The sequence below is a fragment of the Trematomus bernacchii genome, unplaced genomic scaffold, assembly GCF_902827165.1.
Source record: "Trematomus bernacchii unplaced genomic scaffold, fTreBer1.1, whole genome shotgun sequence".
Taxonomy (NCBI): domain Eukaryota; kingdom Metazoa; phylum Chordata; class Actinopteri; order Perciformes; family Nototheniidae; genus Trematomus; species Trematomus bernacchii.
Window position 1 is genome coordinate 9,117,579 of NW_022987477.1, and position 262,758 is coordinate 9,380,336.

The 262,758-nt window shown below is 39.1% G+C and overlaps 8 protein-coding genes across 11 annotated transcripts; 5 read left to right on the forward strand and 3 right to left on the reverse strand.

Annotated features, from left to right (window-relative positions):
* Window positions 1–6,928: 6,928 nt before the first annotated feature.
* On the reverse strand, window positions 6,929–33,747 carry tnk2a (tyrosine kinase, non-receptor, 2a). 3 transcript variants are annotated; one of them, XM_034150657.1, is made up of 22 exons: window positions 33,548–33,747; window positions 32,255–32,358; window positions 29,493–30,016; window positions 28,346–28,508; window positions 28,177–28,247; window positions 27,496–27,702; window positions 26,058–26,207; window positions 25,843–25,938; window positions 24,967–25,148; window positions 24,677–24,803; window positions 24,355–24,501; window positions 22,825–22,919; window positions 22,186–22,380; window positions 21,365–21,456; window positions 20,663–20,707; window positions 20,336–20,571; window positions 18,440–18,643; window positions 17,731–18,359; window positions 17,205–17,340; window positions 14,926–15,021; window positions 14,247–14,374; window positions 6,929–8,201 (listed from the first exon to the last, which is right to left on the reverse strand). In XM_034150657.1, the coding sequence occupies exons 3-22, from the start codon at window positions 29,607–29,609 to the stop codon at window positions 8,195–8,197; spliced, it is 3,123 nt and encodes a 1,040-aa protein (XP_034006548.1). In that variant the 5' UTR covers window positions 29,610–30,016; window positions 32,255–32,358; window positions 33,548–33,747; the 3' UTR covers window positions 6,929–8,194. The 3 variants fall into 3 exon arrangements, with proteins under 3 accessions (XP_034006548.1, XP_034006556.1, XP_034006562.1); XM_034150665.1 differs by lacking the exon at window positions 29,493–30,016; XM_034150671.1 differs by lacking the exon at window positions 29,493–30,016 and having other exon boundaries at window positions 32,230–32,358.
* A 582-nt stretch (window positions 33,748–34,329) lies between these two features.
* tfr1b (transferrin receptor 1b) lies at window positions 34,330–47,035 on the reverse strand. The gene is made up of 19 exons (XM_034147764.1): window positions 46,957–47,035; window positions 45,544–45,590; window positions 45,196–45,397; window positions 44,197–44,479; window positions 42,961–43,098; window positions 42,379–42,463; window positions 42,121–42,243; window positions 41,921–42,016; window positions 41,659–41,798; window positions 40,635–40,804; window positions 40,420–40,539; window positions 40,152–40,237; window positions 40,000–40,063; window positions 39,842–39,909; window positions 39,713–39,753; window positions 38,067–38,157; window positions 37,338–37,571; window positions 37,101–37,250; window positions 34,330–36,458 (listed from the first exon to the last, which is right to left on the reverse strand). The coding sequence occupies exons 2-19, from the start codon at window positions 45,574–45,576 to the stop codon at window positions 36,246–36,248; spliced, it is 2,337 nt and encodes a 778-aa protein (XP_034003655.1). The 5' UTR covers window positions 45,577–45,590; window positions 46,957–47,035; the 3' UTR covers window positions 34,330–36,245.
* Window positions 47,036–52,551: 5,516 nt separating this feature from the next.
* On the forward strand, window positions 52,552–83,928 carry sh3kbp1 (SH3-domain kinase binding protein 1). Of its 2 annotated transcripts, XM_034147075.1 has the most exons (19): window positions 52,552–52,727; window positions 60,769–60,926; window positions 66,174–66,288; window positions 67,351–67,457; window positions 68,635–68,773; window positions 69,071–69,150; window positions 71,062–71,151; window positions 75,757–75,826; window positions 76,930–77,024; window positions 77,259–77,354; window positions 77,472–77,523; window positions 77,617–77,688; window positions 79,206–79,341; window positions 79,458–79,513; window positions 79,656–79,762; window positions 80,768–80,899; window positions 81,595–81,806; window positions 81,902–81,965; window positions 82,383–83,928. In XM_034147075.1, exons 1-19 carry the CDS (start codon window positions 52,724–52,726, stop codon window positions 82,419–82,421), a joined length of 1,824 nt encoding a protein of 607 aa, XP_034002966.1. In that variant the 5' UTR covers window positions 52,552–52,723; the 3' UTR covers window positions 82,422–83,928. The 2 variants fall into 2 exon arrangements, with proteins under 2 accessions (XP_034002966.1, XP_034002975.1); XM_034147084.1 differs by lacking the exon at window positions 60,769–60,926 and having other exon boundaries at window positions 52,568–52,727.
* A 2,572-nt stretch (window positions 83,929–86,500) lies between these two features.
* Window positions 86,501–120,273, forward strand: map3k15 (mitogen-activated protein kinase kinase kinase 15). The gene is made up of 29 exons (XM_034147099.1): window positions 86,501–86,804; window positions 88,778–88,917; window positions 89,187–89,210; window positions 91,787–91,980; window positions 95,976–96,144; window positions 96,235–96,341; window positions 96,962–97,132; window positions 97,213–97,325; window positions 98,318–98,477; window positions 99,110–99,260; window positions 99,368–99,475; window positions 100,150–100,199; window positions 100,363–100,458; window positions 100,617–100,704; window positions 100,795–100,928; window positions 101,208–101,335; window positions 101,657–101,787; window positions 101,885–101,990; window positions 105,340–105,497; window positions 105,599–105,782; window positions 106,795–106,972; window positions 107,706–107,880; window positions 108,921–109,106; window positions 111,651–111,756; window positions 111,885–112,125; window positions 115,674–115,786; window positions 115,854–115,960; window positions 116,049–116,125; window positions 119,185–120,273. Exons 1-29 carry the CDS (start codon window positions 86,501–86,503, stop codon window positions 119,276–119,278), a joined length of 3,993 nt encoding a protein of 1,330 aa, XP_034002990.1. The 3' UTR covers window positions 119,279–120,273.
* Window positions 120,274–145,384: 25,111 nt separating this feature from the next.
* On the forward strand, window positions 145,385–147,726 carry LOC117496058 (C-C motif chemokine 20-like). The gene is made up of 4 exons (XM_034147741.1): window positions 145,385–145,526; window positions 145,793–145,895; window positions 146,905–146,979; window positions 147,069–147,726. The coding sequence occupies exons 1-4, from the start codon at window positions 145,445–145,447 to the stop codon at window positions 147,112–147,114; spliced, it is 306 nt and encodes a 101-aa protein (XP_034003632.1). The 5' UTR covers window positions 145,385–145,444; the 3' UTR covers window positions 147,115–147,726.
* Window positions 147,727–195,151: 47,425 nt separating this feature from the next.
* Window positions 195,152–197,199, forward strand: LOC117496050 (C-C motif chemokine 20-like). Its single transcript, XM_034147727.1, has 4 exons — window positions 195,152–195,318; window positions 195,582–195,684; window positions 196,692–196,766; window positions 196,856–197,199. Exons 1-4 carry the CDS (start codon window positions 195,237–195,239, stop codon window positions 196,899–196,901), a joined length of 306 nt encoding a protein of 101 aa, XP_034003618.1. The 5' UTR covers window positions 195,152–195,236; the 3' UTR covers window positions 196,902–197,199.
* Window positions 197,200–233,892: 36,693 nt separating this feature from the next.
* LOC117496065 (C-C motif chemokine 20-like) lies at window positions 233,893–236,895 on the forward strand. The gene is made up of 3 exons (XM_034147753.1): window positions 233,893–234,044; window positions 234,311–234,413; window positions 235,351–236,895. Exons 1-3 carry the CDS (start codon window positions 233,963–233,965, stop codon window positions 235,403–235,405), a joined length of 240 nt encoding a protein of 79 aa, XP_034003644.1. The 5' UTR covers window positions 233,893–233,962; the 3' UTR covers window positions 235,406–236,895.
* Window positions 235,837–241,612, reverse strand: LOC117496039 (toll-like receptor 13). The gene is made up of 4 exons (XM_034147716.1): window positions 241,459–241,612; window positions 238,683–241,280; window positions 237,913–238,030; window positions 235,837–237,576 (listed from the first exon to the last, which is right to left on the reverse strand). Exons 2-4 carry the CDS (start codon window positions 241,216–241,218, stop codon window positions 237,336–237,338), a joined length of 2,895 nt encoding a protein of 964 aa, XP_034003607.1. The 5' UTR covers window positions 241,219–241,280; window positions 241,459–241,612; the 3' UTR covers window positions 235,837–237,335.
* Window positions 241,613–262,758: the final 21,146 nt, after the last annotated feature.

Sequence of the window (262,758 nt, forward strand, 5' to 3'; positions counted from 1 at the left end):
CTCACGCCTGGACTATTGTAACGGACTCCTGTCCGGGGTTCCCAGCAAAACCCTGGACAGGCTCCAGTACATCCAGAACTCAGCTGCCAGGGTTCTCACACACACCAAGCCCTGGCAGCACATCACCCCCACTTTCTTCAACCTCCACTGGCTCCCGGTCAAGTCCCGCATCACTTACAAACTCCTCCTCCTCCCCTACAAATCCCTCCATGCCCTCTCCCCTCAGTACCTCACAGATCTCCTCCACCCATACATCCCGTCCCGCACCCTTCGATCCTCAGACTCCGGCCTGCTCTCCATTCCACCTTCACGCCTCCGCACCTTCGGGGACCGTGCCTTCAGTGTCGCTGCCCCCACCCTCGGGAACTCCCTCCCTGCAGAAATCCGCAACACCCCTTCTCTCAACATCTTTACATCAACCCTTAAAACTCATCTGTTCAACATCGCCTTCCAACAATAACTCAATCCCCCCCCACTTACACTTCCATTTCTGCCCCGTTTTATGTTTATGTTTTATGTTTTATGTCTTGTCCTTGTATGTTTCTTTGTAAAGCGACCTTGAGGTTATGAAAGGTTATTATTATTATTATTATGTATGCGATTTAACCAAGGTATATTGCTTTTAACAGTTTGTCATGCATTTCTTAATAACAACACCAAATGTGTATTTGGTTTATCTCCCCCCAAATACAAGCTAATAAACTTGTGATTAATCTTGATTAATGTCAAATTATTATTGCGATAAATGCAATTACATAATTAAATTGATTGACAGAAGTAAAAAAATATAAAGAAATACAAATCTATTTCTATTTCCTTTTACCACTATTTCTCAAGCAGATAGCGGCGGATGTGAGGTCCATTGCTCAGCAACTCACCAACGTTAGCTTAGTTATTGGCAAAGACGCACTTCAAACCACATATTTGCTTTAATTAACGGAGGTAACAGGGGGGAAAAAGCAATTTTCAAAAAGGGTTAGGTTATTTTGGAGGCTGATTTATTAACCCACATATTGCAAAGGCAAGCCGGGAAACCATGAGGTTGCAGCATTGAATAAGACATATCTTTTTATCAAGCAGATAGCATTTGCATACACTAAAATGAAAGATCAGAGAAGATAGAAAGGTATTGTTTTCTGGTGTCGTAACCTCCAGATAATGAAAAACTGAAAACTCAATTTGTAGCGATGAAAATACTTTTTTCCTGAAATACAGTCTTTTGTTACAAGAGCTTTTGTGGAGTGGTTGCACTCCAGGAGGCTTAGACAGAGACAGGTGGAGCTATCGTTGTCCAGTTAGTCAATCCATAGTATTGATTGACTTCACCATCCTTTTGAGGTGAGTCCCTAGTGATCAGTGTTAAAAAATCAGAAGGCCTGGCCTCCTGCTGATAGTCTAAAGGCTTTGTGGGTCTGATGTAGAGCTGAATGAATCAAACCTCTGGGGACTGTTGAATCAACTCCAGCATTCACACAATGATAATCATCTTTTCAAAGGAAGACATTCATGCTCCTGGACTTTTCTGTAGATATCTGAGATTGCATTCACATATGCTAGATAGTGATCTCATAGGTCAAGGCAAGGGGAAGGCACTTGTTTGAAATGACAATAGCACAAAAAACACTGAAAACCAGGCTTTTTGCAAATAGAGAAGATTACTGATTGTCATCATCTGTTGCTTGGTGCTTCTCCCTTGTCAATGTGTCTATAGGGTGTCAATTAGTAGAAGAGTCCAGCATCCCTTCCTTGGTGTTGACTTAACAGAGATGACATTAATAGAGAAAAGTGTATGGAAGAATACAAAATTAAGAGCAATAAAGAATATAAGCCTTACTGCATTATATTCAATTGTTACTGGCACCTGAATATTTAGTTTTCCTTTACATGAATACATATATTTCTCCTGTGAATTGGTGAAGCAAATATACAAGAAAGCAGTAAATCAAGAGTTTCAAGCAGTGATTGTTTCTAGGGGAGGACCCAGACCCCCCTGCTAAAAGGTCTCCTACTATTTTTAGGCACATATTATCGGTCTCAGATATATAAAAAACATGTCTATGAAGTGTTTTGCTCAAAATACCAAACAGATCGCCCATTCTAGCCATGCCTCATACCCCTTTATTTCAGACCTGTCAGAGATGTGCTGATTCTGGGTCTGTAGCTTTAAAAAAAGCATCATGCAGGATAATTCTACCAAGATACTTAGCTAAGCTGCCGTTATTAAACGCCATATCATGTTCCAAACCACATCAAGGATTATTTCTGAAACAGTATGGAGCTCAAATGCTTTTTCTCTGACGGGTTTACCACAAGGTGTTTACCTTTTTATATCTGGAGAGAGAATGTGTAAAAAACACATTCTCTCTCCAGTACAGCGTTAGCTCTGAGTGTTGGCGATGCTTGCTCATGGAGACACAGACCATATTACTTCCAAAACACGTCGCGCATTGTTTCTGATACAGCAACGTTTCTGATAGGGCCGTAGGCGTAAAGCCAGCCCACATTTCCGATATTACGTCATTTCGGCAGCAAAACTGGATCAGCTCCGTTGTACCCCCATTTTTAGAGATGTGGGTACGGAGGGAAAGAGAGAGGGTTTTGTTTTCTGACACCTTGTGAGTCTACTGACACACCGGGGAGACATATTTATGTATAAAAGACATCAAAAAGTGCATTTTGCATGATAGGGGACCATTAATCTGTGTCCCCATGACAAGAACCTATGACTGTTACGACCTGTAAGCTTTAAACATATAAGCAAACAATTACAAAAACACATATAATCAAACATGGACGCACAAACAACACCTATAATATAAAGCGATTTTGAAGGAAATAAATGTAGCGATACTTCGTAGTTACACAAGTCTCCATATGTGTGTCAGACACAAAAGGTGCATGTGTATGAGCGTATGGTGTATGTGTTGGCCCCATGCATCATCAGTGGAAGTGACAGAGTGCTTACTGCTGTAGCAATAAGTGCAGAGTGGGCTTCCAAAATTGTCCAGGGATCACACCGCGCAATCAGAACACTATGTACTGCAACTGCAATCAATTTAGGAAGCAAAAGGTGTGTTTGAGTGAGTGATTGACTTAGAGTAGTGTGTGTGGGGAGTGATGGGGGCCTGTTGGTCCCATAATGGAAAGGTCACCGTGATCCCTGAGGAAGCATAGACAAGAGTTCCATGAGAGAAAGGACTGCAATATTTGAATGTGTCATTCAGCTCAAAGTGTTTCAAAGAGTTTGAGCCTTTTTATACTTGAACTGAGGGATTTCATTCCAGTGGAACATAATGAATTACAGTTAACACCATCTCATGTACCTTTTTTAGTAACACTTTACAATAACAGAGTATTAGTTTCACATGAATTAATAAGTGTCTATCAGAAGAGCGGACTCAAGTCTTATGATTCAAGTCTCACTGGAGTCACATTTAATGACTTGAGACAGGACTTGACACATTTAAAAAGACTTGCAACTCAACATGGGGTTTAACACTAATGTCTCCAGACACACCTTTCCCAAAGATTACATGTTATTTAAAAGGTTTTCCATAAAGCAATGTTAACTAACCTCCTAACATCAAATCAATTAGTGCTGCGTTTAAGGCCACTTCAATTTCTTTTTTAAACAGTTGCTGATAGTTATTGCTAGTTGAAAAGGAGAGTTTATAATGTTATTTTTCTGTTCATGTCATATGATGTGATGACAGTACTCCCGGGTTTAGTAACTTCCGGATTAGTCACTGAAATGGAAAAGAGAGGCAATGTATGCTCTGTGAGTTTTCAAAGAAAAATAATTTTGTTAAAAAAATATGTTTAAAATGGTTTAATAGCAGGGTTTTTTTTCGAAGTTACAATAGATATGATAGTACATTATCTAGATAGATAACTACTGTACAAGCAAGAAGCAACAAGAAACATACCACATACAGCATCAACAAAGACACTATAGAAGAGAACAAACATAGCAAATGTGGTGGGTAATGCTCTCAAGAAAGTGAAGTGTTCTTGAATGCAACTAAAGGCCAAACCATTCCCCTAATTACCGCCTGTTATAAAAAGCCTTATTTATTTTCTTTGGCCCTGTGTTTGGGGGTGCAGGGAGGCTGTTCTCTACAGTTCTTTTTTCCTGCTTATCCATTTATTGTCCTCCATTTATTATCAGACCTGTGGTTGTGAGTAGGTTCACAACATTTAAATCAATGTATGCATCATGGTGAGTCGTTTTTAACATCCATTTTACCTTTTCACCTGCTGCTAATTTGAATATGAAGTATGATTTGCTATTTACGATTTGCTATTTGCTCTTTTAGTGTTTTCCTGTTTTGATTTTGTTTTGTTTGCCCATTTCCTTTTAACTTGCATGGTTTTCTTAGGAACGATCTGGGATCTTTTTGCATAACTTGTCAGTTGGTTCCTTTGATTTATTGGAGCTTGGTGTTGGTCATTGGGGGGGCTAGTCACACTCACTGCTGTGTTAGAGAGCACTGGGGTGCAAACATTCTTTTTGTAAGAATATATAAAACGTCTTAAATATACTTACCCCTGCCCTGCCACACATACATCAACATTGCAAAAGTCAACAAGTAAAAAGAAGTGCAAGTATTAAGCTGCAAAGTGGATGCATTTCAATGGTGTTCAGATTTGAGAATACAACTGTTGCCTTGCTGCATAATAAAAGCTAAGGTTTGTCATCAATGTGTCACACTGTACTGAGGCACCAAGGAAACACTCCTTCATTATTTGTTGTCTTTATAGAACCACTTAGCTTTGCTTAATAACAATGCCAATGAAGCCGTTCACAACAACCTAAGGTTTGCCTCGATGCACTACTTACGGGAACCTTCAAATTATCTAGAATTATCAAAATAAATGGAAACATGTCTACTATACTCCAACTTTCAGAAGAATCCTGTGATTCTGCAGAAAATGTATTATTATTTTCACTGTGCTCTCAAACATGTCAGGCTGACAACGTTATTTTCACTTGACAGAAGAACATTATCTTAGGTAATAGATGAATCTACCTCTCTTACTTGTTGGAAAAATTACAAGTGTCAAAATATAAATAGTCACCCCACTTGTTTTAATTATGCCTATCACAGTACCAAATCAAAATCTAACTATCCTTCCTAGAAAAATAACTATCTCAAGACCAGCTAAGGCTCCCAATTTCTTCTTCAACTATTTACAAATCAAACACAATACCTTTCTTAAAGGATCTATCAAACCAAGCACTTTAGCTCATGGATAGACTTGCAACAACTGTATTTCAAAAACATCTCACGTTAAGATGTACCTTTCCTTAAAACAACCATCATGAAGCTTCCCTGCTCTGAAAAAAGCTACAATCTCCATAACTGTGACAGCCCGGTGCAAAAATCATAAAGATCTTTAATTCTACTACAACACTGTGTAAATACACTCCTATCTGGCAAAACATTGACTTTCAACTTCACAGCACTTATGACATATAGGTATTAAGCATTATTACCACAATAATCATCAATTGGACTTAAAATATCTTATACAAAAACATGGGGTTGGGAGAATGCAGTTTCTTGAATACTACCCAATTACTACTCACCAGTCATCTTAGACTGCAGAATCCCTCTATCCCCAGAGCTCTGTCTGCTACGACACACTCCAGAAATCAATGTAGTCAACAAGCACAAGAACAGCCAGTTCATTTCTGAGATTGCCACTGTGTCAGTGGCAATCTCCTTTCAGAAAATATAAACATTGAAGGAAACCACTGCTTACATAACAACAAATCACACACACAATACTTCAGATAGCAACACACATATCAATGTATGACTGTTTATTTTATTTATCTGAATAGGAGTTAGAAGATTACTTTACCTCCCTTGTAGGGTGAGAAAAAAAAAACGACAGACTTCCAAACCATCGTCATCGTGACTGTTCCATGTTATGTTTTTTGATGTATGTCTGGTTATTACAGTATGGCTACCTTATTTAGATCCCCTATTATCAGTATACCTATGAAGCCCATACATCTTCTGAATGACTGTAGGTCTTGGTTTTTGGTTCTATGAGGTTGTGATTATTCTAGAGGTCACAACGGGTCCAGCTTCCAGACATATTAACATCAACCTAAAGTATGGGAACATTTATACTGCATGCAATGAACTGCATGGTTCTTTGCCCCAAAATGCAAGAGATACATTGGGCATGTCTGTAAATTGTAGATGTGTGAGCATCCATAGTTTAATTTTCATTCAGATAACTTACGGTGAAAGGTCAAAGGACCCCTGTGAGTATGGCAATGACAATTTTTCGCATATCATACCATATTAGCTCCTGTCTTGTTTGAACCCCCTTAAAAAAAGGCACATTTGCTCAGGTTGAATAATGTTTCTGCGGTTTTCACCATTTGCGTTCTCGTATACCTTCATTATAAACGGGGAGTTACAGTAACAACACTGTATCTGCACTTTCTACCTTTGTATAGTTCTACATACTACATACATCTCTATAGTCAACAGTTTACAGTCTTATGTAGCTCTTTTATCTTCTCTTGCACTTTATATGTCGTAGCTGCTATATTGTACTGCCATGTGGTAAATACTTGTATATGCTGCTCTTGCTCTTTTTGCATATCATGTATTTTGTTTTTGCTATGTTTGTAAAATGTAAACTTCTTAAATGTTTTATGTGAGGGACTGCGGATGGAAATGAGCTCAAAGCTAAATCTGGCACTGTTACGCTTGACACATTTTTTATGTTTTAAGTGTTCATCACTGTGCATTGTCCCTGCCAATAAACGATTAAATGAAAAAGAAAAAGCACATCAAGCTGCCTTATAATAAAAAAATGTAAATTCAATTAAAAAAATTCCAATCTGATTCCTTACATTTAGCAGTTTGTTTATGACGTTAAGGAAATAAACGAAGAACACAAACACATTTGAAAACTCGCATTTCATTTTATTATAAAATGTTGGAGGCCATACTTGTAATTTCATTAATAAGCTGCTCGAATGTTACAACATATTGCTGTCAACATCACATCAATCCAAAACACTGCAATAGCTGGCAGCTGAGCATAAAAGAGAAGGATGTCTGACACACACAGACCCAAACACAAAGAAACAGAAGCGTTTTTAACATTTTTGCCATAATGTACTTTTACTGTCCTAATTTGGTCTGAAGAAGAAAGCCGGCTGTAATTTATAGCATCTGACATGCAAAGCTGTAATAATGGAAAATGTGTTATCCATTCCTATCTGTTTTTTGTTCCTCATAATTTGTAAGTGATCATATTTATGATCAATATCTGCACAGACACACACTAGGCACACAAGTACACACTCATACATACAGTAGCAGTTGCCTACGTATTCAGTTGATTTGAATTAAATGCTTCAGTAAGTTTATGATTATCATGCAGCATTAATTTTCATAGGAAGAAATACTAAACATCAATTTTAAAATGATTAAATATCTTACTTGTTCATAATGAGATGGTAGGTAGCTTCACATTTCTGATTCAGGCATTGTATTGCCTATACTGTAGGAGGGTTCCAGCTAAGATTCTAAAAAGCCTAAAAAGCTTGGTTTACAACTCAAATGATACAATAATAATTCCTGATATGCTAATAGTCCATATCCGTATTTTATTCACTTCACAAACAAGATATATCTTAGTCTGACCAGCAGTTATTGTGTCTTCAGCTAGTGTGAAACACTTAGTAAAGTGCAATACATAATACAGTATCTTATAAGGACTTTACATACAACTATATCAGTAGCTAACAGTTCCCTGATTTTATATCGCTTTATTAACAGCAGAAAGCATGGCCATATACAGTGTTTGTGTGCATGTAATGCACACACTCACTCATTCACAGCAGACACACGCAGTAGAAGTTTGCAGTAGCTACCAGAAAAAACACAACCGTTCATTATTCAGGTACAGTAATAACAAAAAGCATAGATAGCAATGGTTCAAGTAAAGTTCATTCAACAAGCTGCTCCGTTAGCAAATAATGAGCATGCGTGTGTATGACACAGGTAATAGCAGGTATTCACAGTACAATAAGTGAGGCACATATACGGCTTTATGTACCTCCATTCATTAAAAAGCATCACTATGTCTCAAATGCTTGGAATGGTGAGTCATCTGAGCCGGTCAGTGGGTGATTAGCGCTCAGTTCGCCCTCCTGTTGTCACTTCCTGTGAGACATAAAGACAGAGAGGAAGTCATATGTGCAGGGTTGAAAATCCTGAAAAAAGGTTAACTGATGCTGAATGCTGCCTGTTCAGCACCCAACATTTCCAGTAAGTGACAGGCTGGTGACACATTTAAGCATTTAGCATCCTTCAGTGAGACAAATATTTTCCTCAAGTGTTGGTGGAGTACAAACAATATTGAGCATTAGATATTAGCAAACATCACTGACCAAACTTGGTACAATTTTGACAAAGATAGGTGGATTTGACCAACCACTGGTGGGTAAAACAATCGGCATTTAACAATCGATCTTATTATTTATTGAAAAGGCCACTCTATCGCTAGATGCCAGACTATAGTGTTTAGAGATACCTCTGCAAAAGCCTCATTTCTGGATTTATGTAAGGATTTAATTAATTCCTCTGTTCATTTTATAGTTTAGTAAATTATAAGAGGTCACTTTTTTTTCATAATTTCACAGGATAAGGCAACCCTGTCTCCTAAAAATTACGTTCCCACAGAACTAAACTGCATTCTCAATTACGTTTAGCGAGAAACGTATTTTCTCCCACATTATGTTTGTTTTGAACGTATCTCAAATATGTTTACATTCTACTTATCTCTGCCATTTATTGTCTTGCTTATAATGATAATAGTAATGTATTAATATAATTTTAGAGCAAACTTATTTTCGGGGTGGCGGCTCACTGTTCAGTTTACCAAATCCGTTATTATGCTGGTTAATGGGTAAATAATCACAATATTGTTTGTAGTCATACTGCATTCTCAATTACGTTTAGCTAGAAACATATTTTCTCCGCAACAAGTCCTCCAACTCATACGACCAAATAGGTTGATTGTTCAAGCAGCTTATTACGACCTATAATCACGTTTTAAAGTTTTCGACCTCGACCCTCCCGTTGATTGCAAACGCTCCGGTGGGTCGTATATTCACAAATAACCCTCTCTGGAAAATCCTAAATTGTAGGATAGTTTGGCCATTAAAATGCTTTTTGATTCGATTTCTAGCAAGAAGTGCATATTGTACTTTTAGAATCTACGTCCAGTGGATGTGTAGGAGCTATAGTTTGATAGATATTACGAAGATTATTTGAGGTCTTGCCAGGAGAACGTCAATATACTACGTCTTTCCCCCTATTCATTTCTATTCACCTGCGCCCATGTAAAGTTATCGTCAACCCTCACGGGGTGAAAACAGACTTTCTGGTCTCGAAGTTTTCATAGTAAAACCAGAAGTATTCCCCTCACTGTCAAATGATTTTACAGTGAAATCTGCTGTACTCATCAACTAAAAAACATCAGTTTATCCTTAATTTAATTACACGACATTGATTGGTTTAAATTGTGTACAATGCTTTTGTGTTTTTCCCATAGATTTTTCCCTTTCTTTGAAATCTTTACATTGGCTTCCAGTCGGCCAAAGAATTGATTTTAAAGTACTATTGCTAGTTTTTAAATCATTACATGGGTTAGGACCAAAGTACATTGTTGAACTCCTGCATAATTACGAGCCATAAAGGTGCCTCAGGTCTTCTGGGACGGGTCTGCTATTGGTTCCAAGAGTAACAACAAAACATGGAGAGGCAGCATTTAGCTATTATGCCCCGACACTCTGGAACAAACTACCCAAATCATGCACGTCCGCAGAAACGCTTACTATTTTTAAATCGAGACTAAAAACATATCTCTTTGCCGCTGCTTTTAATTGAGCTGCTCATATTCGAACTAGAGTATGCCTTTTAAACATGTATTGTATACCTGTGGTGTTTATTTTTATTATTTTATTATCTTTGCTTTTTAATGCCTGTTGTAAAATGCCATTATATAATGTGTTTTTACTGTATTTATTCCTAAAAAGTATTTTAATTTGTTTTGTAAAGCACTTTGAATTGTCGCGTACAGAAAAGTGCTATATAAATAAACTTGCCTTGCCTTGCCTTGCCTTTCGATTCTGAGAGACACATTTCTTTTTTCAGAGGTTTTGACAGGCGAAAACATCTAACTACTACTATAATCCTCAGCTATCGTTGAAGCTTGGTGATTGGATGTTTTAGCCGCAATGCACGTTGGGATATGGTGTTTATGCGATATGAAATCCAAAAACATTTAAAAAAAAAGTTCTTTAATCCGCGTGTGCTTGCTTTTCTCTTTGAAAGTCATCACATAACGGCATAGTAATACACGGTTTTAGCTGCATTAAAAATGACACATCTGCCGTAGTTCTCTATTTATAGAGCCCTGATTAGAAGACCTTTGGACAAATTGGAAGAAATGCCGCCGAAACTGAATACGTGACGTGGATCATAAATATATCAGCAATTACACAACATCTTCCATTTCTTTTCACACAATACGTCTCCTTGCAGTATCAATACTAATTCGGATGACTTTTATATTTGATCCAATTGGTAAATAGGCTGTATTTACAACATAACGGTGCACAGCTGATACAAAGGGACTTGTAGTTTTTAAAGATATTACTAATTTTCTTTGAATTAAAGAATGTAAATACTGAGTTGAGAGAATAGTCAGGGGTTTTGGGTGATGGGAGACACATCTATGGAATCACAATTTCAATAGCTTACCGTTAAATGACGGATATACCTTTCTGTCTGTGATGTTTTACAAATCAGATGTTAATGTGTAGAACTAAAACATGTGACATAATATAGCAATATCCTGTAAGATTATGTGAAAACATGAATAAAACTACACATCTTCAGATGTTATACATACATAAGTGTCCTACACTAATAATGAAAAAGTTATTATGGCATTGTATGCTGTGTGTACCTTTATTTTGAAATTAAAACAGAACGGTAAAAATACAGTTTCCGGTGTGAGGCCCAATCTCTCTCGATTTGAAGCTTATGCATTGTGCCATGAACTTGTATAAACCTGTAACAGCCAAATACAGGCAACTGTTGAGGACTTGGAAAGGTAGTTTCTGAAGATGTTACAAATAAGTTAATAATAATATTATGTTTGATATTATTATTTTTTATTAACTAGACCACTGGGTCATGTTAAGACCATCTTTTCTGTCGGTTTGGTGTTACCAAAGTCTTAGGTTCACAAAAGTAGTGAAATATATGAATTACACTGTATATAAATGTGTAATTCATGTCTAAAAGGAAAATAAAAATTGAGTAAAATAGGTGTTTATCATATACTTTCACCACAGCAGGGACTGAGATACGTTAGGACTGAATAATGACTTCATATTACATTCCAAGGTTCATGTGATGTGTACAAATACAAATTGAGTATTATACCTTTTTTTTTCCACCAACAATTTATTATAAATATGTTTTTTTCAACCAACTATTTATATAAATATAAGAAACTTGAAAATCTCACTATTTACAATATTGAACATCAGAACTTTCAACCAACTATTAATTATTCACCTGTAAACTCGACAGTTTTTTAACCCGCACCACCTAGTGGTTAAAGCACGTTATTACACGTTTAGAGTAATTGCAATGCAGGTAAGGGTTTTGTTGCTAATCTTTGCTGCATGTTTTGTTGAATATGTTATATTTTATGAAAATGTTTAATATTAAGAGTACATACAAAATTGGGGGAAAGTAGAAGGTCAATGATGGAAATATAGAATAGAAAATATCAAGAATATACTGTAAGTGATCTCTACAATAAATCAGTTTAGTGCAGGACGTCCAAAGATATTAATAGGAGGATGTGCAGAACAGACAAACTAATTAGGCTTTATTTAAACATTAAAGAATACTTTAGGTTAAGGTCTTCTTTTGAATAAGAAAAAAGCTTTGGGGGTATCTACAGATAAATATTAAGCCTGACAAAGTACTTAACGTCTAATATATTGCATAGTTTGTTTTGGAACTTGACAATCAACTTTCCTACAATGTTAATGTTGAAGCACTTATTTTAACTGATATTATACATATTAATTATACTCTTATAAGATATAATTCTTAGATAGAATAAGAAATGTGCAGAATATGACAGTTTAATGGTGGAGGTGGCCTATCCTGTTTTGGATAGTCTGCCGTGGCGGCTTCGTTCCATTTAAAAGTGCTGATTGACGCTCGGCGTAACCTTGGCGCACTGCCACTCCAACATCCAATCACAGAGGGGGCTAATCACAGGGTTTGTCAAGCAAAGGGACTGGTGTATTCCAAACGATAGCTGAGGATTATGGGTAGTGTAGTGTCTTCGGCCATCCTAAACTCCGAAAAAACTATTTGTTTCTCCGAATCGAAGGGGAAAAACACAAAAGCATTGCACACAATTTAAACCAATCAATGTTGTGTAATTAACAAGGATAAACTGATGTTTTTTAGTTGATGAGTAATGCAGATATCACTGTAAAATCATTTGACAGTGAGGGGAATACTTCCGGTTTTACTATGAAAACTTCGAGACCGGAAAGTCTGTTTTCACCCCGTGAGGGTTGACGATAACTTTACATGGGCGCTGGTCAATAGAAATGAATAGGGGGAAAGACGTAGTATATTGACGTTCTCCTGGCAAGACCTCAAATAATCTTCGTAATATCTATCAAACTATAGCTCCTACACATCCACTGGACGTAGATTCTAAAAGAACAATATGCACTTCTCGCTAGAAATTGAATCAAAAAGCATTTTAACGGCCAAACTATCCTACAATTTAGGATTTTCCAGAGAGGGTTATTTGTGAATATACGACCCACCGGGTTGGGTCGTATGGGTTGGAGGACTTGTTGCGGAGAAAATAAGTTTCTAGCTAAATGTAATTGAGAATGCAGTATGAAACGACTACAAACAATATTGTGATTATTTACCCATTAACCAGCATAATAACGGATTTGGTAAACTGAACAACAGTGAGCCGCCACCCCGAAAATACGTTTGCTCTAAAATTACATTAATACATGACTATTATCATTATTATAAGCAAGACAATAAATGGCAAAGATATGTAGAAAGTAAACGTATTTGAGATACGTTCAAAACAAACGTAATGTGGGAGAAAATATGTTTCTAGAAGATATGTAGAAAATAAACGTATTTGAGATACGTTCAAAACAAACGGAATGTGGGAGAAAGTTTCTAGCTGAACTTAATTGAGAATGCAGTTTAGTTCTGTGGGAACGTAATTTTTAGGAGACAGGGTTGGATAAGGCTGCTTGGAAGACCTGAACACTTACTATATTCACCAAGCCCTAACATCCCGACCTTCATTAAAAGTATGCAGTCAGGGAGAAGCGTTTAAGTTATGTATGTTTGTTCAAATAATTGTGTGGGTACATTTAAAATAATAACTAGTTTGGGATTCAAGGAAAGGTGCTTATTTGACTTTTTGTCAAAAGTGAGAGGAGAACATGTCTGCACACATACCAGAGCTGAATACTGAGTAAGCTGAGTACAGGCACAAGTGATCTCTATATTTTTATCCAACACTCAATTAGAAATTGAACGAGCGTATTACACAAACTTCCAAACTATTTATTTAATAAACGAGATGCAAATCAATTAGGATTGTGTAACCATTGCTGAATCAAGCTTGGCAATATATTTAAAATAAAAACAAAGACATACACTCAGTGGCCACTTTATTAGGTACACCTGTTCAACTGCTCGTTATAGCAAATATCTAATCAGCCAATCACATGACGGCAACTCAAGGCATTTAGGCATGTAAACATGGTAAACACGACCTGGTGAAGTTCAAACAGAGCATCAGAACGGGGAAGAAAGTTGATTTAAGTGACTTTGAACGTGGCATGGTTGTTGGTGCCAGACGGGCTGGTGTGAGTATTTCAGAAACTGCTGATCTAGTGGGATTTTCCCACACAACCGTCTCTAGGGTTTAAAGAGAATGGTCAGAGAAAGAGAAAATATCCAGTGAGCGACAGTTCTCTGGGCGAAAATGCCTTGTTGATGCCAGAGGTCAGAGGAGAATGGCCAAACTGGTTAAAGATCATAGCAAGGTGTAGCTAATAAAGTGGCTGGTCAGTGTCCATATTAGGGGAATAAAACAGCTACTACACACATACGTACTTGTTACGATGTGGTCCGTATGTGTCCAGCATGAGCGTGCTGGCCTGTTCCAGGTTCCACTGGCAGCGCTGCAGAAGTTCCTCACACTCAGATCTCGACCTCAGGCCAAGACGAAACAGCTGCTCCACCTTCAATACGTACAGCAAGAACATGAAATGTAGGCAGGCAGGCAGGCAGGCAAGTTGTTTGGTATTGACTGCTATTGTTTGAGTATTGAATGATGTCTCTGATTCACACTGTGTTATATGCATTTCAGTCCTATGATTCTCATTCTCTCTCAGCATAGAAAGAAAGGAGAGTTACAGTTGAACAAGTTCTTATACAGTTCCATTCATCCTCCTATCATGTATGTCCTTGAGCTTTCTCTTACTAACGGAAGTCCATATAACCATTTGTTTAATGTATGTTCATTTTACCTAACTGTTGTGTAACTCACGCTGAGTCAGATGGGTTTGTGAGCTAAATGACTGTCGGTCACATTTGCTTAGATTTATGGAGTCAGATCAGTGTCAATATTATTAAACGCAAACATAAAGATTCACAAATGTATTGCAAATGTAATTGTTAGCTTTGCACCACATTTTATTACTAAGTTTTAGGGTACCTGGTGACAACATCTACTCTACAGGTGGAGTTTAGCTTTCAAGGTTAACAAAGTATTTTAAAAACACAAGTGTACCTTTAAAATGTTTACTGCATGGGGGGTGCTCCAGTTGTGACTTTGCAGAGCTGCCTGACACTCTTCCAGCGTGACACCGTGTACTGCTCCTTGGACCTGTCAATAACGGACCTTATAGTCATCAGACCATTTTACCAAAGCCTTTTTCTTTGTAAGCTACACCACATTTACCCATTCACACACTGATGAAAGGTCTTCTGTACAAGGTGCCAAACTGCTCACAATCTAATATCTATTATTTATTCACATACACTCTGACACTGATGGCTAAGTCTGCTGGAGCGTTTTAGGGCCCAATGACACAGGGGTTGCAGTCGAATAGTCAAAAAATCAGCTCCTATCGTCTATTCCTATCCACTATTCCTTGACCTCTGTTTGAAACGTCACAGGGTTAAGGGATAGTGGATAGGAGAATTCAAAAGGACTTAGGAGAAGAGACTGCGGTGCTTTGAGAATCCGACTGCACTTACACTATCGGACATATTTATGATGCGACATCGGACGTCATAAATGTGCGTCTGCTGTCGGGAAAACTACAGTTTTCTATACAGCAGACTACATGGATGTATAATAAGAATGGCGGACTACTGTAAACTCATCTAGATACTTTGCACCGTGCTCTTATGGTGTTGTTTTATGCTTTATGAACGTGGACAAAAGAGAAACATAATCATCATAACCGAGGTTGGAATTCAAATAAAAAAGGAAAGTGAAACTTATGCTTGTCACCCTCCCCCTCCGGTCCACATTAATACAAATGATCCCAATAGGTATGATTGTATGAAAAGATCTTAAAATAAATACAAATGTAATTATTATAAACGTGTTAGTCCTTAACCTATCACTGTGTATATCACCATTAAACATGTTTTTAAAAGTTGAACAAACCCCACACAGCTCAGTAAACACTGTGAAATGTTGACTTTATTTGATCATTTCAGTAAAAACTAACGTTCATATTTCTCCTTTTGATTATTATAGTGATGAACGTTTAAAACAAAGCACTTTGGCGTGAACGGCCGAATGTTTTGTCACGGTAAATGTTGACCTTCCTTTACGAAAGGAAAAGGAAGGTCAACATTCACCGTGGTATTGTGTGACAGCATGTTCTCTTTTCCTTTCGTAAAGTAAGATCCAGTGTTTCCTAAGCTAAAGGAGTTTATAAAGGAAGTTTCAAACCTCCTTTCCTATCATCTAGAGCACTGCTTCTCAAAGTGTGGTCCGTGAATATATTGGTAACATTTCGCATTTGAAATAAATAAATAAATAAAAGTTTTCCGCACTCTCGCGGAAATATCTCCACAATGGAGCGAGCTTAAGTTTCACTTTCGATTGCATGATATAGCCCAGCGCAACACCTTCATCACAGATATGCCACTTGTTTGTACCATTTTCAGGCGATTTATAATCTGTTCTAGAAAAACAATGTGATTTTGCATTTAGGTTAAGTGGTCCTTGGTATGAAAAGTTTGAGAAAAACTGATCTAGAGAATTCGAACGGCTCTTATCATGGTTGCCACTGAGGTACTTCCGGGTCATTTCACTCCGTTAGGAAGGTTCCTAAGCTAAACTGACAATTCGACCGCAGCCTTGGACTTGTGGACTTGAGGAGCCAGGGGTGGAACTTCTGATCCAGTAATGGACGATGTGCTCTATTTTCTGAGCAGTAGACTCCATACGAAGTTATGAAGTTATAATGAATGGAGGATTAAAGTTTAAAGAAAAAACCACAGGTAGTGGTTAGGTTAATGCCTCCTTCTGAACTCCTTTTCAGAAAGGTAACATGATTCTACAAAGAGGAAACACATAACTCTACAATAAGTCCTACTGTATGCCAGATGTGAAGTTGTCTCAGACAAGTCAATGATGACCTGCTTTCCTCACATTATCAGAATTCCTGTTAGGACTTATGTGGTCTACATTTCAATTGAGTTTCCACTTGGGGCAAGGTACAGTGAGATTACAACATCAAGCATGGCTGTGACTGTGTTATTAGGGTTCGATCCACTTCATGTTCGATCCACTTCAAACCATTTATGATGAAAGTATTTTAGCTAATGGTCTAATATTTAATGAGGCCATATAGTTGTTATATAGTGGGTCAAAAGGAGTTACTAGGTTAAAAGCGTTTTAAAGCCAAAGTAGCAATGCGCTTGACTAATTGATTAATAAGAATCAGGGAATTTTAAATCCAACATGTTGAGGGTGACTCATTTGACTGATTTGTCTGCATGTGGCATTTAAAATTAATGTGCGCATTTTATTTTCCTCTCTCTTACCTGTGTGACGCTCTGCTCCTGAAGCATGCTGGGAGCTGCAGTTCGCCCATTGTTGTTGTTGTAGGAGGAGTTTGGTTTGGCTCCGCTGGGATGTTGAATCATTGGTTTGACTGCCGCCATATTAGCTGCTCCATATCTAACACAAAATGGTGACAGTTTTTTTGTTATTATAGATACATTTTTTGAAAGGCATGGTTACAGTACTGTACTGTATCTGCACTTTAATTTATATAATAAAAAACTGCTTGTTTATTATTGTATATTAACAATTTATAGACATGTTTATAATCCATAAATATGTATTTTACAAATATATTGTTTATTTCATACATTATGGATTAACTGGCATTCTGCCTATGAAGATTAGAATATGATGAAAAGCTCAAAATCAGCGTGTAGATTCAAACCTAAGTGAACTCAGAACGAATCCCCCTAGATTAGCAATTATAGTTTATATGGAGCTAGTTCCAGGATCATTTATTGGCTAAACAAGCTAGTTGGACAGTGTTTGATATCAGCAACACACCTTTCCAGAAAAGCTGGTCGCTCTGGCAACGGAGCCGGAGCAGAGCTCTGGGAGCTGTCAATCAGTGAGGAGAGGCCACGCCCCTCACGAAAAGCAAGAGGATCCAGTATGGAGCTGGATGAGTAGGATGAACCACTAGCTGCCTGCCGTGAGGAGTGTGATGTGGAGTGAGACGGGGAGGAGTTAGAGGACAGAAGGGGTCCCAGGAGTCCTGATGCCCTGCGAGGGGAGCTTGAGATAGGGGGAGGGGGCAGGGCCATGGGGTAGGAGGACAGCGGGGGCACCAGGGGGAGTGGAGAGGAGGAGCGGGAGCCTGGCTGAGAGAAGGCGTGGTCTCTGGGTGGGATCTGAGGAGGTCTGTCTTCCGTGTCACCCATGGAGATGGAGCTGGGGCGAGCCTGGGGGTGGGGGGTGTGGGTAGAGGGGATGCGCTTGGACGGACGCAACGGGGGGACGGGGCTGCGAGGGGGCAGCACGGGACGGTCATCCAGGCAGGAGGGAGCGTAGGTGGGGGACGGAGGGGGCAGGTAGATCTGTCGGTGGGTGCTCGGAGGAGCCAGGGTCATCGGGAGCGGGGAGGAGGGGAGAGAGCGGCCCGTTGACATGGGAACCTGAAGCTTCACCATCACCTACACCCACAAAAAACAGATTAGCATGTGTCTGTTTGTGTCCACAAAAACTGAAACAATGTGTCCATTACTTTCTCTACCTCTCTCTGTAACTCTTGGAAGAGGTCAGCAGACTGCGACTCGCTCCGGCCAACCATACTGATGCTGGCGGTGGGCGTGGTCTCCTCAGTGAATCCCTTGTTAATAGACCGCACCTCCTGGTCCTCTGATTGGTCCTCGAGCTCGGTAGTCACCTCGTCATAAGATGGTTGAGGGAGAGGCCAGTCCAGGATGGACGGAGTATCCTGTATGAGAAGGAGGGACATTGCAGAACCTGAGAAAAATGTCATAGACAGTGCTAAAGACTCTCATAAACCAACTAGGGGAAAGTTATACATTATAAAAGCCAACCTTGGAACAGAGAATGACTCAATAGTATGTCGTGGCCAGCTTCATACTGTATGTCGAGAAAAAAGAACAATCTAGTATTGTTGTTGAATTAACCTTGGCGAACAACATTTGTCACCTAGAACTTGTATGGTTTAAACATCATATCTCATCAAAAGAACTGGGCAGGACTGGAAGAAGCAATGGCTGTAGAAGTTTTAGATTTACAACAAAAAATCTGCACATTACATATGTGACATATTTATGTAGCAAAAAAGAATGAACAACCAAACTCGTTGAGATGATGGAAAAATGCTTAAAAGTTAAGCAGAAATATGACTGTGAAGCCCTAAGTAAGCCACTAAATTACGAATGTGCACATAACCAATCAATAAGTGCAAATCTGTTTCACTGTATCTGCCTTCGGCTCAAGGACAAAAGTTTATTCAAGACTTTTCTTAGTCAAAAGCTGGAACACTTCCTTTAGAGAACACAAAACTGTGATCACATAGTGTGAGAAGGTCTATGTATTTGACAAAACTTTAAGATCATGTACTGCTGGAGCACAATGGCTTTCTGTGTGGGATGGCGTGGGACTGGAAACCAAAGGGAATAATAGTAGTGGATACACAAGATCAGAGGGGAAATTATGCGTGTAAAATATAAAAACCTCTCCACGTCCTTGATTGCAGCTGTGGAAACATGTGAAAAAGTGCTGTATGTGCTGCTTTAAAAAATGCAAATCATTCTTTTCCATCAACCTTCGATTCTGTGAAAGGGCGCCAGCAGTAGGAGGTAGGAAGCATGGATACTGTTATGAAATCTGGACACAGCACCACTGCTCTGCGTTCATTCTATTTTGCACAGTGACCACTCTTGACTTTACAGTGAAAAATGTTTCACTAGGACGACTATTCTAAAAGAGACGTCTTTAAAACTGTTGACAGGAAACCGTGAAGTTCATAATGGCTGTGTACCAAGTGTCTAAGCGACTTAGACTGCAAGGATGTCTTCGTTCTGATTTGTGTTCCATTAAATGCCAAATCCTTTGTGAAGACACAATGTAGGCTTGGCATAAAATACTTGAACCAAGGTTCAATTGAAGGTAAATTACAGCATCATAGAATCTTAACGCCATCCAAACTGCATCTATACAGGTCCGTCGATTTGAGGATTGCAATATGCTATAGCACTAAATATAATAACTCAATTACAAGACTACACGTTAACATAATAACAAAGTCAAAAGTGTTAAGATCCAAACTTGCAGACTTTTAGCATTTTACTAGCATACTGTAATGTGTGCTGGCGTAAAAAATAACATAAATGAAGAATATGTAATCTGCCTGCTAACTATGAGTCTTTAGTTTTTAGGTTTTATAATTGTAGAAACTTTCTTGAACCATAAAAAGGGATTAAAACATTTATTACGTCACATTGTTAAGTCTATGGGCCGAGTGGGTTCTTGAGGGCAGGGCCAGGGGGACAAAACACAATATTAAATCAGCCGAATACTGGAATTAAACCCAGAAGCTAGAAAACTGTTATGGTTTAAAATGAATCACATGTAAATATTTCACATCCTAACTACTTTCATTCACTAACAGTACCTTGAGGGTGTCCTCATCCGGCTGCCGCATATCAGCAAGTGGCGAGGGCGTGGTGGAGCTGAAGCTGTCATCAGTGAAGTCGATGAGCGACACTTCACTTTTGGCCGAGCGCACACCGGACCCCTCCCACGGTCTCAGCTTGAGCCCCAGGGACACTCCGAGCTTCCTCAGGCCAGAAGAAGTGCTGGTGTCTTCTTCGTCATTGTAATCGTCGATCACAGAGTCGTAGAATGGCTCTGGATGCACATTCAAGCACCAGTCAGGAAACACAAGGATGTATTTAAATGAAAAATGTTTGATTGTAAACAGTTGCTGAGGAACACTTACTCTTCAGCAGGACAGCAGGTTGAGGCGGACGAGGAGGAGGTTTCTCTGATAAAGAGAGTTTTAGATATTAGTGTATATTCACATAGTGCCTTAAAATGAATAAGAATTATGAGGTAATATTTGTTCAGTAGGACCATTGTAAGCTAGTTACAAGGAGTACATGTAAAAATACTGTTAGAAAACACTTAATAAAAGTCCAGTTAATGCTCAAAACCTCCAAAAAGTATCAAAAGTAACATTGAGGAGTAACATTACTGATGCATTAATGTATTTCTTGCATTTCATTTACTCTTTTTACCTCTGTATATTCTGGTGGGCAGTTTAATCTACATCACTGCATCATATTCTATAATATAATCACATGTTTGTAACGTCACTTTTGTGTGATATCCATGTATATCTTCCAAGTCAACGTTTCATGCGCTTTTTGACAATATATTTTAAGGCTTATCCAAAATAAGCTTTAATAATTAGATGTAGGAGATGTTTCTCAACCTATATAGATACACGTAATGGCCTTAAGTGACCAAATGTGGACATACATGGATTTTTCTTAAAGAATATAAATAAATAGAGTTGCATACAACATTGAATATACCACATCTAATGCATAGTAAAGCACAGCACTTGATTAAATGTACTTGAGTATGTGTACTTAACGTGCCACTAAATGTTATGTTAAAAAGGTTTGGATAAATGTACTCTTTGCACGGTTGGGGAGTTTGGTCGGCCTTGCGATGCCCGAGTCCATTCCAAGGACGTCAGGAGGGTCCATGGGGTTCCCCAAATACAGACTGAAAGAGAGAAGAGACGTCAATCAGATTTAATGGAATAAACCTGTGGCTGCAAATTAATTCAATATTAGTTTATAAGACAAACATTTTTAACTGAACATGTTATTTCTTTTCAGCTGTCCTTTATTTAAACTATAGCCAATAAGTACTTTTTTCGTGGATACACTTTGCTGGCAGTAAAAATGCTTGAGTTTTTTTATTTTTCTATTATTGCAGCAGATGTGAGTTGTTCTGAATTTCAAGCATGTTCCTATAAAAGCTTAACAAGTACATCATCTGTTGGTAAACTGACGCAATGCTGCACTCCAGTGGAGACGGCAATGATAGCAGTTCTACAGAATCACATACACATGGTTCGAGCTTAGCATAGCATAGCATTTAGTGATAACTGTTTGTAGTTCAATATTGTCCACTCTATCAATTAAAAATGTTTTTCATGATCTAGATGAGTAGTTCAATATAGGTCGAGGAGGGTAAAATGATGAATAAAGGAATAACAAAGAAACCATTGGTGACTTACATGACCTAACATGCTATTTAATATAAAAAAACATTTTTATTACGTTTTTCTCGCAAAATATTGCCATTCAACCCTTTGAAACATTTATATAACCAGATTGTTTTTCTACTAGTGTTGAACCCTAAATAAAACCATTAATCTATTAATTTATTGTATTATTTCATATTGTGTGTGGATGCAACTTAAGTTAATATGTGTGTATTATTAACCTGTCTATGCGGTCTGCATGTCCCCAGCTCCTGTGAGGGTCCGTGTCTCCGTGCCCCGTGTGGATGAAGGAGTGTTTGAGCGGTTTGCTGATGTCGTGGACGGACGTACCGGCGACTGATGTCACCACGTGACGAGGAAACTGACCGATACGCAGCGTGCCCCTGTTCTGTCCTCTCCACCAGTAATGCTCTGCCCTGAAAACACATATAAGGACATAATAAGGAGGTATTTTCTGTTTACCACATGACTGGAATCTGAGTCCTCATATACAATGTCATTCAAAATAATGGGACTTTCCTGTGTGGAGCGGATTGTCTAAGTCACATGAATGTAAATGACGGCAAATCAATAATAATTGTTTACTTGTGGGTTTTGATTTGGGCATCAATACCCACACAGTATATTTTATAAAATGAGCCATTAACTGCACAGCATTACATAAATGCTCAATAAAGCAAGGAATTCAATATCAACAAAAGGTGCATTTGTAGACTTGGAGTAATAACCTTCATTCCAATACGCACTGACACACATAAGCATGACTTTCCAAACCAGTAATTGTGTTAAAATACTGATCTGCTAATGAGAATTAAATGACATTCTTGAAGGTACAGCCATGTGAATTATAACACACTGACCTTCCCTCTATCATGGTGATGACATCGTTCATTTTAATTTGGAGCTTGTCTTCCTCCTCAAAGTCCTGGAGCGCTTTCATATCTGTCGGCATTGTCTGCGGAACACACACACACTTACAGTTAGAGGAAAAAGAGCTACAAAAGTCTGATGATTTGTTACTGTCATCAGCAGGATCATAAGATACAAACATGTCCTGTCATTCTTTTTAAATGGTGATTTATTTGTTTCCACTTGCTTTTCTTCTATTGTCCTTTATTTGTCCGCTGCATCACTTTGGTTTCCAACTACTTTTGGAGCTAAAGAAACACATTTAGTGTAAATATGAGATGAAATAACATTCTTTAAGCTTTTAATGTTCTTTGTATATTTAAATTTGGTGTAAATACTTGTCTTTAGTATTCTTTTTTTTATGCTAAATTGTTTCTTAAAAATACTTGTTTTTTTTATTATCCTTATACCTTTCGTTTTTTACCTACTATTGCAACTTATTTTCTTAGATTGTTTATGTTCGCACCACCAGATACCAAAGGCAATGCCTTGTATGTGTAACTGTACCTGGCCATAAACTTGATTCTGATTCTGATTAGACAAATTAACTCTAACTTTGAAATATATACAACTCATTAGAGGTACTGTAAAAAGTAATGTGGTGTAAATAGATTAAAGTAATTTAGTATAATAATGTCAGCTACTAAGCCAACCTCTCATCTGCAAACCACAACAAATAATACAAGTGATAGGACATGCTTAATAGCTGAAAAGCCTATGTATTTGTTCTGGTAAAGCGAGCTGACTGATTCTTGTCAAACTGCAAATAAAAATACTCTGGTTTAGGCTTTCACTTACAAATAAAATGTTTGCATTTAAAAAAAAAAAGACTCAGTTTATTTTGAGCTACTTTATACTTCTACCACTACACATTTTAGAGAGAAATATTGTACATTTTACTCCTCTCAATGTATATGTACTTATTTAGTTATTCATTACTTTATAACAGAAACAATTTAGAGGAATCTTTAAATGATATGTTGTTTAGAGATAATTTGCCAAATAGTAATATAAAGTTTTGTAACTAATAATAGCTCCAACATAAATATAAACGATAATTGATTATATTATTAAGATGTATTGGAAACATTTTTGTAGAGGATATACGTCAACCACAACAGATTATGAACTACACAGATACATGGTATGGTAATAAGAATATGATAATATAAGGTATTATACAGATAGAAGCATTACAATGACAGTGGCCATTCTGTTCATTAAAAAAGGTACTTTTTAAACCTAAAGTACTTCTTGCTTAAAAATGCTCTGTTCCTTTATAAGTAACAGAGCATTTTACGTATTTTTAAGGATCTGAGTAATAATCTCCCTCTATGCTTAGTTTGCACATATAACCACCTTTCTGAATGCACCTAAGATCAGTTTGAGTACCATGTACGAGTTTCCTCTCTTATGGTTTACATTATCAGGTGGTGCAAAGGGCTTAAAAAGCTAATTTTGACAAATAAATCCTGTATTACCTCCAGCAGGAAGTCTCTGAGGGCGATGAAGGTGGGTCTGTCCTCAGGTTTGGGGCTCCAGCACTGCAGCATTACATTGTAAATGTCCTGAGGACAGTCATCTGGTTTACAGAGCCTCTCAGCATCCATGTCCACCTTGTGGAGAATCTGCAAGCAGACACATAATTAACAGAAAGCTATAGTATCTTTATTGTGTGGGCAATTTTAGAAACTGCAAGAAGCTAACATAGTTTTTGGGGGTTAAGCTTTTTCAGAAACAGCACATGCAAAAATAGTTTTGTATCCAACATGTTAAGTTATGTGAGTGTGCATATGCATGCACCTGGCTCCCATTAAGGCCCAGCCACGGCTCCTGTCCATGGGTGAACATCTCCCACAGAGTGACCCCAAACATCCAGGTATCAGACGAATGAGAGAAACTACGAGACTTCAGAGACTCTGGAGCACACCTAGAGAGAGACAAGGAAAAATATAGAATACCACAGACACAGAAAATGTAAGAGAGAAAGAAAACTATGGATAAAACCCCATAAAATCTTTCAATCACTTGAGCCTGGATATAAAAAATACATAACGACAAATAATGAAGTGCGATCGGGACGCTCTTCTCACCATGGGAAAGGGATTTTGTGGCCCTCCTCCATGATGTAATGGTCAGTGTGTGTTGGCAGAGCTCTCATCAGGCCAAAGTCACCAATCTTTACGATTTCATTGGTGGACAGCAGAACGTTGCGGGCGGCCAGGTCTCTGTGGAGGAAACGTCTCTGCTCCAGGTAGGCCATGCCGCACGCCACCTAACATCCACACAGACACAAAGAGACACTGGTGGAATGTAACTAAAGTACTATCATACGTAAACATTTGAAGTGATTTTACTTCACTTGGGTATTTCCATTTCATTTATCTTTATTATTCTACCTGACTGTATCTCTGAGGGAAATATTGTACTTTCTTTTCAGGTTACAAACACACAGGTTACAAACACACAACAAACATACAGTATTATGATCTTATATTGTTTGCACTGCTGGAGATATAAAACAGTATACAAATAAGTTAATATCAGCACAACCTAGAATATCTTTATCATAAATTATAGTTAAACAATAAAAGAAAATATATTATGACTACTTTTAATTTTGATTAAAATGTCTGCTAATAGTTACATATTTCAAGTAAAGTGTTTGAATGCAGGACTTAAACTGCAGTGTGGTATTAGTTATTAGAATATTTCTGACGGCACTTATTTTCTTAACTTTTTCTCTCGTTTGAGTTTTTATGTGTTCATCCAAATGAATGAAGAAATAAAAAACTGATGTTTTACAACACAACTTTTGCTGCATGACCTTAAATAACAATAGAGACACATAAGTTGTCCTACAATATTTTCAGTGCATTTTACATTTATCTCTAGACACTGTAACATTCCCAATGAAATTGAGGGTTTATCACTTCCCCTAATGTTTTTTTCTTTGGTGTTAAACTGACCTGTACAGCGTAGTTGCACAGAGAGGAGATGAGGATGTGACCCTGACGCTTCCTGAGGCGATCCAACAGAGAACCCAGAGGGGCCAGCTCAGCCACCTGCACACAAGCACAGACATTATTTTGGAAAAAAAACACTCTGCTCATAATTGTTTACACATCTGATTTGTGATTTGGGTGTCTACTTTAGCATTTTTGAGTAAGAGTGTGTGTTTTACCATCTTCATGGGCTGCGTAAGGACGATGCCGTACAGCCGGATGAGGTTCTGATGGCTCAGTGAATGCATGGCGTTCACCTCTCTGATGAAATCGTCCAGACCATCAGAGTCCAACACACTGGCCTTCAGACACTTCACTGCCACTGACAACTAGAAACACAGAGAGTGAGAGACAATGTCAGCCGAACAACAAAGAGAATAAACTGCTGTATTTCAAAATGTTGCATTTGGGCCAGTTTTGTGGAAGAAGCAGAGATGGCAAAAGTACACACATCCTTTACTCAAGTAGAAGTACAGATACTCGTGTTTAAAAATACTCTGGTAAAAGTAGAAGTACTGACTAAACTTATTTACTGAAGTAAAAGTAAAGAAGTATGGGCTTCGAAATGTACTTAAAGTGGACCTATCATGCTATATTTGAATAATATAGTGTAGGACCCATAGACTGTATATATAAAGGTAGGACCATACCTATATAAGGCATATTTATACTTTTTGTTTTTCAAAATACCAAACAGATCATGCATTTTATCCATGCCTCATTTCGCTCAATTTGAAAAATGTTAGCTCTGTTTTTGCAAGGGCTGATTCTGTGAGAACAGCACCATCTACAGGCCTGGCATATGTACTACAGCGTCTCCAGCGCTTTCGAACGGCAATGGCCGTGGCTGTCTCCTCCTGATTGGTGGAGTTGGCCCAATAGCGGTAGCGCCAGCGTCCTGACGTCAGGACAGTGTTCAAATCTGGATCAGTTTTGATCAGATCCGTTGCAGCCCCTTTTTTAGAGATTTGGGTATGGAGGAAAATAGAGAGGGTTGTGTTTTCTGACACTTGGTGAGTTCCCTGGAACACCGGGGACACATATTCATGTATAAAAGACGTACAAAAGTGCATTTTGCATGATAGGTCCCCTTTAAGTAAAAAGTACCCATAACTACCAACTGTTTTAAAGAGTACCTGACCTCCCTTTATATTAATAGAACAATAATGTCATTGTTAGCTAATGACTGTTTCGATGCTGAACAACGGCAAAATGACAACGTTTTCATTGGTCGCTCTTCTTTAGAGAAGACCAGGAAATTATGGATACATGGATTGTGTTAAAATCAATAGGCACGCAATGACTCTAAATAATAATGATCCCGCCACTAAATGCAGATTAAAACTAAAGTAACGAGCCAGTTTTGAAAATGTAATGTAGAGGTATTTGTGTTAAAAATGTAAGAAGTAAAAGTAAAAAGTCGTCAGAAAAATAAGTTGTGGAGTAAAGTAATGATACCATAAGTACAATAATGAAGTATTTGTACTCCACTACTTCCCACCTCTGGGAAGAAGATAACCAGAATCAGCCAAGATGAGCTTAAATGTCATACATTTTGCACACACTACAGCATGTTATGCTTTTCCTTCCTCCTGTTTTTACACTATTCTGTCTCACCACTCTGCCGTTGGGTCCAGTCCACTCTCCTCTCCGCACCACCCCAAACGTGCCGTCTCCCAGCCGCTCAAACAGCTGCAGCTCCGACTCTCTGATCAGGCAGGTGAGCGAGGCTGCTGGCTCACTATTGGATGAAGTCGAACTGGACGATGCCCCCTGAGGGAGGGGTTGCTGGGGGTCCGTGTCAGGTCGTTTAACAGGGAACACCTACAAGCACAGAAAAAGAAACCGATGAGGGGTTTAATTGTATGTATGTCTCATACAGAGAAATATTTTTGATTTGATTTAATTATGCATCTACACACCAATCCAAGGAATTACATGTTCCAGTAAAAACCTACTTAAAATGTCAAAAAACCAGACACAAAATAGTAATTGTAGTCACTTCAGATGTACACAGTCATCCTGCAAACATGTGAGCATTATTTCAGCCCTGAAAATCAGTTATCTAATACAAGAAATCTATCTAAAATGTAGTAAAGTAACTAATATATTTGTCATTAAGCTGCAGCTAGTGTTCGGACATACGGGTTTAAGAGATAGACATTAAATGTTCCAAAGTCCAAGACTGTGTGTGTGCAATAATAGCGTTTAGTAAATTTGTGAGAAACTTGCAACTTCTAGCAGAAATGTGTATGAGTATGGTTTTATGTGTGTGTTTGCAGGACAGTGGTACTGCACCTTGCTCATCCAGGACTTGCGTTTATAGAGAGCTCTTCTCCTCTTGACTGCCTCCCAAAGCCTCCGCTGACCTAAAACGACACAATCACAAAAAAAAAAATTCAGATTGAGATTGTTTTCCCTCTAAAGACTTCTATTGCGTCTGGGAACAGGTGATAATAGGAAGTACCGGGGCGTCCCATGCCGATCTTCTCCAGGTCTTCGTTCTTGACATAGTCGAAGTGGGAGATTCGTGTGACGTTGAGCTCATCGCGGATCCGCAGGAAGTACTGCTGCAGCTGCACGTCTGTCAGCAGCTCCAGCAGCCACTCTGTCCCCTCCTCACTCTGCATCTGCACACACACATTTCAATATGCATTGACAGAAAGCCAGTGTTGAATACACATGGATTGTGTGCCTAAACATGTTATTTTTTGACATTTAGAGGTGCTGGTGCTCTTCCCTGTTTCCAACCTTTATGCTAATCTTTCCCTTGAATTCTTATTTTTTTGTCAATTCCTTTGAGTCCAATTTTTTTTCCACGAATCTGGATCCAAACATGATGTCATACAATATTTATCATGGGAGGAATTTATCAGAAATAATTAAATGTCCAATCAATTATTTAAAGCTGTCAATGTGTCCCTACTTTCGTGGATCTAGAATGTCATGATTGTTAATGATATCAATACTCAAATCTAAAGCATAATCAAACTTTTATGGTCAATTTTAAAATGGCATTATTTGAATTTTAAGAGAGATATGTACAGAGAAGGACATAGTCATAGTTCTCTGATGGACAACCTATTTAATAAAGATCATTAAGAATACAATGACATATTTTACAATTCAGGAATACATATCAAATGAAACTTGTGTCCACTAACATGATGCTGCAGTGCATGCTGGGATGTTTCCCTACAAAAACATCTCAATTGCCATCACATGATCAGCACTAACCCAATTAAACTAACCCTGATCCTGGTTTGAACTCTCTGCTCATTTAGCCTTTAACTCAAGATAACCCCCTTCAGGATTACCAAATCAAACAGCTTTAAAAGAACATACAAAGAATGATGATGATGCGGATAAAACATGTTAGCCTGAACTGGTTTAGCAGCATTTGAGGAACAGGGCCCTGGCTGTGGACAGCTGAACTAAAGTATAGTCCAGTTGCAAGCCCTACAATCACGATCAATACACACATGATCACAATCACACTTGAATTCTAACACACACCTCTTTATCTCACTGACGCACACTAGCACAGAAAAACATACTGTATTTACAGAGCGAAGAAGGATCATGGCATGTCCTACCAGAACTTTCGTATTTACCATTTGTCCCCCGACACTCTCTCTAATCCTCCCGGCACTCTCCTCTTCGTCCTCATCCTCCCCCTCCTCCTTTCCTCTGGTGTAAGGGAGTCGCTGGTACATATAGCTCTCCCCCATAGTGAAGCAGCTCCTCTCGTCCTTCGCCTTGTCTCCTTTTTTTTTGTCTATAGCTGCTATTCAGAGGAGGCGTTAGCTCTGCTGCCGTGCTCTGAGTCTAGTTTGCTAATCTCCTCTCGGCTCCATGACCTTCTCTGCTAAATCGATACATGCACACACACGTTCACAAACACACCGGGGGCATTTGACGCCACTGTCTCCAGTCGTATCCCCTAAAGCTATCTATAAACTCTGTATCTTCCCCCACACTGGGGTTTTCGCTCCCTGCTGACTCACGGCTTCCAGCGGCGTCGGACACCTCCATACTACCCTTTCTCTCGCCATCTTTTTTACTCTCTCTCTAGCTCTCCATCTCCTTCTGGTTCAGCAGCAGAGCCCACTGTCTGGTGATAAATAATTCAGCAGCTCTAACAAGAGGATGAGAAAGAGGGAGAGATGTTGGAGGAAGGAGGGGAGAAAATGCAATAACAAATAGGTGCACAGATGGATGGGTGAATGGATGAGTGGCCATTAGCCAGGCCAAAGAGGAATAATAGGGTTCCCAGCATTATTTGATAGATGCAGACATGCAGATAGTATCGCAGCTATGCTTGACACCAATCCAAACAAGCATAATATTATGGAGTCAATTTAAAAAAGGGAAAATCAGCTTTGGAAGCGTTCAACTGATTTCACAACCATTTGTAATTTAATTACTCAAGTATTTTGTCATGTGATAGTGGTTCTGCTCTGTGGTTTTGGTCTGTTGGTTTGACAAAACATGTCCTGGTTTTTCTTCTGACCTTATTTCTAAATAAACATTTAAACAATAGATTTAAACACAATTTTGTTCAACTGTATTTAAAAACCAAAGACTATATTTATTTCATGGTTTTCATTATTTGATGATTAAGCCATACTGAAAAAATATATTTCAGGAATCCCTTTATTTTAAAAAAAGCAAGGGATATCAATGGCCGTCTGTTGTTTGGTCCATGTCTCGGGTCTAGACGAAGATATCTCAGCAACTATGGGATAGATGGCCATGGACCAATCAATCAGCTAAAGCAATAAAACCAAGGTCAACATATTATTAATGTAACATAATGGTATACACAGGTTATTGCAATGATAAGCAAAATATTTGCATCCAGACACCCTTTCACAGACAGACGATAGCAATAATGTATTTGTTGTCAATACATTTTGTAAAAGCTGATTCACTGCTGCTTAGAATGCGCTCTTGAAACGGCCCAAAAAGTCACACAAAAATGCAATCTGCCTGTTCTTGTGAGCCTCATTCTGAATATAATTAGTTGAACTGACTTGCTGTAACAAATTACATGAACATTCAAAAGGTGAGGCTTTCATTTATGCCTCTATATTTCTTTTTATTCTTGTTTAATTTAGAAACAAGAAATATTGAGCTGTCATTAAAGCAACATTGTGTAACTGGCGCATATAAATAATAAATGCCTGTACATTGCACATGTGTGTTTTTGTGTGCATCCGTGGCCTAAATGAGCACAAGATCTGAGCATTCACTTTTATCGAGGCCAATGCTCTAAATATAGGAAAGCTACATTTAACTTACATCCACAGGCATGGAGTGTGGAGCAGAACTGCTAATTTGTTGTAATCACAGCATCTATACCTGAGATTCAGTCAGGACTGTTATATACAGTAATGTGTTCCTGTATGATAAGGATGACAATTTATTGTGCATCCAGAATCCTGTTTTTCTTTATTCACTGTCCACTTGCTTTGATCACTGACTATATATAAACACCAGGAAGCATGTTTTATTATTATTGTATAAGGATGACCAGCTACTACAAATGTAAGTTCAAGCACTCTACCTTGTTCTGTTTAGAGACAGAGTTGTTTTTGGACTGTATCAAATCATATAGGAATAAAATGAATACATCTTGAAAATGGCTGTATATGACAAATAGAACAGTGTATGAATAGTGTCACATTTGAGAAGCGGGATTCAGATAAAAAAAAATGTTGCTTGATAATTACTGAAAAGTGTAATAGATTATCAAGACAGCGATTGATCAAAATTCTGTCAATTTTCTGACAGGTGCGAACACGCTACAACGGCCCAAAACATTTTCAATAGGAGAAACGTGCTGTGGATTCAGAAACTATGCAATCGGTATAATCCCCAACTGTCACTCTCACAGAGTTTGTCTGTTCATAATCATAAGTGTTTTGTTAATATATTTGAAATTAATGTGGTTTGGGCTTTCTTCCAGCGTTTTGTATTTGCAGCATTTTTTCATTTGCAGAATTTTTTCGTTTATTCATAATTGCATAGTTCCTCTAGCTGCAGTGAGGCTTTCCTAATAAAAGTGTTTTGGGCCAATAAAGTGCATTTGCGCATGTCAGCCACCGTACAGATATATTGGTTGACTATTAGAGCCAAATTGGTTATTTGAAACTATTGATCAGACAGAATTTTAATCAACCACTTTGTTCGTAATCTATTGCACCTGTCAGCCACCATATCTGTCACTAAAAGAACAATATCATAGAAAATCAACACATTTAAAAAGAAAAAGGACATTTTGAGTACATTTATAAAGGCATTAGTGTAGCCAGTACAGAAAGACATTCTTCTGCAATAATCTCTTACAGTATGTGTGTCTAACTGGTCCTACCCTGCAGAAGTCTGCTCCTGGATCAGGGTTTAAAGCTGCAGTCAGGAGGGACTGAGGTCACTGGAGGTCACCTGGAGGAGGCCATGGATGGAGAGACCCCGCATCTACATACACACATACAAAACAAGCAGTGAAATCAGAATGACAAGAGCTCACTCAAATGATAAATGAACCATAAGTAAACTGCTCTGAGAAATAGAACTCAATCTGTCGGTAGGCATGGAGTAATTCACAACCATGACACATTAAAATAAAAGCAGTCTCTATTCAGTGTCTTCAAAAATATATCAGGCTCCAATGCTGTCCATAAAGACGATTTAATTACATTATTGAAATATTTTTCGAGTCTGTTTTTTTCCTCCTATAGATCTGTTAATCAGGTTAATAGCTACAAATGATAGCACTGAGACTATTTATTTTGTCTATAGGAATATGTTTGGGGTTATGGAAGAATTACTTCAAAAGAGTTTTGAGATGCCATGTTGTTGAAGACATGGCATCGGAAGAGTTATCTAGTTGCACGTTACTGCACAGATTATTCTTTATTTTCACCAACTCAAAGTGAAGATAGTTAAATACTTATAGGCTGGCATTTTCTTTTTTTTAAAGGATTAAACTGAGCCCTCAAATTCCATTTGAAAAAATATCTTTCAAAATGTTGGGCACTTTGTGTATTTCCCCATTCATTTTTAAGTCATGTTGAGAAGAATTGAAACAAAATCCATATGTTTTCAAATCAAATTATTGAAATCCCTTAATGTTTGGTGTGTCATATCAAATCTTTTTGGGGGCATTTGACACCAGATTGACAACAGTATTGTAATGATTTGACTCCAGGTCAGTTCCGAGTAGAAACTGCATCTCACTGTGGAAAAACATATTAGACATTAAAAACAAAAGAGTGAATATCAGTATCCACCAATAAGCATCAAGCTAAGACCAGAGTTCAAATAGTGTGTGTCCACTGGGATGTTCATCATGCGAAAGAGCTATAATCTCCATTGAATAGATCAGCATGGATTTGTATTGATTCGGCTGCTGCTTTACATTGTCAGTGTCTGCCCCCCCAAAGCTGATTAGCCTCAGTGACGTTCGATGTCCACCTTTATATGTGTCAGTAAACACCTCACCACTTTAGTTTCACTCCCAAACACAATAGATTTATTTTATTTAGTCATTTATTGTGTTTTGTTTTAGTGCAACATGCCGCGTTTTCCATGTAGCGATATCGAGCTGCCAGATAAAGACAACCCCAGCATACCAAATTGTATAGCTTCCTTGCAGAATACCAACCTGGGAGGTGAAGACGGGTTTACGGGAGAACAGTCCACCTTCCTGCGGTTAGTCCTCGCTCTGTCCGCCGCTCTTTAGCACCTGCTGCCCGGCGTGAAGCCGCGCTGTTTGTCGGGGAACCTTTTTAATTCAGCGGAACCGTTATCTCTCTCCTCCGTTTATTCCTCCTCGGTGCGCCTGTCCGAGTTCACGAGCGTCACTGTGCGTAACATCATCACGCGCAGATAGAGCGGCGGAAGTGGCTTCGAATTCACCACAATAATAGCACTTCCTATTCGGAGATTCAGGCTTCAAAATAAAAGCACGAGTAAAACGCGATTATGAAAAGCCTTATCAGGAGCATAAACAGCAAAGGTGTCATATAATTAAATATTTATATATGTTTGTAAAAATAATGTTGATAAAAGTTTCACTAGTGTTGCCCTTTTTTATGTTAATGTAGTCTAAATGTAAATTAAATACTGTTCTATTAAATCTGAAAACCATGACAAATCTTGAAATAACAGAAATTAAAATTAATACTTGCTCTTAAAAATATACATTTACCTACTAATGACAAGTCTTCAAAAAAAAAGAAAAAAGCTTACAACAGATACAGTATGATATATATATATATATATCTCAACGGCAATTGGCTTCAGTTTACCACTTTTTGCCTTATTTTGCTCATCATAGCCCAAAATCTGTGGCTGAAGTTTAATACTTGTTTACTAAATCAAAACTATAATTGCTCTTGTTGAAAACATACAAAAATGTAAAAAAAATAGGATCAGACAAACATATTCTGGAAGCTAAGCCAAAAGGGTTTATTAGACTTTTCTGCTGAACATGGAGATCATGATGAGAACAATGAGTTATGAAACTTACAGTTGGAGTTACACAATGAAGGGAAAATGAATTTCCCAACCTTTCAGTTGCCCCTATCAGAGTTCAGTAACGTTTTAATTGTTGCAACATCTTGCAGGAAAGAAAAAAAAGGCTGCAACAATATCAAGCTGAACAGAAGGGAGGTGTAATAATGACATATAATAATCTAAAGTACCCAACACAGATGTTTGTTTGCTCTAGAGCATATTGAAATAAAGAAATTGGATATGAATTTAATTAAATTGGGTTGACTGACTGATGATATTCTTTTAACATGTGTATTCTAATAAATATCCCTTATTGCCATTTTAAAGGCCTTAAAATATTGTCAGAAAACAACTTTTATGGAAAGAAAAAATGGTCAAACAAAAAGACATCAAACAACAGCTTGGAAAAAAAATATCTATTGGTAGAACTCAAATTCATTTAAAAAGTTTGTAATATAGAAATGATGTTGAACTACACCTGAATAAAGCAGTACAGTAACATGAAGAGGAAATATGCCATCCAAAAGCATGCAAAGAGAGTTGTAGGTACATCTGTTGTACTTTTGAAGTCACTAGGTTTGTTGAAAACTGTAATCAATTAAGTGCATTTCAATAATGTTCTGTGTTTTATTGGATGTAAAACAAATCTGTAATCTAGCTAAATAAGAAACACACCCACATAATCCAAAAATAATCACCAACAAATAAATATATCAAGTATAAAACTCTGGGAAACACTGTCCCCGATAAGTTGTTCCACCCTCAAGTGAAATATGAGAGACACTGCTCTCGATAAATACACATTTAAAACACACACAAACATACAATCACACACACTGGTAGGCAAAAACTACCATCACTGCTTTACATCATGGAAGACACTGCTCCCGATAATGGGTTTTAATTATGGAAGACACTGCTTCCGATAACTTTATCATAATATAAACTGTTTCAAAGTAGACTGTGCAACATAAATGGCTTTCTTGCAAATTAACTAATCATTACTCGCGTCTTAAAGAGCTTTGATAATGTTTTAGCTTTAAATTATTTGTTTAAACTTGAATTCATCGTGAAGTGCAGGATAAATCCAAATCTTAATACATTTCTAGGCTTAGTGGTCTATAAATAAGAATTTCCCAATATCCAGAGACTTTTGGTTTTCACTAATTTGACATATCAGGGATTAATTCTTTATCACTCTTAATTTCTTCCTTTTAAATAACGATTTAATGGCAAAGAAGACATACGGTCATGCTGTCATTCTCTAAAATATTTTCTCAAAAAAGAAGATATAAAGGCCATTTACAATAAAAGTATATTTTCTTTTTTAACAGGGGATTCCATTTTGTCAGCAACAGTTGAGGAGTCATTTCTGTAGCAGATGCTGCCGGGTGCTTAGACAGTATAACCGTCATAATTATGGAAGACACTGCTTCCGATAACGTCGTATAAAAAGACAAAATAATTATTTTATAGTGGGCACAGCCACTGATAAAAAACATAAGTATAAATAAGGTTTCTCAGTGTTTTGATGGCGAGAGGTCACAGCAGAGGGTTAGACTGCTTCAATTAGTTGCCAGGAGAAGAGGACGCAGATTTGTCAGTAGCATTATTATCAAGTATTTCATGTTGTTTCACAGTAAAGAACTGTTTCGTACTCTTCTATTTCCTCCTGAATCTGTGGGGGATTACAACTCTGACCCTGCCTGTTTTAGGGGTTGGGCTTAGACCTCTGATTGACAGCTTGTGCTAAAGTGCTGTTGTTGGAGCTCTTTCCTCCGTTTCTACTTTGGACTGCATTTCTCACACAACAATCACGCTCACAACTTCCCAGACTTTTTTCTTTAGATTTCCTCATCGATGTCCCAGATGTTGCCCACCATGGCGTTGGCACATCCCTGCAGGTTCCAGGTGGCGAGGGCCAGCTGGGTGCGGAAGTGCTCCATGTCGGTGGTCTCGGCGATGGAGGCCAAAGTGTGGGAGCCCCGACCCAGCAGGAGATGACGGAAGGGGGTTTCAATGGGGGACACGTAGGGAGAGAGGAGGGTGTGCTCAACCTGGAACGATAAACAAAGACTGTTATACATCTGTGAGGTGTTAAGATATAGTAGTAAAACAAAGCTACATGTATACTGCGCTCAGGATAGTACATTAGCAAGAGCATTCACTCAAGGAACCATTCTTATAAACCATCTTCATAAGATAAGATTTACTTAATTGATCCCAATTGTTTTTTTTCATGTACTGTGTGGGTGGTGTGTGTGTGTGTGAGTGTGAGTGTGAGTGTGAGGATGCAATTGAACCTGTGATGATTTGATTATTATTTCTATCTTTTATTTTCCATTACCTTTTGAAAAAAAAAAAATGAAACGATGCAACATGTTGAAATAGTATGCTAGTGGAACCTTTACTCAATTAGTAAACATACAATCCAATAATAACGTTTTAGAATGTTTCAATTGTACAAACTAAACAGAATCTAAAATGTTTACATAACATGGAGGATCACAAACATAAGTTTTGAATTTGGCATAGTTTTGCACTTTTTAAATATTTCTTAACCCAACCCATGACGGAAATTGTACATTTTGCCAATTTGTTCACATGGGAATATACCAACGGGACAGTAGTGCCATCAACCAAAGGATTGAACTTGTTAATAACATTTTAAACATGCATGCGACTACACTGCGTCTCACCGTCATGATCCTGTCATTGAGGATCCGACAGGCCTCCTTGTCACTTATGTCAGTGCTGTCGACGTCATTTGTAATGCTGCTGGCGGCTCGTTGGAAGGATCCACGTGCACGGTTGAGCCAGTTGGAATTCACTTCCTTCAGCTGACCAGTCTACAGAATAAAAAGGTATCAGCAATAACACTAAGAACAAACATAAACGTTTTAGCTAGATGTCAAAAGACAGATGGAGAAACGGACCTTTGAGAGCTGGTTGATGCGTTTGTAGACCCGGACCACAGCCTTGGTGATCACGCTGCTGTACCGGCTCACATCCAGGCTGGGATACAGCACGTGGTCGTGAACCAGTCGCAGAGCCATCTGTCCCGCAAACTGTGCCGCCAGTGCCGCCATTTCACTGGTGCGATGGTTTGTCTTGTAATCGAGTTGGTTCTTGTTGTCCAGGTCGGTGCCATAGTAGCTGTAAGTCTCCTCCTTAACACACAATTTCAAAACAATGTACATGTTAAAACAAAAAAAACACAAAGGAAACAAGATGTAACAATCAGAATAAGTAGAGTAATCAGTAAACTGCCAAAAAAAAAGTCATCAGTTTGTAGCAAAGGATGTAGTGATCTTGTGCATTTTGAATTGATTTTACTTTCACTACGAGAAGCTATAGGATGTTCTTTAAAAAAAAAGGGATACAGAATAGGAGTTTCTTCACTATTGCAACCTTTATATGCAAATAACCCATCTGACTCGTTTATATACAAAAAGCACTGAATTACAATGCATACTGTGTTTCTAAACTTTGGATTAATGCAATGTCAATAACCTAATGTGAAAATAAATGTCTAACATCATTTATTTTTCCATCTTTAGTCACTAGAGGATATAGGAGGTTTCGTACATCTAAACAATGCCATCATGTGGGTAAAAGTAAACATATCAACAGTAATTATCCAGGGATTGTGTTGCATTACTCACGTTGGGATTGATGAAGTGGAAAGAGATGGAGGGAATTCCAGACAAGGCCAGGAAGGGATAGGCAGGGTCGTCCATTGACATTGGCTTTAGTCTGCACATATCAGAATGTTATTGAAGGTTATTGTAACGAACCCATCTTTTACAACAAAAAGTTTCACAATCTGTTCTTTCAGCTGACATACAATGTTTGGTATTGGCAATTCAAATATATTTTTTGTAAGACATTTTTACTTCCGCATAAAAAAAGACCACATGGCGTCACATGGGGGAGAGCGGCCGGTCTAACGTATTAATAAACATGGATCACAATGCTAGTTTTGACACAGAAGAGGTTGAAAATGTATATTCGTATGCATATGACGGACCACAACCTTATAATTATGAGCCTGCTAGGCGTCCAAGAGACCAGGAGCAGCCAAGGATTAGAAGAAATAACGGCCATCGGAGAGAAATTGAGCTGTGGTGTGAGGAGAACCAGTGGAGAACAGGGCAGCTGTCTTGGTGACAGCTAGCTACAGTTAATGTTAGCTAACGTCGGTCACATCACAACATTGTAAAGTTATCATATATCAGGCTATAACTAAAGTAGTATTGATAATATAGTAACGTTACTGGCAGGACTGTTGATACTGATCCATAACAGAAACTAATGCGCAAGTATCAGCCGTATCTCGCGTTACCTAATGCAACTCCACACTACGTCTTACGGTGCTGTGTACCGGAGGGGAGAGAGAGAGGAGCGAATGGGGGGAGAGAGAGAGAGGAACAAATGGGGGAGAGGGAGAGAGAGCAGTGAAGGGGGGGAGAGAGATGTAATACGGTTTCCTGATAAACGTTTTGTTTGATAGGCCTCAGCTGTGGAGAGTATGTGCTGCAGGGAGGTGGATGCACCTCGCACAACGCACCCAGGAACGAAAGCTAGCTCCGGTCCTTTTCCTGTTAGGGAATCTGTGGACTCGATGTCCTGACAGGCTGGAGTTTGTGCAACCTGCACAAACACAATAGCTCACCATGATTAAAAATGGTTTAATGCAATGTAAAATTACCGAAAAAATATCAGCTCTCACTAAATCACAACCGCTCAAACCAACTACAAACTACTACCGCGGATTGGGCAGAGAAGGAGTCCGAGAAAGTTGCCCCCCCATGTGACGTAATATGACGCGTTTGACGTATGACTTTAAAAACAAAATGTTTTTAGTAGCAGAGCTCAAAACAGCTCTTTTCCCCCTCTGAATTCCTGCCCTTATGTCTCGTAAAACATATCAAATCCTGCATTAACTTTTTTTAAATTGTAATTTTCAGGCAAGGTTAAGCATAAATCTAGTAAAAAAAAATCTGCAAGTTGCTCTTTAAGCAAAACTCTTGTCTGGCTGCTTTTGTTCAGAGATAATTAACATGTTAGAATGTTGTCTTCAATTGTGAGCATAAGGCATTTGTATTTGTACAGAGACTTAAGTGTCTTATCGACACCAATATTTTTGTTATAACACCACCCAGATTGAGACTTCTGTGTGTTCAAATGTTCTGTTAATCATTGTATTTCTAAGTACTACAAAACTATCCTGAAACATGGTTTGCAATAGTTAGCTTTTGGATGACTCGCTAAACAAAAACGTGGCTCTACATACTGCTCCATTACTTACACGTTAGTTGTTCCCATCATATCAGGACTGTTCACCTGCATCTACGAGGCAAATGAAAATGAATTCAAAAACACAACTTGTTTGTACAGAACTGGATGAACATTGAGTGAGGTGTTGTTGTGCTGTTACCGCTTTCATTGTTTTCTCAAGGAGGCTGTAGAGCAGCGGACTTGCTGAGGCCATAAAGCTCCCACGACCTTGTGAGGAGATACACAAGCTTAACAGACTGGAAATCACTGGACAACTTTTTCAGTACAGAGATATGCTTCAGGAGAGGCTTTACTTACCCATGAGCAGTCCGTCCAGGCTGATGTAGGTGAAAACATGTTTGTCAATAGAAGACATATAACCCTAAGAAACAAACATATTAAAACATATAAGAAATACGGGATAGATGGGTTTTTTTTGGATCTCAAGATAAAACAAATGTAGTTTCTACCTCCAACCACTCGGTGGCGCCAACACTTCCGTACTCTCCAGCGCTCCAGCTAGCAAACACCAGGCTTCTCCTGGGCCTGAAGCCATCTGGGAAAAAACAAAAGAGAGCATTTAATTTATGTTAAGCAGAAGAAGGAACTGCAACAAAAACACACTGTGACTGAGATTAGTCTACAACATTGGCTACAGCCTCATTCATATAACTTCTTTAAGGCAAAAAACGGTACTTGCATATCAACGCATCAAGATTTTTGTGAGATAATTGTTACCTTTCTCCACCATCTCCCGAACAGCCTTGGCCAGCTCTGTCAGTATGGAGGTCCCAACAGTGGCTTTGGCATAACCTTCACCCCAGGCGTCCCTCTGCGCTCCCAGTACAACGTACTGATCTGCAGATTCACATACAGACAACAAAGCATCTTAGATGTATGGTGGAGAAAAAAGAATCCAAGTGTAGATGGTCAGAGAGAAGATAAAAACGTACCAGGATCAATGAATCCTTTGATGACTCCGAACACGTTGTGGATTTCCTTGTTGACCAGCACGTTGTTCACCTCAACGGTAATCTTCTCGCTGCCTCCCAGTTTGTAACCCACTGAGGCGAGGCTGCCTTTAAAACTGCTGCTCGCATCTGACTCAGGACCTCCGATTGTCCTAGAGAAGAGATAGAGAGAGGCGGATGAGGAAGTGCTGTACACTGAACTGTGCCAGATTTGACTGCAGTGTCTTCTTTAGTTAACCTTTCTTGTTGCAACATAATAATAAAATAAAATCAACCTATTACGGCTGATAAATGTAGCTGCTATTAGATCAGTTAGCCATGATGCCAGGATTGGGAGTTTGGAGCACTGTGGGACTGTTGGTGTTTATACCACAAGCACCGGAGCTAAGGACTTTTTTTTTGCCCTCGGCGGGGGGTAATGCTGGGGGGGGGGTCAGCGCCAGTGTTGTGCCAGAAATGGAGCGGGGCAAGCGCACGCCAGAATCTAGTAGGCAATATTAGCTGCCGTGCTTTGTCTTGTGTAGATGCACTTTCTTGATGTTTGGTCGTGTTGTGTCAAAACATTTTAATCACATGTTATGTATTCATAACAAATGCACGATTGACACTATAGCTGTAAATATTTATGACAGCAGTGTATAAGTGAATTGAACTCACAACTGCAAAAAAAACAGATAAATTCAAATTAAGACAAAACAAACATCAATAGTAGGCTTTACCTTAAAAACATAAGGATGTACTGTAGGTATACTCAGTTCTTGGGCACGGTAAGAATATATGTAAAGCCTAATGTCAGACACAGTCATGCATGTCCATCATATTCTAAAGAATAACTAAGTTAACAAATTGCTCAATTGTCCAAAGAACCATACTCGAGCACCATACATTTATTTATAGTGCTTAATAGACGTGGTTTTTACTGTACAGCATTTCCTAAGCTTAACCGGAAGATATGTGGAAGGTTGTTTGCCTTTGTGGGTTTGTGTGTGTGTGCGTGTGTCCTCACTTTAGAAGAGCTAAAGCCATGTTGGCGGTGATAGTCTGGGCTGGGATTTTGGGGAGTCCGGACGACTTTGTGGGTGTGAACTGAGTATGGTTGAAGGAGGGGAATCCAGGGGTGTAGGGGTCACCTGAACCCAGATGGACCTGTATAGGGACAAACACAAAGTCAAAACACAACATGAAGTGGTTTTAAAGAGAGACTTCACTGGCATCTTGTTTTTTTGGCTTTTAACAGCATCCTACGTTGCTATTATGTGCAAACGTACATGTCCGTAGAGAGCTGTGTCCAAATTATAACTGTAATCTTGAGGATCAGGATAGATCAACACAGCAGAGGCTCCCTTCTTCGCACCATTATCCACCTGAAGAAACAATCAGAATCATGAAACCAAGTTTTAATGAAAGTTCCCAAATGCAAAAGAAAGAAATGATATGAGGCCTGTGAAGGCATCAAGTGTGTCGTCACCTGCTCTGCAAAACTGATCTTTCCAGCGCGGAGCAGCAACACACTGTCTTTCAGTTCAACGTTCTTCTTCTGCAGAACTTCCAGATCCTCCTGACGACCGTAGTTGCCATACACCAGCTTGCCCTGAAAACACAAGTAAAAGTCAGATAGGCCGCACCATTTATAAGCTGGAAACTAAAACCCCAGATTTGATTCCATTTTAGATTTTAAATGGTAGTAAATGTAAAAAAGGAAATGTTAATGTTTTGAACAACTTACCTCAGCTATCCCAGGAGCACTGTATGCCAGATATCCTGTAGGCTTGAAGTCATCTGAACCAAAAATGACACGGTTTGGACGCTTGCTGTAGATTAGACGATACAAGTTTTGTTAAAATACATGTAATATTTAGTTTTTCTTGGAAATCAAGAGTTTTCTTTTCTACTTGAGTTTCTACTAACAAACTAAATGACTACATTCTTCTGCCTAATTATCAAAATAAATTCTGGCTCATGTGCCTGTTTTGGAGTTTTTTCAAGAAAGTAAAACCTTAAATTGACTAAGCTGCTTAAGACAGACATGGCAACCGGTTTTGCGGCGTAAATAAAAAGAAGACAAAACAATATCTGAAAATAAAAAATCTGGAATTTCAAAATTGTGAGAAACAGGGAGAAGGAGAAAATAAGCAATACTTGAAAAAAATGAAAACTTGAATGAAAACGTCATAATATAGATTTTTGATAATCTCAGTAATTTTTTTTGGTTAAAACATAATCTTAACACCAATTTCTTACATTTTAAAATAAATATCCCTAAATAAAATTGGCACAATCAGTAAATGTATGATAGTAAAGGACCAACCTGTCTGGGGTCTGCAGCTGAACATGGTGGATGCCAATCCAGGGATCCATCTCCTCTTTCTTGAAAACAGCAAAGATGCCGTTTGCCAGACTCTTGTCTTCATCACTTCCTGCTGAACGTCTGGGCCGATCAAAGTCACTGCAGAGAAACAAAATCAAATTTCCAGACAAATTTGTTGCACCTCATTCTTCAACAATGAGCCTTTCATGAATGGTTCAAACAATTCTGAGAAAAAAAGCCCACGAGATGACTCATTAAAAACGGTGCACTTCTTTAGATGTCAACTTTTGTTGTACATTACCAGAGACACTCTTTCAAGTGAAATGTATTTTAAATCTTTTTCCATTAACTTTTATTTGTGGTGGCACACATAAAAAGTAAAGTTAGGATAAATGTCATAGAAACACAAATGCCCAGAGATAAATGTAGGCTTTACTTTGTCATAATATATTTTAGTGATAGATCATGGTTGCATTAGATTTTTAAATTTTTTTTAATATGTGTACAAATCTTTAACCAACTTTCATACGTGGTGACCTTATTTAATAAGTTTCCATTACGCCTTAGGCTTGCTGCACTTTGTCAGATGATATAAATCATAAATTGTCTCCAAGCTTGAGAAATATATTTAATTTCCTTGACCATAACACTCTGGAGCTTAAGTCATGTGGCTTTTTTTTTTTTTAAGTCTGGTATTTTATGAATGCGTTTAGATGAATATGGTTTGAGTGGTAGGAAAAAGTAGAGCCCTTAGTTAAAGTGTGTGTGTGTGTGTGTGTGTGTGTGTGTGTGTGTGTGTGTGTGTGTATATATATATATATATATATAGCATACAATATAGCATGTTTACAGTAATTCTATAAATATATAGAATCAACATAAAAAAGTAGTGTCTTATTTTAAATCATTTGAAAAATATATATATATATATATATATATATATATATATATATATATATATATATATATATATATATATATATATATATATATATATATATATATATATATATAGGCAATAAATATTTTTACATTGTTTTCACTATATATTTTGATATTGCCCAATACTAATTACCACTAATATCAAGATAGCTTTGGAGGCACCATTTTTTATAACTTATTGCATTAGCAGGTTTGTTTGGTTGTTGGGTGTTATAGTGTGTTCTCTTTTGTCTTTAATTTCAGTATGATGATATTCAATTGTGTTTTAAAAAGTTATGCACATGAACCAGGCACCTCAAAGATTTGTCAAAAGCCTGGCTGGTGAGTTTCTGCGTGAGGAGTTCGGTAACTTGTTTCCAGTTCATCTGAGCGTCTGGAACAGCTGCTTCTGCTGCTGCTGCTTCTGCTGCTGCTGCTTCTGCTGCTGCTGCTTCTGCTGCTGCTGCTTCTGCTGCTGCTGCTTCTGCTACTGCTGCTTCTGCTACTGCTGCTTTCTGAATTTCCATTTCAGAATTTGTGGCACAGTTTTCCTGCTGCAGCTGAGTGTCACGGTGGCTGAGGTAACCCAGCAGGTAGCCTGAAGGATGAAAGTATAGAGGCATGAGAACTGGATTATAAAAAAAGTATTAAAGTTTAGGAGCAGCTTTCTAAACCTACAGCTGAACAGAATAGGACTATGACAAAAGTACCACGGCACCCTAGTCACCCTAGATGTTCAATAATACATTTGTATTCAAAATGAAGCAAAACAATAAATAAGCTCTGGCCAAAGTGCTGACAACGCTGCTAGGTTCTTTTTCCCATAAACAACTTAGCGGTTAATGCTTGAGCTGTGAGCTTTTTCCTTACTAATGTCCTTTACTGCCTTGATGTTGTAAGGCGATACTGATACAGAGATATGTAAATAATCAAATCAAATTAAATAATAAATAATTTGACTCTAAAATGACAGTTAAATATTGTACAACTCTGTTGAGTGCACAAAATTGTAACTTCATTAGTGTTATTATTAGCTTACGTACAATGGATTTCAGTTGCTGCTTTTGAATTGTCTCTAATTCTTTGAAAGTTTCTGCTTGATCAAAATCTTGAAAGTTTTAAAACAAAAAATGCCAATTATTCACTGGTATAAGCTTCTAAAATGGGAAAATGTATCTTTACATTTAAACATCTTAAGTTGTATCCCAAATATTAGATTAAGAAGTATTTGATTTAATAAATTGCATTATTTAGAAAATAGATTAAGAAAAGGCGTAATAGTAACATGGGATGATAATAATGAGCATGGCCTACCAATGGCAAATATCAGCAGTATTCCCAGGGCCAGGTAGCAGATAGTCGCCCGGCTTTGACGTGGGAGTGCTGGCCTGAAGCTCGGTGACCCCCCCGCCTGGTCCTCTGCCTCTGTGGCATCATCTGACAGTTTGACCTCGACGTGTCTTTCTCCGTCCTCCGAGGGCTGCAGAGTAAACCTGCTGTACCGCTCACTTTTAATCTAGAGCGAGGACAAACAAGGGAACACAAGAGTGAAAACTATGAAAGCAATGTGTTCCTGATCCAACAGCTGTCTGGTAACAAAGTTTGTCCCATTATTAAAGAGGGTAAAAGCTAAACTTGAATTATAAAATAAGAAATACTCACCATTCTGTTGAATGCAGACCTCACTCGCTCCATTTCTGCTGATTTTCCTAGAGAAAGCAGGGGACAGAGAAGATGAGTTTGTGACGGTTTATTAACAACTTAAATGCAAAGACAAGAAGACGAAAGGAAACAGAGCGAGAGAGTGAGAGAGCGGTTGAGGGTGAGGGCGGGGAGAGGATGTGAGGCGGGTCAGGTTGCCTCAGACGACCTTGAATGGTTGTTGTAGGTCTTTTGGGTAAAGATTGTTTTCCCTGTACACAGAGACTGTTTTTCACAGTAATCTACAGAGTTAAAGACATTATTCTGTATACAGTATGTTTTTTGCTTGTTATTTCTTTTCTATTTCTAACTATATCATGTGTTTTAAGTTGACTTTGCTGGAAATCAACATGAATTAAGGCCCTGATTGATTGTTCTCTACATTCTATCGACCAAACTTACTTTTAAAATAGTCTCAATGAACCAGGTGCATGTGACCTTCATGTATTGTTTCCACATCACAACAGCAATCTTTGTTTCTATTATAAAAATGTCAGATGCAGACTTCAGGGAGGTGTCAAACAGCTTAAAAATAAGTGTCTGTTCCAACTGACAAACCCCCCACCCCCACTCCTGTTGTTTAAGGTAAGACTTCTTCCGTATAAGTGGGGACTTGTGCAACCTGTACCAAGTTTACCGGATCTAACCTACTTCCTTATATTGGCGATGAAGCAGGAAATAGCTACAGATTAAAAAAATATAGAGTAAGTATTTAAAGTATCGTGATATCATGCAATCATTTACTGATCTTAAAAGAGAATAAAAGGAATCTTCAATTAAATCAAGACTCAATTAAGCTCTATTACATATATTTTCGGTCATCATGTTCATTTCATAATCAATGAAAGCATGGTGATAAAGAGATAACATTATGATAACTTCAAACCTACTCGCTAATTTGCTTTTGAGCATCAACTACTCATCCTTACATTTCATTCAAATAAACAGTGGTGCGAGTCAAATGGACAGCAAATATGCCGTCGGGGAGTCATGTAGTTAGCTAAATGCTGACCATGTCATGACTCCACATTTTGACATTAGACACTTCTTGTCTTAATTTCTCCTCACATATATGTTGTTGAATGGTGAATTAGGTGTTAAATGCAAATGTGGAAGAAATACACCTCCACACAACACTTGCAAACCAGAATATAAAACAAAACGACCAAAATATGTTCTGTGGATCCATACAGGAAACATAGAGGACAAGTGACATGTGTAGCATCATCTCGGTGTAAGCTAGTTAGCCGCATGTTTAGTGTCCTCCATCGCTTTTCGGTTGAGGGGAAGACTCGCTTGAAAGGAATTGTAGCTCAAAATGTAGTTGAATTTAAAATGTATGAAGGAATACAATTTGAGTCGGTGCAATCTCACCTTATTGCAGCTAAGAAACCCCGCGCCCTCAGTGAGCTGCTCTATCGTGTCCTTATGGTCCTTATTAGAGCACTTCCGCTTTACGTCACCTAGCGAGGCAGTCACGTACACATCCTTAAAGGTAAACTACAAACCAGACATGGCTGTCGAAATGAACGTGAACTCATACCTCATACACTGTATTTATTATAACTGAGGTAACTGATATTATGACACGTTAAACTCTACCCTACAAGATTCAGGGGGAAATGGTATGTTCAACTTGATCAGTTAATAAAATATAATATGTTCATCACTGCACAAACCTGCTTAGTTCTTGGACTCTCATTTTGTTTAAATATATATTTATCTAAACAGTAGTGTTATATAACAAAGGACATATGTACAAAGTACTTTATACTTTAATCTCACTACATTTTGTCTGCAAATGTTGTACTATTAAATACAAAATATAAATCGACACACATTATATTATAATATTATAGGTTAAGCTACCCAGTAGTATACATTAATTCAAATTAACCCCACATTTACCATTTACAATTTAAGTTAAACAGTGATGTGACACATTAATGCACCAATAATTTTTATAAAATAGGTTTAAAATGTCTAGTGCTTTAAAGGTCATTTTGCATAACGCATACTTTTACTTTTGGTAGGCTACTCAAAGTATTTTTTTAATGCAAATACTTTTACTTAAGTACAATTTGGAATGCAGGACTTTTACTTGTAACTGATTATTTTTACACTGCAGTATTGCTACTTTTACCTAAGTAAATAATCTGAGTACTTATTTCACCTCTGTGTATTGATAGATATTTTGAAAGCAACTATTTACTTCTTTTTTTATAGTGTGGGTCGGATTCCTACTTTTGCTCAGGTGAAGGCTCTGCGCTCATGCATTTGCTCCTTTTATGACTGGCCTTGACAATTTTATGATAAAAATAAAAACACACATTAAACATTCATTCATTTAATTTTCAATGACTAACGAAAAAAAAAGTGTAATTTGATATTTTACCCCATTTCTTTACAAATTTCCATTTTAACAATCTCTAACAAAACGTTTTAACCTTGACTCTGCTGACTGTTATTCTGAGCTACTTCGTGGGTGGAGTGTTGGTACACAATGTTAAATCCTCTTTGGCTTTCTATCCAACATGTTAACATCACTCCTTTTTGACAAACAAGCAAGACAACAGACTGTTGACATTAGCTTCGCCAATAGGTATGAAGCTCAAGTGGTTCTGTTTAAAGTTGTTTGAACAATGATTATAGGTGAATACATTCTGCTAAGGAACAATTATTCTCTTTATCTAAATCCCCAGATGGGAAATGATACATCTGAATGCAGAGGAAGACATTTAGAGTAACACAATCTCACTGTCATTATAGATGATTTCTTACCAGTCAGTTCAGAGCAGAACTTTGATGTAACACTTCAACTGTGGGAAATAGGCGTTTGAGTCAGTCACTCTGAATACTGGAAAGTATGAACAGGATTGTTGTGTATACTTATTGAGAACATGCCTCAGGTTTCTTTTTAGTTGTATACTTTTCTTGCAAGATCTACTGAAAAAGTATAAAGTTAAGTTGAAAAATAATAACTGAATAATAACATCAATTAATGCTTTTTGTTTGTGTCATTCATCATAAAGATGCAATGTATAATGTGCAGAGAGAGACAAACTGTTACAGTGTTTTCAACTCAGGTTTAAACTTGAAAAAGTAAATTCATCAATTTACGGCTCAATTTGCCCCTTGACGCAGATCAATTTACTCCTTAGATGGGGCAAGTTAAGCTACAAGACCACTTTTTTCATATCAAGTCATATTTTCATGGCCCTTTGTTATAATGCATTATATATATTTTTGATTGACAGAGGAGATTCTCAAATAAAGATTGTTGTCATTTGACTTCTATACAATTTTTCCTTGTAAAAACCACATTCTTTTACATATTTTATGAATAATCTCTCTTTATTTAATCCATTGTCAGTCGCCTTTACTGGTCTCGGTCAAATTGATAAATAGGAATCATTGTCAACACGGCAGAAATCAACAATGTTTATAGTTAGTATGGATTTAACATTATCTTAAATAGCATGCCATTTCTTCACAGTCCCACAGTCACCTTCTTTTTGTTCCTCACTTTATCTGACCTAGAGTAAAGTTAAATGTATCAAGTAGTGTAAAAGTATTGTTCTGATAAAGCTTGATGTCATTGTTTTTTGGAGAATTTATTGAGAGGGTGTTGCAATCATTTGAAGTCAGGGGCAGTGTCTAATCATTTTCATACAATCCCCAAAATAACTTAAATGTAATGTTTCAGATGCTATCAAACAACTACTATTTCCAAGGGAGGATTATAGGTGTTAGAAATAGTGTCAGCACTGCTGAGACTTCTCACTGTGAGCGTGGTTGTGTGTTTCCACATGTACAGTAAGTGGCAAAAATGTATTGGGACTTACTGTAGAACATTGTGCAATAGCAACACTGTCCCAGATGGTGTCACCTTAGTACTTTGTGTTGCATTTACCTCTCATCTCTGGATACATCAACCTCCATCTCTGGATGAGGAAACAAGCTGCAAATACAGCAGCACAGATGGTATCTAGGCTAAATAGGAGAATGTTCATTACCCTTGATAGCATAACATATTTCACATTTGAAGCATTTCATTTAGAATTGACAGTGAGATTTTGCTTCTGAGTGTTTCCCTTTAAGAGCCTGGCTGGTAAATGGATTTGTTGGCTGTTCAAACCTGTGACAATGGGTGACAGGCTGTTTTATTATCACTGCAACCAAATGGTGCAAAAATCATTAACAAAACAACCATAGACCTTACAAGGATGTAGTCAACATGACATTACCCATTTGACTAAAGTCTTTAGTTTGGCATCTTGGTCAACACTGTTTTTTAGTGTGTGTGAGTGGAGACACATAAGGTAGAGCTAAATACAACCAAATGCGTTTAGGAATCAAACATTCAAGGATTAAAGTTCAAAGACCAAAACAAGGACAACACCAAAGTTAGATGTCCAGAACGTTGTCAACCTGTCAACCAATGTACCTCCGCCTTTAAGTAAATACAAATGTTTACAAGATGGGAAAGTAGCAATTAAGATATTAACTCAATGTTAATAAATTGAGTAGGGTCATTTTCTCATTTAGACAAAATTAGGAATGCACATATCTATGGGGAGTAAGTCTTCTTCGTGGAGTTTGTCATCATTCACCTCCATGTTGTTGCATCAACATGTTGATAATACAATTGTGGGCATTTTGCATTTCTATGTTAAAGTGGCAGCTTCACTCAGTGGAGCATGATGCAACCTCAGCACGAAAAGCGGTGTTTCAAGATTGCACTTTGAAGAAAAACAAATACCTTTTTTCTCAGCCGCAGGATATTGTTATAACCACACATAAAAATAATGATGCATTTTATTTAGAGGCACCTTTCAAAGCACCCATCTTACAATTCATAAAATATTCCTAAAAACGTTACAAAAGGGCAGTAATATGTAGGGAGACGGGACAGGTAGCACAACAGTGAGTCATCTGAACAGGTGGGTTTTGAGGAGGGGCTTGAATGCGGTGATTGTGTCAGACTGTTGGATGTGTTTGGGGAGGGAATTCCAGAGTCTTGGAGCAGTGCAGCTAAAAGCCCGAGCACACATGGTGCACCTATGGTGATGATTTTGAGTTTATTGAGGAGTTTGATGGGAAGGACAGAGAGGACAGCATTGCAGACATCTGGACAAAATTGCAGATTTAACATTCTTCAGGAAAAAAGCAACTTACTGCAAGAGAAGAGAAAAATCTTGTAAAGCTTTCCACACATAAATACAATAAAGTTTGGTAACCATATAGCCATAGTGACAGCACATACAAATGCGGGATTGAGCAGTAGCCCTAAAACATCTTGTGATAAACTGCGTAGGAAACGTAAAATAGTGGAATATAAACAATTTCACATATTTCAGGTTTTGCAGCTGTGCAAAGTGGTATACTCCACCATTTGTTTCTCGTTAAAACAACCCTATCATTGTAGATGATTTTAGCCAAAAACTCTTACTTAATTGACTGAACTCAACTATATCTTTAAGAAAAATATTTTTGATTCAGTTCAATTTGTTGCTTTGTGTTAATTCCATGGACACAACACTTTTATGTGAGATGCTGATACTAAACCTGTTTAACTTCAGGGCTTTTGCACACCCTTTTTTACTTACACAAAACAAGGAATACTTTAGATACTTGATACATCATATAAACTTGCAGTGTAGGCTACTGTCACAGTCCTCTACACATTCAAGGTTAGGCATGTATTATCTCTTTTGCGTCACACATACCTGAGATGCATACAGGAATATAGACTAACTCTGCTCAAATGAATTTTTTCTGCTCTCTGCTATATTTTATTATATCAGATCTCCTTTGTTGTCTGTACAGCAGCTTGTTCTGTGACTGTATTCTACCCAAGTGACAACTGATTGTGAAAATTATCTACATTTCTCATCTCTTTCTTTCTCTACAATCACTGCATCATTTCATCTCCCTCTTTTTGCAGCTGCCAGCATAATCATTCTCGCATGCATGTTAAATCCAGAGTGTAAAACAACACTGCTCAGTGTTTGGAGTGAGTATGTGTGTGTGATGGAGATTGTGTGTGTGTGTGTGTGTGTGTGTGTGTGTGTGTGTGTGTGTGTGTGTGTGTGTGTGTGTGTGTGTGTGTGTGTGTGTGTGTGTGTGTGTGTGTGTGTGTGTGTGTGTGTGTGTGTTGTGTGTGTGTGTGTTGTGTGTTGTGTGTTGTGTGTTGTGTGTGTGTGTGTGTGTGTGTGTGTGTGTGTGTGTCTCTATTGCTGTTTGATAATGTGACTAAAATGTTAACAATGTGCATCTGGAACCATTAGTTTTAAACTAAATAAACACTTCATTGCCAATTTGAGGTCGTCAAGTGAGATATAACTTCAAGAATGTGTTATCGCGAGATCTTAGCTATCGACAGGTGCGAGTATTTGATCTTGAAAGCATGCTACCTTCAAAGGCTGTTGGAAATAATAACATTGTTAGTGAAACACACATAAGCTTGAAAAAAAGTTAAAGACACTGAATGAACTTGTTTCTTTTACTCATTTCAACAGAAAACATTTTTCAATTAAATTAACATTAATTAGAGGCCTTGTAACATAAAGTGTACTCTTAAGTATACGTTTAACTCCTGTTAATTTTGTATCCTATGTTTTGCATTTAAAAAAATAAAAACATAAATGTGATAGTTCACTATTAACTTGGACGCATTACAAGACCTAATTTCCGAGGCCGACATTTACGCAGTGCACCTGAAGGCAACCAGAGAGAGAGAGAGAGAGAGAGAGAGAGAGAGAGAGAGAGAGAGAGAGAGAGAGAGAGAGAGAGAGAGAGAGAGATAGAGAGAGAGAGGAGAGATAGAGAGAGTAGAGCGCGAGAGAGAGAGAGAGATAGGAGACGGAGAGAGAACGCGAGAGATAAGTGAGAGAAGAGAGATTTGTTCTCAGCGCTTTTCCGTTTTCTAGGTCCTCGCTCTGCCTCCTCTGCCGTGTCACCGGAGAGAAAAGGGGAAGGAACATGGTTTCATCAGACGCTCCTCCCGTTTCAGCGCGGCTGTAGCGGATCTATAGCACGAGCAGGAGGCTGGGTCTCGGTCCGGCTCAAACCTCACACGACCACCTTCCCCGTTTCCAACCAGCCTGCAGGAGCACTACCAGCACACCGGGACACATAAATGGGTGAGTTGCAACGCAGTTTTCTGCTTCCAATTGAGAGAATGCCCCAAAAATAGCCTCCAGCGCCTCTGCGCATCTGGATGGGCAGGAATAAACGCCCGGTCCAGATGCGCGCTGGGTTCAACCTCTTTCCTTCCTTCTTCCCCCCTCTCCTCTCCTCTCCACCCCAACTCACCTCACCTCCACTCCTCTGACGTAGCTTCATACATGGCCGAGCTGTTCGTTAGTGTCCGCGCGGCTTTGGCGTTTCTCCGCGTATCCGATGCTTTATTCATGATTAGAAAGCTGCGCGTGGGTGTGAATGCGCGGGCGTGCGGATGCGTTTTGAGCAAGGCAGCGGGTCACAGTGATGAGTTGCAGATGTTGACACGTTTACATTCACTAGCTGTCTGCCCATTGTGTTGCACAGTGTTTGACTCTCTCCAGCCCCCTGTCCCTGTGGAGGAAACAGGCCTGTCTGTGACATTCCTCTCATCATCGCCATCAATTCCCACGGCACTGTGGTCTTCCACACCTGAAACGCATGGGAATTAATTGATTGCAGATATAGTGGGCGATTAATAACTTAATTAAGTGTATATACACATTTACTAATTAGCCACAGATGCCATGCAGGGATGAAGGTGTTACTTCCTTTTTATGTTCATCTTACTTGGTAGGCTAATCTGTAGATCTACTGTATTAGACATTCCTATGGATATCTTGACAGTGTGTTATTATAAGATTGTATGAGCTCTGCTGCATGTAAACAAGAAATTCACAGCTGGCCTCAGGGGGAACACACACAACCGTCAAGGCTGGATGACCAATTTGGAAAATCAGGAAATTTCCCCATGGGCCTAGGCCAGATTCACTGTGTGGTGTGTAGTTTAATTAATTGCAAAATTGTCTCTAATATGCACCACTAATTCAACTATTAGCTTAGATGGAATTACAAGGGCCTTTAAATAGGTCCGGCATATTAGCTCAACACTGTATCTAAACGTAGTTTTATACAGTATGTTCCATGTTGAACACAGGGAGTTTATACCTTTTACGAATATAAAGAGGTTATAGGATGCATATGGGAAGTATGGTGGTGATGGTGGTTGGGATGTGTCTCAATAAGTGAAGGTAATCCCGCCATAAATTGCCACATTTTCCACTACTGTTTATTCATCATTTGTAACCAATTCAGCTCTGCCATCAATGTATAACGTTTTTGGTGACATTGTCGTTTTTGTGTAAATTCAATCATATGTTCATTACGTAGTTCATAAAGGTTGTACATCATTACGACTTTTTATGCTTTTCCAATTTCCAAACATTAGGCGGACAGATTATTAAAATCATTGCAGACAAACAATGCTGTCCAAGACAACACAAACACTATCATTTTAATACACAGATATTGTATAATTGAAAAATCACTTGCTAATTATAAAGGAATACCTTATTAAAAAACAGTAAAAATGTATTGTTGTATCAATCAAAAAATATCAACTTTGGGTTTCTTGACTTGAACCTGCCTGAAAAGGAAAAACTATACTGTACATATTGTTGTAATGCATTTAGCAATCCTGGGCCCATTTTAATAGTTTTTTTCAGATAAAGTAAAAGAAAACGTACTTAAAGTGGATTTCTTTCTGTAATTGTGCTGTTACTGCAGATTGTAAAGGAGAAAACAGTGTCAGCTTTGTCTAAAACTCAGAATTTAAGTCTAAGGAATAATTTTGCAGTTACTCAAATATAGACACATTAAAGAGGCAACCTTTTGCTATCATAGGTAGTCTTAACAGTCACAAATACATGTTTTCAAAAGATCTGACTTCTCTGACCCGTGCTTAAAAAATGTTGGTTTGCTGTCACTGGCACTGTCTCTCTCCAGCTACATTGAAAATATAAAGCTGAATACTCAGAGTTTGTATCTGGGGGTTGTCCAAAACTTTCCTGGAAAGAGGAATGCTGGAAATTTGAAACATTTGAAACATGTTAAGGGAGTTCAAAGACTGTGTCACAAAACAATGTCCTGCAATGCAACAGAATGATGAGTTGGGCAGAGAACAGTTGGAATTTGACTTTAAATGTGGGGGAATTTGCTGAAGTCTGTGATCTGATCTGGCTTTGACTCCCAGTGGGCTTATGTCCAGCGTGAATGTTTTACAGACTGAAAACACGCAGCTGCTCTTGAAATCATCAGCGACAGTACTGAAGCATACAACACAGGTCTGCAGTAAACCAGCAAACTGCAGCATGGAATTGCAGAGTTCAGTGTGTTTGTATGTGTAGTTCAGTCTTATCTAAACTGACTGCAGCTGTTCAGAGGACACTACAGGTCAACATGGTTCCTATATGGCAGTGTGTTTCTTACTTGACCACTTGAGTGGGAGTTTTGTTTTGTCTGCAGGCTTCAGATAATCTGTCTCTTGTGTTCTCAAGGCCTCCTGTCTATCAGAACATGGCAAACGGAAGACACAACCATGACACAAGTCCTTTGACATTTCAGTTGCAGTTTTGATCTCAAGTTTCAGGACCAATACACTGCTAACTCAATGCAGCTATTTAAAATGAAAGGATGGTTAAGTTTAGCAAGTATGTTTGAAATTAGTAATTTAATTATATAAGTATAAGTAGACACAGACCTCGTTGAATCTGATTGTTGAAACAGACCATATTGACAAATCTAAGCTAGCTAGCTGTGAGGGTACAATTGGATGTGATGGTGGGAAAGTTGGTTAGGGAGCGAATATAAAGCGTGTTTTTATCACACCAATTAGAGCTAGAACATTAAGGTTATGTTACAGTCCAGTCCTGTTAGACCGTTAATTTCTTTCACATGCTTGATCTAAACTAATGTTATTTACTAATGCATTTCTTATCATTTTAGCAACTACATTATGCAGCCATCAGGCAACACCATTCATTATATGTTTTGTTTGTTTCTGCCTGATAATTGTATGCTAAGACAATGCTAATGTTTACCCAGTTTCAAAATAAAAAAAACCTAAAATGTTTATCTGGCTTTTAAGATAATAATTGGATACTTTCTGTTAAAGCTCTATCAGTAATGTTTTGTTGAGCAGCAGAGGTACTGTAGAGTGAGAGCCTTGTATTGCCTAAAACACACTGTGTTGCTAATGAGACTGAACCATTGCTACTGAAAAAAACGGGTGATTTCCAACATTGAGCTTAAAGAGGCCCATGATAGCTTCTGACTTCTGTCTATTCTGTTTCCCCTTTTAAAACTTCCCATTTTGTTTTCAAACTTTACTTAAACAAGATTATCACACTTGTTGGAGGCTGACTTCAGCTTTAAATGATTAAAACGGGTATAAGCACTGACTGTATAAAAGAAGTGTACGTAGTCACCGTGACGTAGCGTAGCACATTGGCTTTGTACAAAGGTTATATGACCTAGACTTTTGCATTTTGGCATTTTGGCGTAGCAAGACCCGATATAATTAGCTTACTAAGCGGCTAGTTACTAGCTAGTGCTGGCCTGGTTAGCAAAGTGCTATTAACGTTTACGTGATAATATTTGGGATTTTAATTTTTTAAGTTTGCTTGGTCCAAACCAACCTTGCTTTACAATCCAATTTATCTCAATGGGTCCATCATTTTTTATGTTTTGTGTCCATTTGTATGTCCATATCTGTATCGAAGGAGACATAAACACTAGTGATTCAGACCATAAACCTTTTTGCTTACTACAGTTATAGATTAAGTGAGAAGTAGGGTTGTTTTCTAAAATACCATCATACTATTAGTCACATTGACTTGGCTTTTTCAACCTGGAGGTTGCCCCTTGGTATTTACAGCAGCAGGATAGGACCTATGGGATTGAGTCAAAATAAAGCAGAGTGTGTGTTGAGATAATGAAGAAACAGGACACCCAGTTAAACAGTGTGTTTTTTTAAATAGTTTTTGGACTAGAATTGAGGTACAATTTATATCAGGCTTTGGATAGAAGGACAGGTCTTTTCATGGGAATAATTGTGTAAGAAAACAAAATAATTCACCAGACTTACGTGTACTTAAAAAACAAAAACAAACGTATGCACCCCTACTGACGTTTTTTAAGAACGTGTTTGCTCTACATTCATAATGCTTTGAAGAGCATTTCATTATTTTCAAATGTTCTTGTGTGTTTGTATTTATTCCATCATGTTGTGTTGTACATCATATGTACGAATAAATGAAGGCTGCTTCCTTTGTAAAATCATATCCAGTATATATATATTTGAAGGCTGGGTTTGCCCTCTTGGCACAGCTTCACACCAGACTGTGCTCCGCTCCAGAGCCTATTTGGCGTTTACGTTGTGTCACTTTAACTTGCACCCGTCTTTGCACTCAGTGGTGTAAGTTCTGTGGAGAGCCACGAGCTGTCGTCTTCTTCAGTGGTGTATGTGTTGTTGAGTGACGTGGATGGGTGGGTGGACTGCAGCGTGTGGTTCTGTTCTGCCACTCAGATGCACTGTAATGTCATTTGCAAGACAACTGCCACAAGCTATCAATTCACCGAGATACTTCTCCTAACTGGTGAACCTTGTACTTCCACTCTCATGATATGTGGTACTTCCCCTAGACCAGGGGTGTCAAACTCAAATACACAGTGGGCCAAAATAAAAAAATCGGTACTCATTTCTTATGGCTCTATCTGCAGATTTTCCGGAGTCATTTCTTATGATTACATTTTTTCACAGGCCAACAACAGCTTAAAAAAAACAATTCCCCTCAAAGAAAAAACCAAACATGCCCTGTTGTCACAAGAAAAAAAGTGCAGAAGGAAACATTCATTGAAACTCAGTTTGCTGCTCTGTGATGCACATTAAGCCAGATACTTGGCATCTCATCTTGGGTGCAAGTTCATCAATGTTTGGGGTCAGGCTCTGAGCTGAGGAAATCCTCAGGATTGAGTGAAGGTGTGCGTGCAATATAGCGGCGGGCCAGATCTAATAGTAATTCAAAATTATCCTGCAGGCCGAAATTAAATCCACCAAGGGCCTGATTTGGCCCCCGGGCCTTGAGTTTGACACATGTGTCCTAGACACATCAGAACTGTGAGCAAAATGGTATTTGTGCCACGTCACTGTGTCATCTGCAGCTAATCTCTCTTAGTTATCTCACGCCAGAATCATATCCTCCCCATCTGAGCACCAGGCCAACTTGAACTACAGTCACCTGCTTTGTCTTCTTAATATTGATGTCTTGTGAAAGTCCTGTTCCTTCTCAAATATGTAAAGTATTTTTGGTTGTGATGGTGTTTACATCAGTATTGGCATATCCAGCCATGCAGTGGGGTGGTTTGTGAACTACCTCTCTGAAAGGTCCCAATGTGTTCAATTTGATGGGCTCACTTCTGAGTGGTTAAACATTACAAATGGTGTTTTAGGTCCACTATTATTCTCCATCTATATCAACAGTTTAGGTCAAAATGTGGATGGAGCAACTTTACATTTTTATGCGGACGATACCGTGATGTATTGTGTAGGTCCCTCCATTAAAGAGGCTGTTGTTAAATTGCAGGCTGTTTTTACTGTAATATTATTCAGACTCAGCTCTCTGAACTAAAGCTTCTTTTAAATGTTGATAAAACTAAGGTAATGCTATTTTCAAAAGCCAAAAAGACACCAGAGACCGCTTTGGATATTGTTACTGTGCAAGAAAAAATACTTGAAGTGGTTGCCTGTTATAAATACCTTGGTATCTGGCTTGATGATTGTCTCTCTTTTAAACTTCAGGTCAATAATCTGCTTAAAAAGCTGAGGGTTAGGCTAGGTTTCTTTTTCAGAAACAAGTCCTGTTTCTCACTTGAGGCCAGGAAAAGGCTCTGTGACCTTTTTACCTGTGCTGGACTATGGTGATCTGATCTATATGAATGCACCTGCCCATTACCTGAACAAGTTAGATGCCGCCTATCACAGTGCACTGAGATTTGTTACTAATTGTAAAGCACTTACTCATCACTGTACCCTGTATGCAAGGGCAGGTTTGCCTTCACTTACTGTATGGAGGCTCAGTCATATACATGTTCATATGCCATGTTGGGTAAACTCCCATCTTATATCTGCACTCTGATCACACAGAGAGTTACAGGTAGCTATTGCCTGAGATCACATGATGTGGTCTTGTTACATGTGTCAAGTGCAAGGACTGACTTAGGTACGAAAGCTTTTATGTGCGCAGCTCCTCTTGCTTGGAACAGTCTTCAAAAATAATTGAAACTGAGCAATTTGGTTCCACTGCATGTTTTTAAAGCTCGGATAGGTGCAATGACACTTGATACTGTTGGTACTTGTAAATGTCGATAGGTATGTAAATGTAGCCCTGTAAATATGATGTAGGATGTCCTTTATTGTTTTATGTTGTTTTATGTTTCATGTGTTACCTACTTGCTGCAGGTCTCCCTTGAAAAAGAGATCAATGATCTCAATGGGACCTACCTGGTTAAATAAAGGTTTGAAATGAAATGAAAACACATTTTGTCTGTTTGTATATTGGTGTGTATGAACATGTTGCTCTTTGTGCACGTCATACAATATATGAAGAAGTGAGAGATAATTTTTGGAAGGAAACCACTGTGTCTGAGTCATAGCTACCCCTTTCATACTGTAGTTCCCATGGTTACCCCACCCCCTAAAACTCCCCCGCCTCAAACCCCCCTCCACAGCCACCCCTTTAGCTGCCTACACCGTTTAGACAAGGATCAGGCCTCTGCAGCCAATATGAGTGTTTGCAAGTGTGTGTGTGTGTGCGTGTGTGTGTGTGTGTGTGTGTGTGTGTGTGTGTGTGTGTGTGTGTGTGTGTGTGTGTGTGTGTGTGTGTGGTGTGTGTGTGTGTGTGTGTGTGTGTGTGTGTGTGTGTGTGTGTGTGTGTGTGTGTCTGTGTGTCTGTGTGTCCAGTGTAAAGGGGTTAGAGTTAAGAAAGCTATATGCGATATCATGACACATTCAGTAAATTTCTACAAGTATTAGCAGCTGCTCGTGCGGCCACAAGGTGTTTTTGTGTCTGTGAATATATGAGTTGGTGTGTGTGAGATCATTTTAATAGATTTTCTTTACAAATAATCCTTGTTTTATTCACCAAAGTGTATTTGACAACATTTCAGTAAGGCGTATTCCGGTTTTATTTCTATGTTTTGTCTTTATAAATTCAGCAACATTTACATTTTCACAGCAAAGAAGCAGCTTTCACTCTTTCAATTATTTAAGCACATCTATTTTTCCTTTAAAAAAAAGATGTATTAAGCTACTGTTAATGAGTCAGCACTCAAGTTCCAGCTGCTCAAAGGGCATTATACTTCTCTTTTCTTGTAAATATTTACATGAGAGAGTACACTTCTGTGTTTATCAACCTCATATTCAGCCTTTTGCTGCATAAACAATACAGTTATACTTTTGTATCGTCTATCATTAGCACTGTATGCATCAATAGAACACTAGAGTTTGCACCAGAGATGTCAAGATGTTTATTTATATTGCTACTTTTATTAGTGTATTTTTTATTCTTATTTTCACTTTCACATGGTTCCACTCATCTACAGTTTGTGACAATAACACATTATGATTTGTAAGTAGTGTATTGATTAACAGCAACAAAATACAATATTACAAGGGTTGTTTACTAGGGTAATTTATTACATTACAGGGTTGGGACCGTTAGTTTAAAAATGTATTCCTTTACTATTGCTAGTTGGATGTAAGAGAGTCTAATCAGGGTTAGTTTTTAAATGTTTTCCTTTACTATTGTTAGTTACATGTAAGAGAATGTAATCAGTAATTGTTCTGGCCTTTATTTGTTTGTGTGCATTTGAAAGGATGGGAAATGAGAAAACCAAAGAGAAATAACAGTTTACTTTATCTCTGTGTTGCAGGCCAAAGTAAATTGCATTTAAAACAGACAATCAATTGTTTTAAATGGCTGTGTATGTTCAGCTGTGAGTGTATTTCTCTTTCACTTTCAGTTTTGCATCACTTCATTGAAAACCACGGTCCCAGAGAGTAAAAGTAAAACAAATTGTTGTTAACCGACTAATTTTCTGTTCCTCATTCTCTATGTCGCCCAGTGGAGGCCGTAGTGGAGTTCGACTATGAGGCTCAGCAGGACGATGAGTTGAGCCTGACGGTGGGCGAGATCATCGTAAACATACGGCGGGACGATGGAGGCTGGTGGGAGGGGGAGCTGGGTGGACGCAGGGGCCTGTTCCCGGATAACTTTGTCAGGGTGAGTTCATAAAATACCACCACCACCTCGTTTTCTCTACTGATTCTTTTAGTCTCCTACACACTCCATAAGCCCACAATAGGCCCCCCATAAAAACAGCAGAGTAAACTTGCAGTTTCTAGTGTGTCACTGCAGCGTGGGATGTTTCAAAGGTGAGAGTTCAACATGTTTTAACATGGGAGAGTTTAATAGAGTGGGGTTTAAGTGGGAGAGTAATAGAGAAATAGAGGTTGCATTTTGATCATTCAAAGAGATAATGTTATGCTGAAGTTTATTTTGTGGACTTTAGATCAAGGTTAAGAGCACTGCATCAAATGCATGCAAATAATACTAATAATAACTTTATTTATACAGCACTTTTCAAAACAACGTCACAAAGTGCTTTACATGGATTAAGAACAGGGCGTTCAGGCACTAACAAAGCATGCGGTCAAAAATTCCCTAAATCCCCCCAATAAAATATATAGAATTTCAAAAATAGCAGTAGTAATACAAAAAAAAGAAAGTAAAACAAATAATACATGGATGTCGAGTAAAACAGAGTGGTGTTATCATTAGTTAAAAGCTTTAATAAAAAGGTGAGTTTTGGGGCACTCGTAAGGGCACAACAAGTTAGTGAGGTAACCTGGAGCCAAACCGTTAAGAGCTTTAAAAGTAATCAGTAAAATCTTAAAATCAATTCTAAAACAGACAGGTAGCCAGTGAAGAGAGATTAACACAGGGGTGATGTGGTCTACTCTTCTGGTATTTGTTAAAAGTCTTGCTGTGGCATTTTACACAAGTTGACGAGATATTGATGTTTGGCCTTATCCAGAGTATAGGGAGTTACAGTAATCGAGACGAGAAGAGATAAAGCATGGATGAGTGAAAGGAAACTTTCAAAAGTACTCCCAGCCTTTCCGAAAGGTCTGTGGAGAACGGCTTTCAGAAGCTGTTTTATCCAACATGAATTTCTGATAAAATGTTGTTGGCATCTGGTACACAATTTGAGAGATTCCAGGAGATACTGTAGAATGCCATCCCTTTTCTAGCGAGAAAATAAAATTAGAAGCTAAACATGTCCGGTAGACTTGATAATTCAGCCCATCAGCCGACTTCCTTTTTCTTCTTTCCTCCTAATTTACTTTGCGTGCCATTCGTATACCATGCTGACTTGTCAGATGAATATGGTTTGCTTTAACTCGGACTTTGCTATACCCTTACAGCTACAGTTACAAGATGAGAAAAAAAAATACATCAGATTAAAAAACCTTGGTGCTTTCTGTAAACCCCCAAAGCGGCAGAAATGTAAATGTAAAATGACTAGGTTATTTATAAGCCATATTTTATGGATCGATTTGTAATGTAAGTCATTATGTAAGCAACAATGTAACATGTAAGTGTGAGAGTATAATGATACGGTTTATGGTGTAATAAAACTGTGTGTTTGTGGTGATGAAAAACAGGGAAGTTTACTGTACCATAGGGGGAAGTAGAAATGTGTCAAAAGCCAAGAGCAGAGAGTACAGTTACATTTAGACTGTAGAAGTCAGTCTATTGTCAGGTGGTACGCCATGCAGCCAGGCTTTATTACAGCTGACTGAATATCACAGCTCATTCATTGTTAGGGAGCCGGACAATGGGCCTGTGAAGTCCCACTGGTGATGGAGTGGATGTGGATTTGTGTGTGTGTGTGTGTGTGTGTGGATGTGGATTTGTGTGTGTGTGTGCGTGTGTGTGTGTGTGTGTGTGTGTGTGTGTGGGGGTGTGTGTGTGTGTGTGTGTGTGTGTGTGTGTGTGTGTGTGTGTGTGTGTGTGTGTGTGTGTGTGTGTGTGTGTGTGTGTGTGTGTGTGTGTGTGTGTGTGTGTGTGTGTGTGTGTGTGTGTGAGAGACAGAGAAAGGCTGTGAGTAATGCAGTAATACCAGACTGGTCTGTCACAAGACTGCAGTTATGGGAATCAGTGACATTAAGCTTTGCAATGCTGATGAATGTGTATGTGTGTGTGTATGCATGTGTGTTTTTAGGAAGTGGGGGATGTGGACAGACAGGTTTAGAAGGGGACAGGAAGTGATGGTATGCAAGCAAACCCCCTCTGGTGCCATCATGGCTACCAGCCAGCTAATAAGATTATTAAATTGAAGGTCATTGACTATAGTTTTTTTACTCAAAGACAGTTTAAAAGGTGTTTTTATTTGCATATTTGGAACAGCTTAAGAGCTATTTTCTGATGGTGAGCTCAGGTAAACAAAATGCTAATTATGTAAGCTAAGCATGGGTGGTATACTTTATAACACATGGTGATGCTGCATGCTACTAATGCTAACTAACGCAAGGTGCATTAATCAGTGTGCAGATACATTGTCAAACCCTAAAGCAGTTAGAAACATTTTTATCTTGTCGTTGATTTCTATCGCAAACAAATTGCCTAATTGGGAAATGTCAAAAACCACGCAGCACATCATCTCAAATCTGTCAAGTGCATTTATGGTATCAAAACTAATCTTTATAACAGCTTGTGTAAAGCTTTTCTTACTCTGCCAGAGTGACCAGTGGTGGAGTTGCGCAACAAGGATAAGGTTTATGAGAGGGGAAATAAGAATTTGCGCAATATTTCCTCTGCATTTCAGAATGATTTCTACATTCAAAGCTCTCTCTGTTTGTCTCGAAGTTATATATTATTTTGTAGGGCAGTGGATTAGCTGCTACACTGCATTGTTTTGCTTTATCTCTGACTGGAAGACAAAGGTGAGAGGTCTAGTTAGAGAGGATGCACAAAGCGGAGTTTAGCATTAAAGCAGTGCAGTGTAAACAACATACTTTTACACATTACACAGACAAACACTACCAACCCTGCAGTGGACATTATGCAGGTGTTTCCTGTGCAGATATGATGAATCACGTTGTCTTCCTCTCCTCTTTTCAGCTGGGTTTCCTTTGACTGGGTCCCCTCAGGAGGAATTGTAGTAGAGAATGAATGCGGTCCAAGTAGTAACAAAGGCATCCAGGAACATTAACAGTTAGCTTTGTCCCTGGTTTTCTTTCTTTATTTTTGCATTACACTCAAACATTTTAATTATTTAAAACAATCAGACTCAATAGATAACAGATGGATTTTAGAATTCATGTTTTACTGCTTTACACAAGGCATAAACAACTAAACACCGCCTCTGTTGCACCACAAGGGAATCTACAGTATAGGCTAAACAATGGCTGCTATGCATTTTTGTGTAGGTTGGCTTGTCTCTAAGTTAAAAGTGTTGTCTGTGCAAGAAAGTTTCTTAATACAAATGTGTATCACTTGTTTGCAGTACATAAGGGCATGTAGAGTCTGAGCAAGTCCATCTGCACTCAAACTGCCAACAATTAAATGTTTGCTTTTCTTTCCAACTCCACATTATCACTACATTAGCCTACTTAACAAACTACCAAAAGCAAAGTCATGGAATTTTTTTACTGCAAGCAGAAAGCAGCCAAAAAAAGAAAAAGCTATTTTTAAATGTATTAGGTATGTTAATATGGAGGAGAAATGCAAGAAGTCATGTGAATACAGTAATCTTTTAAGTGCTCACATGTTGTGGTTGTAGAGGAACATTTATATCTTTGGCTTATAATTCATTCATTCCGGTTAGAAGAGGATGCACACGCCCTCTCCGCTATCGAGAATCCTTTCTATGCCAAGTGAAAAATGTGTTTACTTTCCAACACAAACATCTATTTTACTTCACTGTTATGTCAATTCTCCACATTTGAAGCCTTAAAATGGCTCTTAACCTAAGATAAGCTTCTCCTGTTGTCTAGGAAATGTCTTCCCTTGTCGATATTTTTGGATCTCGGAGGCTCATTAAGGCTTTCACGCCATACCAGGTCATTCAGATACAGAGTGAGGGTGAGGGGTTAGATTATGTGAGTCAGTATACCATTATGCTTCAGTGAGCTGCGTTTGCCACAAGGCCAGGGCGTATGAAACAGTGTCATGATGAATGTGGTGGAGAGATGTGAACCGTCATGTCTATTTTCTTGGTTTCCCTCTCCGTGTGAGAGTCTCCCTGTTTGTTGTCTCCCCATCTGCCTCCTTGTTGATTCTTCTGTCACTCGGCACATTTGTTTGCCTGTCTCTCTTCAGTTCTCTTGATCAGTTTCGCATGCTATCTTGTGATGTGAGTGAAAGTCATGTGGACAGAAGGGAAGGTTTCAGCAGTGAGGGAGAGGGTGGTGCTCTGTTTGTGTGTTTGTATTTGGACAAGCTTTACGAGATCTGGCCGGTAGTCTGAAGGTAAACATTGAGGGTCACCTGGGTTACTGACATGTAATACTGGAGCTCAGTACAGGGACACTCATAAACAGAGATTCGCTTTGACAATCTTAGGTGTATGCACAAATTATTTATTGGACATCTTTTTTCAAAAACTAAATAATTTTTGTCCATTTCCACATTTGTTGTTTACATGTGATGGTACATTTTAACACCATCATTTTATTCCTTTGGGAGTCACATGTTTAAGTACATTTTTTTTTAATGTGGGATTAATTTATACCTAATATTAGTGGTCTAATATTACAAGCAGAATCACATTTTTACAAATAAACATTGTCCCTCCCTTTCTTTGGCAATAATGCAACCTAATAGGCCATTGCATTTCAAGTCAGTTACAAGATGTAATACTTTTCTTCATTTAAATGTCTATGTTGTTCCACTGTGTTCTTTTTCAAAATAATTTTGTGATCCATTTTTTCAATTTTGTTATTTTGTTTTCAGATAATCACTAAATCAATTACATATTATCGTCACGTTAATGTTTTCAGACAATGTCAATGTATTTCATGATTGACATTGTCAACATTCATCTGAATTAAGAGTTTAAACAAGCAGATTGCCCTGTAAAGAGCAACATCTTTTTTTGTTTATTTATTATTTTCAAGTTGAATACCACATTGAAAGATATTATATTCTTAAATAAAGTAAACATTTTTGACTAATTTGCAGAGTTTGTTGTATTTAAGTTAGATTGAACTCCCTATGTGGTGCATTAGATTTACTTAGATGTAGTTGATCATTACAATTACTTTTTTTTCATATTTGTGATTGAATGTTATCACCCTTTTCATAGTAGCTGTGCTTTTTGTCAAGCTCTTATATGTTTGTATATTAATGTTGCTATTTAGACTTTGAGATATCTTTATTTTAACATCTGAATTTTTTTTCACCGGAGCACAGTTTTTTTTCCTTTAAACTCACTCCTCATCTCCTGTTCCTCTCTTATTATAGGAGATCAAGAAAGATGGGAAGAGGGACGGAGGACAGACCAGCATGATCAGATCAGAACTGTCCAATGGGAGGTCCAGCCCTGTGTCGGATCCCAGTGTACGACCGGGCAGGAGAGGTACTCACACACATTCTGTCACACACACTCATACATGTTAATCTGAAACATAGATCCTATTAGTGTAAGGAAGGATTTGGGTCAAGCATTCTTCGTGCACACACCTTTCTCAAGTGCTGTACTTAAGTTCACATTTGAGTTGCTTTTCATGCCACCTACAATTTATAAAGTTATTCTGGGCTCTGTGAACTTTTGCTATTTCTTTATGTTTACAAACCAAACAATCAATCCAATAATAGTGAAAATAAGTTCTTAATCCATAGTGAAAGTAATCACCAGCTGCAAACACAAAATATATATTTAGAAAAAACAATTGATCCACCTTTAACACCTTCCAAATTAAAATTCTTATTGTAGATAATGCATGAATTATAATAATGTGATTGTATAATATAGACTACAACAGGTGCATTGTGTATTCTCTGCATGAGTACCACTATTAATACTTTAAGTACATCTATATTGAATACATGCATACTTTTCAACACAGGAGTTTGACTTGTAATGGCGAGTTTTGACTCTTGTAATACTGTTTGTTTAGTAAAGGATCTTAATACTTCCTCCACCACCAAATGCACTCTCACTTTAGTAGCAGTGACACTATGTGGACAAAAGAGGAATCGCAGGGCTTTTTATCGCCCAGCTGGAGGAATGAGTGAAGAGTAATGAGCAGGCTAATGAGTGTTAGACAAACAACTGCAAGGCAAGTGGGGAGAGTTTGGTGTTGGAGACAGTTAGTAATTCTGTCTCCTAATTCAATGGTCAAAGGTCACCTGTCTGTCTTCAGCCAGGAGAGATTTTAATAAGTCAGTAAACACCTGCTCACTCACTGTAAGTCATGGATTATGGGTAAGTGCGGGAGCCAATCATGATGCATGTAAGGCTTAAATATGTTTATATGTACACTTGTTGTGTGTGGTGTGTGTGTGCGTGTGCGTGTGCGTGTGCGTGTGCGTGTGTGTGCGTGTGCGTGTGCGTGTGTGTGTGTGTGTGTGTGTGTGTGTGTGTGTGTGTGTGTGTGTGTGTGTGTGTGTGTGTGTGTGTGTGTGTGTGTGTTTGCAGTAGAGCAAATCCGTAAGCGGAGGTGTAAAGCGTCGTTCAGCTACGTGCCTCAGCATGAAGACGAGCTAGGGTTGAAAATAGGAGACATCATTGAGATCATAGCAGAGGTAAGACTCATCACATTTCACTGGAGTCATAATGGAGTTATTCATTTTGAAATCAGCCGGTTAGCCTCTAACGGTTCATTCTGCAGGATTTAGTGGCATCTAGCAGTGAGGCTGCAGATTGCAACCAATTATACCACTTTGCTAACCCCTCCCTATCCAACGTGGTAAGGCCCTCTCTAGAAGTTTAGTTTTTTCCTTTCTCTGCCTCTTTAAATACATGGCCGTACAAAGAGGTAGAGGAACATCATATTATATTTCTATTTCTGCTAATAGATCTAATGCTCTTTATACATTTAAGATAAATGTTGAAGAAAAACAAAAAGACACATAAACAGATTTAAGATTTAAAGTGCGATATATGAATAGTTCTACATTTTATTTAAGTTGTGTTTTCTGGGAGTTTGTTCCAGATATGTTGTGTTTAGAAAATGAATACTGCTTCTTCATATGTTGTTTTATGTCTGGGGACAGAAAACACCAGTCACAGGCACCTGAGGTCATTATGTAGCAACACATCAGAAATGTATTTTTTATTTTATGTAATGTATTAAATTCAAATATGTGAGGAACAGAAAGCCATTGCAAAGATTAGAGAACTGGAGAGATGTGATCCGCCTTAGTAAGGGCTCCAATAGCTGTCTGATTGACTTTTAGCAAGACGTGTGTAGGCACCAACACAGTAATCAAGCCTTGTAAGGATATCGACATCCTCAAAGGATGCACACAAGTCAAATAAACTGGATGTGTGGCCATCATTAATTAAAAAATGTAAGGCTCTACCGAAATGACCTTTCTCATGACTTCCTGGTCAGCCTGACAAGCCGTTTTCACAGCAGACATTTTGACATGTCATTGAAGGCAAAGGTGTTAGTAATAACATCTGATTCAGCTCAAGTTCCTGGTATTGTGCATGCTTGCTCACTGTGATTGTTCACTGGGATGTAATGGAGCCATTGTTACCACAATTAGTTCCACCTTTGCTTTTCCTGCTACGAAAAGTCAAAATGTCTGCTATGATAAATGTATTGTGCTGTTAGTTTGCTCAACTGCCACCTTAAAGCTTAACCTTAAACCTGAACACATACTATTTAGAAAGTCAGTACGCATATATCTGTTTAAAGCTCTGTCTTTTGTTTAAATCTTTGCTTGTGTTCTGTTTTGTGTCGTGTGTGTTTAGGTAGAGGAAGGCTGGTGGGAGGGATTTCTAAATGGGAAGTCCGGAATGTTTCCCTCAAATTTCACCAAAGTGATCCCGACGGATTCTGAAACTCAATCTGTAGAAACCTCACAGGAGGAGCTGTGCAGCTCCCGCACCAGTAAATACAAAAAATAAGAAAATAATTCAACTAATATTACATTTGCAGCAGCACTGCAGCAAATTAATGTTGTGTGTGTGTGTGTGTGTGTGTGTGTGTGTGTGTGTGTGTGTGTGTGTGTGTGTGTGTGTGTGTGTGTGTGTGTGTGTGTGTGTGTGTGTGTGTGTGTGTGTGTGTGTGTGTGTGTGTGTGTGTGGTGTGTGTGTGTGTGTGTGTGTGTGTGTGTGTGTGTGTGTGTGTGTGTGTGTGTGTGTGTGTGTGTGTGTGTGTGTGTGGTGTGTGTGTGTGTGTGTGTAGGTAAGGACAGCCCAGGCAGTGAAAGTGATGGAGGGGACAGTCGGTCAGAAACAGGGTCAGGAGAAATCCAGCCTAAGAAGGTAATTTAAAATGTATGATGATTAACAAATGATGATGTTTATTACTTATATATCAGGGGTGTCAAACTCAAGGCCCAGGGGCCAAATCCGGCCCGCGACTTCATTTGATGTGGCCCGCAAGAGCTTGCAAAGAATATAATACGTTTATTATACGGTTACATGCCACTTTACAGAAGCAGGTTGCCCATAAACTACATGTCCCACAATGCATCTCGTTTTGTGACATGCGCACTGAAGAGACTTGCAATTATTTGCCCTGGACTTCTGACGTAGTTAATCACTAAGTTATTACCCTATCCGATAATAATCCAATTCAGAGGCAATAATGTCATATAATACATTATTTTATATATATTATATATTTATATATGTATATTTATATAGTTACCACCGGCCCTTTGAGTGCAACCATAATGCTAATGTGGCCCGCGATGAAATTGAGTTTGACACCCCTGTTATATATGGAGAAATCTGAGTCTGTCCTCTTCTTTATTTCTCTGCACTACATTTTTTGAAAACAACAAAACATTAGAATTATTCAAACTAGTCATGACCATCATCAACATCAAAGTTTGTTTAGGTCTGCTAAAAATGTATTCACTGTATCGTACAGTGTGAACCTCACAGGAAGCGATTTAGTTGGAAATCTAGCCATTTTCTTTTATTACAATAGACTATATGAGAAGTAGACAAAGTCATTTGGTTTGTCGGTTATCGTTTTGAATCCTCTAGTTTGGCATTTGGCCATTGCCATCTTTATTTTATGGCTGCTATGTTAGTGATTAATGGAGCAATGTATTATGGAGCAATGTATTATGGAGCAATGTATTACATTGCGCAGTGTGTTGTTTTATCAAGTTTACTGTAGTTAAATAAATAAAGTTGATAATGAATAAATAATACTTCCTCATATGTTTCACTTTTCAGAACCTTTCATTGTTAAGCACATTGAAACTGTGTTGTTGAACACTCGATACAAATAAAGTAATCATTATTATGCTGTGCGCCAAGACGTGATACTTTGCTTGAAGGGTCAGGGTTGAATACAATTAGTTTACTGTTATTTATAAAAAGGGAAGTGAAAGGACGTTATCTGCGTCATCCAGTGCGTTTTACACACCTGTGTCCTTTTTTTAAGGACACACAAAGGGTGAACCACATATTGAGTTGATTGTGATTTATAAAGGAAAACCAGCGTAGAACATGTGTGCAAACTGTTTAATAAATCAGAGTATCTTTCTTTCAACCATACTCAACCTTTACACATGAATCCTATGGACAATTTTATGAATGAAGCCCCTGGAGTTTAAGGCTTTTTGATGAGACAAAACAGGAAGATTGCAGCACATGACTAAAAAAAACAACAAAGGCACTTACTGGTATGAGAGAATACCACCCAACTTTAATAATGTCATATGTTCTTACCGCTATAATTGCCACGTTTCTCGATTATTTGTAATGCTCTTTTATCAGAGGATAATTTAGTTTTGAAGAAATAATAAAAATCGATGTTTTATGTGTCAAACACTTTAAACATGTAGGCCTGAACAGTGGCGAACAGCAGATGTGGTCAGGTTGAATTCAAAGCGGATAGAACTTTGAATCCAAGCTAATTCTAGTGAAAAGTAGGAATATGTAAAGGTCCATACATAGCCACTTCCAACCTGTTATAATGCACTTCTCTCCAATTGATGGAACTGTTTTTGGCTACGACAACTATTTTGGATGTTTTGATCCCATTTAAATCAACTAAAACTGTTGTGAATATAAGCCACCCACAAAGCAGGCGACAGCACAAATGTTCAGGGCCACCAGGGGTCATTGTTTGAAACTGAAACCACAGATTTTTGGTGAAGTGTTCCTTTTTCATACTGCGTTAGCTTTCATTTCATCTCCTTGTGTCACCCGTAGGTCCGTGGATTTGGCTTTGGCGACATCTTCAAAGATCAACCTGTCAAGCTCAGACCACGCTCTATGGATGTGGACTCAGAGGTGGACAAGGTGAGACAAATACTCACACACACACACACACACACACACACACACACACACACACACACACACACACACACACACACACACACACACACACACACACACACACACACACACACACACACACACACACACACACACTTACTTCATACATGTTTTGATACTGTGATCATTGTATTGTTAGCATTGAAGGAAGGAAGTCCAAGCCCTGGCTCCTCCCCTTCCTTGCTTTCAGTTTAACGGCACAGGAAGCGGTTTTATGTTGACACACACGTGCACAATCACACTCTAACCCACATACATACACCCCCACACACTGCACACACACACACACACACACACACACACACACACACACACACACACACACACACACACACACACACACACACACACACACACACAAACACACACACACACACACACACACACACACACACACACACACACACACACACACACACACACACACATCCTGCAGGGATTTGACAAGCAAAGCAGAAGTGAGAGCTTCACAGGGCAGAGAGAGAGGGAGAGGGAGACAGGAGGGGAGGTTATACAGTTTTTCACTGACGTTTACATATTCACACACACTGTCTCCTGCTGCTGCCGGAGCTGATGTAGCAAAGCTCTGTCTGTCTGTGGGGGACTGGAAGCAGAGGAGAGGACGGTAGGGTCAAGTTTTATCTATTCCTGTTCCTCTCTTTTGCCTTCTTCACGTATTTGATTGGTTCTATTTTCATTATTTTTCTCTTATGTTCTTCTCTCATCCTCTGCTTTTCTTTCTGGCTTAAATTAAGCAGTATTTCAAGTGTTGTGCTTTAGCCTCAGTGCTCTCGAGTTAGATTTGGTGCAGTACAAATAGAAGATAAGGAGACAGGAAAGCTAATATTTGGTGATAAGGATTACAACATGTATGTGTGTGTTCAAAGTCAAAATGCATGTCTGTTACCCTGCCAAAAAACATGCTGGTGGGGACCACACAAAATACTTCTTGACATATTTCTCATAAAGTTTATGATTATATAATTCAAGGGTCAAAATTACAAAGAAAACAACTAAACGTATTCCGAGGTAATCTGGCAATGCAGAAACACTTTGTTTTATTTGATCTCTTTTTTTTAAATCTGCCTTTTTAGAGGTCAGTTAACTCCAATTTTAAGATGTTTAAAATTCAGATATCTGAAAAGCTTATAAAACTAAAATACCTGTATCAGAACACACGAGAAAGCAGAATAACTTTTGGTGTATATTTGACTATTTTCATAAGAACATATATTAAAAAGTATTAAAAACCCTTTGGTCATCAGAAGACATAACATATTTTTTTACAAATCCAGATTTATCCTTTTCTAAACCTTCATTAAAAACCTGCTTTTCTGCATGATGTATAAGGACAACCGAAACTCATCAACTACACAAAAACTGAAATGCTCATGTCATGTTCAGCCAAATGAAACTGAGGCTTAACCAGAACACTTGTTATGCTGCTTAATGTCAAGCAGATGCAGAAAGTAAAAAAGACAGAATAGACCGAATTATTTATGTAGATGAAAAAAAAATATTTGTATTAATACTTTTAAAAGCCCATATTGGTTCACCTGTGGTTCCTGCAGATATATACGAGTGTGTGTGTTTGTTCTGAAGGATGTGTGTCAGCCTGTCCTGCTGAGTGGGGGGCTGTGATGTTTATGGTGGGACGAGTTTCTGTGCTCTCTAATGACGCTCTGGAGGAGGTGACAGTGAACGCCTCCATCCGGGACAGAGGCTGACGCTGAGTCATGCCAAGCCATGTCCATTTGATAATTGCATTGATACGTCAACCGCTTGAGAATTGGGTGTAGATTATGTATATTTTAATCAGAACTTGGATTATTTCAACATATTTCAGCTCTCATTCTGGCATAAGGGATGTTATAATAAAGGTATTCTGATTCAGTGTTTCCTCCCGATTTCTTTCTATGAGAGGAGTCAAAGTCACTCAGTCTTGTGATCAGCTGAGTCTTGTAAACAAAGTCTACAGTGTAAAATTTAGGAGGGGGAGTCATTCCCTAAGGCAGGATCCTCCACCAGGCCTATTCAATGCTATATAAAGAATGTTCAAACTGAATAATTATAACAAATAAATAACATTCTTTATTTTTCAAGGTTTTGCTATTTTTTGAGCTGGGTGTTGACATGGTTTTACTTGGATAATAACAGTGGACTGGCTATTTTGTAATTTGTAATTCATCAGGCTGTTACTGTATCTCCCTTAGTAACAGTCCCCCCCTCACAAACTTCTTGATTTTCTAGTGTACAATAACCATCAAATATATATATATTTTGGTTGCTGTATTCATTATAGTGAATTAAAAATATCCTCTCAGTCTTTAATTAGAATTAGAGTTCGAACTGTGGCTCAAATTACTGGGCAATTATGAATATATATAAGCAATGGAACAAGTAACCTGTATTTGATTGGCCAAGAAAAGGTTAGCTTAATGTGTGGAGAAATGTGTTGTGTCTTTGGTATTTGTTATTTGAATTGACTGTGAAAGTTGAATGAGGTTGCTTGGAGTGAAAATCCAAAGAATTGTCACCCTGCTCTTAATGCCTTTTTATACTCCTTTAGTTTCTTTTATCTCGTTGTTTTGGTTTCAAACTCATTGAGTTTACCGTTTACCGTTTTCGTTTAACCTCACCCCTCTTATCAGCATTGTTTCATGGGTGCAGGCAGAAGTATACCATCTGCTCAGCACTAAAACAGCTGACAAAGTGTAAATATGCAACCGTTTGCTATGACCCACCTTAGCCATGATTTTTACAGTCATGTTGTCTTACAATTTGTGGGCAAAAACATGTGGTCATAAGAAGTCATGCCCATAAGCTTGAGACTTAAAAGAAATCAGCATTATGTAATGTCAAAAGTTGTACTTTCTCGTTAAAATTGACTTACTTGAATAAACCAGGCCACACAGCACCTTTGTTAATGTTGCTAATGTTTGTTCTATACCTTCCTCTGAAACAGACAGAATATAAAGTAGCTGTCGGATCATGTGTGATTTCTACTGCACTAAATGAGAACATTGTTCCGTTTTTCCCTTCGAAACTAAAAGTGTTGATCATTTATAAAGCCTAACTGTCTGGGTCTTTCCAAAAATAGCTGTATCTCTATCTGTGGCATCAAGAAACTCTATTGGTCAGTTCCTACTTCCTATAAGACACCATGAAACATGTGATAGTCGGACATGGAAACGTCTCATGTTGTAATGATGTCTCATTGCTTGTGGCACCACATGGGTCTCATTAGAGAGGAGGAGAAGGGGAAGGGTGTAGCGAGAGGAGAGAAGCTGGCGGGGGAGGTGCTCTGGTTTTTTTTTTTCTCTCGGGCCGAACAGAACAGAGCACAGCTGTGTCTTCGGGACAGACCGGGTCTTGTGAGTGTGTGTGTGTGTGTGTGTGTGTGTGTGGTGTGTGTGTGGTGTGTGTGTTTTCCTGTGGAAGAGCCACCCTGGTTCCACAAACAGTGTCAAGGGATCCACTCCAGCCCGAAAACAACGGATCCTTTAACAACCTGCACTACACACACACACACACACACACACACACACACACACACACACACACACACACACACACACACACACACACACACACACACACACACACACACCCTTCACTACGAAGTCAGCTCTGTTTTTTTTTGTACTAAATCCAATCTAATTAGCTAGTTAGGCTTTGGGACAGTGCTGTTCACTGGAGTAAAGTGGATGTATCAAATGAATTATTTATTTTTGTCAGTGTATCGTTTTTATGTTTCGGGGCAATGTTGGTCGCTCTGTTGGTCCACTACTTTGGTTGATATTGAAATACCTCAACAACAATTCGACTGATTGCATGACATTTTTTATAGAAATGTATGGTCCCTAGAAAATGAGTCTTACAAACTTTGGTGATACACTGACTTCTCTTTTAGTGCCATTATAAGGTTGATGTTTTTTTTTAAGTGAGATTTGTCATCAGCTTTTGAATTACTATGAAATTTGGTTCAGACAAATATGTATCCTTTCATTTTTCATCTGTTTAGCAAAATATTTATAGCTGCACACCTATTTTCTACTCTGCTTCCGAACAATTTCCCTCTAGATCAATAAACATTTATCTTATCCTAATAGTTTAATCTGTCCAATACTTCAATTTAGGAACAAACTACCTCCAGGTATACTTTTGTTTAACCAATTAGCATGTGTTTGCATAATAATGATCCAAACTAAGATGTTTGTCATTATCTTGTGTTGTCATTGTCAACTAAAAGAGACATAGGAGCGGCTAACGTGGCTAACACTACTCTTTATTGATTATACAGGAAAGACAAATGTCAGTTTTGCACCAATGCTAGTGAGCAAACTCTGCTCTGTCACACCAACCACAATCTGAATCAAACCAGGTCACGATATCCCCAAGAGACCTCTAAGAAAATCATCATGGCAGGCACAGGAAGTCCCAAACTGAAACAGAGTGGTTTACATTTTTTTTAAATTGGGTTGCAAAAGCAGCTCTAGTTGTAAGTGCATAAGGATGAGATTTGTGTGTGAAACTAAAAGATGTTCTTCCAACTGTCCCTCACAGGCCAACGAGGGCAAAGCAGCAAGTGTTGCCTCGGAAACCATGAAGACCGAACCTGAGGGCAAAGCCAAAGGTGATGTTAGAACTTTACTTGTATATATTAATAATTGTAATAAAAACTACAATACAAATAGGCTGCATTTCAGTAAGGCATTGTGAGGAAACAAAGGAACTTGTATACTGTAACCTTTATTTTAAGGCATACCTAAGCTATTAGATCACTTCCTACCTTTCATGCAAAAGCTTCCCTTTGTCACAGCATTGTGTTGTTGTGCGCTTATGAAAAGCTATGATGAAGGAAACTGAAATCCAGATGCCAAACAATGAGTAAATGTCAAAGTTGAAAGAAAATAATGATTTTTAGCTGTTTTATCAGGAAATAGTTTCATGATCTTCCTTTTTGTATTTATTGCACACAAATACATTGTAAACCAGTGTGTTAAAGCAATGCTTTCAGAAAATAACATATAAGGGTTGTATTTCATCCTTTCTGCATTTTACAATAACAAAAAAACCAATGGTTAGTTTTATTCATTCACATATTTTAGTTTTCAAATTAAAATATTGGATTGATTGATCTTTATTTTTAATAAGGGACATTTTTTTTTATTAATGATGCAGAAATGTGGCTGAAATTGTCAAATATTAGAAGGTTCAGGGGTAAACTATTACTATTGAACATTACAAGTTCGAACAATGTGGTGCGGTTGTATATATCATATCATATTTAAATGAGAAAAAACTAAGAAATGGGAAGAATTAGAACAAAATATGTCAAACTAGCTCTAAAGGAATGAAGAAAATACCAATTAAAACTAAATTATGTTGACATAGAAGATATAGTTATGTATGAAGATAAATAAACACAAGCAAATAATGTACACAGTATGTACAATATTGGTGTACTTTGTGATTGAATGCGCATGAATATTCATTTAAGTAGTGGGAATGAGGGAAGTGAAATGGTAAAACTTCCTATTCCAACTCAAGAAGTATTTTATGTTTATTCATTCATTCAGGGCCATTCTTCCCTCTTTCCTACTTTCTGTTGCTGGAAAATTCTCTGGGTTGTCATTCTCACAAGTTGAAATGGTTTACTTTAAAATATGGGTGTCATCTCTTGTTTCCGGTTCTTTAGCCGTTTTTTTTTAACTTTATCTTGAAATGTATCTGCAGGGCGGGAGCTATGTAAGGTGCTGTTTCCATATGAAGGACAAAATGAAGATGAGTTGTCGCTCAAAGAGGGGGAAATCATCAACATTGTCACCAAGGTAAATCCATAAACGTGTGTTTATGTGTGCGGGGGTGTTTTTTTTTTTTCACACAATGTTTTTTTTGTGTATTTGGGTAATCACTTTTTTATGCAGGTGTGTCTCCTTTGATTTTTACGCCATTTGGTTAGCTAGATTTGTTTGCAAAGGTAAGAAGAATTTGCATCCAGGTGCACATTAAATATGCTTAGCAAATCCAATTCAGACCAAACTATTTCCTGTCTTTTCGTGCAGGAGTGTGCTGATGCAGGCTGGTGGAAGGGGGAGATCGGAGGACGGCAAGGTGTTTTCCCAGATAACTTTGTCAAACTGCTAGAAGCGGAGAAAGAGGTCATTTTGTGCACAAATGCAAAAGTTGTCTGTTTACCGTAAGATACGAAGCCTTGAAGTTCTCAGAGACATGACACATTCTTAAAGGTTTGGGAATGTTTCTCTGTGTTTTTCCAGAGACCAAAGAAACCACCTCCTCCCAGTGCTCCATCAGCCAAACACACCACAGGTACAGTAACACAGTACACTTTCCTCTCTTGTATTTGTTGGACTGCAAAGAAAAAAGAAAATCAAACAAATCTGTAAAAACTCTGACCTATAGATAGAAAGTCAGAGGTCAGGAAAGTTCCTCCTGAGCGACCTGAACATCTACCGCAGAGGGACCAGGATCGAGGTACAGTCTACTGAGACCCTGCTCACTTTCAGCCTCCCACTTTCTGCTCATCTGTTCAGCTGGCAATGAACAGATCGCCAACTAACATGCTTAATATTACTAATTACTAAGTTAGCTTCACAGTATTACAAAAAGGATATAATTTAAGGGTTGGAATGTAAGCTTTTCAGTTGTACAGTAAAATAAAACAAATCTGCAGCAGTGTTCTGTTGTAACAATAGCAGCAGAAAAATAACTTGCAGCATGTCAACATCTATTTGTGTGCAATGAAAGCTTTCAGCACTATGGTTTTGGATCTTTCCGAACAATGGGACCAATTAGTGTGAAACCCAAACTTCAGGTTGTTTTATCATACCGAATTATCACAAAACAAAACTGATTTATGGCACCACACAATATTTAACCCCAGTAAGTGCTTATATCTTTACTTTACTTTGCTTTGCAGGGTTGTAAAAAGTACTTACTGTTTAGATTCTTTACTTAATTTAAAGTGCAATAGTCCAGCCTAAATGCAGATAAGTATTATCAGCAAAAATGTAGTTTTGACCAACAAATGATCATATAGGACCTATTTAGATGTAAATATTAATGCACAATACATACATAGTTTTAAGTGTTGACGCTGGTCGAGTGGGAGCTAATTTCAAAGGGACAAAAACAAAACAAAAACACTTTTTCAATGTTGTGCACATTTGGGTATCTTGAGTACCTACTGAGCAACGATTTTGCAAGTTTGTGTGGGCTGTAGTGGTCAGAAAATCTGAGATTCTACAAGTCATTCAGACTTGGCTCTCCTTCCTGTCCCGGTCATTAGAAAACACTCGCCTCATCTGAGTATCTCCATCAACGGCTTGAAAACGGCTTTTGCAAAGCTGCACCATCATTTTCACAAGTGAATCAGAGCAGACTAGATTTTTGCAAGGAACATAACATATTTAAAAAAGAGATTACTCTCCTCGTTTTATTATTGATGAGGCGTTTTACAGATTTTCTTCCAAGGTGACTTTAACGGGATGACTGTAAAATGAATTGTTAAAAAGGAGCACACTCTCGAAAACATATTGGCTGTCATTTCTTTAAATATAACTAACTAACTAAGATCAAATATGGTGTATCAACCAAAAACAACACACATAAATATAACTGCCACTGCCCTGACCTGCTCTTTCTGATCCTTTGTGGTCTTCGTCCCCTTCCAATTTCTTTCCCTTTTTCCCTTCCTTTGCTTCTTGTTTAGTTCTTTTAACTCCTGTTTTTGCCTTCTTGCGTGACTCCAGACGTCTATTATACTTCTTTTATCTTTCTTCAAGAACCTCCTTTGGGTTTGCTTTAGTCCTCCTTGGTCAGATGCAGCTGCATTCTTCATTTCTACTCATCCCTTCTCCTCACCTTATCACGCATGCCTGTGTATGAGTGTTTGAGTCGCCATTTTGGCTATTTATGTTCAGCATGTCTTGTAAGTTATTTTTCCCTTTGAACATCCATGTGTGTTTTTATAATTTTGTATGTATGTATAGGTGAAGAGGTGAAGCTTGGAGACATCCCCAAACCCGCCCTCCCATCCCTTCTTCCCAAGAAACCCCTCCCCCCAAAGACAAGCACCTCCTCTTCCTCCCAACCCCCGCGGCGTCCAGAGAGACCGCCCAATCTAGCGTCAGTACACACACACACACTTACACACTCAAACAAAGGCTCTTACGAGAACAAAACAAAAACATTGACTTCTAAGCGTACACAGCCTAATGTTGTTGTATGGTTTACCTGCTCAGGTGTGAAAGCCCCAAATCTGAGGGAGATTCTGCCACTGACAGGTCACATGACACTGGTGAGTTTGACTGACAGGAGTATCGCCCAATCAGATCAAGATATGGTGCCTCAGTAACTGTCAGAGCGCTCTCTTTGTATCATGTGAAACTTTAGCTGCTGGTTATCAGGTGTGTTTGTGTTTCTGATGTGTGTTTGTTCAGATGTGGACCTGGATGTAGTGGTGGCTTCAACAGAGAAGCTAAGTCATCCGACAGCATCGCGGCCTCGAGTCACAGACCGCCGGCCTCGCTCACAGATCATCTCAGCTGTGAGTGTGTTCAGTCAGCCTATTATTAAATACTGAATTGTAGAATATGTGGTTTATATACACCATTGTGTCACAATCAGAGAGTACTCAGAACATCTACTCAGGTAAAAGCAGCAAGCAGCAGTATTATTTATACCAACGTTCTTGCAATCAAACTTTGACTTAGTACAAAATTATTAACATGCATACGGAAAAATACACAGTGGCCCATTTGCGATAACCTTTAAATAATTGGTTTATAATTATTGATGCTTCAATGTGGTCTTCCCTTTCTGTTTAATGTTGAGCTCATGTTAAATACTTATACATACTGTGTGAACTTTCCCAAGTGAGAAATAAAGATGTATCTTATCGTATAATAACGCATTTAATACTTACCATAATAAACCATCACTGGTCACAACGCAGACACATAGTCAATGGAGGAGCTGCTTATAAATGCAAGCTATTGAAACAAATAGGCTGCAATGATTGATTGATGTCATTAAAAGTCCTAGTGCCCAAGATGACATCTAGGAAATCTCTGACAGAATATTTGTAAATGAGGTGAGGATTGTATGGACATGTATGTGTGTGAGAGTGTTGAAGTGCACAAAGTGAAGCAACTGAAGAAACTCATAGCATACTCAACAAAACCGGGGTGCCTGCAGGGAGAAGCAGAGAGGGAGACAGAGAGGAGCAGAGGCTTTAAATAACTGCAGGGCACCAGACCCAGGTGCCCTGAGTTACTGCAATCAAGGCAATCAAGGAGGCTGGATGCAGCACAGCCACACCCTCTCCAGATGAACCCACAGGGGCATCACAATGACAAAAATGATTCATTTTCACCCCTGAAACAGTTCCAACAACAGGTTTCAATCTCAGAAAACAAAACATTGATGTAACAATTTAATGTTTCTCTATGGGAAATGAAGTCAGCCAATATGATAGATTATGATTGGTCAAACAGGATCTTTAGCCTCAGACAATACACTGAATAAATAAGACCTTCACCATCTCTTGCAGTCTTCCATGTCCAGTATGGATCTGGAACCCCCTGCAGTGGAGGAGAGGAAGGAAAGAGTGAAGGAGGAGCTGGAATCTGTCCCCTCCAGACCTGTAGAGGTTTTCCTGAGAAAAGGAGTCCCAGCTGTCTCTGTAAGATCACATTTTAGTATTTATTTCCTCCAACAGAGGGCACCAAACCACAGATTTTCTTGAACCGCTGTCTTTTTTTTCCTCATGAACAATTTACCCCATGTTTTTTTTGTTGGGTGAAAAGTTCACCTATGGAAGAGGCCAAGTGTGAAAAAGCTTTTGAGATCTGCCCAAAAGGGAATTTTTGTTTAGGAGTTCTGGGGAAAAAGTCTCAACGTCTAAATATCTGAATTGTGACTTTAATAACAGAATGTCAAAAGATGTCACATTTGACCCTTATCCTCTTCTGTATTTAACACTTATCAGAGAGGTACAATTATAAATACACATCATAAAACATTTTTAATGGGCAGGCAAGATTTATTTCACAAATATAGCAACAATGTTAGTTTAAAAAAGTTTTAGTTTTTCAGTTAGGAAAACAAAAACATTTCTTTCAATCATTTCAGAAAATATTAATAAAAACATGGAGTTTAACTATTTAAGAATGCTTTAAACATTTGATTTGCTACAACTTTAAATATCATCTTTGCTGTAATTTGGATTTCTAACTTTAATGGGATCTCTCCCGATTCATTTAGCTAAAGCAGAACGACCGGGTTAGTTTAATTGTATGGGTAAAATATGACAAATCCTACATTCTTAATCACTGATATTAATTAATCAATAATATCTCTGTTGACCTTTGCTTTCAGGGACCTGACAGTAAAGCACCACAGCCCACCAGGCCCTCTGTCCTGATCCCACCAAGCGCCAGCCATCGCCCCACATCCCCGTCTTCCTCCTTGGGTCTCAGCCCCTCCCCCGAGCTTCGGCATTCACCTCTGACCCCCCCGACACTGGAGGAACTCAGGAACCAGCTGAGAGACCTGAGGGCCTCCGTAGAACTGCTCAAGAGCCAGCATAGGTACACCATATGTACAGCATATACCTATCTTTGTGTCTTTCTGAGGACACATGAGTATTTCAGACTCACCCTGCTGATGTTTGTGTGTATTTCAGGCAGGAAATGAAGCAATTGACCAACGCGCTAGATGAAGAGAAGAAGATTCGTGTTAGTTTACAGGTGAGATTCATGAAAACGTGATGTTTCTTGATAGAACACACACCTAAAACAGATGTATGTGTTCTCTCTTAAGTTTTGTATACTAACATTTAGGTCATAAATGTATGACTCTTTTTCAGGAAATGTATTATTGTATTGTAATGTATTATTATTGAATAATCATGGACTGTTTGGTCTTGAAAAAAGAAGCAATAACAGGATGTTACTTTGGGGACTGCATGGAAAATTCTGAGATTTTTAAGAGAAATTGCTTGTTAATTAATTAAAGTTGATTAACAGATGAATTGAACATGAAAATAATGAATTCTCTGGTAAGTCTGCTGTATTCTCATTCAGAAAGGATTTTAAGAGCAGCGGCTCAATGTCTTTAACTGTAAAAATCTATGAATTCACGATACTTGTGTCTTTGTTTGACAGGTGGAAGTAGATCACATAAAGAAGAGCCTGTCGAAATGAAGATTAAAGCATCACCTTATCACCACATTGGAGGCCAACATTTTTTAAACATTCTCACTGTTGGCCGAGACACTTCAGGCAAAACAAAGTTTGTGCCAAATGGTCATCACGATCAACATCAGCAACTATACAAACCATGGAATCAGCCACCTAGCCCCTACACCGCCTTATCCTGTGTTTACTTCTTAATTCTTCTTTTAAAGAGGCTTCTCTTGTTAAGTTTACTGCTATCATGTCAAAGCTTGCTGTGCCACAGGTACTGAATGACTGTATGTTGTCACGGTTACGGAATTATGACAAAGGGGCCCTGTCAGCCTCGCTGATGCTTTTTGTTTTTTATTGTGAAGGACATTTGGAACTTGACCTTTGTAGCCAGGTTGGTTCATACAACCTCTGTGCTCTGTGTCTACTCTGCGGCCTTCACTCCTATACATGTTTATTTGGTGTGTGTGTGTGTGTGTGCGTGCGTGCGTGTTTGTTTACCATCCATGTAAGGACTGCAGTTTTAGACCTAAAAGATTATAGACTTTTTTTGTAATGTGAGATTGTTTTGGCCGGATCAAGATTTCTTTAATGGCAAGATTATCGTTAAGATTTGTGTTGATCACATAATTAGAGTTACATTGTTTGACACTGAGCTCGATGTTTCTATGGTACACTGCAGGCGGGGGATTTTTGAAACATCAGCCATAAACAGCACTGGCATTTGGATATATTTCCCTTACCGTTCTCTTCTTAGTATGATTATCGTTAAAATTCTAGTTTAATACTCCACCTGCTGGAAAGATACAATTATAAGCACATCCTGATTCCTACCCACAATCAATCTAATTAAGTATAATCAACAAGTACTGATACTATAGGTGCTATATAAAGGAATAATTTCACAATTTGGGAAAATGTGCTTATTTGCTTTATTGCTGGGAGAAGAAAAGCACATCTCACTGCATGAACACACCTATGATATCATAATTATCATGTCAAGATTGCCTTCTGGACCAAAACATATTATTACCTTATTTTGCTTTTGCACTTTTGCACCACAACTCCAGAAACCTCAAACCCCACCCCCTCCGCAGAAGAAAAAAAAAAAATCTAAAACGTTTCTGGTGCTCTTTTGTCAAATGAAGGGTAAAACACAGGGTTTGAGGAATGTAGTAAGTGAAAGGACTTCACAGGTTAGAGATGAACATGTGAGTGTGCATGTACAGTATGTGTGATAGCATGTACGGCTGTTTGCCTCCCTTCCTTATGCGTGCACAGAATCTATGGCAACCCGTCACTGTGGCCTTCCTGTTTTTGACTCCAAATCTTTATTTTTCTCTTTCTGTCTTTCTTTCTATTCTTTTCTCCCTGTCTTTCTTTCTTTGTTTCTTATGACAATGAGAAAAACTGCTACAACTGAGTCTTCTAATTGTTTTCTTGACTTGGTCCTTTCTCTCCAGGATAGTGATAAATATATATACTTTTATATTTCAGTGGAATAAAGATGCTATTATGTACTGTATGTGAGCATATGTCATTTTTAAACAATATGTTGGATTTGTCTGCTGGAAAATGTGATATATACAGTTATATATGAAGGAGCATTGTGTTCGATTCTGTCTCTCTTCACTGTTTGAGAAACTAGTTCTCCCTATATATAAATACAAATAACTGTTAGATCAGCATATGTGTGTTGGCTTTAACAAGCACTGAAACCACGACAGAATTTCTTATGAGGTTGTAACTGGAAAACAGTTAAAATCCCTGAAAATGTGTTTAAAAAAATGCCATAATCAATTTCACTATTACACTATAGAGTATTTTTTAAGATGAGTAATGGTTTGTAATTCAAAAACATTTTTGTGTTGTCATGTTGTAGTAAAAAAAGCAAACAATTTGAATATTGGCAAGGAATAAACAAAAGAAAAAGGACTGAAAAAGAGGCAGTAAGACATTAAAAATAGGTAAAGTTAATCAGAAACACAAAACAATTGCTAAAAAACATATTAAAAGACTTTAAACTATAACTTAATTGAGGAGTTTGGCTATTAGACTGTTCCAGATGTGTAAACCCTACACGGCCAGACCCATTTCCATCATGTAAGGTTATTAGTATACATTGCTCCCAGGTTGTGACCCAAGTAGTTTTTAAAATATCATGAACAGGAAACAACCATCAGTGATGAATTTGTTATATTAACAAAAGAAGGATCTAAAACGGATTGGATAACCCCAGTAAAACCCTGGTCATTCGTGTGAACGAGATGTTAAGGACCATAGTCAGGGGGGTACTGATCATTCGGGCATACCGGGACAAATTTGAAGTGGGGCGCTTTATCGGTGGGACAGTGGATGGTTAAACAAAACATGTTTTTGTTCTGCCAATCCAGCCCTGTCCTTCTCTTTGCTGGCCTTTAAAGTGTCCCTGTCATACAGGATGGACACAAGATCGTGCTGCGTTTGTGGTCCAGGAGTGGACTCTTTGTAATTACATCATCACAACCACTGCACAATGACTTGTTTACAATCCTCATTTTGTCAATTCATTTGAAAAGTCTAGAGCCTAGGAATACATTGTTTATATCCCAAAACTGAGTATGAAGTAAAATAGAAGTTTCCGCCAAAATCTTTTGCATGCACACTCTCTAAGCTAAAGTAGTGTGCATGCACCACTCTCTAAGCATCTATAAGGCAGATGTTTTCAGTCATCAAACCCACTCTACACTACTTGCTCAGCACACAATAGGATATAGACACAGTTAACATAGGTGAACATACTGGAGCGTGTATCAGATGAAGTGCCTTATATTTTAAAACAGAGCTTAAAGGAGAGTGAATATGGATCTAACTTTTTCATGTAGACAGAACAAATACAACTCCAAATATTTGTTTTTTCCACTGGATGTGTAAACAATCTTTAGTCCACTGGATTGTTAAACAATCTTTTGTCCACTGGATGTGTCAACAATCCTTTTTGTTGTTGTTGACAATTCCCGACATCAACTTAAAAGCTGATAGTGTGTGTTCACAACCTGATTATGTTGCCAATTTAAAGAGATGTAAAACATGTGGTCTTATCAAATATAAAGACCAGTAGCATGTTTGATTGTCATGATAAATAAGACTAAGGTCGGCAGCTAGTCTTCCTTAATCTAATCTAATAAATACATTTAGTGCATTTCCACTATTGTAGAAGCTGCTGTTTGTGTCCAGTCCATTTACTAACAAAATACCAGGAACAGCATTTTGATGTCAGTTGTAATAACTTGAGAAATATTCGAGTGGTTAACATTAAAGTAACATATAATTAGTGACTGTAAACCTTCTGTACACCAATATGATAATAATACTGTAGCAATATGGTTCTTCTAGGAAGCAGTTAAACCACTCCAGAAGTTACCAAGGAAGGATCCTGGCACTCAGCCCATTTCAGTAACACGTGGACCTTGTGTCCCATCTGCCAGAGTGTAATATATTGGATTCTGGCCGTCAGTAGGCCTACTGTCCGGTATTCACGTTCCACCGGTGCGTAAACGATCCTGGCCAAAAAATGGATTGGGTTTCCAAAAATACTTGATCAACAACGATAAATAACTGATGAGAAAAAACTGAAATCACGTAGAAACCATGTGCTGATTAGTGTGGACAGGAAAATAACTTCGCTGCGAGTAGAGGGGACCAGAAGGACACTCCGTTTTATATTTAGACAACCGGCGAGACGCGATAACATTTCACACTGGACAGCACGGTTTCGATTGCAGTAAAAACAATCTCAGTCGTCAATACGATCTGCAAAGCCAAAGGAGTATGCTGACTTTTGTATGCATATGTCTCTCCCCCCTTTTCTGCATTTCCTCTCGGATCTAGTCGGATCCAGTCCGGGTGAAGCGGAATTCATGGTGCGAGATAATCGGCACATGATGTGAGTTAATCAGGCGGAGATGCGGGGGGACAAACTCAGACGCGCTCGACAGGTGAGCAACAAGTGATCAAGAGGGAGGACGACACGGAGGGCACAGACAAAATAAAGGAAGTAGCGGGAGGGACAGTAACCGGAGAAGGAAAGGAGATAAAGCAGCTCCTTGGTTCTCGGTATGGACACGGGGCAGAGCGCACAGGTCACTGACATGGGAGGAGAGCACTCCGCCGGGGTGAGTGCGGTGGAGCGGGAGAGGGGTGATGTGTCCAGCCCCTGTCCACCGGCCAAGCAGCGTTCCTTGCGGGTGGTGTACGTCCTGAACGACGGTCTGAAGTCGGTGATGGCCAGCAGCCCGGAGTCTGGAGCTCTTCAGTGTCTGCAGAGAGCCTGCGACTCGGAGAGCGCGCTGCTCACCACCGTCACCTTCGGCCGGCTGGACTTTGGAGAAACATCCGTGCTCGATAGTTTCTACGATGCAGGTGTGTGGTAAAGAAACAGAATGGGTTTGTTTGTTTGCAAGTCCATTGATGAAGTTGTCTACAACTGGAGTAATTTATAATGCAAGAAAATAAAGGTACTTTTGGGTTAGGTCTATCAGTCGCGAGCTTTTTCTTTTCAGACTCTCTAAATAACCCTAACCCTAACCCCTAGGATTAATGTTTGTTATTTTGAGAAATGAAAAAGTTAATGTGAGGAGCCAGCTACCCGCTATTAAAAAGTGGCGACAGATAATCCACAAATACCAACATTAATCACTTTTTTGAGCACATGCACAAAGAAATGCTGGGTTATTTTATCTACCCAACACTGGGTACTGTATATTGGGTCATTTTGTTGGGTTAAATCCACAGTGCTGGTTAGTTAAGTGCCAGGCTAGGTTTCAGAGGGCGGGTAAAATATGTTCTTTGTGAGAGGTCTTTTCATACTTATGTCTCAAAAAAGAGAAGTTCTCAACATCCAGCACTGTCAATTGAATGTTAAAATAGTCAAGGCTGTTGAATCAGCAGATATTATTATTATGTATGTGCAACCTGTATCTCTTTTGAGCAGAAAATCTTCAAAGTCCTGTTCGAAAATTACAAGAGACAATATGTGCAATATGTTGGTTTTGTTATTACTATCATGGACAGAAATGAGTGATAGCCTACTTTAATTTCAACATGTGTCAGATTATTAAACTCACACCATCACCATATCATGATATTTGCTATAACAACAACAACAACAACAACAACAACAACAACTTCAAATCAAAGCTTCTCATGTTTAGGACATTACAATATCAATTGAGAGTAAACGAAGAGCAACAACATTTATTTTGTTTCTCTTAAGATATGTTTAAGTTGTTGTTTGGTTTAATATGCCCAGAAAAAGTGTGAGAACAAATAAAAGCCTGGTCAGGGGAATAGTCAAAACATTTTACTAGTCGTGGCAGGTTAAACACAGTTGTAATTAATGCAATAATGACAGTTTAGCAACATTCCAGTCATAAATCACAGAGCACAATGTAGGGCTTGGCAGATAGACAGGAGGTTGATCTGCCGTGACATGTTAGGGAGTCTGAGAGACACTTTTGTAAACACATGATATGAATCTAACATCTGAAAATTAGATTTCCTCATTAAACAAATGTTTATCACCAGGTTCAAATGTATTACCAAATAGCTGCAAAACTAATGACCTGCCCATTAGCCACATCTAATAAGTACATTTTAGCATGTTTACACGCTAAACTAGGATGGTGAACATTAGCATGTTAGCATAGACTTTGTAAGTATGTCAACATGCAGACTATAGCATTTTGCCCAGAACAACACTTTATAACTTATCATATAAGTCTCAATATGCTGTTATGAAAATACATTTGACTAAATTCACAATGTTATAATTAATAGTTTCAAGAATTGCTTGAGCCTTTATTTTTTCTTTGAATTGATAAGTGAAATCAAAGTATGCAAAAGTCAACAGGTGACATTTCATTCAGTCCTTTTTAGATTCTAGGTATTGCCTCCAGATGAAAGCATTTTCTTCATGTCTGCACACTAATCCATTCTTGTTTAATATTTCTTTTAATGCAATCTCAGGAATTGTGAATGCTTGAGGCATTACTCCAGCACAGGAAGGAAACAACAAAGACTCCCTGCTCATCTTCACATGTTGTACTTTTCTTTGCATGTTCATGTAAGATCAGAAAGCTTTAACAACATTTAGCAAGCTTTCTGTGTTTTTGTGGTTTTAACCTTTAACCTCCAATAGGATCACGAGTCAGACACTCCTAAAGCTTGTGGTGGCTTAGTCTTAAGATCTGATGGATTTTAGAATGGGAATTGAATCCAAGTGCATGTGGTTGAAGGGAAAGGGATTGTTCTGTATTCTCATTAAATTATGTGAGAGATTTGAGTCATGTTTTCATTGTTTTCTTACTACTTTCACATCTCTTCACTTCTCCCAGACATCGCGGTGGTGGATATGAGTGATGTGTTTCGGCAGCCCTCCTTGTTTTATCATCTGGGTGTGAGGGAGAGCTTCGATATGGCCAACAACGTCATCCTGTACAACGACACTGACCCAGACACTGCCCAATCACTGAAGGTACTCACATACATTCAATTCTTGTCATCTCCTGACGGTGTATTTAGAGTTCAATTCTTGTCATCTCCTTAAAACAATGTCATCCACTTTGTTATTTACAGGCTATTGTGCAGGTGTATGTCTTTGTGTGTGCATTTATATTGGTCAATGTATGTGTGTGTGTAGCAGACTATAAGCAATGCTGCAAGTGGCAAACAGCTTATTAAAGTAATTATGCAGTGTATATTAACAAGAACACACAACATGCTCTATGTTTTATCTCCTTACAGGACATGGTCGCACAAAAAAACACAGTAAGTTTCTTGGTGTGTGTGTGTGTGTTTAACAGAGTGATTTATGTACACACACTGTCTCGTGCTATTTGTGGAATAATATTTGTGCCGTTCGACCCTCACGCACAACTGCATGCAGGAATGCTTATCTACATGCTTTAATTTTCCACCCTCCTATCTCTCTCTGTCTCTCTTTCTCTCTGTATTCCTCACACAGAGACATACAGTACACGCAAAACCCACAATTATCCTGATCATTGATTGTAACATATGTATTGTGTCTATCTATGAATGAAGAAGGCCAACCGTTCTCCAGCATTAAGCTTTCCCTGGGTTCAGTTGCCACCAGAATACAGAGGCTCTGGACTGTGCAATAAAGTAGGTACTATGCTGCACCAAGGCATGCTGGGAGATTTCCTCACAGGCTAATATTAATAACAAACATGGACGAGGGGCTTTAAAACACTGACCTCCCCATGGACTGTTGGGTGAATAACAAGTTGAATGCCTTAACAGTAGTGTGTACAAAACCAAAGAAAGATAAAATGAGTTCCTAGCTCGATGGGTACTAACTATCTCTTCTTAGATGAGATACTTTCTGGTGCTTTGTTCTGCAGAGGGCTATGTTAAATTCACAAATCTTGAATTCAGAATGGGCTGTGCATCCTTAACTTCAAAGTTATGCTAAATGGTTTTTTTGGGCGCAGAAGGCAGCTGCTTTCATCAGAAAAGCTGTAAGACCCTTTAAAACCCACTGAGATCTGAGATCCAGCTGCTATTTTCGAAATAAGAAAATAGTTGATGGTGTTTTGTTGGTGTTTTATTTGCCAATGCTTTTAACATTATTTAAATGTCAGAACATTATCAAATAACACAACAACAATACCATCAAACAGTTTGACTATCCCCTTTGTTCCTAAGCTCAGGGGGAAGGAAGTAGTTGATATTCATAAAAATAAACAATTTAAGGGATTATAGGCATAGTTGCTCCAACCCTTGGATTAAGAATTACAGGTAGTTTGAAAAGAATGCTGCATGAGTGGTTGAAAATAAATATGTACAAACTGTGCCCAATTGGAATTTTACAATGATCTTAAAGTGGACCTATCATGCTATATTTAAATGATATATTGTAGGGCCATACCTATATAAGGTATATTTCTACGTTTCTGTTTTCAAAATACCAAACAGATCATGCATTATAGCCATGCCTCATTTCGCTCTATTTGCTGTTCTCCAGCCCTGTTTTTGCAGGGGAGTGGCAGGGAGATTCTGTGAGCTGCAGCTGACCACGCCCCCCTGCAGGAGAGGGGAGCGTGCTCTGATCAAGTCAGAAGAGGGGGAGAAAAATAGATCTCCGTGTTTTATTATATTATTATATAGAGTCGTTATTCATTTGTTTTAAAGCTCAATAAATAACAAAGAAGACCTTTGACCGGCACTTTTCTAATTTTGTCCGGAAGATTGAAACTTTAACGGACATCTTGACCGGCGAAAGAAAACCTAACTGAAACTCTGCCGCATGGTCCCCTCGTTCCTTGGAAGAGGCGGAGAGGTGGGTGTTTGTCATCTGCTGGTGGACTAACCGGAGAGAATTGCAGTGCTTGCCTCGACGGGGAGGGATTGCATTGAATTACAGCAGCAGGAGCAAACGCTTGCCTCGGGGAGGGAGAAAAAAAGCCACAGCGGAGAATAAACAGAAGGGGAACCATGGCAACCATGCGCGGGAAGTCTTCTTCGCTGCTTTTGTGTCAGACTACAGCGCCACTTACAGGCCTGGCATATGTACTACAGCGTCTCCAGCGCTTTCGAGCGGCAATGGCCGGCCGTGGCCCAACCCCACATTCCCCTGATAGGTGGAGAGTTGGCCCAATAGCCGTAGCGCCACCGTCCTGACGTCAGTAACGTGTTCAAATCTGGATCAGTTTTTATCAGATCAGTTGCAGCCCCTTTTTTAGAGATTTGGGTATGGAGGAAAATAGAGAGGGTTGTGTTTTCTGACACTTGGTGAGTTCCCTGGAACACCGGGGACACATATTCATGTATAAAAGACGTACAAAAGTGCATTTTGCATGATAGGTCCCCTTTAAATTATTGCGACCACTGAAGTTGCTCAGCCAGTCCAAAACGATTGAACCAGAAAAAGAAAGACATTGTTCTGCACAAAAGAAAAATTTGGAGTAAAAACCAAGGGGCCATAAAAATAGTTGGAAAAATAAAGTAATTAATATGACTGATATAAAAGAGAGATATGGTGTTGCAGTGTGTATTCATTGCATTGGTTCTTGCTGTGTTGGATAATTAACAGCCTTTTGAGCCTAATTACTTGAGCAAACCTATGCTGATATTAACAAAACAAATCCCACGAGTACACTGATCCTCTACCCCTACTGATCCTTCTCATTAATCACTCTTTAATCCCCAATCCCTAAAACCCTTCCCCTTGAGGACTCCATTCACACCTGGCATTAGCATCTGGCATGATTATTATCCGATAATGATCTCTGTTACATTTAAAGCTACTTTGTTAGGCCTAGTGATACTCAAATCTGAATCCTCTTCTCTTTGACAAAAATTGTTCCCTTTTCTCCTTCCAGGCATCCAGTGGTAACTACTACTTCATCCCCTACATAGTGACTCCTAACCATGAATACATGTGCTGTGAGAGTGACGCCCAGCGCAGGGCCAGTGAGTACATGCAGCCCAGCTGGGACAACCTGCTGAGCCCCCTCTGCGTCCCCCTGACGGACCGCTTCACCAGCCTGCTGAAGGACATCCACGTCACATCCTGGTGAGACACATTTAAAGGTCTCCTATTATAAAATATTTAGGCATATATTATAGGTTTCAGATATATAAAATATATTAAAAACATGTCTATGAAGTGTTTTGCTCAAAATACCGAACAGATCACCCATTCTAGCCATGCCTCATACCCCTCTATTTCAGCCCTGTTAGAGAAGTGCTGATTCTGGGTTTGTAGCTTTAAAAAAAGAAATTGAAAAAAGGGGATTATTTCTGAAACAGTATGGAGCTCAAATGCTTTTTCTCTTGCGGGTTTACCTCAAGGTGAGTTCCTTTTTATATCCAGCTTTTTTACACATACTCTCTCAAGTACAGCGTTAGCTCTGATTGTTAGCGATGCTTGCCAATGTAAACAAAGACCATATTACTTCCAAAACACGTCGCGCATTGTTTCCGATAGCAACGTTTCTGATAGCAACGTTTCTGATAGGGCCGTGGGTTTGAAGCGAGCCCACATTTCCGATATTACGTCATATCCGTTGTACCCCCGTTTTTAGAGATGTGGGTACGGAGGAAAAGAGAGAGGTTTTTGTTTTCTGACACTGTGTGAGTTCCCTTACACACCGGGGACACATATTTATGTATTATATACATCAAAAAGTGCATTTTGCATGATAGGAGACCTTTAAAACCTAAAAGCAATCATACAAAATAATAGGTTTTGTTATTTGGTCAAGTTGCTTCAATGGCCCTAACATGCAGACTCATGACCCTCTCTTGTATCATCCAAAGAGCACAGGATGTTTGATGAGTGAAAATCAGATCAAACATGAATAAGACAACATTATACAGAAACAATGGATTTGGAACAGGTCTGCAGGGGACATCGAGTGCAATTTAAGACTTTTGAATACCTAATTAATAACTCTTGCAATGGGAAACCAGTAGTAACAACATGGTGTGCAATTATTTATTTGTATGTAAATTGTATTTGTAGTTATGCAGACACCCTTTTGAATACCCTGATTCTTTTAACTTTTCACTATTGTTGCACATTCTTTGTCTTCTTCCCATGTTTCTTATTATTCACCTTGCATACATATTTTCTGAGCTGAATCATACCATCATATATTATCCTCCTGAGACCCATTCATTTTTGTCCTCTGTGGAGCACATTGGGTTTGATCCATTACTTTGAGGTTATACATGCCACAGCATTAAGTCCAATTGTACTCCACAGAGGACATCCTGGGCTTTTCAAACATATGACATATGTGGGGGTGTGGCTTTGAAAAAGATAATTTCATTATATTAAAAAATGGCGTCCATCAACACAAGCACTATTTATAGAAAGAGAAATGGTAAGTTTGTAATGTTGTAATTACCAGTGTTGTGAGTTCAATATTTTAATTAATTATAGTAAGGGAACATCTTAGGAGTTAGTGTAGTGAGTTTTTCAGAGCAGTGTAATAATTATTTGACCTAAAACTAAATGTTTTTATGAATGTCCTCTGAGGAGGACATGGGGATTTGCTAACTTTTTATTTCCCCTATTTTACACAACACAAATGGCGTCCACTATGGGCCAAAACTAACACTTAGGTTTCTGTAGGGTTCATGGCAGCGGATGCAGTGGGAAAACATACATCAAGTGCCTCAAGTGTCAGATGTATCTCTGCATTTCAAAAAAGGATGGAATACTGCAAATGAGGGCTCAATATTTGTTGCATTGAGTTGTTGTGCTCTAATGTTGTCTAAATGTACTTGTATGTTAATGTTGTTTGTATACTATGCTTTGCATAACTAACACCCAATGTCCTCTACAAAGGACACACAATAAAACAAAAATAAAAATATATATTTTTAGTTTGTGTTAGTCATTATGTTAATACCACCCTAAAGACTTGTGTGATCTTAAAAAAAAAGTTAATTCGAAACCTTTTTCTTTTTGGGTCTCAGATAAAGTTGGTTAAATGTAGTCTTTTGACTGAAGAAAAAAAAAACATATAAATTACATTTAAAACATGGGTAGAATCAGCTTTTCTAAATATCTGAAAGTAACAAATGCACAGAGGTGGGAGAAGTACCCAGATCTTGTACTTTAGTTAAAGTAGAAGTACCAGAGTGTAGGAATAATCTGTTGCAAGTAAAAGTCCTGCATTCAAAATGTTACACAAGTCAAAGTCAAAAGTATTAGCATCCAAATATACTTCAAGTACCAAAAATAAAATTACTCATTCTGTAGATTGGCCCATTTCAGAATAATATATATTATATGTTTTTATTATAATTATTGAATTAAATTGTTTATCAAAGCTGGTAATGGTGATGCTAGTTTTAATTACTTTGTATACTGCAGGGTAGCTTGTGAATTTACTCCAGGTGTAACTAAAGTCTGATTTAAGAGTTGATTATATTTCACATCATTAATCCAAATCTATCCAAAAGTAACTAAAGGTTTACATTAAATGTAGTGGAGTAAAAGTACCAGAGGTGGGACCAAGTCATTGTTTTGCAAGTCCGAGTCAAGTCTCAAGTCTTTGCGCTCAAGTCCGAGTCAAGTCTCAAGTCTTTGCGCTCAAGTCCAAGTCAAGTCTCAAGTCAGGATGGGCAAGTTCAAGTCAAGTCCAAGTCCTAAACTTTGACAAAACGAGTCTTAAACAAGTCATTATGTGCTTTTCACCAAATGTAATGACATCGATCAACAGAATAATAGTTAATAATCAAACTGCTCTTTATTAGTCACATTAATACTGTAATAATCTATTTTCTCTCTGCTGGTAAAGTAACGTGTTTTCTTCTATTGTAAGAGGGATCAGTAAGGTTAGGCTACCGTGACGGTTTGATTCAGAAGGAGTTTAATTGATAAGATCCCTGATGTTGAGGTAACCAGAATGTTTATTTCCACTGTGTACAACATGTTATAAGGGACCCACGATCTATCTTTATGCAAGGGATAATGTGCAGCGAGGCGGTCTTTATGGGGAAAAGAACACCTGAATCTAGATCCCTCTGCAGGTGGTACTTTAACTATATTTTGATGCTAATACTTTTGTACTTTTACTTGTAACATTTTGAATGCAGGACTTTTTATTGTAACCGAGTATTCCTACACTCTGGTACTTTTACTCAAGTACAAGATCTGAACTTCTCCCACCTCTGGCAATAAATCCTGAGTGGTTACCAAAAAAAAACCCTGCTCTGAAGGTTATTTTCATTTTACAAATCCTGCACTCAGCTTTGCTTTCTCCAATATCATTGAAATGCAGCCAGATGCTGCTTCTTTTTTCGGTTTTCGCTAATTTCTTGACTTTTTCCGACGCGCATTTACGTGCATTTAAATCTGTCGCTCTGTGTAGCTGGCCTGTACCACTACACCTGCTGTCTTTGGAGCGTCTGCCCCCCACCCTTCTTTCACATAATGGTATGTTCCTAGTGTGTTCTCACATATGATTGGCCGCATGGTGGCCCAGCTAAATAAAGACCCGCCCCTGCCTGCAAGGATTCTCAGCAAGAGTTGCAGCAGCTGGAGATTCTGAGTCTGCTCTTCGAGCGGCATCTCGCGATCGGCGTGTTGGAGAACTCTGAATTAAATTATCAAGTCACCTCAAGTCAGAGGGCTCAAGTCCAAGTCAAGTCCCGAGTCATTGGTGTTCAAGTCCAAGTCGAGTCGCAAGTGTTTTGTGATTTTGTCAAGTCGAGTCCAAAGTCATCAAATTGGTGACTCGAGTCTGAATCGAGTCCAAGTCATGTGACTCGAGTCCACACCTCTGAAAAGTACCATATATACCTCTGAATGAATCTGAGTAGAAGTCCAAAATAGCACAACATTTAAAAACAAGTAAAGTCCAAGTATCTCAAAACTGTACTTAAGAACTGTACTTGAGTAAATGTACTTAGTTACTTCCCACATCTGCAGATGCAGGAGCTTCCTCTATATTCTCGTAATCGTTTTGGTTTGTGCTGCATATCTCTCCTCCTCACCCCTATTTATTACTCAATTTACTTTCATCTCATTATTGTGTATTCTTTTCTGTGCAGTGCTTCATTTAAGGACACCCTGCTAAATGACATCAGGAAGGCCAGAGAGAAATACCAGGGAGAGGAGCTGGCCAAGGAGCTTTCTCGCATTAAACTCCGAATCGACAACACTGAAGTCCTCACCCAGGACATCGTGATGAACTTGCTCTTTTCTTACAGAGACATACAGGTACAATACACACAAGTTAGAGAAACAACACATACATGAATCATATTAAAGTGAAGGGCAAGTGATAATTTCACCTTATCCGACTTTAAGGACTATGATGCTATGGTGAAGCTGGTGGAGACTCTAGAGATGCTGCCGACTTGTGATCTAGCCACCCAGCCCATGATCCAGTTCCACTATGCCTTCGCCCTAAACAGGTACACAGGGGCTGCATTCATCTCACTCAAACACTCAAACCTTTCAAAAATATATATCATAATTTTTTATTTTGGTCCTGTGATTTTTTTTACAATGTATCTTTCTTCTTTTTTGTCTGTAATGTCAATTTCACAACTACTAATATGTTATTCCCCCCATCAAATATTATACAGACATTAAGGTTTTTTATTCTCTTGTCAATAACTTTTTTGAAAACTTGGGACACAATCATTGCAAGGTTTTAGAAAGGAGGTTGTTGTTTTTTATTTTCTTATTTTGCTCTTTAAACTTTAACCACATGTTATTATCCTGAAATGTACAGTATATATATATAAAAAAAAAAACACCATAGTTGGCTACATTTTTATACCAGCTGTCAATTTTTTTGAAAATATAAATGTTATTGAACTAAGATCTTCATAATTAAATGTATTATTCCTGATAACTAAAAAGTCAGTGGAAAAGTTATCTAGCAGTAGCAGAAACTGCCATTCCAGCTTTTGACTCAGGTGGAATTCATGTGATTAGGTGTGGTTACATTTTAAATCACAATTGTGGATTTTATTTTCGTATTATTTATTAACATTAATAATGAAGCTATACATCTGTATGTATGCAGGAGGAACACTCCTGGCGACAGGGAGCAGGCTCTCGAAGTGATGCTACAGGTTTTGCAGTCGTGTGAACATCCAGCACCGGACATGTTCTGCCTCTGTGGACGGATATACAAAGACATATTCCTGGACTCCGACTGCAAAGACACTATAAACAGGGACAACGCTATACAGTGGTGAGAACATAAATGCTGATATTCCTTTCTACATGCTATCAGAATAGTTTTTTTGCATCTAATAATTTACATTTGTGCAGGTACAGAAAGGGTTTTGAGCTGCAGCCAACGCTCTACTCTGGTATCAACCTTGCTGTTCTACTCATAGTCGCGGGCCAACAGTTTGAGAGCTCCATTGAACTGAGAAAAATAGGTAAAAAAAGTTTACTACATAAACTGCATTTGTGCCAAACATGTCCTTCATGGTATAAAGTTGTCTTTTGGGTTCACTTAAAGGTGGGGTAGGTAATTTTGGAGAAACCAGCTCGAGTGCGCTAGACTTTGAAAATACACAGCCGGAAAAAATCTGCCACTTCCTTACAGAGCCCCTCCTCCAACACACACGAACGCGCACATGACCAATGAGGGCACGAGATAAGTTTGTGCACAGATGGAAGGCTGACAGGCAGGTAGGCCATCCAGTTATTTTAGCCGGGCCGGCTAAAATGATTGGTCGTGCTTTTTACAGTACTACGGCTTCCACAGATTACATTTTTTTATGGATTTTTTGTCAAAGCACTTAAGATATTCATTGCTATCGGGATGTTAAGAGCATTCCATGGAATATAACAAAAAGTGTATCTCGAGCCGGTTTCTCAAACTTACCTACCCCACCTTTAAGCTATTTTAAGTACAAATTGTTCACTTAAAGGTGGGGTAGGTAATTTTGGAGAAACCAGCTTGAGTGTGCTAGAATTTGAAAATACACAGCCGGAAAAAATCTCCCACTTCCTTACAGAGCCCCTCCTCCAACACACACGAATGCGCACATGACCAATGAGGGCACGAGATAAGTTTGTGCACAGATGGAAGGCTGACGGGCAGGTAGGCCATCCAGTTATTTTAGCCGGGCCGGCTAAAATGATTGGTCGTGCTTTTTACAGTACTACGGCTTCCACAGATTACATTTTTTTATGGATTTTTTGTCAAAGCACTTAAGATATTCATTGCTATCGGGATGTTAAGAGCATTCCATGGAATATAACAAAAAGTGTATCTCGAGCCGGTTTCTCAAACTTACCTACCCCACCTTTAAACGGTACACTAAATAGATAGCATTGAGATTGAATGTAAACAAGATAGCTAGTCTGATGAAATGATCTATGTACTATAATATTTTCACACTTATAATTCTAATGTCTTTAGGTGTGCGGCTGAACAGTCTGCTGGGTCGCAAAGGTTCCCTGGAGAAAATGAATAACTACTGGGACGTGGGCCAGTTCTTCACTGTTGGCATGCTAGCTAACGACATCCCTAAGGCTACTCTGGCCGCAGAGAAGCTCTTCAAACTCAAGCCGCCTATCTGGTAAAAACATTCACATTCATAAAAAAAATGTTTTCAGTAGTGTTATGAAACCGTTACAAGTTTGTTATCAGTGTTTTATCTCTGAAAAAATTACTTTTATATGTTTATAGCTAAATGTTTCTGGAGACTACCTGTCATGAAATATACTTTATTTGTCAATGAAATACATGTAATTACTGAAAATATTTTGTGCAAGCCATTGTTACATTTTTCATTTTAAAACATTTGTGACAAGGTGACTACAGGAGGACTAAAAGTAGGCTTATATCGGCTAGCTGGTCTAACCATAGACTGTATGGGAAAAGGATAAAAAAACAAAAACGTTCCCATTGACTGAGAAAATCAGTTTCAAAATTGTAAATCTAATTCCCAGTAACGGACACTTAAATAGCCCTTCTATACAACATAAGGTCATAAAAGGTGTAAAATGAACTTCTAAAGCTGTATCTAGTTCTCTTTATACTGTCCATCCATAAGCCCATCTCTAATTAAAGAAGTCCACAATTTTGACTCTGAAATAAATGGTTTCTACTTCCTTATATTTACAGGGCAATGAAACACTCTTGTATCTTTGTTGATGGTCCAATTGGGATGGAGACATTGATCACAGTTAGTGTAATTTGTTCTTCCAGGTATTTGCGCTCTGTGGTGCAGAACCTGCAGCTGATCCAGAGGTTTAAGAAGCAGACAGTGGAACACTCTCCTCAGAGGGAAAGACTCAACTTTTGGATGGACATCATAGTGGAGGCAACGCAGGGCACCACCGAACGACTGCGGTTTCCAGTAATAACCAATATAAGCAAACGCACAAACAAGCTTGATCCGACATTCAGAGACTCATACTGTAATAACCTGTCTGGGAACCTTTTTTCTTCTTCTTTGTTTTACAGGTGTTGATTCTAGAGCCAACTAAGGTTTACCAGCCTTCCTATGTGTCCATCAACAATGAGGCTGAAGAGAAAAATGTCTCTATCTGGCATGTTTCTCCCGCTGAAACGGTAACATACCCTTCCTAACCACTCGGTTTTTATCTTTTTACATCATTGACAATTAACTGTCGCTAAGTACATACACCGGTTATCATGCACATTTTCAATATGAGCACACAACGATATCACAAAGTTATTAGCTTGGATGAGGAAAAAAGGTCGGTCTATCGAAAAAAAAAAGAAGGTAAATATGCCAGGTGCATTGATATCAGATTTAAATAGAATCAATAAATCATGACGTACATGAAACATGTGACTTGATTGTCAAGCTTCTACTGATGAGACAACACATATTTCCTATGCTTCATTACATGTTTTCCCTCTGTGTATTGACTGGTTTTCTTTTAATTACATTTACTGGCTGGGTCTTTTTCTTGTTGTTTAATGGCTCCCGACTGTTTAATCTAAATAAATCCACATTGTGATATTTGCATACTTTAACAGAATGAAAATCTGGATTAATTTGCATTTTCTTTTGCAGATTTAATAAAAATGATGTTAACATTTGCACTACATTTGCACAGAGACCAGGCTACTCATCTCAAGAAGGGACCTCACACAGGAGGCTTTCTCCTTATCCAATTTTTAAATAAGACTATGAGTTAGTCCTTGTTGAAAATGTGATAATTATGTCCGAATTTGAACAATGTGAAATGTTAAAACCTTATTCCCTTTGATCACAGAAAGGGATCCATGAGTGGACCTTCACTGCAATGTCAATTAAAGGCATAAGGTATGAATGTTAAGTTGGATGTGAATACACTTCAAAAGTTCTGTTTTACATGTTGGACAACTCTATTAAGCTAAAACCCAATTTGTCAATGTTTATTTGGACTAATTACTATTACAGGTAAACATTTCTAAGCTTTCATCTTCTCTAACTCTTCTGTCTGCAGCATCAGTAAGTTTGATGAGCGCTGCTGCTTCCTGTACGTCCATGATAACTCAGATGACTTCCAGATTTACTTTTCCACTGAGGAACAGTGCGGTCGGTGAGGACACACACCTCTAGATGTGTCTGTGTAGGTGTGTGTGTGTGTGTGGGTGTTTGTCTGTGTTTGTGTTTGGAACGTATGTATGTGCAACTGTATTTTGTATTTCCATGTGATGGCCATGAATTGGAAATACAAATGTTAAAATGCTGTTTCAGGTTCTGCTCAATGGTGAAAGAGATGATATCAGATGGTACGGGGAATGCTGTGGAGCTGGAGGGGGAAGGAGATGGAGATACACTGGAGGTCATAAATATAGCTTATATTAAATAAATATATTAGTGTTTAGTTTTATAGTTTATTATTACTGATTGTGTGTGAATGCATGTGTTACAGTATGAATATGACACCGATGAGACAGGGGACAGGGTGGTGTTGGGGCGTGGTACCTATGGAGTGGTGTATGCTGGGAGAGACGTCAGCAACCAGGTTCGAATCGCCATCAAAGAGATCCCTGAGAGAGACAGCAGGTAGGTGGGTTTGTGTAGAAAAGCTGTAGTGACCCTGATAATTGTTGTTTTTGGGTGGGGGGTTAGTGAGCTTTCAACTGAATTATAGGATTTTTTACTCAGCCCCTTTTACATACATTTTTAAAAACCAAAAGCTAACCTAAGACAAGGGTTACACAATTAACACTGCTCTTCTACTACCCAAACTATGACGTAAATTCCATATTTTGCTTTTGCTGGGTACATATAGGGAGAAAAGTATTATTTTTTAGGGTTTTTATTCTCTCTTTGTGAATTTAGGTACTCCCAGCCACTTCATGAAGAGATTGCCCTTCACAAATACCTGAAACACAGGAACATTGTTCAGTATTTGGGCTCCGTTTCTGAAAATGGGTACATCAAGATCTTCATGGAACAAGTGCCTGGAGGTATGTTTGTGCGAGAGAGAGGTAGTAAACAATTACACAGTTGTGTTAACTAGTTGTTTTTGCTTTGGAAACCATCAATCCTTAAAAACTGTAACCATACATATAGGTGATCCCAAATAGAGAGCCAACATTTTTTTAAAGAATAACTTTGTGATAACTTTATCCTGTGAAGGTAGGCAGATATTCTTTATTAATAATGGACAAATTATCATTTCAGAGACCGATGCTTGTGACCTCGGTTACTGAGCGGTCTCTCTAACTGCTTGGTCATCTCCCCGTCTCATGATAGGTTTTGGACACTCCTTCTCTTCCTTTCTCCAGGAAGCCTGTCTGCCTTGCTGCGGTCTAAATGGGGTCCACTGAAGGAGGCGACTATAATCTTCTACACCAGACAGATCCTGGAGGGTCTCCGATACCTGCACGAGAACCAGATCGTCCACCGAGATATTAAGGTAAAAGGAAGCACGTTGAACGAAACCTTTGTATGACAACAGTCGGTGTGTGGTGGTGATTTGAATGTAAACAGTGGCTGTTTTTGTTTGTTTGTAGGGTGATAATGTGTTGGTGAACACCTACAGTGGTGTCCTGAAAATCTCAGACTTTGGTACATCAAAGCGGTTGGCAGGAGTCAACCCCTGTACTGAGACATTCACCGGTAACTTCTTCTTCTTATACAATAACATTTATTTTTGGCCCCTTAGATTTTATTATTCCTGAGGCAAGGTAAAACAAGGCAAGTTTATTTACAGTATATAGCACCTTGCAACACAAGGCAATTCAAAGTACTTTACAAAAATGAAAGACATTAACCTGTTAAGCCCGAGAGACCCTGGTACCGGGGCCCTCCCGCAACATCTTGCAGGACACAGTGTCTGAAGGCATCTTAACATTTAATAAACTATGAATGTTTTATATCCATGTAACGGGAAGAAACTCATCTAACTGATCATTTTTATTTTTTTTTTCAAAAAAACTCCACAATGCTAACGCTGAGCCTCTGAATTAGCAACGGGCGAAAAATGCTAACAGATTTACTGCACCGAAACTCACTCATAAAACCTTATTATTTATCCTTTCTGCACATCCAACCCATCGATCTGATCATGAGATGACACAGAATCGATGGGTACATACATTATCACTCTATGATAAGAACTTGCGACTTTATAAACAAAAACAGACATCAAAACATGTGGCGCTAGGTAGCTAAAAACGCTAACATGGCTTACCTGTGTCGTTGTCTGGTCAAAAGTGGTCTTCAATGGCATTAAAACGATAAAAACGCTGCTGAAGTTAATCCATAGGTTAATCCAATGTGTCTGTGTCCCTTTGAAATTATTTCTGATAATCCATAAGCAATAAACCTGCTTTTCCATTTCCAGATGTCAGAGCGAGAGATAGGTTCACACAGATGCAATCCTGCATGTGCAAAGCCCCCACCTTTTTTTTACCATGTGTGTGTGTGGGGAAATTTCCCTTCGATTCTATTGGCTCTAACGGTCAGAAAGAGATGTCAATCACCAACATCGACCAATGGGTTCCAGAGAAACGGTAAAACCCCCATTTCCACCCAAATCACCTCAGAGGTGGAGTTTTTTTTGCTAAACCTCTCTAAAAAGGTCAAATGTCACTTGTTTTGCATCAATCTTGATACAGGGTACTTATTCTATGTTGTACTTTGGATTCCTAAAGCTTTTAGTCTACCTTACCATCATCCAAGGGTAGTTTTCACTATAAGTAAAAAACGAATATTTGGACGGACACTATAATTTACAGTTTTTTACTATGTTCAATCTGAATTTTCTTTAAAATAAAAAACATCTATATTGATTCTGACTTTTCTACATCCAACTCACAGGTTTATCATTACTTTGAGAAAAAAGATTATTAATTTACCCCTTTTAGAAGGGAAGATATGGTCATTTGTTCTGGGAATGTCATTTTCGAGCCTGAGACCTGAAAAACAGGCTCAGGGCTTAACAGGTTAAGAGCATTAAGAAATAGTGCAGCAGAAACATATTATAAAATGGCATTTAAAAACACTAATTTAAAAGCAAAGATAATAAAACATGAATATCACAGGTACATGAATAAAAGTGTCAGTGCCGAGTGAGATATGAATATATCAATTAAAAGCAGCGGCAAAAAGAAAAGTCTTCAGCCTGGATTTAAAAGTAGTAAGAGTTGCAGCGGACCTGCAGGTTTCTGGTAGTTTGTTCTAGATATTTGGAGCATAATAACTGAACGCTGCTTCACCATGTTTAGTTCTGACTCTGGGGACAGAAAGTTGACCAGTCCCTGAAGACCTGAGAGTTCTGGATGGTTCATAATCTAGCAGTAGATCAGAAATGTATTTTGGGCCTAAACCATTCAATGCTTTATAAAACAGCAGCAGTGTTTTGAAATAAATTATTTGACAGACAGGAAGCCAGTGTAATGACTTCAGAACTGGAGTGATGTGATCCATTTTCTTAGTGTTAGTGAGGACTCGCCAAGCCCCTACAGGCTGAGTTACCGCCACCTAAATCTGGTGCACAAAATACATGCATTTATTAAAAAATTACACAAATCTTTAGAGAACCAAAAAATACTACTATACAGTACTCTACAGTATATCAGCAAATAAAGCTTTGATACAAAATGTAATAAAAATAATAAACTTCTCCACTAATGGCTTGAAGAGAAAGAAGCTGCATGCATCATAATACAGTCATTCCGTGTAGACTGTAGAAAATGGAGTCCTTGATGTTGCAGGTCTATAAGTGTTAATATCAAATGACCCTCAAAATGTCAAGAGCCACTATCAGCCTCTATGGAAACACTCATACGCACACGTGTGTACGAATGTGCGTGTACACGGTTAGGACACATTCATTGGCCATCTGTCCTTCTCCAGCAGCCAGCGAGGTGTGTAATTAAATTAGCTAATCAAGCAGAGGCAGAAGGGTGTTTACCTTTCATTAGCAGATGTGTGTGTCTCTCTGTGTGTGTGCGTGTGTCTCTTTGTGTGTGTCCTTATCTGTCTCTCCTCCAACTTGATCTTTTTATAGCTCTCTCTGTCTCTTACAGTTTACATCAGCATTTAGAGCAGAACACAAATGCCAAATCTACTCAGAATTACTGATTACAGACAAAGTACTCAGGGATGTTATATAGATAAATATAATTAACACATTTTTCTGAACTCAGTTAACCCTTGTTTGGTGTTCATATTTTTGTTATTCAGCCAGTGTTCGTGGGTCTGGTGGACCCGCTGCTTTTTTGGGTTTCAATTCAACACAATCAAACTATTTTATGTTAAAATACTTCATCCCAATTACAAGCAATATAAACAGCATATATGGTTAATATTTGCCCTTTTACATTTGTTTGATCACATTAATGAATTAAAGTGCTACTTGTTTCTTTGCCCGCTGACCGGCTGGTCCTGTGGCTCGTCTTTTTTTTGTAACTAGCTGATGCTCAATCTCATCCTCTTCTTCAAAGTCACTGTCAGACTCAGACTTCTCAGAAATGTGATCCTCACATTCTAAAACCTCTTCCTCTACATCATCATCAAATGGTTCTCTGAGCAGAGAATCCGGCATTAGAGAGTAGAAAAATATACAGTTGACCGTGAATATAAAATAATCTATAAACTATCTGACAAATAAAAGACTATTGAAGGTCCAATTTTCACTTAACACAGGTCAGTTGTTTTGTTATGCAGCAATTTGTGTACAAAGTTACTTTATCTAAATCTGTAGTTCTAGCACAGATGAATAACTGTGTTTTGTTTTCAAATGCAAACTTTTTAAAGATCCATACTTTCCGCAATAACTTCTCCAATGACGTTAAATCTGGGTTTGTAACTTTAGATTGGATCCAGCTTTTTTTACCACGTGTCCAAAAACGTTCATTTGAAAAACTATTTTTTGGGTCTATTTGTTGAGACTAATTGACTGGCCCTCCTTATCTTTTGGAAAATAATTGTTTCATGTTGCCATCTGCCTCTCTTTCTGCAGGTACTCTGCAGTACATGGCTCCAGAAATCATTGATAAGGGCCCTCGAGGGTATGGGGCCCCAGCTGACATCTGGTCCCTGGGATGCACCATAATAGAAATGGCTACTGGGAAACCGCCCTTTCATGAGCTGGGAGAACCACAGGCGGCCATGTTTAAGGCAGGAATTGACTCGTTTTTGCCTTTATATAATGAGGTTGTCTTTACAAGTTTTAGGTCATGCTTCTTTTGTGTAACTGTGGCTGTGGTTTTATGTTTCAGGTTGGCATGTTTAAGATCCACCCAGAGATTCCTGAGTCCTTGTCATTGGAGGCCAAGTCGTTTATTTTGCGCTGCTTTGAGCCTGACCCAAATAAAAGAGCCATCACCTCGGACCTCCTCAGAGATTCTTTTGTCAGACACAACGCAAAGGGAAAGAAGAGTAAGATCGCCTTCAAACCATTAGGTTAGCACACACATACACACACAACCTGTTCAACAGAGCACAGCATGTCGTTTCGTTGAAACTCTGAGAATACAATATATAGTCACTTAAGTCTATCAGATAAACAATTTCTAGAGTACGTTCCCACAGATAAATAGATAACTTATTTAGTTGTCCCAGTTAATGGTCGGTAAAATAGTCCATGTCTGGCCCAACTTTTGATGAAAACTGGAACTGAGAATGGATGGCATAAAGACATTATTCTGGCAATGAAATTACAAGTCACAGCAGCAAAGAAGGTAACAGATTTTATATTTAAAAATGTTTTTAAGGGCTATTTCCATTTATTTAAAGGGAGCGTAAGAATTATAGGAAAGGGGGGGCTGCGAGGGAGTGTGGTCGTCTTTCAACCAGAAGGTTGTGGGTTCGATCCCAGCCCGTGCAGCCAACATGTCGATGTATCCTTGGGCAAGATACTTAACCCTGAGTTGCTCCCGATGGCATGGCCAACGGTGTGTGAATGTGTGTGAATGTTAGTTCCTAGAGTAAGGTACACTGCTCTGTATGAATGGGTGTGAATGGGTGAATGACATGTAGTATGTAAAGCGCTTTGAGGGGTCTTAAAGACTGGATAAAGCTCTATATAAGTAAAGTCCATTTACCATTTACTCCCAACACCCCTCTGAGAGATATTTGGTTAAAAAGAACACAATGGTGCTCTAGGAGGAGATTCAGGTGATAAGGTGGGCGGGTGTTACCTTGGTTACTTATTGGCTTATGGTTACACAAGCCAAAACTCGTTATGACATCATAAAGTGGCCAAAATCTGATCAGCTCATTTTCAGAGAAGATTTTATATAAATGGATCAGGACAAAAAGAGAACAAATCTTTTTTCCTGACACTTTCAGAATCTCTTTACACAGAGCGGACACATATAAATGTGTAAAAGACGTGAAAAAGTGGATTTTGCATAATAGGGACCTTTAATGTTTACAATCTACCCAAACCTTTTCTTAATTAATGTTTCTGCAGACTACATCCAAAACGTTTCCCTGCCGGTGCAGTTGCAGTGCGAGGCCACCGGGAGCAGCAGCAGTGAACCCGGCTCCGTGAGCCCAGACTGTGACTCAAAGCATGATGGTTTCTTTGATAAGAAGAAGAGCTCCGGCTCTGAGAACCTGCTCAAACCACCCATCTCCAACTACTTGAGGTCTGTACGTTTGTTTGTATGCAACCATGGTTGTGTGTTCATTTATGTGGGCTCGGTCAAGTTAGATTTCACAAGAGATCCAAACAACCAAAGTTGGGTTTAAGTTTGTTAAATATCTTGGGTCTTTGTTGTGCCAGCTGCTACTTCTTTTCGGAATTTGCATAAATAATTAGCTTCACTGGCTCTTATAATGTGCTACCATGGCAAATTCCATTTTGTTGGCCTCAGACTTCTTTAACGGTTATGCTCATCTTCAAGATAAAATATACTCTTAACAATATCTACAATATTAAAACTATGTTACTGCATATAAGATCGTGCTCAGACAGTACAGATCATGTGATAAGATGTGAATGAATGTGCATTAGTGTGTATCTCTGTGTGTGTATGTTTTGGTGGCAGGTGGCCTTATTGTGCCCACAGTGTGCTCTGCTGCCTTTTACAGCACTGATATAATGAGGTCTGGTCATTTTACAGCTGGCAGCTGAGCACACAGGCTCCATCACACATGCTTCTTCACGTGCACAGACATACCAGTGTGTGTACGTACGTGCACAACCTGCCGCGCTGAGTCATGCTGCTTCTGCACTTTCCTGGGCACACATAGTAGCCAGGAGAGGATTGTATCTGTAAATAAACCGGACAGCTTGTCACACTCTTGTAAACACTTTTTACATGTAATATTATATTGCAGGGAGATCAGAGAGTGTGTGTGTGTGTGTGTGTGTTGTAGTGTTCCGGATGAGGGTTCTGTCTCAGAGGACCGCAGTGCCCCCCCTTCCCCTGAGGACAGGGACAGCGGTCTTTTCCTGCTTAAGAAGGACAGCGAGAGACGGTCCATTCTCTTCAAGGTCCTCAATGACGACCAGGCAAAAGTCATCTCCAACCTCAGAGAGAACCACATGCAGGTGTGTTTCTGTGTCTGTGACTAAGATAAACACCTAACCACTCTAGGAGCCAGATTCCTAAAATGAAGTGAGGAGATCTTAAATTGCACACAAGATGTCTTTTGATCTGCAATGAAAGAATGAAAGCAACAAAGAACAACAAAAAAATAAGTTTTAGTAAGAATACAAACTAACCTACAGTTCTCTCTCAATGAAAAATGGGTACATTCGTTCATGTTGTGGTATTTTATAATGCTTTTTATCTTGTGTTGCATTATGTTGATAATCTATTGGAAAACGTGTAGTTACTTTACAGTTATTGAAAGTAAAAGAAAAAAGAAAAGCACAACAAAAGACTCCCGCACACTTCATTACTTCATAACTGGCAGAGATTATTATCAATGTTCCGGTACACAAACCTTGATTGGGTTATTTTGATATTTAAATAACCTGATAAAGGATGTGGTATGGAAACGTTTCCAATTATATTTTATTGCAAATGATGAAGCAAATTTGAGGGAGTATTTAGCTCTGCATTTTTGACCAATAATATTCTCTTAGACAGCTGTCAAACAAATAGAAAAGGTGCTTTAATATAACTATATGAGCTTCTTTTTTTGTGTCAATTTCTCAATTAAGCTCAGTATTAAGAAGGTTGATGAAACTTTTACCAACTCGGGAACAAACAAACAAAGTCAATGATGACAAAATCTCATTAACAATGCTTTAAAAAAAAAAAAATGCATTTATTAACGTATAATAGTTTCAATTGTTTTAATTATATTTTTTGTTTTATCTTACTTTATATCTTTGTTAAACTGTGTTTATGTATGCACCATGTACACCAAGACAAATTCCTCGTATGTGTTAACCTACAATAAAACTGTTTGTGATTCTGATTAAAGTTAAGTAGTAAAGCAGCATAAAACACAACTTCAAACAGTAATCCTGAAAAGGTGTAAACCGATTAAGTTGCAACAATCTGACCCATACACACTAAAAGACTTGTATTTTTCTGTGTTAATAAGTGTGTCATGTGTATGTATTTATATATTTTTTAGGGCAGCGAGGAGCTCCAGCTGTCCGTGGAACACATAAAGCAGATCATATGCATCCTTCGAGACTTCATCCATTCCCCAGAGAGGCGTGTCATGGCGGCCACCATCTCCAAGCTCAAGCTGGACCTGGACTTCGACTCCACCTCCATCAACCAGATCCAACTGGTGCTCTTTGGCTTCCAGGACTCTGTAAGCAGCGCACACATTCACATCTGAAATACAAGCTCATACAGTTATCACTGATACAGTATGCTTAAATAATAATAAATAAAAAAAAATGTTTTACATTTATCTCAGTTTTATTTTATATTCAGGGAAATTAAGCCCATCAACTTAATTTAAGAAGATAACATTGACATTATTAAATAAAAATGTAGATCACTTTCAACAAAATCTCTAAAGAAATGTAAATACCTTGTTTCTAAAGTCTCCAGATTACTGACAACGTGTAAAGAATTGAAGGAAAAAATGTATTTTTAAGAAAAGAAATTGTCGCACCACATGACATTTTATAAGGACATGGCCTTTTCATCTAGAATAAAAACACTTTTCCCCCTAAATATTATTTTTAATATGAATTGATGCGTACTCAACATTCTGAATGTTATGAAAATGTTAATAGATATTCTTAATTTTTTGCATTTTAAAAATGGCCAGTTGAAAATTCTCTAAACATCATTGACGCATATACAATGTAGAAGGGATCTAGCCTGTTTATCTGGTGCAAATTAGAAAAAAAAACAACACCATGCAGCAATGCACATGGATGCATGACAGGATGTTAAAAGACACAATAAAAGGTTTAGTACAAAGATTTTGTTGTAAAACTATAACTTATATTATATAATAGTTTACTTATACATATATTTATATTACTAATCTATCAGCCTTTGCTAAGCTGGTATAGAGTGGTGCAGTGACGAGTCCTAAAACCCGGAAGTGAGTTAGCATTTTACCACTACCGGTTCCCTCGTCTCAGAGTCAATGGGATTTCTCCATAGGATTTTGGAAAATAGCTCGAAATAAGGTCTGTGGTTGACTCAAATTTAAGAGACGGATCACATTTGTTCTACGACATTAAATACATCAGCAGTGGTGATGTAGTGATTTTTGAAGAGTTTACGTGTCTGAAAAACGATGGTTGTTAACAAGTGGCTGAATAGGACTACAGAAGTTGTCGAGGACGTTGTACATCATTACGCCGAACACGTAAACACTCCCGCTAAGTTTGTTTTCCCTGTTCTGCTTGAAAGCAAGTACCTGCGCTCCTGCAAACTGTTAAAACAAAAGCTTCAACTTGTACAATTTTGAATCTGTATTTTTGAATATCGATCTTAAGTTGGCGTGACGTTGAAGTCGTACTCGGTTGTAGTTCGTTTATAGCATAACGTTAGCCTTTTGCTTCTGGCGATTAGATTTATGATTCGAAAATTATAAAAGTAGGGTAGACATGTGGATATTATCCGGCTGAACAAAACGTGCATTTATCAAACAGGTTGGCTTTCCACAGACCTTATTTCGAGCTATTTTCAAAATTCTATGGAGAAATCCCATTGCTTTTTTGTCGAGGGAACCCATGCGCAGCTTATTTCCGGCTAAATACGTCATCCCTGCACCACTCTATTGCAGATGAGAATAATACACAGGAAAATATTGTATTTGACATGTGGAAACTAATGAAGGCTGGAATAAATCAATTATTTGACCAAATGAAGGAAACAACAACATTGTTAAACGTCAGCTCTTTTCGCTGTAGTAAGGCAATATTTCAGTAACATTTGTGAAATTAGCTTGGTTGAGAAACTTCTGATTATTAAGCAAAAATGTATATGCAGAGTTTTGAGCAAATAATGTAAACACTGTTATAAATGAATATGTTGTTTATCAAATACAGAAAACTAATTAAAACAATTATCTTTCTGTTAGGAAAATATCACTCGACACCAGGTTGAGAATCAATAATCAGGTACTAATTTATTCTTGCAAGAAGGAGCAGAGTTAAATCGCATACAAAGGATATGGTTTAACTCACACACATGGGGTATGTTGCTCAACGGAGCAGGAAAAAACATCAGGCTTATATAGTCCAAAATACAGGAGATAACAACAAAGTCGTAAATCGAGGTGGCGCTAATATCAGCCGCGGGTGTCGGAAAAGCGTCGGGTCATCTGCGATGGGTCATCTGTGACGTCTTCTGGACTTCCTTCATGCCTCATAGAAATTAGATATGTAGGAGACAACAAGTATGTGTCTGTCTCCTCATAAAGATCAACAACCTGAAATGCCCTGCCTCCTCCTATCATAAAGAGGCAGCTGCAAGGTCGTACACAGTTCAGAATCACACATGATATCAGTGCATTAAAACAAACCCAAAGAGGAGACAACAGTATTTTCTCCAACACTTTCTCAATTTAATAATATGAAAACAGCACTTCCTATGAACTTGGCAGTTCATCCAAAATGACCATACAAAGTGACCTACATCCTCACACTTAACTCTAACAATGAATTCTGAACATCGATACATATTTTAGTATTTTCTAAATGTTGTTTACGATAAGATAATACTTTAATGGTCAGATCAAGTCTGAAATTTGACTTGCATCACAGCAGCTCCATGTGTAACATCAACATAGACAAATATCCTTTTCTATGATTATGGATCATTTGAGTCTAAAAAGTATGTTGTTAGATAACTGTCTGTCCACGTTTTTTTGTGTGTGATATTCTAGGTTAACAAAGTCTTAAGGAACCATCACATTAAACCCCACTGGATGTTTGCCATGGATAACATCATCCGCCGAGCGGTGCAGGCTGCAATAACCATCCTCATACCAGGTCAGAAGCCTGGCCTGAGCCTCTGCTGCCATCTAGTGGACACATACAGAATATTACATCTCATAACTTTCTGTCTTCATATAATATTCCAATAACTGAATTTACAGTACCACACATGCCTTTGACAGAGCTGCAGACCCACTTCGGTCCAGCGTCAGAGTGCGAGGGAGCAGAGAAGGAAGATGAAGTGGATGAAGAGGAGGCAGAGTTTGGTCCCGTTTTAGCTTCTCTGACTGAAGACCCCGTGACGACAGCTGACCCCACACAGTCTGCAGCCAGCACTATAAACTCCACCCACTCCCAGGAGCCTCAGCGCTCGCACCATCAGCTGGGTGCACAGCTGGGCCGGCTCAAACAGGAGACCAACCGGTACATGCTAAAACACACAACATACACTAGGTTGTAGATGGGTGCAGAGATGGCAAAAGTACACACATCCTTTACTCAAATAGAAGTACAGATACTCGTGTTTAAAAATACTCTGGTAAAAGCAGAAGTACTGACAACATTTATTTTCTCAAGTAAAGTAAAGAAGTATGGGCTTCGAAATGTACTTAAGTAAAAAGTACCCATAACTACCAACTGTTTTATAGAGTAACTGACCTCACTTCATATTAAAGGTCCCCTATTATACTGTTTTTCATCAATATATTATAGGTCTCTGATATACAAAACATGTCTCTGAAGTGTTTGGCTTAAATACCAAACAGATCATGCATTGTAGGATCCCATAAACCCCTCTGTTTCAGCCCTGTTTCAAAAGTGCTGATTCTCTGTCTGTTACTTTAGATGAAAATAAGGGGCCACTCCCCAAGCCCCTCTGAGAGATATTTGGTTAAAAAGAACACAATGGTGCTCTAGGAGGAGATTCGGGTGATAAGGTGGGGGGGGGGGTTACCTTGGTTGGTTATTGGCTAATGGTTACACAAGCCAAAAAAACGTTATGACATCATAAAGTGGCCAAAATCTGATCAGCTCATTTTCAGACAGGTTTTTATATAAATGGATCAGGACAAAACGAGAGGGGGTCTTTGTTCCTGAAACGTTCAGAATCTCTTTACACAGAGGGGACACATGTTTATGTATTAAAGACTTGAAAAAGTGGATTTTGCATAATAGGTGATCTTTAATATAACAATAACGTCATTGTTAGCTAATGAATGTTTCGCTGCTGAACAACGGCAAAATGACGTTCTCATTGGTCCCTCTTCTCTAGAGAAGACCAGGAAATGATGGATACACGGATCGTGTTAAAATCTATAGGCACGCAATGACTCTAAATAATAATGATCACACCACCAAACGCAGATTAAAACTAAAGTAATGAGCCTGTTTTGAACAGGTAAAAAGTAGAAAGTACAGGTATTTGTGTTAAAAATGTAAGAAGTAAAAGTAAAAACTTGTCAGAAAAATAAGTAGTGGAGTAAAGTACTGATACCAGAACATTTTACTTAAGTACAGTAACAAAGTATTTGTACTCCACTACTTCCCACCTCTGACATTAGGTTGTAGATGGGTGAAATAATACAAGTTGTTTTATACACAATCAAAAACAAGGTAAATAAAGTGGTATGGTGCAGTTTTCTTTTTTAAGACAAGATAAGATACAATGTACTTTATTAATCCTAATTTAAGAAAAAAACGTGTTGTAGCAGCATAAAACAAAACAAGGAATTGCACATAATAACAAATTAAAAGAGTAGGAGTAAACAATTCTAAAATATAAACATCTCAAAATTGAAATTATATATATATATAATATATATAGATGACCGTGAAGATAAAAATCTATAAATCTATAAACTGACTGACAGATAAAAACAAACTATTGAAGGGCCAATTTACTTTGATGTTGTAACTTGCGTGTTCCCTTCAGATAGATAGAACACCTACGGATTTTCCTACTCACGCAAACACACAATCGAAAACGGTTGTTGTTTGGAAAGCATTTCACGATGATGCAACCCAACTAGTATCAATCATGTGACAAGAAGTTTATGTAGAGAATGTGCACCAGCCAGCAGCACCGCCCACTTATACATGGGGTGATACACATTCATGTACATGCAAATAAAGGCTGGAGTGATGATGACACAGCAGGAACGTGTCAGTAGAAGTTCAAACAAAAGAAAACCTGACCTTTACCCTATTTAACCATTTATAAAGTATACATTTTACCATTAATGAGGAAAAATGAATTACTATTTTTTTATTTTATGGTATAATATGACATCTTGATTGTTTAAGCCTGACTGTAATTCCATTTGTTTTTTTATGACAAAATTGGCAAAGAGTGCTGGATAAAAGCGTTGATAAAACAATGATGCAGTACAATGCTAAGGCTCATAGAGGTTGTTTAACATTAAGAAATGATGATGTTGTCTTTGCAAAAAGTAACACTGAAAAAGGATATTTTTTCACTTGAAATACATGATGTTATTATCAGCAATGCATTACTTAAGATTCCTATTCATGTTCGAGACCCAAAAGTGCCCTTTATATTTCTTGTTTGGAGATCCCATGAAGGATGTTGCTGCTTTTGTAAAAACATTTAGATGTCTGTTTAATGTTTTTTTGTTTTAACATACCTACCTGGTTTCTAACCCAGTGGTTCTCAACTGGTCAGGCCTCGGGACCCACTTTTTCCTTTGTCAATAAATCGCGACCCGAAATGTTGAAACACTCAAATCTATTCAACAAAATATCGTGCTGTAATATATATACGCTTTTCAACATACAATATTCATTAAAGTGAAGTACAGTGCATATATCCCTTATATCCCTTCACAGAACTTTAAAAAAAAGGTTTAATGAGATGATGGAATCAAAGCTGAACTGTATAACATAAAAAGGCACACATGCTGAAAACCCAACCCCAGAAGATTTGTAGAAATACTAACATATAAACTACACATTCTGGTACACTCTGAGAAGAAAATAAATAAATGTATTACTACCCGACATATTAATAATATTTGATGCCATTGTTTGTTTTTCACTTTGTTCTGACAGCTTGCTGCTCCACACAGAGAGAAGAGTAAAGAGGAGATAGTCTGTGTGAATTACTTTAAATGTTGGGTAAGGGTAGATAGCTCCCATTGTTCTGTGACCTGTCAATCATCAAACCAGGGGTCATATTTCATTATGTGTTCATTTTTATCTGAAATTGTACCCATGGATGTATAAAGAATAGTTCTACCGCAAAGTTATTCTCCGTGGGGACTTCCGGCAACAATCTTGATTCTGATTGGCCAGAAAACTCGAAAAAACATCAGCAAAGATGTTTTATTGAGAAGATGATCACTACGTGACAGAAGTTTTCAAAACCGTTTATGGTCTCCGGTACTTCCAGTCCAATGCCGACTGCATGCACAGCGTTAGAAAATCGGGCCTTCAAAATAAAAGTTTGATTTTTTTCCAAAAAAGAAATGTTTTTCTTCACACATCTGCGACCCACTCGAAACGGGTCCGCGACCCAAAAGTGGGTCGCGACCCACCAGTTGAGAACCACTGTTCTAGCCTGTTCTAGCCTGTTTTTATTGCGACATGTTCAGTTCTTATTTCCTGGTTGCAGTAGTTTTGCATTTTTATTCAGGCTCTTTTACTCTGAGATCATGGTGAATGTTGCTCTACTTATTCACAGTCAACATCTTTTACAATGTGGAATATTCTACAAAGATACTTTTTCTCTCTTATACGTGTGTCGATATTATTATTGTGGCCATTGGATTGGATTTTTTCATTAGCTTGTTTTTACGTACAGGGCCTCACCAATTGTAGTGTAATTTTGCTTCTCTAGTAATACAGTATGATTAGCAAGTATTTTATCTTTTTGACAGTTATTCGATGTATCTCAGCCTTTCATACTGCCTGTGAGATCTACTGTAGATCATAATACATGTCTTTTTTTGCTGCAGGCTGCTGGATGAGCTGCTGCAGAAGGAGAAAGACTACCAGCAGGTCCTGAAGGCCACACTGCAGCAGAGAGCACACGACCTGGAGATGGTCCGAGTCAGACACAGACCCCCAGGTAAACACGTTGATTTATTATCCTTCTGTTTGTTTTTCTTCCTCTCTAACTCTCCGTTTCCTTACAGACATTTCACCTCCCTCCATATTCCACATCCCAGCGGACCACGAGCCGGACAAGGAGCTCACTGATTGGCTGAAAGAGAACGGGGCAAACGCTGACACCATAGATAAGGTTGAGGACGAGACTCTTGAACATCTTTCCAGGAGCCACAGCCGTCATTTGTAGCATGGTTTTTAACTTGATGGCTTATGTGTTGCAGTTTGTGCTGGAAGAATACAAACTGACTGACATTCTCAATGACGTTTCCAAAGATGACCTCCACTGTCTACGTCTACGGTATCTACTGCCGTCACAACACAACATGAAAGAAAAGAACATCATATCAAGCTATTTTTGGCAGCCGATTCTTACTAAAAAAGTAGTGGGAAGAAAGGAAAAGCCTTATCAAACATATAAGTCTTTAAAAGGAAATGACGGTATGTGTACAGAATCTAGTTTTACATGGTCACATGGAATTTAGGAGCGTTCTTCTCAAGTCTGCAAGGCTTTAGGCCATCTGAATGTATATAAACATGCTTTAGGGATAAGTCATTCCTTTTCGCAGCACAGGTGCACATTTTTAGGATTGCTGCAATATGGAAGGTGTCTAGGTTGAAAACTGTCCAGAATTTGCACCATCTAAAAAGAAAACCACAAAATACAACAATGGTGGGAACATGTATATTAAACTTGTTGCACAATGCTACATTACTAAAGAGACTGTACCAATCTGTATTCTTTGTGACATCAAGAAGTTTTAAATCAATAGCCAAATTGGTGATATCTTTTATATGGCCTCATTGTCATTTTCATCAAACTAAGGGGAAAAAACACGAAATAATAAAATCTAATTAACAATAGGAGTTTGAATCAGCTTACCAAGAGTAACTCAAGTAGGTTTTCTGATCTGAAAGACAACATATAGAGCATTGTATAATAATCTATCATTATCAACAAACCTCTTTTCTTCATGCACGCAATGACTCTAAATAATAATGATCACGCCACCAAACGCAGATTAAAACTAAAGTAACTAACCTGTTAGAAGAAAGTTCAGCTATTTTTGTTACAATGTAAGAAGTAAAAGTAAAAAGTCGTCACAAAAATAAGTAGTGGAGTAAAGTACTGATACCAGAAAAATGTACTTAAAGGTCCCATGTCATGCTTTTCCGGTTATTACCCATCCCCTTGTATGTTATGTAGCTTTTACTGCATGTAAACGGTCTGCAGAGTAAAAAACCCTCAAAGTACACCCTGTAACGAGAAAAACTCTAACACAGAAAAGACCTGTCTATGCTGCCCCAGAATGCCTCGTTGGAGATTTTTCTTTTTCAATTTTTTTCTTCCTGAGTATAGTGACGTAATCTTACCCAGGTCCAAATGGACCAATCTGTGGAGCTCCTCACACACACACACTCCCTTATCTTTTCTCAGCCGCGATACTCCGCGGAGTATCGCCGGCACACTTATCTTTTCTCAGCCACAGCTGCGTGGATCTCCACTCACAGTTCGCCACACACTCACGTGTGTGCTCAGGCTGAGTTCAGGCTGAGTTTTGCCATGTCTCGCTGTCTCGCAGACCCCATGCAGCAACCAGGAAATGACACCAGTAATACAGCTCACACTGTCGGCTCCTCGAGTCTCAAAGGGCGGAGCAGCGAGCCCTGCAACGTCCCGCCAACACGGCACCCAGACCCCCCACAGCATTCTCATCTGTTTGTCATTACTGGTGTCATTTTCTGGTTGCTAACAAACGCCATTGTAACACATAAACACACATCAGAGCACAGTGGGCTCATAGGGAGGGGGGGGGCAGGAGCTCCAACAAGGCGTTTAAGGCCCTGACACACCGAGCCGATTTCTGCCGTCGATAGATGTCTGGCCGTCAATGAGCGCCCTGTCGCCCTACTCAGATTGGTGTGTCCCGCACCGCCGTGTCTTTTCGGCCGTGCCGACACCTTCCGCCGCCGTTTCGACATGTTGAATCGGTAGGCTGTCGGTAAAAGGCCGTCGGCAAAAGAAATCACTCTGATTGGCTGTTCAGCTTAGCGAAACACTATTTGCCTGAATGGGAGTGGCGCAGTACAGTACTTAAGTAAATGTACTTTGTTACTCTCCACAATCTGCCTAGAAGTATTTTAATGTTGTAGCTGTTCAAGATGGTCATTTTAAAATGTTTTAAAAATATACTGTTAGTAGGCTAGTTAAACCAATAATAATGCTACGGCTGCAACTGACAGTTATGTAGGCACATTTTAATTTTGTCTTAACGCTCTGTGATTAAAAGAATAAACACAAATAGGATAGGCACACATATTTGCTATATCTTGCCCCACTGAAAAGGCACTGCACCGATACTGTTAAAATATTGCCATAGTTCATCCCTGTGCTGCTTGGCTCGAGCTGTAGCATGTAGCTATTTGTTGTTTGTATATATCACGCAGTCTGTCTTCTGGTTGCCTCTTTTGAATGACGAACACACACTACCGCCGCCTGCTGGTAAGGAGAGTTATTGCCACTCACGCATGCGCAGTTCGTACGTGCTACAGTTCGGCTGAAGTCTTTGCGGTGTGTTCCAGTGCGACTGTTGGCCAAGACGCAGGAGACGTGAGGCGACACAACAGTCGTGTTCCGTCGGGACGTGTTCTTTGGTGTCAGTTTGGTGTGTCTGGGCCTTTAGGACAGAGAGTAAATACACATACTATACAGAGATGCTGTATGAGAAAACCAATGTGATTTTGGAACATTGAACGATGTAAATCTATTCTAGTAGACCTCAACAATGGAATTATGATCAGTAGAAATGGCCATGACATGGGACCTTTAAGTACAGTAACGAAGTATTTGTACTCCACTACTTCCCACCTCTGGATGGGTGAAATAATACAAGTTATTATAGTCAAAAACAAGGTAAATGAAGTGGTATGGTGCAGTTTCATTTTTTAAGATAAGATAAGATGTACTTTATTAATCCCAATTTAGGAAAGAAACGTGTTGCAGCAGCATAAAACAAAACAAGGAATTAGACATAATAACAAATTAAAAGAGTAGAAATAAGCAATTCTAAAATATAAACATCTCAAAATAGAAATGGTAATAAACCAGCATTAAGGAGTAAGAAAAATACATATATGACCGTGAAGATAAAAAATCTATAAACTATAAATCTATAAACTGACTGACAGATAAAAACATACTATTGAAGGGCCAATTGTCTTTGATCTTGTAACTTGTGAATGCCTTCAGATATTTGAACACCTACAGATTTTCCACTCACGCAAACACACAAGGGAAAACAGCAGTTGTTTGGAATGCTTTTGACGATGATGCAACCTCAACAAACCTCTTTTCTCCAGGGGTGGAGTCCTCTGCCGCATCTGGCGGGCCATCCAGCGGCACAGAGAGCGAGAGAGGCTGAGGGGTGACGAACGCTCGGAAGATGATGCATGATGGGATACGTTGACTACAACTCTGGAGGACTCTGTTTGGCAGAAACACACACACGTCAACACTACCAGTCCTGCTTGCATAATGTTTTTTCTTTCTCTCTCCCCAGTGCCTTATCATGTTGTAGTCTGAAGCTTTTATGTACTGAATCTTAGTTTGATTGTACATCTCTATAGTCACAGACTGGACCAGACCAAAGCACTTTAGTGCAGCCAGAACTCTATATATCTGTTTACGCAATATGTATTGATGCTCATGCTTGAGAACTTTGCTCGAGAATTTTGAGAAGAAAATCCATCATAGCAATCAGAAACATGTGACACTCCATGCAGTATCTTTTTAGTAAGAAACTGTCATCCCCCCCAGTAAACGTTTTGTGTTCAGATTATTCACAGAGAATCATAATGTCCATAAAAACCTTTAAAACTGCTCCTGTGGCATAATATATTCAGTGTGATCCAATGAAAACCTCAATACAGAAACTGAATTCAACATGTTAATTGGTTTCAGTCTTACCCCTCCCGATTTCTGTTGACTTTTATTATTCCTCTATCCGTCATAACAGCATACAGTTGGACAAAAGATAAGCCATTATGCTGCAGGACTAGATTCACACGCCTTCTGTTTTGAATAATGATTCCAAGTACAGCCATTGTTCTCTGACAAAAACCACATGCATAGTATTTTAACAACCACATCTGTAATGTCACATAATCATCAATAATACAAACATGCAGGCAAATTCAATCGAGATAAAACCATTTGTTTCTTTTCCTGCCTTCAGAATGATTGGTCAGTATGTAAACACTATGTAAAACAAGAAAAAGGGCTCCAAATGTTCTAGTTTTAGGTTGAATACTTTAATAATTCAGTGGATAATTGTTCCAAAACTGTGCAAACAAACAAAGCTAATCTGCTTTTCCTCTTCTATAAAACCTTATTTAATAAACATATATGTTCTTCTCTCTGAGTACCTCTATTTAAATGTTGTTTTTTATTCCAGCTCTTATGTGTATTTCATTGAATACTTAAAAACTACAATAAACCTGAAATAAATACAAAATGTTGCCCACTTTGTTTTGATGTTAACTTTTAGTGCCAGATTGTATTTGCCAATGTGTGTAAAGTACATTTACTGTATCTGTTCACCTTTTACCTGCCCATTATTACTCTATAAGCACAATGGATGTTATGACCTCATCTGACTGTGTGCCAACATCAACTCCTACCTGTGACAGCATCATTTGGTACTATGATACTAGTAAGGCAAGGCAAGTTTATATATATATCAGCTTTCAACACAAGGCAATTCAAAGTGCTTTACAAAAATGAAAGACATTAAGAAAATGGCATTTAAAAACAGTCATTAAAAAGCAAAGATAATAAAATAAACATTAAAAGAAAAAATACATGAATACAAGTTACAGTGCAGTTTAAGATATTAATAGTTCAATTAAAAGCAGCGGCAAAAAGAAAAGTCTTCAGCCTGGATTTAAAAGTAGTAAGAGTTGCAGTGGACCTGCAGGTTTCTGGTAGTTTGTTCCTGATATTTGCAGCATAATAACTGAACACTGCTTCTCCATGTTTAGTTCTGACTCTGGGGACAGAAAGCTGACCAGTCCCAGAAGACCTGAGAGTTCTGGATGGTTAATAATTTAGCAGTAGGTCAGAAATGTATTTTGGGCCTAAACCATTCAATGCTTTATGAACCAGCAGCCGTATTTTGAAATCAATTATTTGACACACAGTGTAAAGACTTCAGAACAGGAGTGATGTGATCCACTTTCTTAGTGTTAGTAAGGACTCGAGCAGCAGCGTTCTGAATTAGCTGCAGCTTTCTAAAATATTTTTTTGTGAGACCTGCAAAAACACCATTACAGTAGTCGAGTCTACTGAAGATAAAAGCATGGACACGTTTTTCCAAATCCTGCTGTGACATTAGTCTTTTAATCCTAGATATATTCTTTAGGTGATAGTAGGCTGATTTAGTAATTGTTTAATGTGACTGTTGAAACTCAGGTCAGAGTCCATGACTACACCTAGATTTCTGGCTTTATCTGTTGTTTTGAACATTGCAGACTGAAGCTCAGCGCCGACTTTTATACGTTCTGCCTTGGCTCCAAAAACCATTACCTCAGTTTTATCTTTGTTTAATTGGAGAAAGTTCTGACACATCCAGTCATTGATTTGTTCAATGCACTTACTCAGTGTTTGAATTGGAGCATAGTCACCTGGTGAAATGGTTATGTACATCTTTGTGTCATCCGCATAGCTATGGTAACTTATTTGGTTGTTTTTCATTATCTGAGCCAGTGGTAGCATGTAGATGTTAAAGAGAAGAGGCCCCAAGATGGAGCCTTGAGGAACCCCACATGTCATATTTGTCAACTCAGATGTGTATTTACCTATAGAAACAAAGTTGTTTCTGTCCTTTAAAGGGGACCTATCATGCAAAATGCACTTTTGTACATCTTTTATATATGAATATGTGTCCCCGGTGTGTCAGGGAACTCACCAAGTGTCAGAAAACACAACCCTCTCTCTTTTCCTCCATACCCAAATCTCTAAAAACGGGGCTGCAACCGAGCTGATACAGATTTGAATTGTTCTGACGTCCGAGAAGGGATGCTCCGCCTATATGGGCAACTCTCCACCTATCAGGGGAATGGGGGGTTGGGCCACGGCCACGGCCATTGCCGCTCGAAAGCGCTGGAAACGCTGTAGTACATATGCCAGGCCTGTAAGTGGCGCTGTAGTCTGCCACAAAAGCAGCAAAGAAGACTTCCCGCGCATGGTTTCCATGGTTGCCCTTCTGTTTATTCTCTGCTGTGGACGCTCTGGCTCTTTTTCTCCCTCCCCGGGGCAAGCGTTTGCTCCTGCTGCTGTAATTCAATGCAATCCCTCCCTCGCTGTAATTCTCTCCGGTAATCCACCAGCAGATGACAAACACCCACCTCTCCGCCTCTTCCAAGGGACGAGGGGACCGTGCGGCAGAGTTTCAGTTAGATTTTTTTCCGCCGGTCAACATGTCCGTTAAAGTTTAAATCTTCCGGACAAAATTAGAAAAGTGCCGGTCAAAGGTCTTCTTTGTTATTTATTGAGCTTTAACCTGTTAAGCCCGAGAGACCCCGGTACCGGGGCACTGCCGCAACATCTTGCAGGAAACAGTGTCTGAGGGCATGTTCATTTAATAAACTATGAATGTTTTATATCCATGTAACGGGAAGAAACTCATCTAACTGATCATCTTTTTTTTTTTCAAAAGAAAACCCACAATGCTAACACTGAGCCTCTGAATTAGCAACGAGCGAAAAATGCTAACAGATTACTGCACCGAAAATCACTCACAAAACCTTATTATTTATCTTTTCTCCACATCCATGACATCGATTCACATCGTGAGATGACACAGAATCGATGGGTACCCTCATTATCACTGAATTATACGAATTTGCGACGTTATAAACAAAAACAGACATCAAAACAGGTGACGCTAGGTAGCTAAAAATGCTAACAAGGTTACCTTGGCTCTGTAGTCTCTCCAAAGTGGTCTTCAATGGCATTAAAATGATAAAAACGCTGCTGAAGTTAATCCATAGGTTAATCCAATGTGTCTGTGTCCCTTTGAAATGATTTCTGATAATATTTCATGAGCAATAAAACGGATAATCCATGCTATTCCGTTTCTAGATGTCAGAGCTAGAATGTAGCTTCACTCTAATGCAAAATGACATGCGCAAAGCCCCCACCTTTTTGTTTCACAATGAGTGTGTGTGGGGGACTCCCCCTTCGATTCTATTGGCTCTAACGGTCAGAAAGAGGTGTCAACCATCAAAATCGACCAATGGGTTCCAGAGATATGAAGAAAAAAACATTTACACCCAAATCACCTCAGAGGTGGAGTGTTTTTGGCTAAACCTCTCTAAAAAGGTCAAATGTCACTTGTTTTGCATCAATCTTGATACAGGGTACTTATTATATGTTGTACTTTGGATTCATAAAGCTTTTAGTCTACCTTACCATCATCCAAGGGTAGTTTTCACTATAAGTAAAAAAGAATTTTTGGACGGATACTATAATTTACAGTTTTTTACTATGTTCAATCTGAATTTTCTTTAAAATAAAAAACATCTATATTGATTCTGACTTTTCTACATCCAACTTACATCTTCTCCTGAGAAAGAGTTGAGAATGCCATACGCCCTTGAGCCTGGACCCAGCACATATCAGTTAGTTTGCTGCGTTTTGTACATACACATACTTTTCAGGCTTCGGAGACAGCAGATGCTTTCTTGAAGGGGGGGAGCTGGTTGACGTAGGCATGGTGATGAAGACGGGGGAGATGGTGCGCGCCTCTGCTTCGGTGATTGTGGTGGGCGTCGTTGAGGGGCGGGGCTAAAGGACATGCTGCCAACCCTGTGTATTGCCTTCAGGCAGTCATTTAACTCCAGGAAGGACTTGGTGCCAACCCTGTGTATCTCCGTCTTGTGGTCATTGAACTCCAGTAAGGTGGGCGAGGGTGAAAGGGTGAGCAGAGAGTAGAGAGAGCTGGGGGGAGAAGGAAGAGTATCCTCAAAGGTGTTGATAGGGGGGAAGAAGGGAGGTGGAGACTCCTCCATTTGTCTCATAGGTCTCCCATAATCAAAACATTCCTCCGGCGGGTGCAGTGATACTTCTTCAAGGTTTTCTGCACGATGTGTTGTGTCTTTCTCCTGTTTTGATGCCTCTTGTCGCTTGTCCTTGGCAGAGGTAACAGATTGATGACGCAGACAGTTGAATATGTTAGAGATAAAACAATGTTACTCCTGACTTGTTCAGGCAAAGTCCATTTCCTTAAAAAGATGTCTGCGGTCCAAGAAAAAGTTTAAATGGTCAATAAAATGGACAGAATGGTCAGTACAGGCAGTTGAAAAAACTGGATATACAATGAATTTGTATCTCTCACTATATTAAGGCACATCATTTATTTTTTGAAATGTTGTTTGTAAGGCAGGACTCAAAATAGCAATTTAACTCAAATCCTAAAGAGAATTTTTGAGTATGACTATATATAATATATTCTGAACCTAAATGAATTATTGCAGCTCATTAGCCCACAGTATTACAGAAACATTAAGGAAAGCAAAGATATTATTGTGAGGTTTAAACAATGTACTATTTTAAGCCAAATGCTATCTGCAAATCTCCACCTAGAAACCTCAAGATGAAAAGCATGGATTATCCCTGAAATATTAAGTGACACAGTTTAGCATGCTCACTTTAACCAACTTCTTCATGGAACAAGGAAATAAAATAACAATTTCAGAGCTTTCGTTATCTCGTTTATTCCCTGTTTCATTCTTCCTCAATTAACTTGCCACTGTCTGCAGATGGTGGTATGATTCTATTTCATCATCACCACGCCTGGCATGTGCGTGCATTATGGGTGAATATCATACCGGCAAAAGGGAAACCACCTTATTAAAAACCTGCTCTACAGTGTAAAACACGAGAGGCCTTTTCATGTGTCAATCATCATTTCACAGTGCCTTAACCTCTTCTACACCGCAACCCCCGATATCGGGGGGGAAAAACGCGTCATCTGAGGAAACAGTGTCTGAGGGCATCTTAATATTTAATAAACTATGAATGTTTTATATCCATGTAACCGGAAGAAACTCATCTAACTGATCATTCTAAAAAAAAAATCTGAAAAAACCCCACAATGCTAACGCTGAGCCTCTGAATTAGCAACGAGCGAAAAATGCTAACAGATTACTGCACCGAAATTCACCCACAAAACCTTATTATTTATCTTTTCTGCACATCCAACACATCGTTTCACATCGTGAGATGACACAGAATCGATGGGTACATACATTATCACTCAATGATACGAACTCGCGACTTAATAAACAAAAACAGACATCAAAACATGTGGCGCTAGGTAGCCAAAAAACGCTAACATGGCTTACCTGTGTCTTAGTCTGGTCAAAAGTGGTCTTCAATGGCATTAAAATGATAAGAACGCTGCTGAAGTTAATCCATAGGTTAATCCAATGTGTCTGTGTCCCTTTGAAATGATTTCTGATAATCCATAAGCAATAAACCTGCTTTTCCGTTTCCAGATGTCAGAGCTAGAGTATAGGTTCGGTCTGATGCAAAACTGCATGCGCGAAGCCCCCACCTTTTTTTTGTACCATGTGTGTGAGTGGGGAGATTCCCCTTCGATTCTATTGGCTCTAACGGTCAGAAAGAGATGTCAATCACCAAAATCGACCAATGGGTTCCAGAGAAACGGTAAAACCCCCATTTCCACCCAAATCACCTCAGAGGTGGAGTTTTTTTGCTAAACCTCTCTAAAAAGGTCAAATGTCACTTGTTTTGCATCAATCTTGATACAGGGTACTTATTATATGTTGTACTTTGGATTCCTGAAGCTTTTAGTCTACTAACCCATCATCCAAGGGTAGTTTTCGCTATCTGTAAAAAAGAATTTCTGGACGGACACTATAATTTACAGTTTTTTACTATGTAAAATCTGAATTTTCTTTAAAATAAAAAACATCTATATTAATTCTGACACTTCTACATCCAACTCACAGATGTAACCTTGCTTTGATAAAAGAAATTATTCATATAACCCTTTTAGAAGTTAAGTTGTAGTCATTTGTTTTGGGCATGTCATTTTCGAGCCTGAAACATGAAAAACAGGCTTGGTGCTTAACAGGTTAAGACATATAATTACTAATAACTCTCTCATACAATGCTTTTTTAATTTTCTTTGTCTCCACTCATGTATGTCATTCGGTTTGTGCGTCAAACATTGTTAAAGTATACATATATCACCTGAATGACGACAGTAGAATATTTAAAGACGTACTGCATGTTTTAAAGATGTGCTTAAGACAGCTTTTGAACTAGTCACAAAAGGGTGAGAAACCTGTGTTGACATTTCAAATTACTCACTTAAGATCTACTGTAGGTGAAGACAGCATAATGACAGGTTTAAATTAATTTGTGTGGAATATAATAAACTGAAAATGACCGTTTGTATGTCCGGCAGTGGCTCAGTCAGTAGGGGCTTGGACTGGGAGCCGTAGGGTCGCTGGTTCAAGTCCCCGACCAGACCTAAATATGGAGTGTGGACTTCTACTTGGAGAGGTCCCAGTTCACCTCCTGCCCTGCCGTGGTGCCCTTGAGCAAGGCACCGGACACCCCCCTTCCCCCCCACTCCCATTGCTCCCCGGGCGCTGTACAATAGCTGCCCACTGCTCCTAGTACTAGACTCCTGGTACTAGGATGGGTTAAAAGCAGAGGCCAAATTTCACTGTGTGTGCTGTGTGCTCTGCATGTGTGACCATTAAAGAGGGTTTCATCCCTCCCTATTCTATTCTTGTACTAACTGTGTAATGATGTCCACCTTTGGAATGATCATGGGAATAAATTACTGTGCTGGGGAGAAGACACTTAGCCACAATGTCAGAATAGATTATGGATAAGATATGGAGTAGCTTGCTTTTAACCAATTCAGCTCACCATTGTTAAAAAAACAAAACACGTATGAATTTGTATGCAGCACCTGTCCCAAACATTTTGTGATAAAGACCTTACGTTGAGACATATGAATGTAATGTAATTAATGTATGTCATGTTAAGTTACTGATGGTCATTGCACTTCCTGTTTTAATTTGTGTCCCTTTACCTCTTGTGTATATAGTCCTCGTCTCCCTTTGTCCTGTGCCAGTTCGCTTTGTGTCTTTCGTCGTCAATCGAGTCATCGTTTTAAACCAAGAATCTTTGGACAGTAGTTGTATTCAACAATCAAGTTTATTTAGTTCCATGTTCTTGCATTGTGCTTTCCTAAGTTTTGCCTCTACTGTATATAAGTAAAGACTTTTTGAAATTTGAACCTTGTGTTGAGTAGTCCAAGTGTTTGAGTCACGTTCCTAACAATGAAACCACAATTAGTGATTGGGGCTGTTAGCTCTCGAGGGATTTGGAAAAACATTTCATTAGTTATAATTAATCACAAAGAACAAATGTCAAAAAGAAAAGAGTTATGACAAGTTTCCAGTTTTCTCTGCTCTTGCCCCCCTGAATCAGCTGATACCCAATCTCTGATCTAACAGTAAGGGCTGCTGATTATAGGCTTCACTATGGGGAGTGTTTTTTATTTCATAAAGTCTATAGCTCTAGCTAGCTCATGTCACACATTCATTTCCAGTCGCTAGCAGTAATAACACTTACCAAATGACAACAATGTAAGTTATTCAAAAGAGAAGCAAAAGAGGTTTGAATACTTTTAAACTAAAGATCCAGGAGTTTGCTTTTGGTTTACTTGTATGTGCTTATCAGATATCTATTTATTTTACCTAAGCCTCCATTATACCACCCAAAAAGTATTTGGCTTACACTTTATCTGTAAAGCCCTAGCTAGCATGTTGATGTTTTGTTATTGTTCCTGTTTTCATTTTTGGTTTCTCTCATTTCAGTTTCAGCTTTCCTGCCCTGATTGAACTCCACCTGCTTCCCATCCCTAATTAGCCTCACCTGTGCCTCATTATCATCTCTCCCTCTGTCTACTTAGTCTGCATCCACATTCCCTTCAGTGCCAGTTCGTCTACGTTATTTCCTAGCGTTCCAGCAGTGTTTTCCTTGTAGCCGATCTCCCGTGTATCGTACCTTGGCTATAAAGACCTTTTTTGCATCCTAAGCCTCTGTCTCTGAGTCGTGCTATTGAGTCCTCTACTTGTGTTCATTCAGTCGTTACAGTACGAACTGGCCAGAACCATGGACTCAGCCGACTCTGAGACTTTGCGGACCGCTATTCGATCCCAGGGGGCTCGTCTTAACCAGCAAGATGAACAACTTACCGCTGTCTGCCAGGGAGTAAGAGAATTGTGTGAGCGTCATGAGGGTTTCCAGTCCTCCATCGGCAATCAGGTTTGCCAGCTGGCTAATCAGATCCAGCAGCTGGTGGCACATCTCGATCCACCACGCTCTGCTCCTCCACTTCCTGCGTCGGATCCGGCTACAGCTCCCGGTCCTGTTCCTGCCACCGTGCCGACACCGCTGCCTTCGTTTCCTCACCTCTCCAGACCAGAGCGTTTTTCCGGAGACTCGGATAACTGTCGTGCGTTCCTGGTCCAGTGTGGGTTGCACTTCGAGCTGCAAGCATCTTCCTTCCAGTCGGAACGGGCTAAGGTAGCCTACATCATTTCCCACCTCACCGGCAGAGCGGAGGCGTGGGCTACGGCGGAGTGGGCTCGAGATTCGCCAGTCTGTAATTCCCTGAGAGGTTTTACAGAGACTTTAAGTAAAATATTTGATCACACAACTCCGGGCAGGGAGGCAGCGAGAGCTCTAATGGATTTACACCAGAGAGGGAGGCGTGTTTCCGACTACGCCGTGGAGTTCCGCACTTTGGCTGCAGACAGCGGCTGGAATGATTCATCCCTCTTCGACGCTTTTCGCCATGGGCTGTCTGGCCCCATCAAGGACCAGTTGGCTCCTCTAGAGCTTCCCTCTGACCTGGATAGTTTCATTGCTATGGCAATAAGAATTGACACTCACCTCGTAGAGAGAGAGAGGGAGAAGTCGAGAGCTGTGTTTTCTCCGCCCGGTCAGAGAGGGCAATCTCAGGCCAGTCCCTTTTTCCCCAAGCAGCGTTTCCAGATAACCGACTCTCCAGCGCCGCCTACTGCCCAGGAGGAACCCATGCAGTTGGGTAGAGCAAAGCTGACTCCTGAGGAGCGCCAGCGCCGCCTACGGGAGGGGAGGTGCATTTACTGCTCACAGAAGGGTCACTTTGTAGCCAGTTGCCCAGTAAAAGACCAGGCTCATCAGTAAGTAGGAGGGTTCTGGTGAGCCGAACTGTTTCTTTTTGTCCTTCTCGTACTCTCACCTCTGCTCAGCTAATTACTCCTACTCAGACTTTGTCTCATGCTGCTCTTATTGACTCCGGAGCAGATGAGTTTCATTGATTGGAGATTAGCCAAGAGACTTGGACTTAATTTTGTTCCCCTGTTGAGGCCTCTTGTAGCAAGGGCTCTGGATGGTCGTTTATTGTGTCGAGTCACCCACCGTACTCAGCTCCTTCAACTAATCATTGCTAATGGCCACACTGAATCCCTGAGTTTTCATCTTTTTAACTCTCCTTCACACCCTCTTATTTTGGGCTACCCATGGCTGGTAAAACACAATCCCCACATGGACTGGTCCACCGGGAGAGTTTTGGATTGGCATAGGGATTGCTTGGCCACATGTTTTCCTTCTGCCCCTGCTCCAGAGAGACCTCTGCCCTCCACCCATGTGACTGTTGCCCTGACTACTGCTGTCTCTACCCCTTTCCAAGCTGCAGCGGACTCTGATTTCCCGGATCTTAGCAGGGTGCCCACCTGTTACCGGGACCTGAAGGAGGTTTTCAATAAAACTTGTGCTTCCACCCTGCCTCCCCATCGACCCTATGACTGCTCCATTGACTTGTTCCCCGGGACCTCTCCCTCTAAGGGACATCTCTACTCCCTGTCAGGCCCCGAGAGGGAGACTATGAAGAGATACATTGACTCCTCCCTTGCTGCCGGGATAATTCGGCCTTCCTCCTCTCCGGCTGGAGCAGGCTTCTTCTTCGTCGACAAGAAGGATAAGACTCTTCGTCCATGTGTCGACTACAGAGGACTAAATGACATTACCATAAAGAACAGGTACCCCCTTCCTCTTATCTCTTCAGCATTTGAACTATTACAGGACGCAAAGATCTTTTCTAAACTTGATCTTCGTAATGCTTATCATTTGGTTAGGATAAGGGAGGGGGATGAATGGAAGACTGCTTTCAACACCCCTAGTGGCCATTACGAATACCTCGTAATGCCATTTGGGTTAACCAATGCTCCAGCTGTTTTCCAGGCTCTGGTTAATGATGTTCTCCGTGACATGCTCAACCAGTTTGTTTTTGTCTACCTCGACGACATTCTCATCTTTTCTCCGGATAAGACGACCCACATTCAACATGTCCGCCAGGTGTTGCAGCGTCTCTTGGATAATCTACTCTTTGTGAAGGCAGAGAAGTGTGAGTTCCACGTCTCCACCGTCTCTTTCCTGGGATTTGTCATTTCGGAGAACAGCATTCAGATGGACCCATCAAAGGTCAGTGCAGTCACGGAGTGGCCTACACCTTCCAATCAGAAACTTTTGCAACGATTTTTGGGCTTTGCCAATTTCTACAGACGTTTCATCAGAAACTATAGTTCTGTGGCTGCTCCACTGCATGCTTTAACCTCCCCCAAGGTGAAGTTCCAGTGGTCCCCCCTAGCTGAACAGACTTTCCGGAGGCTTAAGAGGAGCTTCACTTCGGCCCCTATTCTCACGCTTCCTGACCCACTTCAGCAGTTTGTGGTTGAGGTTGACGCTTCTGATGTGGGCGTTGGGGCAGTCATCTCTCAAAGGTCGAAGAGAGACAACAAGCTCCACCCCTGTGCTTTCCGGTCTCGGAAACTCTCCCCAGCCGAGAGAAACTATGATGTGGGTAACAGGGAGCTGTTGGCCATTAAGGTGGCTTTGGAGGAGTGGCGCCATTGGCTGGAGGGAGCCGAGCACCCTTTCCTAGTCTGGACCGATCATAAGAACCTTCAGTACATCAGGTCTGCAAAGCGCCTCAACTCCAGACAAGCCAGATGGGCCCTATTCTTTACCCGATTCAACTTCACTCTGTCATACCGTCCCGGTTCTAAGAACGCTAAAGCTGATGCCCTATCCCGCCTGTTTGATTCCGATCCAGCTCCTCGCACCCCCTCGCTAATCATTCCTCCCTCTTGTGTAGTGGGGGCAGTCACATGGGACATTGAGGAGAGGGTCAGGCAGGCGAGTGCTAATGTTTTGGTTCCCGACGGTTGCCCACAGAACCGGTTGTTTGTTCCTGACCCCCTTCTCTCCCAGGTCATCCACTGGGCACATAATTCCCTCCTCCTCTGCCATCCTGGCGTTCGCCGCACCATGTTCTTCATTAAGCAGCGGTTCTGGTGGCCCTCCATGGAGAAATCGGTCAAGGAGTACGTGGCAGCCTGTTCAGTCTGTGCCCGGAACAAGACTTCCCGCCAGCGCCCTTCTGGTCTCCTACGCCCGCTTCCAGTGCCACATCGCCCCTGGTCTGACATCTCGTTGGACTTTGTCACAGGGTTGCCACCGTCCCAAGGTAACACCACTATTTTGACAATTGTGGATAGATTTTCGAAGATGGTTCATTTTGTCCCGCTGCCTAAGTTGCCATCTGCCAGAGAGACAGCAGAGGCAGTGTTGTTCCATGTTTTCCGTCTCCATGGTTTCCCTAGGGATGTTGTGTCAGACCGGGGTCCACAGTTTACCTCACAGTTTTGGAAGGCTTTCTGCTCGCTCATCGGTGCCACAGTCAGCCTCTCTTCTGGATATCATCCGCAGTCTAACGGCCAGACGGAGCGGCTGAATCAGGAGCTTGAGACCTGTCTACGCTGCCTGGTGTCTCAGAACCCTGCCACGTGGAGCACGCATCTTATTTGGGTGGAGTACGCACACAACACTTTGCCTAGTTCTGCTACTGGTCTCTCACCTTTTCAGTGTGCCTATGGATACCAGCCGCCGCTGTTCCCCGACCTGGAGAGGGAGGTCAGTGTTCCATCTGCCCATGCCCTCATTCGCCGATGTCATCGCACCTGGAGCCGGGCCCGCCAGGTGTTACTACGGAGTTCAGCCCGTTATAAGAGGATGGCCGATCGCCGACGTATCTCTGCTCCTGCCTACCAACCTGGACAAAGTGTGTGGCTCTCTACTCGAGACCTGCCCCTTCGAGTGGAGTCTCGCAAACTGGCTCCTCGTTTTGTGGGTCCCTTCCCAGTATCCAAGGTCATCAATCCTGTGGCAGTGCGGCTTCGACTACCTCGATCCTTGAGGGCCTATCCTACATTTCATGTGTCACGCATCAAACCGGTTAAAGTGAGTCCACTGGTTCCCACCTCCAGACCCCCTCCACCCCCCCGGTTTATTGATGGTGGACCTGTGTATACAGTGAAACGCCTATTGGCAGTTCGACCTAGAGGCCGGGGTCGTCAGTACCTGGTTGACTGGGAGGGCTACGGTCCTGAGGAGAGGTCATGGGTCTCCACCAGTAATATTAGTAAGGACCTCATCCAAGACTTTCAACGCCAACATCCTGGACTACCTGGGACGTCAGGTGCCGTCCCTAGAGGGGGGGGTACTGTAAAGCCCTAGCTAGCATGTTGATGTTTTGTTATTGTTCCTGTTTTCATTTTTGGTTTCTCTCATTTCAGTTTCAGCTTTCCTGCCCTGATTGAACTCCACCTGCTTCCCATCCCTAATTAGCCTCACCTGTGCCTCGTTATCATCTCTCCCTCTGTCTACTTAGTCTGCATCCACATTCCCTTCAGTGCCAGTTCGTCTACGTTATTTCCTAGCGTTCCAGCAGTGTTTTCCTTGTAGCCGATCTCCCGTGTATCGTACCTTGGCTATAAAGACCTTTTTTGCATCCTAAGCCTCTGTCTCTGAGTCGTGCTATTGAGTCCTCTACTTGTGTTCATTCAGTCGTTACATTATCTTTAGATAAACATTGAAGATATGAAAAACAAACAGACAAGAGGAAGACAAAGCAAAACAGCAGGAAGATGACAAAAAACTAAATCAACCAGGTAGTTTAAGCCTAGATTAACATAGTGAGAATCATAGTCTTTTATAGCAGAAATAGGCAAAAAACCGTGACGCATACCTTCTCATTAGTCATTATTGAAACTGGAAAAACAAAACCTTCAATCATTCATAATCCGTGTATCTACCGTCCAATTGTTTTTCTTTATTAAACACGTAAATGGAAGAGCGTCTGAGAGGCGTTTTTGCTTTTTGCTTTTTACCTTACTAAAACGTCAAATGGTCCTTGGAGCGAGGGGCGGAACTCACGGAAGTGATTTCAAAACAAAAGCACTCATTTTCTTGGAACGGTGATAATATTATAAACAAGGGGAAACAAGGTGAATTTAGCGATCACAACGAAAATGGCCAAGACACATATTGAGCCCAGAAAATGAATGTTATTACGGGCTGTAAATATAATAAGCCTGTGTCTAAAATTGACAACTTTTACGGTGTACAGTACTTTGTGAGTAATCCTCTGTCAGAGTCCCCTCCATAATGCATGTTTTCTGCTATATTTGATGAGTGATAAAAAGACAATTTTACCATTAGTTCTTAATGATATTGATACTGCTGGACTCAGTAGTCTTACACCTACTACCACAATACAATGAAGTACTTCTAGTGTGTTGTTTAAAAAATCCTCTGTCAATGTCCCCTCCTGAGAACAAAATCAGGCCACTTCTGCTAAGTTTGATGAGGGAAACAAATATGTTTGCCATTAGTTCTTTGTGAGATTGACACTGTTGGACTCAGTACTAGTGAAACTACTCCCACAAGTACTATGAAGTACTTTTACTGTGTACTTTTTGAGTAATCCTCTGTCAATGTCCCCTCCTGAGTAGCCTACAAGAATGCATGTTTCTCTGCTATTTTGAATCAGCGTTAAAACACCTTTCTTCATGAGTCTTATATTGTTGGACAGAGTATTTTAAGAGGATATGACATGATATCAGCAATACTTCCAGTCAGTATTCCGGCAGCAGCATTTTTATACCTTAGAAAGTCTTTCGAGATTGGCCTTCAGCGAAGTGACAAACCCCTGTGACTCTTGTTGGCCTCTTATGACAATGCTGTCTTTTAAATAGGACTATTTCTCTACTCCTAGTTCATTCCTCGCAGATTCTTCCATCAGTCCCAGTCATCGCATGTCAGTCAATAGAGATTCAAAAAATGTGTCCAATTCAACAAAATGTTTTTTTGTGAGTGAAGGCCAGAGCTAAATTATAGAGTGTTTGATTGTGTAATTACAAGGTGAGAGAAAACAATTCCACATCCTCCTATGAAACGTATTTTATTTCCTTCTCCATGTTATACTTATACTTACTTGTAATAGAACATTTGCATGTTGAACTGCTGGATATCTTCCCCAGCCTCAAGGAAACACAATAAAATAAATGGATTCATAATTTTAAAAAAATGATAAAAATGTATACATTAATAATGTTGTGTGCCAACATTTCAAATTTAAATATTAAATGAAAAAAAAGTTTACTTTGAAATGATTTCTCACGAAAACCTTTCTAAATTATAGTAAATTGTAAAAAAAGTTTTAGTCAATATATAAGTTTTTCTGCCTAAAGTAGTTGAAATTCAACGTAAACTATATCAAACACCACATGCATGGCAATTAACCAATTTTTGCCCACTATTTAAATTGACTTTGGTTGAAGTTAACAATATTGATATTATATAGATATATAGATATATATATATATATAGCAAATATGCACTCTTTCTGAACACTTTTAAAATAAAATACTGCAAATGAAGAATATTTGTAATGTTCTGCACAGATAGTGCCTTGACTTGAATTTGAAAACACGTGGCAACTTTATTAATACAGCAGATGAAAATATTTGTGGAAGGATAAATTCTTCATGGGCTTCAATGGCTCTCGAGATAAAGGGCGTTTTATGGTTGCTTGTATTATCCTCAGATAGTGGTTTGTTTAAAAAACTAGTGACATTTTAATAAATATTGAAAAAAAGGGCTCCAAAAAAGGCATATAACCTGGCCAGTGTGTATTTCTTCAAGCACCAAGATTCATAGTTTATAAAGTACAATTCTGGGCCATTGATTGTGCTATTTCTCAAAACACATACAGTAAAAATGCCTGTTTTTAAGCCTTAAAATGGTGCAGGAAAAGGACTTTACATTGTATTATACTTAAAGACAGGACTATTCAGTTAAGAGAAGAGAAAAAAAGGAAAGAAAATTGTTATAATGGGTGATGTAACATTAATGACAGACATAATATGAGGTCCTTGGCAGTTGGCACTCAGACTTTAGAGGGGTCATTTTGTGATCATGGGGTGTCACCCTTACAGCATCAGGACAATATCATATGGAGTCAGACACTGGAAGTGTGCTGGAGGCTGATGCGTTGACTGGGACTGATGGAAGGATGAGGCTGATGAGAATGAAGAATCTGCGAGGAACGAACTAGCGGCAGAGAAATAATTATATATTAAAAGACAGCAACATCATAAGAGGCCAACCAGAGTGACAGAGTGTGTCACTTTTCTGAAGGATATTTATGACCAGCTATCCAGGCCAGACTCTAAAGACTTTCCAAGGTGTAAAAATGCTGCTGTCGGAGTACTGACTGGAAGTATTGCTGATAATATGTCCACCATATCCTCTTAAAATACTCTGTCCAACATAGCCATGGGAACATGTTTCAAATGGGGGGTGCTGTGGGGATGACACCAGGGCTGGTTCTGACCAATTTGCAAGATTACAAAAGACCAATACACTACAAACAGAGAAATTTATTGACATGGTGGACAGCTTATATAAAAAGGCTTCAAATGCATTTAGTACTCAATGAACATGTTTGATTTGGGGGGTGGACAGTCACATCCTCTAGGGGGGTCCGGGGTATGGCCCCCCGGGAAGATTTGTTTTAACATTTTAAAGTAAAATGCTTCAATCTGGTGCACTTTGAGCAGAATTACTAGACACCTGATCTAGGAGGTACAACTCTAAAACACCCATATGGAAAAGATCGGTTTATATTTTAATAATCAAATAAGTATGTGAACATAACCAATAACCTACCATAGCCAATAACAAATACATGTAACTTATTTTATTTTTGTTGTTCATTCATATCTTATTTTACCAGTTAACATTTATTTATTTATGCATCTTTTTTAATCTCTCCAGTTTTAAAGGATATTTTTGGTTTACTGTCCTATAGTATACATTGGAATGATTTAAAACCTGTTTTTATTTATCCTAATAATTATAAAGGAGTGCCTTGGAAATATTTGTTTACATAAATTGTGATCAAAACTCACATTAAACAGCTGTGCAAGAACTCCTTTTATCACCTCAGGAACATCGCCAAACTCCGCCCCACACTCACTCTGTCTGACGCCAAAAAGCTAGTCCACGCCTTTGTCTCCTCCAGGCTGGACTACTGCAATGCACTCCTCATCGGGATCCCTAACAAAAGCATCCAGAAGCTCCAGGATCCTCATGAGGGTGCGCAAATATGATCACATCACCCCCATCCTTAAATCACTACACTGGCTCCCCGTGGAACTGAGGATCGAATTCAAGGTCTCCGTCCTCACCCACCAGTGTATCCATGGAACCGCCCCTCCCTACCTCAAGGAACTCCTCACCCCCCATACCTCCTTGCGGACCACCCGCTCCAGCAACTCCAACCTCCTCAGACCACACAGTACCAAGCTCTGTACTATGGGAGACCGGGCCTTCTGCTCGGCTGCTCCCAGTCTGTGGAATGCTCTCCCCGACCACATAGGAGCACCACAGACCATGGAAGCTTTTAAAAAAGGCCTCAAAACCCATATATTCAATAGAGCCTTTCCCTAGACCTTTTATTTATTACCACCCTTTTATTTTATTTCATTTTTATTGTTTGTTTTTTATTGCTTTCTATTTATTCTACCGTGTTGTGTACTGTTTTTATACTGTTCATGCTCACTGCTTGTAGCACTTCGGGATTTGAAGTCAAATATGAAGTGCTTTATAAATGAAACCCATTATTATTATTATTATTATTATTATTATTAATGGCCTTTTGCAGAGTCTCTGATAGACCGGAAACTATACTAAATAATTAATTAATTGGCAGCAGGGTGTTATGTTTCCTCCTCAGTCTCAGAAACCTGACACAGGGAGACAAAAGGGATTTTTTTAAATATAATTTTCCCTAGAAAACTCAAAATCTTTTAATTATTAACACATAGAAACAAAATCTGGCAACATTTGGTAGTAAGACAGGAAATTTGAAACAAATAGGCCAAAGTATGGAAGTGGGCCGAAGGAAAGATAAGAAAAAAAGACCTACAATGACTGCCAAGTTGAGGATGTCTTATTATATGTCACGTACACAAAGAAATAATGAACAAAGGAGGAAAGAATCTTACAGTGCAATAATCTGACCTCTTTGGTGATGCCCTGTCACGGACATAACTGTAAAGAGATATCATCAACACAGGCCAAATAGTCCATTGATATTCTAATGAAACATTGTTTGTAAAGTAAAGGTAACTTCCAATGCTTGAGTAACATCTTGAGTGATTGCTGGCTCATACAACTTTTGTTGGATTTTGTCATTAGGCCTATAAACAATTTGTATACAGCCTATTAACCCCTGGCAAACTTGATGCGAGTCATAAAGCCAGATTTGTACAACAAATGACAAAATCTTGCATAGGGCCTCACGTTTTAGATGGGCAGCCCATCTAAATGACGTTGTAGCTCAATGGATTACACTACATGAAAAACAAAAAACAGTCGATCATTTTTTTCTTTTGCAACAAGAGGAATGTGAAGAGACAACATCAAAAGTGAATTCCCTCGGCAGATAATGATCTTAAAGATTTAAAATATGATATCAGGGAAGCGTTTACCATCGACCTTGACGGTGGAGCCTAAATAAGTATTGCTGCAAACAAGGTGTGCTATTCAGTTGCAACAGCTTGATCGTTTATGCCACAATGGAGCCATCCAGTCATGTTGCTCGGTACATTTTGGTCATGTTTTTTTGCGACTGGTCAACATTCAGGAGCATTCTGGGAATAGTGGAAAAGCCTTAGGTCTTGTCTGGGTCAGCTAAGCTTTCCTCCCAGCTCTCTTCACTCTCCTCCTGTGAGGTCATTTCTTCCTTGGTGGTGCTTGATTCAGTAGGTCTGTGTCTGAGACCCCTCTGGCATCATTCATCATTTATCATCATCATCATTATCCAGTGAATATGAGGTTTTATGAAAATGATAAAAGCTGTCAAATCATCTATTTTAAATCCCTAATTACTTTAAAGATCTCCTATCATGCTAAATGCACTTGTTGATGTCTTTTATACATAAATATGTGTCCCCGGTGTGTCAGGGAACTCACAAAGTGTCAGAAAAAAAACCCTCTCTCTTTTCCTCCGTACCCACATCTCTAAAGACGGGTGTACAACAGAGCTGATCCAGATTTGCTGCCGATATGACGTAATATTGGGAATGTGGGCTGGCTTAACACCCATGGCTCAATCAGAAACGATGCTTTATCAGAAACATGTGATATGGTCTTTGTGTACATTAGCAAGCATCACTAACACTCATAGCTAAGCTGTACTGGAGAGAGTATGTGTAAAAAAGCAGGAAATACAAAAAGGAACTCACCTTGTAGTAAACCTGCAAGAAAAAAAGCATTTGTGCTCCATACTGTTTCAGAAATAATCCTTGAAGTGGTTTGGAACATGATATGGCGTTTAATCACGGCAGCATTTAGCTGAGTATCTGCAGGCAGAGAGGAGACCTCACTGCTTGCCTTGCCATGCTCAAAAGGGGGCGGGGCCAGCAACTACTGACCCAGAATCAGCACTTCTCTAACAGGGCTGAAATAGAGGGATATGAGGGATGTCTAAAATGCATGATCTGTTTGGTATTTTGAGCAAAACACATCATAGACATGTTTTTTATAAATGTTTATATATCTGAGACCCATAATATATGCCTAAAAATAGCATGATAGGAGATCTCTTAGTGATCAACAACACTATGCACGTATGCGTCTACACTTTGTTTCTCTTCCCTTGTATCTGCAAGACTATATACATTTTCAAATCATTATGCAATCATTTTAATCTCAGTACTTCTGCAAACAATTACTTACCTGCTCCCTGAATTGCCCTCCTAAAATAGAGGCATCTCATATTACTTCAGACAAGAAGTTGTGGATGTTGCTAAATGATCACAGAAAGAGGTGTGAAGGTGAAGTGGCTGAGTATTGTTTGGGAAACCGTGGGATTCACTGCTGGGTATAGTGATCTCGAACGGATGGTTTGAAGTTTCTTTTCTTATGTGAGTTCCTATTAAGTTACACAACGGGTGCTCTCTGAACATGTGACTGCATTGTTTTTCATTGTTTAGAAATGTTGACTTGTGTGGATCTGGCAGGTTACATTTCCTCCCCAAGATCCCTAAATGTGATTCAATTTTGATGCAAACACAGAAATCATACTTTTAAATTGCCAAATAGGAAACAAATAGACGAACATTTTCACAACACCCTGTATTTAGTCAGTTGTCATAACCTGTTATTCTGGACCCACAGTGGAGGATAGTTAGCAAGATTTGGGTTTCATTTGGCACCTCCTAATAAATAATCCCTGTGAAGTTTTCAGATTTAGCAACAAATAAAACACAGAAGGGAAAAGATGAAAGTATATTTGTGTGTAGCAACAATGGAATGTTGAGCAGAAATCCCACAAAGTCAATCACTAACCAAGCTAAACATTTGCCTGGTCACATTTCAGTGACACTGTAATTATTACCTCCCAAACAAACTATTACTCCCAACTTTTCTAGTCATTTAATCCTGTGTTGATAAAAAAAAAATGTTTAGAGCAGCTTTTAATATATTTTTTCAATCTTGTTTTTAAAGTAAATGAAGCATGAAGTTTATTTTGACGTTGTCTTGTGTGAAAAAACAGTACAGGGTCAAACAAGATGTTGTACTCACTGTTCAAACATTCACTGCTGATAGCTTTCATTGCCATTACACTAACACAACAAAGACAAGGTTGCAGCCACTGTTGAATGAAACCTTGGGGTTACTACTACTTGTGTCATTTTGTCAGAAATATATACTTAACAGGATGGTTTTTTTTGGAGAAGGTTATAGATTCTTCAACTCAATCACTGTGAAACATGGACCCATAAAGTTAACTGAGGTCCTGTTAACACCTGTTGCACAACAGCACTGTAATCTCAACCTGAATTTATTGAGCACGTCATAGATAAGAATTGTAAAAAAGCTCTTACGTCAGCATTGATAACATACATTCACATTCCTGGACAATCCAACTTTCATGAGCTGTTTCTATTTAAGGCACATTTGCTATTTTTAGCTCCGAAAGGCTGCAGTTTAAAACCCCTAGGTAACATTTAGCAAAATCAGTTCAAATGAGAACATTAGGACATAATGACATGCAGTCAACATGCCGTTGTGTCCTTGGGCACCTGTGGGTATTGTCCACAGATTTTATGTATTACATGTCTGATATATGTAATATGTAATGTAACGCACTTTGAGCACTCGGGAAAGTACGTTTTTTTAACTTTTTTATTAATTAATATGAATTATTATAATGTTCTCTAAAGTTGTTATGCTTTATTAGTTATTCTTACTGGTGTTGTCTTGTGTGTAATGTGACCTTCAGTAAAAGGGCATTCCAGAATGTCACTCATTGTGCAAACTTCATCCGCACACTGAAGAGAGCAGGAGCCCCCACACCCATTGTGAGTGCACAGGACTGTATGTATGTATATCTAGATATATGTATATATCTTTATTTAATTTTTTTTATGATTGTTAGAAACATCATTTCTGTCTCCCTATCTGTATTTAAAACACAGAAGATTGACAATAAAGTTGACTTTGACTTTGAAGCTGCTACAAACACAGATAAGGTTGCATTAAAACGTTAAGGCTGCAAAATGTGATCTAGTCAGGAATTTATTCAAGTATAATTATTAATTGCTTGAGAAGGTTGATAGACTTTTTTCTATCTGTATACATACTGTAGGCTAATTGCAAACCTCAAAATGATTATATGGACCAATGAGGTGAACTAAGGTTAAGTTTTATATCTGTCACATTACAACACTATAATCCTCATAAGGAAACGGCCGGGGAAATACCAGCTCACATGTCAACATTGTAAACACAGTTCAAAGTCCTCGACAATCCAACTGTCATAACCTGTTTCTATTCTTAGCACATACAGTATGCTAGTTTTAGCTCCTGTGGCGGTGGTTTCAAAATAGGTTTCAAAATCTGCAGGCTGTACCAGTTTTTTTTTAATTAATTCTGAAGCAATAGCATACACAAGCTTCCAGGCCAATGGGAACATTGGACAAACTGTTTAAATGCTTCAGACATGAGGCGTTGATTTTATAGTAATTGATTAATTCAATATATATCAGTAACTTAGTATTAAATGACACAGAGTTTGGTGCATTATAGAGCAAATTAAATGCATTTGTGCAAAATTATTTTTAAATATACTTTACATAAACAGCTTTTAGGAAGTTTTGGTACAACGTTTACTGGTTTAATTTATCACTCAAACTGTTTTTGAATTTGTCAAAGTAAGGTATCAAAAAAAGTATTTTTTGGTGCCAAAACATAAGGTTTAAGCAAAAGCATGAGCAGTCTCTGAATTCCTTCTGATAACAGTTCATGAAGAATGTCCCTAACCCTTCGTATTATGATGAAATATCACATATTTCTAATGGTAATGGTCACATCACTTCAGCTCCTCAATAAACATTATGATGGTATAATTATTTGTCAATTAGAATTTTGTTTTGTAAAACCTGCTATACAAGGCCTCCAGAAAAGGTACTGCTAGGAAATAATGAAGCATCAGTTAGATTTATAATGAGCTTATGTGATGCATACAGTGTCAATTAGATACCCCCTTGTCATGTAATGCTGGAAACTAAGCGTACCATGGTATAGTTTAATCTGGACCAGGAACACCTCTTTCCATCCTGCTTCAAATAGGGCCTGGTCACACCTCTTTTTAAGACCCACAGAGCAATGGGCAAAAAACTGAGCTCAATTGTATTGGCTACTTACCAAACATAAGCACTAACCGTGTAAATGACAACTGAGTCAGTCAGAAAAGTTGGTCTTAAACTAGCAAGAGAGAGGTGTAAGACAGGCCCCTAAGTGTTTAACTGTAAAATATGGAAATGCATGGAAATGTAGCTGAGAACCTACATCGATTTTGTGTTTTTAAAACACAAAAACAAAAACGATGTAGTTATGTTTTAAGGTTGACTGATAAGGGCTTGAATAGTCATCATTACGTTTGGGATAAATTGTCTATAAAAACATGTCGCACCCACGTCCAACTGGCTCCCTCATTGTAAAAATGCATCACTTAAAATACATTGAGCCACTTTTTGTGTGGATGTTCAATTAATGTTAATTGGTGATGTTGTTGATTGAAGGAAAATATCTCAAAGACAGTCTAGGCCAGGGGTGTCCAAACTACGGCAAGGGGGCCAAATGCGGCACGCGGACCATTTTGAATCGGCCCTCAGCAAATTCTAAAAATATAATGTAATACGGCCCAAAAATGAAACTTGTGCTTGTCTTATATTGTACTTCTTAAATATATATGTAAATATATATTACACAGTAGTATTCATGTGTTAATAAGCCCACTTTTCAAATAAATTCAGTCAATTAAAGTTGGAAACATTTTCTAACACATGAATACTACTTTCGATTAAAAAAAAAGGCCCAATAACTTATATACCTAACAAGCTTGAAATATACCCTTCATATTTCCCCTTATAAGCAAACTGAGGGATGAGCTGCCAACAAAATAAATGAAACCCTATGGAGAGCTGTGATCTAGGCTGTTTTTTTCTAAAGGCATTTTCAAGTATCAAGCATAATTGACCTACATTTGATTAATTTGGCTGACTTATAACTTAACTTATGAGGCAATATACCTCACCTTTAGCGAGTGGCCCAGCCCTTGCTATATTTTTCTGTATGTAGCCCTCGGTGAAAAAGGTTTGGACATCCCTGGTCTAGGCATATATTGAGTTTTGGGAAAAACACATCTTAGATAAAACCCTCAGACTGAGCCCTGCCTGGACTTCAGTACGTCCTCTGGAATAGCTTAACAGACAACATCCCTTATTCTCCATTACACTTTACACTCACATCCATTCATCAGTTCTCAACTTCCAATCCCCCCTGAAATTCCATTTACTCTCAAAACAAAATATTGTTGTGCCCCTTGTTTGCTTGGTGCTTGTAAATGCATGAAACACATAATCCCAAACAGCCAATGGAAAGCCACTTCACACATCAGACAAATGAACAACTGAAGAGCTACCCGTGGGACTTTAAACTCAACAAACTGTCTCTGAATGTCTTTTTAACCTCTAAAAAGGCCTATCTAAACCACATGTTGCTGGATTGTACTTCCTCACTTTTTATACATTCTTATCACCTCTCTTACCATTCAAATGTCGAAGGGTCATTTTAACAGTCCCTTAACCTGTTAAGCCCCATAGCCCCCGACTGTGTCTCAGGGCTTCTTAACATTTAACAACCTATTAATGTGTCATACCCACTTAACGGGAAGAAACTCAGCTAACTGACGACATGAACCATTTTTAGCTAAACGAAACACAAGGGTAATACCAAGCCTCTGAATTAGCACTGAGCGAAAAAATGCTAACGCACTTAGAATAGAATAGAATCGGAGGGATGAAACCCCTCTTTAATGGTCACATGTAGAGCACACAGTACACAGTGACATTTGGCCTCTGCATTTAACCCAGTACCAGGAGTCTAGTACTAGGAGCAGTGGGCAGCTATTGTACAGCGCCCGGGGAGCAATGGGAGTGGGGGGGGAAGGGGGTTGTCCGGTGCCTTGCTCAAGGGCACCACGGCAGGGCCCAGGAGGTGAACTGGGACCTCTCCAAGTAGCAGTCCATACTCCATATTTAGGTCTGTTCGGGGACTTGAATCGGCGACCCTACGGCTCACAGTCCAAGCCCCCGGACAGTAGCACAGAACTCACGGTAGAAATATTGTATTAATTATCGGATCTGCACAAACAAGATATCAAATTAAAGCTGAGATTCCACATATTCCAGAGGTATAAGTTTCATCACTGTGAAAAACCCAGGGCAGCAAAGGCAAAACCAGACAACACACAACGTAGCTTTACGGAGCCAAAACGGCAAATACGTCTTATCTTTGCTGTTTTCTGATAGAAAGTTGTGTTCAATGGCATTAAAATGATGAAAATGCTGCTGACAGTTAATCCAATGTGTCTGTGTCACTTTGAAATGATTACTGATAATCCATCATTCCATTTTTGTCAAAAAGTGTGTGAGAGCTACAACCCAGCTTCCGGTTTTGGGCATTCTGACTGTGCATCACTCTATTCACCAATGGTAATGTTTAGATGGATTTTAGGAACTTCGCCTCGATTCTTTTGGCTCTAACGGTTCAAAACAGGTGTCAATCATCAAAATCGACCGATGGGTTCCAGAGATATGGCAAATACACCCAAATGACCCCGGAAGTGTTTTTTTTGCTAAACCTCTCTAAAAATATCAAATGTCACTTGTTTTGCATCAATCTTGATACAGGGTACTTATTATATGCTATAGTTTGGATTCCTAAAGCTTTTAGTCTACTATCCCATCATTCAAGGGTGGTTTTCACTATAATTCTTTTTTGAACGGACGCTATAATTTACATTTTTTTACTATGTTCAATCTGAATTAAAAAAAATATTCTGTATTGATTCTGACTTTTCTACATCCAACTCACAGGTTTATCATTGCTTTGAGAAAAAAGATTATAAATGTACCCCTTTCAGAAGTACATTTGTTCTGGGAATGTCATTTTCGAGCCTGAGACCTGAAAAACAGGCTTGGGGCTTAACAGGTTAACTCCCTGGATTTTCCCTAGATTGTGTTTCCATAAACACACAGTAATGTCAGAGTTATCTTGAGGTTCTCTTTCTCTCAGATACCACTCTTTTATTTATTTTAGTTAATTAAATCCGATGATCACTTTTGCAAAGGCTCCTTTTACATTATAATTATTTACATTACAATTACACAGTACATTTCCTAATAAAACGTAAAAGTGTCAAAGAGGCCTAATTAATGTGAGTAATGCCAACTAAACTACGATTATGCAACTTTTGGAGCTAGGGCTTCTAACAACACTCATAAATCTTTACAAGTTTTAATCTAGGTTACTCATGCTGGCTTCTGTTCAATATTTAACCTTGCTCCGTTGCCTGGCTCATTTCCACATTCTTAACAATGGCATGGCATTGCACAATCCTGCAGAGCACGGGAAAATCCCAGACACGTCCTACACTAGTTAAAAGGAGTGAGGCGTGAAGACTCAGTCACACTTTCACTGGATTCCTCCAGGCATTTTACACAGGCTCTAAAAGCACTACCCGAATAAGCACTCCAACTATAAACCATGGCAAGCGGTAAAGTATGTTTCCTGGCAACTCTGTGCTCCCTGGTCATCCTGTCAACCTTTATCGGCAGCACACAGTCAGGTGAGTTCTACAGATCAAGCTACAGATAATACATGTGAAGTTTTTTTTGTGTCATCTCTGGCAAGTGTAGATGCATTTATAAAAGGATAAGGAAACAAGTCCTGTAATTGATTTAGCTTGTGTTACATGAAGTACCTGCAAATCCTAAAGCTCAGAAAACAGGCAGATTTACCATTGTATGTTTCAGGGTAAAATCAAGGTTAAAAAGCTAATTATTTAACTTCAAAAATGTTTATAATGTATTTTTGTTCACTATGTGTTTGCAGCGAGCTGCTGCCTGAGGTACACCAGTCGTCGATTGCCATGCCAACGGCTGCTCGACTACACCGTCCAGACGATTAAAACTTCCTGTGACATCAACGCTATTATGTGAGTAAATGATTAAATCTCTTTTCAGACTACAATTCTGCACTTCAGTAGTAACAGCAGAACAGGGAGCAAGTCAGTGACAACAGTCTCACATGGATATTACAAAAATAATGTTATGGACAAAAGGTGCAATTGCACTTAAATAAACAATAAATATTATTATTAATTAATCTGCAGACATGTTTCTAAATTGAATTATCCATGACATTATACTACATACCAAGGTGATGTGTCAAATAACGTAACATACTTAATTGCTTTCTTGAGTAGTTAATGGTTGGCTTGTTTGCTTTATGACCAAAAAGTATTTTTTATTTCATCTGATAATCAGTTAATTGACAAATCATTGTGGCCCTACTTAGAAATAGTGACAGTGGACCTAAGATAAACAAGTTTGGGTGTCTGACATTTTTTATAAAAGGAGATGTTAGGAAGATATAAACAAGCAAACACTCTGGAGAGTGGCATTTTAAATGGTATATCTTATATCTTGAATATCTTGTGTATTCCTTTTTTTCATTAAACATATCCTTCTGTCAGAAGAGCAATGTATCTTACATTCAAACTGCAGTTCACATGGTCATTGATTTAGCTTTCTTTATTAATTATTTTGACCACTAAACAACCTAACAGTATGTGTTAAGATTTTTGACCTTGTTCAAAATGTGCTTTATTGAAGACATAAGAGAGTAAAACAGTTTAAGCTAATACATCCTGGTTATTTAAGGTCACACATTAGAGGGCAGGCCCCAGACGTGACTTAACAAAGCATTAGCGGGTTAGCTTGTGAATCCCAAGTGCACCGACTTCTCGCTTGTCTTTCCAGTCCAGTTAGATGACTCACAATCAATCATTATGTGCTGCAGGATTCACCCCAATATGTAACTGTTGCAATATGTAGAGTATAGAGACACTAACAGGTTAATACACAACCTGGAAAGGACCTGTTTTTCTGGTGAACTGCATTCATGCGTCTCGTGTTTGATGAAGTCTTCACTTTTTTTCACAGATTCCACCTCCCAGGAAGGTTCGTGTGTGCTGACCCTTCAAGCATCCGTACTCAGAGAGAGATGAAATGTGTGGAGTGAGTATACTCATTTGTCTCTAACTTCAATAAGTTCTCTTACCGAATATTGAACTAAAATAATATTGTGTTTTCATTCTTCTCTGCAGTGAAAGGAGGAAGAAGAACCGTAAGATAATAGCAAACCGAACCTGAGGCCACGACACATGAGCTGTATACGGAAGTTACTGTATGAAGGATATAACTAATATTTAAAAGCCTTCGTACACCGAAGTACCCTGATAGGGATTATCATGTCATTTTGTTAAATTATTATATTACATCTTATTATATAAGATTGTGTGTTTTATAAACAGGTAGTAAATTGTACACTGAAGGTGCAGAGCATCATTGGAGAAGTATATTTTTGTAAAGACATTTTAGTAAAGAGGAATTGAGAGTAAAAGTTTGAATTGTAATTTATATTGTTAAAGGATTAATAAAAACAGAGATGTTTAATAATGCATTTGTCTGAGTTTCATAACATTCAGCATATCCACATGTTACATACCACCCTTTTTAATAAAAACAATTATTATATCTGCTGCACATTCTAAATGTTATCCTAGTTTACAGTGTTAAATGCGTAAACCAAAGGTCAGAATTTCAAATAGGGTGCAAAGAATCAAGAGGAGCACAATACAGTAGACATAATATAACAGTAGATAAATCACAACGACAAGAGAATAGAGTTGAAAAATCAGTTTTCTGATAATTAATAAAGTAAATAGGCATAAACGATAAAAACCCATTTGAAATATAAGATTTTAATTTTTTTTTAATAGAATAGCTTTAAAATCATCTTATTCCACACTGTTTGATTGTATCATATTTGTTCTACACATTGTTCTAGCTTTTCATTGATATTTAATTCAACAATATCCTAGTGTTTCGCACAATTAAAGGTCACTTATTATGCAAAATCCACTTTTTCATGTATTTTATACACAAACATGTGTCCCCTCTGTGTAAAGAGATTCTGAAAAATTCTGTCTGAAAATGAGTAGATCAGTTTTTGGCCACTTTATGATGTCATGATTGTTTGGCTTGTGTAATCATTAGCCAATAACCAACCAAGGTAACACCCGCCCACCTTATCACCTGGATCTCATCTAATCGAATCGTATCTTCATCTAAAGTAAAAGACAGAGAATCAGCACTTTTGAAACAGGGCTGAAACAGAGGGGTTTATGGGATGCATGATGTGTTTGGTATTTCGAGCAAAACACTTCAGAGACATGTTTTGAATATATCTGAGACATATAATATATTGATGAAAAACAGTATATTAGGGGACCTTTAACATTTCCCATAATTTGAAGTCTACAGTTTTTGTATCTCTTGAAACTTTGGGAGGAGTAAAGTGCTGTAGGTTTGAATAAAGCTTGACTGTAAAACATGCATTTTTAAGCGTTATGGGATGAACAAAAACATAGAAAAGTAGAGAGCTCATTTCGTGCTAACTGCTTTTAAGATAAAATCAAAGAAGTTAAAATAAAGGTTTAAATTCAATATATACATTTTTACAAGAGACAGTTTTCCAAGTGTTGCGGAAAACTGTCAAAGAGTGAAATCAAACTGTGGCATCCTAAAAGATTATCATAATCATGACTATCTGTTCACTGCCCCATTCTAGAAGTGAAAGGTAGGGCTCACCTGCTTATGGAAAAAACTAATTTCACTCATACCTAGTCATAACTCGGTCTTCCAGTTTGTGTGTATGGAAACTATTGAAATTAATTTCCATTTCAGTTAAACCTGTAAGAGCAGCTGATCTACAGTAGTTGGTAGGTAATGTAATCCCAGAAACCTCCTTCAGGTATACTTTGTTACATTTTTGAACAAACCAACAAATTCCAATACGACTCCAAATCTCACATAAAGAGGATTGTATTTCCTTTCCATCATGGTCTGTCCCCCACAGTGAGGAGTAATCTGTCCTCGTTGATATCTTCTCTGTTCTTCAGAGCCTTGCAGAGCTTCACCCAGAACAGCTCGGGATGCTCCTCAGCTTGAGGCCAGCTCAAGTAGGTCTGCCTCTTCAGCAGCTTCCTTATGCGGTGGTAAGCAGACAGCTGAGAGGTGGGAATATCCTCCAGAAACTCCAGAACCAGCACGTCCTTCTGCTCATCAAACAGGCGGAAACTACACAGAGGAAACAGACGGATGGATTTTTTCATTACTAATTTATTGTAATAATCTTTTAATAAAAATGTTATGTCAGTAACATATCAGACATTTGTAAAATTTCATTTCAGAAAAAGATGAATCAAAAGCAATTATTTTTTATTGTTTCAAAGTTTCAGACTTGGTTTAGGTTTAAGATTATGACAGTGTTCATGGAAAACATGGTGTTTGAAATTTAAAAAAAGCAGAACAAAAGACTCTCGCACACTTCATACTGTAACTTGCAGTCAGAGATTATTATCAATGTTCCGGTACACAAACCTTGATTGGGTTATTTGGATATTTAAATAACCTGATAAAGGATGTGGTATGGAAACGTTTCAAATTATATTTTATTGCAAATGATGAAGCAAGTTTGAGGGAGTATTTAGCTCTGCATTTTTGACCAATATTATTCTCTTAGACAGCTGTCAAACAAATAGAAAAGGTGCTATTTAATAAAACTATATGAGCTTTTTTCTGGTGTTAATTTCTCAATTAAGCTAATTATTTAGTATAACTCTATAAAATAATTCTTTTATTAATGTATAATAGTTTCAACTGTTTTTATTATATCTTTTTTTAACTGTGTTTATGTATGCACCATGTACACCAAGACAAATTCCTCGTATGTGTTAACCTACAATAAAACTGTTTCTGATTCTGATTAAAGTTTGACAAGGCAGTGTAAAGCAGCATAAAAACACAACTTCAAACAGTAATCCTGAAAAGGTGTAAACCGATTAAGTTGCAACAATCTGACCCATACACACTAAAAGACTTGTATTTTTCTGTGTTAATAAGTGTGTCATGTGTATGTATTTACATATTTGTGTAGGGCAGCGAGGAGCTCCAGCTGTCCGTGGAACACATAAAGCGGATCATATGCATCCTTCGAGACTTCATCCATTCCCCAGAGAGGCGTGTCATGGCGGCCACCATCTCCAAGCTCAAGCTGGACCTGGACTTCGACTCCACCTCCATCAACCAGATCCAACTGGTGCTCTTTGGCTTCCAGGACTCGGTACGCAGCACACACATTCACATCTGAAATACAAGCTCATACAGTTATCACTGATATAGTATGATTAAATAAATTATCTCAGATATATTTTATATTCAGGAAAAATAAGCCCATCAACTTCATTTATGAAGATACCATTATTAATCTAAAACATAAGATCACTTTTAACAACATCTTTTATTTGACCACATGAAAAAAATAAAATATTGTATTTTTTTGCAAATAATTTAACCAGTTAAGCCCAGAGCCTGTTTTTCAGGTCTCAGGCTCGAAAATGACATTCCCAAAACAAACGACTATATCTTCACTTAGAGAGGTAATTTTATAATCTTTTTTCTCAAAGCAATGATAAACCTGTGAGTTGGATGAAGAAAAGTCAGAATCAATATAGATTTTTTTTATTTTAAAGTAAATTCAGATTGAACATAGTAAAAAAATGTAAATTATAGTGTCCGTCCAAACTAAAAACATTACTTATAGTAAAAACCACCCTTGAATGATGGGATCGGAGACTAAAAGCTTTATGAATCCAAACTATAACATATAATAAGTACCCTGTATCAAGATTGATGCAAAACAAGTGACATTTGACCTTTTTAGAGAGATTTTGAAAAAAATAACCACTTCCGGGGTCATTTGGGTGCATTTTCCATATCTCTGGCCCCCCTCGGTTGATTTTGATGATTGACACCTCTTTTTAACCGTTAGAGCCAATAGAATCGAGGGGAAGTTCCTAAAATCCATCTAAACATTACCTATTGGTGAATGAGTGATGCGTAGCCAGAATGCCCAAAACCGGAAGCTGTCATACACTCTTGTAGCAGCTAATATGAAATCTCCGTTATTGACATAAATATGAAGATGGATTATCAGTAATCATTTCAAAGTGACACAGACACATTGGATTAACCTTCAGCAGCAGCAATTTGTTTTAATGCCATTGAACACAACTTTTGATCAGAAAACAGCAACAGTAAGACTTATTTTCCGTTTTGGTCCCGTAAAGCTACGTTGTGTGTTGTCTGGGTTTGCTTCCCCTGCCGCGAGTTTTGGTCGCTCAGTGATGATACTTATACCCCTTGAATCTGTGGAATCTCAGCTTTCTAGCTGATATCTTATTTGTGCAGATCCGATAAGTAATAAGGTATCTCTACCGTGAGTTCTGTGCTAAGTGCGTTAGCATTTTTTCGCTCAGGGCTAATTCAGAGGCTTGGTATGACCCTTGTGTTGCGTTTAGCTAAAAATGGTTAATATTGTCTGATAGCTCAGTTTCTTCCCGTTAAGTGGGTATGACACATTCATAGTTTGTTAAATGTTAAGAAGCCCTCAGACGCTGTTTGTTGCATTTTGCCCCCGGTACCGGGGGCATGGGGCTTAAATGGTTTAAACACTGTTATAAATGTTGTTTATCAAATACAGAAAACTAATGTAACATTTTCTTTTTTTCAATGTAATAATATGAAACCAGCACTTCCTATGAACCTTGATGATGCAGTTAATCCAAAATAATCATGAAAAGGGACCTACGTCCTCACCTATTACACAATTCCTTCTAAACATCGATACATATATTTTACATCAGATTTCTCTAAATGTTGTTTAATACGATTATGGATCATTTGACTCTTGATTGTTTGTGTGTGATGTTCTCAGGTTAACAAAGTCCTAAGGAACCATCACATTTAACCCCACTGGCTGTTTGCCATGTATAACATCATCCGCCGATCGGTGCAGGCTGCAATAACCATCCTCATACCAGGTCAGAAGCCTGGCCTGAGCCTCTGCTGCTACCTAGTGGACATATTCAGAATATCACATCTCATCACTTTCTGTCTTCATATAATATTACAATGACTGCATTTACAGTACCACACATGCCTTTGACAGAGCTGCAGACCCACTTTGGTCCAGCGTCAGAGTGCGAGGGAGCAGAGAAGGAAGATGAAGTGGATGAAGAGGAGGCAGAGTTTGGTTCCGTTTTAACTTCTCCGACTGAAGACCCTGTGACGACAGCTGACCCCACACAGTCTGCAGCCAGCACCATAAACTCCACCCACTCCCAGGAGCCTCAGCGCTCGCACCATCAGCTGGGTGCACAGTAGAGATGGCAAATCCGGATCCTTTTACGGACTCAGGGTCTTCTGAGTCAGTCATTGAAGAGATCCGGATCATACGAGTCATTTGAGTCATATGAGTCAGCATCACCACGACCGTAGAAATCCTATCGGTGAAACCGAAAAGTTGTTGCATTTCACGAGCATATTATTATTCCATATATTTTGAATATATATATATATTTGTATATATATATATATATATATAATATCTGCATGTATATTTTCTATTTCGACATGTATATTTTATATTTTATTTTATTTTTATTTCTATTCTTGTATATTTTGTAGTTTTGTTTTATTGTAAAATGCCTTTTATGCTGCTGTAACAACAACAATTTCCCAATTTGGGATCAATAAAGTACTATCTATCTATCTATCTATTAAACTGACGTTATATTAAGTAAGTGGCGCTGTAGTCTGCCACAAAAGCAGCGAAGAAGACTTCCCGCGCATGGTTACCATGGTTACCCTTCTGTTTATTCTCCGCTGTGGCTTTTTTTCTCCCTCCCCGAGGCAAGCGTTTGCTCCTGCTGCTTTAATTCAATGCAATCCCTCCCCGTCGAGGCAAGCACTGTAATTCTCTCCGGTTAGTCCACCAGCAGATGACAAACACCCACCTCTCCGCCTCTTCCAAGGAACGAGGGGACCGTCCAGTTTCAGTTTCAGTTTCTTTCGCCGGTCAAGATGTCCGTTAAAGTTTAAATCTTCCGGACAAAATTTAAAAAGTGCCGGTCAAAGGTCTTCTTTGTTATTTATTGAGCTTTAAAACAAATGAATAACGACTCTGTATAATAATAGGCTATAATAAAACACGGAGGACGGAGATCTATTTTTCTCCCCCTCTTCTGACTTGATCAGAGCGGCTCCCCTCTCCTGCAGGGGGGCGTGGTCCGCTGCAGCTCACAGAATCAGCCCCCTGCAAAAACAGGGCTGGAGAACAGCAAATGGAGCGAAATGAGGCATGGCTAAAATGCACAATCTGTTTGGTATTTTGAAAACAGAAACGTATAAATATACCTTATATAGGTATGGCCCTACAATATATCATTTAAATATAGCATGATAGGTCCACTTTATGTAAAAAGTACCCATAACTACCAACTGTTTTATAGAGTAACTGACCTCACTTTATATTAAAGGTCCCCTATTATAATGTTTTTCATCAATATATTATAGGTCTCAGATATATACGAAACATGTCTCTGACGTGTTTGGCTTGAAATACCAAACAGATCATGCATTGTAGCATCCCATAAACCCCTCTGTTTCAGCCCTGTTTCAAAAGTGCTGATTCTCTGTCTGTTACTTTCGATGAAAATAAGGGGCCACTCCCCACGTCCCTCTGAGAGATATTTGGTTAAAAATAACACAATGGTGCTCTAGGAGGAGATTCAGGTGATAAGGTGGGGGGGGGGGGGGCGGGGTAACCACCTTGGTTGGTTATTGGCCAATGGTTACACAAGCCAAAAAAACGTTATGAAATCATAAAGTGGCCAAAATCTGATCAGCTCATTTTCAGACAGGTTTTTATATAAATGGATCAGGACAAAACGAGAGGGGGTCTTCGTTCCTGAAACTTTCAGAATGTCTTTACACAGAGGGGACACATATGTATGTATAAAAGACTTGAAAAAGTGGATTTTGCATAATAGGTGATCTTTAATATAACAATAATGTCATTGTTAGCTAATGAATGTTTCGCTGCTGAACAACGGCAAAATGACGTTCTCATTGGTCCCTCTTCTCTAGAGAAGACCAGGAAATGATGGATACATGGATCGTGTTAAAATCTATAGGCACGCAATGACTCTAAATAATAATGATCACACCACCAAACGCAGATTAAAACTAAAGTAACGAGCCTGTTTTGAACAGGTAAAAAGTAGAAAGTACAGGTACTTGTGTTAAAAATGTAAGAAGTAAAAGTAAAAACTTGTCAGAAAAATAAGTAGTGGAGTAAAGTACTGATACCAGAACATTTTACTTAAGTACAGTAACAAAGTATTTGTACTCCACTACTTCCATTAGGTTGTAGATGGGTGAAATAATACAAGTTGTTTTATACACAATCAAAAACAAAGTAAATAAAGTGGTATGGTGCAGTTTTCTTTTTAAAGATAAAATAAGATACAATGTACTTTATTAATCCTAATTTAAGAAAAAAAACGTGTTGTAGCAGCATAAAACAAAACAAGGAATTGCACATAATAACAAATTAAAAGAGTAGGAGTAAACAATTCTAAAATATAAACATCTCAAAATTGAAATTATATATATATATATAATATATATAGATGACCGTGAAGATAAAAATCTATAAATCTATAAACTGACTGACAGATAAAAACAAACTATTGAAGGGCCAATTTCCTTTGATGTTGTAACTTGCGTGTTCCCTTCAGATATTTGAACACCTACGGATTTTCCTACTCACGCAAACGCACAAGGGAAAACGGTTGTTGTTTGGAAAGCATTTCACGATGATGCAACCCAACTAGTATCAATCATGTGACAAGAAGTTTATGTCGAGAATGTGCACCAGCCAGCAGCACCGCCCACTTATACATGGGATGACACTTACACATATTCATGTACATGTAAATAAAGGCTGGAGTGATGATGACACAGCAGGAACGTGTCAGTAGAAGTTCAAACAAAAGAAAACCTGACCTTTACCCTATTTAACCATTTATAAAGTATACATTTTACCATTAATGAGGAAAAATGAATTACAATTTTTTTATTTGATGGTATAATATGACATCTTGATTGTTTAAGCCTGACTGTAATTCCATTTTATTTTTTATGACAAAATTGGCAAAGAGTGCTGGATAAAAGTAGAGATTGTTTAACATTAAGAAATTATGATGTTGTCTTTGCAAAAAGTAACACTGAAAAAGGATATTTTTTCATTTGAAATACATGATGTTATCAGCAATGCATTACTTAAGATTCCCATTCATGTTCGAGACTGTTTAATGTTTCTTTGTTTTAACATACCTACCTGGTTTTTCTAGCCCAGTGGTTCTGAGTGGGAATACCGGGAGATTTTGGGCCGGTACCGAAGCGGGCCGGTCGGACAATTCACTAGCACCCCCCCACCCCCCCCCACACATTTCATTATGTGTTCAATTGTATCTGAAGTTGTACCCATGGATGTATAAAGAATAGTTCTACCGCAAAGTTATTCTCCGTGGGGACTTAGGAAAGATGTTTTATTGAGTAGATGATCACTACGTGACAGACGTTTTCAAAACCGTTTATGGTCTCGGGCAGTGGCGTTTTTATATGTACAAAAGTGGTGGGGCACAACAAACTTAGATGTCTATATATAAGCTTCTGCAGTGACGTGCAGTGAGGTTCATGGCTGCTGAGGCACTGGCACTGACTCTTCAGGTTTACAAATATTATATTTTGACCTAAACCAAAATATAATATTATTTTCAAAAGCTTTTTTTGTCTGATGCTTCGATTAATTTTAAACAGACAGTTCAACAAAAGGATACCCAAAAAATGTAATTTTATCATTTAAATATTGAATTGTTCTCTCTTAGTAAGATCCCATTTTCAAAAAATTGCGGTCTTACCTTGACTTGAAGATGAAGTCCATTTGCCTATCCTTCTGGACAAAAAATTCTATAACTTTTTTGTAAAAGTCCTCCTTATCTTCTTGTAGTTTCAAAAGTCTATCATAAATCTAATCGATAGATTTATGATAAAAAAATTATAAAAGTAGGGTAGACATGTGGATGTTATCCAGCTGAACAAAACGTGCATTTATCTAACAGGTACGTTTCCCACAGATCTTATTTACAGCTATTTTCTAAAATCCTATGGAGAAACCTCATTGCTTTTTTGCAGCTTACTTCCTGGTTTTAGGACGCGTCACTGCAGCTCTCTCGTCTCCTCTTCAAGCACCACACTTTTCGCGGCACACATACTTACAGCCAATCAGCTCTGAATGATGTGAGATGACGTATGGTGGGGATGGCAGCTCTGTGCCCCTATGGCCTTTTTTTTTTTGCCACACACATTACATTGAAAAATACTCTGAGCATGCGCAGTGTAGTTTTTACAGTCACCGTTCACTTTGACAGTGAGAGGGAGGGGCACGATCAAGTTTTGTCCCACATGGCTCAAAACGGCACTGTAGACACTAATTAGAAGAACACAGACTAAAACAGCAATGTACAGACGAATCAGATGATTAAACATGACCTTAAAATATATTTTATATATTTTTTTATTTCTTTTTTTGCATCTCTTTGCATTTTTTGTAATTATGTGTAATACTTTCTGCTGACACTAGGTGGGGCTGTGCCCCACCTGCCCCTAATGACCAGTCGCCACTGGTCTCGGGTACTTCCAGTCCAACGCCGACTGCATGCACAGCGTTAGAAAATCGGGCCTTCAAAATAAAAGTTTGACTTTTTTCCAAAAAAGAAATGTTTTTTTTTTCAATATTTGTTTCTTCACACACATCTATTTTTGTTACAATGTAAGAAGTAAAAGTAAAAAGTCGTCAAAAAATAAGTAGTGGAGTAAAGTACTGATACCAGAAAAATGTACTTAAAGGTCTCATGTCATGCTTTTCCGGTTATTACCCGTCCCCTTGTGTGTTATGTAGCTTTTACTGCATGTAAACGGTCTGCAGAGCCAAAAACCCTCAAAGTACACCCTGTAACGAGTAAAACTCTAACACAGAAAATACCTGTCTATGCTGCCCCAGAATGCCTCGTTGGAGATTTTTCTTTTTCCATTTTGTTCTTCCTGAGTATAGTGACGTAATCTTACCCAGGTCCAAATGGACCAATCCGTGGAGCTCCTCACACACACACACTCCCTTATATTTTCTCCGCCGCGATACTCCGCGGAGTTTCGCCGGCACACTTATCTTTTCTCAGCTGCAGCTGCGTGGATCTCCACTCACAGTTCGCCACACACTCACGTGTGTGTGCTCAGGCTGAGTTCAGGCTGAGTTTCGCCGTGTCTCGCTGTCTTGCAGACCTCACGCAGCAACCAGGAAACGACACCAGTAATACAGCTCACACTGTCGGCTCCTCGAGTCTCAAAGGGCGGAGCAGCGATCCCCGCAACGTCCCGCCAACACGGCACCCAGACCCCACGCAGCATTCTCATCTGTTTGTCATTACTGGTGTCATTTTCTGGTTGCTAACAAACGCCATTGTGACACATAAACACACATCAGAGCACAGTGGGCTCATAGGGAGGGGGGCGGCAGGAGCTCCAACAAGGCGTTTAAGGCCCGGACACACCGAGCCCATTTCGGCCGTTGATAGATGTCTGGCCGTCGATGAGCGTCCTGTCGCCCTACTCAGATTGGTGTGTCCCGCCCTGCCATGTCTTTTCGGCCGTTCCGACATCTTCCGCCGCCGATTCGACATGTTGAATCGGTAGGCTGTCGGTAAAAGGCCGTCGGCAAAATTAATCACTCTGATTGGCTGTTCAGCTTAGCGAAACACAATTTGCCTGAATGGGAGTGGAGCAGTATAGTACTTAAGTACATGTACTTTGTTACTGTCCACAATCTGCCTAGAAGTATTTTAATGTTGTAGCTGTTCAAGATGGTCATTTTAAAATGTTTTTAAAATATACTGTTAGTAGGCTAGTTAAACCAATAATAATGCTACGGCTGCAACTGACAGTTATGTAGGCACATTTTGATTTGTTCTTAACGCTATGTGATTAAAAGAATAAACACAAATAGCAGGATAGGCACACATATTTGCTATATCTTACCCCACTGAAAAGGCACTGCACCGATACTGTTAAAAATATTGGCATAGTTCATCCCTGTGCTGCTTGGCTCGAGCTGTAGCATGTAGCTATTTGTTGTTTGTATATATCACGCAGTCTGTCTTCTGGTTGCCTCTTTTGAATGACGAATACACACTACCGCCGCCTGCTTGTAAGGAGAGTTATTGCCACTCACGCATGCGCAGTTCGTACGTGCTACTTGGCCGTCGGGACATGTTCTTTGGTGTCAGCTTGGTGTGTCTGGGCCTTTAGGACAGAGAGTGAATACACATACTATCCAGAGATGTTGTATGAGAAAACCAATGTGATTTTGGAACATTGAACAATGTAAATATATTCTAGTAGACCTCAACAATGGAATTATGATCAGTAGAAATGGCCATGACATGGGACCTTTAAGTACAGTAACGAAGTTTGTTTGTTTGTAGCCTTTATTTATCCAGGTTAAAAATCCCATTGAGATCAACGATCTCTTTTACAAGGGAGACCTGCGGTACATTGAGTTACACATATAAAAACAAACAGAAAACAAAAAGGACATCACAACATAATTACAGGGGTATACATTAGCATCTATTTACATTTACAGGTATCCAATAATATTTCATCCAGTCGTGCTTTAAAATGATGCAAGGGAATCAAAATGCTGAGTTTCAATATTTTTTGCATGGTGTTCCAAGCTAGAGGAGCAGCGCACATAAAAGCTTTAGTACCTAAAACAGTCCTAGCACTTTGCACATGTAATAAAAACACATCCTGTGATCTCAGGCAATAGCTACTTGCCACTCTCCGTGAGATCAAGGAGCAGATATAAGAAGGTAGTTTACCCAGCATGGCTTTGTAGATGAACATGTACCAATGACTGAGCCTCCGACCAGTAAGTGAAGGCAGACCTGCCTTGGCATACAGGGTACAGTGATGAGTAAGTGCTTTACAGTTACTAACAAATCTCAGAGCACTGTGATAGGCTGCATCTAACCTTTCCAGGCAATGGGCAGGTGCATTCATGTAGATCAAATCACCATAGTCTAGCACAGGTAAAAAGGTCACAGTGACTAGCCTTTTCCTGGCTTCAAAAGAGAAACAGGACTTGTTTCTGAAAAAGAAACCTAATCTAACCCTCAGCTTTTTAAGCAGATTAGTGACGTGAAGTTTAAAAGTAAGACAATCATCAAGCCAGATACCAAGGTATTTATAATAGCTAACCACTTGGAGTACTTGTCCTTGCATAGTCACAATATCCAAAGCAGTCTCTGGAGTCTTTTTAGCTTTAGAAAAGAGCATTACCTTGGTTTTCTCAACATTTAAAAGAAGCTTTAGTTCAGACAGCTGAGTCTGAATAATGTTAAAAACAGCCTGTAATTTAACAACAGCCTCCTTAATGGAGGGACCTGCACAGTACATCACGGTGTCATCCGCATAAAAATGCAAAGTAGCTTCATCCACATTTTCGCCTAAACTATTGATGTAGATGGAGAATAAAAGTGGACCTAAAACAGAACCTTGAGGAACACCATTAGCAATGTTCAACCACTCAGAAGACAGCCCATCAACGTGAACACATTGGGACCTTTCAGAGAGGTAGTTCACAAACCACCCCACTGCATGGCTGGATAAGCCAATACTGAGTAGCCTTTGCTTTAAGATGTGATGATCGACGGTATCAAACGCTTTGGAAAGGTCAATAAATAGAGCTGCACAACTCTGCTTTTTATCTAAAATACTTGTAATGTCATTCACCACTTTCATTGTGGCAGTGATGGTGCTATGTTGCTTTCTGAAGCCTGACTGATGTTTTGACAGGATGTCATTTGTACATAAAAACACCTTTACCTGTTCACTCACTACTGTAGGCGTTCAAGAACCTTAGCCAGAACTGACAATTTAGAGATGGGCCTATAGTTATTTAAAACAGTTGCCTCCCCTCCTTTCAGCAAAGGCAGGACATACGCTGACTTCCACAGTTTTGGAATTGTGTTTGTGCTGAGGGAGAGGTTAAAAAGAGTAGTGAGAGGTGGAGCAATAAAATCTGCAGCTATCTTTAAAAAGAAAGGTTCTACGTTGTCCGGGCCGGCCGGTTTCTTAGGATCTAACTTGGTTAAAGCTTCACGAACAACATCAACAGTAAAAGGAGTAAAACTGAAAGGGTTTTCCAGACCACATTGTTCAGAGTCACCGACTGTGGTGTTCACAAAAGCAGAGTTAGTCACAGAATCAAACATAGAACCGCAGGACACAAAATGCTCATTAAAACAATTTAACATAGTAGCCCTGTCCGATATAGAGCCAGATGCTGTGGTAATGCACGGAGGTAGCTCATTTCGGATCTCACCGGTGGATAGCGATTTTATGGCTTTCCAAAATTTCCTAGGATTATTTAGGTTTTCTGTAGTAACTGACAAATAGTACTTCGACTTAGCATTTTTGACCTGTGAAGTGAAGCTATTTCTTAGTTGCCTAAAACGCAGCCATTCTACCTCTGAGCCTGATTTCCTAGCCTTTGCCCAGGCCTTGTTTCTCTCATGCAGGAGACTGGACAGTTCAGCAGAAAACCAAGGATTGTCTCGTCCCTTTACTCTAAAAGTACGTAGGGGTGCATGTCTATCTATAATTTCCATAAAACCAAGATAAAAATAAGACCATGCAGTTTCAACATCAGCACACAGATCGATTTTTCCCCAATCAAACCCAAACAGATCATGAACAAAACCCTGCTCCACAAAATGTTTTATGTGTCTCTTAATAATAATACGGGGTTTAACCTTTTGGACCTTAGTGTCCCTAATTGTGGCTACAACACAGTGGTCACTCACATCATTTGCAAATACTCCCACAGATAGGTATTTATAGGGAACATTAGATAGAATGAGATCAATTAGGGATGATTTATTAGGGGACTTAACGTTAGGGCGAGTAGGACTGTCAACAATCTGAGTAACATTCAAAGAGATACAAAGGTTTTTAAAATCTATGTATTTGTACTCAACTACTTCCCACCTCCGGATGGGTGAAATAATACAAGTTATTATAATCAAAAACAAGGTAAATGAAGTGGTATGGTGTAGTTTTATTTTTTAAGATAAGATAAGATGTACTTTATTAATCCCAATTTAGGAAAGAAACGTGTTGCAGCAGCATAAAACAGAACAAGGAATTGGGCATAATAACAAATTAAAAGAGTAGAAATAAGCAATTCTAAAATATAAACATCTCAAAATAGAAATGGTAATAAACCAGCATTAAGGAGTAAGAAAAATACATATATGACCGTGAAGATAAAAAATCTATAAACTATAAATCTATAAACTGACTGACAGATAAAAACATAATATTGAAGGGCCAATTTTCTCTGATGTTGTAACTTGTGAATGCCTTCAGATATTTGAACACCTACGGATTTTCCACTCACGCAAACACACAAGGGAAAACAGCAATTGTTTGGAATGCTTTTGACGATGATGCAACCTCAACAAACCTCTTTTCTCCAGGGGTGGAGTCCTCTATAGTCACAGACTGGACCAGACCAAAGCGCTTTAGTGCAGCCAGAACTCTATATATCTGTTCACGCACTTACATATGTTTTGATGCTCATGCTTGAGAACTTTGCTTGAGAATTTTGAGAAGAAAATCCATCATAGCAATCAGAAATATGTGACACTCCATGCAGTATATTTTTAGTAAGAAAATGTCATCCCCCCAGTAAACGTTTTGTGTTCAGATTATTCACAGAGAATCACAATGTCCATAAAAACCTTTTAAACTGCTCCTGTGGCATAATGTATTCAGTGTGATCCAATGAAAACCTCAATACAGAAACTTAATTCAACATGTTAATTGGTTTCAGTCTTACCCCTCCCGATTTCTGTTGACTTTTATTGTTCCTCTATCCGTCATAACAGCATACAGTTGGACAAAAGATAAACCATTATGCTGCAGGACTAGATTCACACACCTTCTGTTTTGAATAATGATTCCAAGTACAGACATTGTTCTCTGAAAAAAACCACATGCATAGTATTTTAACAACCACATCTGTAATGTCACATAATCATCAATAATACAAACATGCAGGCAAATTCAATCGAGATAAAACCATTTGTTTCTTTTCCTGCCTTCAGAATGATTGTACTATGTAAAACAAGAAAAAGGGCTCCAAATGTTCTAGTTTTAGGTTGAATACTTTAATAATTCAGTGGATAATTGTTCCAAAACTGTGCAAAGATGGAACAAACAAAGCTAATCTGCTTTTCCTCTTCTGTAAAACCTTATTTAATAAACATATATGTTCTTCTCTCTGAGTACCTCTATTTAAATATTGTTGTTTTTTATTCCAGCTCTTATGTGTATGTGCTGTGTATTTCATTGAATACTTTAAAACTGCAATAAACCTGAAATAAATACAAAATGTTGCCCACTTTGTTTGATGTTAACTTTTAGTGCCAGATTGTATTTGCCAATGTGTGTAAAGTACATTTACTGTTCGCCTTTTACCTGCCCATTATTACTCTATAAGCACAATGGATGTTATGACCTCATCTGACTGTGTGCCAACAACAACTCCTACCTGTGACAGCATCATTTTGACTTTAATACTAGTAAGGCAAGGCAAGTTAATTTATATAGCACCTTTCAACACAAGGCAATTCAATGTGCTTTACAAAAATGAAAGACATTAAGAAAATGGCATTTAAAACAGTCATTAAAAGAAAAAATACATGAATAAAAGTTACAGTGCAGTTTAAGATATTAATAGTTCAATTAAAAGCAGCGGCAAAAAGAAAAGTCTTCAGCCTGGATTTAAAAGTAGTAAGAGTTGCAGCGGACCTGCAGGTTTATGGTAGTTTGTTCCAGATATTTGGAGAATAATAACTGAACGCTGCTTCTCCAAGTTTAGTTCTGACTCTGGGGACAGAAAGCTGACCAGTCATAGAAGACCTGAGAGTTCTGGATGGTTCATAATTTAGCAGTAGGTCAGAAATGTATTTTGGGCCTAAATGCTTTTTAAACCAGCAGCCATATTTTGAAATCAATCAAAGACTTCAGAACAGGAGTGATGTGATCCACTTTCTTAGTGTTAGTAAGGACTCGAGCAGCAGCGTTCTGAATTAGCTGCAGCTTTCTAATAGATTTTTTAGTGAGACCTGCAAAAACACCATTACAGTAGTCGAGTCTACTGAAGATAAAAGCATGGACACGTTTTTCCAAATCCTGCTGTGACATTAGTCTCTTAATCCTAGATATATTCTTTAGGTGATAGTAGGCTGATTTAGTAATTGTTTAATCATGTGACTGTTGAAACTCAGGTCAGAGTCCATGACTACACCTAGATTTCTGGCTTTATCTGTTGTTTTGAACATTGCAGACTGAAGCTCAGCGCCGACTTTTGTACATTCTGCCTTGGCTCCAAAAACCATTACCTCAGTTTTATCTTTGTTTAATTGGAGAAAGTTCTGACACATCCAGTCATTGATTTGTTCAATGCACTTACTCAGTGTTTGAATTGGAGCATAGTCTCCTGGTGAAATGGTTATGTACATTTTTGTGTCATCCGCATAGCTATAGTAACTTATTTGTTTTTTTTTCATTATCTGAGCCAGTGGTAGCATGTATATGTTAAAGAGAAGAGGCCCCAAGATGGAGCTTTGAGGAACCCCACATGTCATATTTGTCAACTCAGATGTGTATTTACCTATAGAAACAAAGTTGTTTCTGTCCTTTAAGTAGGATTCAAACCAATTTAGAACTGTTTCCAAAAGTCCCACCCAGTTTTCCAGTCGGTCTAGTAATATGTTGTGGTCAACAGTGTCAAACGCAGCACTGAGATCTAATAATGCTAACACTGAAGTTCTGCAACTGTCTGTGTTTAAGTGGATGTCATTGAAGACCTTAACAAGAGCAGTCTCAGTGCTGTGGTTTGGTCGAAAGCCTGACTGGAACACATCGAAACAGTTATTTAAATGCAAGAAATTACTCAACTGTTGAAAAACAACTTTTTCAATGATTTTACCTAGAAATGGGAGGTTTGATATGGTCCTGTAATGGTTCATTACTGAAGCATCTAGATTATTCTTTTTTAAGAGCGGTTTAATGACTACAGTTTTCAGGGCCTGTGGAAAAACACCTGAGTGAAGAGACTTGTTTACTATATGAAGTAGATCTGAGGCCATGCAATGAAAAACATTTTTGAAAAATCCTGTTGGTATAATATCAAGGCAGCAGGAGGTGGATTTCAGATGTTGTATAATGTCATCTAGGTTTTTATCATTAATCTGATGGAATTGTGTCATGGTGTTTGAATTGATTTTAAGTGGACACAGGGACAACACATTTGCTGTACCTGATATAGAGACACTGACTGCTTGTCTGATTTTCTGAATGTTGTCAGTGAAGAAGGAGGCAAATTCATTGCAGGCCCTGGTGGATAGAAATTCAGAGGCTACTGACACTGGGGGGTTTGTTAGTCTGTCGACGGTAGCGTGCGTTGTTTTTGTTTTTGGCAAGGATGTCAGAGAAGAAAGATTGTCGTGCAATTTTCAATTCCAAATTATAAAAGCCAATTCTCTCTTTATAGATTTCAAAATGAACCTGGAGATTTGTTTTTCGCCACCTGAGTTCAGCTTTTCAACACTCTCCTTTTTCTGTTCTCACGGTCATGGCCTTTCTCCATAGAGATATTTTCTTGCCAGTCACTTCCTTTACTTTAGTTGGAGCAATGGCATCTATAACATTTTTTAATTTTGAATTAAAAATGATCTACTACAGATGTAGCACCTCATTTAGGACAGTTTGAAATGCGAGGGCCGTGGTTGGCACGGGGTCTGCCCTCGATCAAGAGACAACCTCCAGCGTGACTTGAGACCGCCCCCGTGATAAATAAATCTAATTATAATGAAGTCAGCTGCAATGGATCATTGATCCACCAGGGGGTGCAGTGGGGTTCCACACTGGAGCTCATGTGAAATCAACTCTGATACATTACGCTGGATGTACAGTATGTCTGGTACTACTGTATAGCGGATCTTTGTTAAGATCCATATGTCACGGATAAGATCATAGTCTGTGCTAAATAAGAGACATGTAATCATTTACAAAACATCACCATGTTGTTATTTAACAAAATATTGTTGTTTAGTCGGAAAAAAACGAACGAGAGGAAATGCAGCCGGCTCTCGATTTTTAATCCTAATTTAATCATCATCTTCACCACGATCATTTATGTTTATGTTCGCCGAATTGACATGAAATCACTGACAAATATGAATATACTGTATTCAACTTCATTAAAACGTTATTAACGTGCCTAAACTCAGTAATTCACTAAAAAAAATTATATTTGAATGGAGCCTCGTCAGGCAGATCAGGATCCCGACGGGTGTTATTTTCCCCATAATGAATCAAGTCGCTGCAAATTATCCCGCTTATTACATGGCCACATTCTCAACAAAGTAACGACATTACTCCCAATATTAATTGAAATGCTTTTATGGATTTAGAAAATGTTTTTATTGATTTAAAAAATAGTTGTATGTGAGTGATTCTACAATTTAGGGTACATTCCATGTCCATTGATGTCCATTGATGATAATTATAATTATTCTAACTATTTTCTTCAAAAATATCATATTTTGCCTATTATTGGAAAGCATGTTATAATATCACACAAACATTATGTGCATCCTATGCTTTATTTAGCTTGAAATGTGTCATGATGTTCTTAAATTGTCAGTTTTTGCTATGTCCGTTTTTCAGTTGAGGGTGTCTTGGTTTCAAAATAATGAATAAAAACCATTAAAGTAAATAAAAAAAATGATTCATTCATTTCAAAAGTCTAAATACTAAAGAATAATAACATATTTTTAATTGATTTCATCGTTTAAATAATTTAAATATCTTAATATATGAATGTCCGCAAAAGTTCTGTCAACTATGTTACTAACAGAACTCCCTCCTTTAACTAAAAAATGGTTTGTCCCAATACCATGTTACCAGCATCACATGATGCCTTGTTCCTCTTTGGCAGACATTTTGAACACACTGTGGTGATTGTCCTCTAACTTTTTACAATATGTTATGTATAATAGCACATTGTCAATGAGTATATGAATTGACCATCAACAATGTTACGTACATTGTTATGGTTTACAATTGTTTAATGATTTTAATTCAATTATATGTTCAAATGTGATGTTAACCTGTTCAAGAAAATGACATGTGATCATCCAGGCAAGGCCTACCATTGAAATGATGGGTCAAAATAGGGAAATTGTCAACTAGGTTACCTGTCAACTGAGTTACCCAGTACTGTAATAACTGTAGTAACTTAGTTGACAGGTAACCTAGTTGACAATTTGTATGACATGTCGACGTCATTACACATCATTATCAATGGAATGTTGCACTTCTGCCTTGAAATGAACATAGTGCTGATGGTTAATAATGTGTCCAGTCAACTATGTTATTTGCGTCAAATGTTTGACTTTCATTGTCAACTATGTTGCACCTCATTTTTTCAAATTTAAATATCTAAAATAGTGCTTCTGATATCCTTTATAGTATAATGTATATCTACACAGGTTGGAGTTTTACATGACATCTCTTAAAACTATCAAAATGACCTGTATGGTAGTTTTATAATACAAAATATCCCTAAACTTAATGACAGTGCTGAACATATCACATGAAAAAACAAAACTTTAATACAATTATTTTTTAAACTTTAAAATATCTTTGGATATATGGTAGAATAGACTCAAGAGCCTTTCAAATTTGATTTTACTTGAAGTGCAGGACTTAATCAAATGATTGTAATGACATCAAGTTTGTCCGTAACATAGTTGACAAACTGAGTAGTGAAAACATCCTTTCCCTTAAAATAAAAAAATAAATAAAAATGTTTAAGCTTTGCAACTAGTGGATATGTTACACTGAGGAATATACTAACTTGAACCACTGATTGTTCTATTGAGAAAGAACACTTTCTTTGTACTGTTTTGTTGATGTGAAATGCACCCTAAATTATAGAATCAGTCATGTATTGTAAAAATAGTCCGTTGTTACCGTTTTTTAAACACTTCTGAATGAAACGGCAGCTCTCAGCTGTGTGTTTACACACCTAATGGCCAATCAGCCACAGCTCTCTCCCCCCCCTGATCTTTCTTCTCCAGCAGTTAAGTTAACTGTAGGTTACTCTGAGTGACAAGCTTACAGTTAGTGAAGTAACACTTTTTTTTTGTGAGTCACGACCTGGCTGTTTCATTCTAACATAACGCTCCAAATGCTACCGTTTCCACTCGGACTTCAATACAGCTACACCATTGTTTGATTTCCATGGTAGCGTGTCTCTTTAGTAGCGCGCACTCCTTTCCTGTAAATTACAGGTCCAGCCAGGCAAAACAGTGCACTTCTCTTTCCCGCACTACTGTGACAGACCATGGGGCTGGGTCAGCCACTAACATATTCATATTTCTCTTCTCAAAAAGAGAAATATGAACGTTAGTTTTTAACTGAAATGATCAAATAAAGTCAAAATGTCAGTGTTTACAAACATTGACCATACCGTTCACCAGCCCCCACCCCCCTATGCCTACTGTAGCCTATGTTGAGTATACTCTTTGTTTAAAACTAATTGGCCATCGGAATGTGTGTGTCCCAAACCCCCCTGTGATATCTCTTCTCCAGCAGTCTGTAGGTTTGTGTTCGCATATTTATGCTGTCGCAGTTCCTGTTGTTTCTATCGCGCATTGCCGGTATGAAAGGGTCTGTGCCGGAAATATCAAAAATGTAATAAAAGTGAAAAACAATGAACAAGACTTAACGTATTAATAATAATTAATTATATTTATTCCGTTTGGATGTACGATTTTTGACTTTGTTTAGAGCAGTGATCTTCTCTTCCTCTCTGCAGCAGAGAGCTAAGCGTTGTCAGACCGGACCTAACCCTAACCCTGAAAAGTATTATCATCTGAAAGTAAAATGAATCATTTTGTTATTAGTATTAAATACATATAAGTATTTTTACAACTTGTATTTAGAAATACTCCGTTGTAATTATTGATGCATAAATGTGTTCATCCATTCAATGTGGCATCTGCTATAATTGGGTTAATGCATGATATTACTTAATAATACAATACATTATAATATATGATATGATAATTACATTTTAATTGTATTCATTTCTTATTTCATAGAAACTTATCAAACATGTAATTACAGAATGGTGATATACACAGTGATAGATGTTAAGGACTAACGTTTATAATAAATAGCCTAGTATTTATCCATATTCATAATAATATTTATATATTCAACAAATGAGGTTAAAATGTTAACATAGGTTCAGGAGCATGGCCACGCCTAAAACTTCGCCTCAAACCACGGCCACCCCTATTTATATCCGGCAAAAGCTTCCGGCAACCGCTTGTCTCATCTTTCAAAGACTGACAGGCAGACTGTGATTCACGCTGCGCGTCGTCACAGTTCAATACAAGCTAAACGCTACCACAAGAACATTGCTACTCACCATGGATCCCGAAATCCTGATCAACTCGCCGGAGTCAGATGAAGATCTCTTCGACATCGGCTACCCGCCATCCTCAGGTCAGCAGACGGATCTAAGCCAAGCATCCGAACGGAGCCGCGTGCGCTCGGCAATCAGTGTCCCACACACCAGCCGCCACCGCTCCCACTCAAGCTCCCCCAACGAGATACCTCCAACTCCAGACAGGTCCCAGGCTTCGTCTACTCCGCTAGCGAGGGCAAACAGCCAGGGCCGCAACAGGTACAGCCAGCTCCAATCTCCCCACCACCGGCAGCCTGCCTCACTCGCAGCCCCCGGCCACTCGCAGCGGCGCACTCGACACGCCTCTCGGACGGAGCCGTGCTCCGAAACGGAGTCCGAACTACGGAGGTGGACAGTCATGCAACTCCAACGTTTCCTGAAGGAAAACGGCATCCACTTTCACCGAAATGACAACAAGGCTAGACTGTTCAACATCTATAAAGCCTACAGCAGCACAACGGCAAGAACAACAACACGCACAGCTCTTCCCGCTCCAGAGTCAACCACCGCGCGCGCGCACCACGGGTCGTGACGTCACAGGCCTCCGTCCTCCTCCACGGACACAGCCCGACTCACCAGCACCCCCTGGTGGGGGCCAGGTTGTATTGCCCTCTGTGCCTGCTCACAGGCTTCACAAAAATCCCCCTGCACACACATCCCTTCATCCCTCCATCCCGTTCAACGTGTCTCCAGGTAACAACCAGGTACACGGACGTTAGCATGTTCAGTTAAACGTGTCTCCAGGTAACAACCAGGTACACGGACATTAGCATGTTCAGTTAAACGTGTCTCCTGGTAACAACCAGGTACACGGACGCTAGCATGTTCAGTTAAACGTGTCTCCTGGTAGCAACCAGGTACACGGACGTTAGCATGTTCAGTTAAACGTGTCTCCAGGTAACAACCAGGTACACGGACGTTAGCATGTTCAGTTAAACGTGTCTCCAGGTAACAACCAGGTACACAGACATTAGCATGTTCAGTTAAACGTGTCTCCTGGTAGCAACCAGGTACACGGATGTTAGCATGTTCAGTTCAACGTGTCTCCAGGTAACAACCAGGTACACGGACGCTAGCATGTTCAGTTAAACGTGTCTCCTGGTAGCAACCAGGTACACGGACGTTAGCATGTTCAGTTAAACGTGTCTCCAGGTAACAACCAGGTACACGGACGTTAGCATGTTCAGTTAAACGTGTCTCCAGGTAACAACCAGGTACACAGACATTAGCATGTTCAGTTAAACGTGTCTCCTGGTAGCAACCAGGTACACGGACGTTAGCATGTTCAGTTCAACGTGTCTCCAGGTAACAACCAGGTACACGGACGTTAGCATGTTCAGTTAAACGTGTCTCCAGGTAACAACCAGGTACACGGACGTTAGCATGTTCAGTTAAACGTGTCTCCAGGTAACAACCAGGTACACGGACATTAGCATGTTCAGTTAAACGTGTCTCCTGGTAACAACCAGGTACACAGACGTTAGCATGTTCAGTTAAACGTGTCTCCTGGTAGCAACCAGGTACACGGACGTTAGCATGTTCAGTTCAACGTGTCTCCAGGTAACAACCAGGTACACGGACGTTAGCATGTTCAGTTAAACGTGTCTCCTGGTAGCAACCAGGTACACGGACGTTAGCATGTTCAGTTAAACGTGTCTCCTGGTAGCAACCAGGTACACGGACGTTAGCATGTTCAGTTAAACGTGTCTCCTGGTAGCAACCAGGTACACGGACGTTAGCATGTTCAGTTCAACGTGTCTCCAGGTAACAACCAGGTACACGGACGTTAGCATGTTCAGTTAAACGTGTCTCCAGGTAACAACCAGGTACACAGACGTTAGCATGTTCAGTTAAACGTGTCTCCTGGTAACAACCAGGTACACGGACGTTAGCATGTTCAGTTAAACGTGTCTCCTGGTAGCAACCAGGTACACGGACGTTAGCATGTTCAGTTCAACGTGTCTCCAGGTAACAACCAGGTACACGGACGTTAGCATGTTCAGTTAAACGTGTCTCCTGGTAGCAACCAGGTACACGGACGTTAGCATGTTCAGTTAAACGTGTCTCCTGGTAGCAACCAGGTACACGGACGTTAGCATGTTCAGTTAAACGTGTCTCCTGGTAGCAACCAGGTACACGGACGTTAGCATGCTCAGTTAAGATAAAGAAAGACGCTGCGCGTCGTCACGGTTCAAACAAGGTTAGCAGCTAACCCCGTAGCAACAGCGTCCCACCCAGTAAACCAAGGGGCAGGGGCCATGCCACATGCTAACCTATCAGCCGACTCTTACCCAGTACCTTCCTTTCCAACTGGTCTATCTTTTCCCCCATCCCTACCCCATCCCTACCCCATCCCTTCCCCATCCCTTCCCCATCCCTTCCCCATCCCTTCCCCAACACCTGCATTGTGTTTTGCTGCCACAGCGGCAACAGCAGCAGCAGCAGCAGCAGCAGCAACAGCGGCAACAGCGGCAACACCTGCATTGATTTTTGCTGCCACAGCTGCAACAGCGGCAACAGCTGCAACAGCTGCAACAGCTGCAACAGCGGCAACAGCTGCAACAGCTGCAACAGCTGCAACAGCGGCAACAGCAGCAACAGCTGCAACAGCTGCAACAGCGGCAGTGAGCAGACGCAGGATGACTAGAGATCTCCACATAGTCCAGAACAGACCTGAATCCAGTAGACTTCTCAGGATGACTAGAGATCTCCACATAGTCCAGAACAGACCTGAATCCAGTAGACTTCTCAGGATGACTAGAGATCTCCACATAGTCCAGAACAGACCTGAATCCAGTAGACTTCTCAGGATGACTAGAGGTCTCCACATAGTCCAGAACAGACTAGAGATCTCCACATAGTCCAGAACAGACCTGAATCCAGTAGACTTCTCAGGATGACTAGAGATCTCCACATAGTCCAGAACAGACTAGAGATCTCCACATAGTCCAGAACAGACCTGAATCCAGTAGACTTCTCAGGATGACTAGAGATCTCCACATAGTCCAGAACAGACTAGAGATCTCCACATAGTCCAGAACAGACCTGAATCCAGTAGACTTCTCAGGATGACTAGAGATCTCCACATAGTCCAGAACAGAACTGAATCCAGTAGACTTCTCAGGATGACTAGAGATCTCCACATATTCCAGAACAGACCTGAATCCAGTAGACTTCTCAGGATGACTAGAGATCTCCTCATAGTCCAGAACAGTTAACAGGCACAGCAAGCCCTCTGACCCTCGCAGCGAGCAGACGCTCCGGTCCCTCTCTCTCCGACCCTCGCCGTGAGCAGACGCTCCGGTCCCTCCCTCTCTGACCCTCGCAGCGAGCAGACGCTCCAGTCTCTCTCTCTCCGACCCTCGCAGCGAGCAGACGCTCCGGTCTCTCTCTCTCCGACCCTCGCAGCGAGCAGACGCTCCGGTCTCTCTCTCTCAATGTTTAGCCAGATTTAGAAGTGAAGATGTAGTCACTCGTTCCAGACACGTTATCTTCAAGCCACATGTTTCTGGTCCAGAAACACTTTCAGAACATCCCGCACATTTTGGGGGGCACTCTCAGAATTAGAGCCATTTCTCCCGCATCGGCGCAGCGTCCACAGCAGCTAGACCAGGCATCTCTTATCCAACCACCTAGGCCCTCGGCCGCTCGTCATCCCAAGCGTACCACGCTTACATCCGCAACAATCTAAACGACGTCTGACATGCACACGCTTAAGTCAGCTGCTTTTAATCCGACTCTTTTGGGGGACCGTAATCAGCCCACGCAGTTCATGCCGGAGACGGAACCCCCACTCTGAGTCTCCCACTGCACGGACCATAGCTCGTCCTCCCATATCACCTCTTCACCCCCCTCATATCCTTCACATGTTACTTCAATAAACGTACAAACATCACACTGTTGTGGCGTGGTTCTTGCTAGTGAAATGAGGTTAAAATGTTAACATAGGTTCAGGAGCATGGCCACGCCTAAAACTTCGCCTCAAACCACGGCCACCCCTATTTATATCCGGCAAAAGCTTCCGGCAACCGCTTGTCTCATCTTTCAACCCACCCTCCCTCACCCTTCTACCCATAAACATCCTCCGCCCATCACCATTTATATCTAAACGGTGCATATCTATATACTGCGTATACTAACATTAAACTCCAGGTATCGTCTGGGGGACCGTAATCAGCCCACGCAGTTCATGCCGGAGACGGAACCCCCACTCTGAGTCTCCCACTGCACGGACCATAGCTCGTCCTCCCATATCACCTCTTCACCCCCCTCATATCCTTCACATGTTACTTCAATAAACGTACAAACATCACACTGTTGTGGCGTGGTTCTTGCTAGTGAACCATTTTTAATGTAAAAGGTTCATAAAATAAAAACACAACTGTCATTGCAAGTGACACTCAGTTAGTTGAAAAGGGCTTCTACCTAATTACCTTAAATAAACTCACAAATTAATTAAACCAGTTCAATACGCATTATTCTTATTCTTATCATTCTTTATGAGCGCAGAAATAGTCTTAAAATCAGACCTGTTTTTTAAGGCCCAGGCTCCACGCGAACGCATACGGCAAAACGCATAGGATTAACGCAAATGCAATCGCCAAAAAGCTTCCGTCCACACGCAATATACACCGGATAGTGTCTTGCCACACGAGACAGCTCCGTTTAGATCCAACCGCTGGAAAAGCTGCAGTACATATGCCGAGCCTGTACGTGGCGCTGTAACTTCCTTCACAAAAGCAGCAACTTCCTCCACAAAAGCAGCGAAGAAGAATGGTTGTCATGGCTGCACTTCTGTTTATTCTCCTTGGTGGGGGCCGAGGGAACCGGGCAGAGTTTTTCGCCGGTCAACGTGTGTTAAAGTTTAAATCTTCCGGACAAAATTATAAAAGTGCCGGTCAAAGGTCTTCTTTGTTATTTATTGAGCTTTAAAACAAATGAATAACGACTCTATATAATGATATATAATAATAAAATACACAGAGCCTGTCTCTTTTTCCTCTCTTCTGACAGCGTCAGTGTCTGTCTCATGCAGCAGCTGATCCAGTAAGTAAACCCGACAGTAAAAATAAACATATTTATAACTAGTTTAGGTAGTTTGAGAGGTAATTAAAATAGCTAAGGGTGATGATCTGACTTGAAGTGTGTGTTTTGCTCCCGCTGCATCACAGCGGGAGGAGCTGCGTGTCTCCATCCTGTCAGATTAGACTTCACTCGCGTTTATGTCCATATCGAGATAAAGATAAATAATCTGAATTCAGTGTGCAGTGTACTTTTGCGGGGGTGAGCAGCAGAGATGGGGAGAGGCGGGGCTATTGCGTCGTCATTATCATTATCCGTTGGACCCCCCAGAGCGCTCCGCTCCCAGATCTATCCACCTTTGGACCCGTTGTCGTTTGCAGGGTCCGTTTCTACCGTTCTGTTACGGCGTTGTGTAGCAAAAAGGGCTATACGCAAGAGAAATATGCGGATACAACCCGTTTTCGTTCCCGTGGAGCCTAGGCCTTAATGAAATCTGACGGCAGGCAGGCAGCTCTGATCACCTAATGATAAATGCGCAACACCTAATCGCCGGCCATTCAGCCACAGCTCCCTCTACTGTATGCAAATCAAGCTGTAGACGGTGTGAAAGCGCCTATTGTTTTAAATAATGGTCGGAATGTGACCTGTGATCCTTCTGAATTACCGTGGGATAGCACATTCTAAACTAAAATGTTCAATTAATAAAGTAACATCTTATCTTATCTTATCTTAATAATATCTTCATATTAATAATAATAATAAATCATACAGTATGTGTCCGAAAGGGAGCAGGAGGAAGCAAACACAAAAATATACAAAAAATATACTGCATATTAAAGCAAACGATTGTAAAGTTAAAAGTATGAGCATAACAAATAAAGAAGTGTAATGTAAACATTTACATTATTATTATGATTATTTAATATATAAAGACTATATATTATTGAATTACAAGATTAGATATACTTTATTTGATCTAAAATATTGATGTGTTCAAATGCTCTTCAAAACACAACTGAAAGTCCATGAAAAGTTGTCTTTCTGTATTTGTGAATGAAGCGCCATCTCCTGGTTAAATCCTGAAATTGAAAATCTGGCAACGCCCTCTTGGAAAATGGTGGGAGGGCTTAACATTCCCAGACACTGGTCTTAGGCAGGTCTTAGGCAGGAAGCTGTAAGCTGGAGTCCTATCTGGAGTGCTACATCTGTAGCTCATTTACTGAGATGTTAGCAGGGGTACGTGTGGAAGAAAAATTCAGATTAAACATTTCCCTAGTATTTTCAGTTAAATATTGCTTTGTGGTTACCTCTTTTTTAACATTTTTGTGAACAGAAATAGAGCTCTCAAAGAAAACACAGGAATGATCAGAGAGTGCAACATCAGTCACCACAACCTTAGAGATATTCAGACCCTTTGAGATAATTAAGTCCAGAGTGTGCCCCTTATTGTGCGTCACATGCTGAGTCAGTCCATAGTTATCAAGAACACAAAACAGTTCTTTAGCCCCTCTGTCCTGGGGGTTGTCAACATGGATGTTAAAATCACCAACAATGACTAGATGGTCAAAGTCAATACACACTATTGACAGCAGTTCAGTAAAGTCATCAAAAAAGCTTGCACAGTATTTGGGTGGTCTATAGATATTTAGGAACAGAGCTCGAGAGGAGTATTTCAGCTGAAGGGCCACATATTCAAAAGAAGCAACGTTCCCATAAGATGTCTTCCTGCATTGAAGGGAATCATTGAACAAAATAGCAACTCCACCTCCTTTCTTATGCATTCTTTCCTGACTCATAAAACTAAAGTTGTGAGGGGTTGATTCGATAAGAACAGCTGCACTGTTATTTTGTTCAATCCAAGTTTCCATTAAAAACATAAAATCGAGATTGTGCTCAGTGATAAAATCATTGATTAAAAATGTTTTTCCTGCCAAAGACCTGACATTTAATAAATCTAGTTTAAGTTAGTTAAATACACTATCAGTCAGATTTTTTGTGACAAACTGTGGCTGACATGGAATCACTGCTAAATTTGATAAACTCACACAAACGTTTGAGCGCTTCCTGTTTCTAAGCTGATTCACCGCTCTTAATCTATTACCTATCAACACAGATATCGGCAAAGCTACTGGCAGGCAGGGCCCCGGCTTATCCTGGAAAGAGTTGAGAGTGCCATACGCCCTTGAGCCTGGACCCAGCACATATCAGTTAGAGTTTGTTGCGTTTTGTACATACACATCCTTATCAGGCTTCGGAGACAGCAGATGCTTTCTTGAAGGGGGGGAGGTGGTTGACGTAGGCATGGAGATGGTGCACGTCTCTGCTTCGGTGATTGTGGTGGGCGTCGTTGAGGGGCGGGGGTAAAGGACATGCTGCCAACCCTGTGTATTGCCTTCAGGCAGTCATTTAACTCCAGGAAGGACTTGGTGCCAACCCTGTGTATCTCCTTCTTGTGGTCATTGAACTCCAGTAAGGTGGGCTAGGGTGAAAGGGTGAGCGGAGAGTAGAGAGAGCTGGGGGGTGAAGGAAGAGTATCCTCAAAGGTGTTGATAGGGGGGAAGAAGGGCGGTGGAGACTCCTCCATTTGTGTCATAGGTCTCCCATAATCAAAACATTCCTCAGGCGGGTGCAGTGATGCTTCTTCAAGGTTTTCTGCGCGATGTGTTGTGTCTTTCTCCTGTTTTGATTCCTCTTGTCGCTTGTCCTTGGCAGAGGGAACAGATTGATGACGCAGGCAGTTGAATATGTTAGAGATAAACAATTTTACTCCTGACTTGTTCAGGCAAAGACCATCTGCCTTAAAAAGATGTCTGCGGTCCCAGAAAAAGTTTAAATGGTCAATAAAATGGACAGAATGGTCAGTACAGGCAGTTGAAAAGACTGGACATACAATTAATTTGTTTTAACAGTGTCAGTATCTCTCCCTATATTAATGGCGCGTTTCCACTACAGCGCGCAGCCCGGTTTAAGAGGGCTGTGACGTCAGCGGCCCGTCTTTGGTTGCGTTTCCACTTGGCCTAGTACCGGCCGGCGGGTCCTAATTCACAGTTTTTCTGGCCTCATAAAATCGCGGGTCTAGGGCCAGAGACAACGAGGCTGAGTCGGGCTGAGTATGCTAAACTAGAGAGAACATTGCTGGCAAGGGGGCTACAACTACAACAAGATGGACATATTTGACCGTGATTTAATTGTAATACACGTTTCAAAATGATGCCGAAGTAACAACATACTGATACCGGTTAGTAAAAACCATGAATTAATGCTTTGTCAAGTCTGCAGACAGACGGCAGGCGAAAAACCTTTTAAAATGCGTGTGTTCTAAATGGAGATTGGCTAAGCTAACGCAGTATATGCTCCGACCGTCCACACTCACAACAACGGCCTATACAGACATAAATAAAGCAGCGACTGTATTCACCATGACACAGGCAGTCTGTGGTTTGTACTTGTTTAACTTTTGTCTAGTTTCTGAACATATATGAGGAGCTGTGAGCTCTGAGTGCTAACAGCTAACGGCTGTGTTGTTTTTCTGGGGTCCTCTGAAGATCACGTCACGGCTCCGCCTACACTGCGTTACTATAGATACTGCCCCAGTTCCTAAACTGTAATGGAAATGCGCCATAAAGTGAGCCAGTCCTAACGAGGCCCAGCCATACTGAGCGGGGCCGAGCGAGGCCGTGTAGTGGAAATGCGCCATTAGGCACATCATTTATTTTTTGAAATGTTGTTTGTAAGGCAGGACTCAAAATAGCAATTTAACTCAAATCCTTAAGAGTATTTTTGAGTATGACTATGGGCTAATATATTCTGACCCTAAATGAATTATTGCAGCTCATTAGCCGACAGTATTACAGCAACATTAAGGAAAGCAAAGCTATTATTGTAAAGTTTAAACAATGTACTATTTTAAGCCAAATGCTGTCTGCAAATCTCCACCGAGAAACCTCAAGATGAAAAGCATGGATTATCCCTGAAATATTAAGTGACACAGTTTACCATGCTCACTTTAACCAACTTCTTCATGGAACAAGGAAATAAAATAACAATGTCAGAGCTTTCGTTATCTCGTTTATTCCCTGTTTCATTCTTCCTCAATTAACTTGCCACTGTCTGCAGATGGTGGTATGATTCTATTTCATCATCACCACGCCTGGCATGTGCGTGCATTATGGGTGAACATCATACCGGCAAAAGGGAAACCACCTGATTAAAAACCTGCTCTACAGTGTAAAACACGAGGCCTTTTCATGTGTCAATCATCATTTCACAGGACCTTAAGACATATAATTACTAATAACTCTCTCATACAATGCTTTTTTAATTTTCTTTGTCTCCACTCATGTATGTCATTCGGTTTGTGCGTCAAACATTGTTAAAGTATACATATATCACCTGAATGACGACAGTAGAATATTTAAAGACGTACTGCATGTTTTAAAGATGTGCTTAAGACAGCTTTAGAACAAGTCACAAAAGGGTGAGAAACCTGTGTTGACATTTCAAATTACTCACTTAAGATCTACTGTAGGTGAAGACAGCATAATGACAGGTTTAAATTAATTTGTGTGGAATATAATAAGCTGAAAATGACCGTTTGTACTAACTGTGTAATGATGTCCACCTTTGGAATGATCATGGGAATAAATTACTGTGCTGGGGAGAAGACACTTAGCCACAATGTCAGAATAGATTATGGATAAGATATGGAGTAGCTTGCTTTTAACCAATTCAGCTCACCATTGTTAAAAAAAAAACACGTATGAATTTGTATGCAGCACCTGTCCCAAACATTTTGTGATAAAGACCTTACGTTGAGACATATGAATGTAATGTATAATTAATTTATGTCATGTTAAAGGGCCCATGTCATGGCCATTTCCACTGATCATAATTACATTGTTGAGGTATACTAAAATAGATTTATACTGTGCAATTTTCCAAACTCACATTGGTTTCGCATACAGCATCTCTGTCAAGCATGTGTATTCAGCAGTATTCACTTTCTCCACTAAACGACTCGTTGGAGCTCTTGCCCCCCCCTCCCTGTGAGCCTAGTGTGCTCCGATTGGTCAGCTCGGCCACTCGTTCTGATTAGTCAACCACCAGAGAGGCTGCGCCCATGTCAGTGCTTTTCCCGGCTGCTCTCAGCGTAACATCAGTCTTATCATGGCGTCGGTACAGCGGTATATTTTATATACATATATATTTTTAACTGTTGTTATAGAAGAGTGTGACGGCCCCAGGGCCTTTGTCTTACGATGGGGTGGAGCTGAAGAGGCTAATCAGCACGATCACGGACACCTCCGGACACAGTCTCTCTCCAAAGCGGCTGCAGGAAGACTAACTCTGCGATCCTCTCAACCACCTCTCTCTGCATTTACCACAATAAATGTGCCGTGGTTTTGTAAACTCGTGTATGTCTCCTTGTCTTTCCGTTGTGGCCTACGAGCTACTCTCATAACAAAGAGTAAGTTCTTTTTACCCGTTATAAACTACTACTGTTTGATGAGAAATCAAATCATGGTTTGCTATATATGAATTCAGGGAAGAAAGGATAGGCCTACTAAGTATTTCCATTAAACTTTATTTTTAGAAATGTACAAAATGAACATAAATATACATATATACACACGGTATATCATTCATTCCTCCTCCTCGCATCTTGCCCGCGCACAGCCGGTGCGGTGCCTTTTAGCACGAGCCCTCAGTAGTAGTCGAAGTCCCTTCCCCGTCATGGATTGTCCGCCAGGATCTGGTTGGACGAAATCAAATGCAAATCACAAAATATTAGAGAAACTTAGTTGTTTTAGATTCGTTAGTAGTAGTTGTGTAATGAACAGCTTGCCTGCTAATATGCTAACCTAGCTTTGTTTACCTTGGTAGCTAACACGATATGAACGTTAGCTTGGAGGAAAGGCAACTATAATGCAGTGTAATAAAACTACTATGAACAAAAGCTAGTGGTTCATATTAGGCTAGCAATAACGTGTTTATAATTGCAATCGTATACGGGTATTCTGCTACCATACAATGTAACTTGCATGAATACATTGTTTTGCGCTAGCATACAGCTAGCCTCGTTAGCTACATGCAGTATATGTACGGTCACAATGTACGGTAAATCACAGTACAGTATACTGTATGAGTATTCCGTGTGTGTGACTGCAGACATTCTCCTGCCATGACAAACATGTAAGGCCATCTGCTGACATTGTAGTTGATATATTTAAACGCTAGCAACGTAGCATCACAAAAATGTTTTTTCCGACCAAAACTAGCTCTAGCTCCGTGTGTTAGATCGCTACGCCAGCTATAATGTAATTAAGTTTCGCGACTGACCGGCAAATCACCCGGAGTATACTGTCAATAGGTATTTTGTGTGTGAATGCAGACATTCTCCTGCTATGAGATACATGTATGCAAGGCCATCTGCTGATATTAGAGTTGATATATGGAAACTCTAGCAACTTAGTTAGCACAGTTAGCACTGTGTCAATGGCTTAGCAGTCCAACACAGTTTACACATTTAAACAGTCTTGTTTGATAAATACACAAATAACAATGCAAACTTACAGGTTGTATACCCAGATCTTCCCCTGCTCCAAACGGTCCAAACAAGCTGTGCATATCCGGCCTCAAACTGGGCAATGTTTTGGAAGCTTTCGTCTGTGAAATGCCGGTTCTTCGAACCTCTGGAGGAGGAACACGCCGCTGCTGGTGTGGCCATAGCTCTTCGGGATTGGTCCATTTCGTTCCGGGTACCGCATGACATCAGGCGGTACCCGGAACTAAATGGAAGACTCAAATGGGCAGTGACGTATCTCCAACGAGGCGTTTTGGGGAGGTATTTTCTGTGTTAGAGTTTTACTCGCTACAGGGTGTACTTTGAGGGTTTTGACTCTGCACACCGTTTACATGCATAAAAACCTTCATAACACACAAGGGGACGGGTAATAACCGGAAAAGCATGACATGGGAGCTTTAAGTTACTGATGGTCATTGCACTTCCTGTTTTAATTTGTGTCCCTTTACCTCTTGTGAATATAGTCCTCGTCTCCCTTTGTCCTGCGCCAGTTCGCTTTGTGTCTTTCGTCGTCAATAGAGTTATCGTTTTAAACTAAGAATCTTTGGACAGTAGTTGTATTCAACAATCAAGTTTATTTAGTTCCATGTTCTTGCAGTGTGCTTTCCTAAGTTTTGCCTCTATATAAGTAAAGACTTTTTGAATTGTGAACCTTGTGTTGAGTAGTCCAAGTGTTTGAGTCACGTTCCTAACAATGAAACCAAAATTAGTGATTGGGGCTGTTCGCTCTCGAGGGATTTGGAAAAACATTTCATTAGTTATAATTAATCGCAAAGAACAAATGTCAAAAAGAAAAGAGTTATGACAAGTTTCCAGTTTTCTCTGCTCTTGCCCCCCTGAATCAGCTGATACCCAATCTCTGATCTAACAGTAAGGGCTGCTGATTATAGGCTTCACTATGGGGAGCTGTGCTTTTTTCATACAGTCTAGCTCTAGCTAACTCATGTCACACATTCATTTCCAGTCGCTAGCAGTAATAAGACTTACCAAATCACAAAAATGTAAGTTATTCAAAAGAGAAGCAAAAGAGGTTTGAATACTTTCAAACTAAAGATCCAGGAGTTTGCTTTTGGTTTACTTGTATGTGCTTATCAGAGACCTATTTATTTTACCTAAGCTTCCATTATACCGCCAAAAAAGTATTTGGCTTACACTTTATCTTTAGATAAACATTGAAGATATGAAAAACAAACAGACAAGAGGAAGACAAAGCAAAATAGCAGGAAGATGACAAAAGACTAAATCAACCAGGTAGTTGGATAAGCCTAGATTAACATAGTGAGAATCATAGTCTTTTATAGCAGAAATAGGCAAAAAACCGTGACGCATACCTTCTCATTAGTCATTATTGAAACTGGAAAAACAAAACCTTCAATCATTCATTTCCTCCTATTGTTCCGATCCCAGTGCTTAAATGTGGTTAGATAATATTCCACATATAATAACAACCACATAACTGCATTATCGTAAACTTGCGTGTGAGAGAATATTCCCACATTAAAATGTCTGTTTTACCGAAATCAAGAGTCATCAGAACATTGAAGTGTTAACATCTCCCTTTGGCATGTTTCACATATGTCACTAATTACATTTTTTACTGTTATGACTGCTGAAAGATAGTTTATGATAGTGTGTAAATTATATCATTTTTGATTTTATTGGTTAAAAAGATTATATCTATCAATGATAATTAATTCTAACATTAATCTCAGATCTATATCTTATTATCAGTGACAATAATTTTGCCAAGTAATGGATAAAGTGCAGCAAGTTGGTCATTAGCTTATTAGGTCATTTCCATTCAAAGTTAAACATTGCAATTTTTCCAAACCATTTTTGTCAGTGTTTAATTCATGTCTGTCTTCTATAATTGTTGTTGATTTCCCTGTCATCCAGCCCTTTTTTTATGTTTATTGACTTTTCTGCACTTTTTTCTAGGCCTTTCTGTCTTTTACTTGTATTTACTAGTGACAATTCAATCATTATCCAAGCATCCAAAGTTCCATGCTCCTTAAATACTGTATATTCAAAACATTATAAGAAAATATGTTATATTCAAGTTTGACCTCATCGGGATCCCTAAGAAAAGCATCCAGAAGCTCCAGTACATTCAGAACAGCGCTGCTAGGATCCTGATGAGGGTGCGCAAATATGATCACATCACCCCCATCCTTAAATCACTACACTGGCTCCCCGTGGAACTGAGGATCGAATTCAAGGTCTCCGTCCTCACCCACCATCCCATCCATGGAACTGCCCCTCCCTACCTCAAGGAACTCCTCACCCCCCATACCTCCTTGCGGACCACCCGCTCCAGCAACTCCAACCTCCTCAGACCACACAGGACCAAGCTCTGTACTATGGGAGACCGGGCCTTCTGCTCGGCTGCTCCCAGTCTGTGGAATGCTCTCCTCGGGGAGCACCACAGACCGTGGAAGCTTTTAAAAAAGGCCTCAAAACCCATCTATTCAATAGAGCCTTTCCCTAGGCCTTTTATTTATTACCACCCTTTTATTTTATTTTATTTTTATTGTTTGTTTTGTATTGCTTTCTATTTATTCTACCGTGTTGTGTACAGTTTTTATACTGTTCATGCTCACTGCTTGTAGCACTTCTGTGGTGGCTGTACTCTCCAGCCACCTCCCTTGTGTGCAGTGGCGGCGCCAGGGTATGGCTGGGGTAGGCTACAGCCATACCAAGAAATGGCTTAGCCCCACCTTAGCCCCACCATGAAAAGTGATGCAAATTCAATTAAATAATAAGCGAAATGCTAAATGTTGAGAACACGGATTGCGAAAATATACGGGTCGTGTCCACAGCACACAAACTGATCCTGCTGTAACAACAAGTGCACGTTACTGATGCAATATGGTTGAGACCATTCGGGCTTATGCTATAAGAGGGGTGCAAGGAATAGTCTAAGTAGTGGGGGAGTTTTATACACTAAAGGTGTGGAAATTCTCTGGCGTTATAATATCAGCGCTGCCGCGGTCAGATCAAAATGCCTCCGAATGCAATTTGAATAGACCTACAGCCAATCAGAGCAACGCAACGTTGGATCTGCGTCATGCCTTATTGATTGAGATCAATCGAAACCGCCATTCAGTATCCCCATTGGATCTTCAACGTGTACTATCATACGTCACGTTCACAGTGATCCCTTTTTATTTACTACAAGACAAATGTGCCGTTTTATTTCATACAGTTCCATTTTGATTGAGACAGGGAAATAATCTAAACCTCACGCGTGGCGTTTCACTGTCAAGGGGGGCGATATAGCGTGTATGTAATTACATTGCAAATACTGACTTGAGCACCACCACTGTATGGGTTAGCCCTACCATAGGTTACCAAACAAAAATGCTCTGGCGCCACCACTGCTTGTGTGTGTGTTTTCCCTTTCCCTGTCTGTGTGGGCGTGGTGGCTGTTAGTGATGGGAATTATGGCTCTTTGAAGGGAGCCGGATCTTATGGCTCCGTTCCTTTCAAAGAGCCGTTCAAAAGAGCCGTTCAAAAGAGCCGTTTTTTTAAAAAGGGGGCGGGGGTTACTAGGTTTATCTGCGAAATAATCACCAGGATAATGATTGACTGCATTGCCAGACCTAATGTCAATAATCTGCATTGTAAACATGACACAAGGTGGCGCCATATCCATGTCATTCATGTCAGTGAATGTACTTTGAATTTACCCTCTGCATGTGTTAAGTAAATAAAGTTGCCTTGCCTTGAATGAAATTCACGCAACTCTTAATATTAGTAGTGTGTTTTTAAGTGGCGATGGAGATTATTTGTTGACCCTGCTTTAAAGGATATTTTGCCTTTACAAATGGTGCGCTTTATCACTGCCTGGGTTTTGGTTGAAGTGCATCCAAATGCTGCTGCGTTTTCGCGTTTGGCTCATTTTACATCCGAAAAACACGTCGTCTATCTGTCCAGTACCACTTGTTATGACTTCTCTCTCTCGCGTATTCCGTTAAGACTAGTGATGTGTCGGTCGCGAACGAGCCGATTCTTTTGAACGGCTCTTTGGTACGAACGAGGGGAACCGAGTCGTACTTGGTGAGAGCCGTTCTTCTTATCGTTCAATCAAAGTTGGTCCGCACTCACTGCCTGCCAAAATTCACTCGCCTTTTAAAAAGCTTGATTTTGTTCCCCAAACGTATTCTGTGAAGACCCGCCCCTACTCTGATTTGTAGGTTTCAGCACGAGGAGTTAGGTGGGGTGGGTCTTAACGGAATACGCGAGAGAGAGAAGTCATAACAAGTGGTACTGGACAGATAGACGACGTGTTTTTCGGATGTAAAATGAGCCAAACGCGAAAACGCAGCAGCATTTGGATGCACTTCAACCAAAACCCAGGCAGTGATAAAGCGCACCATTTGTAAAGGCAAAATATCCTTTAAAGCAGGGTCAACAAATAATCTCCATCGCCACTTAAAAACACACTACTAATATTAAGAGTTGCGTGAATTTCATTCAAGGCAAGGCAACTTTATTTACTTAACACATGCAGAGGGTAAATTCAAAGTACATTCACTGACATGAATGACATGGATATGGCGCCACCTTGTGTCATGTTTACAATGCAGATTATTGACATTAGGTCTGGCAATGCAGTCAATCATTATCCTGGTGATTATTTCGCAGATAAACCTAGTAACCCCGCCCCCTTTTTAAAAAAACGGCTCTTTTGAACGGCTCTTTTGAACGGCTCTTTGAAAGGAACGGAGCCATAAGATCCGGCTCCCTTCAAAGAGCCATAATTCCCATCACTAGTTAAGACCCACCCCACCTAACTCCTCGTGCTGAAACCTACAAATCAGAGTAGGGGCGGGTCTTCACAGAATACGTTTGGGGAACAAAATCAAGCTTTTTAAAAGGCGAGTGAATTTTGGCAGGCAGTGAGTGCGGACCAACTTTGATTGAACGATAAGAAGAACGGCTCTCACCAAGTACGACTCGGTTCCCCTCGTTCGTACCAAAGAGCCGTTCAAAAGAATCGGCTCGTTCGCGACCGACACATCACTAGTGGCTGTCACTCCTGGCTCCCGGCTCAACCTCCACCTGCTGCAATCAGCTGTACACACCTGATTTCCATCAGCCATTTACAAGTGGCATATCAGCGGAGGCTCCACAACCTGTCAGCGCCAGATCGTTGTTTAACCCCAGTGGTAAAACTCTCAGCCTTCTTAGCCTTATTAGCTATTTTCTCTACTCTGAATGTTCTTCTTACGTGTTCTTCTTGTGCTCCAGGATCACTCTCCAGCCGCGTTGTTGTCATCACCAGCCGCCACCAGCCGCCATTCCAGCCGGATTATTCTCCACGCTCCTCCACCTCAAATAAAACCTTTTTCCAACACTCTGCCGTGTCCTGCGTTTGGGTCCTCTCGGATAACGTAACAACTTCGGGATTTGAAGTCAAATATGAAGTGCTTTATAAATGAAACCCATTATTATTATTATTATTATTATTATTATTATTATTATTATTATTATTATTATTATTATTATTATTATTATTATTATTATTATTATTATTATTATTATTATTATTATTATTATTATTATTATTATTATTATTATTATTATTATTATTATTATTATTATTGGCCTTTTGCAGAGTCTCTGATAGACCGGAAACTATACTAAATAATTAATTAATTGGCAGCAGGGTGTTATGTTTCCTCCTCAGTCTCAGAAACCTGACACAGGGAGACAAAAGGGATTTTTTTAAATATAATTTCCCCTAGATTGCAGAGTCAAACTCAAAATCTTTTAATTATTAACACATATATACAAAATCTGGCAACATTTGGTAGTAAGACAGGAAATTTGAAACAAATAAGCCAAAGTATGGAAGTGGGCCGAAGGAAAGATAAGAAAAAAATACCTACAATGACTGCCAAGTTGAGGATGTCTTATATGTCACGTACACTAAGAAATAATGAACAAAGCAGGAAAGAATCTTACAGTGCAATAATCTGACCTCTTTGGTGATGCCCTGTCACGGACATAACTGTAAAGAGATATCATCAACACAGGCCAAATAGTCCATTGATATTCTAATGAAACATTGTTTGTAAAGTAAAGGTAACTTCCAATGCTTGAGTAACATATTGAGTGATTGCTGGCTCATACAACTTTTGTTGGATTTTGTCATTAGATAATGATCTTAAAGATTTAAAATATGATATCAGGGAAGCGTTTACCATCGACCTTGGCGGTGGAGCCTAAATAAGTATTGCTGCAAACAAGGTGTGCTATTCAGTTGCAACAGCTTGATCGTTTATGCCACAATGGAGCCATCCAGTCATGTTGCTCGGTACATTTTGGTCTTGTTTTTTTGCGACTGGTCAACATTCAGGAGCATTCTGGGAATAGTGGAAAAGCCTTAGGTCTTGTCTGGGTCAGCTAAGCTTTCCTCCCAGCTCTCTTCACTCTCCTCCTGTGAGGTCATTTCTTCCTTGGTGGTGCTTGATTCAGTAGGTCTGTGTCTGAGACCCCTCTGGCATCATTCATCATTTATCATCATCATCATTATCCAGTGAATATAAGGTTTTATGAAAATGATAAAAGCTGTCAAATCATCTATTTTAAATCCCTAATTACTTTAAAGGTCTCCTATAATGCAAAATGCACTTTTTTATGTCTTTTATACATAAATGTGTGTCCCCGGTGTGTCAGGGAACTCACAAAGTGTCAGAAAAAAAACCCTCTCTCTTTTCCTCCGTACCCACATCTCTAAAGACGGGTGTACAACAGAGCTGATCCAGATTTGCTGCCGATATGACGTAATATCGGGAATGTGGGCTTAACACCCACGGCCCAATCAGAAACTTTGCTTTATCAGAAACACGTGATATGGGTTAGGGTTAACTACTGACCCAGAATCAGCACTTCTCTAACAGGGCTGAAATAGAGGGATATGAGGGATGTCTAAAATGCTTGATCTGTTTGGTATTTTGAGCAAAACACATCATAGACATGTTTTTTATAAATGTTTATATATCTGAGACCCATAATATATGCCTAAAAATAGCATGATAGGAGATCTCTTAGTGATCAACAACACTATGTACGTATGCGTCTACACTTTGTTTCACTTCCCTTGTATGTGCAAGACTATATACATTTTCAAATCATTATGCAATAATTTTAATCTCAGTACTTCTGCAAACAATTACTTACCTGCTCCCTGAATTGCTCTCCAAAGAAGAGCCAGCTAAAATAGAGGCATCTCATATTACTTCAGACAACAAGTTGTGGATGTTGCTAAATGATCACAGAAAGAGATGTGAAGGTGAAGTGGCTGAGTATTGTTTGGGAAACCGTGGGATTCACTGCTGGGTATAGTGATCTCGAACGGATGGTTTGAAGTTTCTTTTCTTATGTGAGTTCCTATTAAGTTACACAACGGGTGCTCTCTGAACATGTGACTGCATTGTTTTTCATTGTTTAGAAATGTTGACTTGTGTGGATCTAGCAGGTTACATTTCCTCCCCAAGATCCCTAAATGTGATTCAATTTTGATGCAAACACAGAAATCATACTTTTAAATTGCCAAATAGGAAACAAATACATGAACATTTTCACAACACCCTGTATTTAGTCAGTTGTCATAACCTGTTATTCTGGACCCACAGTGGAGGATAGTTAGCAAGATTTGGGTTTCATTTGGCACCTCCTAATAAATAATCCCTGTGAAGTTTTCAGATTTAGCAACAAATAAAACACAGAAGGGAAAAGATGATGAGATGTTGTGTGTAGCAACAATGGAATGTTGAGCAGAAATCACTAACCAAGCAAAACATTTCCCTGGTCAAATTTCAGTGACACTGTAATTATTACCTCCCAAACAAACTATTACTCCCGTCTTTTCTACAGTCATTTAATCCTGTGTTGAAAAAAATGTTTAGGGCAGCTTTTAATATATTTTTTTCAATCTTGTTTTTAAAGTAAATGAAGCATGACGTTTATTTTGACGCTATCTTGTGTGAAAAAACAGTACAGGGTCAAACAAGATGTTGTACTCACTGTTCAAACATTCACTGCTGATAGCTTTCATTGCCATTACACTAACACAACAAAGATAAGGATGCAGCCACTGTTGAATGAAACCTTGGGGTTACTACTACTTGTGTCATTTTGTCAGAAATATATACTTAACAGGAAACATTTTTTGGAGAAGGTTATAGATTCTTCAACTCATTCACTGTGAAACATGGACCCATAAAGTTAACTGAGGGCATGTTAACACCTGTTGCACAACAGCACTGTAATCTCAACCTGAATTTATTGAACACGTCATAGATAAGAATTGTAAAAAAGCTCTTACGTCAGCATTCACATTCCTGGACAATCCAACTTTCATGAGCTGTTTCTATTTTAGGCACATTTGCTATTTTTAGCTCCGAAAGGCTGAAGTTTAAAAACCCTAGGTAACATTTCGCAAAATCAGTTCAAATGAGAACATCAGGACATAATGACATGCAGTCAACATGCCGTTGTGTCCTTGGGCACCTGTGGGTATTGTCCACAAATTTTATGTATTACATGTCTGATATATGTAATATGTAATGCACTTTGAGCACTCGGGAAAGTGCTTTTTTAAAACTTTTTTATTAATTAATATTAATTATTATAATGTTCTCTAAAGTTGTTATGCTTTATTAGTTATTCTTACTGGTGTTGTCTTGTGTGTAATGTGACCTTCAGTAAAAGGGCATTCCAGAATGTCACTCATTGTGCAAACTTCATCCGCACACTGAAGAGAGCAGGAGCCCCCACACCCATTGTGAGTGCACAGGACTGTATGTATGTATATCTAGATATATGTATATATTTTTATTTAATTTTTTTTATGATTGTTAGAAACATCATTTCTGTCTCCCTATCTGTATTTAAAACACAGAAGATTGACAATAAAGTTGACTTTGACTTTGAAGCTGCTACAAACACAGATAGGGTTGCATTAAAACGTTAAGGCTGCAAAATGTGATCTAGTCAGGAATTCATTCAAGTATAATTATTAATCGTTTGAGAAGGTTGATAGACTTTTTTCTATCTGTATACATACTGTAGGCTAATTGCAAACCTCAAAATGATTATATGGACCAATGAGGTGAACTAAGGTTAAGTTTTACTGCTGTCACATTACAACACTTAATCATCAGGAAACAGGGAAATAGCAGCTCACTTGTCAACATTGTAAACACAGTTCAAAGTCCTCGACAATCCAACTGTCATAACCTGTTTCTATTCTTAGCACATACAGTATGCTAGTTTTAGCTCCTGTGGCTGTGGTTTAAAAATAGATTTCAAAATCTGCAGGCTGTACCAGTTTTTTTATTATTAATTCTGAAGCAAGAGCATACACAAGCTTCCAGTTTTGTAAAACCTGCTATACAAGGCCTCAAGAAAAGGTACTGCTAGGAAATATTGAAAAATCAGTTAGATTTATAATGAGCTTATGTGATGCAGTGTCAATTAGAGACCCCCTTGTCATGTAATGCTGGAAACTAAGCGTACCATGGTATAGTTTAATCTGGACCAAGAACATTTATTTCCATCCTGCTTCAAATAGGGCCTGGTCACACCTCTTTTTAAGACCCACAGTGTTATGAGTGTCACAAGGCTCAGCACCCAAACGCACAACACCAGAAACAGGTCAGGATTAACAAGGTATTTAATAAAAGGCAAAAACACAAAACGCTCACTAGGAAGATCAAAACTGAGAAATTATAAGATCCAAAAACTCTAAACAAAACATCTACATGGACTATCTAAAATGAAACAAAAGGAGTCTTTCAAAAATATACTTAACAAGGTCAAGGAATGACTGGCAGGCTTGGTGAGACAAGACGAACTGGCACAGGACAAAGCGAGACGCAGACTATGGTTGCGGTCGAATAGTCCAAAAATCAGCTCCTAAATTTTAACCCTATCGTCTATCCCTTGACCTCTGAGTGAAACGTCATGGGGTTAAGGGATAGTGGATAGGAGAATTCAAAAGGATTTAGGAGAAGAGACTGCGGTACTTTAGAGAATCCGACTGCACTTTCACTATCCGACGTGTTTATGATGCACCAGCGGAGGTCATAAATGTGCGCCTGCTGCTGTGGGGAAACTATGGAAACTACAGTTTTCTATACAGTGGACTACAACATGGATGTATAATAAGAACGAGGGACTACTGTAAACTCATCTAGAGACTCTGCACCGTGCTCTGATGCTGTTGTTTTATGCTTTATGAACGTGGACAACAGAGAAACAAATTCTTCATGACCAAAGTTGGAATTGAAATAAAAAAGGAAAGTGAAACTTATGCTCGTCACCCTCTCCCTCCGGTCCACATTAATACAAATGATCCCAATAGGTATGATTGTATGAAAAGATCTTAAAATCAATACAAATGTATTTATTATAAACGTCAGTTCTTAACATCTATCACTGTGTATATCACCATTCAAACATCTTTTAAAAGTTGAACAAACCCCACACAGCTCAGTAAAGACTGCAATGTTGACTTTATTTGATCATTTCAGTAAAAACTAACGTTCATATTTCTCTTTTTGATTATAATACTGATGAACGTTCAAAACAAAGCACTTTGGCAACTTACCACATACGTTTTAAAATGCTTAATAAGCACCGTAACTTTCATGATATCATTTCTCGTTCATAATCGGTTGTTTCCGTGAACGGCCGACTGTTGTGTGACGGCAAATGCCGCGGCTGCAAGGCATTGTGGGGCAGCATTTTCTCCTCTCCTTTCGGTTAGGGAGGTTCAGTGGTCTAAGCTAAAGGAGGTTATAAAGGAAGTTTGAAACCTCCTTTCCTTTCATTTAGAGAATTCGAACGGCACTTATCATGGCTGCCACTGAGGGACTTCCGGGTCATTTCACTCCGTTAGGAAGGTTCCTAAGCTAAATGGACTATTCGACCGCAACCCATATATACACACTAGGTAAGGGGACACAGATGGCAACAATTAAGGGAGGGGATGACAATCACACTGGAGGGAAAACACACAAGGGCAGGAATGGCTCTGAAACGAGAGGGAAAGGTTACTACAAAATAAAACAGGAATTCACAAGACAAAGCAAAAGACAAAAGGACTGAACTAAAGAAATTAACTTAAAGGAGAGGTGTCATGGCCATTTCCACTGATCATAATTCCATTGTTGAGGTCTACTCAAATAGATTTATACTGTGCATTTTTCCAAACTCACATTGGTTTCTCATACAGCATCTCTGTAAACTACTTGTATTCACTGAATTTCACTCTCTGCCTTTAACGGCTCGTTGTAGCTCCAATAGCTCCAGCCCCCACCCTCCCTGTGAGCACAGTGTGCTCTGATTGGTCGGGACGTTGTGAATCGCGCTGAGCTCCGTGGAGGTGTTGTTTCCTTGTTTAGGATACATAGCGAAACACAGCCAAACTCATCCTGAGCACCCACAAACTCACAGCCGAATTAAAAACAATAAGTGTGGCTTGATATTGAGTAAGAAAAAGGTTGATAAACACTGTGAGAATGGGTCTGCAGAGAGAATTTCGCCGCGATCCCAACTGTCTGTTATCAGCCTGCAGCCAGGGAGGAGAAATCAGCAGAGCTGCCTGTGTGTGAGGAAGTCCGACGTAACGTAACGGCTCCACGGATTGGTCCATTTCGTTCTGGCATGATGTCATGCCGTACCCGGAAGAATCAAATGGACAATGACGTATCTCCAACGAGGCGTTTTGGGGAGGTATTTTCTGTGTTAGAGTTTTACTTGCTACAGGGTGTACTTTGAGGGTTTTGATTCTGTACACCGTTTACATGCATAAAAACCTTCATAACACACAAGGGGACGGGTAATAACCGGAAAAGCATGACACCTCTCCTTTAACATAAATGTCTAGACACCACACACAGAGCAATGGGCAAAAAGCTGAGCTCAATTTTATTGGCTACTTACCAAACATAAGCACTGAGCGTGTAAATGACAACTGAGTCAGTCAGAATAGTTGGTCTTAAACTAGCAAGAGATAGGTGTAAGAGAGGCCCCTAAGTGTTTAACTGTAAAATATGGTTCTCTAGATGCATGGAAATGTAGCTGGTTGCTGTGTGGTTAAAACATAAAAACGATGTATGTTTTAAGGTTGACTGATAAGGGCTTGAATAGTCATCATTAAGTTTGGGATAAATTGTCTATAAAAACATGTCGCACCCACGTCCAACTGGCTCCCTCATTGTAAAAATGCATCACTTAAAATACATTTAGCCACATTTTGTGTGGATTTTCAATTAATGTTAATTGGTAATGTTGTTGATTGAAGGAAAATATCTCAAAGACAGTATGGGCCAGGGGTGTCCAAACTACGGCAAGGGGGCCAAATGCAGCACACGGACCATTTTGAATCGGCCCTCAGCAAATTCTAAAAATATAATGTAATACGGCCCAAAAATGAAACTTGTGCTTGTCTTATATTGTACTTCTTAAATATATATGTAAATATATATTACACAGTAGTATTCATGTGTTAATAAGCCCACTTTTCAAATAAATTCAGTCAATTAAAGTTGGAAACATTTTCTAACACATAAATACTACTTTTGATTAAAAAAAAGGCCCAATAACTTATATACCTAACAAGCTTGAAATATACCCTTCATATTTCCCCTTATAAGCAAACTGAGGGATGAGCTGCCAACAAAATAAATGAAACCCTATGGAGAGCTGTGATCTAGGCTGATTTTTTCTAAAGGCATTTACAAGTATCAAGCATAATTGACCTACATTTGATTAATTTGGCTGACTTATAACTTAACTTATGAGGCAGTATACCTCACCTTTAGCAAGTGGCCCAGCCCTTGCTATATTTTTCTGTATGTGGCCCTCGGTGAAAAAGGTTTGGACATCCCTGGTCTAGGCATATATTGAGTTTCGGGAAAAACACATCTTAGATAAAACCCCCAGACTGAGCCCTGCCTGGACTTCAGTACGTCCTCTGGAACAGCTTAACAGACAACATCCCTTATTCTCCATTACACTTTACACTCACATCCATTCATCAGTTCTCAACTTCCAACCCGCCTGAAATTCCATTTACTCTCAAAAGAAAATAGTGTTGTGCCCCTTGTTTGCTTGGTGCTTGTAAATGCATGAAAAACATAATCCCAAACAGCCAATGGAAAGCCACTTCACACATCAGACAAATGAACAACTGAAGAGCTACCCGTGGGACTTTAAACTCAACAAACTGCCTCTGAATGTCTTTATAACATCTAAACCGCATGCTGCTGGATTGTACTTCCTCACTTTTTATACATTCTTATCACCTCTCTTACCATTCAAATGTCGAAGGGTAATTTTAACAGTCCCTTAACCTGTTAAGCCCCATAGCCCCCGACTGTGTCTCAGGGCTTCTTAACATTTAACAACCTATTAATGTGTCATACCCACTTAACGGGAAGAAACTCAGCTAACTGACGACATGAACAATTTTTAGCTAAGCAAAACACAAGGGTAATACCAATCCTCTGAATTAGCACTGAGCGAAAAAATGCTAACGCACTTAGCATAGAACTCACGGTAGAAATATTGTATTACTTATCGGATCTGCACAAACAAGATATCAAATTAAAGATGAGATTCCACATATTCCAGAGGTATAAATATCATCACTGTGAACAACCCAGGGCAGCGAAGGCAAAACCAGACAACACACAACGTAGCTTTACAGAGCCAAAACGGCAAATACGTCTTATCTTTGCTGTTTTCTGATAAAAGGTTGTGTTCAATGGCATTAAAACGATGAAAACGCTGCTGAAGGTTAATCCAATGTGTCTGTGTCACTTTGAAATGATTACTGATAATCCATCATTCCATTTTTGTCAAAAACTGAGATTTCATATAGAGTGTGTGAGAGCTACAACCCAGCTTCCGGTTTTGGGCATTCTGGCTGCGCATCACTCTATTCACCAATGGTAATGTTTAGATGGATTTTAGGAACTTCGCCTCGATTCTTTTGGCTCTAACGGTTCAAAACAGGTGTCAATCATCAAAATCGACCGATGGGTTCCAGAGATATGGCAAATGCACCAAAATGACCCCGGAAGTGTTTTTTTTTGCTATACCTCTCTAAAAAGGTCAAATGTTACTTGTCTTGATACAGGGTACTTATTATATGTTATAGTTTGGATTCCTAACGCTTTTAGTCTACTATCCCTTCATTCAAGGGTGGTTTTCACTATAAGTAATGTTTTTTTTTTTTGGACAGACACTATAATTTACATTTTTTTACTATGTTCAATCTGAATTTACTTTAAAATAAAACTTTTCTACATCCAACTCACAGGTTTATCATTGCTTTGAGAAAAAAGATTAATAATTTACCCCTTTTAGAAGTGAAGATATAGTCATTTGTTCTGGGAATGTCCTTTTCGAGCCTGAGACCTGAAAAACAGGCTTGGGGCTTAACAGGTTAACTCCCTGGATTTTCCCTAGATTGTGTTTCCATAAACACACAGTAATGTCAGAGTTATCTTGAGGTTATCTTTCTCTCAGATGCCACTCTTTTATTTATTTTGGTTAATTAAATCCGATGATCACTTTTGCAAAGGCTCCTTTTACATTATAATTATTTACATTACAATTATACAGTACATTTCCTAATAAAACGTAAAAGTGTCAAGGAGGCCTAATTAAACTATGTGAGTAATGCCAACTAAACTACGATTATGCAACTTTTGGAGCTAGGGCTGCTAACAACTCTCATTGTAGAAGTCTTTACAAGTTGTAATCTAGCTTACTCATGCTGGCTTCTGTTCAATATTTAACCTTGCTCCGTTTCTTGGCTCATTTTCACATTCTTAATGGCATGGCATTGCACAATCCTGCCGAGCACGGGGAAATCCCAGACACGTCCTACACTAGATAAAAGGAGTGAGGCGTGAAGACTCAGTCACACTCTCACTGGATTCCTCCAGGCATTTTACACAGGCTCTAAAAGCACTACCCGAATAAGCACTCCAACTATAAACCATGGCAAGCGGTAAAGTATGTTTCCTGGCAGCTCTGTGCTCCCTGGTCATCCTGTCAACCTTTATCGGCAGCACACAGTCAGGTGAGTTCTACAGATCAAGCGACAGATAATACATGTGCAGTTTTTGTGTCATCTCTGGCAAGTGTAGATGCATTTATAAAAGGATAAGGAAACAAGTCCTGTAATTTATTTAGCTTGTGTTACATGAAGTACCTGCAAATCCTAAAGCTCTGAAAACAGGCAGATTTACCATTGTATGTTTCAGGGTAAAATCAAGGTTAAAAAGCTAATTATTTAACTTGAAAAATGTTTATAATGTATTTTTGTTCACAATGTGTTTGCAGCGAGCTGCTGCCTGAGGTACACCAGTCGTCGATTGCCATGCCAACGGCTGCTCGGCTACACTGTCCAGACCATTAACACGTCCTGTGACATCGAAGCTATTATGTGAGTAAATTATTAAATCTCTTTTCAGACTACAATTCTGCACTTCAGTAGTAACAGCAGAACAGGGAGCAAGTCAGTGACAACAGTCTCACATGGATATTACAAAATAATGTTATGGACAAAAGGTGCAATTGCACTTAAATAAACAATAAATATCATTATTAATTAATCTGCAGACATGTTTCTAAATTGAATTATCCCTATGACATTATACTACATACCAAGGTGATGTGTCAAATAACGTAACATACTTAATTGCTTTCTTGAGTTGTTAATGGTTGGCTTGTTTGTGACCAAAAAAAAGGTATTTTTTATTTCATCTGATAATCAGTTAATTGACAAATCATTGTGGCCCTACTTAGAAATAGTGACAGTGGACGTAAGATAAACAAGTTTGGGTGTCTGTTTTTTAGAAAAGGAGATGTTATAAAGATATAAACAAGCCAACACTCCGGAGAGTGGCATTTTAAATGGTATATCTTATATCTTGAATATCTTGTGTATTCCTTTTTTTTCATTAAACATATCCTTCTGTCAGAAGAGCAATGTATGTTACATTCAAACTGCAGTTAACATGGTCATTGATTTTGCTTTCTTTATTAATTATTTTGACCACTAAACAACCTAACAGTATGTGTTAAGATTTTTGACATTGTTCAAAATGAGCTTTATTGAAGACAGAAGTGAGTAAAACAGTTTAAGCAAATACATCCTGGTTATTTAAGGTCACACATTAGAGGGCAGGCCCCAGACGTGACTTAACAAAGCATTAGCGGGTTAGCTTGTGAATCCCAAGTGCACCGACTTCTCGCTTGTCTTTCCAGTCCAGTTAGATGACTCAAAATCAATCATTATGTGCTGCAGGATTCACCCCCATATGTAACTGTTGCAATATGTAGAGTATAGAGACACTAACAGGTTAATACACAACCTGGAAAGGACCTGTTTTTCTGGTGAACTGCATTCATGCGTCTCGTGTTTGATGAAGTCTTCACTTTTTTTCACAGATTCCACCTCCCAAGAAGGTTCGTGTGTGCTGACCCTTCAAGCATCGATACTCAGAGAGAGATGAAATGTGTGGAGTGAGTATACTCATTTGTCTCTAACTTCAATAAGTTCTCTTACCGAATATTGAACTAAAATAATATTGTGTTTTCATTCTTCTCTGCAGTGAAAGGAGGAAGACGAACCGTAAGATCATAGCAAACCGAACCTGAGGCCACGACACATGAGCTGTATACGGAAGTTACTGTATGAAGGATATAACTAATATTTAAAAGCCTTCGTACACCGAAGTAAATTATCATGTCATTTTGTTAAATTATTATATAACATCTTATTATATAAGATTGTGTGTTTTATAAACAGGTAGTAAATTGTACACTGAAGGTGCAGAGCATCATTGGAGAAGTATATTTTTGTAAAGACATTTTAGTAAAGAGGAATGGAGAGTAAAAGTTTGAATTGTAATTTATATTGTCAAAGGATTAATAAAAACAGAGATGTTTAATAATGCATTTGTCTGAGTTTCATAACATTCAGCATATCCACATGTTACATATATCTGCTGCACATTCTAAATGTTATCCAAGTTTACAGTGTTACATGAATAAACCAAAGGTCAGAATTTCAAATAGGGTGCAAAGAATCAAGATGAGCACAATACAGTAGACATACTGTAATATAACAGTAGATAAATCACAACGACAAGAGAATAGAGTTGAAAATCAGTTTTCTGATAATTAATAAAGTAAATAGGCATAAACGATAAAAACCCTTTTGAAATATAAGATTTTTTTTTTTTTTTAATAGAATAGCTTTAAAATCATCTTATTCCACACTGTTTGATTGTATCATATTTGTTCTACACATTGTTCTAGCTTTTCATTGATATTTAATTCAACAATATCTTAGTGTTTTGCACCATTAAAGGTAACTTATTATGCAAAATCCACTTTTTCATGTCTTTTATACACAAACATGTGTCCCCTCTGTGTAAAGAGATTCTGAAAGATTCTGTCTGAAAATGAGTAGATCAGTTTTTGGCCACTTTATGATGTCATGATTTTTTGGCTTGTGTAAAAATTAGCCAATAACCAACCAAGGTAACACCCTAATCTAATCTTAACTTCATCTAAAGTAAAAGACAGAGAATCAGCACTTTTTAAACAGGGCTGAAACAGAGGGGTTTATGGGATGCTGTTTGGTATTTCGAGCAAAACACTTCAGAGACATGTTTTGAATATATCTGAGACATATAATATATTGATGAAAAACAGTATATTAGGGGACCTTTAACATTTCCCAGAATTTGAAGTCTACAGTTTTTGTATCTCTTGAAACTTTGGGAGGAGTAAAGTCCTGCAGGTTTGAATAAAGCTTGACTGTAAAACATGCATTTTTAAGCGTTATGGGATGAACAAAAACGTAGAAAAGTAGAGAGCTCATTTCGTGCTAAATGCTTTTAAGATAAAATCAAAGAAGTTAAAATAAAGGTTTAAATTCAATATATACATTTTTACAAGAGACAGTTTTCCAAGTGTTGCGGAAAACTGTCAAAGAGTGAAATCAAACTGTGGCATCCTAAAAGATGATCATAATCATGACTATCTGTTCACTGCCCCATTCTAAAGTGAAAGGTAGGGCTCACCTGCTTATGGAAAAAACTAATTTCACTCATACCTAGTCATAACTCGGTCTTCCAGTTTGTGTGTATGGAAACTATTGAAATGAATTTCCATTTCAGTTAAACCTGTAAGAGCAGCTGATCTACAGTAGTTGGTAGGTAATGTAATCCCAGAAACCTCCTTCAGGAATACTTTGTTACATTTTTTAACAAACCAACAAATTCCAATACGACTCCAAATCTCACATAAAGAGGATTGTATTTCCTTTCCATCATGGTCTGTCCCCCACAGTGAGGAGTAATCTGTCCTCGTTGATATCTTCTCTGTTCTTCAGAGCCTTGCAGAGCTTAACCCAGAACAGCTCGGGATGCTCCTCAGCTTGAGGCCAGCTCAAGTAGGTCTGCCTCTTCAGCAGCTTCCTTATGCGGTGGTAAGCAGAAAGCTGAGAGGTGGGAATATCCTCCAGAAACACCAGAACCAGCACGTCCTTCTGCTCATCAAACAGGCGGAAACTACACAGAGGAAACAGACGGATGGATTTTTTCATTACTAATTTATTGTAATAATCTTTTAATAAAAATGTTATGTCAGTAACATATCAGACATTACTACAATTTCATTTCAGAAAAAGATGAATCAAAAGCAATTATCTTTGATTCTTTCAAAGTTTCAGACTTGGTTTAGGTTTAAGATTATGACATTGTTCATGGAAAACATGGTGTTTGACATTTTTAAAAAGCAGAACAAAAGACTCTCACACACTTCATAACTTGCAGTCAGAGATTATTATCAATGTTCCGGTACACAAACCTTGATTGGGTTATTTGGTTAACGTTTCAAATTATATTTTATTACAAATGATGAAGTAAGTTTGAGGGAGTATTTAGCTCTGCATTATTGACCAATATTATTCTCTTAGACAGCTGTCAAACAAATAGAAAAGGTGCTATTTAATAAAACTATATGAGCTTTTTTCTTGTGTTAATTTCTCAATTAAGCTCATTATTTAGTATAACTCAGTATAACTTTTTTTTCTTTTATTAATGTATAATAGTTTCAACAGTTTTTATTATATCTTTTTTAACTGTGTTTATGTATGCACCATGTACACCAAGACAAATTCCTCGTATGTGTTAACCTACAATAAAACTGTTTCTGATTCTGATTAAAGTTTGACAAGGCAGTGTAAAGCAGCATAAAAACACAACTTCAAACAGTAATCCTGAAAAGGTGTAAACCGATTAAGTTGCAACAATCTGACCCATACACACTAAAAGACTTGTATTTTTCTGTGTTAATAAGTGTGTCATGTGTATGTATTTACATATTTTTGTAGGGCAGCGAGGAGCTCCAACTGTCCATGGAACACATAAAGTGGATCATATGCATCCTTCGAGACTTCATCCATTCCCCAGAGAGGCGTATCATGGCGGCCACCATCTCCAAGCTCAAGCTGGACCTGGACTTCGACTCCACCACCATCAACCAGATCCAACTGGTGCTCTTTGGCTTCCAGGACTCGGTACGCAGCACACACATTCACATCTGAAATACAAGCTCATACAGTTATCACTGATATAGTATGATTAAATGAATTATCTCAGATATATTTTATATTCAGGAAAAATAAGCCCATCAACTTCATTTTGGAAGATACCATTATTAAACTAAAACATAAGATCACTTTTAACAACATCTTTTATTTGACCACATGAAAAAAATAAAATATTGTATTTTTTTGCAAATAATTTAACCAGTTAAGCCCCGAGCCTGTTTTTCAGGTCTCAGGCTCGAAAATGACATTCCCAAAACAAACGACTATATCTTCACTTAGAGGGGTAAATTAATAATCTTTTTTCTCAAAGCAATGATAAACCTGTGAGTTGGATGTAGAAAAGTCAGAATCAATATAGATTTTTTTTATTTTAAAGTAAATTCAGATTGAACATAGTAAAAAAATGTAAATTATAGTGTCCGTCCAAACTAAAAACATTACTTATAGTAAAAACCACCCTTGAATGATGGGATCGGAGACTAAAAGCTTTATGAATCCAAACTATAACATATAATAAGTACCCTGTATCAAGATTGATGCAAAACAAGTGACATTTGACCTTTTTAGAGAGATTTTGAAAAAAATAACCACTTCCGGGGTCATTTGGGTGCATTTTCCATATCTCTGGCCCCCCTCGGTTGATTTTGATGATTGACACCTCTTTTTAACCGTTAGAGCCAATAGAATCGAGGGGAAGTTCCTAAAATCCATCTTAACATTACCTATTGGTGAATGAGTGATGCTTAGCCAGAATGCCCAAAACCGGAAGCTGTCATACACTCTTGTAGCAGCTAATATGAAATCTCCGTTATTGACATAAATATGAAGATGGATTATCAGTAATCATTTCAAAGTGACACAGACACATTGGATTAAGCTTCAGCAGCGTTGTATTTGTTTTAATGCCATTGAACACAACTTTTGATCAGAAAACAGCAACGGAAAGACTTATTTTCCGTTTTGGTCCCATAAAGCTATGTTGTGTGTCTGGGTTTGCTTCCCCTGCCGCGAGTTTTGGTCGCTCAGTGATGATACTTAGGCCCCTTGAATCTGTGGAATCTCAGCACTCTAGCTGATATCTTATTTGTCCAGATCCGATAAGTAATAAGGTATCTCTACCGTGAGTTCTGTGCTAAGTGCGTTAGCATTTTTTCGCTCAGGGCTTCAGAGGCTTGGTATGACCCTTGTGTTGCGTTTAACTAAAAATGGTTAATATTGTCTGATAGCTGAGTTTCTTCCCATTAAGTGGGTATGACACATTCATAGTTTGTTAAATTAACCAAAGAAGCCCTCAGACGCTGTTTGTTGCATTTTGCCCCCGGTACCGGGGGCATGGGGCTTAAATGGTTTAAACACTGTTATAAATGTTGTTTATCAAATGCAGAAAACTAATCTAACATTTTCTTTTTTTCAATGTAATAATATGAAACCAGCACTTCCTTCCACTTATACATGGGATGACACTTACACATATTCATGTACATGTAAATAAAGGCTGGAGTGATGATGACACAGCAGGAACGTGTCAGTAGAAGTTCAAACAAAAGAAAACCTGACCTTTACCCTATTTAACCATTTATAAAGTATACATTTTACCATTAATGAGGAAAAATTAATTCCATTTTTTAATTTTATGGTATAATATGACATCTTGATTGTTTAAGCCTGACTGTAATTCCATTTTATTTTTTATGACAAAATTGGCAAAGAGTGCTGGATAAAAGTAGAGATTGTTTAACATTAAGAAATTATGATGTTGTCTTTGCAAAAAGTAACACTGAAAAAGGATATTTTTTCATTTGAAATACATGATGTTATCAGCAATGCATTACTTAAGATTCCCATTCATGTTCGAGACTGTTTAATGTTTCTTTGTTTTAACATACCTACCTGGTTTTTCTAGCCCAGTGGTTCTTAGTGGGAATACCGGGAGGTTTTGGGCCGGTACCGAAGCGGGCCGTTCGGACAATTCACTAACACCCCCCAACCCCCACCACCCCCACACATTTCATTATGTGTTCAATTGTATCTGATGTTGTACCCATGGATGTATAAAGAATAGTTCTACCGCAAAGTTATTCTCCGTGGGGACTTAGGAAAGATGTTTTATTGAGTAGATGATCACTACGTGACAGAAGTTTTCAAAACCGTTTATGGTCTCCAGCAGGGGCGGACTGGTCATCGGGACGTTCGGGACGAATCCCGATGGGCCGGTACTGAAGTGGGCGGGTCGGACGATGTGGGCCGCTCGGATAAGTCACTAGCACCCCCCCCCCCCCCCCATTGATAATTTACCGAGGTGGGCCAGCGGTACCGAAGTGGGCCGGTCGATGCATGCACAGCGTTAGAAAATCGGGCCTTCAAAATAAAAGTTAGACTTTTTTCCAAAAATAAATGTTTTTTTTTCAATATTTTTTTCTTCACACACATCTGCGACCCACTCGAAACGGGTCCGCGACCCAAAAGTGGGTCGCGACCCACCAGTTGAGAACCACTGTTCTAGCCTGTTTTTATTGCGACATGTTCAGTTCTTATTTCCTGGTTGCAGTAGTTTTCCATTTTTATTCAGGCTCTTTTACTCTGAGATCATGGTGAATGTTGCTCTAATTATTCACAGTCAACATGCTTTACAATGTGGAATATTCTACAAAGATACTTTTTTTCTCTTATACGTGTGTAGATATTATTATTGTGGCCAGTGGATTGGATTTTTTCATTAGCTTGTTTTTACGTACAGGGCCTCACCAATTGTAGTGTAATTTTGCTTCTCTAGTAATACAGATTAGCAAGTTTTTATCTTTTTGACAGTTATTTGATGTATCTCAGCCTTTTATACTGCCTGTGAGATCTACTGTAGATCATAATACATGTCTTTTTTTGCTGCAGGCTGCTGGATGAGCTGCTGCAGAAGGAGAAGGAGTACCAGCAGGTCCTGAAGGCCACACTGCAGCAGAAAGCACACGACCTGGAGATGGTCCGAGTCAGACACAGACCCCCAGGTAAACACGTTGATATATTATCCTTCTGTTTGTTTTTCTTCCTCTCTAACTCTCTGTTTCCTTACAGACATTTCACCTCCCTCCATATTCCACATCCCAGCGGACCACGAGCCGGACAAGGAGCTCACTGATTGGCTGAAAGAGCAGGGGGCAGACGCTGACACCATAGATAAGGTTGATGACGAGACTCTTGAACATCTTTCCAGGAGCCACAGCCGTCATTTTTAGCATGGTTTTTAACTTGATGGCCTATGTGTTGCAGTTTGTGCTGGAAGAATACAAACTGACTGACATTCTCAATGACGTTTCCAAAGATGACCTCCACTGTCTACGTCTACGGTATCTACTGCCGTCACAACACAACATGAAAGAAAGGAACATCATATCAAGCTATTCTTGGCAGCCGATTCTTACTACAAAAGTAGTGGGAAGAAAGGAAAAGCCTTATCAAACATATAAGTCTGATGGTACAGTATGTGTACAGAATCTAGTTTTACATGGTCACATGGAATTTAGGGGCGTTCTTCTCAAGTCTACAAGGCTTTAGGCCATCTGAATGTATATAAACATGCTTTAGGGATAAGTCATTCCTTTTCGCAGCACAGGTGCACATTTTTGGGATTGCTGCAATATGGAAGGTGTCTAGGTTGAAAACTGTCCAGAATTTGCACCATCTAAAAAGAAAAAAAACAAAATGCAACACTCATGGTGGGAAAATGTATATTAAACTTGTTGCGCAATGCTACGTTACAAAAGAGACTTCTGTACCAATCTGTATTGTTTGTGACATCAAGAAGTTTTAAATCAACAGCCGAATTGGTGATATATTATATCCGAGATTCGGCCGCATTGCCATTTTCATCAAACTAAGAAAAAAAAAAAGAACAATTAAATAAACGTGAATAAAATAAAATGGATAATAGGAGTTTAAATAGGCTTACCAAGAGTAACTTTTCTGATCTGAAAGACAACATATAGAGATTGTATAATAATCTATCACTATCAACAAACCTCTTTTCTTCAGGCACGCAATGACTCTAAATAATAATGATCACGCCACTAAAGACAGATTAAAACTAAAGTATCGAACCTGTTTTGAAAATGTAAGAAGTAGAAAGTACTGCTATTTTTGTTAAAAATGTAAGAAGTAAAAGTAAAAAGTCATCAGAAAAATAAGTAGTGCAGTAAAGTACTGATACCAGAAAAATGTACTTAAGTACAGTAACGAAGTATTTGTACTACAGTAACGAAGTATTTGTACTTGAAATAATACAAGTTGTCTTATGTACAGTCAAAAACAAGGTAAATTAAGTGGTATGGTACAGTTTTATCTTTTAAGGTAAAATAAGATAAGATGTACTTTATTAATCCCAATTTAGGAAAAGCAGCATAAAACAAAACAAGGAATTGCACATAATAACAAATTAAAAGAGTAGAAATAAACAATTCTAAAATATAAACATCTCAAAATACAAATGGTAATAAACCAGCATTAAGGAGTAAGAAAAATATATAGATGACCGTGAAGATAACAAATCTATAAACTATAAATCTATAAACTGACTGACAGATAAAAACAAACTATTGAAGGGCCAATTGTCTTTGATCTTGTAACTTGTGAATGCCTTCAGATATTTGAACACCTACAGATTTTCCACTCACGCAAACACACAAGGGAAAACAGCAGTTGTTTGGAATGCTTTTGACGATGATGCAACCTCAACAAACCTCTTTTCTCCAGGGGTGGAGTCCTCTGCCGCATCTGGCGGGCCATCCAGCGGCACAGAGAGCGAGAGAGGCTGAGGGGTGACGAACGCTCGGAAGATGATGCATGATGGGATACGTTGACTACAACTCTGGAGGACTCTGTTTGGCAGAAACACACACACATCAACACTACCAGTCCTGCTTGCATAATGTTTTTTCTTTCTCTCTCCCCAGTGCCTTATCATGTTGTAGTCTGAAGCTTTTATGTACTGAATCTTAGTTTGATTCTACATCTCTATAGTCACAGACTTGACCAGACCAAAGCACTTTAGTGCAGCCAGAACTCTATATATCTGTTTACGCAATATGTATTGATGCTCATGCTTGAGAACTTTGCTTGAGAATTTTGAGAAGAAAATCCATCATAGCAATCAGAAACATGTGACACTCCATGCAGTATCTTTTTAGTAAGAAACTGTCATCCCCCCCAGTAAACGTTTTGTGTTCAGATTATTCACAGAGAATCATAATGTCCATAAAAACCTTTAAAACTGCTCCTGTGGCATAATATATTCAGTGTGATCCAATGAAAACCTCAATACAGAAACTGAATTCAACATGTTAATTGGTTTCAGTCTTACCCCTCCCGATTTCTGTTGACTTTTATTATTCCTCTATCCGTCATAACAGCATACAGTTGGACAAAAGATAAGCCATTATGCTGCAGGACTAGATTCACACGCCTTCTGTTTTGAATAATGATTCCAAGTACAGCCATTGTTCTCTGAAAAAAACCACATGCATAGTATTTTAACAACCACATCTGTAATGTCACATAATCATCAATAATACAAACATGTAGGCAAATTCAATCGAGATAAACCATTTGTTCCTTTTCCTGCCTTCAGAATGATTGGTCAGTATGTAAACACTATGTAAAACAAGAAAAATGGCTCCAAATGTTCTAGTTTTAGGTTGAATACTTTAATAATTCAGTGGATAATTGTTCCAAAACTGTGCAAAGATGGAACAAACAAGCCAATCTGCTTTTCCTCTTCTGTAAAACCTTATTTAATAAACATATATTCTTCTCTCTGAGTACCTTTATTTAAATGTTGTTGTTTTATATTCCAGCTCTTATGTGTATGTGCTTGTGTATTTCATTGAATACTTTAAAACTGCAATAAACCTGAAATAAATACAAATTGTTGCCCACTTTGTTTTGATGTTAAAGCTCCCATGTCATGCTTTTCCGGTTATTACCCGTCCCCTTGTGTGTTATGAAGGTTTTTATGCATGTAAACGGTGTGCAGAGTCAAAACCCTCAAAGTACACCCTGTAGCGAGTAAAACTCTAACACAGAAAATACCTCCCCAAAACGCCTCGTTGGAGATACGTCACTGCCCATTTGATTCTTCCGGGTACCGCCTGATGTCATGCGGTACCCGGAATGAAATGGACCAATCCCGAAGAGCTATGGCCACACCAGCAGCGGCGTGTTCCTCCTCCAGAGGTTCGAAGAACCGGCATTTCACAGACGAAAGCTTCCAAAACATTGCCCAGTTTGAGGCCGGATATGCACAGCTTGTTTGGACCGTTTGGAGCAGGGGAAGATCTGGGTATACAACCTGTAAGTTTGCATTGTTATTTGTGTATTTATCAAACAAGACTGTTTAAATGTGTAAACTGTGTTGGACTGCTAAGCCATTGACACAGTGCTAACTGTGCTAACTAAGTTGCTAGAGTTTCCATATATCAACTCTAATATCAGCAGATGGCCTTGCATACATGTATCTCATAGCAGGAGAATGTCTGCATTCACACACACGGAATACTCATACAGTATACTGTACTGTGATTTACCGTACATTGTGACCTATACTGCATGTAGCTAACGAGGCTAGCTGTATGCTAGCGCAAAACAATGTATTCATGCAAGTTACATTGTATGGTAGCAGAATACCCGTATACGATTGCAATTATAAACACGTTATTGCTAGCCTAATATGAACCACTAGCTTTTGTTCATAGTAGTTTTATTACACTGCATTATAGTTGCCTTTCCTCCAAGCTAACGTTCATATCGTGTTAGCTACCAAGGTAAACAAAGCTAGGTTAGCATATTAGCAGGCAAGCTGTTCATTACACAACTACTACTAACGAATCTAAAACAACTAAGTTTCTCTAATATTTTGTGATTTGCATTTGATTTCGTCCAGCCAGATCCTGGCGGACAATCCATGACGTGCTAAAAGGCACTTCTACTACTACTGAGGCGTCGTGCTAAAAGGCACCGCACCGACTGTGCTGCCTGCGAGGAGGAGGAATGGATGATATACCGTGTATATGTGTATATTTATGTTCATTTTGTACATTTCTAAAAATAAAGTTTAATGGAAATACTTAGTAGGCCTATCCTTTCTTCCCTGAATTCATATATAGCAAACCATGATTTGATTTCTCATCAAACAGTAGTAGTTTATAACGGGTAAAAATAACGTACTCTTTGTTATGAGCGGCTCGTAGGCCACAAAGACAAGGAGACATACACGAGTTTACAAAACCACGGCACATTTATTGTGGTAAATGCAGAGATAGGTGGTTGAGAGGATCGCAGAGTTAGTCTTCCTGCAGCCGCTTTGGAGAGAGACTGGGGCCGTAGTGTCCGGAGGTGTCCGTGATCGTGCTGATTAGCCTCTTCAGCTCCACCCCATCGTAAGACAAAGGCCCTGGGGCCGTCACACTCTTCTATAACAACAGTTAAAAATATATATGTATATAAAATATACGGCTGTGCCGACGCCATGATAAGACTGATGTTACGCTGAGAGCAGCCGGGAAAAGCACTGTTAGACATGGGCGCAGCCTCTCTGGTGGTTGACTAATCAGAACGAGTGGCCGAGCTGACCAATCGGAGCACACTAGGCTCACAGGGAGGCGGGGGCAAGAGCTCCAACGAGTCGTTTAGTGGAGAAAGTGAATACTGCTGAATACACATGCTTGACAGAGATGCTGTATGCGAAACCAATGTGAGTTTGGAAAATTGCACAGTATAAATCTATTTTAGTATACCTCAACAATGTAATTATGATCAGTGGAAATGGCCATGACATGGGCCCTTTAACTTTTAGTGCCAGATTGTATTTGCCAATGTGTGTAAAGTACATTTACTGTACCTGTTCGCCTTTTACCTGCCTATTATCATCCATAAGCACAATGGATGTTATGACCTCATCTGACTGTGTGCCAACAACAACTCCTACCTGTGACAGCATCATTTGGTACTATGATACTACTAGGATTAAATGGGTGAGTCACCTCAAATTACAAGACCTTAAATCAACAGCCATGCTAGCAGCTCTGTGAGGCTGTATTAAGGCACATTGTTGCTTTTAGCTAACTCATGTCATGCTAACATATTTACAGTAAAAATTATAATATGCTGTTGTTATTCAGGTATTTTATTACCAATGTTCACCAACTTAAATGAGAGTTTTAGAATGCTAACATTTAATAATTAGCCACGCAAACAAGTCAAGCTCAGGGTTATCGGGATGTCAATGGTTTGGGAGTATTAAATTACATAAACCAAAACACTGAACAAACTGGTACATTAAATGTAAAGTCGAATGATAAATAGGAGTATTATAATTTGTCCTTAGGCCTTGGTGTACATTAGTTAATCTTTAAAACCAATATTTGTGTACACTAAATAAAAACCACAAATGTGAGCATCATGGTGGCACCATTAAAAAAAAGCAATCATCAAATTCAAAGGGATTTATCCTGTGGTCACAATGGCCATCCTTTGCCACATCTCAGGACTGGATATACAATGAATTTGTTTTAACAGTGTCAGAATCTCTCACTATATTAAGGCACATCATTTATTTTTTGAAATGTTGTTTGTAAGGCAGGACTCAAAATAGCAATTTAACTCAAATCCTAAAGAGTATTTTTGAGTATGACTATGGGCTAACATATTTTGACCCTAAATGAATTATTGCAGCTCATTAGCCCACAGTATTACAGCAACATTAAGGAAAGCAAAGCTATTATTGTAAAGTTTAAACAATGTACTATTTTAAGCCAAATGCTGTCTGCAAATCTCCACCTAGAAACCTCAAGATGAAAAGCATGGATTATCCCTGAAATATTAAGTGACACAGTTTAGCCTGCTCACTTTAACCAACTTCTGGAACAAGGAAATAAAATAACTTTTTCAGAGCTTTCGTTATCTCGTTTATTCCCTGTTTCATTCTTCCTCAATTAACTTGCCACTGTCTGCAGATGGTGGTATGATTATATTTCATCATCACCACGCCTGGCATTATGGATAAACATGATACCGGCAAAAGGGAAACCACCTGATTAAAAACCTGCTCTCCAGTGTAAAACACGAGAGGCCTTTTCATGTGTCAATCATCATTTCACAGTGCCTTAAGACATATAATTACTAATAACTCTCTCATACAATGCTTTTGAATCTTCTTTGTCTCCACTCATGTATGTCATTCGGTTTGTGCGTCAAACATTGTTAAAGTATACGTATATCTAGTCCAGATGAAGTAATCGAGTTGTTTACACAAGTGATTTTGATTCTGACAGTTCACCTGAATGACGACAGTAGAATATTTAAAGACGTAGCCTGCTGCATGTTTTAAAGCTTTTGAACTAGTCACAAAAGGGTGAGAAACCTGTGTTGACAGTTCATATTACTCACTTAAGATCTTCTGTATGTGAAGACAGCATAATGACAGGTTTAAATTCATTTGTGTGGCATTTCAATCAGGAGAGACTTAATTTTGTTTAAAGAACATTTATTGACACTTGTCATATGATAAATGTTAAGTCTTTGGCGATTAGACCCCGATCCAGAAATCGTATATCCAAAGGGGGAAATGCAGCCGTGAGCATAGGGAACCCCCCCGGGGTCTAGACACTGGTGATGATGCTGAATATCTGGATTTGATGAGGAGATGGGATGAAGAGGAGGTGTGATGAGGTTTTTGGATTAGCTCTCCTGGTACTAGATATGATGAAAGGAGGTGGGTGGGGAGGAGGCGGGCGGCAGTATGAAAACCTGAAATCACAGCTGACTGCAGGAGAGAGGAGAACCATTTTAAAGTTTGGCTGCAGCATGATGATTGGCTGCTGGTGAATCAGTTGAAATGTAATAGGTTAAAGAGACGCCCGTGATGAGCTGATTATGCAGCTGCGGAGTGAATGTATATATAGGCCTACCCAGTGATCCTGAAAGAACTTGCGCTGAGCTTCATATAATAAGCTGAGAATGACCATTTGTACAAACTACACTCTAAAAACAAATGCTTTGGCTCAACAAAGAAAATCAACGCAACAGTTTGCATCAATGTTTATTGAGTTATGACAACTTCTAATGAAATTGTGTTAAACCAACAAACTTATTTGAGTTAGGGGAGAAGGCTTTTCCTCTACAATCAGAGGTGTTTTTAATTACCACTTACTTAATAATTGGTAGCATAAACACAAGTTTTTAAGTTGATTACTCCAAAGATCAAGTTGTTGCAACTAGTTTTACCACATTATTTAAAAGGAATTTCAAGTTGTATGTACTTAATTACCCTCATTCGGGATACAAGTTTTTAAGTTGATTACTACAAAAATTAAGTTGTTCCAACTAGTTTTACCACATTATTTAAAAGGAATTTTAAGTTGTATATACTTAATTATCATCATTGTGAACACAAGTTTTTAAGTTGACAACCATTTATAAATTAAGTTGCTCCACATATATTGTATTCAATAGTTGTTGTTTTTGAGCTTTTTCATGTTTTTGCCATTAAAGAAAGAAATTAATTAATTCCACAACAAAAATGTTAGGCAATTAACTTTTTTAATTTGAACTGCAGTTGTTTATTGAGATTTCTTTTGGGGGTGCTGTGGGGTAGCTTGACGTTTCATAGAGGGTGCTCAAACATTTAGGGTTTCCCATTAATGTACCGGTCGCTACAGTGGAATTTTCTACTGCAACAATCCCCACGCAAATACACAGTTCACCAGCGACTCTTACGATGAAGGCTCGATAATCAGCTCACGGCATATACTGTAGGTGTAAGCAGGGGTAAAGTGCTATTTTTATAGGTGATGTGTGGACCTCACATAGGGGGCATGCTCCCCCGGGAAGATTTGTTTTTTAAATATTGAAGTTAAAAGCATCAATCTGGTGCACTTTGAGAGCAAAATTAAGAGATCTATGGATACATCTCTCAACACCCATTTGAAACAGAACTGTAAACAGATTTACTTATTCTTTATGGATATTTTACAAATCACTCCCCTTTTAAACTGTTTTCTTTTTTTAATGTCATATAGTATTTCCAGCCTGTCCTCCTACAAAAAACGACCAAATAGCTTATTACGACCCATAGTCACGTTTTAAAGTGTAGCACCTCCAGTGGTCGTGTAAGAAACAACATGCTCCCGTTGATTGCAAACGCTCCAGAGGGTCGTTTATTCACAAATAACCCTCTCTGGAAAATCCTAAATTGTGGAATAGTTTGGCCATTAAAATGCTTTTTTATTAGATTTCTAGCGAGAAGTGTATATTGTACTTTTAGAATCTACGTCCAGTGGATGTGTAGGATCTATAGTTTGATAGATATTACGAAGATGATTTGAGGTCTCGCCAGGAGAACGTGTACGTCTTTACGCAGCGTCCATGTAAAGTTGGCGTCAACCCTCACGGGGTGAAAACAGTATTTCCGGTCTCGAAGTTTTCATAATAAAACCGGAAGTATTCCCCTCACTGTCAAATGATTACACAGTGATATCTGCATTACTCATCCACTAACAAACATCAGTTTATCCTTGTTAATTACACAATATTGATTAGTTTAAATTGTGTACAATGCTTTTGTGTTTTTAACCTTCGATTCGGAGAAACACATAGTTTTTTCGGAGTTTAGACACTACAGAGTTTCCGAAGACACTACACTACCCAGAATCCTCAGCTATCGTTTGGGACTACAACATCCGCTTTGCTTTACAAACCCCGTGATTAGTCCTCAAGCTCTGTGATTGGATGTTGGAGTAGCAGTGCGACAAGGTTACGTTGAGCGTCAAATAGCTCTTTGAAATGGAATGTAACCACGGCAGACTATCCAAAACTGGACTCGAACATCACAAACAGAAAGGTATATCCGTAATTTAATGGTAAGCTATTGAAATTGTGATTCCATAGATGTGTCTCCCATCACCCAAAACCCCTGACTATTCTCTCAACTCAGTATTTACAATCTTATATTCAAAGAAAATCAGTAATATCTCTAAAAACTACAAGTCCCTTTGTATCAGCTGTGCACCGTTATGTTGTAAATACAGCCTATTTACCAATTGGATCAAATATAAAAGTCAGCCGAATTACTATTGATACTGCAAGGAGACGTATTGTGTGAAAAGAAATGGAAGATGTTGTTTAATTGCTGATATATTTATGATCCACGTCACGTATACAGTTTGGGCGGCATTTCTTCCAGTTTGTCCAAAGGTCTTCTAATCAGGGCTCTATAAATAGAGAACTACTGCAGATGTGTCATTTTTAATGCAGCCGAACCGTGTATTACAATGCGTTTATGTGATGACTTCCAAAGAGAAAAGCAAGCATACTCGGAATAAAGTATTATTTCATTTTTTTTAAATGTTTTCAAATTTCATATCGCATAAACACCATATCCCAACGTGCATTGCGGCTAAAACATCCAATCACCGAGATTCAAATTCGAAGTTTTAGCCTATCAAAACCTCTGAAAAAAGAAATGTGTCTCTCAGAATCGAAAGGGAAAAACCAAGGGGAAAAACACAAAAGCATTGTACACAATTTAAACCAATTAATGTTGTGTAATTAACAAGGATAAACTGATGTTTTTAGTGGATGAGTACTGCAGATATAGCTTTAAAAGAATCTGACAGTGGGGGGAATACGGTTTTATTATGAAAACTTCGAGACCGGACAACACACTCTCACTCCATAAACGTCCAGGAGCGACGCTTGGTCAGGGTCCCGAGGCGTGCAGTTGGGACGCGCCGAGGCTCCTTCAGCTTCATAAACAGACGCAAATAGCTTTCAACTGATTGCAATGTATTCCCATCTGCGGCGGGATTTGACGCTCATGGAAGCACGGCATTCGTTTGTGTCGGCGGCTGTTAAAGGCAATGTGAGCGTCCATTCCCATTGGATAACGGAGAATTGTACACCCGGAAGTAAGTATTCCCCTTACTGTCGATTGATTTGACAGTGATATCTCCACTACTCATCAACTCAAAAACACCAGATTATCCTTGTTAATTAAACGACATTGATAGGTTTTAGTGTGCAATGCTTTTGTCACGTTTTCCCCTTCAATTCTGAGAAACAAGTCGTTTTCTATGAGTTTTGGATGGCCGAAGACATTACATTACCCACAATCCTCTGTAGCAACCATAGACTGTATATTGCAACAGGCAACAGCTTCGGTTCATGTTAATGTACAAACTCTTCAACTACAACCGTAGACTAACAACAACTGGTGCTCAGATGTGAAGATTATTTCATCGGACTGTTCCGCACAGCTAGAGCACCTCATGATCTCATGTCGGGCCTTCCATCTGCCGAGGGAATTCACATCTGTTGTGATAACAGCAGTGTATATCCCGCCGCAGCCACTCGCCGACAACAACACGGCACTCGATCAGCTGTTTGGGTTTATTGATAAAACCGAGACTTCACGGCCAGATGCGGCGTTCGTTGTGGCCGGAGATTTCAACACCGCCAACATGAAGAAGGTTTTGCCAAAATATTACCAACACATCAACTTCCCGACGCGCGGGGGAAACATACTGGACCATGTTTATTCCCCTTTCCGGAATGGATATAAGGCTCTCCCTCGCCCTCCCTTCGGCAAATCAGACCATATCTCACTACTGTTGTTGCCTGCTTACAAGCAGAAACTTAAAAGGGACAGACCGATAACAAGGACAGTACAACGATGGAGCGAGGAGTCAGATTCAGCACTGCAGGATTGCTTTGCATCTACGGATTGGAGTGTGTTTGAGGACAATAACATCAACACACACACGGACACTGTCATCTGCTACATTGGGAAATGCATCGATGACGTGGTACCGAAGGTTTCTGTACGGACATTCCCAAATCAAAAGCCCTGGGTAAACGGTGAGGTGCGCGGCAAACTGAAAGCGCGCACTCTCGCGCACACAGCGGGAGATTTGGAGGAGTACAGGAAGTCTAGGTATGATCTCCGGAGAGCAATAAAAAATGCAAAGAGACAGTACAAAGAGAAGGTGGAATCTGACTTCAAAGGCTGTAACACTAGGAATATGTGGGCGGGACTAAGGACAATGACTGACTACAAAGGAGCAGCGGGGGGTGCTGCGGGAGTGTCTGCGTGCGCATCTCTCCCAGATGAGCTAAACAGTTTTTTTGCACGCTTTGAGAGCAGCCAGGCTGTGGAGGTACAGAGGGACCAGGAGCTACACTGCCCTTTTGTTTTAAATAGGGCAGATGTGTGTAAATCCTTTAAAAGGGTTAACCCACACAAGGCTCCTGGACCTGATGGCATCCCTGGCCGTGTTCTCAGGGTGTGTGCAGTTCAGCTGGCAGAGGTGTTCACAGACATCTTCAACAGGTCCCTGCTGCAGTCTGTAGTCCCCACATGTCTTAAACACTCCACCATCATTCCTGTCCCCAAAAAGACAATCATCACCTGCCCCAACGACTACCGCCCAGTAGCACTCACCTCCATCATAATGAAGTGCTTTGAGCGGTTAGTCAAATTATTCATCACCTCCTCCCTCCCTGAATCTCTGGACCCCCTGCAGTTTGCCTACAGAGCAAACAGGTCGACAGACGACGCCATAGCCCTCACCCTCCACACTGCCCTCTCACACCTGGACCCGAAGAAGAGGAACACATATGTGAGAATGCTGTTCATTGACTACAGTTCAGCATTCAACACCATTGTGCCCTCCAAGCTGGCCATCAAGCTCAGAGACCTCGGACTCAACAGCGCCCTCTGCGACTGGATCCTGAACTTCCTGACGGGCAGACCCCAGGCAGTGCGGGTGGGAAATATCACATCCTCCACCCTGATTCTCAACACCGGTGCCCCTCAAGGCTGCGTGCTCAGCCCTCTCCTCTACTCCCTGTTCACCCACGACTGCGTGGCCACACACAGCTCCAACACCATCGTGAAGTTTGCTGATGACACGACCGTCATCGGCCAGATCACAGACGATGACGAGACGGCATACAGAGAGGAGGTCGAAAACCTGACATCTTGGTGCCAGGAGAACAACCTCCATCTCAACATCAGCAAAACAAAGGAGCTGATTGTGGACTACAGGAAGCAGCAGGGAGAGGGACACGCCCCCATCGCCATCAATGGGACTACGGTGGAGAGAGTCAAAAGCTTCAGGTTCCTTGGGGTCCACATCACTGAGGACCTGACATGGTCTCTTCACACCACCACCATCACTAAGAAAGCTCGACAGCGGCTCTTCTTCCTCCGCAGGTTGAGGAGGTTCAAAATGGATTCCAGGATACTCTGCAACTTCTACAGGTGCACGATAGAGAGTATCCTCACTGGCAGCATGACGGCCTGGTACGGCAGCTGCACCGACCTCGATCGTAAGGCTTTACAGAGGGTGGTGAAAACTGCACAGCACATCACCAGGACGGAGCTGCCATCCATGGAGGACCTTTACTCCCAGCGGCTCAGGAAGAAATCACTACGGATTATCAAAGACCCCCATCACCCCAGCCACAAACTGTTCTTTCTGTTGCCGTCTGGCAGACGTTACCGCAGCATCCTGGCAAGGACAAGAAGATTCGGAGACAGTTTCTTCCCGCGGGCAGTGAGACTGTTAAAAAATTGAACTGTCGAAACAACTTCAAACATTCAACTGCTACTCAGTAGTATGTATCTAATACCTAATATATATATATCATTCCAATAACTTGTATATAGACTCATACTGCACTATTCCACATCATAACTTTATTTCATTTTTATAACTATTATTATTTTTGTATTGCTCTTGCTCTTATTGTTATTATGTTATGTTATTATGTTGCATTGTTGGAGAAGCCTGTGACATAAGATTTTCAACTGCATAATTACTCTGTAGCTATGTCAGATTGACAATAAAGAACCTTGAACCTTGAACCTTGAGTTATATTTAAAAACATGTTAGAAGGCCTCACAAAATACTTTAATGTAAATTACAATTTAAATGTGAAGGAATGTGTGTATATTAACTGTGTTTTTTTCTCTGGAAGTTTTTCCTTGTACGAGGTGAGGGTCAAAGGACAGAGGATGACGTTTTTCTCATACTGATATTTCGCTATGCACGCTGGGATTTGGTGTTTATGCGATGTGAAATCCGAAAACATTTTAAAAAAATTAAATAATACATTATTCCGAGTGTGCTTGCTTTTCTCTTTGAAAGTCATCACATAACGGCATTGTAATACACGTTTCGGCTGCATTAAATATTACATATCTGCCGTAGTTGTCTATTTATAGAGCCCTGATGAGAAGACTTCTAGACAAACAGGAACAGCTGCCGCCAAAACTGAAAACTCGACGTGGATCTTAAATATATAAGCAATTAAACAACATCTTACATTTCTTTTCACACAATACGTCTCCTTGCAGTATCAACACTAATTCGGCTGACTTTTATATTTGATCCAATTGGTAGATAGGCTGTATTTACGCCATAACGGTGCACAGCTGATAGAAAGGGACACCTACTGGTTAAAGCACGTTATTGCATTTTATAATTGTATTATTAGATATTAATAGGAGGATGTGCAAAACAGACAAACTAATAAGGCTTTTTTTAAACATTAAAGAATACTTTAGGTTAAGGTCTTCTTTTGAATAAGAAAAAAGCTTTGGGGGTATAGAAGATGAATATGGAGGGATGAACCCCTCTTTGATGGTCACACATGCAGAGCACACATCACACACAGTGAGATTTGTATCTACAGATAAATATTAAGCCTGACAAAGTACTTAACGTCTAATATATTGCTTTCCTGCAATGTTAACTATGTTTAAGCACTTATTTTAACTGATATTATACATATATATTATACTCTTATAAGATGTATGTAGATAGTATAAGAAATGTGCAGAATATGACAATGTAATGGTGGAGGTACACACATATTGATAGATGTCTTCTAATGCACTGTTGAGGAACCTGCGACCCAAGTTTTTCATTCATTGCATAACTACACCGTAGTTGTGTATAATATGATATGTCAATAAACCTTGGAAAAACTTGAAATCTTGAAAGGGATGTGCAAAATAGTCATTATATACAGTCTTTAATTAACTATTAGTAGAGAATAACGACGAGTAAAGAATATACTTTATAGGGATCCTATTAATATCTAATAATAAAATTATAAAATGCAATAACGTGCTTTAACCAGTAGGTGTCCCTTTCTATCAGCTGTGCACCGTTATGGCGTAAATACAGCCTATCTACCAATTGGATCAAATATAAAAGTCAGCCGAATTAGTGTTGATACTGCAAGGAGACATATTGTGTGAAAAGAAATGTAAGATGTTGTTTAATTGCTTATATATTTAAGATCCACGTCAAGTTTTCAGTTTTGGCGGCAGTTGTTCCTGTTTGTCTAGAAGTCTTCTCATCAGGGCTCTATAAATAGACAACTACGGCAGATATGTAATATTTAGGGCTGTCAGTCGATTAAAATATTTAATCGCGATTAATCGCATGATTGTCCATAGTTAATCGCGATTAATCGCAAATTAATCGCACATTTTTTATCTGTTCTAAATGTACCTTAGAGGGATATTTTTCAAGTTTTTAATACTCTTATCAACATATGAGTGGACAAATATGCTTTATATGTTTGTTTATTATCATTTGAACAATGACAAATATTCTCATGAATATTAAACACAACAACCTCTGAACATTACAAATATTCGCCTCAATTCAACCTGGAACCTGTGTGTGTGTGAATGTGGAGACACTGTGATGGATCGTTGGAGCTATGTGCAGCTCAAGGCACATATGCTCGAACGGGAGCTGCCTGGATGCTGCAATCATGTTGCGCGCACTATCCGTGCTGAGTGTGTTGACTTTTCGTACAATGTCCCACTGTCTGGCTACCTGCATAAAGTCAAGTGCTCGGCGCAGTTGTCGGCGAAATGTCGCTCCTCTGTTTTCATTGAAACAGCTCCTTATATCCGTTAACGCAGCTAGCTAGCACCAGATGCTAGCGAAACTCGCGGAAGTGATTTCAAAACAAAAGTTGTAATGTAAATATAATAAGTCTATGTCTAAAATGGACAACATTGTTAGGAGATTTAAACTATACAGCGATTCTGCACTCACTCAGCCGTCTGTTTTTTCAAATCAGCTGCTCTTCATTTTATTTTTACAAATATTTTTTACCACAAGTTCTTAATAAAACTGACACTGTTGGACTCGGTATTAGTTTGCCTGCTACTAACAATACATTGAAGTACTTTTACTGTGTATTTTTTGAGAAATACCCAGTCAAAGTCCCCTCCTGAGAACAAAAGCAAGCCACTTCTGCTAAGTTTGATGAGGGAATTCTTTTTTGTTGTCATTAGTTCTTCGTGAGATTGATCCTGTTGGACTCAGTATAGTGAAACCCCCACAAGTACTATGAAGTACTTTTACTGTGTAGTTCCTTTATAAACTCTGAATCTTGTGGTGCTTGAAGAAATACAGACTGGTTAAGCCGGCCAGGTTATATATATGCCCTTTTTTGCAATATTTATAAAAATGTCACTAGTTATTTAAACAAACCACTATCTGAGGATAATACAAGCAACCATAAAACGCCCTTTATCTCGAGAGTCATTGAAGCCCATGAAGAATTTATCCTTCCACAAATCTTTTCATCTGCTGTATTAATAAAGTTGCCACGTGTTTTCAAATTCAAGTTAAGGCACTATCTGTGCAGAACATTAACCTTTTAACTGCCAGACCAAGAAAAAAGCTATGGAACAATTATTTGTTTGCATTTCTTTATCAAATGGGCCACAACTAACCACAAACACATTTCTTTTTTTTTGACTGACCACACAGTTTTGTTTTTTTGAGCCAGACTACCAACTGGTCGAGCTGGCCTTCAATGGTAAAAGTGCATTTTCAACAATCATCATACAGTACAGTATTTGTATGCATCAAACTCAAATAAAACACAAACTGAAATAAAAAATATTATTTGATGGAAAATTAGCAATATATAGATATATTCATAAAAGATAATAAATTATAATTGTAAAAAAAGGAAAAAAGTAATGTTAAGTGTTTTTCATAACAAAAAAAAACTTGCTCATCTTACTGTAGATGCTGAATTGGCCTAACAATAAACCACTGGCCTAACAGCAAATGTCTATATCCTGTGTTGGCCTAACTTGCTCATCTGTGTGCAACTTCGGGCTGAATGCCATGCATGAAAGCTGCTTTATGAATTATTATCACTCTTTCACTCTGAGAATCATAAGGCAGTACTAGATGTAGTAATATTACCACAAATCTAGCCATTTATCTACCATATTTTATTGGAAAACATCTCTGAAACTCTGAAAAAGTCATATTGCTAGTTTACCATAAAAGGCCAATTCGACCGGTTGGTTGAGCATATTTTCAAAAAAATAATTACACCCTTGTTAAAACTTTTTTTGTGCATCAAGTTATCTGATTATGTTCACTCAGTGCTCTGACACTAAAACATGTCAAAAATGACATGGTTACCTTACAAAAGTTGACCAAAAAGAGTGATTTCGTCAGCAGTGATTTTTAGCATGCCAACTTTCTCAGTGGAAGCTAGCTGAAGGGCTTTCTATTCGAACCACAGTGACATCTAGAGGTTGTTTTGTGCATAACATGTCAACCAAATGGTAGAGCTGGCTGAATCAGATGGAGTAAAACTTTTTTATTTATTTTTCAACAAGATATCAAGACACAAAATGAGCTCTACCAAATGGTGGCGCTGGCTGTTAAAGGGTTAACAATATTCTTCATTTGCAGTATTTTATTTTAAAAGTGTTCAGAAAGACTGCATCAATGATATGCTATATATATATAATATGAATATTTGTATTAACTTCAACCAAAGTCAATTTAAATAGCGGGCAAAAATGGTGGTGTTTGATATAGTTTACGTTCAATTTCAACTATTTTAGGCAGAAAAACGTCTATTGACTACACGCTTTTTAATAATTTATCATTTCAAAAGTAAACTTTTTTTTAAATTTGAAATGTTTGCACCAAACATTATTAATTTATACATTTTTATCAATTGTTTAAAATTATGAATCCATTTATTTTATTGTATTTCCTTGAGGCTGGGGAAGATATCCAGCATGTAGTTCACCATGCAAATGTTCTAATCAGGGTTCATACACTTTTTCACCAATGCATCTCCATGACTTCTCCATGACCTATACCTAATTTTCCATGACCAAAAACATTACTCTGTCTCAGCGGTACCACTGAAAATGGTTTATTTTAACATGGAACAGGAAAATAGGGTCTGAAACATGTTGTGCCTATCTAAAACAAATCCAATAGTAGGCTTACTAGCTTCTACAGGCTAAAGCAACTAAAATCTCTCACCAGCAAAATACCTCGTCAGTTAAATGCCATTTTACGTTTCATTACTTTACGATACAGTATTTATTATCATTATAGTATTACTATTTTGGCGATTAGATAAAATATAAATTATATTTGATGCAATTTTAGTCACATTTCCATGACTTTTCCAAAACTTTGGGGAAAATATTGTTTTCCATAACTTTTCCAGGGCCTGTAATTAGCATTTTGAATTTCCATGACTTTTCCAGGTTTTTAATGACCGTAAGAACCCTGTGTAATACAAGTAAGTATAAGTATAATGGAAAAATAAATAAAAAAAGTTTCATAGGAGGATGTGGAATTATTTTCTCTCACCGTACACAATCAAACAATTTATAATTTAGCTATGGCCTTCACTCACAAAAAAACATTTAGTTGAATTGGACACATTTTTCGAAGCTCTGACATGCAATGACTGGGACTGGTGGAAGAATCTGCGAGGAATTAACTAGGAGCAGAGAAATAATCATATTTTAAAAGACAGCAGCCCCATAAGAGGCCAACAAAAGTCACAAGGGTGTGTCACTTTGCTGAAGGATAGACCAGCTATCCAGGCCAGACTCTAAAGACTTTCCATGGTGTAAAATGCTGCTGCTGCAGTACTAGTGCTGATATCATGTCTACCATCCTCTTAAAATACTCTGTCCAACAATATAAGTCTCATGAAGAAAGGTGTTTTAACGCTTATTCAAAATAGTAGAGAAACATGCATTCTAGTACTCAGGAGGGGACTTTGACAGAGGATTACTAAAAAAAAAGTACTTCATTTTATTGTTGGTAGCAGTCAAAATAATACCGAGTCCAACAGTGTCAGTTTTATTAAGAACTTGCAGTAAAAAATATTTGTAAAAAATAAATGAAGAGCAGCTGATTTGAAAAAACAAAGTGGAGAGACGGCTGAGTGACCACAGTGCAGAATCGCTGTAGGCTATAGTTTAAATCTCCTAACAATGTTGTCCATTTTAGACATAGACTTATTATATTTACATTACAGTCCTTAATAACATTCATTTTCTGGGCTCAATGTGTGTCTTGGCCGTTTTCGTTGTGATCGCTAAATTCACCTTGTTTCCCCTCGTTTATAATATTATCAACGTTCCAAGCAAACGAGTGCTTTTAAAAAAAAATCACTTCTGCGAGTTTCGCGGCCCCCCCTCCCCCCTCGCTCCAACGACCATTAGACCATTTAGTAAGGTAAAAAGCAAAAACGCCTCGCAGACACTCTTCCGTTTACTTGTTTAATAAAGAAAAACAAATGGTCCGTAGATACACGGATTAATCTCCCTCCATCATGTTGATTTTAATCAGAAGTTCTGAACATGAGCCCGCCCCGCTTGACCTTCTGAGCCAATCACAGCGCGATAATGACCTGCCTTCCGTTTCAACCATACTCCTTCCGTTTCCACCAGTGGCGTCGCCTGGCCTGGGCATCCGGGGCTTTAGCCCCGAATGTTTTTTCTGTAGCCCCGGACAATTCTCCCTCAATAATATAATACATTAACCGTGCTTTACGTGAACCTCATCATGACACAAGAGAGGACGGCAACACTGTAATTTCCCGTGTTCAGTGAATGCAACAGAGGCATGACACCAGACCAATCAGAGAGTTGCATGGAAATAAACGTGTGCTTGTGTCATTCAAGCTCGGCTCTGTGTGTGTGTGGCAATAGCGCATTTAGTGTGATAGAGAGAGAGAGAGGGAGAGAGGGGGAGGGAGGGACCGCTGCCAGCAGGGACCTGTTGTTAGCATCTGGTTAGCTAGCTGCACTAACGGACATAAGGAGCTGTTTGTTCCACAACAAGCTGGAGGAGAGTCCTCTCCTCTCAGACTGAGAGACTCAGGTGAGCTAAAGGACTCTCTGAGTGTTTAGATACTTAACTTTAGTCTAAGTTATCTCAGTGGGTCTCAAACTGTTTGGTCACAAATTATTCAAAAGATTATTTCCGCGGCACACCTTCATATGATCATTATAGTTATAAAAAAAATAAGAGAATAAAGGAAAAACAGTTATGAAATACTATATGGCAGTAAAACAAGAATAGAGTTTAAAAGGGGAGTGATTAGTAAAATATCCATAAAGAAAAAGTACATCTGTTTACAGTTCTGTTTCATATGGGTGCTGAGAGAGGTATCCATAGATCTCTTGATTTTGCTCTCAAAGTGCACCAGATTGATGCTTTTAACTTCAATATTTAAAAAAAATCTTCCCGGGGGAGCATCCCCCCGGACCCCCCTAGAGGAGGTGAGGTCTGCCCCCCACTCATAAAAAATACCACTTTACCCCTGCCTATATGCCGTGAGCTGATTATCGAGCCTTTATTGTAACAGTCGCGGGTGTACTGTGTGTGTGCGTGTGGGGAGTGTTGCAGTAAAAAATGCCACTAGTGCCGCCGCCACTGTGGGCTAAGCCCCGAATGTTTTCAGGACCAGGCGACGCCCCTGGTTTCCACTATGCTTTCTCTCCCACATACATGCATTCTTCTCTTGCATACATATATTGTCTTCATACATACATACATTCTTCTCTTGCATACATATATTGTCTTCATACATGCATATATTATTTATAATATTAAATGTAAACATTGAATGAATGTGCATGAGAGCAAAATGTATAAATATGAGCATTAAAATATATGAATATGAGAACAAAATGTAAAAATGTGTGAGTGAAAAACGTATAAATGTGTGAGAGAGTGAAAATGTATGTATGTAAAAGGAGAATGTATGTATGTAAGAGTGAAAATGTATGTATGTAAAAGGAGAATATATGTGTGTAAGAGTGAAAATGTATGTATGTAACAGGAGAATGTATGTGTGTAAGAGTGAAAATGTATGTATGTAAATGGAGAATATATGTGTGTAAGAGTGAAAATGTATGTATGTAAATGGAGAATATATGTGTGTAAGAGTGAAAATGTATGTATGTAAAAGGAGAATATATGTGTGTAAGAGTGAAAATATATGTATGTAAAAGGAGAATGTATGTGCGTGAGAGGACCAGTATGAATTACGGCCTGTACGGCCCCTCATAGTAATGTAATGTCTTCGGCCATCCAAAACTCATAGAAAACGACTTGTTTCTCAGAATTGAAGGGGAAAACGTGACAAAAGCATTGTACACACACTAAAACCTATCAATGTCGTTTAATTAACAAGGATAATCTGGTGTTTTTGAGTTGATGAGTAGTGGAGATATCACTGTCAAATCAATCGACAGTAAGGGGAATACTTACTTCCGGGTACACAATTCTCCGTTATCCAATGGGAATGGACGCTCACATTGCCTTTAACAGCCGCCGACACAAACGAATGCCGTGCTTCCATGAGCGTCAAATCCCGCCGCAGATGGGAATACATTGCAATCAGTTGAAAGCTATTTGCGTCTGTTTATGAAGCTGAAGGAGCCTAGGAGCATCCCAACTGCACGCCTCGGAACCCTGACCAAGCGTCGCTCCTGGACGTTTATGGAGTGAGAGTGTGTTGGTCCGGAAATACTGTTTTCACCCCGTGAGTGTTGACGCTAACTTTACATGGAGGCTGCCGCATATACACGTTCTCCTGGCGAGATCTCAAATCATCTTCGTAATATCTATCAAACTATAGATCCTACACATCCACTGGACGTGGATTCTGAAAGTACACTATACACTTCTCGCTAGAAATCTAATCAAAAAGCATTTAATGGCCAAACAATTTAGGATTTTCCAGAGAGGGTTATTTGTGAATATACGACCCTGCGTAGCGTTTGCATTCAACGGGAGCACTAGAGGTCTAAAACTTTAAAACGTGATTAGCGATCGTAATAAGCGCTTGAACAATCGACCTATTTGGTCGTAATAAGGGCTTGAACAATCGAGCTATTTGGTCGTATGAGTTGGAGGACTTGTTGAGTATTTCATACCTGTTTTTCATTTATTCTCTTATTTTTTTATAACTATAATGATCATATAAACGTGTGCCTCGGAAATAATTGTTTACATTAATCGTGACCAAACCGTTTGAGACCCACTGAGATAACTTAGACTAAAGTTAACTATCTAAACCAGGGGTGGGGAACCTTTTTCCTCTCAAGGGCCATTTCAATTTTTACAACATCCTCCGAGGGCCGTACAAATTATTGACCTCTGCTTAAAAATACTAAAATCACAGCCCATTCATTTTGCCTTTCTTTCATGCTGTGCAAAGAAAAAGCAACCTCTTAATCCAGATATCTTACCATGACTCACGTATGCATTCACGTGCACGGTGTGGCATGACCACCAAAACAGAAAGATATGGACACAAGATGTGTGCAAATGTATTTAGTTTCCTATCCATGTGAACATGATTTAAGTGGTGGGTGGACCTAAACTATACGGTATACGGCCCGGGGGCCGGAGGTTCCCCACCCCTGATCTAAACACTCAGAGAGTCCTTTAGTTCACTGAACCTCTCAGTATGACAGGAGAGGACTCTCCTCCACCTTGTTGTGGAAAAAGCTCCTTATATCCGTCAGCGTAGCTCGCTAACACCGGAAGCTAACAACAACGATCTCCGGTACCGGTGCGCTCTCTCTCTCTCTCTCTCGCTCGCACACAAAATGGCTCGTTCCAATCCACACACACACAGAGCAGAGCTTAAATGAAACACAGAGACCCAGACGTACTTGTACTGTACTATCATATTATTTTCGAATCAATAATATTTCAAATTATGATTTTCTTTTTCTTTTTTCATAACCATTTTTCCTCCTGGTCTCTCCCTGTCATGCCTCCGCGCCCCCCACTTTGAGAAACACTGAATTAAGGTGGTGGTAAAAGGTCCCCTGAATGACTTTTTAGAGTTTATGTAATGATGTCCACCTTTGAAATGATCATGGGAATAAATGACTGTGGTGGGGAGAAGACACTTAAATGTCAGGATAGATTATGGATAAAATATGGAGTAGCTTGCTTTTAACCAATTCAGCTCACCATTGTTAAAAAAAAACACGTATGAATTTGTACTATGCAACACCTGTCCCAAACATTTCATACTGAAGACCTTACGTTGAGACATATGCATGTCATGTGTAATTTATGTATGTCATGTTAAGTTATTAACGGTTTATGTATATGTTTCATGAATAGTTTATATAATCATGCACTGCACTTCCTGTTTTAATTTGTGTCCCTTTACCTCTTGTGTATATAGTAGGCTACTCGTCTCCCTTTGTCCTGTGCCAGTTCGCTTTGTGTCTTTCGTCGTCAATAGAGCCATCGTTTTAAACCAAGAATCTTTGTACAGTAGTTATATTCAACAATCAAGTTTATTTAGTTCCATGTTCTTGCATTGTGCTTTTCTAAGTTGTACCTCTATATAGGCCTAAGTAAAGACTTTTTGAATTTTGAACCTTGTGTTGAGTAGTCCAAGTGTTTGAGTCACGTTCCTAACAATGAAACCAACATTTGTGAATGGGGCTGTTAGCTCTCGAGGGATTTGGAAAAACATTTCATTAGTTATAATTAATCACAAAGAACAAATGTCAAAAAGAAAAGAGTTAAGACAAGTTGCCAGTTTTCTCTGCTCTTGCCCCCCTGCATCAGCTGATACCCAATCTCTGATCTAACAGTAAGGGCTGCTGATTATAAGCTTCACTATGGGGAGCTGTGATTTTTTTTCATACAGTCTATAGCTCTAGCTAGCTCATGTCACACATTCATTTCCAGTCGCTAGCAGTAATAACACTTACCAAATGACAACAATGTAAGTTATTCAAAAGAGAAGCAAAAGAGGCTTGAATACTTTTAAACTAAAGATCCAGGAGCTTGCTTTTGGTTTACTTGAATGTGCTTATCAGAGATCTATTTATTTTACCTAAGCTTCCATTATACCGCCAGAAAGGTATTTGGCTTACACTTTATCTTTAGATAAACATTGAAGATAGGAAAAACAAACAGACAAGAGGAAGACAAAGCAAAATAGCAGGAAGATGACAAAAGACTAAATCAACCAGGTAGTTGGATAAGCCTAGATTAATATAGTGATAATCATAGTCTTTTATAGCAAAAATAGGCGAAAAACCGCGACTTATACCTTCTCATTAGTCATTATTGAAACTGGAAAAACAAAACCTTTAATCATTTATTTCCTACTATTGTTCCCAGGGCCGTCCCTGGCCAACTTGAGGCCCCACGCAAAGTAAGATGATGAGGTCCTCTGTTTCGCGAGCGTCGACGGGGGAACAATTTGTTCCAATCCCGGTGCTTAAATGTGGTGAGATAATAATCCACATATTGCAGGTCTCCCTTGAAAAAGAGATCTATGATCTCAATGGGACCATCTGGTTAAATAAAGGTTTGAATTGAATATAATAACAACCACATAACTGCATTATTTTAAACTTGCGTGTGAGAGAATATCCCCACATTAAAATATCTGTTTTACAGAAATCAAGTGTACGGAGCCCCTAAAGGTTCATAAAAACCTTCCTGTGTGTGTGTGTGTGTGTGTGTGTGTGTGTGTGTGTGTGTGTGTGTGTGTGTGTGTGTGTGTGTGTGTGTGTGTGTGTGTGTGTGTGTGTGTGTGTGTGTGTGTGTGTGTGTGTGTGTGTGTGTGTGTGTGTGTGTGTGTGTGTGTGTGTGTGTGTGTGTGTGTGTGTGTGTGTGTGTGTTTTCAGAATATATTATGATAGTGTTGTTCGTTCCGGTGCACTCCGATAGGACTAATCACTACATCGAGATTATTTCAAGTTTGATTGTTTTGATTGTTTTTTCACCACAGCTGACATTTTGCAATTGACCTGAATTTCTCCAGATTGATATGATTGGATGTGTCCACATGATCAGAGCCAAGCAATATTCTGATATACCTAGTGGTGGCTTCAAATTGACCAATCAGAATCAAATATTCAACGTATGTAGTAAATGCAATGCAATGGCCTTTTGCAGAGATAGAGCGGAAACTATACTAAATAATTAATTAATTGTCAGCAGGGTGTTATGTTTCCTCCTCAGTCTCAGAAACCTGACATAGGGAGACAAAGGGGATTTTTTAAAGATAATTTTCCCAAGATTGCAGAATTGTCAAACTCAAAATCTTTTAATTATTAACACATAGATACCAAATCTGGCAAAATTAGGTAGTAATGAAAACAGGACATTTGAAACCAATAGGCCAAAGTATGGAAGTGGGCCGTAGGAAAGATAAGAACAAAATACCTACAATGACTGCCAAGTTGAGGATGTCGTATGATATGTCACGTACACAAAGAAATAATGAACAAAGCAGGAAAGAATCTTACAGTGCAATAATCTGACCTCTTTGCCGATGCCCTGTCACGGACATAACTGTAAAGAGATATCATCAACACAGGCCAAATAGTCAATTGATATTCTAATGAAAATGTTTAGTAAAGTAAAGGTAACTTCCAATGCTTGAGCAATATCTTGAGTGATTGCTCAAAATGTGGTGAGATAATAATCCACATATAATAACAACCACATAACTGCATTATCTTAAACTTGCGTGTGAGAGAATATTCCCACATTAAAATATCTGTGATACAGAAATCTGTGAATATATGCACACAAAGAAATAATGAACAAAGCAGGAAAGAATCTTACAGTGCAATAATCTGACCTCTTTGCCGATGCCCTGTCACGGACATAACTGTAAAGAGATATCATCAACACAGGCCAAATAGTCAATTGATATTCTAATGAAAATGTTTTTTAAAGTAAAGGTAACTTCCAATGCTTGAGCAATATCTTGAGTGATTGCTGGCTCATACAACTTTTGTTGGATTTGGTCATTAGGCCTATAAACAATTTTTATACGGCCTATTAACCCCTGGCAACCTTGATGCGAGTCAAAAGCCAGATTTGAACAACAAACTCTTAAAGTCATTAACATCTGATTTGACTAGCATATACCCTTTGTAATAAACCAACCCAAACAAGTTGAAGATGATAATATAAAAGGAAGTATGATTTGATAAATGCATGAGAAATTTTTTTATATTATAAGGCTTATATTCAAGGATCATTTTGTGTCATTATGCAACACAGGGTTGCCCATCTAAATGAAGCTGTAGCTCAATGGATTATACTACACGAAAAACCAAAAACGGTAAATCATTTTATTATTTTGTAATCATATTACTTCAGACAGGAAGTTGTGGATGTTGCTAAATGATCACAGAAAGAGGTGTGAAGGTGAAGTGGCTGAGTATTGTTTGGGAGACCGTGGGATTCACTGCTGGGTATAGTGATCTCGAACGGAGGGTTTGAAGTTTCTTTTCTTATGTGAGTTCCTATTAAGTTACACAACAGGTGCTGTGACTGCATTGTTTTTCGATTTTTACTTTTTGTGTACATCTAGCATGTTACATTTCCTCCCAAAGATCCCTAAAAGTGATGCATTGTTGATGCAAACACAGGAATCATTATTTGAAATTGTCAAATAGGAAATCAAATGGAAAAACATTTCCATTACACCCTGTATTTAGTCAGTTGTCATAACCTGTTATTCTGGACCCACAGTGGAGGATAGTTAGCCAGATTTGGGTTTCATTTGGCACCTCCTAATAAATAATCCCTGGTTATGTTTTCAAATACACAGAAGGGAAATTATGAAAGTATATTTGTGTGTAGCAACAATGGAATGTTGAGCAGAAATCCCACAATAGTCAATCACTAACCAAGCTAAACATTTCCCTGGTCAAATTTTAGTGACACTGAATTTTATTACCTCAAACAAACTATTACTCCTGACTTTTCTACAGTCATTTAATCCTGTGTTGATATAATTATTGTTTTTAGGGCAGCTTTTAATATTATTTTTTTCAATCTTGTTTTTAAGGTAAATGAAGCATGAAGTTTATCTTGACGTCGTCTTGTGTGAAAAAAAAGTACAAAATGTTGTTCTCACTGTTCAAACATTCACTGAGCTTTCATTTTCATTGTTCACTAACACAACAAAGATAAGGTTGCAGCCACTGTTGAATGAAACCTTGGGGCTACTACTACTAGTGTCATTTTGTCAGAAATATATACTTAACAGGACGTTTTTCTTTGGAGAAGGTTATAGATTCTTCAACTCAATCACTGTGAAACATGGACCCATAAAGTTAACTGAGGTCCTGTTAACACCTGTTGCACAACAGCACTGTAATCTCAACCTGAATTTATTGAACACGTCGTACAGATAAGAATTGTAAAAAGCTCTTACGTCAGCATTGATAACATACATTCACATTCCTGGACAATCCAACTTTTATGAGCTGTTTCTATTTTAAGCACATTTGCTATTTTTAGCTCCGAAAGGCTGCAGTTTAAAACCCCCAGGTAACATTTCACAAAATCAGTTCAAATTAGAACATTAGGACATAATGACATGCAGTCAACATGCCGTTGTGTCCTTGGGCAAGTGCTCCTGTGGGTGTTTTCCACAGATTTTATGTATTACATGTCTGATATTTGTAATATGTAATGTAACGCACTTTGAGCACTCGGGAAAGCACGAAAAGAAAAATTATTATAATGTTCTCTAAAATTGTTATGCTTTATTAATTATTCTTACTGGTGTTCTTGTGTGTAATGTGACCTTCAGTAAAAGGGCATTCCAGAATGTCACTCATTGTGCAAATTTTATCCGCACACTGAAGAGAGCAGGAGCCCCCACAACCATCATGTACTCTTTCTACCGAGGCGCCATCGAGAGCACCCTCAGCAGCTGCAACACTGTGTGAACACTGCTCAATCAATCAATCAATGTTTATTTATATAGCCCAATATCACAAATGTTACATTTGTCTCAGTGGACTTCACAGTTTGCACAGAATATCAGTATGACAATACGACACCATCTGTCCTTAGACCCTCACATCGTACAAGGAAAAACTTCCAAAAAAGGAAAAACCCCACAGTTTAAAGGGGAAAATGGGAGAAACCTCAGGGAGAGCAATAGAGGAGGGATCCCTCTCCCATGACGGATCACTGCTGAGAGGATCATTGGTGCCTCACTCCCGACACTCCTCGAACTTTACAACACTCCCCACCCCACCCATCCCTCCAACTGCCTCTTCACCCTGGTTCTGCAGCCTCTGGTCGAGCTCCACCAGACTAAAAACAGCTTTATCCACCAGGCTGTCAGGATGCTGAACTCTCTCCCCACTGCCCCCATTGGACCTGGATTTGTACACAAACACAGAGACAGACACACACAATCAGAACCACATGCACATCCAGAACCACACACACATCCAGAACAAGACACCTTTTTTTAACCAGACACTTCTACACGCTGCTAAGTGGGTGCACAGGAGTGTATGTATGTATATCTAGATATATGTATATATATTTTTCTTTTTTTGATTCAATTTCTATTCTCTCAGGATTGTTAAAAACATCATTTCTGTCTCCCTATCTGTATTTCACACACAGAAGATTGACAATAAAGTTGACTTTGACTTTGAAGCTGCTACAAACACAGATTAGGTTGAATTAAAACGTAAAGGCTGCAAAATGTGATCTAGTCAGGAATTCATTCAAGTATAATTGTTAATTGTTTGAGAAGGTTGATAGACTTTTTTCAATCTGTATACATACTGTAGGCTAATTGCAAATTAACCTCAAAATGATACTATGGACCAATGAGGTGAACTAAGGTTAAGCTTTACAGCTGTCACATTACAACACTATAATCCTCATAAGGAAACGGGGAAATAGCAGCTCACATGTCAACATTGTAAACGCAGTTCAAAGTCCCCGACAATCCAACTTCAACGTCATAACCTGTTTCTATTCTTAGCACATACAGTATGCTATTTTTAGCTCCTGTGGCTGTGGTTTAAACATGTATTTCAAAATCTGCAGGCTGTACCGGAGGCTGTACATTTTTTTTTTTATTAATTCTGAAGCAATAGCATACACAAGCTTCCAGGTCAATGGGAACATTGGACAAACTGTTTAAATGCTTCAGACATGAGACGTTGATTTTATAGTAGTTGATTAACTCAATATAATTTATATCAGTAACTTAGTATTAAAATACAAAGAGTTTGGTGCACTACTCTATAGAGCAAATTGAATGCATTTGTGCAAAATTATTTTTAAATATACTGTAGTGTAGAGTGTAGATAAACAGTTTTTAGGACGTTTTGGTACAACTTTTACTGCTTTAATTTATCACTCAAACTGTTTTTGAATTTGTCAAAGTAAGGTATCAAAAAAGTATTGTTTGGAGACAAAACATAAGGTTTAAGCAAAAGCATGAGCAGTCTCTGAATTCATTCTGATAACAGTTCATGAAGAATGTCCCTAACCCTTCGTATTTGATGCAATATCACATATTTGTAATGGTAATGGTCACATCACTTCAGCTCCTCATTAAACATTATGATGGTATAACTATTTGTCAATTTGAATTTTGTTTTGTAAAACCTGCTATACAAGGCCTCAAGAAAAGGTACTGCTAGGAAATAATGAAGCATTAGTTAGATTTATAATGAGCTTATGTGATGCATACAGTGTCAATTAGAGACCCCCTTGTCATGTAATGCTGGAAACTAAGCGTAACATGGTATAGTTTAATGTGGACCAGAAACACCTCTTTCCATCCTGCTTCAAATAGGGCCTGGTCACACCTCTTTTTAAGACCCAGAGAGCAATGGGCAAAAAGCTGAGCTCAATTTCATTGGCTACTTACCAAACATAAGCACTAACCGTGTAAATGACAACTGAGTCAGTCAGAAAAGTTGATCTTAAAGTAGCAAGAGAGAGGTGTAAGAGAGGCCCCTAATTGTTTAACTGTAAAATATGGTTCTCTAAATGCAAATGTAGCTGTGGTTAAAACACAAAAACGATATGTTTTAAGGTTGACTGATAAGAGCTTGAATAGTCATCATTACGTTTGGGATAAATTGTCTATAAAAACATGTCGCACCCACGTCCAACTGGCTCCCTCATTGTAAAACTGCATCACTTAAAATAAATGTAGCCACTTTTTGTGTGGATGTTCAATTAATGTTAATTGGTGATGTTGTTGATTGAAGCAATCCATTCCTCATGTTGAAGGAAAATATCTCAAAGACAGTCTAGGCCAGGGGTGTCCAAACTACGGCTCGGGGGCCAAATGCGGCCCACGGACCATTTTGAATCGGCCCTCAGCAAATTAAAAAAATATAATGTAATACGGCCCAAAAAGGATGTGCTTGTCTTATATTGCACTTCTTAAATATATATGTAAATATATATTACACAGTAGTATTCATGTGTTAATAAGCCCACTTTTCAAATAAATTAAATCAATTAAAGTTGGAAAAATTTTCTAACAAATCTTAGTTGATAAAGAAAAAGGCCCAATAACTTATATACCTAACAAGCTTGAAATATACCCTTTATATTTCCCCTTATAAGCAAACTGAGGGATGAGCTGCCAACAAAATAAATGAAACCCTATGGAGAGCTGTGATCTAGGCTGTTTTTTTCTTAAGGCATTTTCAAGTATCAAGCATAATTGACCTACATTTGATTCATTTTGCTGACTTATAATTTAACTTATGAGGCAATATACCTCACCTTTAGCGAGTGGCCCAGCCCTTCCTATATTTTTCTGTATGTAGCCCTCGGTGAAAAAGGTTTGGACATGGTCTAGGCATATATTGAGATTCGGGTGAAACACATCTCAGATAAAACCCCCGAGACTGAGCCCTGCCTGGACTTCAGTGCGTCCTCTGGACCAGCTCAACAGACAACATCCCTTATTCTCCATTACACTTTACACTCACATCCATTCATCAGTTTTCAACTTCCAATCCCCCCTGAAATTCCATTTACTCTCAAAACTAAATATTTGTGTGCCACTTGTTTGCTTGGTACTTGTAAATGCATGAAACACATAATCCCAAACAGGAAATGGAAAGCCACTTCACACATCAGACAAATGAACATCTGAAGAGCTACCTGTGGGACTTTCTACTCAACAAACTGCCTCTGAATGTCTTTTTAACCTCTAAAAAGGCCTATCCAAACCACATGTACGTCCTCACTTTTTATACAATCGTATCACCTCTCTTATCATTAAAATGTCAAAGGGTCATTTTAACAGTCCCCCTAGATTTTCCCTAGATTGTGTTTCCATAAACACACAGTAATGTCACTACAGTTGTGTTGAGGTTATTTTTCTCTCAGATACCATTGTGTTTTTTGTTTCTATCTTGGAAAAAGTCACACATAGAACCCTGCTCTAACACTCTTTTATTTATTTTTGGTTAATTCAATCCGATAATCACTTTTGCAAAGGCTCCTTTTACATTATAATTATTTACATTACAATTATACAGTACATTTCCTAATAAAACGTAAAAGTGTCAAGGAGGCCTAATTAAACTATGTGAGTAATGCCAACTAAACTACGATTATGCAACTTTTGGAGCTAGGGCTGCTAACAACTCTCATTGGAGAAGTCTTTAAAAGTTTTAATCTAGTTTACTCATGCTGGCTTCTGTTCAATATTTAACCTTGCTCCATTTCCTGGCTCATTTCCACATTCTTAACAATGGCATGGCATTGCACAATCCTGCCGAGCACGGGAAAATCCCAGACACGTCCTAAACTAGTTAAAAGGAGTGAGGCATGAAGACTCAGTCACACTCTCACTGGATTCCTCCAGGTGTTTTACACAGGCTCTAAAAGCACTACCCGAATAAGCACTCCAACTGTAGGAAACCATGGCAAGCGGTAAAGTGTGTTTCATGGCAACTCTGTGCTCCCTGGTCATCCTGTCAACCTTTATCGGCAGCACACAGTCAGGTGAGTTCTACAGATCAAGCTACAGATAATACATGTGCAGTTTTTTTTGTGCAATCTCTGGCAAGTGTAGATGCATTTATAAAAGGATAAGGAAACAAGTCCTGTAATTTATTTAGCTTGTGTTACATGAAGTACCTGCAAATCCTAAAGCTCTGAAAACAGGCAGATTTACCATTGTATGTTTCAGGATAAAATCAAGGTTAAAAAGCTAATTATTTAACTAGAAAAATGTTTATAATGTATTTTTGTTCACAATGTGTTTGCAGCGAGCTGCTGCCTGAGTTACACCAGTCGTCGATTGCCATGCCAACGACTGCTCGGCTACACCGTCCAGACCATTAACACGTCCTGTGACATCAACGCTATTATGTGAGTAAATGTTTAAATCTCTTTTCAGACTACAATTCTGCACTTCAGTAGTAACAGCAGAACAGGGAGCAAGTCAGTGTATAAACTTTATTGTTAATTCATCTGCAGACATGTTTCTAAATTGAATTATCCCTATGACATTATACTACATACCAAGGTGATGTGTCAAATAACGTAACATATTTAATTGCTTTCTTGAGTTGTTAATGGTTGGCTTGTTTGCTTTATGACCTAAAAGTATTTTTTTATTTTATCTGATAATCAGTTAATTGACAAATCATTTGTGGCCCTACTTAGAAATAGTGACAGTGGACCTAAGTAAAAAAAGTTTGGGTGTCTGAAATTCTTTAGAAAAGGAGATGAAGATATAAACAAGCAAACACTAGAGAGTGGCATTTTAAATGGTATATCTTATATCTTGAATATCTTGTGTATGCCTTTTTTTCATTAATCATATCCTTCTGTCCGATGAGCAATTTATGTTACATTCAAACTGAAGTTAACATGGTCATTGATTTTGCTTTCTTTATTAATTATGTTGACCACTAAACAACCTAACAGTATGTGTTAAGATTGTTGACCTTGTTCAAAATGTGCTTTATTGAAGACATAAGAGAGTAAAACAGTTTAAGCTAATAGATCCTGGTTATTTAAGGTCACACATTAGAGGGCAGGCCCCAGACGTGACTTAACAAAGCATTAGCGGGTTAGCTTGAGAATCCCAAGTGCACCGACTTCTCGCTTGTCTTTCCAGTCCAGTTAGATGACTCAAAATCAATCATTATGTGCTGCAGGATTCACCCCAATATGTAACTGTTGCAATATGTAGAGTATAGAGACACTAACAGGTTAATACACAACCTGGAAAGGACCTGTTTTTCTGGTGAACTGCATTCATGCGTCTCGTGTTTAATGAAGTCTTCACTTTTTTTCACAGATTCCACCTCCGAGGAAGGTTCGTGTGTGCTGACCCTTCAAGCATCCGTACGTAGAGATGAAATGTGTTGAGTGAGTATATTCATGTGTCTCTAACTTCAATAAGTACTCTTACAGAATATTGAACTAAAATAATATTGTTTTTTCATTGTTTTCTGCAGTGAAAGGAGGAAGAAGAACCGTAAGATCATAGCAAACCGAACCTGAGGCCACGACACATGAGCTGTATACGAAAGTTACTGTATGAAGGATATAACTAATATTTAAAAGCCTTCGTACACCGAAGTACCCTGATAGGGATTATCATGTCATTTTGTTAAATTATTATATTACATCTTATTATATAAGATTGTGTGTTTTATAAACAGGTAGTAAATTGTACACTGAAGGTGCAGAGCATCATTGGAGAAGTATATTTTTGTAAAGACATTTTAGTAAAAAGGAATTGAGAGTAAAAGTTTGAATTGTAATTGATATTGTCAAAGGATTAATAAAAACAGAGATGTTTAATAATGCATTTGTCTGAGTTTCATAACATTCAGCATATCCACATGTTACATACCACCCTTTTTAATAAAAACAATTATTATATCTGCTGCACATTCTAAATGTTATCCTAGTTTACAGTGTTAAATGAGTAAACCAAAGGTCAGAATTTCAAATAGGGTGCAAAGAATCAAGATGAGCACAATACAGTAGACATAATATAACAGTAGATAAATCACAACGACAAGAGAATAGAGTTGAAAAATCAGTTTTCTGATAATTAATCAAGTAAATAGGCATAAACGATAAAAACTAATTTGAAATATAAGATTTAAAAAATGTTTTTAATAGAATAGTTTTAAAATCATCTTATTCCACACTGTTTGATTGTATCATATTTGTTCTACACATTGTTCTAGCTTTTCATTGATATTTAATTCAACAATATCCTAGAGTTTCGCACAATTAAAGGTCACTTATTATGCAAAATCCACGTTTTCATGTCTTTTATACACAAACATGTGTCCCCTTTGTGTAAAGAGATTCTGAAAGCTTCAGGAAAAAAGATTCCCTCACTCTTTGTCCTGAACCATTTGCATAAAAACCTTTCTGAAAATGAGATGATCAGATTTTGGCCACTTTATGATGTCATAATGATTGTTTGGCTTGTGTAACTATTAGCCAATAACGGTAACACCCCCCCCCCCCCCACCTTATCATCTGGATCTCATCTAATCTAATCTTAACTTCATCTAAAGTAAAAGACAGAGAATCAGCACTTTTGAAACAGGGCTGAAACAAAGGGGTTTATGGGATGCTACACTGCACTTCAGAGACATGTTTTGAATATATCTGAGACATATAATATATTGATGAAAAACAGTATATTAGGGGACCTTTAACATTTCCCATAATTTGAAGTTTACAGTTTTTGTATCTCGTGAAACTTTGGGAGAAGTAAAGTCCTGTAGGTTTGAATAAAGCTTGACTGTAAAACATGCATTTTTAAGCGTTATGGGATGAACAAAAACGTAGAAAAGTAGAGAGCTCATTTTGTGCTCACTGCTTTTAAGATAAAATCAAAGAAGTTAAAATAAATGTTTAAATTCAAAATATACATTTTTACAAGAGACAGTTTTCCAAGTGTTGCGGAAAACTGTCAATGAGTGAAATCAAACTGTGGCATCCTAAAAGATGATCATAATCATGACTATCTGTTCACTGCCCCATTCTAAAGTGAAAGGTAGGGCTCACCTGCTTATGGAAAAAACACATTTCACTCATACTTAGTCAACTTTGTCTTCCAGTTTGTGTGTATGGAAACTATTGAAATTAATTTCCATTTCAGTTAAACCTGTAAGAGCAGCTGATCTACAGTAGTTGGTAGGGAATGTAATCCCAGAAACCTCCTTCAGGTATACTTTGTTACATTTTTGAAAAAAACAACAAATTCCAATACGACTCCAAATCTCACATAAAGAGGATTGTATTTCCTTTCCATCATGGTCTGTCCCCCACAGTGAGGAGTAATCTGTCCTCATTGATATCTTCTCTGTTCTTTAGAGCCTTGCAGAGCTTCACCCAGAACAGCTCGGGATGCTCCTCAGCTTGAGGCCAGCTCAGGTAGGTCTGCCTCTTCAGCAGCTTCCTTATGCGGTGGTAAGCAGAAAGCTGAGAGGTGGGAATATCCTCCAGAAACACCAGAACCAGCACGTCCTTCTGCTCATCAAACAGGCGGAAGCTACACAGAGGAAACAGATGAATGGAACTAATCTATTGTAATAACCTTTTAATAAAAATGTTATGTCTGTAACATATAAGTGATTTCGAAAATTTCATTTCAGAAAAAGATGAATCAAAAGCAATTATTTTTGATTCTTTCAAAGTTTCAGACTTGGTTTAGGTTTAAGATTATGACACTGTTCATGGTAAACATGGTGTTTGAAATTATTTTTTGCTTGCAGAGATTTGAATGTTTCTGTAATTGTAATAGAGACCCCATTAAAGAACAGTAAGGGAGGCTTTGTATTGCCATGTGTCTTAGCTCAGATACGTTTAGAGTCAGCTTGCATGTTACCTGGCCACCTGGATCTCTCTGGAGCACCATTCACTCTCAAGATATTTGCGACTGATGACACAGATTGTCTTCCTGCTTCCATAAATGGCATCTGTTATGTTGTCAATGATGGGTTTACCTGAGGTAGAGTAAAGGGAAACATTAGTAGATAATAACATAGACATTCACCTGATTAGTTCTTCGGATGGTGTCGTTAAAAAAGTACTATAGTGACACCTTCTGGGGAAAAGATACAGGTCAAAACTACTGCGAAATCTGATCTGCCAGTTAAGATACGGTGTCATGGAAATACAATTATATTAACCAAATGTATAAGAAATTGATGAACCTATTTTTATTTAGTTTTTTGATTTCTCAAACATCGTTTTGGCCAATTGTTAAAGCTCATCTTGTTTGTAGTAATTTTGCCCCTTCTGCCTTTATGTTCCTCCCCAAGCCCCTGCATCTCTATTGCAATACCCCACCCTTCTCCCAGAAACCCCACGACTTTCCTCCTCTAATAATATTTTTATGCCCAACCATGTCTCATTTACAAATCAATCTGTCAGAACACATACAGTACCAGCCCCCATGTTACCCAGTCAGTTGTCAGATTAGCAATGGTGCTCTATGCCCTTTTTTCGAAATAAAGACCCCTGAAACCGATCCTTAATCTGAACACTGCCATAATTCTCGACCAACCACCTGATAGAATAACATTGCCATTCCAAAATAATTAACTAGCATGGCTAAAATATTAGTTTAGTGCCTGCTGCAAAACTCAGTCTCACCTGGCTCGAAGTCTCGATGGTGCAGACACAATTTGAAGCCCTGCTCTTCTTCCAGTTTTGGCACCAGCTCTTTGATGACCCATGGCTCATCATGGGTGTTGTAGGAGATGAAGGCGTCATACTGATTTGGAGCTTGCTTGTTTTTATACTTTGTGTCAAAGAGCAAAGCCAGGAAGATGTAGTAGGCGTAGGCCAGTTGCCACCTCAGGAAATTGTAGGTGAAGGTCACCACCATAAACAGGAGTATGCTACATGTGGTGGTGATGAAGTAGACAAATTCAATGTCCACCATGCAGGACCGTACGTCTAGGTCCAACAGTTTCTTACCTTTAAGGCCTTTTGGATAGTTGCACTCAAAGTTGGAGGCGCCAAACACTTGTGTTTGCAGGTCATTAACTGCCCATTGGCCAAACCAGACATTATCACAGTCACAGGTGAAACTATTGCCCTTAAGATCAATGTAAGCGAGAGCCGGTAGGGACTTTATAACTTCCATACTGATAACTGAATATTCATTATTTCTTGCCTGTAGAAACTCTAGGTTTGTAAGGTTGGCATCAATAAGGAAATCTAGAGACCCAAGAACTAACCCTCTAGATATGTAGAGGTTTTTAAGGTTACCAATTGGGGAAAACAGATCCGGAGAAAGATCTTTTAGGTTGTTTCCGCTAATGTCAAGTTTTTGCAGTTTAGGCGTGTAAATAAACATGTCTTTGTGGAAATGCAGAAGATGCATGTTCCTTGCATCGAAATACGAAAGGTTAGTCAAACCTTTCAGAAAGTTGCGAGGCAGATGAAACCTCAACTTTCTGTGTTGCACTGGCATAGCCAGTATCTCCAGATCGGACAGCTGAGAAAATGGTGGATCAGGCAGAAGATCGCTATCGTTGAGGTATCGAATGTGATTCTCACTTAATTCCAATCTTTTCAAATGTATTAGATCATTGAAAGCATCTCTGAATGTATATTCTTTTAAACTATTTGATTGCAGCTGAATAACAGTTAGATCCGTCAATCCGATAAAGGAGCCATTTGCAAGTTTCTCTATTTGATTTTCATGTAATGACAATATCTTGAGGGATTGCAAGCCTTGAAAATCCCCCCGCTGAATGGTGGTGAGTCTATTTGCATTCAAATGCAGTTGTGTAAGATTTGGTAAGAACTCTTTGAAAGCATCTCCTAAGTTGTAGATGTTGTTTGCCTCTAGCTTTAAAACTTGCAATCCTATTAAATCCTTGAAAACACATTTTTGTAGAGCTGAAATCTTATTCTGATGAAGGTTAAGCTCTCTGAGCCCTGTCAGATTGGTGAAATCGTGATACTCAAGTCTCCTGATGTTATTCATTTGGAGAGACAACTTTTCAAGTCTTGGTAGATTGCTAGTGGCAGCTGGAACAGATAAAAGCTTGTTTTGACTCAGATCTAAGATCCTTAAACCTTGAAGATATGTGAAGGCCTTGTCTGAAATATTTCGTATTCGATTATCTGATAAATCTAACTCTTTTACATGAATACACCCCTGGAACAAATTTGACCTGATAAAAGAGAGGTTGTTACGTTGGAGATGGAGTTTGGTTACTGTTGGGATGGTGCAGGACATATTGATTCGTTTTCTAAGGTTTTTTTGTTTCATCGCATTCATCGTCAGAGAGGTCAGTGAGAAGTTGAAGAGCTCTTGTATTGTTTTCCTGTCAACAGGAGTAATTTGAAGCCCACTTATATCAAGAGTGGAAACTTGACTAAGAAAAGTCTTACCAACCTCCCATTTCAGCGGTTGTTTTTTATAAGTGCGGCTGATGTTCAACAATTTAAGATTTGGAAAAACATCTGCAGTGATACTAAAGACTGAAAAGCGATTCTGAGACAAATTAAGTTGCGTAAGTTTTAGAGAGACATTTGTCATTTCCCATGACTTGAAAGTGGGTAAATTGTTGTCTTCAACTGACAGCATCTGTAAATGTGTTAGGTTCTGTATTACTGAATTAAATGTTGTTATGTGGTGCAGTTTGTTGCTGGAGATTTCCAAAAGCGTTAAGCTTGTTAAGGACCTTAACGAGGTGGATGACACAGCTTTAATGCTATTATTATTCATTCTGAGCTCTGTGAGATTGCTCAAACCTTCAAAAAGATCATGTCCAAGCTTAACAAGTTTATTATGATTTAGATTCAACCATTTGAGGGAAATCAGATTTCTGAAAGTGCCCGTGTCGATATGAGAAATAGAGTTCCGTTGAAGGTCTAAATGCATCAAAACAGATAGATTTTTGAAATCTGACACTTGCAATTTAGAAATTTGGTTCACAGACAAGTCCAAAATTGTAATGGTTGCGGGAATTCCTCCAGGGACAGATTTTAGTTTTAGTTCATTCGTGGAACATATGGCAGTATTATTAGTGATTCGGCATGACTTAACTGAAAATCCTGTGACTGGAGCAACAATACTACTGATATTCAGCAAAAATAAAAAATAACTTAGTTTGAACCATTTGGGTCCTGGTTTTGGCATTGATCTGTCCTCTTTTACTCTAGCATCCATTTTTTTATCTTTGCAAAAAACAAAAAATGTCTTCCTGGTGAAAAAGTCAGCAGAATGTGATCCTGGAGATTCCAAAACAAAAAAAGGACATCAAAAACAGAAACAAACAACAAATAATCTAAATTCAAACACTCATACTCCACATAAATGATCACTACAAATAGGTGCAGTACGATAACTGAACATCTCAGCTCGGAGAGTTCACTCTTTAAATGTTTTAGCAGAAGTTCTGATACTCACTGTGATTCACAAAGAAGAGCTGATTAATAACTGATGACGTAGCCGCAGATTCTTCTTCTAAAATGAACCTCCTTTGTTAAAATGTTCCTCTCAAATAAAAAGAGTAGAAATGTTATCCTTTACCATGCAATAGACTGTGTACAGGACAAACGTGTTCGTCTCCAGAAGAAACTCCTTTCCTCTGACTCTTCCCTGTCCTCTTTTGTAGGAATCACACAAGGAAGTGAGAGTGGAAGGAAGCGCGGCTGTTTTTTCAAAGGCATCCTAAATTATATATGTTCAGTATATTCATGCCTCTGAGCTTTTATTGGAAAATCAGAAATGTGTTTTGAAGAGTTGTCTTTTTTCTCAAGATTTAGATTATGTTAATGATGTGTAATATAATGTATGTAAACACAATTCTTAGAGAACATTATCATACTTCTAAAAGTTCCAGAATGTTAATGTTAATTCCCTTAAATGCAAATTAGTTATAATTTCTCTATTCCCTTTTTTACTTCTTATTTTATGTATCATGCACCTTTGGTGGGATACACTTCTTCTAATCAAACAATGAAGGGCCTAAACCGAGTGTGAGAAAATCCAACTAAGGAATCACACTTCCTCTTGATGCTGCTTCGTAAATCAGTAACTTCCTCAGCCTAGGAAAGTATTGATTGTTGAGAAACTTCACTGCTCAAATTCATTAAAACAAAATGAGGAAGAGATGTGGTGCATTAATAAACAAAGGTGCTGTAGAGGGAGACTATGGATGGAATGTCCTTATATTCATGTGCCATGTGACAATTTGAAATGTAATGGAATACATTTGCAGTAAGACTTTCAGGTATTCTGTTAGCTCTTAATATTGTTTCTTCTGTTTGTCGTATAGTGTTATCCCTTCTCAGTTAGCACACAGAAAGGATTACGTTTTCCATCTTCTTTGTCTATTTTCGTTAAGGCAAGACTTCTTCTTTAACCTGCATGCAGCACTTTTTCCCGTAATACGTTTCTGCTTATTGAGGAATTGATATACCACTTAAATACCTCACATCTGTTTCAGCAAGACCTCTGCTCATGTTCAAACAGTCTTCACATACCCGACGTATACATGTACAACATATCCCACATTTTTCTGAGATTTCAAAATCAATTTATATTTTTGAGAAAGAAATCTTAATATTATGGCAACAAAGTGCACACTCAATGAGGAAAACCTTTTTTTTAAGTAACCTTCCCTGCTGTCCATCACATGATTTAGACAGAGCCACATTTACACAAATCACTGTTCTGATCTTAATTGAGTTGGAAACTGAATCTAAGTAAAGCTGCTTTCCCATGATATGCAAATTGCTCTTTGCTCACTGCCTCTCCTAGCTTGTGCTGCTACCTGTTACATAAAAGTAGTTTAAAGTACAGATGCCGGTCAGAGGTCTTCTTTGTTATTTATTGAGCTTTAAAACAAATTGATAACGACTCTATATATTAATATAAGAATAATAAACGGAGCCTCTCTTTTCCTCCCCCTCTTCTGACAGCCCAGCAGCTGATCTCTGAGCAGGAGACGTGGCAACACATTCTCACTCCCAACTCGGCCTATGTTGACGTTATGTCAGGGTCCCTGTCGTCACTTTCCTTTAGCGTCGAGTTTCAACTATCAGGGAGTCCCATTGACTTGCATAGAGCTCCCTAAACGTTGGTAATAGACGAGTTGGGATCGCGGCGAAATGCTCGCCGCAGATCCATTCTCACAGCGTTTATCAACCTTTTTCTTACTCAATATCAAGCCAAACTTATTGTTTTTACTTCTTTATTTTAATTGAATAATGTAGGACTTTTGTTGCCGTCAGTTATGGGGAGAGTAGGGGGCTTAGAATACTGAAATCTGTATTGTTTCATCGTTTTTTCCTTCTAATTTTGTATTATTTTCTAAACTACACACTGTTATTTACTCAACAATAAGACACAATTATCCTTGTGTTTATTTATTTGTTTGATTGTATAATGTCGGACTTTTGGAGTCCGTCAGGACCGAGGGTCGGAGCAGCTCATTCGAACACAGGAAGCTGTATTTTCAAAATAAGAGTTCATTTTAATATTATGTTTGATAATATATTTTTTATTAACTAGACCACTGGGTCATGTTAAGACCATCTTTTCTGTCGGTTTGGTGTTACAAATATAAAAACAATATGTGTGAATAACAAAATACATCCATCATAAACTAAACTGGAAACAGCAGTATATTGTATTGTGTTAACACTGTAAACCTGAGTGCTTTAACCGCCTAGTGGTTAAAGCATGTTATTGAATTTTTTTATTGATATGTTATATTTGATGAAAACATAAAAATATTAAGAGTACATACTTTCATAGGGGGAAAGTAGAAGGTCAATGATAGAAATATAGAATAGAACATATCAATAAGATACTGTAAGTGATCTCTACAATAAAACAGTTTAGTGCAGGACGTCCAAAGATATTAACAGGAGGATGTGCAAAACAGACAAACTAATCAGGCTTTCTTCAAACATTAAAGAATACTTTAGGTTAAGGCAGGGGTGGGCAATTATTTTTTACAAGGGGCCACTTCAGAAACTCGAGCTGTGTTGGGGGGCCGAATCAAAAATAAGTTGAACTTAATTCTGCTCAATATACCAATACTGAAAAGGTGAAGAAATGAATCAGCTTTATACAAAAATAAATGAGTGCTTTTGATTTTTGTTTTTCAGTTCATTTGACTTGTTCAGTGAGAAAAATCCAGTCTGTCTTGGGCTTGAACAAGTGCACGGAAATCTGGTTCAATGTCTGAGGTGGATATGCGAAGGACAGCTGAGAGGTGATCATCAGTGATAGAGGATCTGTATCTGGATTTGTTGAACTTCATCACTGAGAATGTCTGTTCACATAGGTAGATCCAAAGAGGACCATCATCTTCTGAGCACGTCTCCTGATGTGTGGAAAGTTCTCCTCTTTCAGGGAAGAGTAAAACTCAGGCAGTGAGATTGACCTAAAGTGCTCTGACAGAAGTGTGTCAGACTGCAGGTCAATGAGTTCAAGCTGAACATCACTGGGTGCATCATCCACATGGCATGTAAATGGGGAAAAGATCATGTTCATTTCATTCTCAACTGTTTTGAAGTCTTTAAATCGCCTTGAAAACTCACCATGCAGTGCTTCTAACATGGATGAGTACCTCTGGAGGTGATCAGCTGATGGTGTGGCTTCCTTCAGTGTTGGCAAGTGCGTGAGAATGTTGTCCTCCATTTGGCTTGAGAGAAGCTGCAGCTTTCTCATGAAAGCCTTCACTGCACTGTACATGTCATGCACAAAAAGGCCCTTGCCTTGCAGTTTGACATTTAGTTCACTCATTAGTGCAGTCACATCTACAGCAAAACCAAGGTCTGCCATCCAGTCTGCATCTGAAAGCTGTGGGATGTCGTTTCCTTTCTTCACACAGAAGTCTTGAATCTCTTCTCTCAGGTCCCATACTCTTTTCAGCACTTTGCCCAGGCTGAGCCACCTGACAGCTGCATGGTAGGGTATGTCACGATGTTCAGTCTCACTTTCCTCCAAAAGTGCAACAAACTGTCTGTGATTCAATGCTCTTGCCCTGATGAAGTTAACTATTTTAGTTACAACATCAACAACATGGTTAATTTTTAACACTGACTTACACAACACTTCCTGATGTATAATACAATGCAAAAATACCAATTTCTGCTCAGGGTTCATTTCTGTCACTTTATCCTGCATTCTCTTCAATAGTCCAACATTTTTCCCTGTCAGATTTGGACAACCATCCGTTGTCACGCCTGCCAGCTTGTCCCATTTCAGTCCCAACTTTTCCACACATGCATTTACCTGCGTGAACAAATCACTCCCTGTTGTTGTCCCTTTCATTGACTGCATGGCTGCCAGCTCCTCCGTGATTTTGAAGTCTATAGTTATCCCACGTAGGAAGATGAGTAGCTGGGCAGTGTCACGTACATCGCAGCTCTCATCCAAAGCCAAGGAAAAAAAGTCAAAGTTGACCGCTCGGTTCTGCAGCTGAAGCTCCAGATTTCCCGCGATGTCCTCAATCCTCCTCGTAACAGTGCGTCGGGAGAGAGCGGCACTTTCTCGAATGCCTCCTTTTTCTCCGGGCATATTAGTGCGGCAGAGTCCAACAAACACTCCTTAATGAACTCTCCGTCCGAAAACGGTTTACTTTTTTTTGCAATTTTGTGGGATAAGACATAACTCGTCTTGACAGCTGCATCTCTGGATGTGGAATGTTTTGTGAAAATGTGTTGTTGGCTTTGCAGCTTAGCTAGCAAAGCATCCGACCCCTTTGCCCGCTCTTCCTCAGACAGGTTCTTGTATTTATCTGCGTGTTTGGTAGCATAGTGGCGACTCAAATTGTACTCCTTGAACACAGCGACCTGCGCACCACAAACTAAACACACAGCTTTACCTTTCACTTCTGTAAATAAATACTTAGCGGTCCATGTCTTGTTGAAAATGCGGCATTCAGTATCGATCTTTCTTTTTTTGCCCTTAGCGGACATTTCGAGGACTAGCCGGCCAGCATCACTCGTAGCTGTTCACGGCATGCGCGTTTACGTAAATAAATTTAAAAAACAGCAGCGCCCTTTTCAAAAATAAAAGCAACACAGTTAGAAAAGTATTTACGCCATGCATACAGCTGTGTTGCTTTTATTTTGAAAAGGTTGCTGTTTTTTTTCATTATGTTATAATTTATGATCAACCTCACGCGGGCCGGCCAAGGCCGGCCAACGGGCCGGATGTGGCCCGCGGGCCGTAAAATGCCCAGTACTGGGTTAAGGTCTTCTTTTGAATAAGAAAAAAGCTTTGGGGGTAACTACAGATAAATATTAAGCCTGACAAAGTACTTAACGTCTAATATATTGCATAATTTGTTTTGGGACTTGACAATCAACTTTCCTGCAATGTTAACTATGTTGAAGCACTTATTTTAACTGATATTATACATATGTATTAAACTCTTATAAGATGTATGTAGATAGAATAAGAAATGTGCAGAATATGACAGTTTAATGGAGGTTCACACATATCGATAGATGTCTTGTAATGCACTGTTGAGGTTGACGACCCAAGTTTTTCATCTCTGACCTTGTCAGGTATTGAATATTCAATAAATAAAGAACACTAAATTACACTTAATTATTCAATATAAAACACAGAATTTGTGTGATTATACTAAATGATTTACAAATAAACACCACTGCATATTTAGTGTGAATGCTGTGCCACAGCATTCCACTATAGTACTTCAAATCTTTATTCTTCCCCTTATTAGTGCGAATGCTGTGCCACAGAGAGAGAGGGCGATCAAGAGAAGAGAGAGAGGGCGATCAAGAGAAGAGAGAGAGGGTGATAGAAGAGTGAGAGGGTGATCAAGAGAAGAGAGAGAGGGCGATCAAGAGGAGAGAGAGAGGGTGATCAAGAGAAGAGAGAGGGTGATCAAGAGAAGAGAGAGAGGGTGATAGAAGAGTGAGAAGGTGATCAAGAGAAGACGATCAAGAGGAGAGAGAGAGGGCGATCAAGAGAAGAGAGAGAGGGCGATCAAGAGGAGAGAGAGAGGGCGATCAAGAGAAGAGAGAGAGGGCGATCAAGAGACGAGAGAGAGGGCGATCAAGAGAAGAGAGAGAGGGCGATCAAGAGAAGAGAGAGAGGACGATCAAGAGAAGAGAGAGAGGGCGATGAAGAGAAGAGAGAGAGGGCGATCAAGAGAAGAGAGAGTGGGCGATCAAGAGGAGAGAGAGAGGGCGATCAAGAGAAGAGAGAGAGGGCGAGCAAGAGAAGAGAGAGAGAAGAGAGAGAGAAGAGTGAGAGAAGAGAGAGAGGGCATCAAGAGAAGAGAGAGAGGGCGATAGAAGATTGAGAGGGTGGTCAAGAGAAGAGAGAGGGCGATCAAGAGAAGAGAGAGAGTAATGTAACCTCCTAATGTAATGTATAACTCCTATGAAAATGTTCAAAAAGTTTTTATGAGCATTGAAAACATTAAAAGGAGCACCAGCACATCCAAGTGTGATAGGGCTCATATGAGTTGCACTACCAAACATTTTCACTGTGTAGATATAGTACTCTACAAGCTTTTAGATAAACATGAAATGCATTGTTGGACTTAACATTGTTTAAAAAGTAACCACGTTAGCCTTCAAGTAAGCTAATTATACCATAGCACTGCAATGAGTTTAAGAGTAGATTTAATATGCCCCACTGTCATAGCTGTTGTTCCATTGTTCATTGCTGTTGTGTTTTCTAGGACAAAGCAAAGAACCTTGCCGTCCTATCTTGGGAAAGAGGCGCAATGCACTCCACAGAAGGCAGCCGAACTCAGCAAAAGAATCTTGAGAGTAAGTAATTATTTGCTTCCTTTGAGCATCTTTTAGGAGCGAATGGCTGTCCTGATCCCATTTATTGTGTACTGATTTATTAGCTAGTTTATAGGTGTTTCTTCACTTGGCCTTTTTATTTGTGTCCTTGTTTGGATTGTGTAATAATTAAGCTTCTTACACTGTAAGCAACATGGCTCTATGAAAGGTGCTGTGTTGTTATTAATAATAATAATAATAATAATAATATATTTGTTTTATCTTACAGGTGATCGTCAAAGACATGAGGCCTTTGTCTCTCGTTGAGGGTGAAGCCTTCATAGATATGATTGAATATGCCTGCCCAGGCTTCAAATGTCCCTCCAGGTGGTGGTTTACCAAGCAGCTGGAGAAAGCATACCAACGTGTTCTTGACGATCTGAAGGGAAACTTAAAGAAGAGGTCCTCAAAGATAACGCTCACCACCGATGCCTGGACAAGTATTGCCACGGAGGCATACCTTGGAGTGACTTGCCACTACATTAATGAAAACTGGGAGATGGTCTCATTTGTTCTTTGCACAAAGCCCCTTGAGGACAGACACACAGGTGACAACATCGCTCTCTGGATTGAGGAGGTCGCTGAGAAGTTTGACTTTTCTCTCCATGATGATGTCCAGGCAATTGTCCACGATAATGCAGTGAACGTTGTGAAAGCCCTTAGAATCCTTGAGGAGAAGCATGGTGTTGCCTCACTTCGATGTGCTGGCCATACCACCCAGTTGATTGTCAACCATGCACTGAAAGAGCCCCGAATCAACAAGGCACTCGGGGCAGCAAGGAGCCTCGTCACATACTTCCACAGCAGCGAGGTCGCCACCCTGAAGCTGAAACTCAAACAAGAGCAAATGGGCACACCGCAGCACAAGTTGTCATAGGATGTACCCATCAGATCGAATAGCTCTTTTTACATGATCAAACGCCTCCTTGAGCAGCGGTGGCCTGTAACCGCAACCCTCTCAGACCCAGAGGTCACCAAGGCAGAAAAACACTACCTGGATATGAGAGCTGACCAATGGAGCATCCTGGGGGACCTACATCAAGCACTTGAGCCCTTCGAGCAAGCCACCGTCTTCCTGAGTGGAGAGGCATATGTCACGGTCTCTGTCCTGCCTCCGCTGGTGAAAGGCCTACAGAAGTCCACACAGGAAGCCTTTGAGTCTGCTCCAATTGCCACCTTCCAAACTGCAGCCGCAGCAGAGATTGCTTCAAGGTTAGTTTAAATATTCAGCTCTTTAAATCTCTTATAGTGAACTAACTGAATATTTACGCACAAAATTCTTTATTATTATTCCGCCCGTTATTTTGCCGGTCTTCTTCTACCGCAATGAACATCACAGAAACTCCGTTCAAACATCAAAACGTTCAGCTCGGTCGGGAATCGATGGCTATTACTTTTCTCATTCATAACTTTCATAATTCCAGAGATACATCCCATAATACATCCCATTTTTAACATTTTAACTTTAACATTGCGCAGCTCGTTAAGGCAGAGTGCGTGATGTCACAGCTATAGTGTAGGAAATCTTGAAATTTGCCTTCATATATTTTTTTAAAACTGGCATAATTCCCAAACCCTACATTCCTGAGACATAATTGTTCATGACAAACGTAGGAAAACATCTCATAGCTTGAAAAATAATTAAACAAAATTCCTCTTGAGGGCATGAAGTGACAAAAACATTCACCATGTCTCCATTAAAGCCCATTGTAATTTCAGGCTGATATTTCCTCACAGCAGCAGCCGCACACCTTTAGTTAAACTGCCAAAAAGGCCACATTATTAACCCGAAAGTACACAAACATTACACTTCAGATACTCAACTTCCTTGACATGCTTCACGCTTTGAAATTTCACAGATATCTGTTATGGTTCTTCCACAAAACGTTCACATGTAAGAGGTTTATCTCTCATTCAGAACAATGCAAACCTTTGATCTCTACAGAGCTCGTTAGCTCAACTATAAACACCTGTGTAATGGAACACGATGATGTCATCACTCCAACTGACATGCTCAGAGCAGCAGACTTCAGATAATGGTTAATGGTCGTGCCCTCAACAGCTCTACGTCAATTATGGGGTGTCATCATATGCCGTTCAAGAGAAGAGAGAGAGGGCGATCAAGAGTCAGTTCTAACTGTTCATTTCATTCTCTCTCTCTCTCTCTCTCTCTCTTCCTCTTCCTCAATATCTTCCTCTATCTTCCTCTTCCTCAATATCTTCCTCTATATTCCTCTTCCTCAATATCTTCCTCTTCCTCTATCTTCCTCTTCCTCAATATCTTCCTCTATCTTCCTCTTCGTCAATATCTTCCTCTCTCCATCTTCCTCTTCCTCAATATCTCTATCTTCCTCTTCCTCAATATCTCTATCTTCCTCTTCTTCAATATCTCTCTCTCTCTCTCTCTCTCTCTCTCAATGTTCCAAACAGCCCAAAACTTCACAGGTTTGGTAACGATGCAGCCATCAACGCATCTAAGCGTATTATGGGGTGTCATCTAATGCCGTTGCCATGGCGACAGATCATTCACCATCAAGTTAGTTCAAAAGTTTGCAGTTCAAATATTCTGCTGCTTTTCCAAGCCTTTTTACTTTCTTTTCTTCACTCATCACACAGTCAAGCCCCAGTGTTCATGTATCATTTCAATCTAAATTCTTCACTTTCTTCTTACACATTACATTTCAGCATAGCAGTTGAGCGTCAGCTTTTCAGCATAAAGCATTCCCACTAGCAATTTCTTCAGGAATTGCATTCTCTAGTTTCAGGCAGCAGCAGCCGCACACCTTTAGTTAAACTGCCAAAAAGGCCACATTATTGACCCGAAAGTACACAAAAAGCACACTTCAGATACTCAAGGTCCTTGAGATGCTTCACGCTTTGAAATTTCACAGATATCTGTTACGGTTCTTCAACAAAACGTTCACATGTAAGAGGTTTATCTCTCATTCAGAACAATGGAAACCTTTGATCTCTGGACACCTCGTTAGCTCAAATATAAACACCTGTGTCATGGAACACGATGATGTCATAACTCCAACTGACATGCTCAGAGCAGCAGACTTCAGATAATGGTTAATGGTCCTGCCCTCAACAGCTCTACGTCAATTATGGGGTGTCATCATATGCTGTTTCCATGGAAACGCATCCCTCGCCATAAAAGACGATGTCGCTATACATTAACTCCTATGAAAATGTGCTGAAACTTCACATGTGTGCTAACAGTCCAGCCGTGAAGACATCTACGAGACAGTTTTGAGATTTCTTCAAATGCCGTTGCCATGGCAACACAATGTTCGCCATGAAACACGATTTTCTCATAACTTCAGTGAAAATGCTCCAAACGGCCCAAAACTTCACAGGTTTGGTAACTATGCAGCCATCCACACATCTAAGCGTATTATGGGGTGTCATCAAATGCCGTTGCCATGGCGACAGATCACTCGCCATGAAACACGATGTCGCTGTAAGTCCAATGGACACGGTCCAATCGTCCCCCAATCTTCACTTGTATATCACCGGTCCATGCCTCAACAGCTCTACGCCAAATCTGAGATCACACCATATGCCGTTTCCATGGAAACGCATCCCTCGCCATAAAAGACGATGTCGCTATAACTCCTATGAAAATGTTCAAAAAGTGCTCAAACTTCACATGTGTGCTAACAGTCCAGCCGTGAAGACATCTACGGGACATACCGTTGCCATGGCAACACAATGCCCGCCATGAAACACGGTTTTCTCATAACTTCAGTGAAAATGCTCCAAATGGCCCAAAATTTCATAGGTTTGGTAACGATGCAGCCATCAACGCATCTAAGCGTATTATGGGATGTCATCAAACGAGGGGCGGACTGGCCATCGGGCCATCGGGACGTTCGGGATGAATCCCGATGGGCCGGTACTGAAGTGGGCCGGTCAGACGATGTGGGCCGGTCGGATAAGTCACAGTCACTAGCACCCCCCCCACGTCGACATTACTAGCGGTATTTACTTGCGGCACGGAGGTGGGCCGCTCGGATAAGTCACTAGCACCGCCCCCCCCCCCCCGTTGATAATTTACTAGTGGTAATTACTTGCGGTACCGCGGTGGGCCGGCGGCACCGAAGTGGGCCGGTCGAGAGTCCCGGGCTGATTTGTAGTCCCAGTCCGCCCCTGATGGCAACAGATCATTCACCTTCAAGTTAGTTCAAAAGTTTGCAGTTCAAATATTCTGCTGCTTTTCCAAGCCTTTTACTTTCTTTTCATCTCTCATCACACATTCAAGCAGAAATGTATTTAGGGCCTAAACCATTAAAAGCTTTATAAACCAGCAGCAGTATTTTGAAATCTATTCTTCGACACACAGTAAGCCAGTGTAAAGATTTCAGAACAGGAATGATGTGATCCACTTTGTGTTAGTGAGGACTCGAGCAGCGGCATTCTGAATCAGCTGCAGCTTTCTAATAGATATTTTAGTGAGACCTGTAAAGACACCATTACAGTAGTCGAGTCTACTGAAGATAAAAGCATGGACACGTTTTTCCAAATCCTGCTGTGACATTAGTCTTTTAATTCTAGATATGTTCTTTAGGTGATAGTAGGCTGATTTAGTAATTGTTTTAATGTGACTGTTGAAACTCAGCTCAGAGTCCATGACTACACCTAGATTTCTGGCTTTATCTGTTGTTTCGAACATTGCAGACTGAAGCTCAGCGCTAACTTTTATACGTTCTGCCTTGGCTCCAAAAACCATTACCTCAGTTTTGTCTTTGTTTAATTGGAGAAAGTTCTGACACATCCAGTCATTGATTTGTTCAATGCACTTACTCAGTATTTTTAACTGGAGAATAGTCTCCTGGTGAAATGGTTATGTAAATGTGTGTGTCATCCGCATAACTATGGTAACTTATTTTGTTGTTTTTCATTATCTGAGCCAGCGGTAGCATGTAGACGTTAAAGAGAAGAGGCCCCAAGATGAAGCCTTGAGGAACCCCACATGTCATATTTGTCAACTCAGATTTGTATTTACCTATAGAAACAAAGTTGTTTCTGTCCTTTAAGTAGGATTCAAACCAATTTAGAACTGTTGCCGAAAGTCCCACCCGGTTTTCCAGTCGGTCTAGTAATATGTTGTGGTCAACAGTGTCAAACGCAGCGCTGAGATCTAATAATACAGGGTTCTTACACCTTTTCCAAAGTCAAATTCAAGCACTTTTCAAGCATTTTCAAGGTGCATTTTCAAGCTTTTCAAGTATCTTACAGCTGTTGTAAATTACATATTTATATACACATACTTATACTCAAATGATTATTTCCCTACCTCACATTAAATCAGATGTTCTTTATGCTATAAACAACCAAATGTGTGTTTCATAATAGCATTCTACATGAGGATGAAAAATAAAAAAAATTAGAAAAGAAAACTAAGTTTAATATTTCAAAATGAGTGACCCATCTGTACGTAGACTGGGCATCCCATATAACCTGGCTGAGCCAATATAAAACAATCAGCCAAATAACTTTTCAATACATTATTGATTACTATTTTTGAGGTACTTTTAGGTTGGCAGTAAACATAAGTCAGAGGTAAATGGTGTACTTTTACTCCACTACATGTATTTAATACCTTTAGTTACTTAACAGATGTGGATGAATGATGTGAAATATAATCAAGTGTTAAATCAGACTTTAGTTCCACCTGGAGTAAATTCACAAGCTACCCTGCAGTATACAAAGTCATTCAAACTAGCTGCACCTTTACCAGCTTTGATAACACTTTAATGATCAATCATTATAAAACATATCATATACAATTATTAGGGATGCTCCGATCGCCAATTTTGGGGCCGATCGCCAGAATCAGTATCGGCCGATACCGATCGCCGATCCGATCGAGTGGGCGGGGCCTATGGGGATCTTCCATTTAAAGTGATGTTTAAAACTCAGTTAATGGGGCTCATTCACTGGCGCTTCCACAAACCAACCAACCAACATAATTATTACATTCAAATGAAGTACATTATTCAAGTTTACATTAACTTGGGATAATAACACGGGAGAAATTAGCGGAAGCGCTCTCTTTTCCTCTCTCCCCCTCTCTCTCCCTCTCTCTCTCTCCTGACAGCCCGTCAGTATCTCCAGCAGCTCACTGATCCAGTAATGAGTGACCCGACAGTGAAGAATAAATATATTTATAACTAGTTTAGCTTGTTCCAGAGGTAGATCAAATAGCTAAGTGTGTTAGGTCTAACTCTTAATGTGTGTTCTGCTCCGCTCACCGGTCCGTCACAGCGGGTGGAGCTGCAGGATTTCTGCTTCACACACGTTGCATACCGCTATTTTATTGTCATTTTCGGACACTTAAAATACTGCCAGACTAGTGAAGCCATTTTGGCGAGCTTGCTTTGCCGCGCACAGAGAAAAGTGTCATGTATTTTACATGCAATGATAGCCTAATCTAAAATGCTCTACTACGGCGTACCTTTTGTGTGGTGTGTGGCTCGTCAGCGCAGACTCTCGCAACGTTATTGTTGCACACTTTGCAGGAGGCTACTCTTGGGCTTTGCTTGACCCTCGTCTTAGCCATGGCTTGTATTTGTCTTCTGCTAGCCAACGCTCGTTGAAACGGCAACCTCCTGGCATACTGTCATCTATCACTCTCATCAGAATGCCCAGGTCACACACGTAACAAAAACACTTGCCGGTCACGCGCATTGCGCGGGAAGGCCGGGGCGGAGCTGTTTTATGTAAAAGCGAAGCAATTAAGCGCGCTCCGACTTCTTTGTTTTCTTTTAATCTAAAAAGCGAAGTAAAGCATTTACAATTTCAAGCACTTTATCCCAAATTCAAGCACCATTCCCAAAATTCAAGCACTTTTCAAACCTTGAAAACACCTCGTACAATTTCAAGCATTTTCAAGGATTTCCAGCACCCGTACGCACCCTGTAATACTAACACTGAAGTTCTGCCACTGTCTGTGTCTAAGTGGATGTCATTGAAGACCTTTACAAGAGCAGTCTCAGTGCTGTGGTTTGGACAAAATCCTGACTGGAACACATCCAAACAGTTATTTAAATGCAAGAAATTACTCAACTGTTGAAAAACAACTTGTTCTATGATTTTACCTAGAAATGGCAGGTTTGATATTGGCCTGTAATTGTTCATTACTGAAGCGTCTAGATCAGCGGTTTTCAAAGTGTGAGGCGCGCCTCCCCTGGGGGGCGCCAGAGAGCTTCAGGGGAGGCGCAGCGTGAGAAAAAAATAAAGAGAAACAATGAAATCTAGCTCGTTAACTTCAGCTAACTTTATGCGAGCGGCAACATGGATCGATTTTTAGTGAAGTTACCTAAAGTGAGAGAGGAGACAGCGTCTGGCCACCCCAGTTGGCAGCTTTGTTTTGAAATAAAAGTTGTGGCTAATCGGACATTTATCAGAGAAAATCCCTGATGTCCGAGTGCAAGTGAATGCAGCACAAGACGCGAGCCTTGTAACCCTGGCGCGAGCGAGGAAATGTGATTGGCGGCGATTTCATTTGAACGGGCGGCAGAAAACGAGAAGCATTCGGACCCAAGTACACGGAAGGAATAAGGTATTTGCGGTCTACAATGACAGAGAAGAGACTGTCAAGTTTGGCTGTGCTCAGCATTGAATCAAAACGCACTAAAGCTTTGGATGTTAATACGTTTGTGAGGCGTTTTGCTGAACAAGATGGTAATCGCCGCATTCAGCTGTAATAGGCATGCCAACTTGATGCTCTGCTCACGGATGACTCGAGCATTAAAAACTGTTAAGATGATGACCTTACGTGTGTACATATATTTTTTTCTTTGTGGGGGTCTGCCCTGAGAAAGTCAAATAAGATGGTGTGTAAAACTACACTGCCCAGACAAAAATAAGTAACCACTTTGATTTAACTAGGCCAGTAGGTAAGGGCATTCCACTGGATAATAATACCCCTGCATTATAGCAACAACAATAATAATAATAATAATAGCAATAATAATTGGGAGGGGGGGCGCGGCTGTTCTTATATTCTCTGAGGGGAGGCTCACCTTCCCACACTTTGAAAACCCCTGGTCTAGATTATGCTTTTTTAAGAGCGGTTTAATGACTGCAGTTTTCAGGGCCTGTGGAAAAACACCTGAGTGAAGAGACTTGTTTACTATATGAAATAGATCTGAGGCCATGCAAGGAAAAACATTTTTGAAAAACCCTGTTGGAATAATATCAAGGCAGCAGGAGGAGGATTTCAGAAGTTGTATAATGTCCTCTAGGTTTTTATCATTAATCTGATGGAATTGTGTCATGGTGTTTGAATTGATTTTAAGTGGACACAGAGACAAAACATTTGCTGTACCTGATGCAAAGGCACTGACTGCTTGTCTGATTTTCTGAATTTTGTCAGTGAAGAAGGAGGCAAATTCATTGCACGCCCTGGTGGATAGAAATTCAGAGGCTACTGACACTGGGGGGTTAGTTAGTCTGTCTACGGTAGCAAACAAGGCACGTGCGTTGTTTTTGGCAATGATATCAGAGAAGAAAGACTGTTGGGCAAATTTCAATTCCAAATTATAAAGACCAAGTCTCTCTTTATAGATTTCAAAGTGAACCTGGAGATTTGTTTTTCGCCACCTGCGTTCAGCTTTTCGACACTCTTTTTTCTCTGTTCTCACGGTCATGGACTTTCTCCATGGAGATATTTTCTTCCCAGTCACTTCCTTTACCTTAGTTGGAGCAATGGCATCTATAACATCTTTAATTTTTGAATTAAAATGATCTACTAGCTCATTTACTGAGATGCTAGCAGGGGCAAGTGTGGAAGAAAGATTCTGAGTAAACATTTCCCTAGCATTTTCAGTTAAATATCGCTTTGTGGTTACCTCTTTTTTAACATTTTTGTGAACAGAAATAGAGCTCTCAAAGAAAACACAGGAATGATCAGAGAGTGCAACATCAGTCACCACAACCTTAGAGATATTCAGACCCTTTGAGATAATTAAGTCCAGAGTGTGCCCCTTATTGTGCGTGGGCTCCGTCACATGCTGAGTCAGTGCATAGTTATCAAGAACACAAAACAGTTCTTTAGCCCCTCTGTCCTGGGGGTTGTCAACATGGATGTTAAAATCACCAACAATGACTAGACGGTCAAAGTCAATACACACTATAGACAGCAGTTCAGTAAAGTCATCAAAAAAGCTTGCACAGTATTTGGGTGGTCTATAGATATTTAGGAACAGAGCTCGAGAGGAGCATTTCAGCTGAAGGGCCACATATTCAAAATAAGCAAAGTTCCCATAAGATGTCTTCCTGCATTGAAGGGAATCATTGTACAAAATAGCAACTCCACCTCCCTTCTTATGCATTCTTTCCTGACTCATAAAACTAAAGTTGGGAGGGGTTGATTCGATAAGAACAGCTGCACTGTTATTTTGTTCAATCCATGTTTCTGTTAAAAACATAAAATCCAGATTGTGCTCAGTGATAAAAGCATTGATTAAAAATGTTTTACCTGCCAAAGACCTGACATTTAATAAAGCTAGTTTAAGGTTGTTGAATACACTATCAGTCAGATTTGTTGTGGCAAGCTGTGGCTGACATGGAATCACTTCTAAATTTGATAAACTCACACAAACTTTTGAGCGCTTCCTGTGTCTAAGCTGATTCACCGCTCTTAATCTATTACCTATCAACACAGATATCGGCAAAGCTACTGGCAGGCAGGGCCCCGGCATGTCCTGGATAGAGTTGAGAGTGCCATACGCCCTTGAGCCTGGACCCAGCATATATCAGTCAGTGTTTGCGTTTTTTACACACAAATTCTTATCAGGCTTCAGAGACAGCAGTCTTGAAGGGGGGGAGGACGTTTTGGTCCGGATGATTGTGGTAGGCATGGTGACGGGGGTGGTGGTGCGCGTCTATGCTTCTGTGATTTTGGTGGGCGTCGTTGAGGAGGGGCGGGGTTAGAGGAGATGCTGCCAGCCCTGCGTATCGCCTTCATGCAGTCATTGAACTCCAGGAAGGACTTGGTGCCAACCCTCTGTATCTCCTTCATCTGCTCATCAAACTCCAGGGGGGCGGGTGAGGGTGAAAGGGTGAGCGGAGAGTAGAGAGAGCTGGGGTGTGAAGGAAGAGTATCCTCAAAGGTGTTGACAGGGGGGGTGAATGGCGTTGGACACTCCTCCATTTGTGTCATAGGTCTCCCATAATCAAAACATTCCTCAGGCGGGTGCAGTGATACTTCTTCAAGGTTTTCTGTGCGATGTGTTGTGTCTTTCTCCTGTTTTGATTCCTCTTGCCGTTTGTTCTTGGCAGAGGGAACAGATTGACAAATTCCATCTGCCTTAAAAAGATGTCTGCGGTCCCAGAAAAAGTTAAAATTGTCAATAAAATGGACAGAATGGTCAGTACAGGCAGTTGAAAGCCACGTGTTCAGTGCAAACAATCTGCTGAATCTCTCCACTCCTCTTCTGACTGGCGGTAGAGGGCCACTGATGAACACCTCCGCATTTAGGGAGCTGACAGTTTCCAACAGACATTTCAAGTCTTTTTTCAGCCCTTCTGACTGTTGTTTCACACCATCATTTGTTCCAATGTGCAGTACCACATTCTTCAGTTGGATGTTCAGTCCCAATATTCAGAATCTTCTCAGCCAAGTCAGAGACCATATCCTTGGGAAAACAGAGTACTTTGGTGTTGTTCTTACTACACAGACTTTTTACATCTCTTACAGCAGAGTCACCCACAATCAGAGTTTCAGGCCCAATCGTTAGCTTTCCCTCTAGCCTTTTACTTTTGGAGTAGCTATTGGTCCTTACCCTGCTGTGTGAAGAGGACAGGTTATCCAGCTGATCAGAAAGAGATCTCCGGTTCTGGGTCAGCAGAGCGTATCTGTTCTGGATTGGCACAGTTGGTGGTTTAGGAGAATTGTTTGTAGTTCTCCCTTTAGCAGCTGTCCACGACTGTTTCCTAGTATGAAGAGGGGTTGAATAGGCGCTCTTCCTGGGTGATAACAATGCAGGCCAGCCGGTCGCATCACAGATTTCAGAGCGCTGGGCTCTGCCTGTTATTCGTTCTCCCAAATCCCATGGAAATGATTTACTCTTAGGTTTTGCACCCAGAGAGTTCCAGGGAGGACTATCACTTTATTACCCGGTACACAGCCCTCCTGTTCCTTGGAATCCTTGTAGCTGCCAACTAGCTGTAAGTTAGCATGCCCTTTTCCATTCTTTTGCAGCACTGGTAAAGTGGTGTCGTTCCAACCTAGTCCATTCACTTCCACGTTAACTTCCAACCGTTGCATTTTCATTTCCAACACTGCCATCTTCTGTAGAAGTTTGTGGAAGTCATCTGTAGAGAACAGAGGCATTTAGCTGCTAACTAGCTAAATAGCATGCAGTACCAGGCTTTAGCTGTAGGTAGGCCACGCTACTGTAGGAGTGAGGTCGTCGTAAAAATATTGAAATATGGCTGAAACCCTTCATCTATTTATGAAGAATAACTGTCCCAGTGATAAGTTCATGTCCAGGAGCCGCTGTTCGAAGTTATCAGAAAAGAAAAATAGGAAAATCAGCATAAAAAAGTAAGCAGAGGCAAGAGCAAGCAGAAAAAGCGTCTGCACTGTAAGAAGCAGGAAGCACATGAATTTAAGAATGTACAGTATTTCATACCTCTGAGCTTTTATTGGAAAAATCAGAAATGTGTTTTGAAGAGTTGTATTTTTTCTCAAGATTTAGATAGTGTTAATGATGTGTAATATAATGTATGTAAACACATTTCTTAGAGAACATTATCATACTTCTAAAAGTTCCAGAATCCTTTAACCTCCTGTTATATTCGTTTTTTGTAACAGCAATAATATTCGTGGGTCAATTTGACCCAGTGCATGTTTAATTATCCAAAAATGGTCAGAAGCCCCAAAATCCAGATTTCTTTTTTACATAGTTTGTCCCTTTTATTACTATCAATGAAATCAATATTTAGTGCAATTGTGTTATTCACACCTCACAGATCATGATTCCATTAGAATAAGTCACTAATTTTTCTCAAAACATATACATTCAAACACATTTTTCTATTTTATTTTTTACATTGGAAAAACCTTGATATAAAATACATTAGTTTTGCATAACATAACATTTTTTAAATTAATTTAAAATGTTCCAACTTTTTTGATAAATAGAGACGAGACACCTCTTCTGTTCAGGGTCAAATTGACCCGTTCACTTAGAATTAAGCCAAATGAGTCATAAGGATTTGTATTGAAAGTATTTTATTGTAACAGCAATTAAGAGTGTGTGTGTGTGTGTGTGTGTGTGTGTGTGTGTGTGTGTGTGTGTGTGTGTGTGTGTGTGTGTGTGTGTGTGTGGTGTGTGTGTGTGTGTGTGTGTACATTTCTGACCCCTTTTACTCCTTACACATTTGAGACTTGAACCCTCTGACCCCCACTTTCACTAACAGGTGCGGTGTGTATTCGTGTGTGTATTTGTGTGTTTGTGTGAGAGTAAAAAATGACAATGTATCACTTTTGAACCCTCTGACCCCTTTTCTAGCCTCCACTTTCACTGCCAGGTGCAGGGTGTCTGTCTGTCTGTCTGTCTGTCTATCTGTCTTTTTGTGTGTGGAAAATTACGATATATATATATATTGTATATCGCATTTGAACCCTCTGACCCCTTCTAGCCTCCACTTTCACTGCCAGGTGCGGGGTGTCTGTCTGTCTGTCTATCTGTCTTTTTGTGTGTGGAAAATTACGATATATATATATACACTGTATATCGCATTTGAACCCTTTGACCCCTTCTAGCCTCCACTTTCACGTGTGTGTGTGTGTGTGTGTGTGTGTGTGTGTGTGTGTGTGTGTGTGTGTGTGTGTGTGTGTGTGTGTGTGTGTGTGTGTGTGTGTGTGTGTACATTTCTGACCCCTTTTACTCCTTACACATTTGAGACTTGAACCCTCTGACCCCCACTTTCACTAACAGGTGCGGTGTGTATTTGTGTGTGTATTTGTGTGTTTGTGTGAGAGTAAAAAATGACAATGTATCACTTTTGAACCCTCTGACCCCTTTTCTAGCCTCCACTTTCACTGCCAGGTGCAGGGTGTCTGTCTGTCTGTCTGTCTGTCTTTTTGTGTGTGGAAAATTACGATATATATATATTGTATATCGCATTTGAACCCTCTGACCCCTTCTAGCCTCCACTTTCACTGCCAGGTGCGGGGTGTCTGTCTGTCTGTCTATCTGTCTTTTTGTGTGTGGAAAATTACGATATATATATACACTGTATATCGCATTTGAACCCTTTGACCCCTTCTAGCCTCCACTTTCACGTGTGTGTGTGTGTGTGTGTGTGTGTGTGTGTGTGTGTGTGTGTGTGTGTGTGTGTGTGTGTGTGTGTGTGTGTACATTTCTGACCCCTTTTACTCCTTACACATTTGAGACTTGAACCCTCTGACCCCCACTTTCACTAACAGGTGCGGTGTGTATTTGTGTGTGTATTTGTGTGTTTGTGTGAGAGTAAAAAATGACAATGTATCACTTTTGAACCCTCTGACCCCTTTTCTAGCCTCCACTTTCACTGCCAGGTGCAGGGTGTCTGTCTGTCTGTCTGTCTGTCTATCTGTCTTTTTGTGTGTGGAAAATTACGATATATATATATATTGTATATCGCATTTGAACCCTCTGACCCCTTCTAGCCTCCACTTTCACTGCCAGGTGCGGGGTGTCTGTCTGTCTGTCTATCTGTCTTTTTGTGTGTGGAAAATTACGATATATATATATACACTGTATATCGCATTTGAACCCTTTGACCCCTTCTAGCCTCCACTTTCACGTGTGTGTGTGTGTGTGTGTGTGTGTGTGTGTGTGTGTGTGTGTGTGTGTGTGTGTGTGTGTGTGTGTGTGTGTGTGTGTGTGTGTGTACATATCTGACCCCTTTTACTCCTTACACATTTGAGACTTGAACCCTCTGACCCCCACTTTCACTAACAGGTGCGGTGTGTATTTGTGTGTGTATTTGTGGGTTTGTGTGAGAGTAAAAAATGACAATGTATCACTTTTGAACCCTCTGACCCCTTTTCTAGCCTCCACTTTCACTGCCAGGTGCAGGGTGTCTGTCTGTCTGTCTGTCTGTCTATCTGTCTTTTTGTGTGTGGAAAATTACGATATATATATATATTGTATATCGCATTTGAACCCTCTGACCCCTTCTAGCCTCCACTTTCACTGCCAGGTGCGGGGTGTCTGTCTGTCTGTCTATCTGTCTTTTTGTGTGTGGAAAATTACGATATATATATACACTGTATATCGCATTTGAACCCTTTGACCCCTTCTAGCCTCCACTTTCACGTGTGTGTGTGTGTGTGTGTGTGTGTGTGTGTGTGTGTGTGTGTGTGTGTGTGTGTGTGTGTGTGTGTGTGTGTGTGTGTGTGTGTGTGTGTGTGTGTGTGTGTGTGTGTGTGTGTGTGTGTGTGTACATTTCTGACCGCTTTTAGCCTCCACTTTCACTGCCGGGTCAGATTGACCCGAATACCATCTCTGTGATATAGACAAGTAGGGGGGGTTCCAAATGCATGACATGAACCATTTTCATTTTACTTGTTTATTACACTAATTAAGGTAAGTAGAAGAAGTTTCATGCAAAAAAAATACTTGAAAGTATTTTTCGTAGATTTTCAAACTTTCAAACGGGTCAATTTGACCCTGAATGTAACAGGAGGGTTAAATGCAAATTAGTTCTAATTTCTCTATTCCCTTTTTTACTTCTTATTTTATGTATCATGCACCTTTGGTGGGATACACTTCTTCTAATCAAACAATGAAGGGCCTAAACCGAGTGTGAGAAAATCCAACTAAGGGAACACACTTCCTCTTAATGCTGCTTCTTAAATTAGTAACTTCCTCAGCATTGGAAAGTATTGATTGTTGAGAAACTTCACTGCTCAAAT

Coding starts and splice junctions, on each gene's coding strand:
- tnk2a (XM_034150657.1), bottom strand. CDS start 29,609: ATGGGGGAGAGCTATATGTACCAGCGACTCCCTTACACCAGAGGAAAG. Junction 27,703..28,176: donor GCAAGTCCTGGATGAGCAAG/GTGCAGTACCAC, acceptor CTGTGCTTGTAG/GTGTTCCCTGTTAAACGACC. Junction 20,708..21,364: donor ACTCCCCAACCGTGCAAAGA/GTACATTTATCC, acceptor TCTCTTTATCAG/AGAAACCTCCTCCTCGTCCG.
- LOC117496058 (XM_034147741.1), top strand. CDS start 145,445: ATGGCAAGCGGTAAAGTATGTTTCCTGGCAACTCTGTGCTCCCTGGTC. Junction 145,527..145,792: donor TATCGGCAGCACACAGTCAG/GTGAGTTCTACA, acceptor ATGTGTTTGCAG/CGAGCTGCTGCCTGAGGTAC. Junction 146,980..147,068: donor AGAGAGATGAAATGTGTGGA/GTGAGTATACTC, acceptor TCTTCTCTGCAG/TGAAAGGAGGAAGAAGAACC.
- tfr1b (XM_034147764.1), bottom strand. CDS start 45,576: ATGGAGCGAGTGAGGTCTGCATTCAACAGAATG. Junction 42,244..42,378: donor GTGCTCCTGGGATAGCTGAG/GTAAGTTGTTCA, acceptor TTGTGTTTTCAG/GGCAAGCTGGTGTATGGCAA. Junction 40,540..40,634: donor CAAAGGATTCATTGATCCTG/GTACGTTTTTAT, acceptor GTGAATCTGCAG/ATCAGTACGTTGTACTGGGA.
- LOC117496039 (XM_034147716.1), bottom strand. CDS start 241,218: ATGGATGCTAGAGTAAAAGAGGACAGATCAATGCCAAAACCAGGACCC. Junction 238,031..238,682: donor CCATCGAGACTTCGAGCCAG/GTGAGACTGAGT, acceptor ACTCTACCTCAG/GTAAACCCATCATTGACAAC. Junction 237,577..237,912: donor AGAGAGATCCAGGTGGCCAG/GTAACATGCAAG, acceptor TCCTCTGTGTAG/CTTCCGCCTGTTTGATGAGC.
- map3k15 (XM_034147099.1), top strand. CDS start 86,501: ATGGACACGGGGCAGAGCGCACAGGTCACTGACATGGGAGGAGAGCAC. Junction 91,981..95,975: donor GACATCCACGTCACATCCTG/GTGAGACACATT, acceptor TTTTCTGTGCAG/TGCTTCATTTAAGGACACCC. Junction 100,459..100,616: donor ACTGAGGAACAGTGCGGTCG/GTGAGGACACAC, acceptor ATGCTGTTTCAG/GTTCTGCTCAATGGTGAAAG.
- LOC117496050 (XM_034147727.1), top strand. CDS start 195,237: ATGGCAAGCGGTAAAGTATGTTTCCTGGCAGCTCTGTGCTCCCTGGTC. Junction 195,319..195,581: donor TATCGGCAGCACACAGTCAG/GTGAGTTCTACA, acceptor ATGTGTTTGCAG/CGAGCTGCTGCCTGAGGTAC. Junction 196,767..196,855: donor AGAGAGATGAAATGTGTGGA/GTGAGTATACTC, acceptor TCTTCTCTGCAG/TGAAAGGAGGAAGACGAACC.
- sh3kbp1 (XM_034147075.1), top strand. Junction 79,514..79,655: donor TGACAGGTCACATGACACTG/GTGAGTTTGACT, acceptor GTGTTTGTTCAG/ATGTGGACCTGGATGTAGTG. Junction 81,807..81,901: donor CTGCTCAAGAGCCAGCATAG/GTACACCATATG, acceptor TGTGTATTTCAG/GCAGGAAATGAAGCAATTGA.
- LOC117496065 (XM_034147753.1), top strand. CDS start 233,963: ATGGCAAGCGGTAAAGTGTGTTTCATGGCAACTCTGTGCTCCCTGGTC. Junction 234,045..234,310: donor TATCGGCAGCACACAGTCAG/GTGAGTTCTACA, acceptor ATGTGTTTGCAG/CGAGCTGCTGCCTGAGTTAC. Junction 234,414..235,350: donor TGTGACATCAACGCTATTAT/GTGAGTAAATGT, acceptor TTTTTTTCACAG/ATTCCACCTCCGAGGAAGGT.